A 288,358-nucleotide genomic window follows, 5' to 3' on the forward strand; every position below is an offset into this window, starting at 1 on the left:
TGAATACACTAAGCAGAATCAGAAGGATGTAGGTTGCAGTAGGTACTGGGAGATGAAGAAGCTTGCACAGGATAGAGTAGCATGGAGAGCTGCATCAAACCAGTCTCAGAACTCAAGACCACAACAACAACATTACCATAGTAAATGGTTCAGCAATTTCATAGATTATTTTAATAAATACAGCAACCGACGACTTAGTTATGTATTTTTTTTTATTTGAGCTATCACCTGTTTTGGACTTTCTCCCATCTTCAGTTAGCATAATACATATTTGAGTCTTCAGTTAGTGCATAGTTACATAGTACTGAAGATTCAAATATGAATTGCGCTAACTGAAGACAGGTGAAAGCCCAAAACATTTATCAGGTTAGATATAAATACATGACAAAGTGGCTGGTTGCCACATTGATTAAAACAATATAATCTACAGCCACAGAGCTCAACAGCCAGTAAAATTGATGAATTATTGAATTTCTTAGACAATTTCCTTGAGGACATCATTGGTTACCCCATACATATATCCTGACTGTCATAAGACTTGTGAGATTTCACAATCTTAATCTTTTTTATTAATGTTATTTTAATTTATAATTTCCCTCCAGTTCATTTTGGTGCACCTTTTATCATATCCTCTAGCACCTGCAGGGTCGATATTCAGGTCTGGGATTGCATTTCGAGTGTTTTCCACAGTGTCGATAAAATAATTGTGTCCGTCATCTAGACTCTACACTTGCAGCCACCTGTAAAGAAATATTGTGTGAAAAAAAATCTGCACAAACATTCAGTCAGATCTTGATGAGGTTTCAGAGTTATCTAAAGACTGGCAACTTGCTACAAATACTCATAAATGAACAATTGTGCACTGTTTATCATGGGCGCAATAGTAATTAGTCACAATAGGGATCAGTCGGCTTACAAAAAATCTTGATGCAACAATTTGCATGTATACCATACGAAATGGAATGAACACTTATGTTCAGACTTTGGTAGCAGACACCTGTTCATTTTCAGAGTGCTAGGAAAATCGAGTCAACTTCAAAGTCTACAAAGGGAACTGCTTATAAAACACTCATGTGACCCTTCCCAGAAAACTGTGCAAGTGTGTGGGATGCCTTCCATAAAGGACTGATAATGGACGATGAACATACACAAAGAAGGGCAGCACAAAAGAACACAGGTTTTGCCTGACCCATTATGCTGAAAAAAACTGAACCAGCAGATATTTTAAGACAGAAGCAAATTATCCTTTGAAAGCCCACTTGCAAAGCTTCAAGAACCATCTTTAAGTCATGAATCTAGTAAATTACTAGAATCACCTTTGTATTGCTTCCACAGAGATCAAAAAGAAAATCTTAGACTAATAACAGCATGCACAGAGGCGTTTAAGCAGTCATCCTTCCTGCATACGTTGTGTGCATAACTTGTGTAATTGGAAGTAGCACCTAGCCTATTTCATGTCCTTTATAGTGGTTTGCAGGTTATAGATGTAGATATTGTAGTTGAATGAAACTGATATATTTTCCTAGGCATAGCCTGTTAACTGTATTACATTTTGGCTTTTCTAAAGGATGCTTTAGAAGCAAAGTCATAAAAGTCTTCAATAGTCAAAAAAATTATACTGTCTATATATTCTGTGTCCTTGCCAAAGCATTTATTATATATTGTATTGTTATCTGTTGTATTATACTTAGCAAATTAACATATAATACAATTCATTAAATCTCATTTGTGTGCATTCAATCTTACCTCCATAGCAGAAAGTAGAGAGCCATATTATCAGACAGCATCAGGGGAATGAAACTAACCTTGGAGTAGGGGGAGACAAAATGTAGGTCCCACAAGGTTCACTACTGGATCTGCTCTTGTTATTAATCCACATGAAGTATCATTCAGTGAAATTAACATACTAAGCAAGAGTCCATACTCAACCTTACCGGATACACCTCAAACGATAGCTAAACAGGCATACAACTGGTTAACAGCAAAAGTGTAGAAGTTAATATCACAAAGATCGTATTATACAAATTCAAATAAGCGGAAGTGTTTGAACAAAAAATGGTCATTAATGGTCATATACTAAATAAAAGTGTTGAATAGAAATCTTTGGGGTCTGATGGGATAAGAAGATAATACGGAGTCAAACATAGATAAGTTAATAAAGAATCTCAGATTGGTGTGAATTCTTACAAGTATATCTCATTATTTTATTGAGTGATAGCTCCAGATTTGGTACTGTCGTTTCTGCAGTTCCAGTTGTGGATATCTAGTATTCAAGACAAAATGTTGTTAAAATAACGTTAAGGTACTCATTACGTTTAGCTAAAGACAAGGATATTGTCTTCCTGTCGTTAGATAATTGTAATGTTGTCTTCTTCTGAGTATATTCCCTCTCTTTTATCTTAAGGAATTAGGTTCCGTTTGCAATCTAGCTAAAGCAAATAAAGTAGGCCTTTTTATTCAGCAGAACTGGCATGTAAGAATATCATATGAAGTAAATAACCGCACACCATGTAGGAGTGTCTTTGAGTATCTTGGAATTTTATTCATCTATTTGCCAAAAAATTGATTTGCACAATCTCAGTACAAGATTTGTGCATTCTGGTGCAAAGTTATTGAACAACTTCGGATCAGCCATAAAGTAAGAAGTCGAAAATACCTATCAATTCGAAATCAAATTAATATCACAATTTCTAAGGCACTTCCTCAAATTATGTGATTATCTAGATTCAAGAACTCAAAATTCCTGTTAGCTACAAGGCCAGTAGCAGTGTTTACTGTCAGACTTTGTGACAAGTAGTAATTTATTTTAAACACTCTGTTGTTGATGATGATTTACCTCTGTATGTTATTGGACAGTAAAAATTCTGATTCTGTGTAGTTATTTTCTTTGAAAAATACAAATGTAGTCGAGTACATAATAAGATACCGATGGAAAATAATCAGTAGCTATGTAATATAACTGAGGAGGCAGAAGTTTTTCCGAGAATCAGCTTTCCTTATAATTTAGGAAATTGCATTTGCTGGCACAGACACGAATAGTGCTAGCTGTGACTGTGGTACAATGCAGTAGAGTCATGCTTAATTATTGACATTGGGTACAGATTAAGTTTCTGCAACTTCCATGTCTTTTATTAATGTGTACCTTGACTCACTCCACACACTTGCAGGTTCTCCTTCTAATGGGATCTAGCGAACGAAATGAATTATTTTATTTATTTCGTTATTGACATTCCGTGGGCCGCTAAAGGGTGTTGGAGAACTAAATGTACGATCCTCAATGTAAATGGTGTTAGTAGCTTCAGGAAAGTTAGCAATACCTGATACGAACAAAATTAGCATAGGAAGGTGCGTTAAATAACAAATCGGAATCATTACTGAGTGTGCACCTTCGACCATAGATACTAATAGACTGGCAAGCAGTGCAGCGGCTATACATCCGGCGTGGCTGCAACATAGAATCACGTGACTGTTGGCAGAACGCCAGCGGGAGTTCAAGGCAGCATTCTGATTCCTGATTTCACTTCCAGTATTTCTCAGTGGATTTCCTGCTAACTTCACCACATTAAATGTAGCTTATGTAAACACAGCTAGAAGTGATAAATTATTGCGTAACCATTGTAAAAATTTAGTTTTACAGCCATTACTTCACAATGAACTTTGTGAACTGCTGAAACACTTTCGATGTTCGGCAATACATTCGCTGCGAATATTTCAGTGTTACCAATTATGAGATGCATTCTCTACTAACAATACGCGTTATGCACTGCATAAAATGTAAATATTGCGTGTGTGTGTTTTAGTGCCTTGGTTGTAGAAAGTGTTATAGACTTCATAAAACGGCATAAACAACGAAACCTGTAACGTAAACACACGTGTTCACATCGAATGTAACGAACTCAATTGTGTCGTTCACCCACAAAACGTAAAGCAGTTTCATTTCAAAGCTCTTTTTTGGTTTAAACAGTTTGTTTCGTAGATGTATCAAATAATATATCTACAAAATCAGTACCTACTTACATGAATACTTGTTCCACAGATCATGAATACGATACTTCACAATGATGTGTCAGTTTAATGAAAGGTAGACCTAACATTACATGACAGTTCTTCCAGTCACTTATTTATACCTAAAAAATCGTCTACTGAGTAGGAGCTGTCATTCATAGATTCTTTTAGTTTGATTTTAAATGCTGGTTGGCTATCTGTCAGGCTTTTAATGCTTTTTGGTAAATGACACAAGATTTTTGTAGCAGCATATTATTTATCCCATACATTATAGCTTATTATCTGGAAACTAACATAGGCCATACAACTACCTTTTTGCAAATGGTATTCAGTATTTGTTTCTGATATTCCTATGTTTTGTAACTGGGAAGTACAAAATAAAACTAAACCTTGATGAGAAATCAAACCCCTAACTTGTTTTTACAAATTGTTCTTTAAAATAATACCAGCATAATTCACCCCTTTTTGTACCAAAGTCAGATTTAATCCAGGATACTAAAAATCATCCTTTCTTTTTATGTAGTAGCAATGCACATTGCCAGTGCTTTTGGAGTGGGAAGGGTTATTGGTAATAAATATCTCTCTCTCTCACACACACAATATATATATATATTATATATATATATATATATATATATATATAGGTGTGTATGTGCGGATGGATATGTGTGTGTGTGTGTGTGTGTGTGTGTGTGTGCGCGAGTGTATACCTGTCCTTTTTCCCCCCTAAGGTAAGTCTTTCTGCTCCTGGGATTGGAATGACTCCTTACCCTCTCCCTTAAAACCCACATCCTTCCGTCTTTTCCTCTATTTCCCTCTTTCGTGACGAAGCAACCGTTGGTTGCGAAAGCTTGAATTTTGTGTGTATGTTTGTGTTTGTTTGTGTGTCTATCGACATGCCAGCGCTTTCGTCTGGTAAGTCACATCATCTTTGTTTATATATATATATATATATATATATATATATATATATATATATATATATATATATATATATTCTTCAAAGTGCTTCGAACAGATGTGTCTGTGTGCGCAGTAGGCTTGAAATCTTTTCGTTTCACTGCCTGTATCCACATCTGCCTGCGCCCTTCATCCTTTGAAAACCTATACGAAAGAGAAAAAGCAGCTTTGTAGCTTACCATTTCAAGAAATATATACGATTGCAAACACACACAGCACTTCAAACCGCCAATTTACGTAGCTGTGGCGTTCTGGGTAAGGATATGATACACACAATAGTTTATCAGTATTCAAGAAATGCCGCTAAATTATACTAATGATACTTACACGCGAAATTTAATGTTACTTCCCTTCACAAAACGCTCGGTACAACCATAAGCACAACAGGATACCACCATTGTTTTGCCAATAGTCACGTGGTATAGCAGTAGAGATGTTGGTGCCACGAAATATACGTCATGACCAGTTTACCTATATCTATGGTCGAAGACACAGTCCAATATAACAGTCGCGACACTTCGCCTCGATTTTGTTGCCTACAGCGCCAGCAGCGCCCCAAGCGGCTGGTAGGTTACACTGTGAATTCGGCGCGATCGTGAAAGAGAATAGTGGTTGTTTATTTCGATTTATACAATGGCTTTTACTGGCGGGAGCGTTTGTAGCGCAATAAATTGCACCAACAACAGGAAGAAGACATCACAGCTGTCTTTTTTAGGTTTCCTAAGGATCCTGAGAGATATAAACCATCATGTTACTAAACTGTATCGTCAGGATTCACTTGCAAACTATATGTGTATAAATGATGAATGTTTCGTTTTAGGAGCAGAAAATGGCTTGTTAATAGCAGGCGAGAAGACCTCATGAAGAAAGACCCAGTGTACCTGTATAATAATATTAGGTTTTGTTCGCTACATTTCGAACAAAACCAGTTCATGAACGCAGACAACAACAAACTCGTGTGGAATGCAGTACCCACACTGTTTGATATTCCAAATAAGCCACCTCAGCTGATGATGAAGAGGAAACTGCCACAAAGATTCGACAGTCAATCTAAAGCAGTAAAACAGTCCTATGACACAGAAGCAGCCGGTTCAATTCTGCATGTATCAGTGCCAGATTCGTGTGAATCGCCAACACAGACTTGCTTTGACGATGAAGTGGTTAGATTAAGTGCAGCTGTTCGTGTCTTACAAAAGCGTGTGAAGTGTCAGAATGTGCAAATCGCTAGACTTCGAGCGAAACTATTACGGGACAAGGAAAGTGCCTACAGACAGCGACAGAAACTGTATCAGAAGGAGCAAGTGAACAAGGACAAACGAATGTTAAAGACTATAGGATCCCGATATTTAAAAAAAGGTGCCCTTGACTTGTTGTTAAGCCAGATTAGCATGCCATTGAAAGAGAAACGTGCTGCAAGATGGAAAGACGAAAATAAGCTGTTTGCTCTAAATTTATTATATTACAGCACTCAGGCATACAGATTTTTGTCAGAATGTTTTATGCTTCCATCAGTGCGTACATTACAAAGGTATGTGGAAGGCATACAAATAAAATGTGGGATAAGTGACAATATATTCCATCTTTTAAAGCAAAAGGTGCAACATTTTTCTTATAATGATAAACTTGTGAATATGTCATTGGATGAAATGTCTCTAATGGCAAATTTGACATATGACAGCACTTCTGACACTTGTAGCGTTGCTCTTGGGGGGACAAAAATAAAAAGAATTGTTACTTTTTTTTTAATGTCGAAAAAGTGAATATTTTGGTGGGCCACTTGGCAACAGAATCAGGGATTTATTACGCTATTATAATAACATACGTTGACCATTAAATACCTGAATAAGAGCAGCATATTGATATATATATATATTTGAGATCGCTCGGAAGAAACATTATCATTTCTGTGCATTTTTATAGTCGCGATGTAGTCATACCCGGATCAACACTAAGGGACCAGAAGATTTATAGACTTTAAAAGAAATGCAACACTACACGATTAAGAAAAAAGTTGGTTCAGAAATAATAGGAAAACAATAATGTTCCTTCTTCCTCATGCTGCGTTCGGCCCATCAGCGCGATCGTAATGGATAGTGAAGTAACACAAAAATAATTATCATTCAGTTAAATAAGGAGATGGAATCATCAAGGTTAATTTACGAAAATAAGCACACTTATCTTTAACACACGTTTTTTTTAATGCTACGTACCTTTTCATATTAAATTACAATAGATGACCATTGTGGTTAAATACTTTATACATAACAGTCAAAATGTCCTCTTGATTCTGTCTCTTCGATATCAGTTACAAGAAACTACATCTTTTGTGATTGGAAAAAATAACAATTAGCATATTCACTCAATATTTTCACATCAAATATAAAATACAGTTGTGGAACGCAGCAAGTCTGTGTCCGCCTCTCATGGAACACAAACAGTAAAAGGTGAGGCGCGAAAAGCCTCATTTGTCTTGAAACAACAGAATTCTTTTTTATACCATTAATCGATACATGTACATCGAGATTTACTGGCACCGCGCAAGAACGGCAAAGATAAAGAATAATAGATTCTGTCACTGCTATGCGATGGTTCATTTCTTTTGCTTTACAATTGTTCGATAACTCTAGGCCATCAGGCGTTTACTATTGAGCGTATATTAATGTTTGTGAGGTGAAAATTACTAATATTACACTGCCTCCCATGAGGAGGGAAGGAATACCGAAGGTATTACTTTCATCCTCATGCACATTGGAATATTTGTAATTTTCGAGTGTAACATACAGGTTATTAAAAGTTTCATTTTATATTCATTCCATAATAAAAGAATTAACGTTTCAATTTGTAATTACTGACGGTGGATCATTGTGAATTTGTTCTGTATGTCTATCAGTGTTTGTATGGATTCAGTCTGTCTTGATGATTCTTAAAATTACGGCTATAAGTACACATATTTACAAAATTTATAAGGAAATAGAGTCACACTTCATTTTTCATCGTTGCAAAAGTAATTTGACTATCACAACTGGTACACAACTTTCTGTTTTGACAGTATTCATTACATCGTCATCGTCTTGTCGATTGATTGCCTTGTCCGTCGTCGCACTTAATTATACATTTATTTTCGTCGCACATACACTATTTATGATAGACTTGGATTGTAGAGCGGCCACTGGTGATGGCTTCGAAAAGGAAGTCCATATCTTTCACTTTCAGGGTTCGAGTGTGGCTCTCCGAATTATTTCACATATGAAACAGATAAAATGTCTTATATTAGAATAGCTTACAAAACTAATTTTATATACATGTGGGATGGGATATAGGAAGGATCGGATCCTTTGACGTATTTTCGTGTGCTTATTTTCATTCGTATCGTGACCTCTCGTCAAAGTTTACATTTCAACAGTGTTCAGAGGTGACCTTGTGACTTGTCTCTGTGTACAATCAGTCATTATAATAATTACGTTAACTTCTCTATTTTAGAGTCTCTCGGAAGGTTTATGATACATACAAAATGTTTTCAGTACTGGGTGTGAATGTTTTTGCTACAGAGTGTAGCGCACAGCAACTGTGTTGTCGGTTGAACGTTTACATTATTTCGTCACGTGGTGGCTGTCCGCCTCCACTGTTGCGAGCAATCTTGAAATTCAGTCTGTGCGCGCGCACGTGACCGGAGCTTTCTTGCAGAGCGTTCATTTCGCGCTTGAGGTGCCGTGCGTCGCTTTTGTTCGGCGGATCGTGGCTTTGTGCTTTTTAGATTGCTGGAGGGAGCTTCTGCCACCGAAACTGCCTCACATCACTTCCTGTCCACTATCCAGTTACGGATTCACAGGTAAGTGGTAGTTACCGCTGCAACTGCATGTGTGGAATGACACTGATTATTACACACTGCACACATCAACGAAATTTTCACACATATGGTGCAGTAGAATACTGCCACTGACAATCGTCAAACTTTAAAACTTCACTTGCACTGTGGTGAGCGTCTGCGTGAACGGTGTATTAAAAGAAATTCTCGCGTCATAACATCACACGGTGTTTACAAGTTGATTTACATACTAATATTTACAAGAGTTCATTTAAATCGATAAATAATCTAATTGACCACTTTGAATCAAAACAATTGTTTCTTAATTAGGCTTTTTTTTTATTTATGCTTACGGTCACAGGTAGGCTATTATAAGTCCTTTTTCTTTGACCGAATCCATTCCAATCTCCTTTACAAATTAATTTCATTCATAGTAATCTTTATCACGCTTGCTTATTCATTTTGTAGGACCAATACATTTTTTTTTTTTAGTGCTCGTCTTATTTAGTGACTTGTGAGGGGAGCTTCATTTATGTCAAAAGTTTTTCTCGTATGTGCTTGTACTTAAAGAAAGTTCGAGGACAGATTTGAAAATAGCAATTCCGCCTCTGAGTTTCGTGTAGAAATACAAACAGTCGAAAAAAAAATGGGAAAAGCGGGCCTACTCGCGGATCGTCGACAGAATCTAAATTACTCCTCAACCAGGTCGAAAATTTAATTTACATTGCGCATTACAAAAGCAATATGCGCGTCGCGAACCTACTCATTTTTATATGTAGTGCCTCACTTCCTAAGCACACGTGCATCTTTACAAGTTGATCCTGAGGAGTGGATAGGATCAAGGATCTTAAAGGATTTGCACTTAGGAAAGGGATTCAATAATCACATAATCACAGAGAAAACAATAAATATTGCAGTGCACACTTAAAATAAAATCTATCACTTCAAGCATGTATATCTAATATGTATCTTGCTGCAGCTTGCTTACTACTCTTTGCTCATTTCTTAGACTAAGTCAAGTTTATGCATTACGCATTTGGGTATTAATTATCATTTGTATATATAAGCCTCTCACTAGAGTGTTGTTTTTTGCTGCTGTCGCTACCTGTGAAGCTTGGGCGAGATCCTTATTATATGTGCTGCTAGCTTGTGAATTTGCAGTATCGCTAATGCTCAATAGTACCGTGAAGTTGGCATAATAAACCATGTTACTCATATCTTCTTTGACTCAGCTTGTTTATAGTCTGGACTCATCTTACTTTGCGTTATACAATAAACTTCCTTTTTATTCCATCACGCTTTTACTTAAGGTTAACGTCAGGCCTTTTTAGAACAATTGCACTGCGTCATCAATCTGTTCATGCTTAATCCTAGGTATCTGTTCACTTCAAAGAGATGTTATTTTATCGCTGGCACAGCACTGTGCTGGAATTTACAAGTTAAATCTACCGACTGTTTTACGCTAACAGGTGGTGCCTTATTTACGTCACATTTGAAAATAGGGAATAACCTCATGGAATCGAATCTTTCTCACAACTTTCCTCTTTTGTCTGGACGTTTAAGTATTTCCTTTTAAAACAGGTAATTAATTTGTCCTCGATTAAATTTCACTTACTAATACTAAGCACATATAATCATCATTTTCATATTACTATTTAGGGAGAGAAGTGCATTATTCGCTCCTTCCTGCTCATTCTCAAATTACTATTTAGCGAGAGAAGTGCATTATTCGCTCCTTCCTCTTTCCTCATTTTAGTACCTCGGGGCTAATTAATACCTCTCGAGTACATCATTTTCCTTACATACTAACTTATAACTAAAATTGAAAATCGCCTCTAGGACATGTCCTCCTGTTTACATAAAGATTATTCATGTAAATACTTGTCTACAACTTATTCTGTATTTTATTTTCCAGACACGTTGTTTTGATACATAAGGTTTCCTTTCAGCACCGGTTAACGTCCGTAGTCAGTTCAGTTCCGTTCTTGTTACTCATTGGTTAATCCTAATCTCCAATACCTTAGAATTTTCTTACAGCTTAAATTAACTTAATTCCTGGCGTTATAAAATTTTCTTAAATCTTGATGGTGGAACAATCCTTTGATTTTATTCGTGGCAGGGTCAGATAACAAATAGCTACCAATGTGTGGTTTCCTCATTATCACAAAGGGACCTTCATAAATGTGTTGCCACTTACGATTCTTCTTTAACAACAGGGATGGTTTAAAGTGAGTCCTGACTAATACCTTTTCTCCTTCTTTGAAATCTATAACTCTGTTTATCTTCTTATCAAATGCCTTTTTTCGGAGGTTAGCATACGTTGTCAATGATATGAGAGCTTGCCTGATTTTTGCGTCTAGGTCCAATTCGTTGTCTTGTAACTTTGGAAGGGGGTCTATCCATTCATTCCTCTCTTTTGATCTTGACATTAACTCATGTGGCGTGAATCCGGTCGACAGATGAGGAAGGTGGTTTACAATCTGTTCGAATGGTGTTACGAAGTCTACCCACTTAGATTGCTTATTCAGAATGTACGTCCTTATAAATCTGTTAAATTCTTTGAAGATTCTTTCTGTCGGATTCGATTGCGGTCGAAACAGGGATATCAAAATTTGTTTGATTCCATGGCGAGCAAGAAATGCACGCCACGGGCGTGATGTGAAATTTGAAGCATTATCAGACAAAATTGATTCTGGAACCCCGAATCGTGGGAAATAATCATTTTCAATGCGACGAATTATTGGATTTGCACAAGAAGATTTTACTGCGTACAGTCTTATGTGCTTAGAAAAATTGTCCAGGATTGCTACTAAGTATTTAGCGCCTCCCCTACCGGTGGGTAGTGGACCTGCTAAATCAATACTAAGAAGCTGGTTTGGCCTTTCAGCAACTATTGGATTTAGTGGAATTGAAGTGGAAATGTTTAAGGATTTTGCCTTTTGACAGATGACACAGTTTCTCAATAATTTATGAATTCTCTGGTGTAGATTCGGAACATAACAGTAAGTCGAGATTTTCCTTTTACATTTTTCTGGTCCGTAGTGACCCCATGAAATGTGAGTGTACCACAGAAGATGTTCAATGAAATTTCGAGGGATGCAAACACACCACCTCTCAGATGACTCAGACGTCTTATGAAATAGCACTTGGTTATGAACTTTATAAAACTCGGACAACTTGTGGGCTGGATTTTCGTGAAGAATTTGTATAACCTTTTTCCATTTTGGATCTGTATTTTGAAGAATCTGAATCTGCCTACATAACTGAAGAAAATACTTTCTGTGAATTGGATCTTTCATTAACAAGACTTTATAATTAGACATTTGTTCCACCAGTTCGCTGGTTTCTAGTAAGCCCTCAGGTGAGCGAGAAAGTGCGTCTGCTGTAACATTATATTTACCTTTTATGTATACAATGTCAAAGTCATATTCCTGCAGGAATAAGCACCATCGAGTAAGACGAGGGTGTTGCAACTTGCATGTAAGGAGGAATGATAAGGCTTGATGGTCTGAATAGACTTTAATTTTTCTTCCATAGATATAATAGTTAAATCGCCTAAAAGCCCATATTACGGCAAGTGCCTCCAACTCCGTAACCGAATAAGACTTCTCACACTCTGATAACACTCGACTCGCAAAGCTAATCACTTGGATTTGCTCGTGTCCATTTACTAATTGAATCTGGAAAAGACAAGCGCCGATACCCACAAAGGAAGCGTCTGCAGTAATACAAAATTCCTTATCCATCTGAGGATGATGGAGAATGTTACTGTTAACCAGACTGTCTTTAATTTTCTTAAATCCGTCTTGGCATTCCGGCGTCCAATTCCAATGTGAATTCTTTTTTAAAAGGTTGTGAAGAGCGGGATTGTTCAATACCTGATTGGGAACAAAACGTCTGAAAAATGACGTAAGACCGATAAATCCTCTCAGTTGCCTTTTTGTAACAGGGGTTGGAAAGTTTTTTATAGCAGATAATTTTTCCGGGTCGGGTTTAATTCCTTCAGGGGTGATGATGTGCCCTAAAAATTTAATTTCACTTTTTCCAAACTTGGATTTCTTAAGATTTGCTGTAACACCATACTCTCTGAATCGTTGAAATATCTTTTGCAGAAGGGCCACATGATCTTCCCAATTTTTCGATGCTACAAGAACGTCATCCACATAGACTGTTACCTCATCTAAAAGTTCAGGACCTAGTACATAGTCAAGGGCAGAAATAAAAATTCCGGAACTCACATTTAGTCCAAACGGTACAATTTTGAAATGGTAAGATCTACCTGCAAATATAAACGCAGTGTACTTCCTAGACTCCTGCGCAAGTTTTACTTGCCAGTAACTGCTTTTCAAATCAAGGGTACTCAAATACTTAACTCCATGAAACTTCTGCAGATGCTCTTCAAGAGCCTCTGGTCTCGTTCTTATGGGTACTATAATTTTATTGATTAATCTTGCATCTAGGACTAGCCTTACGCTACCATCTGATTTTAGCACAGACAATAAAGGACTCGAATAAGGTGAATGAGATACTTCTATCACATTCCAGCGTAACATTTTCTTGATCTCGCACTTGACAGCTTCGCGTCTCGCATATGGAATGGAATAGCTTGTTCTACAGTAGGTTGAATGGGGCAGGACATCCATTCGATATTCAAAGCCTTTTATTAGTCCAGGTTTCTTAGAAAATACTTGAACGTAATCTGTTAACAAATTGTAAAGCTCATTCTTCTGTTGTTTGGATAATTCAATGGACTCACTAGCTTTACCGTATAATTCATTCTGACCGGGAATTAGGTCTTTATACTCATCGTCATTAACACTTTCAAGATCTGTCATGTCTTCTGTCTGACTGTACTGTTGTCTTTTAGTCCATGGCCGTACTGCTGTTTGAAGCACCCCAAAGTTTGTCTTCACCTTACTTCTTAACAAATTTACAGTTACTTGTTGCTGGCTCGCTACTAGAGTACAGATTCCACACTCGATGTCAATTTTAGCTTTCGTCTGCCTCAAGAATTCCATACTCAGGATACATGGCACTGATAGGTTTTTAACAATAAGAAAAATGCACGTTACTGAAATAGACTCTATCTGGATTTGAAGCTGAGTCTGAAGATTTACACGTTGTGTTAGTGGACCAATTGCTCCCGATATGGTGCAACCTTGAATTGGAAGTGATAAAACTTTGCATACAGAGGATATTTGCTTAAATAAACATAAAGATAAGACATTTATATTAGCTCCTGTATCTACAATAGCTGTTACAGGTATGTTGGCAATTGATACCCTTATGGAAGCTTGAACTTGTTCGTCCCATACGTCATCATTGTCTTTCGTCTCAGTGTCTGCTACTAGATCATCCCGTAAGTTTGTCTCTTTGTCATACCTAATTGCTTTAATTTCGTGTGGACTAAGGGACAGGGTGCCCCCATTCAAACCTGCAGCATCCTCTAGGAGGCTCAAAGGTGCTGCTTTTAATTTTCCGCTCGACGCTTACTTTCCTGCTGATTTATATTTCTTAATGTTTCTTCCGTCTGGAACTGGTGTTGGTTTTGTGGTACGAACTCGGTTGGAAACGGATCTTGTTGTCCTGGCGTATTCGCTTGCGCATAATAAATTTGCGTATTATGCGGGCGTTTAGGCTTCAGAGTTCCCGAAGGTCCGTTCGCTTGTTGCGTGAAGTGTATATTTTGTGGCTGAAAGGAATTTTGCTGTGGCTTGTGTTGATTGTAACCGTTACTGAAAGGTGTACATTGGTCTCCACCTAGATTATGCCATTTATTTCTTTTCCACTGACGATTTGAATCGTAAGACTGATCGTTTTGATAATTACCGTTGATCGGTTGCTGGGGCTGTGTGCTATAATGTGTATTTTCGTACTGAGGTGGTGACGAATTATATATTGGATTGTATCTCTGGCCGTTATTGTACTTATTTTTGTATTTGCTGTTGGAGTACGTAGTGCGTTTATTTTTGAAACCGTTGTGGGGTTGGTACTGGCTGTCGCTGTGACGCGCTTTCGCTCGGCCACCATTGTTGCCTGCGTATTCTGTATTGTGCTGGCCGCCTGCACTGAAGTGGGCGTTGCCAACATCAACTCTAGCGTCCTCGTAAATCAGATCTAACGAGTCTAACACAGATAGGAAAGTGTCCGTATCGTCCTCAGACACGTTTACTAACTTTTCTCTGATCGCAATCGGTAGCTTAGTTTTTAGAATCATAATAACGTCTTTGGCGGTGATCGGCGAATCCCAGAACTTGATTTTCGCTAAATACTTTTCAAAATATCTTCTCAAACTACCGCGCTTACTGTTAAACACTTCGGCGTTGTAAACCTCTTTTCTCAGGCGCTGCTGCACACCAGAACTCCAGAATTTAGCTAAAAACATCTGTTCAAACTCTTTGTAACTTTTACAAGAGTCGACCATTTCGGTTCCCCATAAGGCAGCATCGCCTACGATAAATCCACTAACAAATTGAATTCGCTGGCGGTCACTCCAGCTACTCGGGAAAATTCCTGAAAAATTTCGGAGGAACACTATAGGATGAATTTCTCTTTTCTGTGGGTGAAAGGTCGGAAAAATACGATGTTTGATCACGCTTTCCTCCTGCATCAAACTGACAAAAGTGGATGGGCTGGTAGTCTGGTTAACTTGTGCTTCTATAGAACTATGAGTTTGAGCGTTATCAAATGGTGAACGGTAATGTACCTGCTGTTGTTCATTACTTCGTGGTGAATTATTCCAGTTTCCTGACACGGGAGGTGGGGAATTTTCAACTTGACATTTTAGTGTACGAACTTCATCAACTATCTGTTGACGCCATTCAGGTAAATCTTGAGCTAACGCTCGTCTTATCTGGCCTAATTCTGACATCACCGTGTCTCCTGTTTTTCCAGGGGCTGCCAATATTTCAAAGGTCATGTTTTTGACAGTTTCCCTGAGTTCGTTCTTGACCTTGTTTTCTATGAATCCGTCTTTGTTTTTAATCCACTCTTGGTAGTGATCAGACAATGCTTCAGCATGTGCCTTAACAGTATTCTTTATTTGGTCCTCCACATTAAGAGTCTCAATCTGTTTCGAAAGATCATCAACAACATTCTCGATCGTGTCTACTGCGGTTTTAACTCCTTTGACCTCATCAGAGATTGCAGTATAATCTTCTTTTAAGGTCGCAGCTTGTTTTTGACATTCTATCACTTTTGAATTTATCTCTCCCTTGGCTGCTTCGATTTTTTCATCTAACCGTTTTGAAATATCCTCTATTTTTGACTCTACTTGTGTGTCAATTTCTAGCCTCATGATCGTGATCTGACTGCTGATTTGGCTTTGGACATTACCCAACAGGGTATTTAAATCAGCTGTTATGTCTGCCTTTAGTTCGGCCTTTACCGAATTTAACCGTGTATTTAGGTCATTTATCTCCGTTTGCAGATCTGTTTTTACTGAATTTATGTCTGTTTTTACCGAATTTATTTCTGTTTTTACTGAATTTATGTCTTCTTTTACTGAGTTGCACAGATTTGTAAGGACCTGATTTTTATTATGCCGTCTTTCGGCCTTCTCTTTTTCTTCGCGGGCCTTTTCATCTAATTTTTCCTGCTTTTCACGTTCCTGTCTTTGCGCCTCTCTCTGTCTTTGACTTTCGAACTTGCGTTCCATTATTGCTTCGATCATTGCAGCCAAGTCATTTTTTTCAAAAGCGGGAATAGTTTGCACACTAGGACCAGCTTCTAAAACTTCGGTCGAGGCTGCTTCTGCCTCCGCTCGTGTACCTATCGCGCGTGATCGTAATGGATAGTGAGGTCCATTCGCATCACCGCTGTCGTCTGGTTTTGTTTGTGTCCGCTGTTTACCGTCAGCCATGTTCATGAATTATTTGTCAAACGTCAAAATGCTACAGATATTGTTTGTCACTGCCGTCAGTCGTTTGTCTGTGTCGTAGTGCTATGGCTTACTGGGACCTAAGATAAAATTTTAACTCTGGGTAACAACTGACGTTCATTTACGCCAAGAAGACAAGATGGTTCCTACTAATTACAAACAAATGAAATATCACACGTTTTACCAGTTTTGAGCGTAGTTATCCGCCATATCGTAATTTTTTTTTATGCACTGACAACAATGGTACACTTTCACTGAATTTAACTACATAGGAATGGACTATGGACAAATTGAAATAAAGCTGTTTCAAGGCAAGGAAAGACAGGTTTACGTTCTGATCAACTCGAAAGATGCTACGTCACTACGAAAGCTTGGCTACTGCGTATAAAAATTTTACTTACTATGGCTGTCTTGATGGTGATACGGATGAATACTCGCGTTTTTTGGTAATTTCATCAATCGTTCTTCTGAATTAATTAAAAGGTTTTCCCACTTCTCTTTCTCGGTTGAATTGCATCCACATGAAAAATGAAACAATTATTAGAACAAGAACTGAAAATTTTTTAAACACAATACATGAAATGATTTTTTTATCGTGTCCCTGTTCGGGCGCCAAGTGTAGCGTTGCTCTTGGGGGGACAATAATAAAAAGAATCGTTACTTTTTTTTTTTAATGTCGAAAAAGTGAATATTTTGGTGGGCCACTTGGCAACAGAATCAGGGATTTATTACGCTATTATAATAACATACGTTGACCATTAAATACCTGAATAAGAGCAGCATATTGATATATATATATATTTGAGATCGCTCGGAAGAAACATTATCATTTCTGTGCATTTTTATAGTCGCGATGTAGTCATACCCGGATCAACACTAAGGGACCAGAAGATTTATAGACTTTAAAAGAAATGCAACACTACACGATTAAGAAAAAAGTTGGTTCAGAAATAATAGGAAAACAATAATGTTCCTTCTTCCTCATGCTGCGTTCGGCCCATCAGCGTGATCGTAATGGATAGTGAAGTAACACAAAAATAATTATCATTCAGTTAAATAAGGAGATGGAATCATCAAGGTTAATTTACGAAAATAAGCACACTTATCTTTAACACACGTTTTTTTTAATGCTACGTACCTTTTCATATTAAATTACAATAGATGACCATTGTGGTTAAATACTTTATACATAACAGTCAAAATGTCCTCTTGATTCTGTCTGTTCGATATCAGTTACAAGAAACTACATCTTTTGTGATTGGAAAAAATAACAATTAGCATATTCACTCAATATTTTCACATCAAATATAAAATACAGTTGTGGAACGCAGCAAGTCTGCGTCCGCCTCTCATGGAACACAAACAGTAAAAGGTGAGGCGCGAAAAGCCTCATTTGTCTTGAAACAACAGAATTCTTTTTTATACCATTAATCGATACATGTACATCGAGATTTACTGGCACCGCGCAAGAACGGCAAAGATAAAGAATAATAGATTCTGTCACTGCTATGCGATGGTTCATTTCTTTTGCTTTACAATTGTTCGATAACTCTAGGCCATCAGGCGTTTACTATTGAGCGTATATTAATGTTTGTGAGGTGAAAATTACTAATATTACACACTGTTATTGGTTTTGAGGACTTGGGGTTTACACGCACAGCTAAAATTGCGAACAGTGTGTTGGTGATAATGATTAGTGGCATTTTTTCATGTTTCAAACAACCATTGCTGTACTGTTTTTGTAAAGGAACAGTGGGAGCTATGCATTTGACTGCTATATTTTATGAAGTAGTCAAAAGACTTAAGGAAATTGGCTTGGTTGTAAAGACCTGTGTGACTGATCAGGGTTCAAATTTTGTGGACTGGAGAAAGAGACTGGGAATTACACAAGACAATCCAAGTTTGGTATATGAGGAGCAGAAGATCTATTTCTTCTATGACACCCCACATTTGTTTAAGAGCATCAGAAACAACCTATTTAGGTATGACATAATTCATACATCAAATGATGGTTTGGTTGGCACTGCTTCTTGGAAGGACATTTCTCAGCTCTATTTAAATGACTTGCACAGGAAATACAAGTTAGCTCCGAAGCTGACTAAAAAAGCTGTCGAACTGCCAGCTTTTTCAAAAATGAAAGTGGGTACTGCAGTTCGTGTGTTAAGCCACACAGTGGCAGCTGGTATTGACACACTTGTATTTTGTGGTAGTATGCCATTATCTGCAACTGGCACTTCAGACTTTTGTCAGAAAGTTAATGACATTTTTGATATCTTTAATACATACAGTGTGAAAGGGCCTGTGCATCTAAGGAACTGTATTAGGAGTGATTCAGAGCATCTGGATGTTCTACATGTGATGAAGCCATGGATTCACTCTTGGAAATTTGTAGGCTCTGATGGAAAAGATTACTCCCTGAGGATAAAATGTGTAAATGGGCTTCTAAGCAATATATGTGCTTTGGAAATGCTTGCTGCCGAGGTACTGACTGGAACAAAATTGTACTTATTCTCACGTAAAATTAACCAAGACACATTGGAAAACTTTTTTTCAACTACACTCCTGGAATTGGAAAAAAGAACACATTGACACCAGTGTGTCAGACCCACCATACTTGCTCTGGACACTGCGAGAGGGCTGTACAAGCAATGATCACACGCACGGCGCAGCGGACACACCAGGAACCGCGGTGTTGGCCGTCGAATGGCGCTAGCTGCGCAGCATTTGTGCACCGCCGCCGTCAGTGTCAGCCAGTTTACCGTGGCATACGGAGCTCCATCGCAGTCTTTAACACTGGTAGCATGCCGCGACAGCGTGGACGTGAACCGTATGTGCAGTTGACGGACTTTGAGCGAGGGCGTATAGTGGGCATGCGGGAGGCCGGGTGGACGTACCGCCGAATTGCTCAACACGTGGGGCGTGAGGTCTCCACAGTACATCGATGTTGTCGCCAGTGGTCGGCGGAAGGTGCACGTGCCCGTCGACCTGGGACCGGACCGCAGCGACGCACGGATGCACGCCAAGACCGTAGGATCCTACGCAGTGCCGTAGGGGACCGCACCGCCACTTCCCAGCAAATTAGGGACACTGTTGCTCCCGGGGTATCGGCGAGGACCATTCGCAACTGTCTCCATGAAGCTGGGCTACGGTCCCGCACACCGTTAGGCCGTCTTCCGCTCACGCCCCAACATCGTGCAGCCCGCCTCCAGTGGTGTCGCGACAGGCGTGAATGGAGGGACGGATGGAGACGTGTCGTCTTCAGCGATGAGAGTCGCTTCTGCCTTGGTGCCAATGATGGTCGTATGCGTGTTTGGCGCCGTGCAGGTGAGCGCCACAATCAGGACTGCATACGACTGAGGCACACAGGGCCAACACCCGGCATCATGGTGTGGGGAGCGATCTCCTACACTGGCCGTACACCACTGGTGATCGTCGAGGGGACACTGAATAGTGCACGGTGCATCCAAACCGTCATCGAACCCATCGTTCTACCATTCCTAGACCGGCAAGGGAACTTGCTGTTCCAACAGGACAATGCACGTCCGCATGTATCCTGTGCCACCCAACGTGCTCTAGAAGGTGTAAGTCAACTACCCTGGCCAGCAAGATCTCCGGATCTGTCCCCCATTGAGCATGTTTGGGACTGGATGAAGCGTCGTCTCACGCGGTCTGCACGTCCAGCACGAACGCTGGTCCAACTGAGGCGCCAGGTGGAAATGGCATGGCAAGCCGTTCCACAGGACTACATCCAGCATCTCTACGATCGTCTCCATGGGAGAATAGCAGCCTGCATTGCTGCGAAAGGTGGATATACACTGTACTAGTGCCGACATTATGCATGCTCTGTTGCCTGTGTCTATGTGCCTGTGGGTCTGTCAGTGTGATCATGTGATGTATCTGACCCCAGGAATGTGTCAATAAAGTTTCCCCTTCCTGGGACAATGAATTCACGGTGTTCTTATTTCAATTTCCAGGAGTGTATAAGGTAGAGAGGTGGTTTTTGCAGCAACCCATCTCCAAGGCAGTTTTGTGCTGCATTTAACAACTTTACACTAAGCAAACTGATAAATTCTTCTAATGTGGCAAGCAGTAATTGTGAAGGAATTGACTGGGGTCAGGCAATACTGGACATGAAATCTGCTCAAACATTAAAGGTCTCACAGTTGTTATGCAGTAGTGATACAAGTTCTGCAACAAAGCTACCAAATGTGGAAGTTCCAGCATACCTTGGAGAACAAAACAGTATGAGATATGTTTTTGGTTACATATTGAAGAAACTTTTTTCTTTACATAATTGTGTCAAGTGCAGGAATCTACTTGTAGACAACAGCCAGGACTTAGATGCAAACGACAAATTTTATTGCCATTTCAAAAGTTACGAAGACAATTTTGGAAGCTTGGTTATTTGCAGTGAAAATATTTGTTTATTTTTGAGGGATTGTGAAAATCAGATGGCTTCAGTTTTTGATGAACATTCTCACAAGAAAAACTGTGGTGAATTATATGTAAACTTGTTGATGGCTGTCCCAAGTTTTCCCCCTGGATGTTGCGAAGAAACTAAGCTGCTGTTAATCAAGATATTTGTTAAAGTGAGACTCGTTTACCGGCTCAAATATTGGAATCAAGACTTAGTTTCTAACAACAAGAAAGCAAATAAGAAACTGAAGAAGTTGGCTCATTTGGGCTGCTGATTTCTTTGGTATGTATTTCGTTCACTTCTGTTGTTAGTCACTTAATTTTCCTTGCTTCTTTCGTCTGATGACATTATTTTGTCAGCACCTTGTGCACTGACAGATTGATTGAAAATTATTCAAATATTTGGTTCTTCTTGAAATGTAGTGTAATCAGCTCATTATAATGTTTTTAGCATATTTCTCCCACTATTTTGCAGTTGCTTGTCCCACTTAGAATAATATAAAGATGAAGGTCGTACTTGTGGCAACAGGCGAAAATGACAAACGCAGTAGGCCTACAGAATGATAAACGAGCTGTCGGTCGTTTTTGCATGTAGAGGTACATGTCTGTGCTTCTTACATGTGAATCTGTGTGTTTATATTCTTTTGACATCAACGTGGTAAGCTGCAATTCTGTCCAATGTCACAAGTGTTTCTTCACGAATGTGTTGTAGCTTGCCACTCTATTCATGATTTTTGTCCTTACTTGCGCTTTTTTTAGAATCATTTTTAGAAACATATATGCCTTCTGGTACCACACAAACCCTTGGAGCCAAGAAAATAACTCAAATAATTCGGAAATTAAGTAGGAAATGGATGCAAACAAACATTATGCTTACGACGCGTCTGACGTTCACCTTACCTGCCACTTGGAGCGCTAGTGTCGCTCCATCTGTCAAACGGCAACAACTTTTACAGCAGTGAGTGTCGTGACTGTTATATTAGACTGTGGTCGAAGGTGTGCACCCTACTATGTAGGAATGGATTGGCGCCAGCAATTATTGCATATAGGAAAACGCTCGAAATTTATTTTGCGAGGGCTTTATTGCCGTTCAACATTTCTCAAGGCAACAATCTGAGAGCATCACATTGTCATTGACATGTTGGTCATAGGCAAGTATATGTTGAAACTTAATTACAGAAGTGGCGCATTTTCCGAAGGACACCATCTTTGACGTGTAACTAGTGGCAGAGCGCGAATACAAAATTAGACACTACTGTGGTCGTAAACAGTGTCATTGTTGGTTATCACCCTAGAGATGTGCGATAACCTCTTACGTAAACGGCGAAGATAACGTTTAAAGCCGTCGAACTTATAGTTGCGATGGCGAATCCAGAAATTGTGATTGTAGGTTCTTGTATGATAGATCTTTGCTGGTAATGAGGAAACCTGTTCACATTTTCTTGTACTTAATACTATTCAACGAATATAGCATATTCATTTCCTTTCTATTTCTTTCATTACAGTTACGTGTCACGCTTACCAAGATCGAGCGAGACACTGGAAGGTTACAAGTTTAAGAAAGGTTTTGGAGGAAAAGGTGCAAATCAGTGTGTATCGGCCGCTAGATTGGGAGCTCGAACAGGACTAGTAGCTCGCGTAAGTATTTGTGACATACTTTTGTTTATGAGATAGAGTACAGAGTTGATGCAGGTTTCCTGTGTAAACATTTCGTAAATATTCCATAAATATCGAAATGAAAACGGATAATGTGTCTAATACATCGATTTTATGAGTGTGACTAAGATTGAGGCAGCATTAGTCATAAACATAAGTATGATTGTAGATCAGAAATTTATTTCATAGATCAATACCGGTACATGGATTGCACAGAACTTCCGAATAAACGTTAGCTATTCTGCAATTTTCGCTAATTTCCCAGCAGTCTATTTTTATTTTGTGAAGTGGATTTCCTTTTGATATTTCACAACCTTTTGGCGTTATATTAACGATTTTCAGTATAGCCTAAGAGGTATATATATGCACTAGGCCCATTTAGTACAAATGAACTACAGTGAACTGTACTATTGACAACAGTTTAGATTAATCCACTTGTGATCCTCCTTATCAGAGAGGAAAGAAATGCAAAAGACAGAGAAATGTAGGAAAATCAGTGACACATAAGCTTTTATATATGTCTATGTAAATTGTGAGAGGTCTTAGGAAGTAATAGACAGCAGTATTTAACTTGAGCTGCAAATGCAATTCTACCAAGAACTTTTAAGTAAAGTTATAATCAGCAAGTAGGTAACTTAAAAATCGTTATCTTAGATTTTCATTACTCTGACTTTTGTCACGTGATAGATTACCTAAATTCAGCAGTGCCCATGAAAAGAAAAATCTGTTCTGCAGAAACAACATCTGAATATCTCAAACATTACCAGCTTTAAATACAAACTAGCAGAGGAGAAGTGGGATTCTGTATACCAGGTGAAGAGTGTGAAAAATAAAATGAGTTCTGTTCAACCCCGTTGTGACTTACTGGCTAGTATTGCCTTGTCAGAGAAATCCAGAAGGTAGTAAAACATGAAAGCACAAATATTCAGCATTAGACAATATTTCTATTTATTTATGTATTCATTCATCTGTAGACAAATTTATTTGTATGGATGTCATAATTATACTCATGTACACTGATCAGCGAGAAAATTATGACCACCTACTTAGTAGCAGATATGTCCACCTTTGGCACAGATAACAGCAGTGATGCCTCATGGCATGGAAGCAGTGAGGCCTTGGTGGGTCACTGGAGGGAGTTGGCACACACAAAAGTCACCCAATTCCCATAAATTATGGGCAGGAGGCCAATGAGCTCTGATGCTACGTTCAATCACAGACCAAATTTGTTCAATCAGGTTCAGGCCTGATGAGTTGGTGGGACATTACATCAATTGGAACTCACAATTGTGTTCCTTGAACCACTCCGTCACACTCTTGGCCTTGTGACTGGCACATTATCTAGTTGAGAAAGGCACTGACATCAGGAAACATGATAATCATGTAGAGATGTAAGTGGTCTGCAACCAGTGTAAGATACTCCTTGGCTGTCATGGTGCCTTGCATGAGCTCCACTGAACCAATGGATGCCTACGTGAATGTTTCCCAGAGCATAATGGAATTGCCGCCAGCTTGTTTCCATCCCACAGTATAGATGTTCCTGTGATAGACGACGGATTCGCACCCTCTCATTGGTATGTTGAAGACGTTATTGGGATTTATCAGACCATGCAGTGTTCTGCCACTGCACCAATGTCTTTGCCGATGGTCACCTAACCATTTCAGCTGTAGTTGCCAATGTTGTGGTGTTAACATTAACTAATATATGGGTTGTCAGCTGGGGAGACCCAGTGCAGTAATATTCAGTACACTGTGTTTTCAGACATACTTGTACTCTGCCCAGCATTAAAGTCTAATGTTAGTACCACAGTACATCGTCTGTCCTGTTTTACCTGTCTGCCCAGCATACAATATTCGGCATCAGTAATGACCACCCAACTCCACAACGTCTGGACGTAGTTTCACCTTGTGTTGAAGACACTCACCACAGCACTTCTTGAAGATCCAAAAGTCATTCAGTTTCCAAAATGCTCGTGCCAAGCCTCCAGGCCATCACAATCTGCCCATGGTCAAATCCAGAGCGATTGTGCACCTTCCGCATTCTACACACAGACAGCACGCTCACTGATACTACAGGCACCATGCATGTGTGTGACTGGCAGTCATTCTTCACCAGGTGACATTGCTATCGTCTGTTTGAGTTTATAATTGTAGTAGGTTGGTGTCATAATGTTCTTGCTGCTGAGTGTTTATGCATTTAAGTTATAATAGAGGTGTGTAAGATAATGGAAAAAGCAGGCTATACATAAGAAATTAGTAATAAAAATATATGTATACACAATGCATCACTCTGTTACATAAAGCAGAAGAGAAATTTATCATAAGGCTACCCCATGGTTTTGTATTGCGTGGTCTAAATTACAAACTACAATATATCATGTTGCTTATGAGCATATTCCATTCTCTTTGTCTACTTTGTAATATGTCAGCCAACTTTTTTTAAAGATATGTTTTATATTCATAGAGTTCCTTTATGTTTTCAATCTCTTTTGGCAGTTTATGTATCGTGACTCCTTGGTAACACATAGTGGTTTGGATCTTTGCTCTGTTCATTCAGACCAGCTACAAACAATCACTGTATCTGGGTTGACGATATAAAAAAACTGCAGTTTGGAATATGTATTCACTTGGAACTGTCAGAATACCCCCTTTTTTTAATAGCCTAATGCAATGGGCTCTTTTATGACTCGTGCTCATTATTCTGATGGCTCATTTTTGCACTTTGGACACATTTTCCTCATTCTGAGCATTTGCACCGCAGAATATTATGCTGTAACTGATGTTAGAATGTATGTGTGCATAGTATGTTGCTTTTAGGTGTAAGTTATTACACATTGTGAGTAGTGTTCGTAAGGCATAGCATGCTGTGCTAATTCTTTTTCCAAGTACCCTGTTATGTTCATCCCATTCTAATTGTTGATGAACATACATACTTAAATATTTTGTGCAAGCTACACACTGTATAATTTCATTATGTATTTTAAGTTTTGTTATATAAGTTCATGTTGTTAATCTTTTTTTACATTAAGAGTTACTTAATTGTTATTTGACATGTTGCAAACTGCCGTAAGTGCCGGTCCAGCTTTTACTTTTAACATTTCTGGTGTCCTATCTGTGATTATGATGTTGCTGTCATCAGCAAATAGCACAGGTTTTGCCTGAGTGACCCATAGCAGAAAGTCATTGATGTAAATGAGAACAGTAAGGGCCTAACGTGCTCCCTTGAGGAACTTTATGTTCAAATTATTCTGGGTCTGAAAGATGCTTGACCATATAAGTAGAGCCATTTGAAATTTGTGATATCTGTACACCATTTCTTCAGGGTAAGACCTAAAGCATTTATTTCCTCCTTCCCCCCCCCCCCCCCCCCCCCCCTCCTTTCAGTATTCCTAGTGCTTCAATTTTACCTAAAAGTATTTCATGATCGGCTGTGTCAAATGCTTTACTGAGGTCTAGGGTTCTGAAATTACTTTTGTAAATTTTGTTATAGCAGCTTCTTTTTCCATTCCAGATCTGAAACCAGATTGTTCTTTGTGCAAAAGTTTGTTTATTTAAATAATCCGTAAGTGTTTTTTACATAATAGTTTGTTATTTTTGAAAAGGAAGGCAGTAATGACACCGGTCTGTAATTTTCTATAATTCTCCATATTTACTGTGTCGCCTTTTTATGTATGGTAAGAACTTTTGCCTGTTTTAGATAATCCGGGAAGCAACCTGATGAGAACGACTCATTTATAAACATGTTAGGGGTACTTTTATGCTGTTAATGCAGTATTTTAGTAGACACATTGGGACTTCGTCTAGACCTATGGACCTTAAATGTATGTGCAATCCTACTGATTTCCTCCCCAGTGGTGGTTAGCAGCAGCTTTGTATGAGGTACATTATTATTTGTAGCTGTACGTTCTATTTTTGGAAGCTTTTTTGCAGTTTGGTTGCTGTGTTACTAAATTAGTTGTTTACAAGGTTATGCAGGTCCTTAGTTATCTGTTAAACTATCTGTATTTCTAATTTTTTTATTCATCTGCTTTGGCTTTGCATTTCTAGTAGTCTAAATAAACTTGCTTTTATTGTTTTAGTTCTGTATGGTCTTATCATTTTGGATTCTTTTTGCTCCCTGCAACAGTTTTCTGTATGTTCTATTGTATCTGAGAAAGAACTTCAAGATGGCTGGGTCACTCTTATTTTCTTAAATAATAGAACTGAGATATTTGAGAGATCCAGCGGATTTTCTGATACTTCTTGTTACCCAGTTCCTTCTACTAGACTCCGTAACAGAATGTACAATCTTAGGAAATTTCTTCTCAAATTTTAATCTGAATATGTTCATGAATTTGTTAAATTTTTCATTTACCTGTGGTCCTGAATATACTTCTGACCATGTCTGCCTGGTCATCTGCATTGCAAATTTGCACCTCATTTATTTTGAAAATGCCCTTCTGTGACTAAGCACATTTGTTTGTTTCTTTGTGGGTATTTTGAGTTCTGCAATTTGACCAAAATGGTCTGATACCGCAGGGGTTTTGACAGCTACCTACAACATTTAGGTTGATGGCTGCTAGAATATGGTCAGTAATGGAGTATGAGTGATTCATTGTTCATGTGGCATTTGTTACCTGTTGTGAGTTATCATAACTGTTCAGGACATTCAAGAATCTGTTGCTGACTTCTTACTCTTTCATCATATTGATATTTAAATGTCCACAAATAACAATATGTCCTTTAGGATTATGTACCTTAACTAGCACTTGTGTTAGGTTTTGACATCACCTTTAGAAGACCTATGTAAGCACAGTATAAACATTTTTTAGTGTATTTTGTTCTTGTAACTCTATTTCTGAGAGCTCAAAATGCTTTTCTTCACTCAAAGAAATCATGTCACTTATAACTACGAATTGGAGGTCTCTTTTAACATAAATGCACAAGTTTCCATCCCTCTTTAATGTTCTGCTATAGTAACAAGATAATTCATAAGAAGGTGAAACTACATTCTCAAGCTTAGTTCCTTTACACCAGTGTTCAGTAATGCAGACTACCAAGCTGTCTGTGGCTTCCCAGTTAAATTTCTAATTGTTGCATTTTGTCTCTTATTGATTGGACCCTCCGGTGAAATACAGTTAAATAATTAAAGTTACTTATTTTGGGCATTCCCTCTTCTTTTCTTCTATTAAAAAAATCCTTTTACTCACACTGCCAAGGGTTGCCACAGATCCTAGACATCAGGGAATTACAAATACATGAGGGAAATTTGGGAAAAAAAACTGGAAAGATCTAATTGCCCCCCCCCCCCCTACCCCCTACCCCGCCCCCCCCCCCCCCTCCTCAATAGATGAAATGGTTTGTTTACTGTGGTGTCGTGCATCATCGCTTGCTTGTGCAGCTGAATATGTGTGCCGCTTCCCTACTCCCTCATTACTACTGCTTCTCCCCTTCCCACTGGTCGCCTGAGCTTGCAGTCAGTGCTGCCATCACTTCTTGTCAGTAGCCTAGCAGCTGCCGACATGAATCATGAGGAGTGGTTTGTTTGGATCTGATTCTCGTAGCAGGTAGATGCAGTGGCCTTAGACAGTGGTCATGTGTGCATGAGTTGTGTCTGATTGTGTGAATGTGTGTGTGCTCTCATTTTCTGACAAAAGTTATGGCTGAAAATTGAGTTGTGAGAGGATGATTGTCTTTTCTATGGTGGGTTGCTACTTATCCACATGATTGATTCTCAGAGTATTTGAACAAGTTATCTGTTGCATGGCTTGATCATCATGGTCTCATTTCATCAATGTGCTTTCTGTGGCTCGTGAATAGCTAGTCACATGAGTGGATTTCCAAGATGGACCAAAACTGCAGACCATTTCCGTAGGTATCTGTAATAGGTCAGGCCTGCCGATCTGAAGCCATTTGCTTCCCACTAATGTGCAGGCCCTGCTCATTGGATCTAGTCTCACTGATCTATCCGCAGGCTGGGTCTGTTTGTGTGTGATGTAATGCTGTGTATTTTGGTGGCTTATCCATGTACCTGGGACTGTAGTGCTTTTCAGCAGACCAGAGGCCATGGCTGACGGATTTCAGGAACTTCAACTGTCTCATCGCAAGTATGTTGTGCAATGTGGCATTTTATAGACTTTTATTTGTTCTAGTGCATTTTAGCACTTCGAAGGTACTTTATATGTCAGAAAGTATGGACGATAGGAAGAAGAGAATTATGTCAGTTGCTGGCGGTTTGTACAATATATACTCAAATATTTCTTGAAAGGAAAATCACACAATACCTGTAAAATAATAGATATAACACAGTGGGCAATAACCTACAATAACAAACATAGTAGAACCAACATTTTATTGGAAGTCACCTACAGTTTTACTTTACATAATTCTTCCCCTCCTTACACACTACTTTCAAGAGGCTTACTTTTTCTTGAGGTTATTTCTGAAATCAGTGAAGGTATTTTAAGTCTGTCTTACGACTCCAAGGAAATGCATATTTTTGTCACCAAATGTGTTTTGTTTTATTGAAATAAAATAACATCAGTGGTCTTAATGAAACACACATGTCATATGGCTTGCTTATTTCATCTAAAAACAGTTCAATGCAAAAGTTGTTGCTGTTAGTACCTAAGATTTTTGCTCACATCAGGAAACACCATTTGCTTGCAAAAGACAGAGATTTAGGAACCAGGTTTTAAATTGTAAGACATTTGCAGGGGCAGATGTGGACTCTGACCACAATCTATTGGTTATGAACTGTAGATTACAACTGAAGAAACTGCGAAAAGATGGAAATTTATGGAGATGGGACCTGGTTAAACTGATAGAACCAGAGGTTGTAGAGAGTTTCAGGGAGAGCATTAGGGAACGATTGACGGGAATGGGGGAAAGAAATACAGTAGAAGAAGAATGGGCAGCTTTGAGGGATGAAATAGTGAAAGCAGCAGAGGATCAAGTTGGTAAAAAGACGAGGGCTGGTAGAAATCCTTGGGTAACAGAAGATATATTGAATTTAATCAATGAAAGGAGAAAATATAAAAATGCAGTAAATGAAGCAGGCAAAAAGGAATACAAACATCTCAAAAATGAGATCGACAGGAAGTGCAAAATGGCTAAGCAGGGATGGCTGGAGGACAAATGTAAGGATGTAGAGGCATATCTCAGTAGGGGTAAGATGATACTGTCTACATGAAAATTAAAGAGACCTTTGGAGAAAAGAGAACCACTTGTATGAATATCAAGAGCTCAGATGGAAACCTAGTTCTAAGCAAAGGAGGGAAAGCAGAAAGGTGGAAGGAGTATATAGAGGGTCTATACAGGGGCAATGCACTTGAGGACAATATTATGGAAGTGGATGAGAATGTAGATGAAGATGAAATGGGAGATATGATACTGCATGAAAAGTTTGACATGGCACTGAAAGACCTAAGTCAAAACAAGGCCTCGGGAGTAGACAACATTCCATTAGAACTACTGACAGCCTTGGGAGAGCCAGCTCTGACAAAACTCTACCATCTGGTGAGCAAGATATATGAGACAAGTGAAATACCCTCAGACTTCAAGAAGAATATAATAATTTCAATCCCAAAGAAAGCAGTTGTTGACAGATATGAAAATTATCGAACTATCAGTGTAATAAGTCACAGCTGCAAAATACTAAAGCAAATTCTTTACAGACGAATGGAAAAACTGATAGAAGTCGATCTCTGGGAAGATCAGTTTGGATTCCGTAGAAATGTTGGAACACGTGAGGCAATACTGACCTTACGCCTTACCTTAGAAAATAGATTAAGGAAAGGCAAACCTACGTTTCTAGAATTTGTAGACTTAGAGAAAGCTTTTGACAATGTTCACTGGAAAACTCTTTCAAATTCTGAAGGCGGCAGGGGTAAAATAGAGGGAGCGAAAGACTATGTACAATTTGTACAGAAACCAGATGGCAGTTATAAGAGTCGAGGGGCATGAAAGGGAAGGGAATGAGACAGGGTTGTAGCCTATCCCTGATGTTATTCAATCTGTAAATTTAGCAAGCAGGAAAGGGAAAAAAAAGAAAAATTCAGAGTAGGTATTAAAATCCATGGAGAAGAAATAAAAACTTTGAGGTTTGCCGATGACATTGTAATTCTGTCAGACAGAGCAAATGAGTTGGAAGAGCGGTTGAACGGAATGGACAGTGTCTTGAAAGGAGGATATAAGATGAACATCAACAAAAGCAAAACGAAGATAATGGAATGTAGTTGAATTAAGTCGGGTGATGCTGAGGGAATCAGATTAATTGCTATTTGGGGAGCAAAATAACTAATGATGGTCGAAATAGAGAGGATATAAAGTGTAGATTGACAATGGCAAGGAAAGTGTTTCTGAAGAAGAGAAATTTGTTAACATCAAGTAGAGGTTTAAGTGTCAGGAAGTCGTTTATGAAAGTATTCGTATGGAGTGTATCCATGTATGGAATTGAAACATGGACTATAAATAGTTTTGACAAGAAGAGAATAGAAGCTTTCAAAATGTGGTGCTGCTGAAGAATGCTGAAGATTAGATGGGCAGATAACATTACTAATGAGGAGGTATTGTATAGAATTGGGGAGAAGATAAATTTGTGGCACAACTTGACTAGAAGAAGGGATCGATTAGTAGGACATGTTCTGAGGCATCAAGGGGTCACCAATTTAGTATTGGAGTGCAGTGTGGAGGGTAAAAACCATAGAGGGAGACGAAGAGATGAATACACTAAACAGTTTCAGAAAGATGTAGGTTGCAAGCAGTGGGTACTGGGAGATGATGAAGCTTGCACAGGTTAGAGTAGCATGGAGAGCTGCATCAAACCAGTATGTGGACTGAAGATCACAACAACAACAACAACAGTCTCTTCAGTGTTTGAGTAGCTTCAAAAGCACTTTTTATGTATGTCATTTGCACCACAGAATATTACTATGCACTGATTTTGCAATACCAGATTTCTATAATGACAGCTAAGCCTCTTCTGTTACTGTCTAAATAGAAGACAACATCCATTGTTTTGTTATCCACAATGCCTCGTCCTAATATATCTCAATTAATAAGCGCTTCACATCCAATTGGTCACTTGGGATGATTGTTTTCATTGTGAGCATCATTTCACACATTCAGGGTTTTTGTTTACATCACACATAAATGGAATTAAGCATCCTTTTCTATGATCATGACTGGAAAAATTAGATTTTCTATCATTCGCTGTATTAGGATTTATTATACCAAACATTTCACTGTCTGTGGCTAGATTAATAACTTCGTTATTGCATGTTATATACCCAGGTATTTGTATGAATTGTCTGATTCCAACTGTGACTCATTGATATATTAGGCATTGAATACTACTTTTTTTCATTTTGTGAAGTGCAAAAAGTCTATAATTGGCTCTAATGTTGTCTGCAAGATCATTATTATACAAGCTGAGCTGCATGGGTCCCAACTCATTTCCCTGGGGAACACCTGAAGTTGCTACTACATCTGTTGATGACTTCTTTCAAGATAATATGCTGCATCCTCCCTACAAGGAAATCATCAATTGACTCACAAACTTCGTATTATACGCCACACATCAGACTTTTGATAATAAGCACTTAGGTGCTGCTGAGTAAAAAGCTTTTTGAAAGACAAGAAATTCTGCATATAATTTGAGAAAAGTGTGAGTTGCATTTCACATGATTGATGTTTTCAGAATCCCTGCCGGTTGTTATGGAGGCGGTCATTCCATTCAAGACACTTCATTATGTATGGGTTCAAAATGTGTTTTAAGATTTTACAACAAATGGATTTCAAGGATATTGGATGGTAGTTCTGTGGATTGGTCTTCTAGTAGTCAGGTGTAAGTTGTACTTTTCTTCCAACCATTGGACTTCTTTTCTTGGGGAGGGGGGTTAGTGGTATATTGTAGTTAAAAGAGGGGTTGGCTCAACTGCTTTTTTTCATAAAGAGTTTGATAGGGATTCCATTGGACCCTGGAGTTTTGTTCTAACAATTTTGGCTGTTTTTCAGCCCTACTGAAACTAATATGTTTCATTTATCTGTGCAGTAGAACAAGTATTAAACTGGGATATCACTTGTGGATTTTTCATTGGAAATAAACATTTGAAAATGGAATCCAGCATTTCTCCTTTTGATTTGCTACCTTCATTTTCAGTTTGTGACTCACCCATAAGTGTCTGGATTCTTAACTTGGGTGCCACTAACAGTATTTACATATGACCAGAATTTCTTCTGGTTTTGTGAGAAATCTTTTGATAATATTCTGCTACTGTAATCGTTGAAGGCTTCATGCATTGCCCTCTTTTCAGCCAAATGTGTTCCATTCAGCGTCTCTCTATCTGCTCTGTGCTATATTCTCTACCATTGTGCAGTACTGTCAAAGAGGTCAGATCTATTTTTTTACCAGCAGATCTAATATATTTTCATCAGGAATGTGTTTCCAAATGATATGTTCTAGGCAGTTTTTAGAGAAGGCACAGAATTCTGTTTAAAAATTATCATTACGTGATAGAACAAAACTGTATTAAAAGTATATGCCATTAATGTTATGTTCCACTGCCCTCCTGCATTGCAACTTATTGAGCATCTATATGTTTCTGATACTGTTTATGGAATCTCTAAGGTGTCCTTATAATGTCCCATTACACCCCTGGCAGAAAAAAGTAAAGAAAAAAGAAGTGGCAGAGTAATTTAAGCTTTTTGTAGCATTACCAGTGTAGTGATGATTTAAGGAAAAAATGCAGTTTTATGAAAGCAGTCATTTAAAACAGATGATATTTTGTTTATATGTTCACTTTTTCAGTTGGGTGATGATGTGTTCGCAAAGGAGTACCTCGAGGAGCTACAGAATGGTGGGATTAATACAAAGCATGTCACAGTTACGAAAGGTGTCTCCAGTGGAATGGCCCAGATAACAGTGGCTGATAGTGGTCAGTATCATGACTGTATATTGAATCATAACTGCTCAGCCCTGGACACAACACTGATTATTGCAATGATTATTGTTTTGAGAAGAATCTGCTGCTAACTGAAAAGCATGCTCATAGAAATGATTGTGTTGATAAAAGTTTAAAATATTTTTTGTTTTTTAGTTCAGTGTCGAACAGTTTTGTCCATTTGTCTTTGTGCACTCTCATCCTCACTACGAGGTGGGTCTTTCTCCTCTGGTGGTCTTACTGACCTGCCCTTCCTTTTTGGTCTTCCCGAACCCATCCCTCCATCCTACCTGGCAAAGAAGCTGTACGTTCCAAAATCTAGATAGTATTTCAGTTTTACTTTTTCGTGTGTGCATCAGCAGTACTACAAATTTCTCTTTTGAAGATAAATACTGGCCAGCAATTCTGCTTCGTAATTTGCTAGTTTAGTGTGTTGTTCAGGTCAGTGGAAGGGTCTGACTCCACCCATTGGCTTGGACACACAACGTAATTGTAGTGTGATGTGCAACATTAGGGAGGTGCAGCAAGTTTGAAATGGATTGTGTTTGAAGAGTGCATGTTGGAGTAAGCAGAGGCACACTGTGGGATGCTTATGTTTCTAATTTTTTTTGAGTGATATTACTGCAGCATTGGACTTACTGTTGAGCGTCACTCAATGTTGTGGGAGTTTGTTTTTGTTGCCTTCATAGTGTGTTATTTCGATGCTATTAGTTATTGGCTGCAGATTTGTTTTTGGTTCTGAAATTGTTAGGTTGTCATGTTGTTAATAGTTTGAAAGTTATTTTATTTGTTTATTTATTTTAATGGATGTTGAACGAAATTTACTAATTATTTGTTGGTTGCTGCTGTGGATGACAGTAAGGTGCATACAATTGAATATCTACAATTATATGGCCTCTTGGTGGAATGTGTGAAGTGTTAGCAGTGTGCAGGAATGAAGTTGCTGCTTCTCAAACCAGGGATGAGTGGATGTGGCAGTTTTCAGTGTTTTTTAGTAATGATTGTGTGTGTGTGTGTGTTTTTTGTTCTCAAGTATTTCGTGTTTGTTATATTTCGTTTGTGTTTGGTTTGGAATGGTAATGTTATCCTTAATATTGTATGTTTAACTTGTCCCTGACCTAAACCCCTTACTTCCTTCAGTTACTCCATTAGTTTTGTTTATCGTCAGAGTGAAATACTTCGCATCTTTATATCTTTGTTCGCCAGTGTATTTAGTGACATTCTGGTCTCCTTATTGTGTATGCTGGAAATAGATGTCCACCATCTAGATGACATCACAGGTTAAAGCGGATTGGCAGATTCAGAAACTTCCATATTGCCTCTGTTCAATGCTTTCTTCTCATTGGAGCTCTCTCATTCAAGAGAGAATAGGATTGCCTGCCCAGAATGAATGGTCCAGTAGTTAACAGCCATGCCGAGTTGGATACACCGGTTTCTGTCAGATCAGCAAAGTTAATCACCATTGGGGCTGTTCAGTATTTGAAAGGGTGACTTCCCAGGTATGCTGCATGCTGTTGACAATTTTCCCTTTGCCATTACGGCAGAGGCGATAGGAGTGGTGGTGGTATAATGTCCCTGATCACCAGTCTCTGCCAAAGTCCTGGATTAAATCCCAAACCTCTCTGCAGTGTCTCATGAAGTGAGGGCATACGACACTGTTGACGGTGATCCATCTGTCAGATGGTGGAGCCCTTGGTGCTCTTCGAGAGGAGTAGGTTATGTCCCAGCAGCAGGTTTCACCTCGCCCTTCTCTGATCACCTCCAACACAAAATAGGCACACACACCATTACAGTCGTCTACTCTCAACAGATATGGTTACACATTCAGTTTTCATAATTTGTGAAGGAAAGGTTTCTGCAGGCACAGAGGATAGGAAAAACCTTTCCAGTTAGACAACTGAACATGGCCTTCAGGGCCTCCCTGCTATTCCTGCCACATGACTTCACTTTTTAATGATCCTGAGTTACTTTTTACACATACATATATCAGTGTGTAGGCAAATGATTTGAGAATTGCCATGATATGTAACATCTGGTACAACTGCAGTGTGTCCATTCAGTTCTGATAGTGTTGTTAAGCTTTGCATAGAACATTAGACAGGCAGTCAGCGAAGTGTCATACACGCTTGTCCATAATCTGCACATCATTATCAGTGGCATTGTGGGTATGTGCAGATTTAGATATTTACCATATTTATTTGCAAGACAAAAATTGAAAGGAGCCTCATGTTGGAGAAGTAAAATTTTTGGTACAAAAAATTTGATTTATATATATATTGATTTGAATCCAAAAGAAGTCAATAACACGATTAAACTAATCAATGTCAGTCCTCTGAAAATGGACCTCTTGTCAGTATGGGGAAATAATAATATACAGACTGAAGCAGTGAGAGAAAATTTGTACCAAGATCGGGGATCAAACTTGGGTCTCGTACTAGACAGGTCTGTTAGCCACTAAACCATGTCACCACAGTGGTTCACTCAACTGCATGGATTACCCTGGCACGCCTCCCCCTTCAATCCAAATTCTCACTGCCTTCCCAGTCTACTGTAAATTCCCCCTTACACACCACTGTGCCAAGGTGGCTTAGTGGCTAACCCACCTGCCTAGTAAGCAGGAGACCTGGGTTCAATTCCTGACCAAGGTATAAATTTTCGCTCACCAGTTCAGTTGGTATGCATAAAATCATATCTGTAGGAGACCAACAAAGTCTCTGAAGTTGTCATTTCATTTGAAATAACATTGGCCCAACAAGAGGCCCTTCTCTAAATATCACAGCTGCGTATGTAATGCTTCACAAAATAGTATCTCCAGAATTTTACAGGCATTTCAAGGAGCTCAGATGAGCTATGTATAAAAAAGAACATTTTGTGAGTACAATCATACCAAATAAGACAAGTGGTCCCTTTTTCCTTAGAGCTGTAAATGCCTAAAAATGTTACCTATTTGCAGTTGGCACCATAAAATGCCAGCTACCAGCTGACATTACTGTAGCAACAAAAACCTACAGCTACAACATATGTTAACTCTGCTGTTGCTGCTAGAAATGAAAAAGGAGAATTTGCTGTGAATACATGTGACTGGCTAAATATCTTAAAGAGTAGTTAAGCTAACAAAGTACTTCACATAACTAAATCATTCCACTTTGAGTTCATCATTAGCTGCAAAGACAGTGCACGTTGCAAAATGGAAATTTATGGAAATGAATTTGTCCACCACATCTTTCCCAAAGGAAATGGACCCATTAAAGTTTTCTGTGCAGTAATGCCAGCATGGATGACAACACAATGCCAAGATTATCTTTTTAAAAACATCAAGACATATTGCAAAGAGGAATAAAAAGACAATCTGTGTCCTGAAACAGAATGAGGCTCTGAAGCAGAACCTCAAGTCAGTGACAATGATCATCCTGAGGAAGAACCTGATCAGCCAGATATTCCAAAACCTAAGAAGAAGAGGCAAAAATGCTGGTTGTGAACAAATTTGAACCCCTTTGGACACAAGTAGTTTAAAAGTAGAAAATCAGATCTTTTGGCAACTATAAAATATGTGATCTCGGTAATCTAATTTTGGAAGTTTTTGTGAATTCAAAATTTTAGGTAGTTTTGGGCCCATTAATTGCTTCAGAATCCAAATTTGGTCTCAAAGTTGCCATAATATACAATAAAAATACTAGTATTGTGCCATAAAAGTTGCTGTGCAGGGTACACAAATTTTTATGAATTTGAGGCCAATTTATTTGGCTTCAAATTTTTGTACACTGTAACGAAGGTGTTGTAGTAACATGGTTCACGTTTTCCGTCACACTTCACATAGCGTAGACTGGGAACTGTCTGCTAGACATGACCGATGTGAACTGACTGGGCACTGCCCGTGCTGCCTGAGTTGTTGTTGTTGTTTCGCCAGCAGAGGTCGCGGCCGAATTCTCACGTGCACTCTGGTGGATGGGACTCTACTTCCGGCAACTACTGTCCGTGACGTGACGTGCCGTGCCGTGCCGATGTGCACCTCCCGTGATCTCTCTGGTGTCTACTGCACTCCTCCTTCGGGGGGTGAAGCCACTGTGATCCACTGCGTCGGAAGGTGGAGCGTCGTGCAGGAGCGATGACCTCCACATCCATCGGAAGGCCGGAGTCGAGGGGATCTGCCAACCCTCGAGCCGGAACCTTCGGATACGGCTGGGAGTGACCCACACGAAGAGGCCCCCGTCCTCCCACCACCAGAGCCTGGGACAGAACGGGAGACAAGCAGTCGAACTCTGGATCCTGGTTCACTTCGGGGAGGGGCAAGACCCAGTGGCAGGTACAGTGGGGAAGTGATGACCACAGGTGAACCAGCCTCCTGAGAAACCGGGCCTGCGAGGGGGGCCGGCTCTCACCGGGGCATCTCTAACAATGGGGATGCCGGTGCTGGAGCTACTGGACGCCGCCAAGGCTGAGAACCATCACAGTGTGGCGGAGTCACAGGGGGGAGGAACGGTAGTGGCCCCTGAGAAAACAACACAGGTGCCGGCAATGGGGAAGCCGGTGCCCGAAGGGTCGGAGTGTGGGTGCCCAAACGTGGACATAGCTGATTTTGGTGACGACGTACTTCCCGGTCCCCCGCCTGCGAGGTATAGAGCCGGCGGCCATTTCGGCGCAGGACCACTGCCGGTATCCAACGTGGATTGCGACTAAACCCACGTGCCCAGACAGACATACCCGGTGGAAAACCGGGTACTCCGTTTTGCGAAGACTGGCGAGGAACAGGCCGGAGGAGGTGCAGCAGAGTCCTAGGTTGGCGCTCATGGAGGAGTTCTGCGGGGCTGCGTTCTCCCATCGATGTGGTCCGGTATGCCGTCAGGAAAAACGTCAACGCCTCCTCCGCAGGAAATTCGTGCACATACTTTTTCATCTGTGTCTTAAATGTGTGCACCATGCGCTCACCTTCCCCATTCGATTGTGGATGAAAGGGGGGACAGCAAACGTGCCGAATACCGAAGCGCCTACAAAAATCCTGGAAGGTCTGCGTAATAAACTGAGGTCCATTCTCCGAGACCAGGGTGACTGGCAGACCTTCCACAGAAAATATTTTTGATAGTGCCTGGATTGCAACTTCTGAAGTGGTTGAGGAGCAGCGAATCACATATGGGAATCGGGAATAAGCATCAATGACGATGAGCCAAAAGCTATTGAGAAACGGGCCCGCAAAATCAATGTGAACACATTCCCATGCCTGGGTTGCAGGCGGCCATGAAGAGAACGCTGACCTGGGAGATGCCTGTTGGCTCGCACACTGGGAACAGGCGGCCACCAAGTGCACAATTTCTCTGTCAATACCGGGCCAGTACACATGTCTGCGAGCCAAGGTTTTAGTACGGGAAACATCTCAGTGCCCCTCATGTAATAACGTGAGGACTTCCCTTCGCAAACTTGCAGGAACAACCACGCGAGGAGCTGTATCATCGGTAACCAGAAGGAGAACTCCTTCCAAGATGGAGAGGCGGTCTCGTAGAACAAAATAATTACGAAGAGGGTCCGAGGCCCGGCCTGGAGGTCGGGATGACCACCCCTGCTGAACGAGGCGAACTACTTGCCGGAGAACCGGGTCAGCTGCTGTTTCCCTGGCGACTCTAGAACTAGTGATCAGGAAGCCATCAACCGCTTGGCGGGACACCACATCCAAATGAAAACACATAATCTCCTCCCGATCGAACTTAGGATCTGGGCCCACCGGAACACAGGAAAGAGTGTCGGCGTTGGCATGCTGTCCGGTAGGGCGAAAATGAGTGTCTTAATGGTACTTAGAGAGGAACAAGGCCCAGTGCTGTGGTCTGTGGGCCGCCCTATCCGGAATCTGAGAGGCGGGGCCAAATAACGATATTAATGGCTTATGGTCAGTGATTAACTGAAACTTCGTGCCATACAATAAAGGGTGAAACTTGGTAACAGCGTAGACAATGGCCAAAGCCTCTTTTTCCACCTGGGAGTAATGGGCCTGCGCGGGACTAAGAGTTTTAGACGCAAACGCCAGTGGCTGCTTGGAGCCATCTGCGTTGTAATGGGCCAGGACCGCCCCCACCCCATACTGCGAAGCATCTGTAGCCAGGACCAACGTCTTATTGGGGTCAAAAGTAGCCAAACAAGGCGCATACGTGAGGAGGCCCTTCAACGAGGTAAACGCTCGCTTGCATACAGGTGACCAATCAAAAGGAACACCCTTGCGCAGAAGGCAGTACAGGGGGCGGGCTGTGGTGGAAGCCCTGGGAATGAACCGGTGGTAATAGGCAATCTTGCCTGAAAAAGCTTGTCCTTCAGTGACGCGGGCCACGGAAGGTCGACAATACCTTGGACCAAACTTCCCAGCGGCTGGACGCCGTGCAAAGAGATGGTGTAGCCCACATACTCAATGGACAGTTGGAAGAAGTTTGACTTACGTAGATTGCAACGCAAGCCCACATACCTGAATTTGAGAAAGAGGGTGCGAAGGTTGTGCAAGTGTTCCTTCGTGCTGCGGCCAGTGACAGTTATGTCGTCCAGGTAATTAGTACAATGAGGGATTGTCAATGTGACGTGCTCAAGATAACGCTGGAATATCGCCGGGGCACTGGATATTCCGAAGGCCAACCGCTGGTATTGGTAAAGGCCAAACAGGGTGTTGACGACCGCCAGCCGTTTGGAGTCCTCATCAAGTGGTATCTGATGATAAGCCTCCGAAAATCGATTTTCGAAAAATATTGGCCTCCCGCCAGGGCAGAGAACAATTCATCAGAACGAGGCAAGGGATAGGTGTCCAGCACCAATTGGGAATTAATGGTGGCCTTGAAATTGCCACAAAGACGTAATTTTCCCGAGGGTTTCCTGACAATAATGAGGGGCAAAGCCCACTCACGAGAAATGGGAAGAAAAACCCCGAGGGCTGTCAACCGGTCAAGCTCTTCTTTTACCTGAGGGCAGAGAGCCAAGGAGATCTGCCTCGCACGTAGAAAACACATGCGAGCTGACGCCTTCAATGTTAAGTGAGCTTCAAAGTCTGAAACACGCCCCAGGCCCTCCTCAAAGATGTCCGTAAAATCAGAGATCAAAGATTCCAATGATTGATAGGGAACGTTTTCGGAGACCAACTGTATGGTGTGCGTGATAGAAAAACCGAAAGCTTGAAAGGCATCCAAGCCAAAAAGGTTAGCGGAGCTTGCATCACTGACAACAATAAAAGTAAGAGGCCGAGTGACTGATTTGTAAGTAACATCGGTAGTGAACTGACCCAGTAGGGGAATGAACTGTTTACCATAACCGCGTAGACGCTGGTAAACTGGCGCCAACGGGGGGCGACCCAAGGTCGGAGTAAGTTTGTGCGTTCAACAAGGAAACTGCCGCACCCGTATCTACTTGCAGTTGTAATTGGTGCGACTGAACCGACACCTCGATAAAGAGTTTGTGCGCCGATGCATCGGAAGCCTGCCCCAATGAAACTTCCTGAATGTTAACATCCATGTCCTCTATACCTGCTTCCTTCGATTATTTTGAGGCTGAGTGGCAAACTTTAGCAATGTGTCCTTTTTTATCACAACTGCGACAAACGGCGCAACGCTGGGGGCACTCTGAGCGATCAGATTGTATATAGCACGACGCACAGGACGGTAACAGGGACCGGCGCCCGGAACTCTGTTTGCGCGCCGTGCGGGAGTGACGGTAACGGCCGGATTGTACCGCTCGTACGTCGTCCATCCCAGACGAGTGGACCCGGCCGCACCGCCCTGAACCACGACGACGTCGCACCACACTTCCAACTGTTGACCTGTGGTGTGAGTGACTTCATACAATTGAGCAATGGACAGGACTTGCTCAAGAGAAGGGTCTTCCAACTGCAGGGCCCATTGCCGGACCTCCCTATCAGGGGCTGAACGAACAATGACGTCGCGCACCATAACGTGGGCATACGACTCTCGCGACTGCTCCGTGACAAAATGACACTTGAGACTAAGACCGTGGAGGGTAGCAGCCCACGCCCGGTAAGACTGATCTGGCTGTTTCTTGCATTGATAGAACTCGAGCCTAGCCGCCACAACATGCGTGCGGCGGCGATAATATGAAGACAGCAATGAACACAATGCATCAAAAGACAAGGACGAGGGTTCCTGCAACTGCGCTAGCTGCCGCAAAACTTGATACAGCGAGGGAGATATCAAAGACAAGAAAAGAGCATGACATACCTCTGCATCAGCAACATGAAACGCCTGGAAATGCTGCCGAAGGCAATGTTCATATGTGTCCCAATCCTCCGCCGTCTCGTCATACGGGGGAAAGGGGGAGGGAACGGCGCTGGAGCAGACTGTGTGGAGAGCAACGCCGGAAGCACTTGTTTCATGGTTGCCATGAGCTCCGTCTGCTGCTCAACCAAAACCCGCACTAAATCCTCCATGCCGTGGATAAGCTGTGAAACCGGAATAACGACGCAACACGCGAAAGAACGACCCTACTCGTTGCCAATTGTGTAGTAACACGGTTCACATTTTCCGGTGCACTTCACATAGCGTAGACTGGGAACTGTTTGCTAGACATGCCCGATGTGAACTGACTGGGCACGGCCCATGCTGCCTGAGTTGTTGTTGTTGTTGTTCCGCTGGCAGAGGTCGCGGCCGAATTCTCGCATGCCCTCTGGTGGACGGGACTCTACTTGCGGCAACTACTGTCCGTGACGAGCCGTGCCGATGTGCGCCTCTCGCGATCTTTCTGGTGGCTGCTGCAGGTGTTAACAATGTAATGTGTAATTTTAACTTAAAAAAGTCTGTACCATTTTACAAAGAACATTTTAAGCTTAACATATGCATAATTTGTCTTTAAATATATTAAATTAAACAATGATAATAAAGCGAAACGGTGATATTAAAGTGAAACTTTAAACTGCATTATCTCAAAAACACCTACTTTTCATCACTATTATCCAACCTGTCATAACTCACTCAAATTTAGAGATAGAAATCCACTCTTTTTTTTACTAATTGAACATAAAAATTTCAATTGCTCAAGATCCAAAATGTTCGACAAGAGGCTTTTCACTACCCATCTCAAATTTCTTTATTTGATTTAAGTTTTGTTAGTATCCATAAATTAATATTTTATTCCTTAATTCAGTGGTCTCTCTCTCTCTCTCTCTCTCTCTCTCTCTCTCTCGTAACTATGAAGCCAAGGTAAACTTGGTTTCAAAGTTGATGATAAATTAATTATTGTGTTACAAATTAAGCAGTAGTCAATGTGACTTATTTAGTTCTGACATATAGTCAATGCATGTGACTAATAAATAGTTCTTCTCTCATCTGTTTCTCATTAAGTACTTTGGACAACAACTCCAGAACCTAGTTGACTGGGGAATTGCTGTTTGTTGGTGCAGTTGTGTGTTCCACAAGTATCTTAGGAAGATGACTCCACGCATTAGTTCTGTTAGAACATGAATTGGTTCTGTATGTTGGTGCAGGTGTCTATTTGACAGAAAAAACCCTAACTCAAGAGAATGTGATGTCCATATCTTAGTAGTTACTTTTTTACTGCAACATATGTAATTGTATCTCTTAAACAATTTGAAATCCATATCAATTGTAAATGGAATATTCATGTGCCTTTGTTCTGCAGGGGAAAACCAGATAGTGATTGTACCTGGAGCTAATACATATCTTGATGAAAAAGACGTAAATAACGCCAAGGAAATGATTATAAATGCTAAGATTGTCCTTTTCCAAATGGAGACACCTCTTAAGACTACAATGCATACTCTTCAGCTCATGCAAGGAAATAAGGGTAAGCTTTAGAAATTTCCTCGTGATGGATTTTGTGTAAAATACACATATATTTTGTCACAATGCTTTTTTTCCTTCTGTCATGAACCATTTGTTTTTTCCTTGATGTATATCCCACCCAGTGTTGCCTCTTCCTATATGTTTTTCTCCACATCTCTTGAGAAGTGTTAAGTGTCCCTCTCATCCCATATTTATGAAATACATGTTCCAACATTCTCCCGAGAACACAAATTAAAGGGCTCTAGTTTTGTAAAAATTTCAGATTTAATCTTGTATTGTTTGGTTTCCTTTCATTTTTCTTGTTACAGTAAAATCTTATATTGTGCTAGTGGCAGTTTGACTTATTAGATAAGTTCATTCCAAGGTATTGTTCATTTTACAGTTCTCCTCAGTTAATTGCTCCACTATTCTTTTAATCTTGGAAAGGATTTTGTAAAATCTATGGTGAAATAACAACAGTATTTTCTTTATTTACATTTCTTTTTGCATGTAGTCATCAAATTATGTCTTTTGTAAACATCGTATTGTGTTTAAAGGTTTAACACATATCACACTTGTGTACAGAGTTTTAATACATATCATATTTACCTAGAAAGTTAAATACATCATATATTTAGCATATATTCTTTTAATGAATGCAGACATTTATTTACAGGGACTGATTTTACCTTTGTTTTAAATGTGAGCCCAATATGTGCCCTTATGGATTCTGGCAATTACTTATACTATATTGAGGCACTCATTTATGGACTATGCTGTGTTACTTTTAATTTAGGTTTTTGTCTGTAATACCTATGTTTGTTTCTTATATAAATACAATTAGATATTTCTTTTGGATAAGAGCATCACTACATTCACGAATGTTCCATTCACGAATGGAGTACAGGAAGAATGATTGAGTACCTCTGTGCATGTAGTAATTATTCTATTCTTATCCTTCATGATCCATATGTGAGCGATATGTAGGGAGTTGCAGTACATCTCTACAGTAATCATTTAAAGCAGTTCCTGAAACTTTATAAATAGGCTTTCTCAGGATAGTTAATGTCTATCTTCAAAAGTCTTCCAGTTCAGTTCCTTCCATACCTCTGTGACACTCTCCCACAGATTAAACAAATCTGTGACCATTCGTGCTGCCCCTCTCTGTATACGTTCAATACCTACCAGCCCCACACACTTGAGCAATATTCTAGAACCAGTCACACTGGTGATTTTGGAAGCAATCACCTTTGTAGACTGATTGCACCTCCCCAGTATTCTGCCAGTAAACCGAAGTCTATCTGCTTTACCCATAACTGAACCTATGTGATCATTCCTTACACTCGCATATTTGTATGAGTTGGCAGATTCCAACAATGACTCAGTGATATTATAGTCATAGGATACTACGTTTTTTCGTTTTGTGAAGTGCAAAATTTTTACATTTCTGAACCTTTAGAGCAAGTTGTCACTCTCTGCACCACTTCGAAATCTTATCAAGATCTGACTGAATATTTATGCAGCTTCTTTCAGATAGTGCTTCATTGTAGGTAACTGCATCATTTACAAAAATCCTTATTTTACTATTAATATTGTCTGCAAGGTCATTAATATACAATATGAACAGCAAGGGTCCCAACACATTTCCCTGGGGAACACCCTAAGTTACTTGTACATCTGACAAGAACCCTCCATCCGAGATAACATGCTGTGTCCTCTCTACCAAAAAGTCCTCAGTTCAGTCCATCAATTACAGAGTTAATTGGAGCAAATATAAAAGATTGAACTGTTGTATGTAGGGTCCATTTCTACTGCAACAGAATTGTTATGTTGTAGAATTCTTGAAGTGTTTCAAGGTTTGCCAAAAGCAGGATTTTTCCAAAAACCTCTTTTTTTCTTTCCTCTAACTGATGAACCTCGTTCCCCTGGAACACTCTCCAATCTTTGTACTAAATCATCCACAATTTTTGCTGCCCTATTTCTTGAAGTTGGCACATCACTGGTGTTCGATAAGAAACCAGTCTTGGCTGGAATGAAGGTTAAGTCGTTTCTTACTTCCAAAGCTTTGAGAAGTTCGTTTATTGCTTTGATTGAAGATGCTTCATCATCCAGATTGATGACCATCTTAGCTATGCTCAGGAAACTGGAACATAGTAAACTGCCACTGAAATCCATGTCCCCCATCTCATTAAGATATGTTGAGGAGGCAGAGAAATATCTGAAGCAAAGTCTTTAAATGTCAGAATCTGTGTCTCGGCATTCACAAAATATCTTATGAACACTGGAAATCAGTTTGTCAGCATCTGGGAACAAACTCCGTATCTTCTCTCACACTAGTGAAAATGATGTGCTATGCAGATCACATAAAGTTTGCTTGGTAATAGCAGTCTTAAAGTTGGCCCAGCCTTTCTTATGCATGGTACAATACCTGAGATGGAAGGTAATATATTTTCATGTTAAATTTCTTCAGGCCATGTTAACTGCAATGAATAAATAAATAATTGTGTGATAATTGAATTATTGGCTTTTTCCTGACACTCTGTTGTAAGCAGGATTCTCCTTCTGAAGGATCAAATGGTCCAACAATGAGATTGGCAATGAAATGACCAGTAGGATCACTTGACTAATTCAATTGAAATCCATTACTTTTTATTTTTTACCTCATCTTTAATGATTTCTAATTACTTTATCGTAACATTCACTTAAGTAACATTTTTGCGAACTGATTCACTGGGCACAAATTCGTTCGTATACTTCTCTAAAAATTGTCTCAGTGTAGGATTCCGTAGTTTCCACAAATAGATTCCAGTGTCAATAAAAGCTTTACATAAGTTGAATGGAAGTCACGATTTTTTGAGTCAGTGTTGCAATTGCTATCGGAAGCAAAGAAAACTTCATCCCACCTTTCATCTTTGTATATAGTTCTGGTATGCTGAGAAATGAATTATTTCTTTTCATAGTTCAGTGAACGCTCACGTATTTTCCGTGGATGTGGTTTACTGACAGTAGAAAATGCATCAGATCCAAAAATATTAAATTAACTGTGCAATTCACTGTCTAAAGGAAAACTGAATTTCGGCATGTTACTAACTACTTTGCACAACATGACAATGAAAACTGAAAGTGAGAGAAATTTTGAACAATAGTGAAACCATGTTTTAGTTTTGGCACTCATTCTTTCTTTTGAAGGCTAAGTGATCCGATAGAAGCCAAGTAAACACTAGTGATAATTATAACAGTTTCCTACTGTTACCTCATTTTCAGGTGACACTCGTCCTTTTTAAATAATAAAGGTATAAATGCTAATCAGAAAGACAACAAAAAGCATTTATTTTGGTGATTAGGAATCTATATTAAGAAATGACAGAAACATACAAAAGGTATTCTGCCAAAGTTCTGGTCTCTGGTGATTTATGTTTGCAGTGCTTAGGCTTCATTTCTGCTGAATTAACTTAGCAGTTTCTGGAGGATCCACATTTAAGTAATTAATTTGTTGGCAATAATGATTAAATAAGTGGAATTCTTGGTTACTAAACTTAAGTCTGTCATCTTCATGTTCACTAATTCTATCCTACTGGAAGTTAGATCTATTGGTTTGGCTATCTGAAGTTATTAAATTTGCAAGATTATATGAATTAAATATATGTAGTAATTTATTATAAGAATTTGCTCAATGTTTAAGTATTGTTTGGTCATTGTGTCCAACTTGGCCAATTATCTTAATGAGGATGTTGAAGAAAGATCCAAGTCTCCATTCAGTGGCCAATAGACACCTAACACTATGTTTCATTGTGGTGTTCATGGAGCACTCATATTGTGAACTTACTCTGCAGTATTGGTCAGGAAATAGGTTTTTATGTTATCATAAAGATATAACTAACCCCTTTCTGATACTGTCTACAGTTACTGCTTACAGGAGAATAGTCATCTGATTTAAAATAACTTATCTCATTTTGTTTTAGGGTCACTTATTGCCAAAACTTGTGTACTGTGAAAGCTTGCAGCAAGTGAAATTTATTTCTTAAGTACTGTATGTATAAATGAATCAAATGGAATGGCCCTTTCTCTTTGTTTTTATACTGTTTGTTATAGCAGGAAGACTTAGATTGATGGAATACACACAAAGATTGAGCCTTGTTTGCTTTTGCTTTGAAACTGAGTTGTATAGAAGCAATGGAATGCAAGTGACAGATTCATGATTCTGAGGGAAAAGAGCTTCAATATTTGTATCAGATTTAAAATTCTTTGTTCATTTGTTACATTGTCTACAGTGACCACCCATATGAAGTGGTTATTAATGTAGTTGTATGCATGTACAGCATCATTGAAAATTAAATTCAGCATGTTGTCCACAGTAATGTTTTTACCCATAATCTACACCCCTCTGCCTTCAAGGATGTCACTTACATGCCTTTGACCCTCATTATCATCAGGTTTGAAATGACCCACAGCAATTCAGTACATTATTGTGCTCTATTTTCACATACTACATTAATCTGTACTCATTGATTAATCATATTATGACGTGGATAAGGCAAATGAATAAACTATGTTGCAGTCAGAAACATAAGCTCTGAGAACATATACATACAAATACTCCAATTTGTTTTTATTGTGGGAAATGTCTATCCCATAAAGAAGACACATCAAGTTGCAGACATTGAAGTGTTTTCTTTATTGTGAGTAGCAATCTGTCTTTTCCAACACTGTTGATATTCCTCCCTAGTGTTACCATTGTTCAGTTATTAACCAAGGCATTAGACAATGGTACGGACTATCACCCGCCCTTTTTAACATTTACATTGACTTCATTCTTTGCAGATGGAAATGTAGAAAAAAGCAACAAAGAAAAGAGAATCACGGGGGAGGAGGCAAAGATTTGTGCCCTTCAGGCTGAATTAGAGCACACAAAATTTGAGCTAGGTAGGTTGAGGGGGGAAAAAGATCTTGGGAACTGGGTAAAGGTAACAAGCAATGGGCAAAAGGGGAACAGCTCTTCAACTTCGTTTACATTTGAGCTAACAGTATTCAATAAATTTGACTTGTTACCTGAAGTAGGAGTACAGCTCTTCCAGCTGTAGGTCACAGTAAGGTGTAATAGACTTCTAGCAAAACAAGTACCAGGTCACAAGTATTGTGAAGCCAAATGCTAGCCTTAGCCAGGTGACACAGGACAGACTTTTGGCAAGGAGAATCAGGTTCGTATAGTTGGTGAAGTAGGGAACAGCCTTTAGGAGTGACCTGGATGAAATAGCAGTAGCACACACAAATAAGAGGTCCTGCAGCACCATGACCAGCCTTGGTAAATGCTGCTGTGAGCTGTGTGAACTCTTTAAGTTGAGCTGACTGAAACGAAATTTCATATGAGTGCAGGGCCTGTTGCTACACTTGGGAGATGGGGATATACTAGATATGGCTTACATCTGAATAGGAGAGGGAAAGATAGGTTGTGTGAGCTTCTTGCAGATAATATGCTGGGGCCACCATCACACTTAACAAGATACCTGTGATTGAACTATTTATGAGGAATTTGGATTCCTTAATATGCTATCTGGCAGACAGCAGCAAGCAGTTAATAGTCTGTAGTGACTTCAATGTAGGTGTTCTAAAGAACACCGAGAGAAAAACTGAAATGGAAACCTTATTTGGATCCTACAAGTTGGGCTCTATAATTAACTTTCCACCATGGATGGATAAAGATAGTATGATCATAATTGATAATGTTTTCTTTGATGAAGCTCAAAGCAGGAAAAAGCTGTTTCCACAGTAACAAATTGTCTCAATTGCGTAATTAGTTAGGATAAATAACACAGCACCTCATAGTATGGATATTCCTCAGTGGAAATCAGTTAGAATAATTAATGACTCTGGGACAGATGTTTTTAAGAATAGTTTACAGAAGGTGATGTGGGATGTAATTTATAATGAACCAAATGCTAACATTAAATTTAATCTGTTTCATGGTAAATTCATATCACTATTTGACAATATCTTTCCACATAAGCTAGTCAGAAAGGACACTAAACAGCCAGGTAAAAAACCATGGATCACTAGAGGCACTAAAGTATCTTGTGAAAGGAAAAAGAAAATGTAAATTTTGGCAAGAACAAGTAGGGATCCTGCAGAATTTGCACACTGCAAAAAATACTCAAATTTACTTAGAAAGGTTATTAAAAAAATCAAAATTGAACTACTGAACTTTACTACTGACTTCATTGTAACCACATAAACGTTTATTTTTGAAGATGCTGAAAACTCTGAAAACTTCTTTGAACATGTAGGGTACGCTGTTCCAATGGTACTGCAGAGAATGCAAGCATTTCTAGGCTCTCTTCAGTTCCTTCAGGGTCAGGTGCAGCTAGTACAGGCTACCTGCCAGGCGACCCTATTAGACACATTCTGCACACTTGCAAATCACATGGCCAATCCTGTCTGCATGTGTTTGGCCAATGCAGAACTGTTGCAAAGGCTCCAACCCAGCTGCCCAACTGCTCACGTCATCTGTTTCTCCACCCTTGCCCACTTGTAACAGTTGACTGCCAGCTGCTTGCCAGCAGGCATGCAAGGTAGATCAGTCGGATGTAGGGTGTAGTTGATTTTTGTCAAATTCAGTTTGGAGCACTTTTCGTGAATGCTGTAAACAAACCAGTGATGAATTGCTGAAACCTAAATTGTGTGCTAATGTCAGAACGAAGTTAAGTTTCTGCAGTTTTATAGTTATCTTTCGTCAGTTCATTATGTCCCTTAAAAGAATTTTCACCATTTCCCAGATTCATTTTTTCTGTCACATTTTTTATTGTATTCCAAAGATTTCTTATCTTTTTCTTTACGATTTTATTTTTTGTCAAAAGTAGATACATTTTGATCATTTGGTGACTTTGTTAAAATTTTACAATACAATTTTTAATGTGATTTGAACTTACAGTCTGTGTTTATGTTAAGTAAAGTGTTGCATGATATTTAAAATTCATTTTTAACCAAGTGTTTGGGAACACGCAATTTGCATATATGGGTCAATTTTTAGAACAGTAGTTTTCTTAATAGGCTATGAACGATGTTACAAAATACATTATATCAAAAGGAAAATTCCCTTCAAAAAACCAGAACTGTGATACTTGGTGGTAATTATTTGCTTTCAGGAGGCCAAATGTTTAGTGCTCCTAAGAAAGAATATAATAGGCAAAGAGAAAGATCTTTGTGTCCTCTTGTCCTCACATCAGGTAGGTGTCTCTCGTCTTGGGGTCTGATTGACCTGCCCTCTTTAACTCCCCCCCCCCCCCCCCCCCCTCTCTCTCTCTCTCTCTCTCTCTCTCTCTCTCTCTCTCTCTCTCTCTCTCTCTCTCTCTCTCTCTCTCTTTTGCCATGTACATTTTTGTGTGCCTGGTAACATACTGGTAGTACGAAGTACTTAATATTTTGAATTCCGTCTCATGATTTTATAGAAAGCGAGAAAGCGTTGTATTTTTTCGTTAACACAAAGTGTTTTGTGTACATCTTTCTGATCTGTATGTTGCAAATATTCTTGAATTGCTCAATTCATTTTTCGGTTATTAATCTGCTATTTCCAGTTCTCGTTATTTAAGTCATGTGCCATGCTAGTTGTTGAGTTGTTGTCAGTACCGTCAGAAATTGAGCATCATGATGTGAGACACTGGGAGCGGTGCTGGTGGTTCTCATCAACCTCTTGCTGTGACTGTGTGATGGGTCTGGGAAGAAGTGAAATGGCAAGGGAGTCAAGTAAAACTACAGAATAGGTGTGCTCCATAAAATTTAAATTTAAACCTCCAATTAGTATTATCTCATTCTGCTTATGACACAAAAAGTGTAATAATGCCTCAAGTTGTTTCATTAACAGTTCAAAATAACCAGATGGAGCGCTGCATATTGTGATTATTACTGTTATCTTTCGATAAATATCTGCTTCTGTAGGATAAGCTTCAGTATTGTGATCACTGCAAAATTTAGTAATAGGAATGTTTTATATTCGTACCCCTTCATAATGTAAGTAGCATCTCCGCCTTTCGTCATATCTGACATGCATTAGCTGGATGCTAAGTGAAGTACTTTCATAACCATCGCTGCTTTATCAGTGGTCAAACAATGTTTAAAAATACAGATTATATCTGTACAACTTCTAGAGTGCAATGCATCTAAACAAATCAGACGAGCATTAATTTTATTTTTTTAAGCCTTTATTTGTTTGGTGCAATAAATTTACTTTAACCTCATTTTTAGCTTTGCATGTTTCAGGCTCAAAATGTTCAGTTATATTTAGTTGTGCTGTAGAACTTTTGAGACTGATACTTGTTTCAGCTATACTTAGCTACAGCTGACTTTGGTGTCAATTTAATGGCAGTATATTACTGGTGCACTCTCAAACACAACAAAAGACATTTCAATGTACTGTTGCCAAGCATGTTATAAGTTCAATGTCAGCAATATCAGCATACTCCTAGCACGTTTTATATTCCATTGTAAACTCGTCGTATGGTGTTTCATACAAAACTGCATTTTAAAGAATGAAATAAAACTTGTCCCACCTCCCACACCCTTTTCAAAATTTGCCCTAAACAGTGAGTCAGCAGTAAACAATAAGAGACAGGGGTTGTTTTGCTACAGTGTACAAATAGATTGCAGCTGTTAACATGTTTATATGTCCACCCAATGAAACAGAGCAGAATGTATGCAAGTTATATAAATATTGTAAATAAATCATTCTAGTCCTCCCAGTGCCCAGAATGGCAAATGTTGATCACACTGAAATAATGTAGACTCATGCTTCTGGGTGAGCAGATAAAAAGCAAATGTTTCAGAAAAATGCCTTCAGACTCCATCTACACAGTTGTACCTATGTTATCCATGCCATTACTGAAGCTTCAGCTACCACATGGTGGTGCTCTGGTTGTTCTATCCATGTTCCTGGAGAATTCAGCTTTTCTGAGCTGATGGCTTATCACTGCCACCAGCCCTTTGGAGTACTTAAAGGAATGAATTGTGTTCTAGAAGATTACGCACTTCAGCATCCAGGGCTCTGTTTTGAATAGACGCTTATGATCTCCTACCTGCTCACGAAACCTAAATGGAACTTATAAAGTCAAATAAATCCATTCACAGGGCATTGGACAGGCTGTTGGGCAACAACCTGCTGACTGAGCCACACAGAATAGCATTATGTCTTTTGCAGTGCAAATGGCAGAGTTTTTTTTATTTCTGTTGGTGCTGATTTTCTGGCTAACACAACTCTACAAACTGTGTTCATAACAATACTCTATCATTGTTTCCTGTACGTTCATCTGTACTGCCCCCTTGATTCGACAGTGGAAAAACAGATGTTAAATCAGGCAATATGGCATAACCACCATTCTTAATGGTGAGAAAAGCTGAGTCAGGAACTCGGTGGGTGAAGAGACTGGTGATTTCCTTTACCAAGTCTGTATGTAGATACATTAGACAGTTCTTATAATTCTCCAGTAAAAATTGTTTACCAGTGAAGTTAACACAAAAGATACATCAGATGAAAACAGCAAACTGCTAATTCACAGCAAGACAAATTAATTGTTGACAACCAGTTGGATTTATGAGAACACTGAAACAGTATGCAGCATTGGGTAGACCACATAACTAACGTAATCAGCTGTGGAATCTGTGCCCATTTCTTAAGTACATCTTTTCTTTCCATTGTTCTGCTGCTAAGTTACAGTTCAGCAGTGACTGAATAATACAAGAGGAGTTCATTTTCAGAGAACCTGAGGACTTTTCGGGCAGAGTGGGCTAAAGCGCACATGTCCATTAATTAGGAGGCATGAATTTCTGTACCATCCATTCCATTGTATCCACAAAAGTACGAGTGTTGGTGGGGAGTAATTTAAGTCACAGAGAACACTTAAAACAGCTCTCCACATTATCATAACAATATTGTATCAGAGTCCAAATATTCATGTGTACTGTAAGTGGAGTTCCAGTAGAAACAAATTGTAAAACTGACTCTCCTGAAAGTGAGAGCTACATACACAAGCATAAAATAATTCTCGGTGTATTGTATACATCCTGACTTGTGTGGTGGCATTACTAGTGTCCTCCCATTGCAAATATTGAATTTGTCTCTGGCGGCATAGAAATGTGTCATGGCTTCTTAATGCCATGATGATGATATTTGTCAACTAATTACTGAGTAATTACTGGTTGTTAAAGGACATAACAGCTGTAGTCAGTACTGTCAGTTACATATGACAATGCTGGTGGTAAAATCATATGCTTGGGATTTTACTCAACACTGATATGGCAAGAATATTGAAAATATTTTATAAAAGACATCTTTGTGTAGAGCATTGTTATCATACAAGCTGCTTTGTATTTGTCTCAGTGTATGCTTCCAGAGTTAGATTGTATTTAGTATGTTTTTTGAAACCCCTCGGTCCACAATTTAAAAAAAAACAATGCTGCTTGTTTTAACCTTTTTGCAATCGGCCATTTTGAGTGGTGAAAGCTAAAAATGTTGTTTTTATACTGTCAAACAGAGTTTTGTTTAAATTGTCACTTGTCATACTGCATTCAGTTTTAAAAAAATGAAAAAAATACAACTTACCCACATAAGTATGCAGTTATTATGGTATACCCTGATTGTCATACATCTTCACTTTAAATTGATTATAAGTGACAAAATAAAAAGTATTTTTACAAAATAATGTGAATTTGATTTTATATAATTAACAGTACACGTGATTCAGGGAAAACTAATTAATGTCCATAAAATTTATTTTACAAATTTCTTTGCAAAGTGACATAAGAAAAGTAAAATTTTTAATATTATTAGATTGTACAGTACAGTCTGCCCAATGTATGCAGTTCTTTATCTGCCCAGTATGCAGTTGTGTATCACTTAACACTTGTGTTTTGTAGGAGAATACATTTTACCAAACCATGGGAATGTGTTAAATGGTATGAAAACAGTGTAGGACTTCCGTTGAGCCCCATATTCAATAAGCATGCTGTAATACCCCTTACCTTGGCTATTGTGACATTCTTCCATTTTCGTGTGGGCTGGACAAAGTATAGCAGTATGTGTAGATATAAACTGAGTAATGAGTGATTTGTATCAGTGACAATTAGTTAAAGTAATGCTGTAGTGAAAATAAATTGAAATATTCAGTTGTAGAAGATTCCATTGGTGGCATATCTTGTATCTTTTGGTTTAGGCACCTTGTGAAATGGATGTGGTAATGGCTGTAGAATTTCAGGTGCAGTCACTTCAGTGTACTGTGTATTTTCCATTCTGTCTTTACTTTTAATCAGTATAGCAGCAAGAACATCATTGTCACCAACCGAAGCACTGCTCCTTTCACTGAAATACTCATTTTATTGTTGGACACATTTTTAACAAATAAATTACAGAAGTGAATGAAATAAACAAACTGAAAACTTAACTTAAAGAAAAATATCACGGAAACAATATGAAATAACGCTACTGCACAAGAACATCAGATGAAATAACAAAATGTAAACAAGCATTACGAAGTGAGATATCAACAAACAAACAATGCAGCAGCACTACAACGCTCGGAAGTTGATAACTATTGGTGTACGAGTAAGTTGAAATGTTGAGCATCAATACTGAGCATGCTAGCTACATCTGGTGTTGAATTTCATAAGCCAAGAGAAAGTAAACAGAGTGCTGATAAATTGACACTCTGACAGTTCGGGCAATATATTTTTTTTTTTTACCTGAATATACCTCTGAAACTACATATTTTAAATAACTGAATGTAAAGAAGCGGGGAGCAGCTGATACTTTGTATTACAGTTTTACTGAAAACTGGCCAGCCAGGTCACTGTTCTTATCTATAAATTCTTAATGTGTTGCTATAGGAGAGTATGCTTCTAATTGGCAACTAGATTTTGTGTTCAAGTCCCAGTTCCACTTAGTCTAGATGGAGGCCAGCTTCTTATAGTGCAAAATTTCTGTTTGGGCTGTCTGTCACCTAGGTTTTCTACCATTATTTGTGTGCTCATGAAGGTTTTATAACACCTACCTTGGAAAATTTTGCCATTCAGTCTCTCAGAAAACAAGCAGTTGCAGTATCTGTGACAGTCAGACATAAATATGTTAGCACAGTAGTATGTCCCTGCTTTGATTACTAATGTGGTTCAGTTTGATTTTGGACCTCCTGGAGCACTTAACACTGTGCACTCTAAACTCAATTCATCAAGTTAACTATTCTGATTTTTAGATGGCGTACACCGATGAATGTGTCCTAAGGGGGACATCATATTCTTCTTAACTATCTGGATTCAAAGGTTCTACTCCTGGCTGGATCCTAGATAGAGAAATGTTATTCAGTGAAACAGCCTAACTGTGTACACTTCTCTCTACAGGAATTTCCATCCTGAATGTAGCACCAGCCAGTTCCAGCCTTCCTCCAGAGATTTACGACCTTGTTGACATATTGTGTGTCAATGAAGTTGAGGTTTGTGTTTTACGAATATTCAAATAAGAATTACATTTTGCTGTTATTACTGCAAAGGTAGCCTAACTCTTTGTTCATCATCTTATTGAAATCCTTGAGCTTTAAAAGAATGGAACCACAATTGGTAAATGTGATGAGATTCAGGTGAAATTTATTCAAAATTGAATAATCATATTAGACTTTAGTCAAAGTCAGAGTAACGAGCAAATGCTGACAAGCTAGAACTTGTTATGTGTAGCTGATACAACGATCTTGGACAGCCAGCTTGAGGTTAGTTGCTTTGAAGATCAGTTTCAATGCAAACTTAAACATGACTGTAGTGAGTTATTTAATGAATAAACCTGTTACATGTAGTCAGGGGTTTTGATTGCAATAACAGATACTCCATAAACAAGCAAGGGAAATTATTTACAGAATTCAGGCCTTCTTCAAGCACTAAGCAGAAAAAAAGGTCCAATTCTTTATGTTACCAAACGTAAATAGTACACCGCAGTAGTGTCACACAAAAAGTTGCAGAGGAGCATAACTTTGTATGTTCAAACAAAACAGAAATTTATTTTGTGATGGTGTCTTTTAATATAAAGAAGTGATTAATCGTTATAAAAGTGATGTAGTGGAAAAAATCTTGAATGGTTTTTAGAAAATACCGTACTTGGTTTGTACTAGTGGAGCACCCACAGAATAAAGGCAAAAATTACCAAATGTGGGCAAGCTCTTGTAGAATTATAGGTTTATTATTCCAAAAAGGGGACAGAATGAATGTATCTGAAAAGGTGGTAATTAGGTCTGTGAAACAGTTAACTGTGTGTGTGTGTGTGTGTGTGCATGTTCGTGCCATCCCTCAGGAAATAAAAGCTGAATATAAACTAAATTCAAAAATGTGGAAAGAAATCTGAAGAGAGAAACACACAGTTGACTTTGAAAGACAAGTTCTGAATTCATAAAAACATTATAAATAGAGAAATCCAAATTCCTGCTACATATTTAGTGCTTTATTGGTTTGCGAAAGGCCTATTTCAGCTACCTGCGAATAATACATGGTCTCGTTAATCTTTGTTTCTATTCTCAAGTATAATTATTGACAAAATTTGGTGTTTACACAATATAATTTATGTCTAGCTGTCCTTGACATCCACAAAACATTGTATGGTGATGTTACTGTGTAATGATTTGGTTTTGAAGCATCGTAGATGAGGTGATTACAAGATTGTGGCAGCTATACTTCCATATCACAATCATTAATATTGTTGTAGAAGACACTTTTTTGTTGGCTATGTCCTTTTCTCTGGTGGTTGTTTTTTGGCAGAACACCAGTGACGTTATATGTTTACAATTTTGTATTGATTTATTGACCTATGAGTTTTATGTATTAGTGATTTGATATTTGCTATTAATTTTATTTTCGTTTATAAAATGTTATTGGCAGTATACGTTTATCCATTATCTATATTTAAAATGTCAATAAAATTGTCAGTATAGTGTTTGTATTTAAGTATAGTTTGTTCGTTTAATCTGCCATTTCAATCTGCCATTTGATAGTTACATGTGTGCATATAAATTTGTATTTCTTTGGAACTCTTTGCCTTTACAAATGTCTGCTCGTGTCTGTGTATGTGCGGATGGATGTGTGTGTGTGTGTGTGTGTGTGTGTGTGTGTGTGTGTGTGTGTATGTGTGCGTGAGTGTATACCTGTCCCTTTTTCCCCAAAGGTAAGTCTTTCCGCTCCCGGGATTGGAATGACTCCTCACCCTCTCCCTTAACACCCACATCCTTTCATCTTTCCCTCTCCTTCCCTCTTTCCTGACGAAGCAACCGTTTGTTGCGAAAGCTAGAATTTTGTGTGTATGTTTGTGTTTCTGTCGACCTGCCAGCACTTTCATTTGGTAAGTCACATCATCTTTGTTTTTAGATGCATTTCTTCTAGGGTATTCATGGTTCTTTCCTTTGGTACTAATATTTGCATAGCTCATTCTGGTCTACTTTGTGGTTTTCTGTTTTTAAGTGATTCATGAAAAAGGATGGATTTGTATCAGTTTCTGGTGTGTTCTTAGTACCTAATTCCAAATTTTCTTTCTGTTTGTCCCATATACCATTTATTGCAATCTTGACATTTGATTAAGTATATGGCCGAATTTGTATCCCTGAGTAAATTTTTGTTTTTAGATTTTGTTTGGTTCAGTAGGCTAAATTTTACTTCCGTATTTTTCAGTAATGCATTTAATTTGTTGGATATATTTCCGATGTATGTTCTAGGTATGCATAAGATCTTCTGTGTCACTGGTGATTGTTTTAGAAGTTTCATGTCTTTATGTGTTTCAGTATGTGTACTTGGTTTTTTATATTATTATTATTATTATTATTATTATTTTAGGTGAGTGATTATGTTTAGGTTATAGTCATTTTGTTGTACTGTAAACTGTAGAACTGCTAGTTTTTTTGCATTGCAGCTTGTTCTAGTGGTTGGTTGGTTAGTCTGTTGATCACAGTATGGAAATGTGTGTGTGTTTATTTGCTTTAGGGTGACATGCTTTGCATTTGTGATGTTGTCTGTCATTACGGATTTTCTAAAAATGTTGAAGTTGAGTGCGGTGTTAATATTTTTGAATTTCCGGTCTAGAAAATTTATTGTTGTATTAGTATCTAATTCCATTGTAAATTTCATTTTTGGATGTGTGTGTTTACTTGTTGGTGTGGGGTTCTGAAAAACTGCTGTTCTAAGGTGTTTAATAAGGTGTCCACTATAATTTTTGTTGTTGATATTAATGTAAGCAGTTCAGTAATGTCGTATATACTGACAGTAAATGTTTTCCCATTTTGGAGTAGGTTTTGCTCTACAGTTCTTATGGTTTCGTGGACCGGTATATTTGTGTAGCGGTTGGTGATGTCAAATGATACAAATTTCCCACGTGCTGGCATTTTTATATCTCTTATTTTGTTTGGCTGCGTTTATGAATTTTTGATGGTGGATTTTTGTTATATGTGTAATACTTTGTATGTATATGGTTCAGTTTTTTACTAATGAGGTAGGTGGGACTGCCTGTGCAACTGACTATGTGACATATAGGAATAAATTCTTTATGGATCTTAGGTTAACAATGTAATTTTGGTGTCTTTGGGTTCATAACTACATCTGCTCTTTTTTCATAATCTGTAAATATTGTGTTGCGGGATTTGATCACATTTTTAGCCTGTGCTGCAAATTTATTGGGAGGGCCACTCTCAATTCTTGTGATATTGTTAGCTTTAAAGAAAATGGTTACTTTTGGTTTAATATAATCATACTATTACCTTTATGTGCTTTTTGGCTGTTGCATTGTTTATGATGTGTTCATGGTTTATTCTATTTAGTATAGAGTAGTGTGTTTTCTTTTGTTGCCCATATGTATGTTGATGGATTAAGTCTTTTTCTGTACCTTATTGGCAATTTCACTGAATCAGTCATGACTTTTGTTGTTGCTATGTCTTTTTTGTATTGTTACAGTATTAGGTGTAGACTGTGTCTTATATTTTAGGCCTTCGTCTAATAGTTTTAGTTCGTTATCTGTGAGTATAATATTTGTTAGATTTCTTTGTTCTTGTATTGAATTGAAATGGCAGTGTGTATTTTTGTACTTGTTTCTTTGTGAGGTGTTTATCAGGTGCTGAATTTTCTTTTTGTTGATTGCATGTACTTGCTGGCTGGTATAAACAACATATTTGGTTGTATATTAAAAGATTAGTACTATTGCTAAGTTTTAAGTGAGCTACATACTTTTTTTGATTTGTGAATTTTTTTGGTAAAGTTATTAGTTCAATCATTTTTACTTTTGGGGTTATGTAACACAGGGTGTGCTCCATGACATGATATGATCTAAATGCCATTGTTTTTATTGTTGAGGGCCCACAGCACAATGTGTGTCTTGCAGGGACTTTATGAGTAGAAAAATCCAAATCACTCTTATGCCTTTAGTGCTTTATTGGCTTGCGATAGGTCTGTTTCAGCTACAGTGCCACTTTCTAGTTGCCTGAAAAATAATATATGATTTTGCTAACCATATGTATAATTATTAAAAATATAGGGTGATTATACAATATAACTTACGTCTAGCTGTTCTTGATGTCCAGTACCGAGCAAGGTGGCGCAGTGGTTAGCACACTGGACTCGCATTCGGGAGGACGATGGTTCAATCCTGTCTCCAGCCATCCTGATTTAGGTTTTCCGTGATTTCCCTAAATCGTTTCAGGCAAACGCCGGGATGGTTCCTTTGAAAGGGCACGGCCGATTTCCTTCCCAATCCTTCCCTAACCCGAACTTGCGCTCCGTCTCTAATGACCTCGTTGTCGACGGGACGTTAAACACTAACCACCACCACCACCACCTTCTTGACGTATATAAAACATCAATTAGTGCTGTCACTGTGTAATGGTGTCTTACAGGTGGCACAGTTATATGATTGTGGCCGCTATACTGCCATATCTAGATTGTTACTGTTGTTATAAATGATATTTTGTTTGTTGGCTGTTCCCTTTTTGTTCTGTTTATGTATTTTTGACAGCTTTATTTGTCAGAACACCATTGGTGTTGCGTGATTACAATTTTGTATTGATTTATTATTCTCTAGGTTTGTGTGTATTAGTGATTTGGTCTTTGCTGTTTATTTAATCTTTGCTTGTAAAATGTTATTGACTATGCATTTTTATCTGTTATCTATATTTAAGATGTTAATGAAATTTTCAGTGTGTGTTTGTGTTTAAGAACAGTTTCTTCGTTTTATACTCTGTGGATAGTTATATGCGTGAATATAAAATTCTATGTCTTCAGAGAATTCATGGTTATTCCCTTCAGTATTATGTGTAATACATGCATTGCTCATTCTGTCTGGTTTGCTTTGTGGTTTTCTATTTTTGTGTGAATGATGAAACTGGATGGATTTGTATCACTTCTGCTGTGTTCTTGAAATTTGATTCCAAGATTTCTTCCTGTTTGTCCTCTATAAAATTTACAGCAGTCTTGACATTGGATTTGGTACACACCTGAATTTGTGTGGACTGGTAATATTGTTATCCCTGAGTGAACTTTGTGTTTATCGATTATGTTTGATTTGGTAAGCTAATCTTACTCTTGTAGTTTTCAGTAATGCATTTAAATTGTCACGCATATTTCCTATGTTTGTCTCAATTACTTCAGTGAAGATGCCAATAAAACACCAGAACACGACGACAGTACAAGTGTCCAACAGAACAAAAAAACCGTAATCCATAAACATATATATGACCAGCAAAATAAAACAGTCCACTCTGTACTAAATCAAATAAACCACAAACTCATCACAAACAATGCAATAATCATAAAAGCAATAGTCTTGTTATAATAAACCAAAATGATTACATAACAAAGTAAACAGTTTCCTGACAGCTAATAATACCACAAAAATTAATTGGGACCCTACTAATAAATTTGCAGCTCATACTAAAAAAGCCAACAAATCTCACAAAACAATATTTACAGATGATGAAAAAAGAACAAATATAGCTTTGAACAAAAGAACAAAATTATATTACCAACCTAAAATCCCCACGATTTTATTCCTATATGTCCTGTAACCAACTGCACAAACGGCTCCACCTACCTCAAGAGTAAAAAACTAAACAACCTGCTTACAAAGTATTGCACATATAGCAAATAATTCACAATCAAAAATTCTTGAATGCTGGCAAACAAAATAAAAGATACAAATTTTCCATTTGCTCAAATTTTTATATCATTTGACATCACCATCCTTTACATAAATATATCAGTCCAGGAAACCGTAAGAACTGTAGAGCACAACCTACTCCAATACAGAAAAACATTTATTGTTGGTATATAAGACATCACTGAACTGCTAAAATTAAAAGTGGCAAAAAATTATTTTGAATTCAACAACAAACTCTTTAACTACAAGAGAATGGGGGAGCTATGAGTTGCACCATTGCAAGCACAGTAGCAGACATCTTATTAAATACCCCAGAAAAAAATTCAGGCTTACAAATGATACTTTGCTCTTAATAGACAGAACCAACACAGACATTCGACAAATACATCAAGCATTGAACAAGCTACATCTGAAAATGAAGTTTGCTGTCAAATCAGGGACTAATAAAACAATAAATTTTCTCCACCGGAAAATCAAAAATATTAATCAAACACACAACTTCGAAATTTTCAGAAAATCCACAATGACAGACAACAACATAAATGCAAATTCAAGTCACCCTAAGCACATAAACACACACATTTCCATACTATGATAAAAAGACCAATCAATCTACCACTAAAATAAGCTGAAACCAGAAGAAACCAGGAATTCTACAATATATGGCACAACAAAATGACTATAACCCAAACCTAACAACTCAACTGTACAAACAAACCACCAAGTCAGCATACAGCGATACCCATAAAGACATGAAACTACTAGAAGAATCACCAGTGAAACAGAAAATCGTATACATACCTACAACATACATAGGAAATATATCTGACAAATTAAATGCATTACCAAAAAATTTGGGAGTAATTTTTAGTATCAAAAACAGTCTTGATCACAATTTATTTATTCCGGTGACCGGTTTCGCCCACTACTGTGGTCAGCTTCAGACCAATAAGTAAGAACCTCTTTCTGGTGGTAAATCACTAGTATGGACATGTGTGTGTTTATGTGATTTACCACCAGGAGGAGGTTCTTACTTATTGGTCTGAAGATGACCACAGTAGTGGTTGAAACTGGTCATCGGAATAAATAAATTGTGATCAAGACTGTTTTTGATAGTAAATATTTGTAACAACATTGATCACTGTTCACTCCCAAAATGTATTCAAAAGTAATTAATATGGGAGTAAGATTGACCTACCAAACGAAACACAAATTCACTCAGGGAAAACAAAATTACCAGTCCACATAAATTCAGCCATATACAAAATCAAATGTCAAGATTGTGCTAAATTTCATACAGGACAAATGGAAAGAAATTTTGGAATTAGATATATCAAAAGTACACCAGAATTAGTGATACAAATCCATCCATTTTCTTCAGTCACATGAAAACAGAAAAGCATGAATTTGAAGAGATAGAACAAGCAAAGCAAATATTACACATAATACAGAAGGGCAGAACCATGAATATCTTGAAAGAAATATAAATTTACATGCACTCATATAACTACTCACAGGACTTATTAAATGAACAAATATATCTTAAACACAAACACTTCAACAATTTTATTGACATCTAAAATATAGGTAACGGATAAACAAACACAGCCAATAATGTTTTACACGCGAAGATAAAATTAGCAGCAAGGATCAAATTACTCATAGATTAATAAATTAAAACAAAACTGTAACCACATAATATTGTTGATTTTCTGTCAAATAAAGTTGTCAACTTACAAAAACTTGTAAACAGAACAAAAAGGCTGTAGCCAGCAAAAAAGTCTCATCTGCAACAAGGTTAACAATGGAGGTATTGCAGTACAGCTGCTACCATCATATAATCACATAACCTATGAGATGTAACAACCAAATCATTAGACAGAGACAGCACCAATCGACGCTTCATGGACATCAAGAACAGCTAGGTGTAAGTACTATTGTGTAATCGCTTAATATTGTCAATAATTATGCATAAGAATAGAAACAAAGTTAACAAAATTGTGTCTTATTCAGAGACAGCTAGAAAATGGCACTGTGGCCAAAATAGGCCTATCACAAACCAATAAAGCACTGAATACACAGCAGAAATTTGGATTTCTCTACCTATAATGTCTCCACAAGACATATATCACACTGCAGGCCCTCAAGAAAACAAATTTAAAAAGTTAGTTCATAAGTGTGAATGTGGGTGATTGACTCATTGTTGTGACTACTGAATAGAGAAAACAATGTGGAGGTACTGTTAAGGAAGAAGCAGAAGGAATAAGCATGTAATTGATTAATGGAAAATCTCATATAAAGATGTGAAACAAATACTAACAAAGAGATAGAGGGGCTGGCCAGTACTTACCTCAGCTCAGTACAGCCGATAGATACACAAAAAACAGAACCAAAAATTTACGTTCCTAGCTTTCGGAACAAATGTTCCTTCATCAGGGAGGAGAGAGGGGAAAGAAAGGGAAGAAGGGAAAGTAGATTCAGTTACTCACAACCCAGGTTATGAAGCAACAAGGAAAGGAAAACAGGGAGAGTAGCAAGGATGGAGGCATGGTTGTCATAGGGAAGCCAAAGATATTCTGTTGTGAGTAACTGAATCTACTTTCCCTTCTTCCCTTTCTTTCCCCTCTCCCCTCCCTGGTGAAGGAACATTTGTTCCGAAAGCTAGGAACGTAAATTTTTGGTTCTGTTTTTTGTGTATCTATCGGCTGTACTGAGCTGAGGTAAGTACTGGCCAGCCCCTCTATCTCTTTGTTAGTATTTTAGTATATCTTTGGCTTCCCTATGACAACCATGCCTCCATCCTTGCTACTCTCCCTGTTTTCCTTTCCTTGTTGCTTCATAACCTGGGTTGTGAGTAACTGAATCTACTTTCCCTTCTTCCCTTTCTTTCCCCTCTCTCCTCCCTGAAGAAGGAACATTTGTTCTGAAAGCTAGGAACGTAAATTTTTGGTTCTGTTTTTTGTGTATCTATCGGATGTACTGAGCTGAGGTAAGTACTGGCCAGCCCCTCTATCTCTTTGTTAGTATTTGTTAAGCATGTAATTGAACACTCAGCAAAATTAACTTGAGAAAATCAGAAATAATAAGAGATTGGAAGACTGTGGATGTGCATGGATCCATAATATTCACATGCTTTGTTGGGAATGCAGTTTCTAAATAATTCATGATTCCATATTAAAGTATGATCTTTATTCAGTAAATGGACAGTAGTAAATGAGAAACAGAGATTACAGATCCCATGGCACTTAGTTGAGTGAGGAGACACATATAGGCTGCAGCACTGGTGTTCATTTCGCCATCTAATCATGCAGATTTAAATTTTCTGCGGTTTCTGCAAATGACGGCAAATGCTGGTATGGTTCTTTTGAACAGGGCACAGTCAGTTTATTTCCCAAATCCAAGCTTGTGCTCCAATTCTAATGACTTCATAGTCAACGGCACACTAAACTCTTAATTTACTTTCTTTTCCCCTTTGAAGGAGATTAAGATGACCCTGAATATATGACAACTCAGCTTTTTTAAGAGACCCCTTGAGAAAATTTTATGTTTTACATATTCTGACTAATCAAAATTTCAAGCTTTTATTGGTGTAAGGGATCTGTCTGAAAAGTTAACATTGCACCTTGTCTAAATCTGTGCCATTTATTAATTGTCTACATTTTGATGACACAGGGAGAAATAAAATAAACAAAAGGGAATTGTTTGCATCAGTTTTTAGATTCACTGCCTTTTTTGTTTACTTAGCCTGTCGTCGGTGGTATCACCATTATTAAATAATAATAATAATAATAATAATGATAATACTTCTTCCTCTTCATCATCCTAACATGACAGCAGTGAAACATATATCTCCATTGGCGAAAAAACCATAGATTTCCGCTTCTGTGCTGACATGCCCACCACACCCTCATTGGTCGTGTAGAACCAGCAGTTGACACACCCACACTTGTTCGCGTCATACCTCATGGGATCTCAACAACATTGCACCACAGAACACATTAAGTACACCATTGGTCCCCATCTAGACTTTCCTGCGGAAATGTACACTATTGTTGAAAGTTGGTGTAATTTTAAAGTCAGCTGGGTTCCAAGTGCAAATGGATTTGAGCAGACTGCAGTTAAAACAGGTTAGATGTTCATGAAAAGCTAAAGTACACAGTGTACATTCACAATGGTTGGGTGCACGATGAAATTTATGCCTGCTCATACTCCTCTCTCTGCACTCATCGCAGTTATTAGCCAAGCTGGATCACTGTCTCTCCCCCCCCCCCCCCCCCCCCCCTCTCAAACTTTCCGTAATGCTGTGTTTCAGCAGCAGTGAAACATGGATGCAATATCTTCTAGGGTGCAGGTCAATGTAACAACAGCAACTAATACATAAAGAAAAGATCAGTATCACTGTTCAGTTCAATTCTCGAACATTCGCTCATCACGCAATCTGGTGACGTCTGTCTCCACAATGGGTCTTTCTGGTGTAATTTATTCTTGCGAGAACATTTGCAGTTAGTTTAATATGCTTTATTTAATTTGTTAGACTTTTCATTCTGGACTAATTTTTCTTCTCGCTTTATCTGAGTGTCATCATCTTGTTCTAAAACTGATAACAATTTTTTCCAGTATTCTAATACATGTACAGCAACTGAATTTCTCATTTGGAACCCACTTGGTAAATTATTAGTTGCTCATAACCAAATAAAATTTTTACTTCGGTGCAGTGTCAAATAATGGTTTTTTAAGGACAAGATTCTTGCCTTTGAATGTTACCTTTACTTACCATATTTTACGGATTATAAGATACACTTTTTCCTTGAAAAATTGCCTCCAAAATTCAGGTCTGTCTTACACTATATGTCTACGCTGAAGAGCCAAAGAAACTGGTATACCTGCCTAATATCATGTAAGGTCCCCCACAAGCACACAGAAGTGCAGCAACACGACGTGGCATGGACTCGACTAATATCTAAAGTAGTGCTAGAGGAAATTGAAACTATGAATCCTGCAGAGTTGCCCGTAAATCTGTAATTGTATGTGGGGGTGGAGATCTCTTCAGAACAGCACATTGCAAGGTATCCCGTATATGATCTGTAATGTTCACATCTGGGGAGTTTGGTGGCCAGCGGAAGTGTTTAAACGTAGAAGAGTGTTCCTGGAGCCACTCTGCAGCAATTCTGGATGTATGGGGCGTCGCATTGTCCTGCTGGAATTGCCCAAGTCTGTCGCAGTGCACAATGGACATGACTGGATGAAGGTGATCAGACACGATGCTTACGTATGCGTCACCTGTCAGTCACATCTAGATGTATCAAGGGTCCCATATCACTCCACCTGCACACACCCCACACCATTACAGAGCCTCCACCAGCATGAACAGTCCCCTGCTAACATGCAGGGCCCATGGATTCAAGAGGTTTCCTCTATACACGTACATGTACATCCGTTCGATACAATATGAAACGAGACTCATTCGACCAGGCAACATGTTTCGAGCTATCGACAGTCCAATGTCGGTGACGATGGGCCCAGGCGAGGTGTAAAGCTTTGTGTCATGCAGTCATCGAGGGTACACAAGTGGGCCTTCGGCTCCAAAAGCCCATATCGATGATATTTCATTGAATGGTTTGCACGCTGACGTGTTGATGGCCAAGCATTGAAATGTGCTGCAATTTGCAGAAGGGTTGCTTTTCTGTCATGATAAATGATTCTCTTCAGTCATCATTGGTCCTGTTCTTGCAGGTTCTTTTTCCGGCCGCAGCGATGTCGGAGATTTGATGTTTTCCCGGATTCCTGATATTCATGATGTACTCGTGAAATGGTCATATGGGAAAATCCCCATTTCATCGCTACCTGTGTCCCATCACTTGTGCGCCGAATATAACATCACATTCAAACTCACTTAAATCTTGATAACCTGCCATTGTAGCAGGAGTAACCAATTTAACAACTATGCCAGCCACTTGTTGTCTTATATAGGTATTTCTGACCACAGCGCCTTGTTCTGCCTGTTGACATATCTCTGTATTTGAATGCACATGCATATACCAGTTTCTTTGGTGCTTCAGTGTATATCTATACTCTATACCCGTCTCTGTCTGGCAACACTGGATTCAATTGGCATGAGACGAACATGAGTTGCGGGGATTCAAAAGCTTGCTAACACTGTCTACCTCATGCCCGCCATCACAAACCCAGAACACTGTCTAGCCTATGATGCATCATTGCAGTCTATGGTGCCAGTGACCTTGAATTGAAATTGATGTGTGTTGTGGATAACAGTACAGTATTTTTGTTAGTAGCTAGTGTTGTAAAGGAAAAAATGAAAAGTATTCATATGATGCTGGCTAGAAATTGAAAGTAAAAGCTTATGCAGAGCAACATGGAAACAGAAGCTGAGCAGCATTTTGGCCCTCCAGAAAAAAACATTCGCAATTTGCGGTCAAGTAAAGAGGAACTGGAAAAAAAGGAAGAAGACTAAATGTGCATATAGAGGACTGAGTGCAAAATGACCAAAATTAGAACATGCTGTATTGAAATGGATTCAAGGACACCATCAAAATGGCATTGGAGTTAGTATGAAAATGGTTCAAATACATGCTCACAAGCTAGTGCTACAGTGGAACTTAGCAGACTTTAAAGATGAAGTTGGTTAGTGCTACGGGTTTATAAAGCATCATGGACTTAGCATGTGAACCAAAACCAAAATATCTCAGAAATTGTCACAAGGGTATGAAGAGAAAAGATTATCTTTCCATTGCTTTATTATTCAACATGGAAAGAAAATCAGTGTGGAACTAAGCCAAATAGTGAATATGGACGAAGCTACTCTGACATTTGAAGTACTGAGTAGCAGAAAGATGCTAAACCTGTAACTGTAGAAACAAGTGGACAGGAAAAAAATGCACCACATTGTTGTCCTTTCCTGTTATGCTGACAGTACTAAACTTAATCCATTTTCAAATGCAAAACAACGCCAAAACCGCCTAAAATACCACCAGGTGGTGTTTATGTACATGACAAGGGTTGGATGGAAGAAGCTGGTCTGAAATTACAGATTAACAGAGTATGGGAGAGAAGGAAAGGTGCTTTATTGAAGGAGAATTCTCTTCACGTGTTAGATCAGTTTAGTAGTTATTTGAAAAATTCTGTGAAAGAGAAATTGAGACAGGAGAATACAAAGCTTGCTATTATTCTGGAAGGACTTACTTCACAATGGTAACCTTTTGATTTCTCGCTAAATAAACTTTTAAAGTGTATATGAGAAAGGAATGGAACAAATGGTTGATGGATGAATCCCAACATGAATTCATGCAAAAGGAAGCTTTAAAATGATCCACTATCAAACAGATGTGTCACTGGACAAAACAGTCGTGGTCTAGAGTGAGAGAAGACATTATTGTTAAATCTTTCAAGAAGTGTAGCATAAGTAATGCTCCTGAGAGCAGTGAAGACTCTCTTACATATGGAGAGGACAGTGATGACAATGAAGAGCAAGAAGAAGAAAGTTCAGATGATGATTTGCAGTTTACTAATAAAAATTGTAAAAATGTTATTAAAAATTGCTTAAAAATTAAGATGTGTCTTAGTCTGTAAAATTTGGTAAAAAGCAGCATAAATGTACCGGGTGATCAAAAAGTTAGTATAAATTTGAAAGCTGAATAAATCACGGAATAATGTAGATAGAGAGGTACAAATTGACACACACGCTTGGAATGACATGGGGTTTTATTAGAACCAAAAAAAAAAAATAATACAAAAGTTCACAAATGTACGACAGATGGCGCTTCATCTGATCAGAATAGCAATAATTAGCATAACAAAGTAAGACAAAGCAAAGATGATGATCTTTACAGGAAATTATCGATATGTCCACCATCATTCCTCAACAATGCCTGTAGTCGAGGAATAATGTTGTCAACAGAACAGCACTGTAAAGCATGTCCGGAGTTATGGTGAGGCATTGGCGTCAGATGTTGTCTTTCAGCATCCCTAGAGATGTCGGTCGATCACCATACACTTGCGATTCAGGTAACCCCAAAGCCAATAATCGCACGGACTGAGGCCTGGGGACCTGGGAGGCCAAGCATGACGAAAGTGGCTGCTGAGCACACGATCATCACCAAACGACGCGCGCAAGAGATATTTCATGCATCTAGGAATATGGGGTGGAGCACCATCCTGCATAAACATCGTACATTCCAGCAGGTGTTTATCAGCCAGGCTGGGGATGATGCAATTCTGTAACATATTGGCGTACCTCTCACCCGTCACGGTAGCAGTTACAAAACCAGAATCACGCATTTCCTCGAAGAAAAAAGGCCTGATAACAAAGGATGTGGTAAATCCAACCCACACCTTGACTTTCTAGTCGTGCAATGGAGTTTCCACGACAGTTCTAGGATTTTCGGTAGCCCAAATTCTGCAGTTGTGGGGGTTGACAGACCCTCGGAGCGTGAAATGAGCTTCGTCGGTCCACAACACGATACTCAACCAATCGTCATCTTCCACCATCTTTTGAAATGCCCACACCACAAATGCGCTCCGCTTCACTAAATTGCCGGGTAACAGTTCATGATGTCGATGGATTTTGTACGGATAGCATCGGAGGGTACGCCTCAGTGCCAACCAAACAGTAGTGTATGGAATGCTGGTGCGATGCAACTGCACGAGCACTAACTTCCCCGTGCATAGACGAACCCGCTGCAGTCTCCATTTCTTCCTGAACTGTCTCAGCAGCATTACGCCTTGTGCTCGGTAGGTCACAACGGGGTCTATCATCTAAACAACCCGTGGCTTTGAACTTCGAAATCATTCTCGCTACAGCTGCATTTGTCAACGGACCTTTACTCGTTTGAATCCCCTTCCTATGGCGATAGGATCATAACGCTGAACTAGCACATTCCCCATTCTGATAATACAGCTTCACGAAAAGCGCCTTCTCAGGTAACATCAACATTATGCGACTGCTGGCGCATCTGATTCTCTCTCTCATTACAGCTCCTTTTATACACGATTGTCATGCGCAGTCACTGATGTTTTGCTGTCCAGCGCCATCTGTCGGACATTTTGTGAACTTTTTTCTAATAAAATCCCATGTCATTCCAAGCATGTGTGTCAATTTTTACTCTCTATCTACATTATTCCATGGTTTATTAAGTTTTCAAATTTATACTGACTTTTTGATCACCCGGTATGTATTTATAACAACTTTTATTGCAAACCTGTTCAAATACAAGAAAAGTTTATAAGGTGATAGAATTTAATGTTATTTCTCCTGTGTTTCACAAAATTGCCAGTTTTTAAGCAGGGTATTAGAGTGTTGTAGTGGCTGGTTCATAGTATCTCATAAATCCCTTGTGCTAGTGTTGGGATTCAAGTGTCGTGATTGTTCGAACAAGGTCGACACTGTATCAAGCACTTCAGCATATCAAGAAATCTCAAGTTTATTCGAACGCAAGTAAAACCAAGTATTGTTTTATACGCCCCTATCATTTGGAATTGCTCAAAATAGATTTGTACAAAAACTCAGTAGCTAAAGCTTCATCTGTAAATATAAGGTGACCCTATATTAACCTGTTAAACAATGTAAAAATGTTGACCTCAGCAACAGTAGTTTAATCTGCAAATATAAGATGACCCCATATTTTTTGAATGATGAATTTGGGAAATAATCGGATAAATATGGTATAATTGTGTCATTGGCAATCATCAGTGGTGCTGTATGTGCAGCTATCACCAGTACATATAAAAATTTACTACATCATCTTAGTATCTTGTTGAAGCTGGTTGGAGATGATATAGTAGTACACAGTGAGGTTCTTAGTAGAAAAATTGTTGCAAACAGTGCTTAGTACAAATGTTAGAGTGTGACCATCAGCATTACCAGTGCAGTGTCGTGTTTATTGAGAGGTAAAAAGGTGATACACTGTTTGAGTGCACAAACATCAAGACATGACTGTAATCAATAACAAATGTTATATCTTTCACATAAATCTAGTTGTGGAGAAGATAAATACCAAACCAACATTTTTTTCTTGCAAAATTTTTGTCTGGCTGATTCTTGTGCTTGTAAGATTATTATCTCTAAGGGAATGACAACTGATGCAAAAGTGAGTAAACTTGATATTCTTAAAGCAAACAAAGTGTCAATGAAATAGTGACAGAAACTGACTACTCTGATAATTCGTAACGAACATGTCTCTACTAAAAGTCAAAGTATTTTAGATTTCAGTGGTTTCTCTTTTATTTTTGTTTTGGGTGTTATTGTCTCTCTCTCTCTCTCTCTCTCTCTCTCTCTCTCTCTAACAACAGCATAATAGCTGTCTGGTAAGTCTACTTTTATACTATTACCACCACATGAGATGAGATGGGTATCAGGCAAAGGAAACTAATAAAGCATGATGGAGGTTCTGTAATGAGAGGAGGGGATGAATGTTCATTGGCTCCTGCAGCCACACCGGAAAGAAAGGTAGTGTGATACGAAATCATTTTAAACAATCATACCCATTTTGTCATGGAGGCACTGTTCTGAGTACAGTATTGTATCTGCTAAAATAAAAATGGCCCATATTGTTCTGGAAATAGACGGTCCATGACTACAGGGTTTTTATTTTATTTCTTTATTTATCTATCTTTCATTCTTGCTTCTAGTTTTGGCAACATAACTGTAAAATGTCTATTTACAGACAAATGCTTTATCAGCTATGGAATTGCCAATAAAATTTTCCATGAAAGGTGATGGAGAAGATCATTTCAAAGATTGATTTGATGAAAATGAAATAGCATGACTTCATCACCACAACTGGTAAATTTGAGTATTATTAACCCTTTCACTGCTGCAGATGTGATGTTTGCATTCTGTGCTGAGGGCAGCTTTTCCTGTGGCTGTATGGCTCACCAAATGCTGGTGCATGTGCCGAGCTATAGCATTCTGGCTGATATGAAATACTTATCATCCGATTTTTTGAAAATATTAACGGAAAAAATTTGTTTTTTGCAAATCTTCTGGTCTGATATCTTTGCTCAATAAAGAACTGAATTTATTTTTGTTACCTGTCATACTTAACTTTGCTGCACCAAATTAAGTAAAATATTGCACAAAATTTTACAGAGTTTACAGAAGTAAAAAAGCATTGTGTAAATGTTTTGTTTAGTTGGTTTTAGATCATACACTGCAGTTAGTGAAATGCACATAAGATATCAAAATTTTATTTAAAATTGAGAGCAGAACAATACCTCATTTCATTCTCTAGTCATTGGGCTTTATATGTGACAGTTGGTCACACGTGACACACCCAATCATGTCCTCATGCATCACAAATCATGTTGACATTACCATCATCATATCTCATAAATTATTTAAGATACCAAAATGAGGTGTTTTGCAAACGATAGGAGGCAATGAGGCACATATGTTGCATGATAAATACTTGAAACTTTTTTATTCCCCCGAGATAAGGAAGCAACTTGTTGCAGCAGTGAGGTCAGCGGCACAGGATGCACTCTAGGAAAACCCATGTCCACAGCACCTGGGTAACGGCAGTGCAGGAAATGTATGGACATCCACAGCAGCAAAAGGGTTAAGCAGTGGTTGTCTGTGCTTCAAAAAAACAGTTATGGAACTGTTCTCTAACAATTGCCAGAAAAGTGCACTGTTGGCAAAGTGATGTTCATCATCTTATGAGAGTTTCAAAGTACTCACATCCTGTAGTCTGTGTGTATTGCAACTCATCAGTCCAGGAGATCTTTTCCCTTGCTTTGAATGTCCAATGACAATGTTCCTGCACCTGTCCTAATGTCATGTGATGTGCTGTGGAGTATTGGTTTCTGTATCCCATGCAAGGAGGTGGTTCTTGATAAAGTTACTCTCTGATTTTTATCACCATCCAGCACAAAAGTAATGAATGTTTGGCCACATTATGACCCGTTTGTCCACTATTACAATCAGTAGTCAATGGCAATCACTGTCATTAACATGCCTTAACCACAGCAGTTGCCTTCACCATTGCAGATTTTCCTAGAGTTACGATACTCATGGTACACCTTTGGCACATTGGCATTTGTTAATCCTGATTACTGCACAACGTAAAAGATGGAGTGTCCTTTGGGTCATGTACCAATGATTTGGTTATGATAAAATATGCTGCTGTTGTGCAGTTTGTCTATCCTATGCTTGTCTTGATGCATAAAAATGTATGTACACTAAATGTGAGGAGACAGTTTTTCATGTCATGCATGAAAGTCTGGGATACCAATATATTACAATCACCTAAAAAAATAAATTATGAGCTAACAGAATTCAACAAGATAAGTAAGATTTTTTTTAATGACTTTCTCAAACACCAGCATAACTTTAATGATGTTTGTGTGAATATTGGGGTAGATTCTATGTTCGGGTCTTTTGCCACCTCAAGTGCGATCATTGTTGCCAGTCTGCAAGTTATCCCATGTGTTTAGCTGCTGACACAGAATGAGCCTGTTGTGGTAAGGATTGTTGTTCATTGCTATAAATGTGGTAGTATTGTGTTCCCTCATGGCTCTTTGCCCTTGGTGTTTGGAAAATCTTGTTGATAAATATAAAAATTCTTGTCCTCTTCTGAATTTGTCGTACTTTTAATGTTCTCACATGAGCCGCAATCATATTTTATTGTTAATGAAAAATGGAGTACCACTAATTACAAAAATTAATGTTTTTCTTAGAGTCATAACAACATAGGTATGACATTATTTTTTATAATCATTACTGCGAACTTCGATTTTTACATTCCCCATTTTACGTTTTTTGCAATTCTGAACCATAAATTCATAGCCCCTTTGAAAAACCTGTAAGATTAATGCTACAAATTAAATTCCCTGCTCCCCCCCCCCCTCCCCTTAGTAAGGTTTACTCAATTCTAAGTTCTTACGCGACATCTTGCTTGACTTTGTCCCATTTTCTTCCTGTTGATATTGGTTTTACTGAAAGAGCTATAAGTGGCACAAAAGACAGGTGGTTTGCACCACGGGTGGTGGTGGAGTTAAGGGAATATTTTGGTCTTTTGTGAAAGAGGAAATGCTGATGTAATCCATGCTCGGTGCAACCTTTTGAATTCAAACACAGACTCAAAGAATATGCTCAGTCATAATCGAGGAAATGTTGCCCATTTCTAGCTAGTGAACTCTTATTGGCTGGTGACTTTACCCGATATCCATTGCAGCCACCACACCACACTAACGTAAGTAAAGTGGCTCACCTACTAGCGATGTGGAGAGAGGGAGTGGCCCTGCAGTGACAGGAATGCAGGTAGGGGTGAAAGCATTTTGAGAAGTGCTGAAAAAGTATTTTTCATGCAGATGATGTGCTATGACACATCACATGGAAATAGAACAAGGGTTTTGCAATAGCGCATTTTAAAGACTTTTGTGTTCAAATTGGACTTGATACAGTTGCAACAACTACATACCTTACTCATGTTCATACTTTGCTCCACACATTGTGGATTGTAAAGACTGGCAGCAGTGATAAAGGGCATGAAGCGAAACTGTAGCACCGGAGCTTTCTTTCAAATTTACGTTTTACATAGTATACAGAAATGCACTGAGCCAATTCTAATAAGCTTGTAACATCAACTGTGGAAGTAAACTCATTTTTTCGCATCTTGCTTTGTCTCATCAAGCCTAAAATAACATTTTAACAGCGGTGAGCATATGAAGTGTGGCTCATAAGAAAAGCATTAAACAGTAACAGCAGTGGTGACAGAGTATGTCATTAAGCAGATGTCCACATTTATGCTTGTGTTTTAACCACATAGCTGCTGTGATGCTTTTGGTTTAGTTCAATATGTTCACCAATTTTTTGCTTTTTTATGGCTGAGCACAAAGGATGATCTCTCAAAAACACATGTTTTGAATGTATAATTTCTAGTCGTAGCATGTCGGAAAACAGCTGGATTATCTTGTACCCAGATGCCAATTTCAATTTTTGTTGTGTAACAGCAAGAAAAAGCTCATGTGTGATTTTGAAAGAACTGATGAAATTCATTACCACAAATTATTGTATAAACATTGTATTGTACAGTTAATTTCCTTCACTTAGTCAGATTTTGTACAGATTATTGGAGTGGACTGCAATTGTTAATCATATATGTCAATTACATGTGTTTTTGCTCATTTTGGGGGGGGGGGGGGGGGGTTTCACATTTTCTCAATTCACCCATTTTCCTCAATTTTGCGTTTTTTAAATCTGGCCCACACAAAAATGCAAAATAAGGGTTTCACTGTAGATCAAAAAAGTCTTGATGGTACATTTCTTTTGTGTATTGCACATATTTATTGTGATCTTTGTTGAACCAAATATCGAACTTATAGTCCAGGTGAATATTTGGAAATGTCATCTGCAGTGACGCAGTTATTGTTTAGTTACCATAAGAAGCTCAATTCCTGTAACATTCTTTACAAACAATTAAGTTTTGATTGTACTGCTATATTTGTTTTAGCGATACACTTTTTATTTTCATATTTCTCTACTATACACTACTACTCTGAGAATTATTCTACCACTAATGAAACACTTTTAGAAGCATATCATATCAGCATCTAATTGCAAATTCATTGTGTTAACTGTAGGCTGAAACAATATCAGGCCATTCTGCATCATCCGTCAATGAAGCAATTCTGGTAGCAAAAGATCTGCAACAGAGGTCCAAATCTGGTCGATGTTCCATCGTCCTGACACTGGGTGAATTTGGAGCAGTAGTTGCAGAAGCTGGAGGAAAGGATGCAATCCATATACCAGTTCCACAGCATAAGAGTACTTTTGGTGCTGCACCAGTTGTTGATTCAACAGTAAGTTCTATCAACTACTTCCTATTTTTCCAAGTATTTGGTTTTGTTATACATCACTGCACCTGTTTTTAAACATGAGGTGGTCACTTATTCAATTTATTTTTGTTTTCTTCACTTAAATTGAGGAAATCAAAATGACAGAGTAAGGGGGCATTTAAAATGTAAAGGCATGTTGGTTGTACAGCTCATCGCGAGATAGGATGCAACCTGTTGGTGTTGCAGGCATGTGACAGGATAAGGAAAGTACATGAGCCGAGCAGAAATGAATGGGGAATCATTCTAACAAAGATACAGGGCCATGGGAAATCCATTGACATAAGCAAGTTAGACCAAGGATGGATTGTTGCGGCTCAGCGTCTAGGGACAGATATCTTAAAAACTTCAAAGCTGGTCAGTTGTTTGCAAACTGCTGTCATGAGCATCTATGGAAACTTGTTGAAAGATGGTGAAACCATAAATAAATAACAAGATGCTGGGCATCTGTGCCGCACCAAAAAACAGAGAAGTTGAACACTGTCTGCTATGTAAATCAGTGTGGGCTGCCACCATTCAGCATGTTATTGAACATGGCGTTCCACAGCACACAACCCCTGCACATTCCCATGTTAATCTGACATTGTCAACAATTGCAGTGGGCAGAGGATCATTGAGATTGGTCTGTGAATCAATGGAAGTTTGTCTGATGAATCACATTTTTTGTTACACCTAGACAATCGTAGTTTCCGGATACATCATTGTACGGGTGAACTACTGCTTGAAACATGCACCACATCAAAGATGCAATCTAGTTGGGGTAGGGGGGGGGGGGATGTTAACTCGGGGGTTCCGTGAGTTGTGTGTTAGTAAATGAAGGTACCATGACAGCTGCAGACTATGTAGATATTATTGTGTACCGCCTGCATCCTTTTAAGCTCAATATCTTTCTCGATGGTGATAGCATTGGTGTCTTCCAGCAGAGTAACTGCCCACACCCTTGGCCAGAATCTTCTTACAGTGGTTTGAGGATTGTGACAGAGAACTCATACTGGTGTCTTGGCCACCAAATTCACTTGATCCAAACCCAGTGGAACACATCTGGGATGCAACAGGTGCCAGCTCTGTGCCCAGAAACCATTGGTCCAAAATTTTTGCATGACCTGAGCTTAAACATCTCCAGAAACCTACCAAGGGCTTGCCTAATTTATACCATACAGAATTGCTGTTGTATTGTGTTCCAAAGTTGGATCAACTTGCTTTTAAGCAGACAGTCATAATTTTTTGCCTCATCATTCTAGGAGTCACATACTCAATGGACCAGTTGGAGTGACTGAATTATTGCTAATCACTAACTCCATTCCAGATTCCACAGATGATAAATTTTAAATATTTTTTCAAGACAGATTTTCTGTGAATAATTTTTTTGTGCTGTCATTTGCTTCAATATAAATGTGTTTAGGTCTGTTACGTTAGGTTTTTTTATGGACAGAGTAGGGCACGTGAGTTGTTACTAATAGGGGTGGGGGGAATGCACACACTGTGAAAGTTTTAGGGTGTTTATCTAATGTTTGCTTACATTGTGCAATAATACAGCTGTGCAAGATTGTAATTTATTATTGTATTTGGGAAAATAATCTGCTGAATTCATTTTGTTACAATCAGACTTGTTCAATAGTGTTGATGCGACAGCATGTGAGTATCGGCTTAAAAAAAATCATTTGAGTTATGAGAATATTTAACAATAAACAATAAAATACTGTCTCTTTCACCAAATACATTGGTTGCGAGTTCAAACACAGAAAATCAAACTACCTCTTAAACTTCACAGTAGATGCTTATCTTGTAAGAGGTTTGCAGGTTGTCTATAACAGAATCAATAGAAATTATCGGTCAAATAGGCAGGGGAATGGCAGTTGAAGGAATCCATGCGACTAGTTATCACTTTTTTCTCATTGTCAGTCTGGACGTTTGCTGGGAAAGCTTTTCCTAAGAGAGTGTCACAGTTTTCATCATATTCATGAGTCCCATCATCTTAACTGTACAGGTGGTATCTGTCAAATAGCTCACCAAAAACTACTGTCAGAAAAATTCAGTTGCCAACAGAAAATATAAATATGTGTCTTTATGTTATAGGGTGCTGGAGATTCATTCTTGGGTGCACTGGCATTCTTCCTCGCACGCTGCCCAAAGTTGTTGTTAACTGAGATGGTCAGCAGGGCATGTGCTGTGGCATCCATCAGTGTACGAGCAGAAGGAACACAGACTAGTTTCCCTTATGCACATCAACTACCACCTGAAATATTAATGAATTGCTGATATTGTACATAATATTTGTGAACTGGGTGCATTATTTCATTACACTGCTTTTGGAAGACTGTCAGTATTGTTAAGTTGAACACAGGGTGCTTTGTTAATTTCCGTACTTAGAAGCCAACAGAAGTAAAACTTTAATGGATAAAAACTTTTGGATAATGTGATATCAATAGCTGAGTTGTAAGGGATAAATGATACTAACACATGTTACAATTTCATAATGTAAAATTATGTAACAATAATAATATCAGATGGTATGCAGGACAGTCTCATAATACAATTAATTTCAATATTTATTGAGCAATTCACAACAAATAAGAAACACACAAGCAAACTGCAAGATTTCCATGTTAGCATATTGCCAGTTTGCTTTCATCCTGTGATTTTTGGCTGGCACCTGTTCAACCTTTCATTTCCATATTATGAATTCAGCAATTGAGATATTAAAATTCACTATCTTCTTCTGTATTAATACAGTGCACGCCAACAGTGGGGACTCAACAGTCAAATGAAATGAGAAACATAACACTAACCCAAGAGATGGAAAATATTATAAATCTGAAACAAGTTAACATTTATTTTGTGAAGTGTTTACTGTTAGCATTACTGGGTACAAAAACTGAATAAAAGTTAATGAAAAACAAAAATTGCCTACACTGTGTTAAACTGTCAACTGATATAAAGACATCAACAGTTTCTATAAATGCACATTACTTCATGTGGTAAAAACAGTTCTTTTTTTCTATCGTACACAAATGTACACCATATTTTCTGCAGATGATATGTGCACAGCTTTTTGGGCAGAGTTTGCACCATGCTTGCTTGACATCATACTGTGCCCAATGACCATTTTTGTCATATCTGACATTAGCAGTTAGTTTTGTTGATTGTTGCACTTTTCTTTTCCATAGATTCTTCTCAAATGCTTGGTGTCCCTTTCCTTTTCATATCAAATTTTCTACTCTGTGTCGAATCTGTTGATATATCAGCTTGAAATTGCATCAGTGAGTACTCACTGGTTTTCCCCAGTCGCTGTTGATGACGTATGTACAATAGCCAACTGTTTATGACTGCTAACGCGCCCCCCCCCCCCCCAAAAAAAAAAAAAAAAAAAAAAAAAAAAAAAAAAAAAAAAAAAAAAAAAAAAAAAAAAAAAAACCTCCAATGACACAATGCCAGAACACCAGTCTCATATACCACCTCTTAGATCATATGTCAGTTCTATTTCTATACCACCCTAGAAGCATGTCAGATTTACCCCTCTCATGAATTTGTTGTACTATTTTACAAAAAACCGTCTGTCCACATCTATGGACTCTTTTCTGTAGCACACCACCTTTTGCTTTTAGATTCCAGATCTATGGCAGCATATGAAATTGACGGCTTTCCAATCAAACCACTAGATTAGGGACAGGTTAGACTTACAAGGGGAGGCCATGCAGATTTATTGCAAACTTTGTACACTTGTAGTAATCCATGAGGACAACAAAATCTGTAAGCAGTAGCGCGTACTTCTCAAGCGTTATTGAGAAAATCGCAAGATAATTTCAGTCATCAAATGTGTACCTGTGCGTGGCCGTTATTATCACGAAGTGGCGGCAGCTGAGTGGTTAATCGTAGGTCGTTGGTCACTGGATCGAGTCCCATTTGTCACTCCCCCCCCCCACCCAACACAGTCATATTCTTTACTATTTATATTACAAACGATATAACAGGAAAAATACATGTAATAAGATGAACTTTTATTAAATTTACAATGTTATTTGACAGTCTACAAAGTTTTATTATCACAAATAATATAATATTCATAACTACTGACTAGTAAACGACCAAATGCATAAGAAGTAGAAGTAGTAGTAGTAGTAGTAGTAGTATTATGGTATTCTGCCTTACGGTAGGTCTTGTCGTGGGTAAAGCCTCTTCCACTTTTGTCTGTCCATAGCCAGTCTTTTCATTTCTGAATATTTGTCTCCTTTGATATTGTCCAGCATTTGATATCTTCCTCTTCCCCTTTTCCCCTCTACCATTCCTTCCTTCAATAAACAGTCCCTCCTCAAACAATGTCCAATCTAGTTCTGTTTTCTCTTTCTTCTCCAACCCTTCTTAATACTTCTTCATTCCTTACTCGGTGTTCCCATTTCACTTTTTCCAGTCTTCTCCATAACCACATCTCTAGTGCCTCCAAACTTCTTTCATCTTCCTTCCTCAATGTCCAGGTCTCCGCACCATATAAACAATATAAACATAAACTGATACTGAAAATGTTTGCTTGTCCGTGATTTGAGAAATCCGTTATACCTGGAAGGAGTCCGAAACTACATGTTACCTTCATGTTTTGACTGCCACAGCTTTCAAAAGATGTACAACTAATGATCGCTTTCAACATTACGTGTACAAGTTTCAGGATGGTATTTTTCGTAAAAACATGGAAAACAAAGTTAAACGGCACCAGTTGCATTGAATAAATGCTCCACATACGCATGGTCTTTTGAGGTTTTCCATGGGAAAACAAACCTCGCTAAAATTTTTAAAAACCTCTCTTTCATCTGATAATTTGGAAGCAAACCACGCATAACACAGCATTTCCTTAAATATCGGCGCTGATAATTGTTCATGCAGTATCGAGTGTATTTTAATGGCTTCTTCACAAGTAGCAATTTCTCTTTCGATTAAATAAGAACAATTTTGAAGATGCTCAATGAAATGTTTAACTTGCCTGTAGAAATAAACATCGCACGGTTGGTAAATTGGCGTGCATTTCGGAGGTACGACTTTAACCATACATGTTCCAAGTCCTTCGTCATCGGTGAAAATTTCGTCGTACAAACCAGGATTTGTCTGATCCCCCCAAGAATCTGTTATTAATAAGAATTTTTCTTTCTTCACGTAGGGAAGCATGACGCTAGATACAAATGAACAATATAATTGCATGGTCAGTTTCCCGGATTTCAAACTCATTACGATGACATTCAGAATATCTTCCATTAATTTGTCAATGGTGTTCTGAACCTTTGGTCCAAAGTTCCCCGTGGCTTCTCGCAAACAAAGAAACACGTGTGGCAATAATTCGCCACACAATGTTATCACATATTGTGCCGTGTACGAGTGCGTCACCTTATTCATATTGCACTTTCTGAGAAACATGATCTTTGAATTTCTTTCAACGAGAGTTCTGTTGTTTGTGGACTGGTACTGGCAACCTGTCTGGTCTGTATTGATAACAAATTTTTTTTCGAAATTCCGGATGACTGCCCTTGTCTGCAATTGAAACTTTCTCGTGGCTTCCAACATTTCTTCCGCAGACATGCATTCCCTCAAACTCACATACTGCGTTATCTTCCTCTGCCGAACTCTGTGCCATAGTTTGAATTTTTTTATCCATGAAAGCGATGCTTTGAAGATGAAGTTCTCAGATTGGAATTGGCTTGCAGCAGCCAAAGCCCACTGCTGTAGGTTTCTGGTTGTTACCTGAAAAGTAAAATCAAAGTTTCATTTTATTAATATAATTATTTCTTCAATGAGGTTGTTGAAGATATAGAAAATTAGATGTAGAGTGATAAAAATGAACACTTTCTTGCTCATAATTTTGGCGAGACTCAACGAAATGGTCATAGGTCCACGCATCAATTACCGAATATTTATCGATCGTTGATCCTCCAGATTTTATGTTTTCTTCCCATCTCTTCAATTCGTCTTTTCTTGTCAAACTTCTAGACCCTTTTATCTGGAGAGTTCGAAGACTCCATTTGGGGTGTTCTTTTGCCAGTTTAACAACTTTTATTTTGGTCTCCAATGGAACATAATCGCCCTTTGACGCCTTTTCTGCTGGCTCATAATCTTCATCATCAGATGAATTTTCTTAGACTTGACGGAATTGATCTTCTATGTCCACTTCATCAAAATGAATAAGGTCCTCGTCAGTGATGAGTATTTTTTCTCCTAACATTTCCATGGTAGCCCAATACAGTTCTTCTCCAATCACCATTGGCAGAAATTGTTGCTGATGCTTCTGTACCAATGGCGTCTGCTTCTTGAAGAATACTCTCACAATATACGAACGCATCTTTCAAACGACGTTTCACATCTGCACATGGAGTGAATATTCATGACATTCCTTGTCTGCATTTCTCGACGAACCGGGTGCCACTTCCATTTTTCTAGTCACGATGTAAAGTTTTATACTTCACGAACAATTCGCACGTACATTATTTCTTCCTGCTATATGAGCAAGGTCTCACCGCTACGCAAGTTAACCGTCAAATGATCCCCCATTCTACCCTGGCCCTCCCCTCGTTGGTTGTTTACTAGTCAGTAGTTATGAATATTATATTATTTGTGATGATAAAACTTTGTAGACTGCCAAATGACATTGTAAATTTAATAAAAGTTCATCTGATTACACGTATTTTTCCTGTTATATCAATTGTAATATAAATAGTAAAGAATATGACTGTGTTGGGGAAAAAAAAAGTGACGAACGGGACTAAATCCAGTGACCAACGACTTACGATTACGGGGCTTGGACACTAACCACTTGGCTGCATGTGCTTCGTGATAATAACGGCCACGCACAGGTACATACTTGATGACTGAAATTATCTTGCGATTTTCTCAATAATGCTTGAGAAGTACACACTACTGGTTACATATTTTGTTGTCCTCAGGGAGTACTACAAGTGTATGAAATTTGCAGTAAATCCGCATTCCAAACTTCGTGGCCTCCCCTTGTTAGTTTCAACTCTCAACCATGCTCCGCTTCTTTCAGATCTCTTTCATTTACCAAAGGACAATACCCCGTTCTGTCCTGTCTAATAGTACCAATACAGAGTATACCTTTAAGTTTTAATACTACTGCCAGTTGCAAGGATGAGAACCAGTTATTAAAGAATACTTTGTCAAGATTTACCGAGAAAAAAAATTTCAAAGTGCCGTTACTATGTCCGCAGAAAAATCAAGTCCAAAATCACCACAAGTATCTTTGCCACATAAGAATGAAAATTATACCATAATTCCAGGTGAACCAGTTCGCATGAAAATCTTGAATCCCCATCTGGGTGGTTTATTTCTAATACACTGCAGCCTCTGAAAGGTGCACTGTGTTTGTCGATGGAATTTTATTCTTCTAGTGAAATTGCTTTCATACCTTGAAGAAGAGTATCAAGCAATGGCCGTATTTCCAATAGTTTACCATATTTTGGACCTGTTCTTGATTTTTGGTTGGTGTTACCCTTGGTATGAAAATACTTTCAAGTTTTTGGAACCTATTTAAATTCATTATATCTGCAGTAGGATGATATCTACATGCTGCAGAGCCAGTGCAATTTGTTAGCTGGCATTTTTATCAGTCCCATAAGCTGTTCAGTTTCAACCTGTATACAGTTGAGTACCTCTCCATCTTTTCGATGAGCTTACAAGTTGCTTTGAATACAGATTTCATTTTATAATATCATGTGTAACAAATGTTTTGAAATACATGAGGAGTTTTCAGATTTGCTGGAGGGGGCAGGAGATAATTCCACCATGTAATGTTGGGCAGTTCTAAATCTATTTTCTTGCATTCCACTCATCTGTATGATTTTTGTCCGAGACGTTTTTGTGCATATATTGTCTGAGAAGAAGATGAATTACTCGATAAATTTGTGGTTGTAGTAGGCCCCGATACAGACAAATTTACATCAGATACTCTGGCAGTAGTTATTGCAGGGATGGACAGAAAGGACTTAATGAACTTCGCTGGCAAGTGAACTTCACTGGTATGATCAAGATTTTGAGCTTCGTCACTAGTTCACTTTATCACACAAAAATAAAGTGTTAATCAATATTGTCAGATGTATCATTAATTTCTGACATGTTTCCATTGTTTACAAAATCAAGAAGTTCAGGAATTTCTTCAATGGTCATTTGTTTTTTAATGTAATGTTCCATTGTCACAGTCTAGTTTGTCTATAAAAAAGTCATTACAATATACACAAGTTTTCGCCCCTGATCAAAGCCCAGCTTGTTGGCTAGTCACAGCAGAACCTGAAACAAAGAAAATGTAATATGTATAGGAATAAGATCTCAATTTATCACTCATTTTTTCAATATAAACAGCAAAATATAGGCTATTATTTATTTATTTTTTCTTGACAGTTACTAACCTTTTAATCCCTACAGTGTTCACGGACATCGCACATTTGTATCAAGGTATATTATTATGTCAGACATTATTTTGTTGATGGTGACCATTGTCAGAGCAATAATGCAAGTGTAATCATCATAGTACCAAAGAAATAACAATTCATTCGTAAAATAAAAGTAAAATAAAAATAAATACACCACATCAACAGCCACGTGTAGACAATAATGTAACACGACATCATAGCTGGAGAGATTCATGCAAGAAGTGGGTACATGCACCAACAAGTGGCAAAATGTCATACTAGAAGCATGCTGTCCCTTAACAACAAGATGACTTTAAGGATTGATACACAGTATACTGTATTGCCTAGGATCAACACTGGGAATGAAACGGTTAACTCATAACTCACAAGGTGACTTTTCTATAATGCGTACGAGATGTGGTCTCTGGACCTCTATATTTAAACAGATTTAAGGTGCAAATCATTTGAAAATTTTAATTAAAGTTAAATAACATTTAGTTTTAGAATTACTTTAGTGTTTTTAAATATTATTGACCTTATTGCGAAGGGTTAAGCTTGCTGGAATTTACTTTTTATCACACATTTTGCGTGTTATTTTTAGGTACTACACATAAATGAACTGTTACAGAACTGAATTTTACATTCTCAAAAATTATGTCTCGGGGGTTCAAACTTGCACATAAAAATTGCCCTCAATAGGTACAAAAAGACAATCTGCGAAAGTTACAATCAGTGTTGTGATCCACAGTTTTCTTTATCACCACAGAGAATACATTCGATTTTAAGAAGCACTTTAAGTGTTTTATACGGGAAACAGAGGACCCCACCACAATTGTTCTAAGCTTCTTTCTCTGAATGATTCTCCGCTAGCAGAATTGTGATCACTGGTTGTTGTAAAAACACCATCTTTTCCAGCCCTCTGATCTATATCACTGAAATCTTCTTCCATCAACCGACAACAATTTCTTCAAAAAGATCATTTAAACTGACTTGATCCTGCAAGGTGTCAACAGCAAACAAAGAAGGTGACATCAAGAAAATGTAGGGTTGCGATTCAAGGATGGTAGTGGGGATATATAAGCAGTCTGCCAGAACTGACCTTGGAGAGTGAGCTCAAAAATTTTTGCTCTCTCTGAGACCACACCTTGTGAGTTAAGGGTTAATTATTTTTCTGACATTTCACCAGCATGATGGGTTGCTATTGTCAAATATTCTCTCTCTATTACTGGATAGGACTGTGGGGTAGCATCTTTAATTCGTAATCCAAAATTTAGATATCCACCACCAGCAATGGAGGATGAATCTTTGACGCGTGTGACACCCCAGCCCACCCTGGGTGCTGCAGTGCCTAGGCAGAGATAACCAACATACTGCCTCCACACGTTGATAGGAGTGAAAATGCTTCTTAACATATCTGGTATGGTTAATACTGTTGAATCTGTGAGTAGATTTTTTTCAGCCACACTTTTCCAGTTGATAACTGCTTGTAAAAGAATAGCTATTTGTGTCACGTTTTACATCACGTCAGCTAACATGTGACAAAATTATTAGATATGTAGTTGTCACTTCTTTTTTAAATGTGGCAGTCTTCCTGTTATGAGGAACATCGACTATTTTCTTCACATTCTCTCTAGAAATCTGTAGCTGTTAACCTATAAACTCTTACCAGCAATTCCTACCCATTCTTCGATACTTAGATGGAATTTTTGTCATTTGTTACATCTGTGTTTGTGTATGCATCTGTCCAACACTTCCAATGATTTAGATATCCCCGTATAATCCAAAAGCATTTCTCCTCTAACATTTCCACCATTTTACAATTCCAGTTCCAATGCTGGCACTTAAGTCGACATTCTTCTTCATAACAGTGGATAGCTTCACCTTCACTGAAAAACACACACAGAATGCAAGTAAATACATTATAGCTTTTTAATTAAGTAGTTCTGTTTTTTAAAAAGTTAAGAGAGACTGAGAAGATTGTGCAGAAGGTAACTGATGGATCTGCAAATTACTACATCCAAACCTGTACTTTGCAAGCCACTATGAAGTGTGTGAAAGAAGGTTCATAATGTACCTTTCCACCCCCATCCTATTCTATTAGCAGATGCTATATGAGGAGAAAGATTATCAATAGTCCATGTATGTCTCTAATTTCACTGCCATCATTAAGCAAGAAGAACACTGCTTCATAATTGCTATGAGGAATAGCTGACACTTACTACATGACACCCAACCAATGATAGTAAAGTGAAATGCAAAGGGCGAGACGTGTTAACTGCAGCAAAGCCTGTGCATGAATGCTCAGTGTGCTTTTGACCGTTCATGCAGTACCGGTGTTTGATGAAGGTAGATGGACAACTCATTAGTGCGACATTCTGTGTGTGGTGCAGCAACACATGTGCAAGGCATCATTTGATTGCAAGCCAGTCAAAGCGTCACTACTGTGGCCACAGTAATGGGTGTGTCCCAAACATGTCATCTCATGATTAAAAAAGGCCAATGTAAGTGCATATAATATGTAAAGGCATGCCAGTGGTTTTAGACAGGCCATCACGCCACAAGGGGATCGCTACATAGCCCTACTGGCGAAAAGGAACAGACATCTCATTCCTTGGCAGGTCACTGCAGACCTTGCAAGCGCTACCGGTATTGGTGCCAGTGCATATCTCTTTGCCAGAACCATTTTGTGACAATTAAATTGGGCTGGTTTGTATGCTCAAAAGCTTGTTAAATCCATCCCACTTCAACTACGCCGTCATCGAGAAAGAACGTTGGTTGGGGTAAACAACAGTGGTACAGAAAGATGTTCTCCGATGAAACCTGCTTCACTGTGGCAAGTGATTCTGGCTACTTGTTAGTGTGGGCAGAGGGGGAACACATTATACACTACAGAATATCCATAAATGTCACTGGTATGGTTCAGGCATTATGGTGTGTGGGCAGGTATTATACATAATGCCTGAATGCCACTACATATTTTTGCTTGACATACTGTTACAGCACCAGTGTTGCAAGGAGATTATTCTGGATCATGTGTGTGTGTTTAGGAGTGTGGTAGGCCTGGATTTTCTGTTTATGGATGATAGTCCCCGCCCACACAGGAAAGATGAGGAGGTGGACACACTGGAGAGTGAAGATGAACATATGGAATGGTCTGCCTACTCTCCTGGATCTAAACCATGCAATAACTGAAAACTTCCTTGAGAGAGGAGTCCCCAAGGACTCCTCAGCTGTCTGGTAATCAGAGTGAATAACAAGTGCAAAATATGCATTAATGTTCAAGGAGGGTGTGTATCTTACTGAGAGTCCAATATCAATCTTTATGTTGGAGGGAGGTCTCATTGGTGTCAAATGTATACGTTATTAATGTCTGTTATTTTGCTTTTCCATAGCATTTGTCAAGCAGTGTATGTTGAAGGAAGTATACATTTATTGACATGTTTAACACTTTGGAGACTGGCCACTTAGGAGAACATCAGGCCTACGAAAGCGGCCATTTAAAGCATTATTGGCACGTGTAACGGATGTATCTTCAAGAGTAATACATACTAAAAAAGGACCAAGCTCCAAGATTATTCTTTACATTTACTTTAGTTCTTTGATAGGTTACAAACTTTTAAAATATGATGACAAAGTATAATTATCATCCCAAGGAAAAAGTATAAGGCGAATTATTGAGGGTGGTGTTTTTTTTTTTCATAGCATAGCAGGATTTTCCTTTTCAGGCTGGAGCTATTACATGTGCTCGACTTTTTTTATGTAAAATTGGTTTTAAACTTTGTGCACAAAGTAATAATTTATAAATCAAAACATAACAGTCCACAGAAATAACATACTTCTAACTTTTCCAATTGCTGTGCAAAGCTCAATTGCAAAAGAAGAATGGAAAATGCAGATAATTTTTTATTTGCGCACAAATGTGGCTGTTGCCAAGATGGTGAAGACAACATTTGTACCTCACATAATTACATTATGGTCCTAGTATATACATTAATGTACTACGCAATAGATTAAAATTGCCCGTATTTTATTTTCCGTAGCCTTTGGTGTTTTTCTTCTGTTGCACAAGGTATTTGAATTTAGTGATGCTTTCTGGAAATGGAATTAGGTTATCCTGTGGTAAACTGTTCCACTACTTCACTCCTCTACTGGCATATGAGTATTTACCTCCACTGCTGTCCCTGGTTTCACACTTACTTGGTACTAATGGTTTTTCATTCCAACATATACACCCTCATAGACCATGTACATTGTATATCCTCCGATGCTCAGGGCTGGCCAAAAATATAGTAACACCAAAAATGCAAAGCTTTAGAATGTCTAATACTGTGCAGGTAGGCCGTTGGAATTCAAAAGAGCTTCCAGCCATGCGTAAATACAAGTCCTGTATGTTTTTCAAGGATATCTTATACCATAGTTCCTACAAAATAGTAGCAAGTTCAGGTAATGGCGACAGAAGTGAGTACTGATCACACTCCCCTCTCTCCGGAGTAGACCACAAAGGCTTAATAATATTGTGATCTGGTAACTGCAGTGACAATGGGAGATGCAACAATTCATCCTTGTGCTCACAAAACCAGTTCTGTACGATGCAAGATGTGTGAACAGGAACCCTGTTGTCTTGGATCACAGCACCACTACTGGAGGACAAATAGTGTATCATGGGATGGACCTGCACCTGATCAGCCAAAATGGTCACATAATCCCTGGCAGTAATGTGATCTTGCGGAGTAACCTTGGGGCTCATGGAATATCATGATATGGTTGCACAATTGTCACTGATCCCCCACCACATTTCCCTCTTGGGATGTAAACTCAGCCAGAAGTTGGAAATAGTTTGAAACAAGACTTTTCCCACTGAATTACTTTCTTGCATTGCTCCCTAGTCCAGGTTTTATAGCTCTGGCACCACATTTTCCTATTACAGGCATTTGCATCACTGATGCGTGGTTTCAGAATTCCAGCATGTCCTGTATGGAGCTCCTTTTGTGTTGTTTTGGTGCTGACAGGGTTCCCACATGTGACATTCAGTTCTGCAGTGGCTTTTGTAGGTGTAATCTTATTTTTCATCACAATCCTCTTCATTGACTATCTGTCACAATTACTTAAAACACATTTTCTTTTGCATTGGACTTGGCAGTTAATATTTTTCTGCTTTCCCTTTATGTGGTATAAATCTTCGATATAGTGCCTCTTGGAACACACATTTTTTGCTCCCTTGATAACGGAAGCACACATTATATGAGCAACAACAATTTGGCCACGTTCAAATTCACTTAGTTCGGACATAATACACCACAGCTACACAGAACACTGTTCTGACCATGACTGACACTTTTCACAGGTGCCGTTCATGGTCAAATACAGAAGCACAACCTGGATATGCATTTATGTTCAAGCACACATTTCTCACAGTGTTTCCATATTTTTCCAACTCCTGCAGTTCCTATTAGATACTTAGTTGCTCTCCATTGCATTTCTTCTATCTGCTTTGACAGGAATATTTGCTGGGGATCCCATGACCCTGCAGCTGGCGTCTTACGAGGGACACGTAGGCTTTCTCCTTCATACCCTTGGTTGCCCCATTCAGCACCCTCATTAATACGCGCAGAAAGCAGGTGCCTTGTTGACTGCCTCACCTATGTGTAGCCCACAATATTTCATTGCACTCAATGTCACAGTATTGGCATTGTTGTCCTGCTGTGTTGTTGTCCAGTTCTAACTTGTACTAACATCTTTTCCATCACATCTAGTGCCAGTATCATGGGTCCACATGCCAACACAATGTCTCCGTATTCAGTGGAAGTAACTTGTGCGAGCGAACTGTACAATGGCAGGAGTAGATTTATTCTACAGTCAGTTGCGAATGCTGGTTCTGTAAATTTTCTCAATAGTGTTTCAGGAAAAGAACGTCGTCTTCCCTCAAGTGATTCAATTTGAGTTCACAAAGCATCTTCATAATACATGTGTACTGACTGAACTGCAGGGAACAAATCTAGCTGCACGACTGAATTTCTTTGTCAACCATTTGCCTTCGTTACTATTAACATTATGTGCTGATTCCACTTCATGCCACTTTGCAATGTTATGCTTTGATATTTAATCATCGTGACTATGTCAAGCAACACGTCACAAATATTTTATTTGAACATTACAGGATTGTTTTTCCTACTCAACAGCATTAGCTTACATTTTTCTATATTTAAAAGCAAGTTTCTATTCATCACTCCAAGTAGAACTTCTGCATAAGTCATCCTGTAGTATCCTACATTAATGCAGAAGTCACACTTTTCCGTACATGCAGCCAACAGGCACAGGTTGCCTATTCATCAGATCATTTATGTCTATAGAAAAAAAGAATGGTCCTGTCACATTCAGCCCTTAAACTAACTATGCCACATCCATTAATAACCATGTCAATCCTGCATCAATGTGGGACAGAGGCACAAGCAAAAGAACAAAAGGAAGATAGATGCCTTTCTGGAAGCCAAACTGAGCTGTTGTTAAAAGGTAATTCTCAAAGATTGTCAACATTCTGATGTAACCCCTCTTCTCAGAATCTTTTGAGAACACAGGAAGGAGGCAGATGGTACTATAATGGTCAATTCCTTACCTCAAATTTTATAAATGAGTGTTACTACCGCATATCAGTCTTTCAGGGAATACACCTTGACTCGTTGAGGGTACTGCCAAATTTGCACAAGATATTAGTACTTTGAACATAACTACAAAAATTATCATTTGTTAGTTACATAATGATTTTTGTGACCTTTTTAACAGATGACGGGCTAAAACTGTTGTCAGATGCAATGCCTTTCTATGTACATCTAACCTCTGACAGACTATTTTTTGGCCTGGTGTTTTCCGCTAGCATTAGGAAGATTTATTGCATTTTAATGGCCAGTTATTTGCATTTAATAATTGGTCTCACTGCTACTCTCATCAGAGAATTTAATATAATTTGCCTTGCCAGGTTTGTTCGTTTCATTCCTAATATTGCGACAAATTCTTCTCAGAGTTCTGATATTCTTTTTCGCATAGTTCATGGTTTTTTGGTGAGATGATGAATTTTGCAATACTGCTTGTATTGCAGTTTTAAGTTTTGATTAGAGCTAATCCTTTGGACTAAATAAGGCCCTCTTCCCAGCATAAGGTACATTGACCACAGATGTTAGCCACCCTTTCTCTCAGTTTCCAGTGTAACTGGCCTTGATTCATCGAAAAGGAAAGCTGTATTCCTTGTGTAAGATTTTTAGGAAAAAAATTAATTTTCTTATCTACTGTTTGTCCTTGACAAACATCTTCCAAATTTTCATCCTGTTTATTGGAACTGAGTCAGCATTTAAAATTCTGTGAAATTTGATTTTTCCCTTTCAAGTTAAACCTGACTAATTGGGAGTATTTATTATGAGGCCTCATCTATTTGAAGAAACACAATTGGATTCAGAAACCAATTATCTGATGTTCATTATGTCCTCCTATTCTTGCTGAAGAACTCATTGTGAGGATCAAACCAAAGCTGGAGATCAGTAACTGTACGTGCCCTTCATCAAAACTTATCAGAGATGACATCAATATTGAAAGCTCCACAATCATTTCTCAATTATTTATGCTAAGTCTTGTTACTCCCTCTAAACTGCTTATTAAAGTTCAAAACATTTCCTGTTTGGGGGCTGTACTTTCAGAATTGCTATCTTGTATGTTTCCAAGTCAGTTACTAAAGTACAGCATTCAAAAACTTGTGCAATGCAGTACTCATTTAGGTCTATTGTCTGGGATTTTATTCTTTGTTAGCTTATCTTTCCTTTTTAATAAGCTTGTTATGTTTTGATGGAAAAGTCCAAATGTATTATGATTGTTACTTTTTGCTCTTTCCAAAGTGCTGTTTTTCGTTTCTCCACTGATCATTGTGACCGTTTACAGTTATTTGGCATTTCTATCTTTAGGAAACATTTACGCTAAAATGCTGAGTGAAAATATTGGAAACAACAGCTTGAACACACAGTGATCTGCGTACAGTGAATACTTCTGAAAATTAGTCATGCAAGTAGCTCAGGTTATCGTCTTAAACTGTTCCCTGCACCCCGAAAATCACTACATGATCATCTTCACCAAGACCTTTCTCCAGAAGGACTAAACCCCATGTGGCAACATTGAGACCTGTACATCGCTTAAAAGTACTAGTTAGCTGGTGTTCACTACCCAAGGAGTTTTGTATTGTTTCAGACACCAGTAAAAACCTGATTCTGTAAAGAATCTATTTCTCCCATTCAAAACAGCTTCAAACTCCCGACTGCTTTAGAAATGAGTTAATGTGTTAAATATTTCACATTGTGCATGTAAATGAGGAAAAGTTTAAAACTATGTAAAAATTTGTTGTGAATCATGAAGTGTATTAAGTCAGGGTAATTTGCACTCCACTTTATGCAAAAGACAGATTTTCATGCATCACAATGTTTATGTCACATCTTCTGAACCTTGTGTCATATAGTGATATAATTTTGCCAGTACATTTAGTGGTATGTCTGGATACTCTCTGCAAAATGTGTTACGAATAGAGGTAGTAATAAAGAAGTTATAAATTAAAACATCATGTCAGATGCCGCAGTTTTACTGCACGAACAATGACAATGTAGTAGCGACAAACTTTTTTCCTTTTATCAGTTTATGGGGGCATGCCATGAGTTACGCTGCCATGTGTATACCACCTTATGAGTGGATTTGAAGTTCTGAAGGTAGCATGAGTAAAATACAGGGAGTGAAATGTTGTGTACAGCTTGTGCAGAAACCAGATAGTAGTTAAAAGTTGAAGAACATGAACAGAAACCAGTTGTTAAGAAAGAAAAGGAAGCAGAGGTTGAAGGGAGTGAGACAGGGTTGTACCCTACTCCAGTGCTGTTCAATCTGTACATTCAGCAAGCAGTATAGGAAGCCAAAGAAATATCTGGAGGAGAAATAAAAACTCTGAAGTTTGACAAGGACATTGCAGTTCTGTCAGATAGAGCAAAGGACATGCAAGTGCAGTTGAATGGAATGGAGAGCATCTCGAAAGGAGGATATAATACGAACATTAACAGAATCAAAACAAGGGTATGTAGTCTAATTAAATCAGGCCATGCTCAGGGAATCAGATTAAGAAGTGGGACACTTAAAAGTAGCAGATGAGTTTTGCTATTTGGACAGTAAAATAACTTATGATGGCTGATGATAAGAGGGTATAAAATGTAGACAGCAATGGTACGAAAAGCATTTCTGAATAAGAGAAATTTATTGACTTCAGATTAAGTATTAGGTAATCTTTTCTGAAGGCATTTGTCTGGAGTGAGCCTTGTATAAAAGGCAAATGTTCACAATAAGCAATTCACACAAAAAGAGAATAGAAGCTTTTGAAATGTGATGCTACAGAAGAGTGCTGAAGATTAGACGGATAGTTCATGTACCTCAAGAGGTGCTGAATAGAATTGGAGAGAAAAGAAATTTGTGACACAACTTCACTAAAAGGAGGAGTCGAATTCATTCTGAAACATCAAGGAATCTTAAGAATTATATCATGACTGTGCTTTTCGATAACAGTGCACATAGAAGCTTTATAAGATTGGAAAACAACAGCAAACTAGTTGTAAAATGAAAAGTTTATTAACCCTTTACCATGGTTTCAACAAACATAAATTTGTCTTCTTCAGAAGAAAAATGGACCTATTGAACAAATTATTACAAAATAGGTACAAGGGTCAACCAGAGAAGGGTGAAATATGACAAACAATAATGACAAAAATTTTCACAAGAGCATACTCACTCATAAAATCACATATTGACATAAAAGGATATTGAAGCCATAAGGCTCTTGTCTAGTACAGTTTACTTGTCACACACAAATATCAGCTGTTAAAATGCATACCAGAAGGTGGTAGCCCAATACTGTCGGGCTTTTAAATAAAACCCATGTGACATTTGTGCAATACCTAAACAACTAGCTTCCAATCTCACCTTTTTCTTGTTATTAGGAATGTTTTCTTTTCCTCAATAGTAATAAGAAATTTGTACATTGTGCAGAAGACAGCAATGATAGGCTTTTAAAATTATCTTTGTAACAGAAGATCAATGTCCAGGAATATTCAGTTTTTTTTTTTTTTTAACAACCTTTGTATCAATCTTGCTTGAGAGTATTTAGCTTTAAGCTCTCACACAAAATGGGCATGTAATTTTTACTCGTGCATTAAGAACGTGTGTAGTAAATGCTATGTGTGTATAAAAATGCAAGAGTGTGTGTGTGTGTGTGTGTGTGTGTGTGTGTGTGTGTATATATATATATATATATATATATATATATATATATATATATATATATATATATATATATATATATATATATATAAAAAAAAACAAAGATGAGGTGACTTACCGAACGAAAGCGCTGGCAGGTCGATAGACACACAAACATACACACAAAATTCAAGCTTTCGCAACAAACTGTTGCCTCATCAGGAAAGAGGGAAGGAGAGGGGAAGACGAAAGGAAGTGGGTTTTAAGGGAGAGGGTAAGGAGTCATTCCAATCCCGGGAGCGGAAAGACTTATTAGGGGGAAAAAAGGACAGGTATACACACGCACATATCCATCCACACATACAGACACAAGCAGACATATTTAAATATGTCTGCTTGTTTCTGTATGTGTGGATGGATATGTGCGTGTGTGCGAGTGTATACCTGTCCTTTTTTCCCCCTAAGGTAAGTCTTTCCGCTCCCGGGATTGGAATGACTCCTTACCCTCTCCCTTAAAACCCACTTCCTTTCGTCTTCCCCTCTCCTTCCCTCTTTCCTGATGAGGCAACAGTTTGTTGCGAAAGCTTGAATTTTGTGTGTATGTTTGTGTTTGTTTGTGTGTCTATCGACCTGCCAGCGCTTTTGTTCGGTAAGTCACCTCATCTTTGTTTTTATATATAATTTTTCCCACGTAGAATGTTTCCTTCCATTATATTGATATATATATATATATGAAAAGTTATCATAGGCGCAATAATAATTTTATTTATTATGCCAATATTTGTTCGCAAGCATGACTTTTGCCTGCAATCGTAAGAAGAGGCAGTAATTTCTTCCAGCCTGCAAGACATCTTAAAATATATATATGCTAATCATCAAGATTTAGTGGATGGACTGTATGATCGGCAACCACAGAGAATTAGAGGTAAATTAATGATGTCAGCATTAAAATGTGTGTGTGTGTGTAATTGGACAACTGACATTTTGCTAAGCACTAAGTTTGCTGCAAAATCAGACAGTCTAAAAAATCTGCAGCTGACAGAGTAAGAAAATTTATCCTAGATACATTATTCATTTTTGCGCTTTTTCAACAAGAATCCATGCTTTTAATCCAGTACTGCAAGTAGTAATTATCTCTCATTATGTAAATTTCAGGCAGATTCATACTCTTTAGTCACTAGCCGAAATCTTAATTTACCTAATAAAACCAGAAAGAAAAAGATGGCTGATTGCTGTGTTCTATTATTTGAAAGTCATATCTCAGTCATTGAGTGCAACCACATCCCTAATGGAAGATAACTTGAATTTATTTCATTAATTTGACATTCGAATTTTAACTGTGCAGCCCCACATTCCAAAAGAGTGCACATGTATCATCACCATTATGCATGCTCCTGCACGCCATAGGTGGACCAATTTTCAAAGGGGGCACTAAATTCAACAGACATCACTCATGCAGGGGCTGCCCTTGCGTATGCATCATGATGCCAATTTTTGGTACTAATTTAGCAATATGAACTAGCAATCTCCAGTGCACAATTCTCACCTGCAGAGGGCTGAATGATTGTCAGCCAAAATATCCTGCCAAGAAATCGACATCATTCAGCTGCAATCCCAAAACTTCATGGAATAAATAATGAACTGTTTAACATGCTGTGTGACAGCTGGAACTGTCATGAAGAAGAATGAAGCAATGTTTTCAGTTGTTTTCCTGATTTCATGGACTTGTGGCAAACACATTGTTGTATACCATTCAGCATTAACTATTGTCTGATCCATTAAAGCAATAGTCACAATACATCCAGTGTAACCAAAGAAAAAGGTGATCATTCTTTTGGGAGTGCTTTAAGAAAGAAGAACATTTCTTGGTTTCAGTTCATCTTTGAACATCCATACAGTCAACTACTGCAAAGTTTCGAGATCATACAAATATATCAAGTTTTGTTGGATACAAATTTTGCATTTCCTCGGTCGAAGTTTTTGAATATTTCCTAATACTAATTGACAGAAGACTTTTTTTGAGCTATGAACAAATTGTCCCTTAGGAACAGATCTTTTTCAAAACTGAATGTCCATGCGAAATCAAATGTACTGCCATCTTACATATTCCTTGGGATGCCTCTACCTCACCGTTAAGTCACATACCAATCCTCTCCAAATGATGATGTGTAGAGCGTTGATGCTTTTTGAAACCAACAACTAATTTTGGTCAGCCTTCACAACTGGAAGCACATCCAAGGCAAAATTCTGCAAAACCATTGTTGACAGTCTTTTCTGAAGGTGATTGATTATCAAAAAGTTGAACAAAGTGATCTGAGGCATTGGTACTACATAAGGCCTTCACGAAAATCATAAAAAATTATTATCCAATTGCAACCTTTTTCACTTTTTTAAGATCAACTTCTCCTTCTGCGTAATCATAGGGTGGTAAGCCCAACTACTATAGCACAAAGGGTAATCACATCTACATCCAAGCTGTCTGCATCACGGTATACAATATGAAAATAAGTGTAGGCCAGGCATCACACTGTTAACTATTTCTCACTAGCCTGCAAGCAGTTTCCATATTTGCCTACAGTGGCATTTCTTTTTTTCTTCTTCTTCTTCTTCTTCTTCTTCTTCTTCTTTTTTTTTTTTTTTTTTAGCTCAATCAAAAATGACTGACATGATTTCTTCCACTTGTCAGCTTGGGTGGACAAACTGGAAGTATCTGTATGGTTGTCTTGAATGTGTTCAATTATACTAGAAGAAGAGCTGTGGCTTGAAAGTTAATAACATCTCAATGGCGTTAATGTCTTTATAAGTATGACACACCAATCAGCTCAAGGTGAGTAGCTAATTTTGCTCATGTTTTTTTTAATCAAAAACATTATTTATTAAATAACATTGCTGAAGCTGACAATGCTGCAGCCATTAAGCAAATTTTCACTTGAAGAAGTTTTTAGCATCCTACTTCAACAATGAATGGACATCTATAAGATCAAATATGGATACAGAGGACGTATGAGCAGAGTTCAAACAGATTGAAAATCACATTCTGGTGAAGCATTCAATAAGTAAGTCGATTAATGATACAGGCCCACTGGGGTCTAATAACACATTTCAAAAAATCATGAGAAAACAGAGATTGATGCATTCTTTGTTCAAACTAAAATGCAGAAATGTCATCAGTAGTGAAAGACCTTGCCATGAATCCTAGAAGATTCTAGGATTTCTAAGTGGATTTAAGGCTTCTATTAAGTTACTTGTAGATCATTCTGATGGTCAGCAAAAGAAAAGCAGAAGTTTTAAATTCATGGTTACGAAATCATTCGCGCAGAGGGATCGTACCAAGATGTACCATCGTTCCACTTCCACACAAACTTCCATATGGAGGATATATAATTAGGCATGCTGGCGTTGAAAAACAGCTGAAAGGTTGAAAGTGAGCAAGCCACACTTCTTGGTGGTATCGCTATTTGGTTTAACAGAGGTAAGACTCTTCACATTGGCCCCTTAGTTAACTTGCATTTGTCACTAATCTCTCACACAATGCAAAGTCCCAAGCAAGTGGAAAAAAGTACAGATAACCTTCACATATAAGAATGGTAAAGGAACTGACCAGCAAAATTATAGGCCAAGAGGTGTAATGTCAGTTTGCTGCATAATTTTTGAGCATATTCCGAGTATGAATATACCAGACAGGGAAACACCTATCCATAACTCTACACAAATTTAGAAAACGTCGCTCAGGTGAAAAATAACTTGCCCTAGAACTGCACAGTATCCTGCAAATTATAGAGGCAGGGCAACAGGCAGATTCGATATTCCTCAGCTTCAAAAAAAAGCATTTAATACAATGCCATCCTGTAGATTGTGAACAAAGATCTCATACAGAATACATTCTCAGATATGTGAGTGGCTCAGAGACTTTAATAGAACCATGTAAGTGTTCATCAGAGACAAGTACTACCAGGAGTGCTCCTGGGATGTGTGATAAGACCACTAGTTTTCTACACACGTAAATGGCCTCTCAGATTGAGTGAGCAGCAATTTGTGGCTGCTGACCATGTTGTAGTGATTCATTGAGTGACTGTATGAGGATTTAAGATGACTTCGATGAAATTTCTATTCGGCATGATGAATGGCAGCTTGCTTTAATTGTAGAAAAAAGTAAGTTAAGGCAAATCAGTGGGAAAAGCAATCCTGTAATGTTCAAATTGAATAAAGTATTGACGGTGTGCTGCTTGGTACAGTAATGTCGATTAAACTATGTAGGTGTAACATTGCAAACCAACAGAAACATAACGAGGATGAAAGATTTGTGATTTGAAAGGCAAATGTTTCGGTTTATTGTGAAAATTCTATGAAAGTATAGCTTACCTATAAAAGAAACTGTGCACACAACACCTGCAGAACCCACTGTTGAGTACTGCTGACCTGTTTGGGATCCTGACTTGGTGAGATTAAAGGGAAACATCAAAGCAGTTCAGAGGTGTTCTGCTAGATTTGTTAGTGGCAGGTTCAATCAACAAGCGAATATTACAGAAATGCTCCATTAACTCAAATGGGAATCCTTGAATGGAAGAAGATGTTATTTCATGAAGCACTACTGAGAAAGTTACGAGTACAGAATGCAGAACAATCTTACTGCCACCATGTCACACTTAAGGACTGTAAAGAGAAGGTAAGAGAAATCAGGGCTTATAAAATTTTTTTCCCTCAGTCTATGACCAGCACTGGTACAAGGTATCCTCTACCATGCACCATATGATGGCTTGCAGAGTACGTTTCTAGATACAAAAGAAGAGAACTGTAGGTATAGACTGGTAGATAACCCACAATAGCTGCACAGCACTTCATACAGTCCTAAGGTCGCAGAATGATGCAATGTACCCAGTCTGCAATTATAACTCGCAAGGAGAGGTCCAAAACAGTGGGAACGACTTTTTGAAACTTATAGATTCGATCATGTAGGTTAAGGTCCAAGATATCATTAACCAGATGGGCTTTCGTCTGGGGGTAATTAAATATAAATAATAATAATAATTTCAGAATTTTGCATGCTGCTCTACAGCTTTTAAAATAATAATATTAATGAAACTGTTGCAGTAGCATAATAGTCATTGTGCAATCCTCACATGCATGAGGTTCTTTGAAACTTTATTTTTAAATCTTTCTGCAATCATTACTTTTATTCAATTAAATGGTTTAAATATTTTTATTTCTATTCTTTGTCACATCATTTTAATCAGCATATTAACAGTTTCAATCGCTCTTATTTCTTCTCACAGTTATTAGTTTCCTACTTGGAATCTTTGTTCATGTGAATTTCATTATGTGAATTTCATTATTTTTATTTATCTCTCATACTATGCTGTGAGATCAATAGTATCCGGACACTTGGCTGAAAATGACTTAAAAGTTCATGGCGACCTCCATCGGTAATGCTGGAATTCAGTATGGTATTGACCCACCCTTAGCCTAGATAACAGCTTTCACTCTCGCAGGCATATGTTCAATCAGATGCTGGAAGGTTGCTTGGGGAATGGCAGCCCATTCTTCACGGAGTGCTGCACTGAGGAGAGGTATCCATGTTGGTTGGTGAGGCCTGGCACGAAGTCAGCGTTCCAAAACATCCCAAAGGTGTTCTATAGTATTCAGGTCAGGACTCTGTGCAGGCCAGTCCATTACAGGGATGTTTTGTCATGTAACTACTCCACCACAGGCCGTGCATTATGGACAGGTGCTTTATTGTGTTGAAAGATGCAATCACCATTCCCAAATTGCTCTTCAACAGTGGGAAGCAAGAAGCTGCTTAAAACATCAATGTAGGTCTGTGCTATGATAATGCCACATGAAACAACAAGGTGTGGAAGCCCCCTCCGTGAAAAACACGACCACATCGTAACACCACTGCCTCTGAATTTTACTAGTGGCACTACACATGCTGACAGATGACGTTCATTCGCCATACCCACACTCTGCCATCGGATCACCACATTGTGTACCGTGATTCGTCACTCCACACAATGTTTTTCCACTGTTCAATCGTCCAATGTTTATGCTCCTTACACCAAGCAAGGTGTCACTTGGCATATACAGGTGTGATGTGTGGCTTATGAGCAGCTGCTCAACCATGAAATCCAAGTTTTCTCACCTCTCGCTTAAGTGCCATAGTACTTGCAGTGGATCCTGATGCAGTTTGGAATTCCTGTGTAATGATCTGGACAGATGTCTTCCTATTACACATAACGACTTTCGTCAACTGTCGGCAGTCTCTGTCAGTCAACAGACAAGATCGGCCTGTACGCTTTTGTGCTGTAAGTGCCCCTTCATGTTTCCACTTCACATGACAAGTGACACCCAATCACCTGACCACATTCGAAGTCCAAGAGTTCTGTGGAGTGCACCATTCTGCTCTCTCACGATGTCTAATGACTACTGAGGTCGCTGATATAGAGTACCTGACAGCACAATGCACCTAGTACGAAAAACTTATGTTTTTGGGGGTGTCCGGATACTTTTGATCATATAGTGTACTTAAAGATTTGAAAATGCCAGTTTATCAGTTAAAATCACAAGACGAAATAATTTACTCTTATCAACTATGCAATGGTGTCAAAAATGTATTTTTCGTTACAATACAAAATGTACATTTTTTTAAATGGCAGTCATCATATAAACATTTAAAACATAAATTCTCATTGTGCTATATAAAAAATAACACAGATGAAGATTGAAATGCAAGAAGGTATTATAAGTGAAACGAAATTCCAGCAAAATGAAGAATAAAAATACTGAATGCAATAACATGGGCGAGAATATGATAAAAGGGAAGAAATTACTCAAAATCAATCAATAACAGTAATTAAATTGAATGCAAAAAGCTTCCTAGTGGGTAAAGAATGATAGGGAGAAAAAATGAGATCAACTGTAATAGTTAAGATAAACTGGAATAGCTAATATGCTGATTAAAATGATGTAACAAAGGAATGGAAATTTTTAAAAGTTACATTTCAAGCGTTAAATGAATAAAAATAATGATCAAAGTCATTTCAATAAAAATGAAAAGATTTCTAAACACGTAAAGAGATTCGAACCTACATCCTTTAGCATGCGAGGACTCCATGATAACCGTTACATTAGGGTAATAGATTGATGATACTACTTCAAAGCTCTACAGCACAGTGCAAAATTCTAAAATAATTTTTTCATATGTTACAAATGAAGGCCCACCATTGTGAATGGCTGCAGGGCACTCTTATCAGCATACTTTTAATGTCAGTAACACCTGTGCACTATGATAATAATATGAGACTGGTGACAACTGCAGTGAAACAGCTAATATCTATATTTGGTGATTTGTGAAATCCTCATGCTCACCCCAATTAAATAATCTGTTATTTCTTTTTATGGGAGACATGAAAGCCAGGGTGAATGCAGAAAAATCTTGCCCAACGGTGGCCTTAAAAGGTGACACTCATCAAGCAATTTGTTGCTATCCTGGCACGAATGTTAATGAGTGTGTGATTGACAACTTTGCACAGATTGAAATCAAACATTATAATGAAAAGGGTAGTTGCTACTCACTATATAGCAGAGATGCTGAGTTGTAGAAAGCCACAACAAAATGACTGTCGGAAAGTTAGCTTTCAGCCAAGAAGGCCTTTGTCAGAAGTAGCCAACATACACACACATCCATCCAGTGAGATGATCTCATGAGCACGTAGGAAAATACAGATCAACTTTGACACAACCGTAAGTTCAGTAGATGCTTGCCCTTTAATGACTGTTTCACATCTACAAAGAAGTGGCATACAAAACACTGCTTCGACTGATTCTTGGGTACTGCTCATCAGTCTGAGATCCTTACCAGGTTGGATTAACACAAGAGAGAGATAAGATCCTATGAAGAACAGTGTGTTTTGCTATGGGACGGTTTAGTTGTCGCAATAGAGTTGCAGAAATCCTCAACAAACTCCAGCAGCAGATACAACAAGAGAGGCAATCGCAAATAGGTTTATTATTAAAATTCTGAGAGAGTACGTTCTGGGAAGAGTCAGGCAGCATATTACTTCCTCTCACACATGTCTAAAGAGAGCTGATGTGGAGGTTTAGTGACAATCATTCTTCACAGACACATTTTCAAATGAATTGGGTAGTGTTATCAGAAGCACTGTCTGCTACACACTAGATATAAATACATTCCTTGTGCCACTGATTAACCATACCGCAATCATCCAACACGGAGGTTACAGTTACAGAGGATGGTGGTAATCATCAGCTTCCAGCGCAAGTACCCTAAGTTTATCACATAAACTCTTAACCAAAACCAGTCTAGTCCTCTCCAGTACTTACTATGTGGCATGACCCAAGAGGTACACATTACTTATTGAAGACTACGGATGTGGGAGATATTACTCGTCTTCTATGCGATTCTTTGGACTAACATGGTCAAATAATAATAAAAATAACAAAAACAATGTATAAGATTTGGTTTTGACTGCTAAAGAAGGAAAAAATATGTTTCATCAGGACAAAGCACTTTCCACGAAGGTGCTTTGACAACAGGAAAAAATTAAGTACAAACTGTTGGAGCATCCAGTCCTTTCCCCAGATTTGTAATCATCTGTCACTTATTCCTGTAACTAAAGAAATTTTCTGGTTGGATAAGTTTTGAATCCAATAAAGTTACTATGGCAGTTGTAGATAGATATTATGCTGATATTCCAGAATAAAACTAAATACTGAATCTATTCATTGGCAGAACCTTTGACAATCTGTATTAATTGTACATCATAAAATAAGTTCACACATAAATACATAACATCTTTCATTTTGAGGCCGACATCAGGCTCATAGGATAATCAATGAAAGAGACTGTAAATATAAAAACATAATCATGATTACAGTGATAAGCAACAAATTATTGAATGTAAATATTTAACATGCACAAAGTTGTCACATGTCGGGTTATGACACTCCCGTAACACTCCTATCATAGTACCTTTTTAGGAAGTGTGTTTTCTGTTTTCACTTGTATGCGTAAGAATCTGCATACAGTAGCACCTTTTATTGTAACATTTTTCCAGTGTTGGAAATTGTGATTGTGATTTTTTTTTTGTGTGTGTGTGTGTGTGTGTGTGTGTGTGTGTGTGTGTGTGTGTGTGTGTGTGTGTGTGTCTACGCGTGCGCACGCACATGTGCGCATGCTGAAAACTGTGTTTAGTGATACAAGCAGAACAGCCCTGCAGTTCAGCAAGAACACATGTAGAACAGTACCAACAAACACAACCACTGATGCCATAATAAATTGAGGTGAAACACGTGGCAAAACAAATGCTGCCTTTATTCAGTTGCAAACAGATGGTCATAACATAAAAGCCATAAATGTAACATTCACTTGAAGTTTATAAACAGCAGAAAACAGTTCACTTAGGAAATTACCTTACATCAGGACCCTCCACGCATGCAAAGAATTTTCATTCTTTATTTAATTAATGAAACACAGTGGCAGTTACGTATTTTTTCATATTTAGCACGAGCATTTTGAGAATTTATTCTTATTTCCAAGGGCATTTGTTTACATAAGTATTTTGTGTGCTCTCTGCATGTCTTTTCTTCTGCCTCTCTTGCACTGTAGTAATATTTTGAGATAATACTGCTATCAGACAAAATAAATCTTGAGATGTTTTTTATATGCTAATGTATTTTCAGTAGCTAATCTACATCTACATCTATACTCTGCAAACCACCCTGAGGTGCATGGAAGAGGGTACATCCCATTGTACCAGTTATTAGGGTTTCTTCCTGTTCCATTCATGTATGGAGCATGGGAAGAATTATTGTCTGAATGCCTTTGTGCATGCAGCAATTATTCTAATCTTATTCTCACGATCCCTTTGCGAGGAATAAGTAGGGGGTTGAAGTACATTCCTAGAGTGATTATTTACAGCCAGTTCTTGAAACTTTGCTAATAGGCTTTCTCGGGATAGTTTATGTTTGTCTTCAAGAGTCTGCCATTTCAGTATCTCTGTGACACTCTCCCATCAATTAAACAAACCTGTGACAATTCATGCTGCCTGTCTCTGTATACATTCAATATCCCCTGTTAGTCCTACCTGATATGGATCCCCCACACTTTTCAGCAATATTCTAAGATGGGTTGCACAAATGATTTGCAGACAATCTCTTTTGTAGACTGATTACACTTTCTCAGTAGTCTATCAATAACCCTAAGTCTAAGATGGGTACCTATGTTATCATTCCATTTCATATCCCTACAAGGTGTTAACCCAGGTACTTGTATGATCTGACCAATTCCAACAGTGACTCATTGATATTATAGTCATAGGATACTATGTTTTATCATTTTGTGATGTGCAAAATTTTAGATTTCTGAACATTTAGACCATGTTGCCAATCTCTGCACCAGTTGAAATCTTATTATGATCTGACTGAATATTTATGCAGCTTCTCTCAGATAATACTTCATTATAGATAATTTCATCATCTGCAAAAAGCCTAATTTTACTATTAATATTGCCTGCAAGGTCATCAATATAGAACATGAACAGCAAGGGTCCCAACACATTTCCCTGGGGCAAATCTGGAGTTACTTCTACATCTAATGATGGATCCTCATCAAAGATAACATGCTGTCTTCCCTACCAAAAAGTCCTTAATCCAGTCACAAATTTCACTTGATATCCCATATGATTGTACTTTTGACAATAAGCATAGGTGCGGTACTGAGTCACATGCTTTATGGAAATCAAGAAACACTGCATCTACCTGGTTGCCTTGATTCAGAGCTTTCAGTATGTCATGTGAGAAAAGTTCGAGTTGTGTTTCATATGATCAATGTTTTCAAAAACCATGCTGGTTGGCATTGAGGTGGTTATTCTGTTCAAGATACCCCAAAATGTGCTAAGATTCTAAAACAAAATGATGTCAAGGATATTGGATGGTAGTTTCGTGGATCATTTCTACTACCCTTCTTGTAGATGGGAGTACTGTGACTTTTTCCAAGAACTTTGCATGGTCTTTTGTTCGAGGGATCTATGATAGATTATAATGAGAAGAGGGGCTAACATAGCTGCAAATTCACTACAGAATCTGACTGGGATTCCATCAGGGCCTGGAGCTTTGTTCAGTTTTAACAATTTCAGCTGTTTCTTGACATCACTGACACTAATACTTATTTCATTCATCTTTTCAGTGGTACAAGTGCTAAATTGGGGCAATTCTCCTGGGTCTTCCTTTGTAAAGGAATATTTGAAAACAGTTAAGCATTTCAGCTTTTGCTTTGCTACCTTCAATTTCAGTTCCTGTCTCATTTGCGGACACTAACTTTGGTGCCACTGACAGCCTTTACATATGACCAGAATTCCTTTCTATTTTGTGAAATGTCATTTGACAGTATTCTGCTACAGCAGACTCTGAAGGCATCACACATTGCTCTCTTGACAGCCAAATGTGTTTCATTCGGCATCTCTCTATCTACAGCCCTAAACTTAATTTAGCACCTATTATGCAGTAATCCAGTAACAGTAGCTAATAAGTAACAAAAAACATAAGAGTGATGTATTTTAGTTATAACTTAAACTTTTGTCATTCACGCAGGCCAAGTTGCACTGTGTTTGTTTATACAACACAATTAAAACTATAGCCTCTTCATACTGGCTAATAAAAAGAGTTTGATGCAAATTTTACTTCTATAATAGTATTTTAATTATCATTATTTTTGATTCTCATTTCTGCTTGCAGATTTATGATGATTTCTTAAACATCACCAAGAAGTTCTCAAATAATAATATAAATAAATTTCTTGTTTGCAGAGAGAGTTGTGTGTCATGCTGAAATATAACCTAACAATGGTGAAAATTGCTGCATTCAGTGTGTAAGGACAGTGCACTAAAATTACATATAACTGAGCTTTCCAGAAATTTGTTGCAATAGCAGCACTACACTCATGAGCATTTGAATTAAAGATAGTTGATATATTGGGAAAAGAGTAGCCAGATCACCAGGGCAAATTCAGTAGTTCAACATGCCGCGACTGGAATGTTGTTAGACTTTGTACTGGCCAATGGTGTGACTTGGTAACCATAATGTAAGCAAGCTGTGTGATATTAATACAGTTTGTGTTTGTAGTAGGCTCTATCCACGGCTGCCTATTACATGGAGCACCCCATCTCTGAGGGATTGCACACAATGGGCTTCCCATATGCCACTGTAACAAGAGTGTACCCTGATTTCTGGAAAAATCACTACCAGCAGTTAACTTTTGTGGTCAAGAATGTGTTACTGACAGGTTGCAGTCAGCTACCGTGGATCATCAAACTGGATAAATAGACTGCAGAACCACAAAGCAATCTCCAATTTAACACTGCAGAACAACTCATGTAGTCATACCAATTAGAATTACCTCTTTGCTACGAGTTATCCCACAGATATTCCTCTGCTCACCAATCAACACAAGATGCTCAAAGAATGGAACGTCACCTGAACTGTGATGAGTTACAGTACATACTGATATGCAGAGACAATGGATCCAACTTGCCAAAAGGGCATTCAAGGCATTTGGTGGAAGGAAGCATACACAGAATAAATTGGGACCCCTGAAGTGTGTGTCATCTCTCACTACGCAAGATAAAGAAACCTGCTGTCTGCAGATGTACGTCCATATTTCACGTACCAAATTACGTCCCTAGACATGAGTGTGTTGATGTGCCTCCTGCTCCCATCTTTTCTCCTTTTCTACACAGCCTGCCTCATCCGACCAAGAACATGCAAGTTCACATTGAATAACATGTCCACACCTTGGATTCAGCTCTGAACAATATGCATGATGCACAAATAATGACAGGCAAACATTTGTAGAGATTTGTGCATCTGTAAAAAGATCAAGGCATGAAGCATACAACTACCAAACCTTAGCAAAACAGAACCCAAGAAAATTCTGGTCCTAAGTAAAATTGCTTGACATGTCGAAGACTTCTATCCAGTCACCTGTTGATCAGTCTGGTGTGGCAGGTGTGGTGTAGCAAATGGGAAGCTGAAGTTTTAAATTACGCATTTAAGAAATCATTCATGCAGGAAAATCATGCAACCATACCCATTCTTTGACCACTGCACACAAAGAAATATACATATCGCTGGCATAGAAAAACAATAGGAAGAGTTGGTGGTGGTGGTGGGGGAGGGGGGGGGGGGGGGGAAACCAATTTGGTTTTACAAAGAGTATACTATGGCATCGGCCCTTTACTTAGCTTGCATTAATCATGAAGCTCTCACGCAGCATGAAGTCCCAAGTGATTGGAAAAAGTGTAGATGACTCCTGTATATAAAAAGGATACAAGAATGGAGCCATAAAGTTATAGACCAATATACTTAATATCAATTTTCTGCAAAATTCTTGAATATATCCTCAATTCTAACATCACAGATTTTCTTTAGATGGAAAGGCTTCTGTTCACAAATCGGAACAGTTTTATAAAGTATTGCTTGTGTGAAACTCAGCTTGCTCTTTTCTCACATGATATTTTGCAAACTATGGATGAAAGGCAACAGGTAAGATTCCATACTCCCTTATTTTCAAACAGCATTCAACATGATGTTCCACTCCAAACTGTTAACAAATATACAAACATACAGAATATTGTTTCAGATATGTGAGTGACGACGACTTCTTAAGTAATAGAACCCAATACATTGTCCTCAATGACGAGTGTTCATCAGAGACGAGAGTGGCTGTAGGAGTATACACGATGACAGAGAAAACTTCTAATTGCCATGATGAATGACAGATAGTTCTAAATGCGGAAAAATTTAAGTTAATGAATATGAGTAGGAAAAAGAATCCCCCGACAGTTATGTCAATTAAAATACCTAGAAGTACCGCTGCAAAGCAATACGAGATAAAACGAGCACATACAGATGCTTTGTAAACTCAAGGGAATTCATGAGGGGGTGGGGGTGGGGTGGGGTGAGGGAGGGAGGGGGGGGGGGGAATGGCACCATTCTTTTTAAGGAACACTACTGAGAAAATTTGGAAACCAGCATTTGAAGCTGACTGCAGAACAATTCTATTGCTGCCAATGTACACTTTGTATAAGGACCATGAAGATGAGATAACAGGAATTAAGCCTCGTACGGAAGTATACAGACAGTTGTTTTTCCCTCATTCTATTTGCAAGTGGAACAGGAAAGGAAATGACTAGTAGTGGTACAAGGTGACCCCCCCTCCCCCCCATGCACCATACAGTAGCTTGCGGAATATGTATGTAGATGCAGATGCACACATTTTATGTTACCTGGGACTGCTCTATTTTTCTCAAAATTTAAAGGAGAGCTTTTCTCAGAGAAAAGATACAAAAGTGCTGCACAGGCTTATTCAGTACGTAATTCTTAAGAACTATAACAAATTTCAGGATGTTAGCTTTTATAGCTCCTGAGAAAAGGTAAATTATAGCTCAAAAAGTCAGTTTATGACAGTTCACTTTTAAAGTTTTTATTTCAATTTTTGACAGTATTGCTGTACCTCTAGTGACTAATGTTGTCCATATCCATAATCTTTATTCTCTTCCTCATCTTCTGGAGTAATTTTTTCCCCTGCCTCCTTTGCCTAGCCAACTTTTGCATTTTCTCTTCTGCTGCCTGAGCTTTGTGCAGTCACACTTCATTGATGCTTCTGAACATCTTAAGAGTGAATGCAACTGTATGGAAGCCTAGTCTCCGCAGGCACTTAATCCTACCTACATTTATACTATTGAACACTAGACATGCATCATATGCAGCTAATCTTTGCAAAAATTGAACACAGATACTGTTTTTGGACAATGCATCCATACAAGGTGATTGTAGTTCTCATTTGTATTCTGTGTTTTCCCTTGTACACATTTTTTCAGTAGTTCAGTATCGGCTAGGTATCTGAAAGTTGGTTCTACAATATCTAAAACAGCAAGTGGCAAACCATGTTTGTTGGTGTTTGGCTTCCCATTGGCTACTGTCTGAAGATATTCGCACCACAATATGTCACAAAGGGAATATTGGGGATTTTCATCTGCGAAAAGTTTGTGAAAGAATATTACCCACATGGCTTGCTGCATTGTTTTCGCACTATGTAAGTTATCCCTGATAATTTTCCATAATATATTTGTAAAGTGTGGATTCCCTTGTCTGTCAGTTTGTTAACACCACCCAGTCGTTTTCCATCTTCTAATTTCTTGCCTTTCATTTCTTCCTTCAATCTGAGAAGTCTACCTCCCATTTGCTTTTGAACATGCCCCTCACATTCCAGATTTTCAGTTTTAGTTTATGAGCCATAAGGATTACTCTCTAAATCAGTCTTAAAACCACTGGAATCTCCATCACCTAGATACTTTACGTACCTAACACCATATTGTTCAATTGACCTTTGGAATATTAGTTTCATCCCAGCTGCTTCCCTCCCCCCCTTGGCCTGTGGTAATTCTTGCTGCATGCTTTCTTGTGTTCCTACTGCCACCTTTCTTCTTCACTGCCATCATTGTTCTTTCTTGTGTCACATTGACAGCAATATTTGCTAATTCCTTGGAAGATTTTCCCCAAATCCACACTAATGGCAGATGATTCACCATGAAGTGATGTATGGGCCCTCTTCAACAAGTTCCATCACAAGAGACACACAGATCTGTCTTGACTACACAGTGTCCTCCTTCTTCTTCATTGTTCATATCTGCAGCTTCCTCAACAACTGCTTTCATGACCTCATTGTACTTAACTTCAAGAGCACTGAGGAGTGTCCTGATGTAATCACTGAACCTAGTCACTGGTGCAGGCATGTTCATCAAGCCAAAAAACAAATATGTACTTTCCCAGCCCACACCTAAGCATCTCATAGCATAACACAATCTTGTATTCACGTTCATACATCTTCCCGTGGACAGCAGAAGTCTTGAACTGATTTACAAACAATGGAAGATCAAGGATGGAATGTAAGATTTTTATGAAAAGGAAACTTGCTACTATAATGGGGTGTAGTTTGTGTTCTTGCCCCAGATGATGATTACACCAATATTTTGTCAGGATTTGAAAGCAGTAGGTCTTTGAGGCATGGTAATACGCGAACACGAGAAGTAAGTTTAAACAGTTTTACTAACAAACGTGGATTATAAAACATGCACGCTACGCGCAGCCATCATCACTGTATCTGACATCCTCTGGCTAATTACAGTTGTATCGAAGGCACCGTGCTGAGCTAACAAAAGAGATATTCACACCCGAGGCCACGCTAGTTAATACTGCGTGCAGCGGCCAATCGCGTACTCTCCGTTGCAGTGCGGCCGGACGCACGTCTACTGACCAAGCAAATTGTCAGCATTCCAGACGGGTCGGCTGGCGAGCACGTGTCAATGTACTGTACGGCTGTGTGCAATCTGTAGACCGTTACATCACTCTCCCCAGAGAAAAAGAGCAACCATAGGTGGCTCAAAATGACCTCCTGGGCATTATGAATCTATTTTGCCATTTGTGGCATCAGAAGGCATTGCAACATGTATTTCATTTGCAGACACAGTAACATTTGATACAGAGAAGCATGCCTTCAAGATGACAATTTCATACACGACAAATGCTGTTCACAAAAGACAAATCAATAAAAGCAATAAAAACACAATACTGACAATCAAGTATGCATTAAAAGTTACTGGATGAATCGGAGGATTTAATTCTATTTGCTGCTTCAATGAAATTTAACTCTTTATTTGAAGAGATTACATTTTCATGGATGTCCTTCAGAAAAACTTGATAAGGAATGCTTTCCGTATGTTAATATGTATGAATCATTGTAATAAACAGATAACATTCTCGTTAATGGCAAATGTGCAGTTGCATGAAATGTAGTTGGTAACACACTAGGTGCATAAAATAGTTCACATGATAAATCACAATGTGTGACATTCAAGATTAATCCACTATTGTTCAATTTTAGTGTAAAGGGTAGCTCAGGTGTATCATAGCTTTTACATGTAAATGTGACATCAAGGGTGGAATTAAATGAGAAAATTATACCTTCAGAACATCGTTTAAGAAATAGATGATAAAGATGTGTTAAAATTCTAGGGCAATCATCTCTTGGGGGTGATTCATAAACAATTCTTTCTCACAGCTGCACACTCTACTGTCTAAGAATACTGCCGATTCAGGGCAAATTAATTTATGACTACGTTTATACATATGCAAATCATTTTCATTTAGGGACACAAAATATCTTCAATCCTTGCTGATCAGTAGATAATGATTAAGTACATACTTCACATGAATACCTACCTGTCTCCATTTCACAGGGTAAGTATAAATCTTATACATTTCAAAATTATGCTTTGATCTAGCAATGGGCATAGGAACAACAGCAGTTAATTCATCTTCAATCACTAAAGAGTGTGTGGTGGTTAACTTGCAGTAAGCATATAAATTTTAAGAGTTAACAGGGTAAATCATAGTATATGTTGCATCTAGCTTTTGTTCAATTGATAGTAGGATCTGTAAAAATTGTTCTGGATGTAGGTCTAATAGTACACCGCTCAAACAATAATCTGAGCTACTTTCTAGGGCTGTTCTTGAGTTAAGGGCATCAATTCTAGTATTTGATAAACTATCAGTAATCCTTAACAAAAGAGTGTTTAAATCTAAGTGTGCACTCACAGCATTTAATCCTTGGAATAGTTCTTGGATATTTGCATTCATTTCATTACGAATTATGTGGAAATGTGAGATAAATTGTTTTACAATCTGTTCAATGAAAACCGTGTGGTTAGTAATGGTTCTTTGCATATTATTAATATGATAATTTCATTAGAGAGGTTAGTTGAATCTGTACTGGAATGTTGTTCAAGAGCTAATATTTTGCCTTTAACTTCCAGTAGATCTCGACTACTTAAAGTACCGAATACAGTACAAAGGATACTCCCTCCAAAATCAAACCAGGCACATTTATGCCTAGTTAGTTTTGTGTGGCAAAAGCTTTAAAAAACAGTAAATTTCTTGTTCATAATTAGCAAATGTAGACTCTACCTGCATTTTGGCTGTGATCCAGTTATTATACCAAGTACCAAGATGTACCCATTTCCAAAATTGTATCATTGCCTTTAAAAGAACGAATTAGGTCAATTTGCTTCTTTACAGAATTGAAATGTTGCTGGATTTCACCCAGATTGTACTTGAGGACAAGTTTTGTATTACTTGTTGAAACTACCATATCTGATCTTGGGTCAAACAAAACACCTGTACTCTGTGGTACTATTACTACAGCATTAGTAGAATACGCTATCATAGCAAACATTAGAATAAAAATGAACATGGTTAATTAGTTCAAAATACTAGAGTTAACAATGAACATAAAATAAATGAGTTTCTTGTGGTAACCTGTAGAATAAAAGGTTTAGTTTCACTTGTGCACTCGTGCAATAGCTTCAATACTAAATTTTCACAACACATTCACATAAGCATGCATTGCACTCCCTCTCACATGCTACACACGTTTACGTAGATTGTAGGGACATCTGGAATAGGATCGCTTGGAACGTGGCGATGGTGCGGCCTCGAAGCCTGGACTGTGACCTCGCGATTCTTGCTTCCCGGGTTTGAGAATAGCAGGTCTGCCTCTCGGTCGGTTGTCATCGTCTTGCGATACTACAGGAAATCTACCCAGAAATGGCTTTACATGATTGACATGAACAACAATCAAATGAAAGGGCAGTTGGAGCTTAAGTGTGACTGGCGACAACACCTCCAAGACTGAAAATGGTCCTTTCCAAAACTTCTTAAACTTTTCAACTTGACTCTTCTTTAACACCACATTGCTCAGATACATAAGATCTCCAATTCGATGCTGTGGCACTGCTGCTTGGCAGTCATGTTGTCTTGCTTGCTGAAGAAAGGATTGATGATTCCGCTGTTTCACTCCCCTCCATGCTTCCTCTAGCTTGTGTGCGAGATCCCTTACGTGTTTATTGCTGATTCCGGCAGTCAATTGTGCAAAGTCCAAGGATGAATGCATTTTTCTTCCGAATACGATCTCTAATGGACTTAGACAAACGTGTGGTTCCTGAAGAGGGGCAGCAGCCTTTTCAGTAGTTGCAAGGACAACAGTCTGAATGATTGACTGATCTGGCCTTGTAACAATAACTAAAACGGCCTTGCTGTGCTGGTACTGCGAACGGCTGAAGGCAAGGGGAAACTACAGCCGTAATTTTTCCCGAGGGCATGCAGCTTTACTGTATGATTACATGATGATGGCGTCCTCTTGGGTAAAATATTCCGGAGGTAAAATAGTCCCCCATTCGGATCTCCGGGCGGGGACTACTCAAGAGGATGTCGTTATCAGGAGAAAGAAAACTGGCGTTCTACGGATCGGAGCGTGGAATGTCAGATCCCTTAATCGGGCAGGTAGGTTAGAAAATTTAAAAAGGGAAATGGATGGGTTGAAGTTAGATATAGTGGGAATTAGTGAAGTTTGGTGGCAGGAGGAACAAGACTTCTGGTCAGGTGACTACAGGGTTATAAACACAAAATCAAATAGGGGTAATGCAGGAGTAGGTTTAATAATGAATAGGAAAATAGGAATGCGGGTAAGCTACTACAAACAGCATAGTGAGCGCATTATTGTGGCCAAGATAGATACGAAGCCACACCTACTACAGTAGTACAAGTTTATATGCCAACTGGCTCTGAAGATGACGAAGAAATTGAAGAAATGTATGATGAAATAAAAGAAATTATTCAGGTAGTGAAGGGAGACGAAAATTTAATAGTCATGGGTGACTGGAATTCGAGTGTAGGAAAAGGGAGAGAAGGAAACATAGTAGGTGAATGTGGATTGGGGCTAAGAAAGGAAAGAGGAAGCTGCCTGGTAGAATTTTGCACAGAGCACAACATAATCATAACTAACACTTGGTTTAAGAATCAAGAAAGAAGGTTGTATACATGGAAGAACCCTGGAGATACTAAAAGGTATCAGATAGATTATATAATGGTAAGACAGAGATTTAGGAACCAGGTTTGAAATTGTAAGACATTTCCAGGGGCAGATGTGGACTCTGACCACAATCTATTGGTTATGACCTGTAGATTAAAACTGAAGAAACTGCAAAAAGGTGGGAATTTAAGGAGATGGGACCTGGATAAACTAAAAGAACCAGAGGTTTTACAGAGATTCAAGGAGAGCATAAGGGAGCAATTGACAGGAATGGGGGAAAAAAATACAGTAGAAGAAGAATGGGTAGCTTTGAGGGATGAAGTAGTGAAGGCAGTAGAGGATCAAGTAGGTAAAAAGACGAGGACTAGTAGAAATCCTTGGGTAACAAAAGAAATATTGAATTTAATTGATGAAAGGAGAAAATATAAAAATGCACTAAACGAAGCAGGCAAAAAGGAATACAAATGTCTCAAAAATGAGATCGACAGGAAGTGCAAAATGGCTGAGCAGGGATGGTTAGAGGACAAATGTAAGGATGTAGAGACGCATATCAATAGGGGTAAGATAGATACTGCCTACAGGAAAATTAAAGAGACCTTTGGAGAAAAGAGAACCACTTGCATGAATGTCAAGAGCTAGGATTGAAACCCAGTTCTAAGCAAAGAAGGGAAAGCAGAAAGGTGGAAGGAGTATATAGAAGGTCTATACAAGGGCGATGTACTTGACGACAATATTATGGAAATGGAAGAGGATGTAGATGAAGATGAAATGGGAGATATGATACTGCGTGAAGAGTTTGACAGAGCACTGAAAGACCTGAGTCGAAACAAGGCCCCCAGAGTAGACAATATTCCATTGGAACTACTGACGGCCTTGGGAGAGCCAGTCCTGACAAAACTCTACCATCTGGTGAGCAAGATGTATGAAACAGGCGAAATACCCTCAGACTTCAAGAAGAATATAATAATTCCAATCCCAAAGAAAGCAGGTGTTGACAGATGTGCAAATTACCAAACTATCAGTTTAATAAGTCACAGCTGCAAAATACTAACACGAATTCTTTACAGACGAATGGAAAAACTAGTAGAAGCCAACCTTGGGGAAGATCAGTTTGGATTCTGTACAAACACTGGAACACGTGAGGCAATACTGACCTTACGACTTATCTTAGAAGAAAGATTAAGGAAAGGCAAACCTACGTTTCTAGCATTTGTAGACTTAGAGAAAGCTTTTGACAATGTTGACTGGAATACTCTCTTTCAAATTCTAAAGGTGGCAGGGGTAAAATACAGGGAGCCAAAGGCTATTTACAATTTGTACAGAAACCAGATGGCAGTTATAAGAGTCGAGGAGCATGAAAGGGAAGCAGTGGTTGTGAAAGGAGTGAGACAGGGTTGTAGCCTCTCCCCGATGATGTTCAATCTGTATATTGAGCAAGCAGTAAAGGAAACAAAAGAAAAATTCGGAGTAGGTATTAAAATTCATGGAGAATAAATAAAAACTTTGAGGTTCGCCGATGACATTGTAATTCTGTCAGAGACAGCAAAGGACTTGGAAGAGCAGTTGAATGGAATGGACAGTGTCTTGAAAGGAGGATATAAGATGAACATCAACAAAAGCAAAACAAGGATAATGGAATGTAGTCTAAGTCGGGTGATGCTGAGGGAATTAGATTAGGAAATGAGGCACTTAAAGTAGTAAAGGAGTTTTGCTATTTGGGGAGCAAAATAACTGATGATGGTCGAAGTACAGAGGATATAAAATGTAGGCTGGCAATGGCAAGGAAAGCGTTTCTGAAGAAGAGAAATTTGTTAACATCCAGTATAGATTTAAGTGTCAGGAAGTCATTTCTGAAAGTATTCGTATGGAGTGTAGCCATGTATGGAAGTGAAACATGGACGATAAATAGTTTGGACAAGAAGAGAATAGAACCTTTCGAAATGTGGTGCTACAGAAGAATGCTGAAGATTAGATGGGTAGATCACATAACTAATGAGGAAGTATTGAATAGGATTGGGGAGAAGAGAAGTTTGTGGCACAACTTGACCAGAAGAAGGGATCGGTTGGTAGGACATGTTCTGAGGCATCAAGGGATCACCAATTTAGTACTGGAGGGCAGCGTGGAGGGTAAAAATCGTAGAGGGAGACCAAGAGATGAATACACTAAGCAGATTCAGAAGGATGTAGGTTGCAGTAGGTACTGGGAGATGAAAAAGCTTGCACAGGATAGAGTAGCATGGAGAGCTGCATCAAACCAGTCTCAGGACTGAAGACCACAACAACAAACAACAATGGACATACGGCAATCGAGCTGTGCATTTTGGCATTGTGACAACTTACCAAGTACGGTAAACAGACATCCCAATTGTCGTGTTTGCTGCTCACATAATGGCTAACCATTTTAATAATTGTTCTGTGGACTCGCTTGACTCTCCCATTTCCTTCAGGGCGTGCTGATGTAGACTTAACTGAGTTATTTGCATGAACTTACAAGTCTGTTTAAGTGATTCACTCATAAAATTCGTTCCTTGATCGCTAATTATACTTAATGATGGCCCAAACTCGAGAATACATTATTTTATAAAAACTTTAGCTATAGTCTCAGTGTTCTGATCAGGTATTGGTATCATGAGAAGGTATCTAGACAAATGATCTAACATTGTCAATATGTATTTGTTTCCATCTTTAGTCTTAGGCAACGGTCCTACGACATCTAGTCCTACTTGTTCAAATGGTTCACTTGTTTCTGGCTGTTCTTGCAATGGTGCTCTACTTTTTCCTACATTATTCTGTCTGTTACAGGAATCAAATTGCGAAACAAACTCGGAAACATCAGCTTTGCGGCTCGGCCACCAAAACATTTGAGCTATTTTAATGTTTGTTGCTTTTTTACTACAATGTCCTGATAATAAAGAATCGTGTTGCTCTATCGTGATTTGCTCTTTCATGCTTTTTGGAATAACTAGGCAGTTTCCTTTACTAGTGATTTTGTACAATAAACCATCTATTTCCACAAAACGTTGATCATTTTTCCATAATTTGCATTGTGGATCTTCTTCCTGAGCTGCCTTTAACTCTTCTTCTCGACTTATTGTAACACAAATATTGACTTTTCGACTCACTGCATCAGAATTCACATGTTGTTTACCAGGTCGGTGAATAACCTTAAATTGGTACTCACTCAGTCTTAATGCCCATCTTGTTAATCTGGAACTTGGATCCTTTAAGCTCAATAACCATTTAAGTGCGGCATGATCTGTAATAACTGCAAATTCTCTTCCTGTTAAGAAACATCTGTTATGTATTATACCAAAAACCAAAGCACAAAGCTCCTTCTCAGTAGTAGTATAATTACATTCTGCTTTGTATAATTGTCTGGAAGCAAATGAGACTGGATGTTCATAACCATCAATTTCTTGAGACAAGATTGCACCTATGGCAAAATTGAATACATCTGTTGAAAGAATAAAAGGTTTACTGAAATCCGGATAGGCTAACACTGGGGCTGTGGTTAGAGCAGTTTTAAGTTCTTCCATTGCCTTTTTGCATTCTGTTGACCAATTAAATGTGGCTCCTTTCTTCAGTATCTGTGTCATTGGACGTGCTATATTCGCATAACTGGCTATAAATCATCTGTAGAAATTTGACAATCCCAGGAATGATTGTAGTTCTTTCAAATTCTGTGGTTCAGGAAAATTATTTACATCTTCAATTAATTTTGGATCAGGTCGAATACCATCACTAGTTATAACATGACCAAGATTGTTAACTTTACTTTGTGCAAAATGACATTTATCTATTGATAAAGGCAGGTTTGCGCTTCTTATATGCTCAAAAACAGCTTGTAGTCTCTCAGTATGCTGCTTCATGTTTTCACCAAAATTTATTACATCATCAAGGTAAACAAGTGCTTGTGTTGCAGTGAGCCCTCGTAAAATTGAATCCATCAGGCGTTGAAAAGTAGCTGGAGCATTACAAAGTCCAAGTGGCATATGAAGATACTTGTATACTCCTGTTGCTGTTACAAATGAAGTTTTTGCTTGAGCATCTGGATGCACTGTTAACTGGTGATAACTACTTGTTAAATCACATACTGAAAAAATGCGACATCTGCCCAAGTAATCCAAGGTTTCCACTAAATTTGGTAAGGGGTAAATGTCGGGTGTGGTCACTGCATTCAAAGATCAGTAATCAACACAAAAACGGTACTGTGGTTCTCCAAAAATTGATTTCTTCTTTACAATTACAACAGGCGAACACCACGGTGGGTATGAAGGATCTCTTGGTTTTATAATTCTGGCTTCTAATTGTTCTTTAACAATGTCTTCTACCAACTCTCTTTGACTGAATGGTATTCCGCAAGGTTTCTGTGTGATTGGGGCTGCATTCCCTGTATGAATATGATGCTGAACTAAATGAGTGACAGGTAAATTTGCACGGTCTCAGAATAAATCTGCATGCTCCCACAAAACAGGCGCTAAAATCTTCTGTTCATAAGCTGTCAAATGTTCTATCTTCTTCGAAATCTTGCTTCAGTTCATTATTAACTTTGTCTCCTCGTTGCATTTTTGCGGTACTGTTACAAAAATCTGTGTTTATAACTGCAGCATTTGTTACCTCATCTGGAATCTGTATTATGTCACTTTTACTTACGCTTGACATTTCAGCAAGTTTTGTTCCTCGTGGCAAAACAACATCCTCATTGCTCATATTCATTATCGGAACCTGTACTTTTGCGACATTCTGTCTCACCATTGTAGCGACACCTACACTTCTAGCAACATAACAATGCATTGTATCCAATAACTCACTTTCTCAGATCGCTCAATTAATAACAAAGTTCCTTCCTTGCATCGGGGTGACTTAACTTCAACATAGATTGTCTTTCCTGCTGCCTTGGGCATTTGTTGAGGCTGATCAATTTGAACATATTCGGATGGTTTGAACAGATGCATTGTTTGGGCGGTCCATTCCCATGACGTCAGTATTGCTGCTCCTTTGAGTACGATCCGAAGAACGATTTCCTAGGTTGTAGTTACTACGGCCTAGTCTGATCCTTCTTTCTGCAACAAATATCTCTGCCTCGTTAGCAGACAATAAATCAAATCCAAGTACACCGTCGTAACGCATTTCATTATTTGAAACTACTTGCACCCTTGCTGTGTATTTATCCTTATTTTCACCTTTATCTTGGCCTTGGCCAAGAGTTAATTCTACGTCAACTTCTCCATAGTTACATAGCTTTCCTCCATTTAACCCTCGCACTTTTATTAGCGGTGGTTCCAATTTATCCTGTTTACCTATGCAACATCACATTAATGAGGTCTGTACTCCTGTGTCAATAGGTAGTTTGATGTTTCTCCCGCGATATACAGCACCTATCACGAAGTCCTTTTCGGTCTGATTTTTGCTGGAACTAACAGGACTCACTGTCCACAGCAATGGGTGGACGTAGTGGTGGCCCGTATGTCTCCGTACTCGTTTAAAGATCTGGCAGATTGTCTGTTGTTCGCATTACCTTTCTTCTTGTTGTGACAATCTCTCAAAACAGGACCCCGCATCCTGCAATGATAGCAGATTTGATTCTCTTTACAATCCTTACGCTTTTGATTCAGCTTATTGCATCTGTAGCATTGTACCGTTGTGTTGAAAACTCTGCGTTCTTGTTTCTGCGCCTCATTCAGTCGTCTTAGTGCTTCAACGAAACCAACAGCTGATTATACTGCTTCTTGGAATGTTTTACATCGTGCAAATCTAACAGCTTTGCTTACTTTCTCTCTGTGCAACCCATGAATGAATGTGTCCAAGGCTCTCTGGTTGGCTTCGAACAACTGAATGCGATTTTCATTTCCACCTTCTACTAACTCGTATGTTTGAGCGCTGATGTTTCGAATTCTGTCGGCAAACTGTTCAATAGATTTGTTTCGTCACATTCGCAAACTGTGAAGCTGCTCTGATTGTGTTTTATGTTTAAATCTCTGAACAACAATCATTCTAAACTCATTGTAATCTTCTGTTTTCACGAAAGTAGGCTCCGTGCTAATGAAACCTTGTGCTGCTCCCTGAATTCTTAATTTGGCAACCACTAGCTTATCAGAATCTGTCCATGAGCCTAACAGGGCAGCACCCTCAAGTTTACGAAAAAACACTTTCACATCATCTTCGGGTTTCCTGCTAAACATTGTAGTGAACACAATAATGAAAAATTCTTTATTGTAGTTACACCTGTACTGCACTAACTATCATTTGACAAGTCTCTTGGAATGTTACGCTCACTTCTTTCTGCTTTTAACTGCTGAATCTCTTCTTGCAGTTCATTAATAACAGTTTCTAGATCGACAACGTTACTCTGGCTGGATTGCAACATTTCGTCTAATTTAACGCCGATGAGTCACTCAAATGTAAAATAAAAATCCATCACTGCCTTTCATATTCTAGCCAGACTGGAGTAGACCAATGTGAATTCCAGCATTGGATGTCCACGTGTAGCCGGAAGATGTTCATGCTGTTACTGCTTGAAGTTCACGTTGTGCTGCACCTCTTCAGGACTGTAGATTTTCCATAATTATCCCCATGCTGACACCACTTCTACAAGAGGGTAGTTTGTGTTGTTGCCCCAGATGATGATTGCAGGAATATTTTGTCAGGATTTGTAAGCGGGGGGTCCTTTAGGTATGGTAATACGCGAACACGAGAAGTAAGTTTAAACAGTTTTATTAAGAAAGGCGGATTATAAAACACGCACGCTACGTGCACCCATCATCACTGTGTCTGACATACTAAACACCGCCTAATTACGGTCATATCAAAGGCTCCATGGTGAGCTAAGAAAAGAGACATGTTCGCGCCCGAGGCCGCGCTTGTTAATACTGTGTGCTGCAGACGGCGGCCAGTCGCGTACTCTCCGTCGCAGTGTGGCTGGACGCGCGTCTACTGACCAAGCAAATTGTCAGCATGCCAAACAGGTCAGCTGGCAAGCATGTGTCAACGTACTGTACGGCTGCAAGCAATCCGTAGACCCTTACATTACTTACCATATAGCACAGATGATAAGTGGCAGATAGGCCTAACAAAAATACTGTCGGAAAGTGAGCTTTTGGCCCCACACACACACACACACACACACACACACACACCAGACCACCGTCTCTGGCATTCAGCTGCTAGAGACTGTGGTCATGTTTTGTGTGTGTGTGTGTGTGTGTGTGTGTGTGTGTGTGTGTGTGTGTGTGTGTGTGTTTCGTCTCAATTCAAAGCAGCTCACTTTCTGACAATCTTTTTGTAGTGCTATATGCTATGCAGGTGTAGGTTTAATAATGAATAAAAAAAATAGGAGTGCGGGTAAGCTACTACAAGCAGCATAGTGAACGCATTATTGTGGCCAAGATAGACACAAAGCCCACGCCTACTACAGTAGTACAAGTTTATATGCCAACTAGCTCTGCAGATGACGAAGAAATTGATGAAATGTATGATAAGATAAAAGAAATTATTCAGGTAGTGAAGGGAGACGAAAATTTAATTGTCATGGGTCACTGGAATTCGTCAGTAGGAAAAGGGAGAGAAGGAAACATAGTAGGTGAATATGGATTGGGGCTAAGAAATGAAAGAGGAAGCCATCTGGTAGAATTTTGCGCAGAGCATAACTTAATCATAGCTAACACTTGGTTCAAGAATCATGAAAGAAGGTTGTATACATGGAAGAACCCTGGAGACACTAAAAGGTATCAGATAGATTATATAATGGCAAGACAGAGATTTAGGAACCAGGTTTGAAATTGTAAGACATTTCCAGGGGCAGATGTGGGCTCTGACCACAATCAATTGGTTATGAACTGTAGATTAAAACTGAAGAAACAGCAAAAAGGTGGGAATTTAGGCCTGGATAAACTGAAAGAACCAGAGGTTGTACAGAGTTTCAGGGAGAGCATAAGGGAACAATTGACGGGAATTGGGGAAAGAAATACAGTAGAAGAAGAACAGGTAGCTTTGAGGGATGAAATAGTGAAGGCAGCAGAGGATCAAATAGGTAAAAAGACGAGGGCTAGTAGAAACCCTTGGGTAACAGAAGAAATATTGAATTTAATTGATGAAAGGAGAAAATATAAAAATGCAGTAAATGAAGCAGGCAGAAAGGAATACAAACGTCTCAAAAATGAGATTGACAGGAAGTGCAAAATGGCTAAGCAGGCATGGCTAGAGGTCAAATGTAAGGATTTAGAGGCTTATCTCACTAGGGGTAAAATAGACACTGCTTACAGGAAAATTAAAGAGACCTTTGGAGAAAAGAGAACCACTTGCATGAGTATCAAGAGCTCAGATGGAAACCCAGTCCTAACCAAAGAAGGGAAAGCAGAAAGGTGGAAGGAGTATATAGAGGGTCTATACAAGGGTGACGTACTTGAGGACAATATAATGGAAATGGAAGAGGATATAGATGAAGATGAAATGGGAGATATGATATTGCGTGAAGAGTCTGACAGAGCACTGAAAGACCTGAGTCGAAACAAGGCCCCTGGAGTAGACAACATTCCATTAGAACTACTGACAGCCTTGGGAGAGCCAGTCCTGACAAAACTCTACCATCTGGTGAGCAAGATGTATGATACAGGCGAAATACCCTCAGACTTCAAGAAGAATATAATAATTCCAATCCCAAAGAAAGCAGGTGTTGACAGATGTGAAAATTACCGAACTATCAGTTTAATAAGTCACAGCTGCAAAATACTAACGCGAATTCTTTACAGACGAATGGAAAAACTGATAGAAGCCGACCTTGGGGAAGATCAGTTTGGATTCCGTAGAAATGTTGGAACACGTGAGGCAATACTGACCCTACGACTCATCTTAGAAGAAAGATTAAGGAAAGGCAAACCTACGTTTCTAGCATTTGTAGACTTAGAGAAAGCTTTTGACAATGTTGACTGGAATACTCTCTTTCAAATTCTGAAGGTGCCAGGGGTAAAATACAGGGAGCGAAAGGCTATTTACAATTTGTACAGAAAGCAGATGGCAGTTATAAGAGTCGAGGGGCATGAAAGGGAAGCAGTGGTTGTGAAAGGAGTGAGACAGGGTTGTAGCCTATCCCCGATGTTATTCAATCTGTATATTGAGCAAGCAATAAAGGAAACAAAAGAAAAATTCGGAGTTGGTATTAAAATCCATGGAGAAGAAATAAAAACTTTGAGGTTCGCCGATGACATTGTAATTCTGTCAGAGACAGCAAAGGACTTGGAAGAGCAGTTGAATGGAATGGACAGTGTCTTGAAAGGAGGATATAAGATGAACATCAACAAAAGCAAAACAAGGATAATGGAATGTAGTCTAAGTCGGGTGATGCTGAGGGAATTAGATTAGGAAATGAGGCACTTAAAGTAGTAAAGGAGTTTTGCTATTTGGGGAGCAAAATAACTGATGATGGTCGAAGTACAGAGGATATAAAATGTAGGCTGGCAATGGCAAGGAAAGCGTTTCTGAAGAAGAGAAATTTGTTAACATCCAGTATAGATTTAAGTGTCAGGAAGTCATTTCTGAAAGTATTCGTATGGAGTGTAGCCATGTATGGAAGTGAAACATGGACGATAAATAGTTTGGACAAGAAGAGAATAGAACCTTTCGAAATGTGGTGCTACAGAAGAATGCTGAAGATTAGATGGGTAGATCACATAACTAATGAGGAAGTATTGAATAGGATTGGGGAGAAGAGAAGTTTGTGGCACAACTTGACCAGAAGAAGGGATCGGTTGGTAGGACATGTTCTGAGGCATCAAGGGATCACCAATTTAGTACTGGAGGGCAGCGTGGAGGGTAAAAATCGTAGAGGGAGACCAAGAGATGAATACACTAAGCAGATTCAGAAGGATGTAGGTTGCAGTAGGTACTGGGAGATGAAAAAGCTTGCACAGGATAGAGTAGCATGGAGAGCTGCATCAAACCAGTCTCAGGACTGAAGACCACAACAACAACAACATATGCTACTCATCATCTCCACTATACAGTGAGTAACAACTACCCTTTTCATAATATTGCCATATTTACAAACTTTACACAAAATATGTATATTACTTAACAACACCAATTCTGTCACTGTCATCATACAGTCTAATGCCCTTTGACCTAGAATTACCATGTGCACATGAAACATTAATCATACGGGCAAGTATTTCAATGTCAATCAACCTAAGTCCACTGGAAAACTTGTCTTTAGTATTGTACATAGCATCATCAATTCCTTCACTAATTTTCTTCTTCGATGAACACAGTGAGGTTGTCAATAACTGTTCTTTGCGTTTAGGAGCAGCATCTGTAACATTGTTATTTAAATTATCTATACCAATTACATCTGAAATTCGACATTTCTTTACTTTTTTGAATATGTATCCACTGTTACGACCCACTTCAAGCAAAACATGTTGACATATGCAAGACTAAAAACTGATTAAGTTTGTAGCATTTAATATTAAACATATTGTAAACAGAGGAACAGGCAAGGATAATCTTTCTCATAGCCTTCTAGATTCATCTGCATTTCGTTTCAATTGTGTGAATCAAAAATTAAGGCACAAAAAATTTCGAGCAGAAAGAAGGTGTGGACCACTGCATGGAAAGAGGGGGCATGACAGGCAAAGATACCCAAACAAACTTTTTTAAAACATATTTCTAGCCAGAAATTGATTATGAAACTTTGCGATGTTATTGTTAAAGAATCAATCTAATAAATTATGCAATTAAAAAAATTCAAACTTTTTCACAATTTTGCCCTACATCTTCCCTTAACAATGGGGGAAAGCTTCAGGTTCAGGTGATGACTGAAAAGGCAGAGCAAGTGTACTCTTTGGATTCAGTCAGCACTTTTCTCGAAAATCTTACACTAGTCCATCATATTAGCGAAGACAGCAGTTGGCTGAACCTGCACCTTCTAACCGTAGAGAAATAATGTTCAGTGTTTGAAATTTTGTCAGTAGATGTTTGCCTGCTTTATTTCTTGTTCTACATCTACATCATTACTCTGCAATTCAAAAATTAATTGGTTGGCAGAGGGTTTATCAAACCACCTTCAAGATATTTCTCTACCGTTCCACTCTTGAACAGTGCATTGGAAAAACAAGCACTTTTAATCTTTCTGTGTGAGCTCTGGTTTCTATCATGATGATAATTCCCCCCTATGTAGGTGGACACCAACATAATAGTTTTGCATCCAGATGAGAAAGATGGTGGCTGAAATTTCACGAGAAGGTTCTGCTGCAACAAAAAAACACCTTTGTTTTAATGATCACCACCCCAATTCATGTTTACGTCCATGGCACTCTCTCCCCTATTTTGCAATAGTACAAAACAAGCTGCCCTTCTTTGAATTTTTTGCTGTCCTCTGTCAGTTCCATCTGATGCACATCCCACTCCGCAATACTCCAGAAGAGGGCAGACAAGGATGTTGTAAGCAATATCTTCAATAGACACTTATTACACATTGTAAGTGCTGTGCCAGTAAACCACAACCTTTTGCCTGCTTTACCCACAACATTAGCAATGTGGTCTTTCCAATTAAAGTTAATTGTAATTGTAATCCCTAAGTATTTAGTTGATTTTATAGCCTTTAGATCTGTGCAATTTATTGTGAACCACAATTCAGCAGATTTATTTTAGTACTCACGTGGGACGACAATATTTTTTTCATTATTTAGAGTCAACTGCCCCTTTTTGGATCATACAGATATATTGTCTAAATCATTAATGATTGTTTTTGATCATATAATGACTTTACAAGATGGTTAATGACAGCATCATCTGCAAACAATCTAAGAGGACTGCTCAAATTTCCTCATATGTTGTTTATATAGACCGGGTACAGCAAAGGGCTTATAACACTTCCCTGCGGAATGCCAGATATTACTTCTGTTTTACTCAATGACTTTCCATCAACTGCTACGAACTGTGACCTTTCTGACAGGAACTCAGAACCCTGTCGCACAACTGAGGCCACACTCCATAGTGCAAGCAATCTGATTAGAAGTTGCTTGTGAGGAACGATGTCAAAAGCCTTCTGAAAATCTAAAAATATGGAATCAATTTTACTCCCCTGTCAATAGCACTCATTACTTTATGAGAATAAAGAGCTAGTTGTGTCTAACAAAAATTATATTTTCTGAGTTCGTGCTGACTTTTTGTCAATAATTTTCTTCAAGATAATTCATAATGTTCGAAAACAGTATACATTCCAAAACCTTACTGCAAATTGATGTTAGTGATATGGATCTGTAATTCCTCCTATTTCCTTTCTTGGGTATTGGTGTGACTTGTGCAACTGTCCAGTCTTCAGGTACAGAACTTTCTATGAGTGAGCTGTTGTATACGACTGCTAAATATGGAAATATTGTATCAGCATACTCTGAAAGGAATTTGGCTAGTATTTCAAGCTGGGCCAGAGAGGCCTTGCTTTTGTTAAGTGGTTACCCCCTTGACTGTCAGAAAGGTGGAAATAAAATAAAATCTCAAACTAACAACATATTATAGCCTTCTGTAATTATGTGAATGTATTGTAATTCAGTTGATAGCTCCTGGCCACAGAAATCCATTTTGTTTTCATTTGATATGGGAGCAATAAATGAAGAGGAAACAGCAAAATCACTAAATGTAAACACGGCTCAGGTGCAGACTACCCACCTCCCCACTATAATTCAGACTGCTCTGTACATCAGCCCTGGATCTACGATATTTCTGGACCGAGGCAATACTAGATAGTGACACCCCCCGCTCCCCTCCCCCGAGCGTTTGATGTACGACCCCCCTCCCCCCCCCCCCCCCCCCCCGCAAAAAAAATATCGAAAAATCGGATTTTCAAAAAAATATCTTCATTTTGTAGCGCACATCTTTCTGAAGAATCTGACACGTAAAAAATACGTGTTCGAGGAAATGTAAGACATGTTATTGGTCTTAAGTGTGCCAAAGTGCATTGCCACGCCTCTTCACACAGATTTGTTCTACCGCACATCACTGTATTTCGCTCTGTGGAATTCAGACATGTAATATTTTTTAATGGATGCCATCAAACTATATCCAGGACAATGGAAATTAAAATGTTCCGTGGTGCCTATCCTGCTTCCAGTAGGCCGGCTTGACATCCTGCCCATCTTAAAACAAACTCACATTTAATACTGGACGGGATGATTTGTAACTGGGGGAACAAGAACTCTTCAGAAAATTTGCACCCTCTATTGCCTATTAGCTAATAACTTGCTGTTTTGCGTGACATAAAATTAAATATAGGTTACATAGAACCAGTAAAGACAAGAGACAAGCAAGACAATACACATCAAAGTTCGTCAAACGTTTTGCTACATGAAAAAACGAAATGTCATTCTCTAATACTGGAAAAGCTGCTAATACAAATAGTACCCAAGACAGGTGCGGTTTCTCGATTTCATTACATGTATTTTGACACTGTCTGTTACATAAAGCAAAATGGGCCTGCCTAATATTGCAGCAGTTGTAACACACACCAAATAAACGAGACTGTTTTGGCACAAATGGTCATTTTTATATATATATAACACAATAGAATATAATTCATTAAGTACCAATATGACATACCTATTAGGCCTACTAGAAGCAAAAATCTTTATGTTCAGAAATAGTTTTGCAGTCATTCATATCCTCCAGTTCCTCTAGCATGAGATCGGAAAGTAATAGCACAAAATTTTTATATAGCTTTGGAATTGTTGTATTCTTCCATAATTTATGTGACATCTCCGTTTCATCTCCTTCCTTGTTCTAATAAACAATCTTGTCATTACTAATTCTATAACTATTCCTTCCAGTGTCAAAACTTATTCTCGGGTTAACTTCACTAACCCTGTCACAATCACCCAGTTTAGTTATCCCGCTTTTATTCCCCAGTTAGGCATTATTACGCACTCGCACAATGCATTTTCCACGCTACTCCCAAAATAGAACTTAAGCGGCTGCTAACCAGGGACTGTACAACTGGCCCTTACTAGTGTAGCGGTCTGGCCAAAAATTTTCTGCCAAAATTCATTTTCTTGGATACAACGCGAAGATGATACGTAATCTTTCTTACCTGTTATTCCTGTTAGTCATTTATTTCCATTCTGGTAGTCTGAACCTACGGATTTCGCTAGTAATTATAACAAGGCTGATCATTCGCAAACCCAGCAACCACACAAACAGTGATTAGCATCCGACAGCGAGTGGCATCCACCCGTTCGGCTTTATTCTGCTCAGCTCATATAGCCCCATCCCCTTTTGTCTCCAGGAGAGTTTATTTCTAGATGCATTGGGGATTCCCCTGGCAGAGACATCACATACACTATGCGCGTATTCAAAAATCAACTTATGATTCATTCGGAAATCAACTCAATGTTCAAAAACCAACAAGGTTTTTTCCCCTCGAGAATATGAATTTGGTGCCCCAGGCCCCCCTTAAATTGCTGCCCGGGGAAGATACCCCGATTAACCACCCACTCCCTAAATCTGGGCCTGTTGTGCATGCGTGAATCTGGCAGCTTGGGCGCGCCAGTAAGATTTTTCTGGGTAGCATCTGACTGCTTGCTGCTACTGCTTATACAGCCACACTTCTGTCGCCAGAAGTGGGAGAAGATACTACTCATATGCTGCTCAACTGCACACATGTACGAGTTCACTCGCAACTGCTCAAACAAATCTAATGTAAACAGCTGCGACATCACGCTCATCGGAGGCAATTTGTCATTATGAAGCATTACATAGTCTTCTTACTGCGTGTGACACATTTTGCTGTTGGCAGACGCTTGCATGAGCACTGAGTTTTGTTGTATATGGGACATTTCCTTTGCAACTTAAGTTTTATTTTCGTTTTTTTTTTTTTTTCTCAATCATGTTTTATTGCTGCAATAAAAATATCACCACTGATATAATGTGTTGAAGTGGTGCATGTACCTTGGGAGTAAGTTCGCCATCCATGCTGCTGTAACTATTGAATCCAATTGCCTATTATAATTCACACGGTCAAAATAAGTGTGTTAGCTTAATCATAATGAGGAGCAACTAACATGTCCTCAATGTCCACCTTATTGCCCAGCTCGAGCACACACAGGCCTAGTCTAGATCTCCATGAAGGCACTGTGTTTTGAAAAATTCCAGAATAGCACTTTCCCGGGAATCGTATTTTTGAGCCTTTATTATGCGATTGGTGAATGAAAGAACTTCATGAAGATTACTTTGAGAAAATGTGAAATTTAAGTTCTACAATAAGCAACAATTTGCATCAAACTCTAAAACATCCATGTATACCTGTCTATTAGCATGATCATTTACAACAGTATCTATTCTATAACAATGACTACAGTTCCTCTTCCAAATTATGAAAGCTCACCTCTTACTTTTTACTTCTTCGAAATATTGTTCATGCATCTTGGAATGATATTAAATGATTTTCCAAGTTAGTGATGCTATTTTTGCTCATGCGCGAGCATTTCTGCATCCACTGAAATGCTGCATCCTTCTAGATTCACTGACTGCATTTCTGTTCAGTACGACCAACGCTTTTTCCTCTAGAGATCTGCAGCAAGAACTGAACTATAAAACTGTTATGGAAGTCTCAAGAGACATTTATTTAGATATTATACAGATAGGATAAACTTATGGTTATTGTTACCCAACATTCATACATGTAGAATCTTTTCTGTAGACATCATATACAAATTTTCATTAAATGCTCCATTTTATGGCATTTTCTGAAAAATTCATTAGATATAATCTCAGACTGCCCATTTCTGATAAGAACATAAAACAGAAAAACAATTTATGCCAGGCAGAAAAGTTTTCATGTGCAAAAATAACAGTGCACCTTGCATGACACTGAAAGTTAACAACATACAGGGTCGCAAATTGCTCTCGAGGCACTACCAAGCTGTAGTTGCTTTGTAGAAAGAGGGTGTTCCTAGCAGTGACAATTATAAATTAAAAATCAAATAAGGGACTAACAATAATATTATGACAAGGATAGACTGCTACCTGCCATACAGAGGAGACACTCAGTCACAGACAGATGCAACAAAATGACTCAGCCAAAATCCTTTCTTCTGAAGTAATGCATTTTCTATAAAGTGAGTAGCAATCCATCTTTTTCATTATACAGAGTGATTCAAAAAGAATACCACAACTTTAGGAATTTAAAACTCTGCAACGACAAAAGGCAGAGCTAAGCACTATCTGTCGGCGAATTAAAGGAGCTATAAAGTTTCATTTAGTTGTACATTTGTTCGCTTGAGGCGCTGTTGACTAGGCGTCAGCGTCAGTTGATGCTAAGATGGCGAACGCTCAACAGAAAGCTTTTTGTGTTATTGAGTACGGCAGAAGTGAATCGACGACAGTTGTTCAGCGTGCATTTCGAACGAAGTATGGTGTTAAACCTCCTGATAGGTGGTGTATTAAACGTTGGTATAAACAGTTTACAGAGAATGGGTGTTTGTACAAAGGGAAAAGTTCTGGACGGCTGAGAACGAGTGATGAAAATGTAGCACGCATCCAGCAAGCATTTGTTCGCAGCCCAGGAAAATCGACTCGCACAGCTAGCAGAGAGCTGCAAATTCCACAATCAACTGTATGGAGAGTCCTACGAAAAAGGTTAGTTATGAAACATGAACTACCCGAGGCGATGGATCGGCCGCCAGGCAGCCCGTGACTGAGCACTTCATCACTGGCCTCCAAGAAGCCCTGATCTTACCCCCTGCGATTTTTTTCTTATGGGGGGTATGTTAAGGATATGGTGTTTCGGCCACCTCTCCCAGCCACCATTGATGATTTGAAACGAGAAATAACAGCAGCTATCCAAACTGTTACGCTTGATATGCTACAGAGAGTGTGGAACGAGTTGGAGTATCGGGTTGATATTGCTTGAGTGTCTGGAGGGGGCCATATTGAACATCTCTGAACTTGTTTTTGAGTGAAAAAAAAAAACCTTTTTAAATACTCTTTGTAATGATGTATAACAGAAGGTTATATTATGTTTCTTTCATTAAATACACATTTTTAAAGTTGTGGTATTCTTTTTTAATCACCCTGTATTGTTAAAAATAATAAAAAAACTATGTAGGGCTGCTTCAATGTTTCACTTACATTCTCTGCAATAAAAGAAATTGCTTTTAGGAGCAGACAGACATGCTTGATGCGGTAGTGCTTGGGATATATGTATCACTACCCCAATAACTGCTTCTTGAAGTGATGAACCTTTCACGGCAGAAGTATCAATACATTAGGCCTTTTCTGAACCCACACCAATTAAAATTGCACACAAAAGACAGCATTATTTCTTTTATTAAAATTAAGGAGAAGTGCTATGTTGCCATTTTGTAAGAAACTCATTGTACACTTTAATGTAGTGCCTAGTCTATGTAGGAACATTATTGGACATTAAAAACATGATTGTGTCAACTGGAAAGTGCTATTTTCTCAGTCAGATGTTCTCAAGAAAGGATTTTAAGGAGATGTTTCTCAAAATGTGTCTGATGTTGCACAGAAATTACCTCATGTAATTGACTGTAGCTAAAAACTTCTTGACACTAAAATTCACTATCAGAATACAGCAAGCATTAGTGAACTAGGATAATAGTCCATATAGTATCTGATCTGTAGGACTACCACCATGTCTTACAAAATAATTTTCTGTGATGACCTCAGATTTTCTTGTAAGCTGTAATGCATCTGGGTACAATGTGCAAATGGTTTAGAGGATACACTTTCAAATCAGATGCTTCATGTTAGTCTTTAGTAATGTTGTTGTTGTTGTTGTGGTCTTCAGTCCAGAGACTGGTTTGATGCAGCCCTCCGTACTACTATGTCCTGTGCAAGCCACTTTATCTCCAAGTAACTACTGCAACATACATACTTCTTAGTGTATTCATCTCTTGGTCTACCTCTATGATTTTTACCCTCCACACTTCCCTCCAATACTAAATTGGTGATCCCTTGATGCCTCAGAATGTGTCCTATCAACCAATCCTTTTTTTCTAGTCAAGTTGAGCTACACAATCCTCCTCTCCCCAATTCTATTGAGCACCTCCTCATTAGTTATGTGATCCACCCATCTAACTTCAGCATTCTTCTGTAGCACCACATTTCAAAAGCTGGAAATACGGAAGCATCCGATCCCACCCGTCTGCTTTGACCCATGACGTCACAAATATGGCGGAAACAAAAACAAACACACACACTTTCCACAAGAAGCCTAATGACACTAACGGGACAAGCGCGGGAAATGGGGTGTTTTGTGTGGGGGGGGGGGGGGGGGGGGGCAAACTAAATATAAACAAATTTAGACGCCTTGCGTAGCTACAACGTGTAAGTGAAGACAGCCATGCATGAATACCCACCCACCTCCCCAGGGGTCGTAACCCCTGCAACCCATAGAAGATAAAGATGCTTCAGTAGCTGATTAGTGTTTTTCGTCTTTAAAAAAAAAAAATCTCACGGGATAGAACGAACAGATCAGAAAGATAAATATAATAAACTAAAACAGAAATTCGAGGAGACAGATAATTAAAATAAGTAATAAGTGTTTTTAAATTTAAAAAAATCTCACGAGATAGAACGAACAGATCAGAAAAGTAAATAAAATAAGATAAAACAGAACTGGAGACAGCCACACTCAAACCAAACTCCGCGCCGTCATGACGTCACACACGACAACACCCTTACGTCACGGGTCAAAGCCGACGCGTTTGGATCGGACGCTTCTGTCGACCCCAAAAGCTTCTGCTCTCTTCTTGTCTAAACTATTTATGATCCACATTTCACTTCCATACATGGCTACACTCCATAGAAATACTTTCAGAAAAGACTTCTAGAAACTTAAATCTATACTCAATGTTAACAAATTTCTCTTCTTCATAAACATTTTCCTTGCTATAGCCAGTATACATTTTATATCCAGTCTTTAGTAATACACAAAGATATCTAGATGATTTACCATATGGCCAATCCCAATTCAGTTGGAAGATAACTACACCAATAGCTCATTAATTAAAAACCACAATTTAAAGTAAAAACTACTGTGTAGTTGTTATTTTGGTACACGGTCACAATACAAAATTTGTGAAGTTACCTGTGTTTCCAGTGCTTTCTGCCAGTTCTCACAGTTGCATTTACTGTACTGGACCTAAACATTCCTCATAAAAAAGTTAGCCACCACTGTTGTAATTCTTCCTGCAGTTCATCACTTCTGGTCTCAAACATTTTATATATGGCTTCTGGCACCTCCAGAACACCACTTTTCAATTCTTGTAGGAGTAACTGTTTCTTTAAAATTAAGGATTGCTTATTTTTACCAGCAGCGGTGCTTGCAGATAGTTGCTTTATTTTACTACCTATAACTTTCCGCAGAGCAATATCAGCTTCATGAATGAGATTAGGAGCACATTTTTTATGTGCATTCTCATCATCTTCATTATTCACAGGTAAAACTGGTTCCTTTAGGCTATCCTCTATAACCCGGAATACAGTTTGTGCATCTCTCTTATCAAATGGCGATTCTGATGAGAGACAACAGAACCATTTCTCCCACGAATTTTTCTTACTGGGGCAGCACAGTTTTCCTGCCATTCTAATAATAGTATCTTGTGCCACACGATCATCTGATCTCTGAGAGTTGCGACTACAAGCCACCTCTGCTGAACAGTGTAAACAGATTTCTGCAAAACTTATTGTATATCTTCTTGCCATTTTAAAATATTCATACCGCATACTACTGTAATACATATTGTCATCTATGAGGACCATTGTAGTTTCGTCTGTAGCTTGTGAAATGTGCCTTTTGGTCTTCTCTATTTGCATACACTGCAAGTAGTCGTCTAGTTCTAAATAGTTCTGTGTTTTCAGGAGGCAAATAATATTTTCAACTACGACAACAACCTTCTTACGAGTTTCACTCCACTTAGTTTGTTCAAGCGAAAGTAGTGGCACTAATGCATCATAACAAATATGAATTATACTGTGATTTTTTTCACCCACGGATCCAGAAACATTAACGTCGCCACTCAACTTCATCAACACTTTTGAGAACGTTGTTTTGCCACTAGCTGGCAAACCAAGTAAAATAAGCAACACAATCTCACTTTCCTTATTTTCCATGACAGCACAATATTTGCAATTCTTAAGAGTAATTTGGTATACAATTACTAAATAAGACTTAACCCAAACTCATTTGACAATGTCTACATAACGTTACTATTATTTCATGGCATCTGCTTATTCAACTTCGACAGTGAGCTCTTATTTCCAACAAATTAAACGTTTCGATATAATCAACTATTCAACACGGTTGCCGGCAACTCCACACCATTTTTGAAATTGTCACTGCAGCACAGAACACTAAATCTGACACTTGACTCTTTAGCGCAAAAAACAAACAACTGTCGAAAATGTGTGACCAACACTGAAGAAATAAAAAGCGAAAACATTTTGAGAAGGACCTAAATTTTGGAACAAGACACTCGTATGATTTTAATACAAATAACAAAAAAAAAAAATAATTTATATAGATCCACCAACAATAGCACTATGCGGCCAACTACTGACAGCACATTTCACATTGTACCGCCACCACCATATCCCTGCGACGCGTTGCCACTAAACTCACAACCATCACATTTTATGCTTCCGTCTAGAACTAGAGCGAAGCAAAACATGCGTCATGCGTAGGAATGAGGAGTGTAAGATGTGAGCTTGCAACAAAAGTTCATCTTTTATAAATACGATGATGTATATCTGGGCGAGTATTCATGAACTATATCAGCAGACAAGTGCTGATTATTGCTCCCAAATTACGAGAAACTTGTAAATTTTCGATAGCTGTAACACAATCAGATATAACTGTACAAAACCACACCCATATCAGTGCGCATTAACACCGAGACACCTGTAATTTTCTGAAAGCTAATAGAAGAATAACTTAAAAGTTGAGCAAATTTAGCAGTGTATTATCCCAAAAATGAATAATATTAGGATGCTACTCACTGCCGATACCACTCCATTATTTTAAGTGTCTTGTTATCTGACTTACCTGTTAAAAGACAGCCTGACATCAGTGGAAACTTGCTTGATACTTGTAAGGATGTCACGAATCCGGACATAGTAAAAGTCTTATTGTGAAATCCATTGCAAATTTTAGCTCCCAGATGTAAAAATTGGCGCTTCAGCGTTTTTATGATTAGGTCTTAACAGAGGTTCGGCTGGACAAGAAAAGTATTAACAAGCTGCTTCCTTGAATTAACAAACAGAAACTAGTTTTCAAGTTATTTCTTGCCTTGTGGTATAGACTACATGATATGTACACCAAATAAAATGTTATGTATTGTCTTTCCCGACTCAGTGTCGGCTGACGTATGCAAGGATTTTCGTTATATTGGCAGCATGCTGGTGAAATGAAAAACGAGAAGCATGAAAGCGTCCTTTACACCAGATCAGCTGTTTATATAAACACAATGTTATCTTCATGAAGCAACTTTCTTTATCAAGAGAACCATTATTTCTGTCTTTTTATTTTTTGTAGCCACTGTTACATCACGACAGAGAAGTGACGAGCACTTTTGGTGTCATCATTAGGGTAGTTCTCTCACACGTGATTGTCGTCCTGAGACTAAATAGCGAAATTGTAGAGAAGATTTTTGATAGATAGTCCAAACAGATACTGAAATTCTGAGTCAATCCATGATGAACACTATACGCTTCGTAATAGGTAAGTGCTTTCTGCGGTACGTTCTCTCTCTCTCTCTCTCTCTCTCTCTCTCTCTCGTGTGTGTGTGTGTGTGTGTGTGTGTGTGTGTGTGTGTGTGTGTGTCACATAATAGGAAAAAAAGTTTTAGAAGTAGAGTGTGTGCAGGCATGGCTGTCACGCTCTGCCGACGAGCTAACAAGACCGACAAATTATCTGTGATTTGAGGGAAAAGAGAGAGAGAAGACAGTGTAAAACACAATCCAATTCGTCTTATTCTTTCTTCAAATACTTTCGCCGCACTTGTTAGATACAAAACGTTCTCATCCGCGAATATTAGTAATTACAGTGTTATGGAGTCATAATTACTTTTCTTTTCCCCAGAAAGAATTGTAATAAGGTTGCAGACAGAAATTTGACACTTAGAGAACTTCCGAAGCAAGATATAACTAATACAGTGCACATAACAGTTATATTTCCCTCTACTTCTTCCTGCTCGATCTAGTAACTTCGACCTCCATCCCCCGCCACTGCTTTTTTTCACCCCTCTGCAGCGTGCAGTATCCAGGAAACAGGTAGCATTCACAAACCAAGTATGACTGTATTTGGATGTACCAGTACTGTTAATCTGCTCCAACATCTGCATCTACACTCTGCAAACCACCTTTAGGTGCATGGCAGTGGGTGTATCCCATTGTACCAGTTATTAGGGTTTCTTCCTGTTAGACCTACTTTCACTTGTGGAGTGTGGGAAGAATGATTGTTTGAATGCCTCTGTGTATGCAGTAATTATTCTAATCTTATCTTCATGATCACTGTGTGAGCAATACGTAGAGGGTTGTAGTATTCCCTGGAGTAATCATTTAATGCTGGTACATGAAACTTTGTTAACTGACTTTATATGGAAATGAACCTGAACTCCACTGACATAATTTCAGGTTTTGTTCAGAGACAAATACAGAATATTTTTGTATCAGGCACTCATGGTCTTCAGTGTATTGTTGTAGGGTGACTACATTTAGTTTGATCTCTTACTGCCATTTCTCTCAGTAAGAGCATTGTAATGAAAATATTTGTATGATAGTACAGATGTCAACATATATAGGACTATCATATGCCTTGCTTGAAACAAATTTGTTCCATTTACCCAAAATACTTGCTTTTGACAACAGTTATGCCTACTTCACTCTTTGCCCTTACACTAAGGTGACAAATTCCATGGGTTATGGTACCTCCTCGTCAGGCTTTCTTTTGCCTGGCGTAGAGCAACAATTTGACATGGCATGGACCCAACATGTCACTGAAAATCCCCTGCAGAAATATTGAACCATGCTGCCTCTATAGCTGTCTGTAATTGCAAAAGTGTTACTGGTGCAGGATTTGGTGCACAGACTGACCTCTTGATTATGTCCCATAAATGTTTGATGGGATACATGTCAGGCAATCTGAGTGGCTGAATCATTCAAAATGTTCTTCAAACCAATGATGAACAATTGTGGCATTGTCATCCATGAAAAAAACATATTTGTTTAGGAACATGAAGTCCATGAATGGCTGCAAATGGTCTCCAAGCAGCCAAACATAACCATTTCCTATCAATGACTAGTCCAGTTGGACCAGAGGACACAGTCCACTCCATGTAAACATAGCCACACCATTATGGAACCACCTCCAGCTTGTACAATGCCTTTTTGACAACTTGAGTCTATTGCTTCATGGGATCTGCACCACACTCAGAACCTACCATCAGCTCTTGCCAACTGTAATCAGAATTCATCTAACCATGCCACTGTTTTCCAGTCATCTAAGGTCCAACCAATATGGTCGAGAGCTCAGGAGAGGGACTGCAATGATGTCATGCTGTTGGCAAAGGCACTAGCATTGGTCATTTGCTGCCATTGCCTGTTAACATCAGATTCCACTGCACTGTCCTAGTGAATACGTCCCACATCGATTTATTCATGTAGTGTTGCTTGTCTGTTAGCACTGACAGCTCCATGCAAATGCCATGGCTCTTGGACATTAAGTGAAGGCCATCATGCACTTCGTTGGCCATGGTGAGAGGTAATGCCTGAAACTTGGTATCCTGAGCACACTCTTGACTCTGCAGAAATTGGAATATTGAATGCCCTAATGATTTCTGAAATAGAATGTCTCGTGTGTCTAGTTCCAACCACCATTCCACATTCAGAGTCTGTTAATTCCTGTCATGCATGCAGCCGTAATCACTTAGGAAAGTGTTTTACATAAATTGCCTGAGCACAAATGACAGCTCTGCCAATGCACTACCCTTTTATAACTCGTATACATGATACTACCACGAACTGTATATGTGCGTTTTGGTATCCCATGACTTTTGTCACCTCAGTGTATGCTTGCATTCAGGATAGTGCTTGCATTCAAGGTAGTGTTAATTGTGTTAACAGTGATACACAGCAGTGTAGATAGGTTTAGCAATGGAAGATTTGGCCAGTAATCACATTGTGCAGTGGAAAATGGCACATTTACACCCCAATGAGTTCTTCCTGCTGTAAAGCCAACTATATCACAGTACTTGCATTACTCTGTGATTTGTATTTTACCTTTCGGTGTTTGCATATCACAGACTTGTTCACTGTTGTGAGGACATTTTCACAGAAATAAAGTTAACTGGAACAACAAAATGACTAAATCATAATTATGTTATCACTCTAATCAGTTGCCAGAGGTTGCAGATTCCATATACCAAAATACACAGGAGATATCCCTGAATGATCTCCAAAATTTTGGTGACAGAGTTCAGATTCACCATGCATAATATTCATAAAGGTATATAGTTACATTAGAAGCAGAAGATAAATTTTGTGCTTTGTATTCCTCTAAATTGCAAGTTATCTCATTAATCAAACAGTAGAAAATCCAGGAAGGATTGTAACAATATTATGAAAAGGAAAGCTGCTACTCACCATATAGAGAAGATATTGAGTTGCAGACTGTCACACATAAAGCTTTCGGCCAATAAGGCCTTACTGGCCGAAAGCTTTATGTGTGATAGTTTTTTATTGTGCCCATCAGCAACTCAGCACCTCCACTATATGGTGAGTAGTAACTCCCCTTTTCACAATAAAGTTATCTCGTTACTGTACTGATATGCTCTTTGAAGGACAAATAAAAATATTTATTATTTTGTACAAAATACTCCTCATCTTTGACATAGGTCATCCACAACTGTTGTTATATTTGATTAAATAACAGCTCCAGCTGCATGTAATGTATTTATTTTCGCTAAATAAGATATGTTTTTTATGTAGCTGGAGCTGCTATTTAATCAAATAAAAATGTTGTCAAAGTATGCGTAATATGCAGTTCTTATATTCTGTGCCCTTAATGGGGTTAAAAGCTGGAAACTCTTAGCCTACTTGCTGAGATATTTGGCAATGATCAGCATTTCATATGAATATTTCGTATCTGAAGTGGTTGATTCCATATGATTGGTGAAAGCTAATTTGGAGATATGTCTGACTTGGCTTCTGAATTGGGCATCATAGGTTACTTCACAATCTAACAGCTATTCGCACAAATCTTCCAAGTGGATTTACAGTATTGGTATGTGGATTTACAATTTTGGTATGGATTATGCTATGTTATTATATGTCAGGGGCTTCTAATTTAAATTGCTGAATGGTTATTTGTGCTATTCACTCAAGAGACCCTTCTACTCAGGAAATTTTAATCAAAAGTAATCAGATTTGCAACTTATTGCAGTAGAAATTGCTGATAAATAAATGTGAATCTCAAGACGGGATCAAATGTAAATCAAAACTGTTAACTAGGGAAAAATTTCTATGATTTTTATAATTAAATTTGAGTGACTTTTGTGCATCATACTTTAAATGAGAAATAAATATCAGTGATTACCTGTCATGTGCCTTTGTGTAGTTTGATTTGTATATTGCAGAGAGGATGATTATGGAGAAATTTAACTTGTCATGCTCCCATTGGAACTACTGACGGCCTTGGGAGAGCCAGTCCTGACAAAACTCTACCATCTGGTGAGCAAGATGTATGAAACAGGCGAAATACCCTCAGACTTCAAGAAGAATATAATAATTCCAATCCCAAAGAAAGCAGGTGTTGACAGATGTGAAAATTACCGAACAATCAGTTTAATAAGCCACAGCTGCAAAGTACTAACGCGAATTCTTTACAGACGAATGGAAAAACTAGTAAAAGCCGACCTCGGGGAAGATCAGTTTGGATTCCGTAGAAATACTGGAACACGTGAGGCAATACTGACCTTACGACTTATCTTAAAAGAAAGATTAAGGAAAGGCAAAACTACGTTTTTGACAATGTTGACTGGAATACTCTCTTTCAAATTCTAAAGGTGGCAGGGGTAAAATACAGGGAGCGAAAGGCTATTTACAACTTGTACAGAAACCAGATGGCAGTTATAAGAGTTGAGGGACATGAAAGGGAAGCAGTGGTTGGGAAGGGAGTAAGACAGGGTTGTAGCCTCTCCCCGATGTTATTCAATCTCTATATTGAGCAAGCAGTAGAGGAAACAAAAGAAAAATTCGGAGTAGGTATTAAAATTCATGGAGAAGAAATAAAAACTTTGAGGTTCGCCAATGACATTGTAATTCTGTCAGAGACAGCAAAGGACTTGGAAGAGCAGTTGAACGGAATGGATGGTGTCTTGAAGGGAGGATATAAGATGAACATCAACAAAAGCAAAACGAGGATAATGGAATGTAGTCAAGTTAAGTCGGGTGATGCTGAGGGTATTAGATTAGGAAATGAGACACTTAAAGTAGTAAAGGAGTTTTGCTATTTGGGGAGCAAAATAACTGATGATGGACGAAGTAGAGAGGATATAAAATGTAGACTGGCAATGGCAAGGAAAGCGTTTCTGAAGAAGAGAAATTTGTTAACTTCGAGTATAGATTTAAGTGTCAGGAAGTTATTTCTGAAAGTATTTGTATGGAGTGTAGCCATGTATGGAAGTGAAACATGGACGGTAAATAGTTTGGACAAGAAGAGAATAGAAGCTTTTGAAATGTGGTGCTACAGAAGAATGCTGAAGCTTAGATGGGTAGATCACATAACTAATGAGGAAGTATTGAATAGGATTGGGGAGAAGAGAAGTTTGTGGCACAACTTGACCAGAAGAAGGGATCGGTTGGTAGGACATGTTCTGAGGCATCAAGGGATCACCAATTTAGTATTGGAGGGCAGCGTGGAGGGTAAAAATCGTAGGGGGAGACCAAGAGATGATTACACTAAGCAGATTCAGAAGGATGTAGGTTGCAGTAGGTACTGGGAGATGAAGAAGCTTGCACAGGATAGAGTAGCATGGAGATCTGCATCAAACCAGTCTCAGGACTGAAGACCACAACAACAACAACAACATGCTCCCATTCGCTTGTTGTCTCCTCATATTGGCTCACTGTTGTCTGTAGAATAACTGCAATTTTTAAGTTTTACTTATCACTGTTTCTGCGTATAAAAGACATCATTCTGGTAACATCTGAATTCTGACGTCATAAGCTTTCTTCTAAATTTCCATTTCTATTTATTCAGATGTATTTTCTTGTTTTAATTTGATGGGACTAACTCATGTAATTTTTCTTTATAGATGAACATTGAAGATGTATTTTTGCAGGATGAGCTCATAAATCAGCATTTCCTCAGCATGTCAGTAATTCCATTAAATTAATGTTATAGTTAAAAGAGGAGATAGACTGGAATTTTATCATTGGGGAGAATACTGAAAGACATAGCCTTGTCGACCATGTCAGTCTGAAGTTTGTCATTTGCAGTTTTTAATTTTGTATAAATAAGAAAATATATTGTTTTATCAGTGTCTTTAGAAGTGGAATAGAAACTTCAAATAAGCTTAACTCTTATGTGAAAGAGTTCAGTATATCTATGTAGCAGTATGTCACTCGACTGTGACTAAATGTATTTTCTTCATAAACTAGCTCAATCTTTGTGAGATACTATGCGTATTATTGATGGCAGACCTCAATCAAAGGAAAATTCAGTTAAAGTTAAAAAGAGAGATAGAGATTGCTCACACTGTGACAGCCATTACTGTGATTTGAAAGTGAGTTGTTTGATAGTATTTCAAATCATAGAAAATGCAATAAAACAGCAGACCATTTATTGCAGATAAATTTACTGCTTAACGATGACATTAAAAAAAGTCATCCATCATAACATCATCAGCAAGGCATGCTCGAATGTTTCACAGAAGACTGATAATTGTTAGGAATCTCATGGCAGATTGGTAGTGATTTACCCTCAATTTTACCCTTGGAATGAGTTAACAAAAATAAATGAATAAATAAATAAATAATCAAGTTGGATGACAGGCATAGACCTTGCAGATTTTCAGAAAAAATGAAACATCTCAGAGATACAATGTTCAACAGTGCACTCTGAGCTGTCTCCACTAAGGAAAAGACACACAGTTTCCCATATCACAACTAGAGGCAGTTGAAATTGTATTTCCTGCTTCCATATACTGTACAACCAATAATTCCAGTAGTGATATTTTGCAATTAGCCTGCAAACTTGAGCCGGATAAGACGACCAACCACCCTGCAAAGTTGAATTTTATCTTCGTTGATGACCACACAAAATCTGAGTGATAATGACTGTTGGGGATTGGTAAGTGTTTGAAGAACTCTATGATGATTTGCATGGATCTTTCAGAACATTCTGGTAGAGTACATGTGCCTGTACTGAGGACATGGTAGGGTTTTGGACAACGATAACAGTGGAGGTTCAATTGCAAGCAGTCATTGCGCAGTGGGGGAGGTGCAATTCAGAAACTGAAGGCTACTCACAAGCAGAACTTCTAAGCTACAGCTAACAAACCTGTGAATTATACTGTTAACAAGATACGCCAGTAAGACAAATAATTTGACAACTCTGATGGTTGCTTCTAGCAGGTGAAGTGCACAGCTCAGCAGACAACAGCATACTAAGGTGAGTGCCCTTCAAAACAAAGAAGTGGACTCGTCCAGTGTTGAGAATAAGAATGCGTTTCTGCGCAGGTGCCAAGTTATTTTACACTAGCCCTACATGCACTTTATCATTCACACTGTGCAGAGAGACTGCCACAGTCACTACTGTTTCTCCAAAATGACGATCTTCTCTCTGAGTGTTTCATGATTTGACTTTTTCCAAAGTCTCATAGTTTTTTAAGCATTTGTCATACATATGTTTGTTATATTGTTACTTGCTTCTAGATGAACTCAGTTACATAATGGTTGTGTCAGGCAGTTACTGGGTTTTATGTCACTCATTTTTAAGGATCATCATGTAGCCTCTTTAGGTAACTTCTTACTTTATGTATTCATATTAGGAAGAAAGCAGCTACTTTGAAAGGGTGAAGCAAGTGCACCTAGTTTCTGCAGAAACACTTGACTTTGTTATTATAGTGTGACTCCTCTTTATGACCAGTGTCTTAAAAATTGTAGCCATTCAGTCCCCAGGAGGATAAGAGTGCAGTTTTATTCCCATTCAGGAAATTTATTATTTCAATGTTATTTTCCAAATGTAAAACTTCCACTATAATATTTTACTATGCTTCATTACCTCCTGGTATTCTTTGTGGTCAGGTCGACATCTTCCAGTAACTAATAACATGAAACAACTGAAATATTTGTCTACAAAAGCAGCATCACAACCCTTGTCAGAATCTGTGACTGCACCAAAGACAGCAATCCTTATGCTGAACATGGGTGGTCCCAAGACAACAGATGAAGTCCATGAATATTTGCTTAGAATAATGACAGATAGAGATATGATTCAACTGCCTGTACAAGGGTAAGTAAGAAAGTGTATTTCTGTCTTCTGCAAAATTGTCAGGAAATTATGTGCTTTTTGTCCTAGGTTAGAATAGTCTGAAGTGGAGCGTGCTTCTACTATGGAGATTTTTGTTCCAAGTTAGCCTCAATAATTTTACATAATTAAATTACTTTTACATCTTTAAATTTACTGGAACACGTAAGTTGATGAAGGATTCACCCCTCCCATTAAAGATAGTCACTGCCTTCCAGAATAAGAATGATAGGCAAAATATTCATGACAAATAAGTAGACAAAGTATTAAGTGAAAGTCTTTGGTTTTTTTTACACATTATATTCACTCTGTTCCCCTAGATTGTGTCAAAGAAAAATACAATACATTCTAAAACAATGATACAGTCATTACTCTCCCTGCTCTCTGTATAAAATAAACAGTTAAAATAAAATGCTGGTAAAAAAAGAGCAGCAAGGGGGTGGGAACTATGCACATAGATGATGATTAGTAGTTGTAGGGGAGGAGGAGGGTAAAGTAAGATAAGCCATCAAAACATACAACTGGAACAGTACAGGTTACGGTTAATATGCTAATACTGAAATTTGTGCAAAGGTCATTCATTTTTGAAGTCTCCTGTGCTGCAGTTGACTGTTTCAGTTCCAAGAAATGTGCTTGGCAGTGACACCAGTTCTTGGTAAAACATGCAAGTTTCACCTTGCTTGGTCTACTAGGTGGGACACCAGCCATACACTTGTTTAGTTTTGTGCACCAGTTATAGTGAGGTAGCAATGGGGTTGACATGAGAGCATTTCTGCATGATGATTTTGTATGTAAGGTAGGGCCAAATGCAAATTGGTGTGTGAATATTTGCAGCTGGATTAATGAGTTCAAACATGAGAGAAACTCTTGAAGATGAAAGTTGGTTAGAATGCTAAATGAAACATGGTTAGCTGTCAAAATGTGATGCCCAAAGTTGTGAATGAATACTATAAGAAAATCCTATTGAAAGACCTGTCTCAAAACCCAAAAAAAATTGACTGTCAGCAGCACCAAAGTTGGCATTAGGACACTTGTGCACAACACAGAAACATGAACTGAGGGTAGCAAGCCAAAAGCAGAATTACTAAACTCAACTTTCAAATATTTATTTCTAAAGGAGGATCCAGGACTACCTTCTCAGATCGGTTCTTATACCACTGCATATGTGAATGATATAGATGTTGTTGTCAGTGGCATCAAGAAACAGTTGAAATTGCTGAAATTGAACAAGACCCCAAAATCAAGTGGACTCCCTTTCAAATTGTGTCAGACTTTGCTGCTGAGTTAACCCCTCCTTTTAAACAATATGCATGATAGATCCCGTCCATCTTGACAGCTAAGTGGTCATGGGACTGCTATGTGGAGAAGCCAGGTTCCATTCCTGTTACTGCCAGAGATTTTCTTTGATGGAAGGAGTGATATGATGTGTACTCAACCTCAAGGTGCCAATTGAGTAGCTTCTTGGGTGATAAGTGGCAGACCCAAGGTCAAGGAAGCTGACAAAGGTCAGGAGAGCTGTAGGCTAACCCCATACCACATCTGAATGGTGCCATTGGCAGAGGATGTCATGACAGCCAGTCAGTACTGAATGGCTCATCAGGGCCAATACACGGAGTTGAGATATAGCCATACATCTCCCAAATAGAAAACTGTGGCCAGTAATTGGGAGATAGCACACTGGTATCCCCTGACACCTTCTTGCCCTCGAGGCAGAAAACTGTCCCCAAAGGAAGAAAAAATTAGCAATGATCAACACCATGAGGATGCAGAATGCAATTGAAACCACTGCATCAAAGGTACACAATATGGATCCACAACAGAAAATACAACACGTAATTGGAAAAAAGTGTCAATTTGTGCTGTCCATTGGCAACAAATTCTGGAATAGTTTCCTCATTCACATCTCTGGAATGGAATTGCCAAGGGAAAAATGATCATGAGCAACACTCGAAAACCAATGAAGAGGTAACATTTTATGAATTGAAGCATGCAATTTTAGAAACCTAAATATGGAAGGAAAGATAGCAAATGTGAAAAGGCCACAATTAGATACAGTAGAAAAGAAGAGGAATATAGGGTAATATCAACAGCAGTAGAAAATTATATTACAGGTGTAAGATTTGTTATGACTAGGAAGTTAGGGTAAATAATGAGTTATTGTGAACAGTTCAGTGATAGTATTATTTTCATCATAAGGAATAAACAGCCAGCATGCCAAAGTCAGAAGCAAAAAATTGAGGGGGGGGGGGGGGGGAGGGAGAGAGAGAGAGAGAGAGAGAGAGAGAGAGAGAGAGAGAGAGAGAGAGAGAGAGAGAGAGAGAGAGAGAGAGGGATACAGCCTTGGTAGCAGGAATAGGAGAAGCAAAAGATTCCTTTAGTTGTGCTATGTATATCAGCTGGTAATAGCAGATAAAGAATCACACGTCAGGAAGCATCAGTGTGTAAAGAGGGCTACTGACAGGTTGAGGAATGTTGGTTTGTGCCTGAAGTTCTCTGAGGCTGTAGAAGCTGTGATATGAAAAACATAGCTGACAGTTCAATTTAAGAGAAATTAACAGCCCATAAAAGGACAGTCACAGATGTTGGATAGATAAGTGCAGGTCAAGGAAGGTAACTGAAAGAAACTGTGGGTCACAGAAGAAATATTTCACTTGATTGGCAAAAAAAGGAAATACAAAAATTCGCCAGAAGAAAGAAATAAAGCAATATAAGTCACTCAGAAATGAAATCTACAGAAATTATAGAGAACCTAAATGGAAATGACTACAGGATAAATCAAAAATGAAACAATTATCAGGCCAGATTCAGCATATAGAAATGTCAAAATAATTTCAGTGAAATTTAAGGTAAAAATGCCAAATTAAAAGTGCAAAGGAATTCCACTGTTAAACGCAGAAGAGAGTTTGGTTATCTGGAAAGGGCACACAGAGGGTCTCTACGTGGGGGAAGAACTGGGTGTTGATTTGGAAGACATAGGGGATCCGATGCTAGAATCAGAGTTTGACAGACTTTTATGGTGCAGAAGGAATAGATCACATTCTTTAACAATTTATTAAATTGTAATCCACTTGATCATATTCAAGTTAGACTGTAGACGTACTATCAGAAAAATATCATCTACATAATCTCTAAGACATAAATGAGAAATAAATGCGAAAACTATCACACAAGCAGCTTAACGACTCATGAATCTTATAAATGATTTGCCATCATATATACAAGAGGCAGAAATAATTTTCTTTGTCCACAATGTGAGTGCTACAATCATAACTAATGGAGAAGCATTTACTCTTCAAAATGTAAATAAAATTTTCTTGAAAATTAATAATTTGTTCTCTGCAAATAGACTGTAGTTAACTGAAACACAATACATGTAAGTCTGTACTGCATGAGGCATGATCACACTATTAGAAATAATATGTAAGAATAAATAAGAATAAATCAAAAACTGAGACAGACTATTGTAAATTATTAAGTATTTATATAGATAAGAACCTGAACTGGAATGTGCATTCTACAAATCTTCATAAACATCTAAGCTCTGCAGCTTGTGCATTACAGATTGTATCAGATTTTTGGAGAGGAAAATGTCAAAAAGTTGACTTTCATTCCTATTTTCATTCACTAATGCCTTATGATGTCATGTTCTAGGATAGTACATCACTGAAGAAAAAAAAGAAAAAACCTATTTGCTGTACAGGAATGTGTAATATGGATATATATGGTGCTCACTCCAAAAACTCTTCTCAGTATGCCCAGTTGTTTAAAGAGTTAACTACATTTACTTCCTTAGGAAATATTTTTATGCATATGAACAAAGAAATACTTATATGCCAACACAGTGGTAATTTACATGCCTACTCAATAAAAATTACTAATTATTTCTATTCAAGTATTCCTCCTAGTATGGAAGAAATTGTTGAGGAGAAACATCTTTAATTTTAAAAACCCTGGTGGTATCTGGCAGACATTTCATTTCCTTTTGTAGATTGTCAAACAGTTTGACAGCTGCCTATATTATATCACCCCTTTCTGTGCTAAGGCTATATTCATTAAAAGGTAATCAAGTTCCTTTTTCTTTCAAGTGTTATACTTGTGAATATCTCTGTTATTCTCAAACTCAGATAGATAGTTGATAATGAATTTCTTAACTGAATAAATATACTGTAAGGTTTTGGTTAATATTTCCATCTGCTTAAAGAGATTCCTGCAAGTTGTTTGTAAGTGAATCTCACAAATAATTCTAATTACTTTCTTTTGTGCAATGGATACTTTTAGCCTAAGTGAAGAGTTACCCTAGCATGTTATCCCATAAGACATTAGTGAATGAAAGTATACTAAACATATTAATGTACTGACTTCTGTATTCATAAAGTTGGTAATTATTCTTATGAAAAAAGTAGTAGAAACTGAACCTTTTAGCAGGTCTACTATATGGTTTTCATCTATATGCACACATAAGAAATTGGAGGTTTTTTTTTCCCCAGATTTTAACGCTAGCCAGGTTGGGAGAACCAATCGGTAATTTTCAGAGAAACGTCATTTGCTGTTTTATCTATCGATGCTTGTTTGCTTGGCTTCACAACAATGCTTGAATACTCTGCAAATAGGACTGATTCTGCCCCATGACTCAAATGAAATGGTAGATTTTTAACTTATAGCAAGAAAGGTAGCATATCAAATACCAGATTTTACTTTTCTTTTATGTTTGACTACTTACAAGTAGTTGTGGCAACAAAAGTAAATATGTTTCATGATCTGATAATAATTTTGGTTCTGTATGTCTTCAGTATTGTGGTATCTGATACACTGACGGGGATGATTACATTTGTGTTCAGATATTTATTGTTACTTTTACTATGAGACACACGTAAGTTTTGGATTCAGTACGATCTATTTTGTGAAATATGCTTAGTTCAATGTGTTCCCTTATTTACTATTCAAAAACAAATCACCAACTGTATGTTTTTTACCTGGGTAAAAGATTATACTTTTTTTTAACTTCAGTAGAACTAATAAGCAGCACTGAACAGCTCCGTAACATGCTGTGAGCATATCTATTCCATCTCTGCTGCAGGCATATTATTGCATAGACAGTTGCATAAAAGAAACAATTGCCTTTATTCTTAAACAAAAAAAGAAAAAGAAAGAAATACAGACTTCAGTTTGTAATTTAAAATGATTTCGCATCTGACTTTTACTTTTAATGGTGTTGTTGCTTGACCTATTTTTATTTAAATATTATTCCTGCGTCAGTGTAGGTATGACAACTTAAAAATGCAAAAATGTGCAAAATGAAATAATTTCTTCTAGCTACAATTATATCAGTTCTGCAGGACCACTGGAGCTTTATTTACCACAATTTGTACACTTGTTGGCCTGATGTTTAGTCAAAATATGCGTGTGACCATCCCACTTTCCAAATTAAGCTTACTTGTCATAAAAAATAAAACAAAAACCATATCTATTCCATTTTTCACCTTAAAAAAAACTTTTCCTCTTCATATGTTGCCTCCTATCATCAAACATCTCCCAGTATGATGATATCTAGATTCTGCTAACCATACTCCTTTAATATCTTCTACATCTACATCTACATTTATACTCCGCAAGCCACCCAACAGTGTGTGGCTGAGGGCACTTTACATGCCACTGCATTACCGCCCTTTCCTGTTCCAGTCGCATATGGTTCACGGGAAGAACGACTGCCAGAAAGCCTCTGTACGTGCTCAAATCTCTATAATTTTACATTTGTGATCTCCTCAGGAGGCCTCTCTTGCAGAGTCTGCCACTTGAGTTTGCTAAACATCTCTGTAACGCTATCACGCTTACCAAATAACCCTTGGTTCTTCTCTACCTCCTCTGTCAACCCGACTTGGTACGGATCCCACACTGATGATCAGTACTCAGGTATAGGATGAACGAGTGTTTTGTAAGCCACCTCCTTTGTTGATGGACTACATTTTCTAAGGACTCTCCCAATGAATCTCAACCTGGCACCCGCCTTACCAACAATTAATTTTATATGATCATTCCACTTCAGATCTTTCCATACACATACTACCACGTATTTTATAGAAGTAACTGCTACCGGCGTTTGTTCTGCTATCATATAATCATACAATAAAGGATCCTTCTCTATATGTATTCACAATACATTACATTTGTCTATGTTAAGGGGCAGTTGCCACTCCCTGCAACAAGTGCCTATTCGCTGTAGATCTTCCTGCATTTCGCTGCAATTTTCTAATGCTGCAACTTCTCTGTATACTACAGCATCATCTGCAAAAAGCCACATGGAACTTCCGAAACTATCTACTAGGTCATTTATATATATTGTGAAAAGCAATGGTCCCATAACACTCCCCTGTGGCATGCCAGAGGTTACTTTAACGTCTGTAGATGTCTCTCCATTGAGAACAACATGCTGTGTTCTGTTTGCTAAAAACTCTTCAATCCAGTCACTCAGTTCGTCTGATGTTCCATAGACTCTTACTTTGTTTATCAGGCGACAGTGCGGAACTGTATCGAATGCCTTCCAGAAGTCAAGGAAAATGGCACCTACCTGGGAGCCTGTATCTAATATTTTCTGGGTCTCATGAACAAATAAAGCGAGTTGGGTCTCACACGATCGCTGTTTCCGGAATCCATGTTGATTCCTACAGAGTAGATTCTGGGTTTCCAGAAATGATATGATACGTGAGCAAAAAACATGTTCTAAAATTCTACAATAGATCGATGTCAGAGATATAGGCCTATAGTTTTGCGCATCTACTCGATGACCCTTCTTGAAAACTGGAACTACCTGTGCTCTTTTCCAATCACTTGGAACCTTCTGTTCCTCTAGAGACTTGCGGTACACAGCTGTTAGAAGGGGGGCAAGTTCTTTCGCATACTCTATGTAGAATCGGATTGGTATCCCGTCAGTTCCAGTGGACTTTCCTCTGTTGAGTGATTTCAGTTGCTTTTCTATTCCTTGGACTCTTATTTCGATGTCAGCCATTTTTTCGTTCGTGCAAGAATTTAGAGAAGGAACTGCAGAGCGGTCTTCCTCTGTGAAACAGCTTTGGAAAAAGGTGTTTAGTATTCCCACATGTTACCATAGATGCATGCTATCTTACACATCACCAAATTTGCAAGTCTGGCTCCAACTTCATACACCCAATAAAACTTCCACTGACTATTTGACTAAGGATGTCAACAACAACAACAATAGCCTTTGCTGTTTTTGGCCAGATCTACTCAGATTCATGTTATAGATGCCCAGCAGCCTCTGTGGTCCAGGTTATCTCTGATAGGTGGCCCTGCTGTCACCACACCTTGTTCAGGTGGTTTACAATACATGCCACATAATAATTACACCACTGCATAGGTTTGGAAATCATAAGTGGAAGCATCGGTGAAACTTCGAGCTGGAGGCATGCTCAGATAGGCAACTGCTTGCAATGAACAGGAAATCTGTATTGGAACACCAGTCCGATACAAATTTTCAGTTGTCATTCCATATTCATAGATTTCAATCCTATCGATCTATTTGTTTCATTTTAGTTCATTTAGTTATCTTAATGTTGATGTATAGTTAATCAGTGTTAGTGAAATGCAAGCCTGATTTTATGGATCACATGATAGTCTAGCTGTTACATGCACATTGATTGTTCAAATATTAAACCAAGCCAGTACTGAAACTCGTGAAACACTGCACACCACCAACCCTTCTCCCTTCTACATAACCACACAACCTTCACCACAGTCTAAGTGTAGTCCACTGATACTAAACTACACTAAACTCCATCCGAACAGGCTTTGGAAGGCTCAATGGTACCGACCAGGCATTGTGTCATTCTCTCAGCCCAGGGGTGTCACTGAATGCGGATATGGAGGGACATGTGGTCAGCATTCCACTCTCCAAGCCATTGTAAGTAGCTCCTCAGTTTGCCTCACAAGGGCTGAGTGCACCCTGCTTGCCAACAGCACTCGGCAGACCAGATGCTCACCCATCCAAGTGCTAGCCCAGCCTGACAGCACTTAACTTTGGTGATTTGACAGGAACCAGTGTTACCACTGTGGCAAGGTCGTTGGCGTAGTCCACTGATACAGAGATAAAAACAGTAATTACTTTCTCTCTGCAGCAAGGAAAAAAAAATCTCCATTTACAGAGCATTTTGAGTTAGTGCTTGAAGTTTGATGACTTGAAGAGCATTTCTTCATTTTGGGCTAAACAGTAATATGAAAGTTAAAAAATATATGTCAAAAGTGAATAAAAATGAAAAAGTATGATAGGAACGCTGCTACAGAATCTCGGCAAGCCATTTCTTTTCAGTAGGGACTACTGTTCCAGTCTTATATAATACTTCACAGAAATCTCAGTGCAGCAGTTGCTAGCTTTGCCATAAAGTCTTCATCAGCAATAAAATTAGTTTATCTCAGCATAAATCATACCAAATTTTTTTAAAAAATCATATTAATGCAGCAAAACTAAAGTACTTTCAGGAATGCATGACATATTCCTACAATCTGTTGTTCACATCTGGCATATAGAATATGCTAACATACTTGGTGTTAATGATTTGAAAACTAGCATGCCTACTGGTTAAATATTAAGGTTAAAAGTTTATCATATTGTAACTGCTAAGAAAATGCACCATGGTGGTAAAAGTCCTTGACAGCAGTGGTAGAAAATCACTATCCCATCTATGACCAATTTTCACCAGATAAAGACACTGTCCTTCAGAGGGATTGATGTACCAGAGGCAATAATGCTAAACGTATAACTGCACCAATGAAAACAAATATGATGGACAGCCATATAATTTGACCGTTGATTATAAGCAGTCTCCCCAAGACTCTTCACAAAAGAAAAAAAAAAAGGCCATTAAATAAATCCAAACTTTCTAATTTTTGTTTCTTGTGATCTTATTGTATAAACGGAACACACCAGTTGACCGATGCTTGCATTTATATTTAGCATATTATTGTGTTAATGAAAAGACTTTGATGGTGGGAAATATTTTTTCATAGTGGCTTTTAAAATTTGATAAAGAGGTGTACCGGAAGGGAAAAAAAATCTCCCTTCCAATAGCCAACTGCTCCACTCACAGACAGATTCCAGTAATTTAAAATGTAGAAGAGACATAATTACTTCTCAGCATCGCATAACCTTTACAGCTATGTGAAACAGATATGGACAAGAGCTTACAAGGCAATTACAAGACCAGCATTGTTATTAAGAACACACACACACACACACACACACACACACACACACACACACACACACACACACACACACACACACATATATATATATATATATATATATATATATATATAACTAAAACAAAGATGATGTAACTTACCGAACGAAAGCGCTGGCAGGTCGATAGACACACAAACAAACACAAACACACACACAAAATTCAAGCTTTCGCAACAAACTGTTGCCTCATCAGGAAAGAGGGAAGGAGAGGGAAAGACGAAAGGATGTGGGTTTTAAGGGAGAGGGTAAGGAGTCATTCCAGTCCTGGGAGCGGAAAGACTTACCTTAGGGGGAAAAAAGGACAGGTATACACTCGCCCACACACACATATCCATCCACACATATACAGACACAAGCAGACATATTTAGAGACAAAGAGTTTGGGCAGAGATGTCAGTCGAAGCAGAAGTGAAGAGGCAAAGATGATGTTGAATGACAGGTGAGGTATGAGTGGCGGCAACTTGAAATTAGCGGAGATTGAGGCATGGTGGGTAACGGGAAGAGGGATATATTGAAGAGCAAGTTCCCATCTCCGGACTTCGGATAGGTAGGTGTTGGTGGGAAGTATCCAGATAACCCGGACGGTGTAACACTGTGCCAAGATGTGCTGGCCGTGCACCAAGGCATGTTTAGCCACAGGGTGATCCTCATTACCAACAAACACTGTCTGCCTGTGTCCATTCATGTGAATGGACAGTTTGTTGCTGGTCATTCCCACATAGAAAGCTTCACAGTGTAGGCAGGTCAGTTGGTAAATCACGTGGGTGCTTTCACACGTGGCTCTGCCTTTGATCGTGTACACCTTTCGGGTTACAGGACTGGAGTAGGTGGTGGTGGGAGGGTGCATGGGACAGGTTTTACACCGGGGGCGGTTACAAGGTTAGGAGCTAGAGGGTAGGGAAGGTGGTTTGGGGATTTCATAGGGATGAACTAAGAGGTTACGAAGGTTAGGTGGATGGCGGAAAGACACTCTTGGTGGAGTGGGGAGGATTTCATGAAGGATGGATCTCATTTCAGGGCAGGATTTGAGGAAGTCAAATCCCTGCTGGAGAGCCACATTCAGAGTCTGATCCAGTCCCGGAAAGTATCCTGTCACAAGTGGGGCACTTTTGGGGTTCTTCTGTGGGAGGTTCTGGGTTTGAAGGGATGAGGAAGTGGCTCTGGTTATTTGCTTCTGTACCAGATCGGGAGGGTAGTTGCGGGATGCGAAAGCTGTTTTCACGTTGTTGGTGTAATGGTTCAGGGATTCCGGACTGGAGCAGATTCATTTGCCACGAAGACCTAGGCTGTAGGGAAGGGACCGTTTGATGTGGAATGGGTGGCAGCTGTCATAATGGAGGTACTGTTGCTTGTTGGTGGGTTTGATGTGGACGGACGTGTGAAGCTGGCCATTGGACAGATGGAGGTCAACGTCAAGGAAAGTGGCATGGGATTTAGAGTAGGACCAGGTGAATCTGATGGAACCAAAGGAGTTGAGTTTGGAGAGGAAATTCTGGAGTTCTTCTTCACTGTGAGTCCAGATATGTAGATGTCATCAATAAATCTGTAACAAACACTGGGTTTGCAGGCCTGGGTAACTAAGAAGGCTTCCTCTAAGCGACCCATGAATAGGTTGGTGTACGAGGGGGCCATCCTGGTACCCATGGCTGTTCCCTTTAATTGTTGGTATGTCTGGCCTTCAAAAGTGAAGAAGTTGTGAGTCAGGATGAAGCTGGCTAAGGTAATGAGGAAAGAGGTTTTAGGTAGGGTGGCAGGTGATCGGCGTGAAAGGAAGTGCTCCATCGCAGCGAGGCCCTGGACATGCGGAATATTTGTGTATAAGGAAGTGTGTCAATGGTTACAAGGATGGTTTCCAGGGGTAATAGACTGGGTAAATATTCCAGGCATTCGAGAAAGTGGTTGGTGTCTTTGATGAAGGATGGGAGACTGTATGTAATGGGTTGAAGCACGTCCAGGGCCTCGCTGCAATGGAGCACTTCCTTTCACGCCGATCACCTGCCACCATACCTAAAACCTCAACAATTCAAATAGGAGATGCTGTAGAAAAGACATTACATGATGTAAACTCTGAGAGCATGGTTGACTGCCATGCAGGTGACCTGTTTCAGTTCTGGTCACTACCAGGGGCTTTCCGTGGTGGGAGTATTGGAATGGGATCTACTCAGCATCATGATACCAACTGAGCTGAAGAGTAGTTGAATAAGGAGGAGTCGCATCCCACATCTGCTGACCAAATACCAGGAGGGAGAGTGGTGTGATGATTCACACCATTTCATACTGCATCCAGACGATGCCATTGGCTGAGGATGACACAGCGGTCAGTCAGGCCCAATTGGGCCATCTGTGGTCAGAACAGTAGTGGTGTGTGTGTGTGTGTGTGTGTGTGTGTGTGTGTGTGTGTGTGTGTGTGTGTGTGTGTTTTCCAAGATGACGCAACAAAGATATTACTTTTTCCCATATAAATCTCACATAATTATCATGGCTAATGAAATGAGAGAAATTTAGGCTTACCTGAGGTGCACTGTCAGTTGTCCCTGAGTAAAAAAAAAACTGTAAGACCGGCCAGAACAATACTTGTACACTACAGTGGCTGCAGTGTACTTATATATATATGTGTGTGAATATAATAGAGGGAAACATTCCACGTGGGAAAAATATATCTAAAAACAAAGGTGATGAGACTTACCAAACAGAAGCAATGGCAGGTCGATAGACACACAAACAAACACAAACATACACACAAAATTCAAGCTTTCGCAACAAACGGTTGCTTCATCAGGAAAGAGGGAAGGAGAGGGAAAGTTGAAAGGATGTGGGTTTTAAGGAAGAGGGTAAGGAGTCATTCCAATCCCGGGAGCACACTCGCACACACACACATATCCATCCGCACATACACAGACACAAGCAGACATTTGTAAAGGCAAAGAGTTTGGGCAGAGATGTCAGTCGAGGCGGAAGTAAAGAGGCAAAGATGTTGTTGAAAGACAGGTGAGGTATGAGTGGCGGAAACTTGAAATTAGCGGAGGTTGAGGCCTGGCAGATAAAGAGAAGAGAGGATATACTGAAGGGCAAGTTCCCATCTCCGGAGTTCTGACAGGTTGGTGTTAGTGGGAAGTATCCAGATAACCCAGACGGTGTAACACTGTGTCAAGATGTGCTGGCCGTGCACCAAGGCATGTTTAGCCACAGGGTGATCCTCATTACCAACAAACACTGTCTGCCTGTGTCCATTCATGCGAATGGACAGTTTGTTGCTGGTCATTCCCACATAGAAAGCTTCACAGTGTAGGCAGGTCAGTTGGTAACTCACGTGGATGCTTTCACACGTGGCTCTGCCTTTGATCGTGTACACCTTCCGGGTTACAGGACTGGAGTAGGTGGTGGTGGGAGGGTGCATGGGACAGGTTTTACACCGGGGGCGGTTACAAGGGTAGGAGCTAGAGGGTAGGGAAGGTGGTTTGGGGATTTCATAGGGATGAACTAAGAGGTTACGAAGGTTAGGTGGATGGCGGAAAGACACTCTTGGTGGAGTGGGGAGGATTTCATGAAGGATGGATCTCATTTCAGGGCAGGATTTGAGGAAGTCATATCCCTGCTGGAGAGCCACATTCAGAGTCTGATCCAGTCCCGGAAAGTATCCTGTCACAAGTGGGGCACTTTTGGGGTTCTTCTGTGGGAGGTTCTGGGTTTGAAGGGATGAGGAAGTGGCTCTGGTTATTTGCTTCTGTACCAGATCGGGAGGGTAGTTGCGGGATGCGAAAGCTGTTTTCACGTTGTTGGTGTAATGGTTCAGGGATTCCGGACTGACTAATCAAACATGTAATAGACTGATGAAGAAGACTCAGTAATCATTAAAATAAACAGAAAGCTTCCAAACCTGGTTGTTTTTATCTCCAGAAAATCAGTGAGATAACTGACTGTAATAAGTCATGTAGAAATATCTGGCCATAGAAAATGGTGTGTGTGTGTGTGTGGGGGGGGGGGGGGGGGGGGGGACTTATTCTACTTGAGAACTGACTGTAAAAATATTTAAAAATTGCATAGAAAAAGAAGAGTGAGTTGATGATATTGAAGTTTTCCCTCATAGAGAAAAACACAGTAAAGTAGTTCCATTATAATCAGGGGAGTGAGAAGGGGGAGGATAATGATGGAGAACCCAGTCGTTCTGTGTGATATTTGGATTGCAGTCTAAATTTCCAGGTTTGATGTTCTGTTTGTTGGAGAGTGGCTGTATTATCCATTTTTAGTTTATTAACCTATGTGCAGTGGTGTTTCGTATTTTTATCTGTTAACATGTTCTGTAAATTGAAAGGTGTTTAATATTTGTTATCGTGATAATTTTTAATGTACAATCATTTTTATCAACACTCACTCACTCATTATTTTGGTAAGTGCACTAAAGATGACAATGTAAAGTAAATTATTTCCTGTTCATGATCATCATCATCATCATCATCATCATCATCATCATAATTATCATCATCATCATCACCATCATCATACACCATTAGCCATCACAGTTTGTGCAGTTAATAGCCATTGATGTGTCTGAACTGGTTCATTTCATAATTCATTTAAAAGAAATTTATATGTTTAACAAAGTAACATAATGGTTTTTGTTTTTTCAGAAAGTGGAAACTGCCATATAAAACTGGAAGCACTACACTTCATCATCCATATGTTTATTTATTTGACTCCATATGCTTTGTTTTCTAAATTAATACAGATCTCGTTGGTAGTTCTATTTGATAATGTGTGATATAATATTTTATCATTGCATTTTAATTCAAACATGTATACTCTCTTCTCTAAGATGAAAGTCTTTTTATAATCGTTTAATTCAAGGAGCTTCCCCAGAATTTGTTATATAGTTAGAAATTAATAACTAACAAAATCCAGTAACAAAATTAATTAATTGAGCCTATTTCAGTAATGCCCAGGATTATCTTTGCTCCCATCTTGTAATTGGTTATATTCCTAAATTTGCCTTTATTTTCCAACCCACTTTGGGGTAACCCAATAAAATAAGAAATTCGAAATGCAATGGATACTAGCTTGTGAGAAATATATATAAATAAGACAAATTGTAGATATTATGGGGTTAAATTTGTTCTGTATTGTTTTATTGAAGAATTTAATGGTGATTTATTTAACCAGAACATTAGGTCCATACATTGCCAAAAGAAGAACGCCTGAAGTGCAGAAGAAATACACTGAAATAGGTGGTGGCTCTCCAATTCTAAAATGGACAGATCTGCAGGTAATGAAAACCCTTAACCTCTGGTTTTTTAGAAGATGATGACATGCAAACTATAAGATATACAGAAAATAGAGACCTATCAGTGTTAGAGTATCTCTATTAGTTTTTAACTGGAATTACAGGTTCTCAATATGGGTGCCATTTGTGACATGGCAAAGATCAGTATGCTCATACTTTTTTGACACACTTGCCACCCAATGCAATAATGACATGTTGCATATTATGAACTTGTAACTTTAAAAGATGCTCTATCCATTGATGTTGTAATTTTTGTGTGTATCTTGTAGTTTTCAGCAATTGTTTTGTGAAACCATAGAGGTACTTAAGATTTACCCTATATTATCAACAACTTGGAGTTGATTGAAATTGGGCTCACAGAATAATATTAAAAAAAAACCTGAGATTTTGTTGTTCATTGCAGAGAAATTAATAATTGTATTACATAATAAATTATTTATTTCCTCTAGCATATAATGATTTTATTTAAAAATGCGTGATGACTTTGTTAAAACTGCTTCATTTTATTTCAGGGAAATTTATTATGTAAGAAACTTGATCGTGTGTCACCAGAAACTGCTCCGCACAAACATTATATTGCCTTCCGATATGCTAACCCTCTCACAGAAGAAACTCTGGAAAAAATAGAAAAGTAAGTCCAGTGTTACAAGTGAAACATCATTTTCTCAGAAAATAAATTTTTACTGGCTGATGTAAGAAACAGTAAAAATTGAGTACAGGAAATGACTCACAGAAGATAAATGGTGGATATGTAGGCACACTTGAAAGAGTCTGTCTGTCTATGTGTTTCAACACACACATATAGATGTATTAATACTATAAAAAGAATTGAAACTTAAAAAGTTGTAAATTTTTCCAGTTTTTTAAATTTGACGCATCATTCATCTGCAACTGCCTTTCATCATTTTTTGTAATTTTCTATTATTGCTGTTATTATTATTATTCTTTCCTTTCTCAGACATTATGTCTGGTTAAAAATGGAAAGTGACGCGGACCTTGATCATGCGTGACTTCCTTTTAACTGTACGGTATATGTTACATTGCATTTAGGAACTTTCGGGTAATTGAATATGTATCAATAATTACAGATTTCTGTAGTTGTATATATACTTTGGATGTAGCTGTATTGTGTTGATGTACTGGTGGATATTGTGTGGTATGACTCCTGTAGTTGATAGTGTAATTGGTATAATGTCAACTTTATCCTGATACCACATGTCCTTCACTTCCTCAGCCAGTTGGATGAATTTACAATGTTCTGCCAGTAAATCATGGTCTTTCGTTCTCTTTCCCCACAACATTATCTGTGTGATCATTCCAGTTTATGTTATTTGCCGATGCAATCGCTAAGTATTTAGTTGAATTCCCAGCCTTTATATTTGCGTGATTTATCATGGTAGCTGGAATTTAGCAGATTTTTATTAGCACTCATGTGGATTATTTAACAGTTTTCACTATTTAAAATCACTCGCCACTTTTCGCACTACACACATATCTTGTCTATACTATTTTGCATGTGGTTTTGGTCAGCTGACAAGGCAGCAAATGACAGCATCATCTGCAAACAATCTAAGAGGGCTGCTCACATTGTTTCCTACATCACTTATACAGATCATGAACAACAGAGGGCCTATAACGCTTCCTTGGGGAATGCCAGGTTTACTTCTGTTTTAGGTGATGACTTTCCATCAGTTGCTATGAACTGTGACCTTTCTGATAGGAAATCACAAATCCAGTGACACAACTGATACAATACTCCACAGGCACACAATTTGATTGGAACTTGCTTATGATGCATACTGTCACAAATTTTCTGGAAACTGAAAACTATGGTATCAGTTTGACATCGCCGATTGATAGCACTCAATACTTCACGAGAAATAAATAGCTAGTTGTGTTTCACAAGAACAATATTTTATGAATCCACGTTGGCTGTTTGTCAATAAATCATTTCCTTTAAGGTAATTTGTGAAGTTCGAACATTGTATATGTTCTAAAATCCTACTGCAGATCGATTCAAATGGTAAGGATCTTTAATTCAGCAGATTACTTCTATTTACTTTCTTGAGTATTGATGTGACCTGTGCAGCTTTCCAGTCTTCAGGTATTGATCTTTTAATGAGTGTGTGGTTGTGTATCATTGCCAAGTATGGAGCTGTTGTATCAGCGTACTCTGAAAGGAACCTAACTCGTATACAATCTGGACTGGAGGCATTACCTTTATTACGTGATTTAAGCTGCTTCACTACACTGAAAATATCTACAACTAAGTTACTCATGTTAGCAGTTGTTCTTAATTTGATTTCTGGACTATTTACTTCATCTTTGATGAAGGAATTTTGGGAAACTGTTAGTGGCAATGTCATCAGTAACATTGCCATTGCTATCACACAGTGTCTATACTGAGTACTGATTGCATCTTGTCGCTGGTGTACTTTACATATGACAAGACACTCTTTGGGTTTTCTCCCAGATTCGAGACAGAGTTTCATTATGGAAACAATTAAAAGCATCTCACACTAAAGTTCACACTAAATTTGCAACCTTCTGTAAAACTTCACCAATCCTGGGGTTTTGTATTCTTTTAAATTTGGCATGTTTTTATCATTGCTTTTGCATCAGTGTTCTGCCCTGTTTTGTGTACCATGGGAGGGTCAGTACCATCCCTCATTGATTTATTTGGTATGTATAACTCAATTGCCATCAATACTACTACTTTGAACATAAACCACATCTGGTCTACGCTTACATATTCAGATTTTGGTGGATTTGAATGTTACAGTATTCAGTCTTGCTACAGTGACGTTATGCTCACTAATCCCTGTATCCATCACAGTGCTCTCTATTTGCACAGAATTATTTGTTGCTAAGAGGCCAAGTATGTTTTTACAAGCATTTACACTTCAAATGGGCTTCTGAACTAATAGTTCAAAATAATTTTCTGATAAAGTGTTCAGTATGATTTCTGACCATGTTTTATACCTACCACTGGCTTTGAACAAGTATTTTCGCCAACATATTGAAGGTAGATTGAAGTCACTACCAACTATGATAGTACAAGTCAGGTACGGATTTGAGATGAATCAAGTTTTCCTTGAACTGTTCAGTAACTTCATGATCTGACCTGAGTTGGGGGTTGGTAAAAGGAACCAATTATTAAATTATTCCAGTTATCAACTACAAGCTTTATACATTCTGACTCACAGTAACTATCTACTTCAATTTAACTACAAGGTAAAATACTTCTTACAGCTGTAAAATCTCCACCACAAACTATTTAATCTATCCTTTCTCAACATGGTTAGGTCCTTTGTAAAAAATTCATCTGAATTTATCTCTGGCTTTAGCTAGCTTCTTGCACCTATAATGATTTGAGCTTCAGTGCATTTGGTTAGTGCTTGGAGCTCTGGTTCTTTCCCAACACAACAATGACAGTTTACAGGTACAATAACACTGGTTCGCTAAGTCTGTCTTCATCCTGCATCCTTTGAGACTAAGACATTTCTACGCTTTCCAAAGCCCTTCTAACCTAAGAAACCACCCAGTTCATACAGGATAGGCCCTGCTACTCATGTAGCCACTTCTTATGTGTAGCGGACCCATAACATCTAAAGCAGAACCTGAAACCCCATCATCTTATGGCACAAGTTGAGGAATCTGTACCCTACACAGTCACAGAACTGTCTGAGCCTCAGATACAGACCCACCACTTGGCTCTGTATCAAAGGTCCGTAGTCAGTTCTATTGCAGTGCTGCAGATGGTGAGCTCCACATTCATCACAAAAGCAGGACTGGCAACCTTTACCACTTCAGCTACTGGCCCAAAACCAGAGAGAATCTCTTCCAATCCAAAGTGACACACATCATTTGTACCAACATGAGACACCACCTGCAGTTGGCTGCACCCTGTGCTCTTCATGGTGTCCAGAAGCACCTATTCCACATCTGGAATGACTCCTCTCAGTATGCAAACACAGTGCACACTGGATTCCTTCCTCTTCTTGGCAGCCATATTCCTGAGGGGCCCAATACACACTAAAATGACTGCCCAGATCTAGCAGGCTGAGAGGCTTCCCCTGAAACATTGCAAGCAAATGCATCTGGCTCAGGATATTTATCAGACACAGACAGTGCCCAAAACCTATTTGTCAGATGAACCGGTGAGACCCTTCGATCCCCCTCCCCCACCCCCACCCCCTTCCTGAAAGATCTTTTGCTGAAGCCATAGTCATGGAAAGAGATCAGTTTAACTGTGGTGGAGTCCTCGTTTTAGGAGATATCATGTTGGACGAGTGAAAGAAGTTTCACATTTCCAATGGTGGTTTGGGGAATATTGTTAATGCCTGTAGATACTTGAATGATTTGTTATTCCTGAGTCACAGATATGCACAGCAAAAAGACAGTTGGAAAGTGAGCATTCGGCCAACCAAGCCTTTGTCAAAATAGACAAAAAACACACACTTAAGACCACTATTTACAAAAAGTAGTTTTGAAATGATATAAGGTGAGACATTGTGCACAGTAACATTGTTGAGCAGGTTTTAAAATTTCAGTATATAAAACATATCTGTTATTATTTTATGGACAATATTAATCCCAGTTTAAGTTGTCGTGTGAGATCATGTCTCAGCCGTGCAGTCCAAATTACTTTTTTTTTTTGTATCTACACTCTGCAAACCAGCATGAGGTTCGTGGTGGAGGGTACAACCCATTGTACCAGTTATTAAGGTTTCGTACTGTTGCATTCACGTGTGGAATGTTGGTAGAATGATTGTTTGAATGTCTCTGTGTGTAAAGTAATTTTTCTGATCTTATCTCCACTATCCCTATGTGAGTGATAACTAGGGGGTTGTGGTATATTCCTAGAGTGATCATTTAAGGCCGGTTCTTGAGACTTTGTTAATAGACTTTCTTGGGATGGTTCACGTCTATCTTCAAGGGTCTACCACTTCAGCTTCTTCAGTATCTCTGTTGTACTCTCCCACAGATTAAACAAACCTGTGACCATTTGTGGTGCCCTTCTCTGTATACGTTCAGTATCTCCTGTTAGTCCTATCTGGTATGGGTCACACTCATTTGAGCAGTATTCTGGAACTGGTCACGCAAGTGATTTTTTAAGCAATCTCCTTTGTAGATTGATTGCACTTCCCCAGTATTCTACCCTTAAACTGAAATGCGCCATCTGCTTTACTCATGACTGAACCTATGTGATCACTCCATTTCGTATCCCTACAAAGTCTTGCACACAGGTATTTGTGTGAGTTGGCCGATTCCAACAGCGACTCGTTGATATTATAGTCATAGGATACCAAATTTTTTCATTTTGTGAAGTACAAAATTTTACATTTCTGAACATTTAAAGCAAGTTTGCCAATCTCTGCACCACTTTGAAATCTTATCAAGATCTGACTGAATATTTATGCAACTTTTTTCAGATTGTACTTCATTGTAGATAACAGCACATCTACAAAAGGCAGATTTTACTATTAATATTTTCTTCAAGGTAATTAATATACAACATGAACAGCAAGGGTCCCAATACACTTTCCTGGGGCACATCCGAAGCTACTTTACATCTGATGATGACTCTCCATCCAAGATAACATGTTGCATCATCCCTACCAAAAAGCCCTCAATCCAGTCACAAATTTCACTTAATACCCCGTATGATTGGACTTTTGACAATAACCATAGGTGTGGTACACTGCATGCTTTTCAGAAATCAAGAAATACTGCATCTATCTGGTTGCCTTGATCCGAAGCTTTCAGTATGTTGTGAGAAAAGTGCGAGTCAAAATCCCTGCTGGTTGGCGTAGAGGGGGGCATTCTGTTCCAGATACCTCACATTTGAGCTCAGAATATGTTCCAACAAATCGACATCAAGAATATTGGATGGTGTTTTTGTGAATCACTTCTACTACACTTCTTGTAGATGGGTGTGACCCATGTGTTTTTCCAAGAACTGGACATGGCTTTTGTTCAAGGAATCTACAATAGATTTTAGTTAGAAGAGGGGCTAACTCACTGCAAGTTCAGTATAGAATCTGACAGGAATTCCATTGGGCCCTGAAGATTGTTCAATTTTAACGATTTCAGCTGTTTCTCAGCACCGCTGACACTAATACTTATTTCATTCATCTTTCCAGAGGTATGAAGATTAAATTGGGGCAATTTCCTGGGTTTTCCTTTGTTAAGGAACATTTGAAAATGGAGTTAAGCATTGTAGCTTTTGCTCTGCTACCCTCAATTTCAGTTCCTATCTCATTCACTGAGGAGTGGAAACTAACTTTGATGCCACTAACAGCCTTTACATATGAGCAGAATTTCTTTGGGTTCTGTGAAAGAACACTTGGCAATATTCTGATATGGTAGTCATTGAAGGCATCATGCATTGCTCTATTTACAGCCGAATTGTGTTTCATTCAGCACCTCTCTATCTGTAGCCCTACACTTTATTTTACACCTGTTGTTGTTGTTGTTGTTGTTGTTGTTGTTGTTGTCTTCAGTCCTGAGACTGGTTTGATGCAGCTCTCCATGCTACTCTATCCTGTGCAAGCTTTTTCATCTCCCAGTACCTACTGCAACCTACATCCTTCTGAATCTGCTTAGTGTACTCATCTCTTGGTCTCCCTCTATGATTTTTACCCTCCACGCTGCCCTCCAATACTAAATTGGTGATCCCTTGATGCCTCAGAACATGTCCTACCAACCGATCCCTTCTTCTGGTCAAGTTGTGCCACAAACTTCTCTTCTCCCCAATCCTATTCAATACTTCCTCATTAGTTATGTGATCTACCCATCTAATCTTCAGCATTCTTCTGTAGCACCACATTTCAAAAGCTTCTATTCTCTTCTTGTCCAAACTATTTATCGTCCATGTTTCACTTCCATACATGGCTACACTCCATACGAATACTTTCAGAAATGACTTCCTGACACTTAAATCAATACTGGATGTTAACAAATTTCTCTTCTTCAGAAACGCTTTCCTTGCCATTGCCAGCCTACATTTTATATCCTCTCTACTTCGACCATCATCAGTTATTTTGCTCCCCAAATAGCAAAACTCCTTTACTACTTTAAGTGCCTCATTTCCTAATCTAATTCCCTCAGCATCATCCGACTTAATTAGACTACATTCCATTATCCTTGTTTTGCTTTTGTTGATGTTCATCTTATATCCTCCTTTCAAGACACTGTCCATTCCGTTCAACTGCTCTTCCAAGTCCTTTGCTGTCTCTGACAGAATTACAATGTCATCGGCGAACCTCAAAGTTTTTATTTCTTCTCCATGAATTTTAATACCTACTCCGAATTTTTCTTTTGTTTCCTTTACTGCTTGCTCAATATACAGATTGAACAACATCGGGGAGAGGCTACAACCCTGTCTTACTCCCTTCCCAACCACTGCTTCCCTTTCATGTCCCTTGACTCTTATAACTGTCATCTGGTTTCTGTACAAATTGTAAATAGCCTTTCGCTCCCTGTATTTTACCCCTGCCACCTTTAGAATTTGAAAGAGAGTATTCCAGTCAACATTGTCAAAAGCTTTCTCTAAGTCTACAAATGCTAGAAACGTAGGTTTGCCTTTCCTTAATCTTTCTTCTAAGATAAGTCGTAAGGTCAGTATTGCCTCACGTGTTCCAGTGTTTGTACGGAATCCAAACTGATCTTCCCCGAGGTTGGCTTCTACTAGTTTTTCCATTCGTCTGTAAAGAATTCGTGTTAGTATTTTGCAGCTGTGACTTATTAAGCTGATAGTTCGGTAATTTTCACATCTGTCAACACCTGCTTTCTTTGGGATTGGAATTATTATATTCTTCTTGAAGTCTGAGTGTATTTCGCCTGTTTCATACATCTTGCTCACCAGATGGTAGAGTTTTGTCAGGACTGGCTCTCCCACGGCCGTCAGTAGTTCCAATGGAATATTGTCTACTCCGGGGCCCTTGTTTCGACTCAGGTCTTTCAGTGCTCTGTCAAACTCTTCACGCAGTATCGTATCTCCCATTTCATCTTCATCTACATCCTCTTCCATTTCGATAATATTGTCCTCAAGTACATCGCCCTTGTATAGACCCTCTATATACTCCTTCCACCTTTCTGCTTTCCCTTCTTTGCTTAGAACTGGGTTGCCACCTGAACTCTTGATATTCATACAAATGGTTCTCTTCTCTCCAAAGGTCTCTTTAATTTTCCTGTAGGCGGTATCTATCTTACCCCTAGTGAGATAGGCCTCTACATCCTTACATTTGTCCTCTAGCCATCCCTGCTTAGCCATTTTGCACTTCCTGTCGATCTCATTTTTGAGACGTTTGTATTCCTTTTTGCCTGTTTCACTTACTGCATTTTTATATTTTCTCCTTTCATCAATTAAATTCAATATTTCTTCTGTTACCCAAGGATTTCTATTAGCCCTCGTCTTTTTACCTACTTGATCCTCTGCTGCCTTCACTACTTCATCCCTCAAAGCTACCCATTCTTCTTCTACTGCATTTATTTCCTCCATTCCTGTCAATTGCTCCCTTATGCTCTCCCTGAATCTCTGTACAACCTCTGGTTCTTTTAGTTTATCCAGGTCCCATCTCCTTAAATTCCCACTTTTTTGCAGTTTCTTCAGTTTTAATCTACAGGTCATAACCAATAGATTGTGGTCAGAGTCCACATCTGCCCCTGGAAATGTCTTACAATTTAAAACCTGGTTCCTAAATCTCTGTCTTACCATTATATAATCTATCTGATACCTTTTAGTATCTCCAGGGTTCTTCCATGTATACAACCTTCTTTCATGATTCTTAAACCAAGATTTACACCTATTGTGCAGTAATCTCAGTTTCTTTAGAAGTTTCCTTACAGTGACTTTATACCACGGAGGTTCCCTCTGATTATGTACTGGTCTGCTGGCTACATATCTATCCCATGCAGGATCAGCTATTGTTTTAGACTTGAACTATAGTTCCTCTAGACACTTGTGCCCTGTGCTGTAAGCTTCAAGTTCCTCGTTGAGGTATGACACTACTGATTTTTTTATCTACGGTATATTGATAACTTTCACTTATGGGCCGTCTGACAGCAACTGAATAAAACACAATTTTAGTGCCATACGCGTTTATTTTCTGCAAGGCATCATCAGTGGCCTGGAATATGTACATATGTTAGCTATTTTATTTACATTTTTGTCACTGTGCCTATAGGTTATAAACAGTTCTGGTGGTTGGTATTTCCTATTAAGTAGTAATGTTTTGAACTGTACTTACAGGTTGCGTAGACAGTTTCTTACATATTACGCTCCTGTTGCATTTTTGGTGTTGTTCTTCTTTCTATGAGTGCCAATTTGCTGTTTTTTCCACATTCCACAGCATTATGCACTGAACGCTTGTTTTAATGCAATGTTTTGGTTTCTGTTGCCGACTGTCAAATGTTTCTGCCAAAGATCGAATATTACTGCCAAACTTATGAGTGTAACTATTGAAGTATCTGTGGTCTGTTCGTGTATGCATTTGTGTGTGCGTTTGTGTATGTGTGTGTGTGTGTGTGTGTGTGTGTGTGTGTGTGTGTGTGTGTTTTGGTGTGGTATTAATTTAATTTAATTTAATTTAATTGTATTTAATTTAATTGTATTTTTTTATCTAGTTTACTGAACATATATATCTTTCTGCTTGTTTCAATTGTTACCACAACCGCATCATGGTCACTGATGCCAATTTTGATGTGGGTGTCCTCAAAGAGGTCAGATCTATTTGTTGCCATTAGATCAAATATATTTCCATCTGAGTGTGGTTCCTAGCTATATGTTCTGGTTAATTTTCAGAGAGCAGTTAGTAAAGTTTCACAGAATGTCTTATCATGCCTATCACTAACAAAACTGTAATTTTCCCAATTAATTGTTGGACGACTAAAGTCTCCACTCATGATTACAGTATGGTTGGGAACTTACATACAAGCGAAATGAGGTTTTTTCCAAAGTTTTTAGTTACATTAGGAGATGAGTCTGGTGGGTAATAGAAGGACTGAATTATCAATTTATGCTCACTGTTGATATTGAGTCTTGCCCAAATAATCTCACACACAGCTTCAATTTCTACCTCAGTGGATTTGAATTTCTTGTCTACTGCAACAAATACATTACCTCCATTTCCCATTTGTGTATTCCCCCAATATACACTTAAATTTTCCACAAAAATGTCACTGCTATCAGCTTCAGGTTTTCACAGGGGGGGGGATCTTATTCTGGAACAACATGTGTGACTTTTCAGAGGTGCTGTTTGTCTAGATATTCTCATCATAAACAGTAATGTACATCACCATAGAGCTACTTTGATGGATGAATTCCTTAGAGGTCCACAAAAAAAGACTGGCAAAAGGAGTCACCTGATTTGAATCTGTAGAGCATTTTTGGAATGCAGAAAGGAGATAAGGGGGTGAATTGCTGACAGTCAACTACCACCAAGAAATCTTCCAAGTCTACTCACAGCCCATTTGCTGGATAGAGACTGACCATCAACAGAACTTTTGACACACTTCATAGAGAACATGCAAAGCATGTGAGACAGTTAGGAGTGATGCTACACCATAATAACTCTGTTATTGTGGCACAAATCTGCCGTTGAAAAGTTTCGGAACTTTCTGAAGAAATGTTTTGGACATTGTTGTATGCCAAATGTCTTGTCATTAAGATATCCGTAATTCTGTAACCCCTTCCAGCATGCTGTCCAGGAAACAAGCTTATGTTTCTTGAGTATGTTTTCTGAAGTCAGTGGAAAGTGAGGAAATGATCAAGGACTAGATTGTAATGCATCCTATATTAATTGAAATTTAAGTGCTTTGATGTTATGAAAGTAATCTTAAGTCTGATTGTGTCATGGACACTTAAACTGCTAATGGACCAAAAGAGAGATATCCGTAACTATTGAACTGTTTCGTGTGTTTTGGCGTAAGTGCGCCGACTTATTTTACTCCTCTTAAGTTTCTTATGTTTTATGATACTGTACAGTATTTTGCTGACATAGTGCAGAAAATTAGAAATTTGATGTTAAATAAAGAAAATGTAATTCATGATAAGGACCTTGAATTTTCTGTGACAGAGTTGTTGCAAAGTTTAGTGTGACTTGAGTGGAGAATTTGTGAGACCTGCATAATAACAGAAACCAGGGCTCAGTCCTTATTAACTGTCAAGTAGTAGCAAAGTGAACAACATAAATCCATGTCCACCGCAGAGCTGCCTTCCTTGGAAGTATTAAATCTGAGTCAGTTGTGATGATGTGAAAGACAAGTGCCAAGAAACTAAATAATGTGCGTGATGTTGCTTTTATAAATTGGTACAGAAAGGGAAGTAACAGAATGTCTGCATGTACATCAATACAATAAATCTAGCATGAAAAAAGTAATCACTTTCATTCAGCACACATGAACTTATTATTTTTCTTGCAATTCTTTCTCCATGATCATTCCAAGTTAGTGAAATGTCATTTGTATCAAGCACCTGAAGGCATGGTATTGCTGGACAGTGTGCCAAATAAGCCTGTAGCAAACATTGGTCACCCTCCAAATTTTCCAAATCACACATCTTTGGCTAATGTTATCCATCCTTCTCAGAATCACTTGTGCCACACCTAGACCTTAGTAACAGACATGCAGTGGGCTCCATACACTTGTGCCACTATTTGATGAATTTCTGTTCCCCACACTCCTTCTATTATTATGAAACACACAACACCCCACTGTTCTTCTGTTGAAGCCCCTGTTTCATTGTTTGCAGCATGAATGAGTGCAGCGGACAAGGTTGTCAGCTACTTTCTCTGACACCTCCCCTTTATTCTTGTTCCCCTTCATGTTCACAATGGGGAGGGGGGGGGGGCTCTCATCCTGGGATTTGAGTGATCTGTGTGTCCCTTTCAACCTTATGTAATGCTCCACAAGCCACCACATGATCCATCGTGCAGGGTACCTTTTACCATTACTAGTTATTTCTCTTCATATTCCACTTGTAAATTACGCAAGGGAAATATGTCTGTCTGTATGCCTTCATTTGTGCTCTAATTTCTCTTACCTTATCTTAGCAGTCCTTATGGGGAAATGTATGTTGGCAGCAGTGGAATCATTCTTCAGAAAATGGCAAATGCTGATTTTCTAAGTTCTCTCAATACTCTTTTGCAAAAAGAACATCACCTTCGCTCTAGGAATTCCCATTTGAGTTCATGGAGCATCTTCATAATACTCGTGTGTTGACAGAACATGCCGGTAACAAATCTAGCAGCATGCCTATTAATTGCTTCAATGTTTATTTTTAATCTAACCTTGTGGGGATCCCAAACACTGAAGCAATATTCAAGAATGGGTCACACCAGCATTGCATATGCACTCTGCTTGACATGTGAGTTACTCTTGTGTAAGATTCTACCAGTAAACCGAAAATGACTACTTGCCTTTTCTACTACCCACCTTACATGCTCACTGCGTATCATATTGCTTTTTGCAACACTAGTTTTTTAGGTGATATGACTTTGTCAAGCAGCACACCACTGATACTGTATTCAAACAGTACAGGATTACTTTTACTAGTCATCTGCATTAACTCACATTTTTATACAATTAGGGCAAGCTGCCATTCATCTCCCCAATTAGAAATTCTATCCAAACCATCTGTATCCTCTTACAGTCACCAGAAAACACACAACAGTGTCATCAGAAAGCAGTCACAGAATGCCACTCACCCTGTTTATCAGTTTATTTATGTATATAGAAACAAGAGCAGACCTCACGTTCTGTGGGGCACTATTGATGACACGCCTGTTTCTGATGAACACTTATTGTCAAGGACAACAAACTGGGTTCTATTACTTAAGGAGTTGTTGAGCCAATCATATATCTGGAAACCTTATTTCATATGCTTGGACCCTTGTTACCAATCTAGTGTGGCATTGTGTTCAAACACATTCCAAAAATCTAGGAATATGAAATCTGCCTGTTTCCCTTCATCCATGGTTCACAGGATATTGTGTAAGAAAAGACAAGCTGAGTTTTACACGTGTGATGCTTTCTAAATCAGAATATGTTCATGAGTTCCACAGCAGTTCGATGTTAAGAATACTTGCCTGTAGTATAAAAGATGCCAATCATTTCCTCCATGGACTCTCCACACTTCCTGTTCCTTTACCACATGGTGCCCTGCTCATTACTGTTTATATCACCTCCCTAATGCTCATTGCCTAGCTGCTATTGAACACTACCTGATCCAAGTCATGAAGTATTCCAAACCTACAACCTCATTCGTTGCCACCATGACCAGCTACATCTTCACTGAGAATTACTTCTCCTTAGAAGATATCACTTAAAACAAATCTGCAGTACAGCACTGGACACCTGCATAACACCATTTTCTGCCAACGTATTTGTGGGCCATCAAGAGGAATTCTTCCTAACAACCCAGAATCCCAAACTCCTACCTGGTTCCAATGCACTGATGACATCTTCATGATCTGGATTTAGGGCAAGGACACCCTATCCACATTCCTCCAGAACTTCAACACCTTCTGCCTCATTTGCTTCAGCTGGTTGTCAACCCAACAAGCCACCTTCCCCGCTTCCCTGAAGTTTAAGTTTGATCTCCACCTCAGAGATTTCTACATCAGTACCTCCGTCCATATTGAACCTACCAACCACCATCAATACCTCCATTTCAACAGCTGCCATCCATTTGACGCCAAGAAGCCCCCCCCATACAAGCCGCGCCACCCGTGGCCGTCACATCTGGAGTGATGAGCAGTCCCTCTTGAAATATACCAAGGGTCTCATTGAGGCCTAAACAGACTGTAATTACCCTTACAACCTTGTACAGAAACAGATCTCCCATGCATTATCTCTCCATTCACTCACCACCTCCCAAAGTCTCACCATGTGATCACAAAAGAGCATTCTCCTCATGACTCATTACCAACCAGAACTGGAGCATCAGAATCGCATTCTCCTCCAGAGTTTTGACTATCTCTCATCATGCCCTGAAATGAGTAATGTCCTACTCACTTTCATCCTCATCGCTTCCACCGAAGCTAAACGGTGTCTTCATCCACCCTTGCACAACCTCTGCTCCAAACCCCTTGTCTCATGGCTCATATCCCTGTAATAGACTGTCCCATACATCCTCCCATCAGCATCTACTCCAGCCCAATCATAAGCATCACCTGTCCATCAAATGCTGCACTACGTGCGAAACCAGCTAAGCTGCAACCAACAAGCTGTCTGATCGAATGAATGGCCACTGACATAGAGTGTCCAAGAAACAGCTGGACCACCCAGTTGCTGAGCATGTTGGCCAACACAACATTCTTTATTTTAATGACTGCTTCACAGCCTGTGCCGCCTGGATCCTTCCTACCAACACCACCTTTTTTGAACTGCACTGGTGGGAACACTCTTTGCAATATATTCTTCATTCCAAACTCTCCTGGCCTCAATCTTTGTTAGTCATTGTTCTTCACCCACCTATCCCCTTCCCTGTTCCCACTCCAGCACTACGCAACCTTCTGTTCCACATATGCACCCAATATGCACCCATAGTCCTTTTACTTCTCTCCTTTTCTGCCCCTCCTCCCCCCCCCCCCCTCCATCTATCCTCCCGACTGCACCTAGCTGCCCTACACTCTCTCCACCTCACCCCTGTAAGCCCTCACAGACAGCAGTTTACCATTCCCCACTGGTACCCATGCACTCCCTCCTCCTTACTGCTACCACCCAGATTGCTTCTCCCATCTTGCACAGTTGCTCCCAGTCTGGCCTCAGCAGCCAGAGACAGTGGTCATGTGCATGTGAGCTGTACTTGCATGAATGTGTGTGTATGTTGTCTATTTCAGAAGAAGGTCTTCTGGCCAAAACCTAATGTGTTTATTAGTCATTTTCTTGTGCCTGTCTGCTACTCAACACCTCTGCTATGTAGTGAGTAGCAATCTATCTGTTTCATAATATTGTCGTCATTCCATTCCGGATTTTCCATTGTTTGGTCTATGATTTTGTAGGTCACTTATTTTATGCTTTTATGTACAGCAGTCATTTGCATATTTTTTCAGTCATTTAGGACTTTGCAGTGGATGAGAGATTAGAGGTAAATGCTAATTAAGTAAGGGGACAGTACCACAGAGCAATGTCTGTATAACCAAACTGGGATTCCAACTGGACCATGTGACTTACTTGTTTTCAATTATTTCAGTTACTTCTCTATGCCACAGATGCCTATTACTATGTCCTCCTTATGGGAGTCTGTGCAAAGGTCAAACGATGGCACGTCTCTTCGATCCTCTTGCCAGACTGACACCTGAATGGTTGATGAATGACTAGACAGAAGCTCACGATTGACTTAATGATTTCGCTTAGAACCAGAATTTTCTTGTGTTCTTGGCAAGATCTTTCACTATGTTATGACAATGGAAGCTGTTTACTTCACACATCAATCTTTTTATATACACATGAATTTCTATTAACTTTTTCCTCATGATATTTCTGCATTATTTATTGAGCCCAGAGTTCAATGGTCTCTGCTTTCTCAGCTTTTTTCTTCCACCCCACAGTGCAGGTCCAGAAATCTGCATACAATACCATCCTACCCTATTCTTCTTTCATCTCTGAGGAATGAACTAATAGTTCAAAAGGTAGGATAGTTTCATGACTTTTAATGTGTGCTTATTAGTGGCAGTAAAAATGTCACCTCCTGATTGTAAGTATTGGGCAGTAACTCTGTTTCATTACTTTATGTTTCTTTCACTCATTTAATTAAGTAAAAAAAGAGAGAAGAAAAGAAAAATGTTGGAATGTGTGAAGATTACTAGGAAACTTCTAACTAAATGCATAATACATTAGCACATTATAGATATCCCCACAATGAAAGGAATTTAATAATTAATAAATATTTACAAAATTTAAAATTAAAAGTTTACTTTTATTATTGGCAGTGAAGAAAATCTCAATGTAGTAGTATAGTTCTGCTTCATATTTTTGTTAGGTACAGTAAGTGACTGTTTATAGTGAATGCATTTTCTATCAGCTAGACTTGTCACAGATATAGGTCTATGACCGAAATTTTTTTTTCATTGTTCATTTTTACTTGCCCTTTTTCAAAATATTTATAACAAATGTATACCCAAGTTTAATTTACTTCTTGCAATATTGCAATTTTATTAAGATAATTAATCTCCTTTAACACTAAAGAAAAGAAGAGGAATGAATAAAATAGTATTTTTGTCCTCGTAAGAGTACATATGGTATTGTTAAGACAGCTGTAGAGAAATTTTATATAATAGAAGTGCTTCACTACATGAATTTGTAATGATGTAAATATTAAGCCACTAATAGTGGCAGCATGAAAAGGATAGATGGCTACTCACCATGTAGAGGGGGCACTGAATCATAGACAGGTGCAGTGATAAGTTTTTGACACATTTAAGCTTTCGATTAAAAGGCATTCTTCTGAAAGGGGCAACAAATTCACCTGATGGTGGCAGTAATCAGTTGTAGGTGGTGGTGATAAGGAAGAGGCATGGAGTGTGGTGGTGATAAGGAAGAGGCATGGGGTGGGGAGAGGGAAGATAGCATGACAGGTGGGGGAAGGTGTAGTGCTGCTTTTAGGAGAGTGCAGGGATGTGGCAGGGGCAGGTGCATTTGGTATATTTGAGTAGGGGATTGGAAAAGGAGAGAAGTAGAGGAGGAGGAAAAGATTAGTGGGTGTGTTGGTGGAATAAATGCTGTTTTATGCTGGAGTGGGAACAAGGAATGGGAGAGATAAGTGGAGGGCAGGGGCTAATGAAGGTTGAGGCCGGGAGGGGGCTTACAGGAATGTAAGGTATTTGGAAGAAGAGTACCCATATACAGTTCAGAAAAGTTGGTGTTGGCAGGAAGGATACAGATGTCACAGGTTGTGAAGCAGTCATTGAAGTGAAACACATTCTGTTGGGTAGAATGTTCAGCAACTGGGTGCCCAGCTTTCTCTTGGGCACAATTTGTCATTGGCCATTCATCATTCATGCAAATAGACAGCTTGTTAGTTGTGAAGCCCACGCAGAAAGCATCACAGTAGTTGTTGATTAGTGTGTAGATCACATGGCTGCTTTCACAGGTAGCCCTGCCTTTGATGGGATGGGAAATGCCTGTGACTGGACTGGAGTAGGTGATTGTGGGAGGATGTATGGGACAGGTTTTGGCAATAGGCCTCTTGCAGGGATATGAGCCATGAGGTAAGGAGATGGGAGCAGAGAGTGTATGGATGGACAGGTGATAGGTATAGTGGACAGTGGAATACGACTGTGAGAGGGGTGGTAAGGAAAGTGGGATGGATTTTCTTCGTTTTAGGGCATGACGAGAGGTAATTGAAATCTTGGCTGAGAATGTGATTCAGTTGCTCCAGTTCTGGGTGGTAGTAAGTCAGGAGGGCAACACTCCTCTGTGGATGGATGGTGGGTCTTTGGGAGGTGGTGGGTGACTGGAGAGAGAAGGCATGGGAGATCTGTTTCTGTACAATGTTGGGAGGGTAATTATGGTCTGCAAAGGCCTCAGTGAGACCCTTGGTATATTTCAAGAGGAACTGCTTGTCACAACAGATGTGATGGCCACAGCTGGGTAGATTGTATGGGAGGGACTTCTTGGTATCGAATGGGTGGCAGCTGTTGAAGTGGATGTGTTGCTGGTGGTTGGAAGGTATGATATGGACGGAGATAATGGAGTAGCCATCTATGAGGTGGAGCTCGAACATCAAGGAAGGTGGCTTGCTGGGTTGAGGAGGACCAGGTGACCAGGTGAAGCGAATGATAGGGAAGGTGTTGAAGTTCTGGAGGAATGTGGACAGGGTATCCTCACTGCTGCTGCTGCTGCTGCTGCTTTCTACATAGGCATGACTACTGACGGCTGTGTGTCTGCATGAATGGCTGCCAACAAACTGTGGTCAGGAGATAGTTGGACCATCCATTTGCTGAACATGCTGCGCAACAAAATATGCTTCACTTAAAAGAGTGCCTCACAGCCTACACCATCTGGATCCCCCCTACCAACACCAGCTTCTCTGAACTGCTCAGATGGGAACCCTCCTTGCAATGTATCCTATGTTCCCTTAACCTGCTTAGCCTCAACCATCACTAGTTCTTGTCCACCTCTCTATCCCCTTCCCTGCTCCCATTCCATCACTACACAACCTACTATTCTGCCAATACACCCACTAATCTTTTCCCTCTTCTCTACTACTTTCCTTTGCTGCTGCCCCTCACCCCAAAAAATCTCCCATAAGCAGCACTATACCTTCTCCCACCCCTACCCTGTTATGCCTCCCAACACGTCTCCTCCTTACTCCCACCACCTATGCCAGACTGCTGCTCCTGTCAGGTGCATGTGATGTGCTCATAGTAGTTGTGTGTGGAGGGGGGGATTTGAAGAACGCCTTGTGGCCGAAAGCTTAAATGTATAGCAGTTTTATCATTGTCCCTGCCAGTGACTCAAAGTCTCCTCTATATGCTAAGTAGCAATCTATCGTTTTCATAATACCATTATTATTCTATCCTAGATTTTCCATTGTTACAGATAAACAACAGCTGTATAATAAAAACTAAGGAGCCAGCAGCTTTTTTTGAAGTAGCAGCTTTCTAACTAATTTACTCAATAAAATTTAGTGTAATGATAGTTTATTGTTAGTGTAGTATACAGATTAAGTTTATATGATGTCTTTGACTCTTGTTAATGTATATCTGAACTTGTGCCACATCTCAGAAGTTTCTCCTTCTTTGTGGGATCCACAAATCATGAAGGAATGAATAATTTCATATGCCGGACTTATCTATTATTCCTCTAACATTCACTTAGGAATATTTTGGTGTGTTCCACTGAGCATGAAGAATAGTTACAACCACACTTTTCTTAGTGTTAACAGTCAATAATCTTAACCACACATTCTGTAGCACCCTTCATTAATTCTATTCACAGTGACCAAGTGGAACGTGTTGTCATATTCTCCCAGTATCCACAATACAGCTGTGCTACAACAGGCTCCAGCTTCAATGCCATTTACAAATACTTTAAAGGAAGGTAAGTTTTACTTTTCTCATGTTTGTAAATGGAAATTCATTACACCATTGGTAATTAGTGTGTGCATTAAATGCAGTGTTTCACTGCATGGACTGTAAGAAAGATAAGAAGATTTTTAACAAAATAAGACACACCCTCACTGTCTTGTTGCTCTCCACTCTTTTAACTCAATATGGACCAAGCAGCAAGACAGTACAGTCATAGATAAGATTTTTGCATTATTTTAGAAGAAAAAATGCTGACAAATTTCCGAATTTAAATAGTTTCATTGTGGTTACATTCATGTATAGGTAATCAAACACTGTGGATGTTAAGTAATAAATGAAGCATATGTGCTTTATAATCAGTGGAGGAGAAAGGGAGCAGTGAAATCTTCCTCATGACATAGAGTTCTAGCCAACCATCTCCTTTGATGGAGGATTTGAGAAAAATTCTGAACGAAAAATTTCTAGAGATCAAACATTTCATTTCAAAGTTTGCACACATTTGTCTTGAGATTACAAGGCCTATTCATGATATAAACAGTCACACTGTTTTTAAAAAATGAGCTAAATAAGTAGTTTTAGTTTTGAGAGATAACAACACAGGCTGAGGAGTATAGAAAAAAATGAAGTGATCATGTCACAAGAATGAAAGAAGGTAACTACCCAAAATAATAAAGAACTATTGACCAAAAGCAAAGAGATCATTAGATAGACCAAGAAAGGGGTGGAGGCACCAGAAATGAAGATGTTTGCTTGCAATCTCTGTGTGTCCTGACTGATTCACTAGACTCATCATCACCCAGCCCAAACTGCAAAAGACAGAAACTTGAAAGTTGAAGAGGATGTTGGTCTTACACTATAACATCATTAAGGAAGAGATTTTTCAGAATTCCATTCCTAAGGGGGTGAAATATGGGGCAGAAGGTTTTTTGAAAATATGTCACAAGTAAGACAATTTTGAAGTTAGAACTATGAAGATTGGCATTTGGTTTCTTGGTAAGGAATAAAAAAGAGATGTGTTTCAGAATTTTTGGAAATTCAACCCCCTAAGGGGTAAAATAGTAAAGAAAGCTTTTTTAAAAAATAAATCATTATTAAAGAACTAGTGCAACTATGAAAATTGGTATTTGATTTATCAGTTACAAATTTTTAAAAGAAGGTGTTTCAGTACTTTAGGAAATTCAATCAGTAATGGGCTGAAAAATGGAATAAACACTTTATGAAAATATTTCGTGAAAAAATTTTTAAAGCTAAATACATGAACTTTTGTATTTGGCTTCTCTGTCAGAAATTTTAAAAAACATCTGTTTCAGTGTTTTGGAATTCAACCCTTAAGGAAGTGAAATAGGACATGAAAAGTTTTATGCAAATATTTCATTATGAAAGCAGTTTTGAAGCTATAGCTATGAAAATTTGTATTTGGCTTCTCAGTTAGAAATAAAGAAATATGTATTAGGCATAAAAGTCTGTAACAAGAACTCAAAAGGCAGGATTAAAAAAAACCTCTTGACTCCCCACCAGAATTGCTGTTTGGCCAGAAGTACATTTGGAAAAGGTGATGCTCCTACGGCCTTAATGAGTGTGAAAGATTTATACAGTGCTGCAGTTTGTGAACTAAATCAAAGAAAGCTATTTAACAGCCATCAGGACAAATGGACTCTGTCAGAATTGCATAGAAAAAGGAACAGATTTTTAATATGTCAGTTTTTCAGTAAGCCTACTGTATGTTTACAAAATTATTTTTGTTGTAGTTACTATGCAAGCTTAGTCCAAACTCTTTGCCTTTACAAATGTCTGCTTGTGTCTGTGTATGTGCGGATGGATATGTGTGTGTGTGCGAGTGTATACCCGTCCTTTTTTCCCCCTAAGGTAAGAAGGTAAGTCTTTCCGCTCCAGGGATTGGAATGACTCCTTACCCTCTCCCTTAAAACCCACATCCTTTCGTCTTTCCTTCTCCTTCCCTCTTTCCTGACGAAGCAACCGTTGGTTGAGAAAGCTAGAATTTTGTGTGTATATTTGTGTGTCTATCGATCTGCCAGCGCTTTTGTTTGGTAAGTCTCATCATCTTTGTTTTTAGATATATTTTTCCCACGTGGAATGTTTCCCTCTATTATATTCATATCATTAATTTGAACCCAACAGTTACGTTTGTTATTGTCACTGTTGCATTTCGAAATCTTTTCTGTCGTCTTATTTTCTCTTTCTGTTTTTGCCAGTAGTTTCACTTTGTATTCACCTTCTCCTTTTGACCGTAATCTACTATACAATTTTATCCCGCCAATATATACTCAATAATACGTAATAATACGTTACCCACTTCCAAACCATAACCAAAAAAATTTTTTGCCACTTTCAACACTACCGCTGCTATAAAATCCACCGTTTCTAGTTCACAAACAGTTTCTTCCACCTATTAAACAACCATTTCGGGTAGTTCTAATAATGTTTCCTTTTTTCCCTCTAAGGTAAGTCTTTCTGCTCCCGGCATTGGAATGACTCCTTACCCTCTCCCTTAAAACCCACACCCTTTCGTCTTTCCCTCCCCCTCTTTCCTGACGAAGCAACCGTTGGTTGCGAAAGCTAGAATTTTGTGTGTATGTTTGTGTTTGTTTGAGTGTCTATCGACCTGCCAGTGCTTTTGTTTGGTAAGTCTCATCATCTTTGTTTTTACTGTGCTGACCACATAGTCAATGCAAATGAAGCAGTGGGCACTAAGGTAGCAATTTTTGAGAAAATTTCTAATGGGGCAGTTGACATACATGTATTAACAACACTCATTCCATTCACCACCACCACCACCACCACCACCACCACCACCACCACGGTATGAGAGTCTGGGATGGTCAGACACTGACCCAAACCTGTTACTGCTGAAATAAATGTTTTTGCCATCAAGGCTGTTTTTTAATCCATTTTTAAAGCTAAGCTAGTAGATTCATATAACAAATGAGTGTAACAGCAAAACTCTAACAGATGAGGAATCAAGATGAATGAAATTGATCCAAAGTTGAAGATTTATAAGTGTCTGCTATTCCATTTACAACAGTTAAGAAGTGGCTGACCGAATGCAAATGAGTCCTATTTTCTTTTAAAAATGATCTGCATAAAAAACATTTCAATCATTAAGAAAGCGCTGTGCATGGTATGAACAACCGGCGTATTTGAAGGAAAAGAATAGTACACGTACATGAAGAACTAAGTACAAGATGAGTGTCGTATTTCTTGACTGCTGACAAAATGCAATTTTGAGGATGGGGAGGGTAATGATACCCTCCCCCCAAAAATGCAAAGCATATGTCACCTGTCAGTGTTTTGCAGGTTGCAGAGGTGATTCTTTTGATTGGTTACATTGCAAGGGGTCAAACAATAATTGCAAATTACTACACAAGTCTTCTTGTCCAACAGGGTGTAAAAATACATGAAAAAAACCTGTTTTATAAAAAGGAGAAAACAAGATTGCCCTGGGCCAATGAAGTGGTGGATAAAGTGCGTTAGCTATGGGAAAAACTAAGAGATCTGACTAGGAGTTACTAGCAGATTTAACACTTTTTGACTTACTCTTATTTCCACAAAGAAATTTGTGGCTGAAAAATATTTTGCATCTAAAGAAGAAGTTATTTAAACTGCTGTTGAGGGTTTTGCAGACATTCCACAATCGTGCTTCACTAGCACGAGCCAATAAAATACTGGATAACATGCATTGAACTAAAATGGAACTGCATCCAGAAATAAATGCAATTTTTAGGTTAGGAGACTATTTTACTGCTGGGCTGATAAATATTCTCCTTGTCCTCATATCTGTCATGGTGGCCATTTCTTTCGAGCAATATAATATACACATGCTTTAGAAACCTGTTTACTAACCATTGAGTACAACAAAAGCTTCGTAGACTATGATATGAAATGATACTTAAAAAATTAAATGTAAGAGAATATAAAAGTTGCATAACATTTGAGTTAAGAAATGAGCTTTCAAAGCTTTTCACAATCGTCATTGTCAGAAACTGATTGTCAGCACCAATGTATGGTTTATATATAGCAGTGATCTGATTTATTATTGGTGGACTGATAAGCCAGGAAATGGAAAGCTAAGAAAGTACAACTTTCCCCTATCCACCAGGCCATAATTTTGGGGTGGAAGCAGAATGGATGCTGTCTCCATTAACATCACTTTCCTTTGAAAGCAAGTTCTTACTTTCGGTTTTTATATAGGCCCAGCCTCTGACTATGCTAAAATTTTATTTACCATTTCTATTAAATTTGCTAGTGCACATCTGAATTTTATTAGAGAGTTCAATTAAGATTAGTGAGAATATAAAACCTTAATTTTGTTTAAGCAAATTTAATGTCCTTTCGTGAAATTATGTTCTGCTATTACTCTTTTATTGCATTTTAACTCAAAGATAACACAGTTAATGCACTTAAAATTATATTTGGATGGTGCCACAAAACTCTTCAGTCCATATGAGTACACCAGATACATTCTGATCCATGTCATGGTAAATTTTTGGGAGCATTTTATATGTTATATTTAACAGGATTTGCTACAATGGTTTTGGAAAATTTTGAAAACTCATATTGCTGGGTCAAGTAAACAAGGTTGATCCTCTGTACAGAATATTGCATCCCTGCTTTCCATTTAGTCAGTTACATTTAACATAACAAATAACACATGAGGAGACATTAAGTATGCACATGTGAATGGTACGGGGTGACAATTATTGAACTATATGAAATAAAATCGTCATAACTTCTGAACGGTTAGCATTAAAATGTTTAAACTGCACAGTTGGCTGCAAGTGAGAATTAGTGTGCACTGTATGGGTTGGTCTAGCAATGAAGCTCACTGTCGTTTGGATAAGTTCATCAATAAGCAAATTTGGCACATCTGGGGGACTTATAATCCGCATTTCATGATCAAGAAGTCTCTTCACTCTCAGCGGGTGACCGTGTGGTGTACAATGTCCAGTCATGGTATAATGGGTGCTGTATTCCTTGATGGCATGGTGACTACCGAAAGGCATGTGAAGGTTTTGGAAGATGATTTCATCCCCATTATCCAAAGTGACCCTGATTTCGAAAAGATGTGGTTCATGCAAGACGGAGCTCGACCCCATCAAAGCAGGAGAGTGTTTGATGTCCTGGTGGAGCACTTTAGGGACCCCATTCTGGCTCTTTGGTACCCGGACGCCACTGATATGGGCCTCGATTGGCTGCCATATTATCTGGATGCAAACACATGTGACTCCTTTTTGCGGAGCTGTATTTAAAGACAAGATGTACATCAATAACTCCAAAACCATTGCTGAGCTGAAAACAGCCATTCAGGGGGTCATTGACAGCATCAGTTTCCGACACTTCAGCGGGTCATGCAGAATTTTGCTATTCATCTGCGCCACATCATCGCCAATGATGGCAGGCATGTCGTACATGTCATAACCTAAATCTGAATATCTGTAGTGATGTTTACGTGTTGAATAAAGTGTGTGCATGCCGTAGTTTGTAACTAATTTACATTTTTTTTCATATACTTCAGTAATTGTCACTCTGTATTTGCTGCTTTTCAATATTTCAATGAATTACTTTTCCATAACACAACTGCACCTAAAGTGATATCTTATGGAATAAATCATTTTGGAATCATTATTACATAATCCACAGCTTGTAAATCCAAAGGAAAAAGGGTACAGTTCTTCTGGGAAATAGGCCATGTGAGAATACATAAAAGTCTTTTATTTGATGCAACAGCAAGCGAGACTTGAAAGAAAGAAAGTGTCTTGCTACAAATTGCCATTGCTATATACATTGTCACTTCACTGTCTTTGGAAATGTTATGCCTGCAGAAAATTAGTGGCTTGCATTGGTTGCCATCAGTAAGCCAAAAAATCTTGCACTTTTGACCTAAGGATGTAAATGGTCTTCCCTATTTTTAGAGATGGTGGTACACTGACATGTTGCTTTCTCTTACAAGTAAATACACCCAGCATTCTCTCTCCTGATGATATTCCAGTTACTTTATCCATTTTGGTCTCATTAAAATGTTTTGCTTTCCATGACAAGAAAAAGAAACTGAAAGAATGTAATTATTAACTGTAGTCGCCTAGCACAGCATTAGCTATTCTTCCACTATGCATTACACTTGAGAATGAATTGCTACATTATCACTGTATTGTTGAAGCTTTTGAGGGATGGAGCTTCTGCTTCAGCGTATTTATTATGTTTCAAAATAATTTTGTTACATTTTGGGCTATTGAACATATTTTTGAGACTACTTCATAAAGACCTCAGCACAGTTGTATAAAAAAATTTAAAAAAGAAACTTTCTTATTGAGTAGTGTCCTGTCTTGCTATTATAAGATACAGTTTGACAAATAAGAAGCATTACATATGATATATAAAGCTGTATTTCTTAAACTTTTTTGTATCAAAATATTATGGTCACTTTCAATGTGTGGAGTTATTGAATAAGTTCAGTATCCTTAAATTTATGGAACTTCCTTTTCAGACCATTAAGGAAAGGCTGTCAATGGAGTGTGATAGATCGCTGGCCAACTCATCCACTGTTAGTTAAGACAGTTGCTGAAAGAATTCGCACCGAGTTACGAGAATTTTCTCCTGATGAACAAAAAAATGTGATGATTTTATTTTCAGCACATTCACTTCCACTTAAGGTAATGAAACATTTGCACCATATAGCTGTGTTTCCAGATTTCAGTGTATTAATCGTGATCCACAGATCCCATCAAGAAGGAGAAGCTTCTGTGATATTAAATAAATCAAAGCATACATAAACAAAAGAGAAGAAACTCATAAACTTAATCTGTATATTTATTAACAAAAAACTATCAGTATACCAACATAAACTGTCAGTACACCATATTCATAGAAGGAGTAAAATCTGGAGGATGCAATGTACTAATGACAGGCAGCTGGGTGTGGAACTAAATACTATTAAGTGGAAGCAGGGACATGAAAAAAGAAGTGGATCAGACAGGGCTACTGTCAGAAAATGTCTTTTGCTATTGAGGTGCAGAACAAGGGGTGGGTTTTATCAGTAATAACAAAATTAAAGATGAAATTGTTCTTTTTGAAGAAAACTTGGACAGAATAGCAAGAATATTAAAAATAATGTAAAAGATGCTTGTTGGCGAAGGAAGTAATAAAGGTAACAGTTAACATGTAGTTGAGTCATTGGTAGTTACATAAACAGGACTAAGAATGTAGCTGATATTTTTTAATGAATCTTTCTTTGGAGACACCAGGACATTTGTAAAACCAATGCATGCATACATACAGGTACACCTGCACTGCTACATTGCACTGGCACTATGACTTAAAGGTTTGTATTGAGTGGAGTGAGCGAGGGGAGAAATTGTGTGCAGCGTGTTGGAGGGAAGGATGACTAACAACTGGAAGGAAGGAGTAACAATTGCACAGGAAAGAAATTGGCCCCAGTGAGATGTGTGTGATCCCACCTACATAGATTACAACTCGTTATTCGTCTACCTGCTTACCAGACTACCAGGTTTCAGTTCAACATTATTTAAACATTAAATTACCTCATTTCCCCTAATCTATGCAGTCCTCTTCCACACATGGTTTCCTATCATTGTTTCGTGATATTTACATGCCAATAATACCTACAGGGAAATGTTTTTGTCCATATAATTGTCTTGAAATGTAGCTTTTATGACGTCAAGTGAGAAAAATGTGAATTACTTTTCAAATGGTTTATGTTTTTGAAATCCATGCTATTGGGCATAAAGGAAGTCATTCTGTTTAACGTACCTCAGTACAAAGATTTTACAAGAGTTTAATGTTGATGATATTGGATGGTTGTTTCATTAGTCATTTCTGCTACATGCTTTGTAGATGGGTATGGCTTGTGCTTCATCCAGCCACTGTGCATAATTCTTAGTATGAGGAATCTACAGTATGTTGCAGTTGAAGGGAATCTAACTTGTCTGCAAATTCTTTACAGAACCTGATGAGTATTCCATCAGGCCCTACAGCATTGTTCAGTTTTAGCAATTTTAGTTGTTTATCGGAACCACTGACACCAATGTCTGTATTACTCATCTTTGTAGTGATATGAGAATTAAAATTCACCAGAATGCTTGTATCTTCCTTAGTAAATGATTGTTTCAAAATAGAGTTCTGCTTTTACTTTACTATCCCCAATTCTTATTTCTTTGTCATGCATGGGTGTCTGGGCAGTAACTATGGTACCACCGACAGCCCATACATGTGACTGAAATTTCTTTCAGTTTTGTGAGAGCTCTTTCGAGAAGATACTGCTACAATGGTTATTGAATGCTTTATGCATAGTCTTTTGACATCCAAATGCATTTCATTCAGCAACTCCATATTTATAGCCCTATCCATTGTAGTACACCTATTGTGCAGTGGTTGCTGTTTCTTTACGGAGTCAGTATTGTGAGGGTCTTTCTGTGAGAATGGGAGAAAATGTTTATTCCACCATTACATAATGACACCATAAACTGTTTATTTCTATTCTTCCAGGCATGATTTCAAAATCTCCTCTTGTGAGTATTTTTCTTCTGTAATCAACAAACACTGATCCCATTGCACATTCTGTCTCTTTGTATGAAGAATTTCATCCAGGATGTTACTTATGAAATGCTTACTATCTTACAAAACTAGTTAACCTTAATGCTGTAGCTGTCTGACACAATACCAAGAATTTCATCAATCATTTCCTCAGAAGAAATCTTAATTGGGTGCCAAATAGGCTGTGCTTGTTTGTTCCTTTATAAGCAGTATTGAACTCTGATGTAGAGCCCAGTGAACTGTCTTCGCATCTATCTGAATCTGGGCCTCAGTCCATAATTTCATATGGAGCTTATTTATTTCTGCATAGTAGCTTGTTTGTACAAAACATAATACTGACCATTTAGGACCACAGCCAACTAATACATTTTTGTTTCATCTGTACTGAAGTTACAACAAAATTAAACAATGGAAAGTCCAGGATGGAATAACAACATTATGGAAAGGATACGTTGCTAATCACCACAAGAGGAGGCACGGAGTCGCAGATAGGCACAATAAAACAGAATGCTATAAATGGTCAGCTTTCACATTACATAGTCCGAAAGCTGAACATTTAAAGCAATATTTTCCATTGTGCCTGTCTGTGACTCAATGCCTTCTCTATGTAGTATCCTTTCCGTATTGAAGTTTCAACAAAATTGTCACAAGAATAGTTCTTACCCAACAGTTAACAGAACTGGACACAATTCTATTGAACTCACCAGTCCACACTCATATTTTACAACATGCCATTTTCAGACTATAAATCACACTAAAAAAGCTCAGACTTTGTTTGCAGTAAGAAATGCAAGCATAGTTAATTATTTTTTTCTGTTTTCTCATGAATGAATTTTTATCAGTTTGTACATTAACATACATGTGTTAATAACACTTTCATTATTTCTAGTGCTAGTGTGTTATGACTTGCATCTTCTAATCTTGTGTTTTATTCTGCTCTTCTCATAAGCTGATGATATGTATAGGGGGTGTTGCCTGACAAAGATGTTACAATTTATTGTAAAGCTTCTGTGTGTATAACATTGTCTGTATCACTGCCTATTATATAAATAGTTCTTATACCTGTTTTTTTTTTCTTTTCCATTTCTGATTAACACAGAAACATTATTAGATAATGAAACTTCCTGGCAGATTAAAACTGTGTGCCCGACCGAGACTCAAACTCGGGACCTTTGCCTTTCGCAGGCAAGTGCTCTACCATCTGAGCTACCGAAGCACGACTCACGCCCGGCGCTCACAGCTTTACTTCTGCCGCTGCCGCTTCTACTCCGCTGCAGAGTGCAAATCTAATTCTGGAAACATCCCCCAGGCTGTGGCTAAGCCTTGTCTCCGCCGTATCCTTTCTTTCAGGAGTGCTAGTTCTGCAAGGTTCGCAGGAGAACTTCTGTAAAGTTTGGAAGGTAGGAGACAAGATACTGGCAGAAGTAAAGCTGTGAGCACTGAGCGTGAGTTGTGCTTCGGTAGCTCAGATGGTAGAGCACTTGCCCGTGAAAGGCAAAGGTCCCGAGTTCGAGTCTCGGTCGGGCACACAGTTTTAATCTGCCAGGAAGTTTCATATCAGTGCACACTCCGCTGCAGAGTGAAAATCTCATTCTGGATTATTAGGTAATATTTTCCATTTGACACGAATGTATCACTATGCAACCACAGGCATGATAACTAAATCATGCCATGTTGTGGTACTTAATTCAGATACATCTGATTATTATTCTAGGGCTGAAATTGAGATGGTACAGTTGTTAAGAAAGTAGATGTGCAATCAGTAGAAACAATGTTAAAATTCCCATCCCCTACCCTAGATTTGGTATCTTCAAATCACTTGAGCAAGTGTTGGTACTTTCCCTTTGAAAAGGGCGTGACCAGTTTCATTGTTCATTCCAGTCTTAAGCTTCATCTGTAATGACCTCATTTTTGTTGATACATTAAACCTTAATCTTTTTTTCCTTGCTTCATTCCCAGGGCTGAAAAAGGTTTTACAGGGTGCTCATAAATTACTTATACAAAAAGTAACCTTCAGTTGTGAAAAAGGTAAACAACAGATAGAAATGTTTGATACAGCTCTGAATGCAGTACCTCATCAAATTTTATTTACAAATGTTCAATGTGGTTACCTTTTTAAATGCAGCATATGTCCCATCTGAAATCAGTTTCCTGCTAAGTCCTATGAAGCAAGTCTTGATGCATGGTGGCAACTGCTTGCATCATCTGTTGTCGCAGCTCATGAACTAACATTGTTAGTCAGAAATAAAACTTGAAGATATACTGAATTCAGTGCTGTATCAAACATTTCTGTAAAATCAAACAATGGAAAATCCAGGATGGACTGTAACAGTATTATGAAACGGAAAGTTGCTACTCACCACATAGCGAAGATGCTGAGTCGCAGATAGGCCCAACAAAAAGAGACTCACGATCAAAGCTTTCGGCCATTAAGGCATTCATCAACAATAGATCTTTCTCTCTCTCCCACTCACACACACTCACTCACACACACACACTCACACACACACACACACACACACACACACACACACACACACACAACGCAACTCGCACACACACAACTACAGTCTCAGGCAACTGAAACCACACTGCGAGCAGCAGCACCAGTGCATAATTGGAGTGGTGACTGGGTGGGTGTAAGGAGGAGGCTGGGGTGGGAAGGGACAGTATGGTGGGGGTGCTGGACAGTGAAGTGCTGCAGGTGAGATGGTGGGCAGGGGAGAGGTGGGGAGGGGGGGGGGGGGACTAGTGGAAAAGGGGAGAAATACAAAGACTGGGTGTGATGGTGGAATGATGGCTGCGTAGTTCTTGAGTGGGAATAGGGAAGTGGCTGTATGGGTGAGGACAGTGACTAGAGAAGGTTGAGGCCAGGAGGGTTACGGGAATGTAGGATGTATTGCAGGGAAAGTTACCACCTGCACAATTCAGAAAAGCGGGTGTTGGTGAGAAGGATCCAGGTGGCACAGGCTGTGAAGCAGTCATTAAAATGAAGAATGTTGTGTTGCCCAACATGCTCAGCAAATGGGTGGTCTAGCTGTTTTTTGGCAACTCTGTCAGTGTCCATTCATGTGAACAGACAGCTTATTGGGTGTCATGCTAATATAGAATAAAGTACAGTTGTTGCAGCTTAGCTTGTAGACCACATGACTGGTTTCACAGGTAGCCCTGCCTTTGATGGGATAGGTGATGTTAGTGACCGGACTGAAGTAGGTGGTGGTGGGAGTATGTATGGGACAGGTCTTGCATCTAGATCTATTACAGGGGTATAAGCCATGAGGCAAGGCATTGGGGGCAGGAGATGTGTAAGGATGGATGAGTACGAGTACATTCTGTAGGTTCGGTGGACTGCGGAATACCACTGTGGGGGGGGTGGGAAGGATAGTCAGCAGGACATTTCTCATTTCAGGGCATGATGAGAGGTAATCAAAACTCTGGTGGAGAATGCAATTCAGTTGCTCCAGTCCTCGGTGGTACTGAGTTATGAGAGGAATGTTCCTCTGTGGCTGGACGGTGGGACTTTGGGAGGTGGTGGGAGACTGGAAAGATAAGACATGGGAGATTTCTGTAAGTTATTTACCCTTTTCACAATTAAAGCCTACTTTTGTGTAACTAATTTATAAATATCTTGTGCTTTGACCATAGCAAATGAGAAAGAGGAAATTTATTGTATCTTGACCAACAGATTGTATGCCAGTGTCCTGGGCTATATCTAAAAGGTCTGTTAGCAGACAGTTGTCCAGTGGATAAAAAATTTATGCCTATTGTGTTGCCCACATTGTGTTATTTGAAATTCATTAAGAAAGGTTTTAGATTGGTGCAAGTGAAAAAAGTTTTATAGTTTATGTACTGAACTACTCTTCAAGTTCAGCCAATTAAGGTGACTCATGTCTCTGTAACTCAACGATCCCAAAACGTTGACAACAGCATTATTGGTATTCCCACAAATACAAAATGAAAAATTTTCTTTCCTAATGTTGCAGGCTGTGAACCGCGGAGATCCATATCCATCAGAAGTTGGTGCAACTGTACAAGCTGTTATGAATGAACTGGGTTACTGCAACCCTTTTAATTTGGTATGGCAGTCCAAAGTTGGACCATTGCCATGGCTTGCGCCATTTACTGATGACGCTCTAAAAGGTAACAATATTATTTAAGTATAACTAAGTTCACCATCATTTCAAACGGGTAACATGTAAGATTTTAGATGTTGTAAAGGAAATGATCTTTCCAAACTGATAGTGAAATTCACTTGATAGCCAATTAACTTTAATATATTTAATCTGGACTACATCAGTGGCTTATTTAATCTTAACTACCTAACTTTCATTACTTGGTATTGATCAGTACACTTCTGGAATTCAGCACTGACAGAGTATGTTTTTCTCTTAAAGATTAAAAGACATCAAAAATTGTTGAATGTATGACTAATCCACATAGTTTAAGAAACGTCAAAATGTCATTTTTATTTGTCTGATAATATACATTTCTTAAATTATACACCAAATTTCAAAATACAACACCATTATCATCTAGGCTGATTGTGTTGTTGCAAAGGGCATCAAGAGGTATTGTGATAAATTACTTTAAGGGTGGCTGAAACCTGACAATAGAGTTTAGATGCACAAGCAGCATAACATTATCAGACTATTTCACTTGAGGTGTGCTCAATAAAAGAATACTGATCTATTATCACTTTTTTTAACAGTGAAAATGAAAATATAAAGAAACTTACAGAAGAATAATGATTTTGTATGGGGAAGTGTGTTTGTCAAAACAGCAAGGGGGAAAACAGACGAGGAATTAATGCTCCTTATCTAAGCCAAAGATTTATGCAAAATCGGCCACGGTGATGGCCAGTTGCTCAGTGATATTGAATTAAACTGAAGCAATAAAACATTCATCATACTCCAGTACACCACAGTACAAAGTCTCTGCAAGTTGTATGTTGTTGGGATGTCGTAACTGGGCGTTACAATCAATTCAGCTCAAACATCCATGGTAGCAGAAAATGTATTTCTACTACGGTTCACTAAATAGGGAGCAGGGTCTGTACACACACTAGTCACTGGCAGCTGGTGCTCATTTTCACTGGCGGGGCCCGGAAAAAAGTTAATAAACTTTATAACAGAATTGCTCTGAATATTTTTATATAACTTCCATTTATGTCTTATGGCTTAAAAAAGATTAGAAAAATTGTAAGTATGGTAATTATATACTTATAAATGTGTGCCTAACTCAAAAAATACTATACCTAATAACAACATTTTTATGTGTAATTTTGTAGTTGGTTGATGTACACCTAACCCCCTTGATTTCTAGCTTCTCTTCCATACTTAGTACAGTAAAGGGTATTTTTAGCAAACCTTCTACTTTATTTATTTTAAAAACAATGCAAGAATATATAAGTTTCAATGACATTGCTCCACAACGGACCACTACTGACAGATGGGCCCATTTGCAGTTTGCAACATTTCCCCCATGAATGGCAATAGAGTTGGGGGGAGGAGGTTAGAATGCAGGACTAAACATGCCTAATTTTGGTTATGTGTCAACAGTGCATGTTGTTCATATGGCTGCTGTCTATGCAGCTAGCCCATTTCAACAATGGAGTTTTTACTGTTACTTCTCTACTGTATTGTAGGACCTCAAAGGTTAGCCACTGGATGTTGAGGCAAATAATATGCTATTTAATGGTAGGCTTCCTAGTTTTGCCAATTCAGCAACTAAGGAGTGGAGTGAAGCTGTTTAATCTAGATTGCTTCAAAATATTGACAGAATAATAAGTGCACGGGAAATGTATATGACATATAACACATCATGTCAACTCAGTTTAATTTCCTGCCAGGAAACCGTTCAACAATAGCTCTACATCTTATTTTGAGATATGTGCAGCCAAAAATAACATAAACATCGATACAGCAGAGCTAATTAATGAAATAGCTGGTTTCAAATTCCAGTAGAAAGAACTGATGAAGAGCAAAAAACGGATTGCCATTTGGATATTTTGAATTTATTTTGTTTCTGATTCACAGGTTACGAGATGCTGATGCAAACATCGAAATAACATTGAGGATATGTATGACAGTTATCTAAATTCAATACATAGAGGGAGGTGAAAATATAATAGTCACCTGAGACTGGAATGCGATTGTAAGGGAAGGAATGGAAGAAAGGGTTATGGGAAAACATGGGCTTGATACTAGGAATGAGGGAGGAGAAAGACTAATTGACATCTGCAATAAATTTCAGCTAGTAATAGAGAATACTCTGTTCAAGAACCACAAGAGGAGGAGGTATACTTGGAAAAGGCTGGGAGATATGGGAAGGTATCAGTTACATTACAGCATGCTCAGGCAGGGATTCCAATATCAGATACTGGATTATAAGACATACGCAAAAAACTGGAGTATGGAAGTTCTAAGGAATGGAGAAGTATGCTTGAAGTTCTCTAAGGCTATAGATACTGCGATAAGGAATAGCTCAGTAGCCAGTTCAGTGGACGAGGAATGGACATCTCTAAAAATGCAGTCAAAGAAGCTGGAAAGAAAAACAGGTACGAAGAAGATAACTGCGAAGAAACCATTGGTGACAGGAAAAATACTTTAGTTGAATGATGAAACAAGGAAGTACAAAAATGTTTAGGGAAATTCAGGAATAAAAGCCACTTAGAAATGAAATAAATAGGAAATGCAGGGAAGCTAAGGTGAAATGTGTGCATGAAAACATGAAGAAATCAAAAAAGAAATGATTGTCGGAAAGACTGACTCCGCATATAGAAAACTCAAAACAATGTTCGGTGACCACTGAAAGCAAAGGTGGTAACATTAACAGTGCAATGGGAATTCCACCGTTAAATGCAGAGGAGAGATCGGATAGGTGGAAAGAGTACATTGGAGGCCTCTATGAGAGGGAGACTTTTCTGATGTGATTGAAGAAGAAACAGGTAGAGGCAGAGGATCCAGTACTAGAATCAGAATTTAAAAGAGCATTGGTAAACTTAAGATCAAATAAGTCAGTCAAGATCAATAACATTCCATCAGTATTTCTAAAATCACTGGGGCTAGCAGCACCAAAAGGACTATTCACGCTGGTGTGTAGAATATATGAATCTGGCAATGTACAGTCCGACTTTCAAAAAAAATCATCTACACAGTTACAAAGACTGCAAGGGCTCACATCTGTGTGAATTATCACACAATTGGCTTAACAGCTCATGCATCCAAGTTGCTGACAGAATAATACACAGAAGAATGTAAAAGAAAATTGAGGATCTGTTAGATGACGTCCAGACTGACTTTACAAAAGGTAAAGTCACAAGAGAGGCAGTTCTGACGCTACAGTTAATAACAGAAGCAAGACTAAAGAAAAAGAAAGACACATTCATAGGATCTGTTGACATGGAAGAAGCATTCTGCATTGTCAAATGGTGCAAGAGGTTCAAAATTCTAAGGAAAATAGGGAAAATGAAACATTGCAAACTCCAGTTAGGAATATCAGCAGTGTAGGAAATTACAGATTGCTACTTACCATAAGGAAGTCATGTTAAGTTGCAGCCAAGCATAATTAAAAGACACTTACTCAAAGCTTTCGGCCACAGCCTTCATCAGCAAAAGAAAAACACACACCATTCATACACACAAGCAAGCACACCTCAAGCACACATGACTGCCAACTCCAGCATCTTGGGTGGGAATGCAACTATTATATGCGATGCAAGCAGCAATCTGGAGGAGGTGGGGAAAGGGAAGTGATAGTAGTGTATGTGTGGGGAGAAAGACAAACACTGTCTGGTGTAGTATGCAGGGACTAGAATGCCAATAACTGCAATGTCAGTAGATTGCGGGGCAGGGAGGTCGAAAAAAAGGAGTGAAAAAGGGGAGGAGTGGGGAAAGATCAGCAGGTACATTAGCAAAAGGTGGCAATTGAACAGCATGGGAGATAAGTATGGGGAGATTATAGGACAGATGGGGTTGAAACTCGTGGATGGAGAGTGGGGACAGTATGTTACAGTAGGCTGAGGTCGTTATAATTACAGGAGCGTAGAAGGTGTTGTAAGGATAACTCCCATCTGTGCAGTTCAGAAAATCTGAAGGTGGAGGAAAGGGTCCAGATGGCTTGGGTGGTGAAGCAGCCACTAAAATAAGTATGGTATGTTCAGCTGCATGTTGTGCCACAGGGTGGTCTACGTTGCTGTTGGCCACAGTTTGGCAGTGGCTGTTCATTGTGGTGGACAGCTGGTTGACCGTCGTAACAATATAAAGAGCTGTGCAATGATTACAGCAGAGCTGGTAAATGACAGGGCTGATGGGATAGGATAAACCTGTGACAGGACTGGAATATTAAGTTCTGGGCTGGTGGATTGGGCAGATCTTGCACCTGTATCTTCTGCAGGGATATGATCCTTGTATCAAGGGGCTAGGATTGGGAGTGGCATAGGGATGGACTAGGATGTTGTGGAGGCTGGGTGGGCAACAGAACACCTTTTTAGGAGTATCTCGGGTAGGATGTTCCTCATTTCATGGCATGAAGCTCTGATGAAGTATGTGATTCAGTTTCTCCAGTCCAGGGTGGTACTGGGTGACGAGGGGAAATTCCTTTGTGGCTGTTCTTGAGTGTGGTGGGAGGATTGTTGGTGTGAGGGGAAATGGTACGGGAGAACTGTTTGCACACTAGATCTGGGGATAGTGCCTTTTGGTTAAGGCCTTGGTGAGACCCTCAGCGTACTGAGCAAGGGAATTCTTATCACAGCAGATATGCCGTCCCCAGGTGGCCAGACGTCTGGGAGGGACTTTCTGGTGTAAAAGAGATGACAGCTGTTGAAATGCAGGTACTGTTGGTGGTTCGTGAGTTTAATGTGGACTGAGATATGAATGGAGCCATCAGAGAGGAGGAGGTCATCATCCAGGATGGTGGAACACCAGGTTGAGGAGGACCACGTGAACTGGATGGCAGAGAAGGTATTGAGGTTGTGAAGGAATGAAGATACGGTATCTTGGCCCTGAGTCCAGATCCTGAAGATGTCATCAATGAAACCAATGGCCTTTGTAGTCTGGTCCCTTCAATCCCCACAGACCAACCAACCAATCATCAATGAACTTGAATCAGATTAGTACCACCACTGACTAGAACAACTGAACCATATCCTTTGCCAGGGCTTTGATTACTTATCATCATGCCGCGAAAAGAGGGAGATCCTACACAAGATACTTCCCACCCCTCCTAAAGTGGTGTTCCATCACCCACCCAACCTCCACAACATTCTAGTCCATCCCTATACCACTCCCATTCCCAACCCTTGCCACAAGGGACATATCCTTGTAAAAGACCAAGATGCAAGATCTGCCCAATCCACCTGGCCAGCACTTCATATTCCAGTCCTGTCACAGGTTTATCCTATCCCATCAGGGATCGGCCACCTGTGAAAGCAGCCCTGTCGTTTACCAGCTCTGCTGTAATCATTGTACAGCTTTTTATATTGTTATGATGGTCAACCAGCTGTCCACCACAATGAACAGCCACTGCCAAACTGTGGCCAACAGCAAAGTAGACCACTCTGTGGCACAACATGCAGCTGAACATAACATAATAACATGCAGCTAACATAACATACTTATTTTAGTGGTTGCTTCACCACCCAAGCCATCTGGATCCTTCCCCCACATCACCAGCTTTTCTGAATGGCACAGATGGGAGTTATCCTCACAATACATTCTCCACTTCCATAATTATCCTGGCCTCAACCTACTGTTAACACACTGTCCCCACACCGTCCACCCAAGTTTCCATCCCCTCTGTCCTATCAACCCGTCCCCATTCTCATCTCCCAACATGTTTATCTGCCACCCTCTGCCAATGCACCTGCTCATCTTTCTCCACTCCTCTCCTTTCTCACTCCTTTTTTCCCCACCTCCCTGCCCCACAACCTCCTGACACTACTCTTATTGGCATTCTAGTCCCTGAACACTCCACCAGACAGCATTTGTCTCTCTCACCACCCGTATACTACTATCCCTCCCCTCCCTGCACCCTCCAGGTTGCTGCCTGCACCCCACATGATAGCTGCATTCTGACCCGAGATGAGATTGGTGGTTATGTGTGCATAAGGAGTGCTTGAGGGTGTTATGCTGAGTATCTCAGTTTAAGGATTTTTTATGAAATTTTGTAACTTTCAGAATTGCAAAACATGTTTTCTGGGGACAGAGAACATTGAAACAATGTAATAAACACACCTGATGTATTTTGACTTCAGTCAACATCACCCATACCTGTCAGACCTATGAGTTCCAGGTACTGGAAGACATTTGTTTTACATGATAAAGCCTTATTCCAGGCTATAAATCTTTGCACATGGAAACAATGAAAACAACTTTTTTACAGGAATTAATATGCTTATAACCACTGTAACATGCTGTTCCAACTTGAGTGCCTGCCATGACATGTGCAATGGGCAGAAGTGGCTGGGGGGAGGAGGGCCCGGGGGAATATCTCACGAGTAGGTAGTCGGATAGAAGGGTGCTTGCCTGCAAAGCTGAGCTAATGGCTCTTGCACAAGCAGTCAACACCTTGATTACAGTAATTTGAATACCACTTACCAAATAAATGTTAACAAGATGTGTTTAACAGCAAAACTCAACCCAAGTAAAAAATACTAAAATTTTATTACATTTGTGAAATGTGACATTTCTTTAAATTCACACATGAATGGTGGGCTCCATATGGTTCCCAAGTTGTGCAGCAACTGTAAACCATAAAATTACCAAATAAGCAGCAAATACCAATGATGGCTGTTAATCAGTTGAAATCGATTTGCAAAAGTAAATAAAGAAAACATGATTTTGCAACTGGTTGCTGCTTATTTGGAAATATTTTGTGTCAGACCCCATATTGCCACAATGTTTCACCACTGTTGTATTGTGAAACTGGACCTTTCTTCAGTTTTTATTCTTTTTACAACAGAAAAAAGCAGTTTGCAACATGATGTTGATGCGTAGACTTGGGTCAAGTGCATTTCTATTTAGCTTGAAAATAAAATGATACCATTTTAATAAAATTTGTGCTCCTGTAATACCTATAAATTAATAGAGTGCAGTTTTCTTAATCATTAACTTCTAATTACATTTCTAAGATTGCAGGATATGGTGCAACTAAAGAAATAGAATGATAAATAATTTCTATTCATTTTGTAGCTGTGCAGATCCTGTACCCTTATGTTAAAACTCTGATTGAAATTGTTCAATATTTTGTTAATAAACCACAAAGTCTGTGTCTTTATGTAAATTTCCTGTACTAAGCGATCTTTCAGATTGACACAGTTCATTCATTGATGCATTAATTGTGTCACACATGTAAATAATTAGTAGCCTGTCCCCTGAAAGTGTTGTATTGAAATTATTTAAATGTATTGTTACATAAAATGCACCACAATACAGCCATCTTATAGCTGGTAACAATTCCACCCCACCCCCTTTTGTATTATATGCCTCTGTAATCTGTAACTGAAAAATTATGACAGGCACCAAAAAGTGAATCAAACTAGTAGAAACACTACACCTATGGAGTGCATGTATGCTTCCACTTTTCATTGCTGTATCCAACTACAGTGTTCATTTTATAAATACTGATAACCTTTTCTCTGAACACAAATGAAGAGTACACATATTACAAAATATTCCACATACAATCGATCCCTGTAGAAATATGTAACTGTTATTACTACCTGTCACTGCCTCCTCATGATAGGTAAATTAGCCAGATGTCATACCATACTCAGCTTGCAACATTTATTGACTGTGTCTGTATGGCAATGTTTATTTCCCATTTGTTTCTTTGAATAGTTATACTGAAATGCATGATGGTATTCCCACTTGGTACCCTGGAATCTGTATTCCATGGAATCCACTGCTACTCAGAAACTACACTGTAATTTTCACCAGGCACATTCATAGTTAAAGGCTCTCTGGTGGAGCCACCCTAGAAGGTATGTTAAAATATAATTCTCAATAATGGATTATAGCCTATCAAGCTGCATTTCCAATGTGTCACAAAAACTTTTGGAGTACACAAGTACAGTATGAAAACCAACAAATATGGCATGCTAGCTTCGCAGATACTTAAACAAACATGGGGGCTGCCCATTTGGTTTTATCAGCCAATCACAGGGAACATCACTGTTTCATCACACGAACTAATTAATTCCAACAAAAAAATGTTAAATGCCTCAGCTTCAAAATGGAAAATGCGATAAACATTAAGCATGCAGCTAAGCTAACACACACCACATTAAAGATCTGTTCAAAATATGCCATTTTTAGTATGACGGTTTAGAGAACCCTGGCACCATAGTTCTGATCTCTAAATGTTGCAGCATTCCCCAGTATGGAAATTATTAATTATGCCTGATTTGTGCATTGGGATCCCCAGGAACTATAGAGGTAATCTTTAAAACCAAGTGTTCAATGATTTCCATGCCCCTTTTCATTGAATATAGTGCTACATGGTATGAGTACTAAAAGATAAATGCTTTGTTACAGGAGCACTTGTAATCCCCAAGAAAGTGTAGACATTTGAAGATTATATGAAATGATTCAAAACTGCATCCATTTATAACTGTGCTTAGTGCGTTAGTGTCACTGTGTGTAACATTAAAACTACTGACTTCAAAATCTGGTGAACTAAATTCGATCATAAATATGTCAGCTTACGTTTATGCTCTTCAGTTACAAGACCAATACTTTTAAATGGAATTTCATTATTGACTAAAATACCCAGTGGTAATTTTTTGGAAAACTTTTGCTTTGATAGTTATAATTTCTATTTGTTTTTCTTTTTCTTCTGTTAGATGTCATAAAGTTCTGTATCTGTGTTTTCTGTCATAACTATGAGCAAGGACAGTATTCAGTAGCCGTATTGTGTTATCTTACTGTTTATCCTTTGACATCTCCTATAGCCCAAGACATATGCGACCCTCATTATCACTCTGCTCAACAATCCCATTTTGTCAGCCCTTTTCCTCCATCGTTTTGGGCAAAGGAATTCCAAAAGTTGTAGTGTCATTCTCTGTTTATGTTATCTGTAAGTCTGCTGCCACCTATTGAATGTTTTTTACTGTCTTTATTTGGTTGTATTTTCTAGTTTAGCTATATTTTATGATTGTCTTTCTTTACAGGATATGTGAAACAGGGAAGGAAGAATTTCATTCTTGTTCCCATTGCTTTTGTGAATGAACACATTGAGACTCTTCATGAAATGGATATTGAGTATTGCAAAGACCTAGGAAAAGAGGTAATATTACTCACTGAACTTTTATTTGGTGCAAGAAATTTTGACGTAATAAATTAGTCAATCTGTAGAGACGCATTTGTAGAGGTAAAAGTGTTGTCAGTGTTGGAATTTATATTTTAACAAGATGATCAGGAAGTCAACCAATTGACTCCTGTTTAGGAAACACTACATTAAAACTTAGATCAGTTACAAAGCTTTAAGTCTTCTGTATTTTCTGTGAATAATTCCAAAAAAAAAATAAAAATAAAAATAATAATTGCAGGAAAAGTTGTTCTTAAAAACAAATGTCTTATTCTCTGCCATATAGTGATGCCCCCCCCCCCCTCCCCCCCATGAACCATGGACCTTGCCGTTGCTGGGGAGGCTTGCGTGCCTCAGCGATACAGATAGCCGTACCGTAGGTGCAACCACAACGGAGGGGTATCTGTTGAGAGGCCAGACAAACGTGTGGTTCCTGAAGAGGGGCAGCAGCCTTTTCAGTAGTTGCAAGGGCAACAGTCTGGATGATTGACTGATCTGGCCTTGTAACAATAACCAAAACGGCCTTGCTGTGCTGTTACTGCGAACGGCTGAAAGCAAGGGGAAACTACAGCCGTAATTTTTCCCGAGGGCATGCAGCTTTACTGTATGATTACATGATGATGGCGTCCTCTTGGGTAAAATATTCCGGAGATAAAATAGTCCCCCATTCGGATCTCCGGGCGGGGACTACTCAAGAGGATGTCGTTATCAGGAGAAAGAAAACTGGCGTTCTATGGATCGGAGCGTGGAATGTCAGATCCCTTAATCGGGCAGGTAGGTTAGAAAATTTAAAAAGGGAAATAGATAGGTTGAAGTTAGATATAATGGGAATTACTGAAGTTTGGTGGCAGGAGGAACAAGACTTCTGGTCAGGTGACTACAGGGTTATAAACACAAAATCAAATAGGGGTAATGCAGGAGTAGGTTTAATAATGAATAGGAAAATAGGAATGCGGGTAAGCTACTACAAACAGCATAGTGAGCGCATTATTGTGGCCAAGATAGATACGAAGCCCACACCTACTACAGTAGTACAAGTTTATATGCCAACTGGCTCTGCAGATGACGAAGAAATTGAAGAAATGTATGATGAAATAAAAGAAATTATTCAGGTAGTGAAGGGAGATGAAAATTTAATAGTCATGGGTGACTGGAATTCGAGTGTAGGAAAAGGGAGAAAAGGAAACATAGTAGGTGAGTGTGGATTGGGGCTAAGAAGAGGAAGCCGCCTGGTAGAATTTTGCACAGAGCACAACATAATCATAACTAACACCTGGTTTAAGAATCAAGAAAGAAGGTTGTATACATGGAAGAACCTGGAGATACTAAAAGGTATCAGATAGATTATATAATGGTAAGACAGAGATTTAGGAACCAGGTTTGAAATTGTAAGACATTTCCAGGGGCAGATGTGGACTCTGACCACAATCTATTGGTTATGACCTGTAGATTAAAACTGAAGAAACTGCAAAAACGTGGGAATTTAAGGAGATGGGACCTGGATAAACTGAAAGAACCAGAGGTTGTACAGAGTTTCAAGGAGAGTATAAGGGAACAATTGACAGGAATGGGGGAAAGAAATACAGTAGAAGAAGAATGGGTAGCTTTGAGGGATGAAGTAGCGAAGGCAGCAGAGGATCAAGTAGGTAAAAAGACGAGGGCTAGTAGAAATCCTTGGGTAACAGAAGAAATATTGAATTTAATTGATGAAAGGAGAAAATATAAAAATGCAGTAAATGAAGCAGGCAAAAAGGAATACAAACGTCTCAAAAATGAGATCGACAGGAAGTGCAAAATGGCTAAGCAGGGATGGCTAGAGGACAAATGTAAGGATGTAGAGGCCTATCTCACTAGGGGTAAGATAGATACTGCCTACAGGAAAATTAAAGAGACCTTTGGAGAGAAGAGAACCATTTGTATGAATATCAAGAGTTCAGATGGCAACCCAGTTCTAAGCAAAGAAGGAAAGGCAGAAAGGTGGAAGGAGTATATAGAGGGTCTATACAAGGGCGATGTACTTGAGGACAATATTATGGAAATGGAAGAGGATGTAGATGAAGATGAAATGGGAGATATGATACTGCGTGAAGAGTTTGACAGAGCACTGAAAGACCTGAGTCGAAACAAGGCCCCTGGAGTAGACAACATTCCATTGGAACTACTGACGGCCTTGGGAGAGCCAGTCCTGACAAAACTCTACCATCTGGTGAGCAAGATGTATGAAACAGGCGAAATACCCTCAGACTTCAAGAAGAATATAATAATTCCAATCCCAAAGAAAGCAGGTGTTGACAGATGTGAAAATTACCAAACTATCAGTTTAATAAGTCACAGCTGCAAAATACTAACACGAATTCTTTACAGACGAATGGAAAAACTAGTAGAAGCCAACCTCGGGGAAGATCAGTTTGGATTCCGTAGAAACACTGGAACACGTGAGGCAATACTGACCTTACGACTTATCTTAGAAGAAAGATTAAGGAAAGGCAAACCTACGTTTCTAGCATTTGTAGACTTAGAGAAAGCTTTTGACAATGTTGACTGGAATACTCTCTTTAAAATTCTAAAGGTGGCAGGGGTAAAACACAGGGAGCGAAAGGCTATTTACAATTTGTAGAGAAACCAGATGGCAGTTATAAGAGTCGAGGAGCATGAAAGGGAAGCAGTGGTTGGGAAGGGAGTAAGACAGGGTTGTAGCCTCTCCCCGATGTTGTTCAATCTGTATATTGAGCAAGCAGTAAAGGAAACAAAAGAAAAATTTGGAGTAGGTATTAAAATTCATGGAGAAGAAATAAAAACTTTGAGGTTCGCCGATGACATTGTAATTCTGTCAGAGACAGCAAAGGACTTGGAAGAGCAGTTGAATGGAATGGACAGTGTCTTGAAAGGAGGATATAAGATGAACATCAACAAAAGCAAAACAAGGATAATGGAATGTAGTCTAATTAAGTCGGGTGATGCTGAGGGAATTAGATTAGGAAATGAGGCACTTAAAGTAGTAAAGGAGTTTTGCTATTTGGGGAGCAAAATAACTGATGATGGTCGAAGTAGAGAGGATATAAAATGTAGGCTGGCAATGGCAAGGAAAGCGTTTCTGAAGAAGAGAAATTTGTTAACATCCAGTAGTTAACATCCAGTAGTGTCAGGAAGTCATTTCTGAAAGTATTCGTATGGAGTGAAGCCATGTATGGAAGTGAAACATGGACGATAAATAGTTTGGACAAGAAGAGAATAGAAGCTTTCAAAATGTGGTGCTACAAAAGAATGCTGAAGATTAGATGGGTAGATCACATAACTAATGAGGAAGTATTGAATAGGATTGGGGAGAAGAGAAGTTTGTGGCACAACTTGACCAGAAGAAGGGATTGGTTGGTAGGACATGTTCTGAGGCATCAAGGGATCACCAATTTAGTATTGGAGGGCAGCGTGGAGGGTAAAAATTGTAGAGGGTGACCAAGAGATGAATACACTAAGCAGATTCAGAAGGATGTAGGTTGCAGTAGGTACTGGGAGATGAAAAAGCTTGCACAGGATAGAGTAGCATGGAGAGCTGCATCAAACCAGTCTCAGGACTGAAGACCACAACAACAACAACATAGTAATGCCAATACTGAGCTATTGGTCTGTTTTTGATACACTCACAAAAAACATCATTATCTAATTAAGTTAAAATACTTGCAATTTCTATACTGTAGATCACTGGTCATACACATTATACAAGACTTACAGATAGGTAGTTTACTGAATCCTGTTAACATCTTCTACTGCAAATAATCAACAAACACTGTTGACAATATTATGAAAGGGATAGATTGCTATATTCACCATATGGCAGAGATGTTGAGTTGCAGACAGGGACAACCAAAAGACTGTCAAACAAGCAAGCTTTCAGCCAAAGAGGCCTCTTTTGTATTAGATAAAACATGCATGCACGCACACACACAGGCACATGCTCTCTCTCTCTCTCTCTCTCTCTCTCTCTCTCTCTCTCTCTCTCTCTCTCTCTCTCTCTCACACACACACACACACACACACCCATCAGCAACCAGTGTGTCGTCATGTGTGTGAGATGCGCACGGTCGCGCGTGTGTGTGTGTGTGTGTGTGTGTGTGTGTGTGTGTGTGTGTGTGTGTGTGTGTGTGTGTGTGTCTCATTCAGAACAGTGTTAACCCACATCTTATTACAGTAATGATTGTATTGTTTTTTCTGTTGCTTTTACAAGAATTTAGTACATTAACTTTGCAAGCTATAGTCAGTCTCCTTTTCTAATTTTCTAATTTTTTCTGTGATTTTTCAAATGGCTCTGAGCACTATGGGACTTAACATCTGTGATTTTTCCTTATGTTCATTATGTAGAGGGTCAATTGAACAATTTTAACAGTACCCACAAGTTTTTGACTCACACAAATTATAATAATACAGTTATTATTTTTATAAAGTGAAAAATATTTCATAGTTGTCTTGTGCAGATTGGGATCCACAGAGACTTACACTTTTTGGAAGAGAACAGGTTTCCTATAGAATCTGTATTTTTTTATTTCTACATTTGGTCATTATCAGGCACACATCAGAAAAAAAGTTATGCATAAGGCTTGATAAGTTCAGGAATTATGATACCTGGGCAAGACTTAGGGTAAATGTAAGAGCGAGTAGTACTTAAAATTTTAGTGTGTAACAGATGACATAAATCCAAATGCAAAAGTCATAAATACCAATAACTTTCCCAGACTGACAGTTACCTTATCCCAGTTTCACTCCTGCTCAATTTCTTTTAGAGAAAAACTGGTATAAATGCCTAGACTCCTGGGATCTATGACAGTGACGACAGAAAAGAGGATTTGTCATTGACAGAAATTTAATGCCAGACTTCTGGGAATGGTGAGAAAAGAAGTACTTCAAAATTTTGTGAAGTTTGCTAGAAGAAAGGCTCTGCAAAACCAGGAGTTGATGATGTGGTTCTGTTCCCTGATGATAACCATCTGGCACATATGGATTGCTAAGAAAAGTGAAGTCAATACATCCATACAGTCTGTCATCTCCTTAGAGGACAGAATAATAATATTTGATTGCGTAGTAAAAGATTTAGATGTTTGAAAATTTAGAAGAAATTAAATCTCTCATGTAATAGGTTAGGTAGTTGTGTGATCACATATCCTCTGTAAATTTGTGACAACTTAAGTTATGTTACTTGTATAACTTCCTATTGTTTCTTTAAAATCAAACATGTGTATAACATTTCACATAAATCAAGCCTGTAGCTTTACATTCATAAACACAATTCTGCAACATCTGGTGATTAGCTTCACAATTAAAAATGAGTATTCACATAAATAAATGTAATTTTGTGTCACTGACTGCAGTATCTAGTCATCAAACATAAATAAAATATTTAATAACAATTTTAGTTGAAGAAAAGTCTGCAGAAAAGAGCAGTGTTCATATAAAACTTAATATCACTGAGAGAGATGGCACAACAGGAAGATAATGGACTCAAATTCAGGAGGATGGTCATTCAAATCCCCAGTCGGCCATCCAGGTTTAATTTTTGGGAGATGTCCCTAAATCATAGGCCAGCAAACTGCAGCATGTGAGCCACATCTGGCTCTTTGGCATTTTCAGTGTGGCTCTTCACAAAACCTCATATGCAGCCACTGCTCATGTACATTCCCAGAAGGATAAAATGTCAATGTGTATCATCAAGTCATGTCTTTGCATTGTGTTCTACAACATACTACTGAGTGCACATCCCAGCAGCAAAGACTAATGTAGTTAAAATCCATACTCCTGCAGGTGGCAATTCAACATGTCTCTGTCTTTCCTTATTGAGGTCTACGTATTCATGTGAACAGATTTTCAAGCATGAAATTGTGCTTAAAATTAAAATCAGCAATGTAGAAACTTGACTTGCCCAAACTTTTTAAGGTGATGCATGGCCACTATTCGCATCAGTTTTTGTCGGTCATTGCCAGCAGATAATTTAATGGATACCTTTCAGTTTAATTTTATCAGAGAATAATTGAGTTTTTAAGTATGATATTAAGTTTTATTCATTGTACCTGACATTCAACTAAGACTTAAAATTTTAAATAGAGTTAATTAAATAAATTTTGGTGAAGGTTGTGGAGTGAATGAAAATGTAGTGTCAAATTCTGAGAGAGGTATGTTGGACCTATATAGAATCAAAGGTTGTAGACAAAAGAAATATTTATTTATTTATTTATTCTTCAAAATTACGGCTTGTTATCTGGGAATGTCACATGGACATAAAACTGAGATTTATGTGAGTCTTATAAGTAGATGGGCGAGTTGGAAGAGATCAACCTCAACTAAAGTACCTCAGTCATATGGACATAAAACTAAGATTTATGTGAGTCTTATAAGTAGATGGGCGAGTTGGAAGGGATCAACCTGTAGATGGGCGAGTTGGAAGGGATCAACCTCAGCTAAAGTACATCAGTCACACTAAGGTCTTTTTAAGCAAGGCCAGCTTAGAAGTATCTTCATTAAGTTAATAACAGTCAATGTACTGCTGATATGTGGCTCTTTTGACTAATGAGTTTGCCGATCACTGCCATAACTCATTTAATGTGAACACCAATATGGTTTGTTTACTAGGACATGGCTGATTTCCTTCCCCACCATTTTCCTATAGGAGCGTGTGCTTTAATAACTGCATCATCAACAGGCTATTAAACTTTAGTATGGTATTCTTTCTTCTTTTAAAAAACATTATCATATGTAGAAAGCAGATAGTACTTCCTACAAAATGGATTAGAGATTGAAAAACAAGTACACAAATTTTACTTTAGAATCAACTTTATTTCTATGATGGATATATATGTGAATCCAAATTATGTACAAGAGGGCAGATTTCCACTACTCATCAAATAGAGGAGATGCTGAACTGCAGATAATCATGTAAAATGGGCAGAAATTCACTTAAATTTGAAAGTTCACTGTCAGTGGCATTCTGCCACACATCCATCCTACATTCATACCCATGCTCCTACCTGTTCCAACCTTCCTGCTCCATGAATCATTATGTTTGTGGAAGGCCAAATGATAGACCTATTCAATATAGTCACCCACCACCTCGTATTCCATAACATCTATCAACTGCACTTGGAGTACTGCACACCAAGAGCATAAACTATCAATGCAGATGAAAGTCCACTGCTAAATAGTGGCTGAAGACCATCTTAGACTATCCTACACAAAGTAACGTAAAATCAAACAATGGAGAATCACGGTTGGGAACCAAATAGATTGCTACTTACCGTAAGGATGACACATTAAATTGTAGACAATCACAATTAAAAGACACTTAACAAATAATCTTTTGGCCACAACCTTTGTCAGAAAAAGAAAACACACACCAATCATTCACACAAGCAAGCACATGTCATGTACACGACCGACAACTCTGGAAGCTTGTGCCAGAAACCTTATGTGTAAGTGTCTTCTAATTGTGCCTGTCTGCAACTTAATGTGTCATCTTTACAAAATAATGCAAATAACGTTATCAACCGCTCCGCAACCCAACCCATTTCAGTTATCAACCCATTACATGATCTTTTCTGATCTGAGCAAATGATAACTAGCTCTGCAACATATCCTTCATTTGCATAACCGCCCCTGGCTTCAGTCCCCACTGCCCGCCCCCTCCCCCCACCCCAGTCTAACCTCTCACACTCTGTCCCATGTCTACTTCACCATCTGAACTACCTCTTTGAAATCTATTCCTGTTTCTGATCACTCTGTCTCACAATCTTTATCCTTCTCCTTACACTTCACAGCACATCCTTTATTTATCTCTATGTTCCATCCAGCATACTCATCCCCTAACCTTTCCCACAGGCAGTTGCTTGCCCCACCCCAACATGAGCTTTTGTAAACCTTTATGACCTGTTCCTCCCTTTCCTCACTTCTCTTCCCATTTCCTACCACTCACCCAGTCCAAAATTACTACTCACTTAAGGTCTTTGAACATCTCTAGCAACTAATGGATTTTAAACAGAGACTAAAATCTGGAAGCTTGTAGTCCAGTTGGATTGGACCTAAATATTCCTGCACAAATATAATGTGTAAAAATGTTATTTGTTATATTGTTTGCCTAATTTTCCAATCTATATATACTTATACTCATCTTACCTATTTTCAGCTTGGAAATGTGACAATACGCCGTGCTGCTGCGCCAAATGACCATCCACTTTTCATTGAAGCACTTGCAGATATTGTTTTGACACATCTAAAACGTGGCCAGACAGTTTCACCAAAATTTTTGACACGGTGTCCACATTGTGTTAACATTAACTGTGAAAAAACTAAATCATGGTTTCAGGAAATCTGTAACAATTATTGACATTGAGTGGACTGTCAGTGACTCAAGTCATCATTTTGTTTTAGAAGTATATGCGATGATCATCATCTAACAAAACAGTCAACAAATTGCCCAATTTACTTTATTTTTATTTATACTGATACGTTAAAGTATCCCATTTTTCCTCATGGGCTACTGTTTGGTGTAATTTGTAAGTTGATGATAATTGTTTGCTGTGACTTCTATTGTGTGGTCTGCATTGTCATGATAGTAACTGGAATTACTTCAGAAAGACTATTAAAGAAGTTATATTTGTTTACATTCTCTAATTACTGAAAGACTATTAAAGAAGTTATGTTTGTTTACATTCTCTAATTACTGCACTAGTATCAGTGACTTATTTTTTATCTAATGTGTACTTTTTCCATACACCCCTATAGTAATTAGCTTATTTGGATCTAGAATGTGTCAAGCTTATGGCTAGAAAGATTTACTTGGTCATCAGATATCAATTACAAACTCAACAAGCTTGCAGATGAGATACTTCCAAAATGATTAAACAAGCAACAATAAATTATTAGTTTCTTCAGCAGCAACAAAAGATGATACTGCTGAATCAGTAATCTCCAAGAAGAGCTTACTTTGTAAAGACTGCTGTCGTAATAGCCATGACAGTCCTAAGGAGAATGGATTTAAGTTATTGTAACTGATCCCATTGGCTTCACTAATTTTCAAAACTACTTTGCATAGCTTCTGGAAGCAAGTTCTCCAAAAATTTTCTTGAATGTCTCAGGATTTCTTGCCCTCGTAACAAATTATAGCTCCCAGACTCTACCGTATTGCTTCCAGATTTGTAACAGTAAGCTCATGCTGTACAGCTCTTACAGGTGTAACTGAGTCACAGTTAATGAAAAAGGAGTAATATTACAGCCCCCCCCCCCCCCTTGAACCATGAACCTTGCCATTGGTGGGGCGGCTTGCGTGCGTCAGCAATACAGCCGTACCGTAGGTGCAACCACAACTTAGGGGTATCTTTTGAGAGGCCAGACAAGCGTGTGGTTCCTGAAGAGGGGCAGCAGCTTTTTCAGTAGTTGCAGGGGCAACAGTCTAGATGATTGATTGATCTGGCCTTGTAACACTAACCAAAACAGACTTGCTGTGCTGGTACTGCGAATGGCTGAAAACAAGGGGAAACTACAGCCGTAATTTTTCCCGAGGGCATGCATCTTTACTGTATGGTTAAATGATGATGGTGTCCTCTTGGGTAAAATATTCCGGAGGTAAAACAGTCCTCATTCGGATCTCTGGGTGGGGACTACTCAGGAGGACGTTGTTATCAGGAGAAAGAAAACTGGCGTTCTACAGACCGGACCGTGGAATGTCAGATCTCTTAATCGGGCAGGTAGGTTAGAAAATTTAAAAAGGGAAATGGATAGGTTAAAGTTAGATATAATGGGAATTAGTGAAGTTCGGTGGCAGGAGGAATAAGACTTCTGATCAGGTGAATACAGGGCTATAAATACAAAATGAAATAGGGGTGATGCAGGACTAGGTTTAATAATGAGCAGGAAAATAGGAATGTGGGTAAACTATTACAAAACAGGATAGTGAACGCATTATTGTGGCCAAGATAGATACGAAGCCCACACCTACCACAGTAGTACAAGTTTATATGCCAACTAGCTCTGCAGATGACGAAGAGATTGATGAAATGTATGATGAGATAAATGGAATTATTCAGATAGTGAAGGGAGATGAAAATTTAATAGTCATGGGTGGCTGGAACTCTATAGTAGGAAATGGAAGAGAAGGAAATGTAGTAGGAGAATATGGAATGGTAATAAGGAATTAAAGCGGAAGCCGCCTGGTAAAATTTTGCACAGAGAATAACTTAATCATAGCTAACACTTGGTTCAAGAATCACAAAAGAAGGTTGTATACATGAAAGAAGCCTGGAGATACTGGAAGGTCTCAGAAAGATTACATAATGGTAAGACAGAGATTCAGGAACCAGGTTTGAAATTGTACGACATTTCCAGGGGCAGATGTGGACTCTGACCACAATCTATTGGTTATGAACTGTAGATTAAAACTGAAGAAACTTCAAAAAGGTGAGAATTTGAGGAGATGGGACCTGGATAAACTGAAAGAACCAGAGGTTTTACAGAGTTTCAAGGAGAGCATACGGGAACAATTGACAGGAATGGGGGAAAGAAATACAGTAGAAGAAGAATGGGTAGCTTTGAGGGATGAAGTAGCGAAGGCAGCAGAGGATCAAGTAGGTAAAAAGACGAGGGCTAGTAGAAATCCTTGGGTAACAGAAGAAATATTGAATTTAATTGATGAAAGGAGAAAATATAAAAATGCAGTAAATGAAGCAGGCAAAAAGGAATACAAACGTCTCAAAAATGAGAGCTACAGGAAGTGCAAAATGGCTAAGCAGGGATGGCTAGAGGACAAATGTAAGGATGTAGAGGCCTATCTCACTAGGGGTAAGATAGATACTGCCTACAGGAAAATTAAAGAGACCTTTGGAGAGAAGAGAACCATTTGTATGAATATCAAGAGTTCAGATGGCAACCCAGTTCTAAGCAAAGAAGGGAAGGCAGAAAGGTGGAAGGAGTATATAGAGGGTCTATACATGGGCGATGTACTTGTGGACAATATTATAGAAATGGAAGAGAATGTAGATGAAGATGAAATAGGAGATATGATACTGCGTGAAGAGTTTGACAGAGCACTGAAAGACCTAAGTTGAAACAAGGCCTCGGGAGTAGACAACATTCAATTGAAGTACTGACAGCGTTGGGAGAGCCAGGCCTAACACAACTCTACCATCTAGTGAGCAAGATGTATGAGACAGGAGAATTACCCTCAGACTTCAAGAAGAATATAATAATTCCAATCCCAAAGAAAGCAGGTGTTGACAGATGTGAAAATTACTGAACTACCAGTTTAATAAGCCATGGCTGCAAAATACTAACACGAATTCCTTACAGACAAATGAAAAAACTGGTAGAAGCCGACCTCAGGGAAGATCAGTTTGGATTCCGTAGAAATGTTTGAACTTGTGAGGCAATACTGACCCTACAACTTATCTTAGAAAATAGATTAAGGAAAGGCAAACCTACATTTCTAGCATTTGCAGACTTAGAGAAAGCTTTTGACAATGTTGAATGGAATACTCTCTTTAAAATTCTGAAGGTGGCAGGGGTAAAATACAAAGAGCGAAAGGATATTACCATTTGTACAGAACCAGATGGCAGTTAGAAGAGTCGAGGGGGATGAAAGGGAAGCAATGGTTGGGAAGGGAGTGAGACAGGGTTATAGCCTCTCCCCGATGTTATTCAATCTGTATATTGAGCAAGCAGTAAAGGAAACAAAAGAAAAATTTGGAGTAGGAATTAAAATCTGTGGAGAAGAAATAAAAACTTTGAGGTTTGCCTATGACAGCAAAGGACCTGGAAGAGCAGCTGAAGGGAATGGACAGTGTCTTGAAAGGAGGATATAAGATGAACATCAACAAAAGCAAAACAAGGATAATGGAATGTAGTCGAATTAAGTCGGGTGATGCTGAGGGAATTAGTTTAGGAAATGAGACACTTGAAGTAGTAAAGGAGTTTTACTATTTGGGGAGCAAAATAACTGATGATGGTCAAAGTAGAGAGGATATAAAATATTGACTGCAATGGCAAGGAAAGCATTTCTGAAGAAGTGAAATTCATTAACATCGAGTATAGATTTAAGTGTCAGGAGCCGTTTCTGACAGTATTTGTATGGAGTGTAGCCATGTATGGAAGTGAAACGTGGACGATAAATAGTTTAGAGAAGAAGAGAATAGAAGCTTTCGAAATGTGGTGCTACAGAAGAATGCTGAAGATTAGATGGGTAGATCACATAGCAAATGAGGAGGTATTGAATAGAATTGGGGAGAACAGGAGTTTGTGGCACAACTTGACTAGAAGAAGGGATCAGTTGGTAGGGCATATTCTGAGGCATCAGGGGATCACCTATTTAGTATTGGAGGGCAGTGTGGAGGGTAAAAATCCTAGAAGGAGACGAAGAGATGAATACACTAAACAGATTCAGAAGGATGTAGGTTGCAGTAGGTACTGGGAGATGCAGAACTTTGCGCAGGATAGAGTAGCATGGAGAGCTGCATCAAACCATTCTTTGGACTGAAGACCACAACAGCTACATTAGTAAAAAATTCAATTCATAAAGTTATGGCTGTTTTTCACCTCTTTAGATATCAAGGGATATTGACTAGCAAGTATAACTTCACATCCTTTAAGCTTGCTCTTGACTGACTGAGTCACATCCATCTGAGTACGACCTCTCTCCAAAAACTTCTGTTAATTAGTATGTCTGTACCAGTTGCTACTTTTAGAAGAGCATTTTCTAATGTCCCATTCTTATTCTAAGATGCAGATGTCAGGAAACAAAATGCCTTGGACAGGATTTCCCTCAGTTGTTCTTGAGAGAGTATATACAATAAATAAATACTACATCATGATGTTCCAGACTGCACACTGTAATTTTACGGACAGCCAATTTTGTTGTATAAAAAACCATGTTTTCCTGTAAATGTGTAGTTAATTTCATGACTTAAAGTCCATGGTATACAGTGAGCTGTTTCTAGTGGATATCTTTCTTATTTTCTTCTTCTTGTATTTGGTTGCTGTCTCTGTGCTGCTTCCAAATTCCTTCAGTCAAGTTTCCTGTGCATTCAACTCCAACATAAGTCTCTCAGATTTTTCTTGATGGAAAATAATGTAAGGTTACTCTCGTCAAAAATCAAACTGTCAGTGGCCACACTAAGAGATGGAAAATTCTCCTCATTGCATTTTATTTGTAGAGCCTGTAAAGGCATAGTTTGGATTGTACAACAGGCTCAAAGTACAGATGAGGAAACAATTTCGTGCAGTAAAGTGGTGACAGTGTTGGAAGGCTCTCCAGGAATTCTTTCATGGAGGTTTTCTCATCATATTTCTTCATTTGTTTTGTTTAACAATGTGACATATCTGAATCAGGGCTCAACTCACATCTCAAATCACCAGCTAATATCAAACAGTTCATTGTTTGATTTCAAGAGTGTTCACCTCTCTTTTCTCAAATTATAAACCAATTTGCCTTTCCTCCTTTATTCACTTTTGGTCTTTCCAGTATGTATGGTTGGAATAATGATCAAAAAGTTCCTAGATGATTTGATTTGATTTGATTTTTTATTGGTCCAATTGTATCATACAGCACAAATTGTACAATTGATATTGGACAGGTCAAAGATAAGTTAAATAATACATAGTACAGGGTGATTCAAAAAGAATACCACAACTTTAGGAATTTAAAACTCTGCAACGACAAAAGGCAGAGCTAAGCACTATCTGTCGGCGAATTAAGGGAGCTATAAAGTTTCATTTAGTTGTACATTTGTTCGCTTGAGGCGCTGTTGACTAGGCGTCAGCGTCAGTTGATGCTAAGATGGCGACCGCTCAACAGAAAGCTTTTTGTGTTATTGAGTACGGCAGAAGTGAATCGACGACAGTTGTTCAGCGTGCATTTCGAACGAAGTATGGGGTTAAACCTCCTGATAGGTGGTGTATTAAACATTGGTATAAACAGTTTACAGAGAATGGGTGTTTGTGCAAAGGGAAAAGTTCTGGACGGCCGAGAACGAGTGATGAAAATGTAGCACGCTTTCAGCAAGCATTTGTTCGCAGCCCAGGAAAATCGACTCGCAGAGCTACCAGAGAGCTGCAAATTCCACAATCAACTGTATGGAGAGTCCTACGGAAAAGGTTAGTTATGAAACCTTATCGTCTGAAATTGGTTCAAGCACTGTCTGCAGCTGATAAGATTAAAAGAATCGATTTCTGTGATTTTATCCTTGCTCAAATGGAAACAGATGAATCTTTCATTTCAAAGATTGTGTTTAGTGATGAAGCAACTTTCCACACTAACGGGAAAGTCAACCGTCACAATGTCTGTATATGGGGCACTGAGAATCCGCGGGAAACAACTCAGTATGGACGTGACTCGCCTAAGGTGAACGTTTTCTGTGCCATTTCAGCCAATAAAGTTTTTGGTCCCTTTTTCTTCGAAGGTGCTACTGTAACTGGACTACAGTATCTGGAGATGTTAGAGAATTGGCTGTTCCCTCAGCTCGAACAAGAAGCACAACAATTCATATTTCAGCAGGATGGAGCGCCACCACATTGGCACTTATCTGTCCGTAACTACCTGAACGTCAACTACCCGAGGCGATGGATCGGCCGTCAGGCAGCCCGTGACAGAGCACTTCATCACTGGCCTCCAAGAAGCCCTGATCTTACCCCCTGCGATTTTTTCTTATGGGGGTATGTTAGGATATGGTGTTTCGGCCACCTCTCCCAGCCACCATTGATGATTTGAAACGAGAAATAACAGCAGCTATCCAAACTGTTACGCCTGATATGCTACAGAGAGTGTGGAACGAGTTGGAGTATCGGGTTGATATTGCTCGTGTGTCTGGAGGGGGCCATATTGAACATCTCTGAACTTGTTTTTGAGTGAAAAAAAACCTTTTTAAATATTCTTTGTAATGATGTATAACAGAAGGTTATATTATGTTTCTTTCATTAAATACACATTTTTTAAAGTTGTGGTATTCTTTTTGAATCACCCTGTATTATCAAAATAGTAGACAAATTAAAAATAGGTACCTATTACAATTAATTTTGTTACGTATTCAGAAATTCTCTGACACTAGAAACAGTGCTTTATTAGAAATGCCTTTAGTTTAGCTTTAAATATTGGATGAGTAGCATTTTTTATTTCCTCTGGTCTCTTATTGTGTAGTATTACACCAATGTTAATTATGTTCCTCTGATACGTGGTTGTTCTGTGATATTTTTTATGTATATTTGATCTCCCTCTGGTACTATAGATGTGTACATTTTTGTTCTGTAGCAGTTTGTCTGTTTTCAGGAGGTAGTCCCTAGTGAACAAGATAGTTTCATAATTGAATAAACTTGGAACATTTAGAACACCAAGCTCAGTAAAATGGGACTTACAAGGCTCCATCTTTTTAAGGCCACAAATTATTCTTACAGCTCTTTTTTGCATTCTGAAAACCTTTACACTGTGAGTTGAGTATCTCCAGAAAACAATGCCATATTGGACTAGTGAGTGGAACTGTGCATAGTATGCCTGCAGTACTGTTGCTTTGCTTGTTGTAGCCTGTAAAATTCTTAGGCCATAGCACACAGATGATAGTTTTCTAGACATGTTGTTTATATGTGTGTCCCACTTTGTCTTGCTAAACCCACAGTCCCAAAAATTTTGTGGCACATTTTCTAGGGGATCATTTTTTAATTGTGCTTGAATAAACATTTGATTAGTTGGGGGAATTAAATGAAAATCAACACACACAGTTTTTTCAGTATTTATAATGAGTTTGTTTTTTGCGAACCACTCAGAAAGTCTTTTCATAGAACTTTCTGCTGTGAACTGCAAAGTTTCTTGACTGGATCCAGTGAGCAATATGCTGGTGTCATCGGCAAACAGGATAGGTCTTGTGGGACTCATATATTCAATTAAGTTGTCCACATAATTCAAGAAGAGTAGTGGACCTAAGATTAAGCCCTGTGGTACACCATATTTGATTGTTAATTCGCTAGAAAAAAGGAGTTGTTTCTTGTTTGATTCATTTTGTTGAATTCATACTGAAGTGATACTTTCTCCCTGCGTGTTTTTTTAATGTGTGAACACAACCAGCTATGTGCTACACCTCTTACTCCTCGTCTTTGTAATTTTTCGAGCAGCATGTTATGGTCCAGACTGTAAAGGCTTTTGATAGATCTAGAAAAATACCTGCAGCTAATTTATGTTGATCAAGGGATTTTAAAATGCAGTCTAAGAATTTGAAAATTGCTGTCTGTGTGGATTTAGACTTTCTAAAACCATGTTGTTGTACTGTAAGAGGTGCATATTTATTTATGAAACTTAAAAGCCTGTCATAGAAGAGTTTTTCTAGAATTTTTGAGAAGGAACTTAACTGTGACACAGGTCGGTAGTTTGATATTTTTTCAGAAGAACCTTTTTTTAGCAGTGGAGAAACTTTTGCTACTTTAAAAATATCTGGAAATAGACCAGTTTTTAAAGAGAGGTTGAAAAATTTTGCCAATGGGTTTGCTATGTCGTGAGCACATGCTTTTAATATGAAATCAGGTACTTCATCAAGACCACTTGACATTTTAATGCTTAATGATTTAATTTTACTTATTATTTCATTGGAGTTTGTTTCGTAAGCGTACATAGAAGCAGTCAAGATCACTGACTTGCTGGAGAAACTTGAGACTGGTCCTTGATAGTGTACTTGAATGAGGTCTTCAGCTAGTGAAGTATTCATTGAATTGTTCCACAAATGAAGTTGGGTCTGTGACTTGAGCCTTCTAGTGTTAATGATGCATTCTTTTTCTTTGCCGCTGAACTACAAGTTTCTTTCTTTATAACTCCCCACCTGGATATCATTTTGTTAGATGAGTTTCTTATCAAACTGTCATTCCACATAATTTTTGCCTCTTTGACTACTCTACAATAGATTCTTTTGTAGGCTTTTGAATAATCTGTGAATTCTTGGCTTACTCTATATTTCTTACAACAGTACTGCAGAAGTCTGTTTCTCTCACTGGAAGTTTTTATGCCTTTAGTTACCCATTGCTTATTATTGTTAGGTTTTACTGTTTTTGCTACTTTTGGAAATGCTACATTAAAATAGTGAAGAAAGATGCTCTGAAAACTCATGTACATGCTATCAACATTGTTCTGAGTGGCAGTGCTTTCCCAGTTGTCCTTTGCCAATAAGAGATTAAAAATTCTAATGTTATCTTCAGAAAAGGTTCTTTTTTCAACTACTTTTTTGGAACTGCTACTGCTTGTTGGCATTTCTATATACATCAGCTGTGCCTCATGATCACTATAACCCATGCACGGTACTCTGCTTGTGAATCTGTAATTTGTTTCCGAGATGAATATTTGGTCAATAATAGAATTTGTGCATTCTGTTAATCTTGTTGGGCAGTGTACTGTGGGGATCATACTGAATGTGTTGGTCATATTTATCAAAGCATCTCTGGAGCTGCTGTCTTTTGAAAAATCAATTCTGAAATCCCCACAAAGCACTATCTTTATATTTAATGTACTGATCCTGTTCAGCAGAACCTCTAGTTTATTCATGAAGACTGGCAGGTTTCCACTTGGTGCTCTATATATGTTAATAACTATGAAATTAAGCTCTGGCAATTTAATAATGGAAAGTTCGAAGTCCTTTTCAATTGAGTCAATATAACTTTTACTGACATCACAGAACTTTATTTGTTCTTTCACAAAGATAGCAGAGCCACCATGTTTGGAAAACTCTTGGCTAAAATGACTTGCTAATCCATATCCTGAGATTGAGGTTAATTTTACTTCGTCATTTCGTAGCCAATGTTCGGTAATGCAAATTATGTCTACATTTAGTGCATACTGGAGTAGTGCTTCCAACATGGAAACTTTATTTGTGAGTGACTGAACATTATGGGGTAGTACAGCAAAGTCTGGGTATTTAGTAATTTTAGTTCAAACCGTTTCTGAGTCTTTATCTAATGGCATTTCTAATACAGCACTTACCCTAAAAAATTTCGGTATCTTTCTTGTGTGTGGCTTCTGTTTGCTGGTGGCAATCAGCAGGTGAGTTAACTTCTGGATCTTGTATAAGTTTTGCTTCATCCACATCTGTCCTCTTCGGTTTAAACCATTTCGTAATTTTTGTTTGGCTTATGACTTCATTGTTTGTTTCTCACCCAATCAGTTTAAACCACTTGATAATTTGCATTTGGCCAATGGCACAGCTTGTAACTCATCTAAAGCACTTCTTAATCTCCATTTGTTTGTCACTTATACTTTTTTCTTCACTCTTCTTTGAAATGCGAGTAGAAATTTTTTCGGCTAGTAATTTCTTTCCTGGCATATTTAAATTAAGTCCATGGACTGTATGGAACCTTCGCTCCAATCTTTTTCTATCTACAATATCGACATTCTTAAAGTTAGTGCATATTTCAGTGATACACTCTTTTACAACACTAATTTCGCAGTTCACACGCAGCCGCAGTGGTAAATCATGACAATGTGGGATGTTCACAATGAGTACATTTGTGTGGGCTAAATTATTTAAACATTTCCTCATTTCTGTAATAACCTTGTAGGTCTTGTTTCTATAGACGTCATTTGATCCTCCTATTAACATCGAAATTGTCTTTATTCAAACTAGCTACATCAGTTGATGTTGTTAGGTCCGTTATTTCCCTCAGTGGAGCCCCTGACTTTATGAAACCAGATGCCTTGAAACTACATGTTCTCATGAAGTATATTTAGAAATCAGTTTAAGAAACTGAAAGGCCGATAATAAAAATCACAAATGAAATTAACTGCATCATCTTTATCTTGAAGAAAATTGAAACCGCATGTAAGTGTGTCAAACAGTTTCAACAAAACTTTAAAAAGAACACCCACTATGAAGTTTGCTTAACTCATTAGTAAATAAATTGCTCATTCTTCTTCTTCTTCTTCTGTTTTTACGGCCTCATTGGACCACTTCAGTCAATCATTTCTGGTCCTCTTCTTTGGTATTTTCCCCTTCCGAGTGGCCCAGTATCTCTTCATTCGTTCTGATGCTTTTTGTCGTTCCTTATCTGTAAATACCCTTTTCATTGTATGTCGTTTGTCAATTTTTGGTTTAAATCTTATTTCTGTGTCCCTCAACTTCTTTAAATTTGGCGTTTTGTTCTGCAAATCATCCAGAGTTATTTCCAGTTCTTCCATATCCTCTCTTATTTCCTTAAGCCATCCTCCTTGTTGTTTCAAATTCCAGAGTTTCTCAATAATTTTCCTTGATAATCTGGTTTCTGGTGTCCTCAGAATGTGACCACAAAAAGAGATCCTTTTCTTTCGTATAGTATCAGTGATGGGCTCCAGTTCTCTGTATACCACTTCATTTGGAACTATCCGCCATTGCCCAGCTTTTTGATATTTCTTATTTATGCATGTTCTAGCAATTCTTCTCTCTACTTTTAAAATTTTGTCAATTCTGTTTTTCTGGGTGACTTTAAAAAGAGTTTCACTTCCGTATGTAACCTCTGGTTGAACCACCGTCTTGTAATGTTTTAATTTTGTTTTAATTGATAGACATTTTTTATTGTACGTAGACCATGTTAGTTTTTGAGCTTTTATCATTTTATTAGTTCTTGCTCGCCATGCAGGTTTCTCGTTCAATTGCTCATTATTTAATATTGTATTCTGAATTTTCGTATTATGTGTAGGTTAGGTCTAAGACAGATACTAACTCATAGTTTCACTTTCATTCTTTGGGACAGGGCGATTGTGAAGTGACATTGTGTTGACTGTCTGCCCAGTGTAAATACATCACCATTTGACTGTGATGGTGCCTGCCGTTCTGCTCCATTTACTTCTGGTGTGATTTGGCCTTAAAGTGCACAGCTCCACTGCATAGAGACTTCTGTGAATAAAACACTAAGTCTAGAGACAATTATAATTTTTGATAATAAACTGCTTAAAATAACTAAATGGTTCAAATGGCTCTGAGCACTATGGGACTTAACATCTGTGGTCATCAGTCCCCTAGAACTTAGAACTACTTAAACCTAACTAACCTAAAGACATCACACAACACCCAGTCATCACAAAGCAGAGAAAATCTCTGACCCCGCCGGGATTTGAACCCGGGCGCGGGAAGCGAGAACGCTACTGCACGACCATGAGCTGCGGACTTAAAATAACTGATGGGGACTCTGCCTAATAACAAACTTACACTTAGCATTAAGAGTGTGAAAGAGCTGATCATATTAAAAATTGTCAAATCTCTGGATTCTAGTACTGATATAGTGGAAAGTACTTCTTGCATATGAATACATAAAGTACACTCAAATTATAAGAAAAAAAGGTGTAAATGAAGCAGACTTCACAATCTGCAATGAGGTGGGCAAAACTGTTGTCTGTAAATTCCTGCTCCTGGGACCACAATGTTGTTAATGCAGCCTGGTGCTAGAATCCAGTCCATTGTAGTGGTGAGCCATGGCCTGATGCTGTGCTGCTTCAGAGGCAGGGCCCTGTCATAACAAAGTAAACCCACTATATACACTCACCATTCAGACCTAGCAGTATCTTGTGTTTGACTGCTGCCACGCTGAGGCATAATTCATACCCAAGATGGTTTCATGTGGGCCAACCAGCTCCATCTACATCAAGTTGCTTCATCCATGTGGTACAGAAAATGGTGGAAGCGGAAAGTGACTGGGGTTTGTATGGTTATAAAATCTTAAGAAAATGTAACTTTATTAAATAGTATAATAACACAGAGCACATGCACGAGAAGGAACAAACAAGGAAACAGCACTCACTTTATCAAATACTATAGTCCTAATATGATAATATAATACACTGTGAAATATTTGCTCAACTGGAATTAAACAGCTTTAAAAAATGGTGTATGGATACATATACTAAAATAATGAAGCACTAACCTAATAATGTAGCCCTCTGAGATCAAAAATTTTACAATAAAGAAGGCACCAACTTTTAGACCAAAATAACAAAACACGCAACAACAAGAGAACTCAAGGATACCCAAAAAAAGACCTTAGTCCATACCGGACCTGACATGGCTCACTGACAACTTGTTGGGCCTGCAATTTGTAGAGGAGAGCTGTATTTGACTGATTTTTGTCTGTTTTTTGCTGCTGTTTCCCTTTGTCTTATGTGATTCTGGGACTGGAGCTGGAGCCACCAAGAAAGGGCCACCTCAAAGGTAACTACATCCAATTTCTGGGCATCTCCAAGGTGTCTTGGGTTCAGAGCCTGCTGACAACACAAATAGATACGCACTATTAACTGTAAGGTATTAACCATATGAACACCCTGTGCTCCAGCACATATTGCACCTGACCCGCTGCCAGAGCTGCTTGCTGTCAAATACACACTCACCTACTGCTGCAGAAATTCCTTACCTCAGTTTCACATCCATAAAGCCACATGCTGATGTCCCTATTTCACCGAGGCCACTCTCCTGGCCAGTGTCCACACTCCACCGTGGCTAAGCACACACCGCCTTGTGTTATGCTGAGGTAGACGCTGCTGCCAAGGGGTAAACACACACCACTGAGTCGCCACCTTACTGATAAATAGTGAATGTTTCCAAATGAACTCTTGTGATTCCATGAACCACTGAGTGAGTGAGTGATGTTACAAAACTCAGTGCCTCATGTCCCAAGTTGTGAGATGGCCATCCTGGTAATTAATCAGTGTTTGCAGCACCCAGCCCCATTACACTGGTGTCAGGACAGAGCCAGAACAACAAATGATATCGTGGGCTGGTATTCAGCATCATCATCTCAACATTGTAAGTGAGAACAAACTGTTTTTTGGCTGCTTTCCATTAGTGATTGACAACAGAATGGTTATGTTGGAGGATTGAAAGGTTGGTTTCAAGGTTCAGTTCATGAAATTGGACTCAGGCAGTGGTCTGAGTGCATTTAGGTTGAACACTAGAGAAACTGATGTAGGCTGTGCCCAGTTATGTGTGGACACTGTAATTTGCTGGGGTGTAGTGCTCCATATGCATAGCCTTCAGCAGTGATTGGTTTTAAATGTAGGCAGCCTGGGCAATATACTAGACACTGTAGACAATGCACATGGTTAGCATTCAGGTGAATGGATTTGGAGTGTATGCAGTCATGAGTTACTGTAGATATTAGTATTAAGTTCTTTCCTTTTGGTATTCTTCCTGTGATATTTTTCTAATTATACACTACTGGCCATTAAAATTGCTACACCAAGAAGAAATACTGATGATAAACAGGTATTCATTGGACAAATATATTATACTAGAACTGACATGTGATTACATTTTCACACAATTTGGGTGCATTCATCCTGAGAAATCAGTACCCAGAACAACCACCTCTGGCTCTAATAACGGCCTTGATACGCCTGGGCATTGAGTCAAACAGAGCTTGGATGGCGTGTACAGGTACAGGTACAGCTGGCCATGCAGCTTCAACACGATACCACAGTTCATCAAGAGTAGTGACTATGTGCGTTCACCATGATGTCACCTAACACGGATGCGACCATCATGATGCTGTAAACAGAACCTGGATTCATCCGAAAAAATGACCTTTTGCCATTCATGCACCCAGGTTCGTCATTGAGTACACCATCACAGGCATTCCTGTCTGTGATGCAGTGTCAAGGGTAACCACAGCCACGGTCTCTGAGCTGATAGTCCATGCTGCTGCAAAACATTGTCCAACTGTTCATGCAGATGGTTGTTGTCTTGCAAACGTCCCCATCTGTTGACTCAGGGATTGAGACATGGCTGCACGATCTGTTACAGTTATGTGGATAAGATGCCTGTCATCTCGGCTGCTAGTGATATGAGGCCGTTGGGATCCAGCACGGCATTCCATATTACCCTCCTGAACCCACCGATTCCATATTCTGCTAACAGTCATTGGATCTCGATCAACAAGAGCAGCAATGTCATGATATGATAAACTGCAATCGTGATAGGCTACAATCCGACCTTTATCAAAGTCGGAAACGTGATGGTACACATTTCTCCTCCTTACACAAGGCATCACAACAATGTTTCACCAGGCAACGCCTGTCAACTGCTGTTTGTGTATGAGAAATCGGTTAGAAACTTTCCTCATGTCAGCACATTTTAGGTGTCGCCACCAGCACCAACCTTGTGTGAATGCTCTGAAAAGCTAATCATTTGCATATCACAGCATCTTCTTCCTGTCGGTTAAATTTCGCTTCTGTAGCACGTCATCTTTGCGGTGTAGCAACTTTAATGGCCAGTAGTGTATTTTCTTTTTCTTCCTGTTGTTGTAGACACAGTCTTTACAACAGAAAATGAGGGGTTATGACTATGGAGGTAGTTCAGGTTTTGCTAAAACAAATGGCTCAAATGCAGGCAGATAATATGAACTTACAGAAGCAGGTAGAAGCATTAAGAGAGGATAGACCCTCATCCAGTTTGTCAGTACCCATCATAGATGCCAATAATGCTTCCCTAGTGTTTCCTTTCTTGGGTAAGGCAGGGGAGGATCTGTCAGGATTTGTAGGTAACCTGTTGACAGCTGTAAATATGAGTTGTTGATCAGAAAGACAATGATATTAAATATGGCCAAGCTATGCTTTGTGGGAGATGGAAAAATATAGATAATATATCATGAGCAGTTAAGAAATGCTCAGATATTTTTGAAGTTCTGAAGAAAACCTTCTTACAGTGTTGTAGGAGGAAGAATAAATGTATGTACTACAGGGATGTGTTAACCAGCATGTCACAAAGGCAGGGTGACTTCATCGCGATTTTCATGGCCAGAATTAGGGAGCTTAATGTGAATACATATGAGCTGACATACAGTGATGATACTAATAACATACTTCTGCATGAAGCAGCGTAGAGAGCATCAGATGCATTTTTTCAGAGTTACCATCTGATGTATAGAGGAAGGTATGGGCTGAGATTCATAAAGACTTAGCACGAGCTATAGGAGGTAAAATTTTTCCCATTCCATCATGTCGTGGTGATAAAGTAACCTTGTTGTGACCAATATTACAAATAGTCATAGATTTCACAATGTTCTTTATTAACTTAAGAACATCACATTTCACATAGGTAGGGTATCATCAGGTTATCTGGAAATATAAGGGGAGAATGACATTACAATGAATCCAGCATGAGCTGGCCATTGTGGCCGAGTGGTTCTAGGCGCTTCAGTCGGGAACTGCGCTGCTGCTACAGTCACAGGTTCAAATGCTGGCTCAGGCATGGATGTGTGTGCTGTCTTTAGGTTAGTTAGGTTTAAGTTGTTCTAAGTCTAGGGGACTAATGACCTCAGATGTTAAGTCCCATAGTGCTCAGAGCCATTTGAACTATTTTTTGAACCCAGCATGATACTAACCTGGACTTCAATAACAGCAAAGTAGGAATCAGAAAACTAGCCAAATAAATGGCATAACAATATGTATATGATAACTTACATAATTTTTTTAAAAGTTACTGGCAAGAGGCATGCATCAATTATATTATGATGCTAACTGGAATAAACCACAAAACAAACCATAAAAACGGACTGGAGAAGAACACCGGAAACAGGAGCAGTTGAGAACAAAAGGAGAAACTGAGACAGCTAGGTAAGTAACAGAGACCTCAGTCATAACAAACTAGAGGAACTAAAAAAATCATACTTTATTTAAAAATGGGAGCATGGAACCATAGAAAACTTGATTTTTATTGGTCATCTGATCATTAAGCAATATACCCTTCTTACTTTTTGAAAGTCTAACAATTTCAATCTTGTCAAGAAGGTTAAATCTATTCCCTTTGAGAGCATGGTGTAAAACATTATGTTCCTGAATGAGTGCGGGTTGTTGGTGGCTGCTGGATTAGAGGTGTTCTGCAATGGTGGAATTTTGTTTAACCTGGCCTTTCCTTGTGACTAAATGTTCCTGAGACCTAGTTTTAAAAGCCTTTCCTATTTCACCAATGTAAGGTGCTTGATATTCACAGCACTCAAGTTTATGTTCACCAGAGGCAGCATATTTATCTTTTTGTGGACACCCACTATGAATATAATGATATTGGATTTTATAATCATCATTGCGATAGGGCCTGCAGCTGCAATGAATTTTTTGAACGATTTTGTGATGCCTTCAGCAGCTGTTCTCTTTGTTTGATCTACAATTGTACAGTTTCAGCCTTAGGCCATTTTCAAGTATGTAAAATGGAAGCATTACACATTGGATGCATTACTATCACTTATGAATTTAATGTAAGTGATACTAATGCAACTAATTTATAAAGCTTCCATTTTATAAACTTGAAAATAGCCTAAGGCTGAAACTGTACAATCGTACATCAAATAAAGAGAATGGCAGCTGAAGGCATCACAAGATCCATAAAAAATATTGGATTTTGTTAGAGGTGGTAAACAACATTCTTATATTTTTATCTCAAAAATGTTTAGTTAGACCATAAGATACATTACCAAAAGATGGAAGCTAATAAAATATGCAGTTTTGAAGTACAGGACTAACAGTAGTTTCTTTGTCACAGGCAGTGTTGTTTGCATATACAGGGTGGTCCATTGATAGTGACCGGGCCAAATATCTCACGAAATAAGAATCAAATGAAAAAACTACAAAGAACGAAACTCGTCTAACTTGAAGGGGGAAACCAGATAGCGCTATGGTTGGCCCACTAGATGGCGCTGCCATAGGTCAAGCGGATATCAACTGCATTTTTTAAAATAGGAACCCCCATTTTTTACTACATATTCGTGTAGTGCATAAAGAAATATGAATGTTTTAATTTGACCACTTTTTTCGCTTTGTGATAGATGGTGCTGTAATAGTCACTAATGTATAAGTATGTGGTATCGCGTAACATTCCACCAGTGCAGACAGTATTTGCTTCGTGATACATTACCCGTGTTAAAAAGGACCGTTTACCAATTGCAGAAAAGGACGATATCGTGTTGATGTATGGCTATTGTGATCAAAATGCTCAACAGGCGTGTGCTATGTATGCTGCTCGGTATCCTGGACGACATCATCCAAGTGTACGGACCGTTCGCCGGATAGTTACATTATTTAAGGAAAGAGGAAGTGTTCAGCCACATGTGAAACTTCAGCCATGACCTGCAACAAATGATGATGCCCAAGTAGGTGTTTTAGCTGCTGTCATGGCTAATCCACACATCAGTAGCAGACAAATTGCACAAGAATTGGGAATCTCAAAAACGTCGGTGTTGAGAATGCTACATCAACATCGATTGCACCGTACCATATTTCTATGCACCAGGAATTACATGGTGACGACTTTGCACATCATGTACAGTTCTGCCACTGGGCACAAGAGGAAGGACGATGACAGATTTTTTTGCACGTGTTCTATTTAGCAACGAAGCGTCATTCACCAACAGTGGTAATGTAAATCAGCATAATATGCACTATTGGGCAACAGAAAATCCACAATGGCTGCAACAAGTGGAACATCAGCGACCTTGGGGGGTTAATGTATGGTGCAGCATTATGGGAGGAAGGATAATTAGCCCCCATTTTAACGATGGCAATCTAAATGGTGCAATGTATGCTGATTTCCTACGTAATGCTCTACCGATGTTACTACAAGATGTTTCACTGCATGACAGAATGGTGATGTACTTCCAACATGATGGATGTCCGGCACATAGTTCGAGTGCGGTTGAAGTGGTATTGAACAGCATATTTCATGACAGGTGGATTGGTCGTCGAAGCACCATACCATGGCCCGCACATTCACCGGATCTGACGTCCCCGGATTTCTTTCTGTGGGGAAAGTTGAAGGATATTTGCTATCATGATCCACCGACGACGCCTGACAACATGCGTCAGCTCATTGTCAGTGCACGTGCAAATATTACGGAAGGCGAACTACTCGCTGTTGAGAGGAATGTCATTACACGTATTGTCAAATGCATTGAGGTTGACGGACATAATTTTGAGCATTTATTGCATTAATGTGGTATTTACAGGTAATCATGCTGTAACAGCATGTGTTCTCATAAATGATAAGTTCACAAAGGTAAATGTATCACATTGGAACAACCGAAATAAAATGTTCAAACATACCTACATTCTGTATTTTAATTTGAAAAACCTACCTGTTACCAATTGTTCATCTAAAATTGTGAGCCATATGTTTGTGACTATTACAGTGCCATCTATTAGAAAGCAAAAAAAGAGGTCCAACTAAAATGTTCGTATTTATTTACCTACTACACGAATATGTAATAAAAAATGGGGGTTCCTATTTAAAAATACGCAGTTGATATCCGTTTGACCTATGGCAGCACCATCTAGTGGGCCAAACGTAGTGCCATCTGGTTTCCACCTTCAAGCTGGACAAGTTTCGTTCTTTGTAGTTTTTCAATTGATGCTTATTTCGTGAGGTATTTGACTTGGCCATGATCAATGGACCACCCTGTATAATTTCTCAATTGTGGGTGGGCTGGAGCCATTATTAAAAGTGACATATTTAAGAATTTCTGTTTCTTTTGTAATGGATTGTATGCTAAGAGGAATTCCAGAGAGACAATGTATCATAGATCTAATGTAATTCATCTTGTATGTATGAGGATGACATGATGTGGCACATATAATTGAGTCACTTTTAGAAGGCTTAAGGTATGTGTCAGACTTGATGACACTATTAGTGAGGCAGAGTTGCAGACCATGGAAGTCAAGAATGCCTTTACTATTCATAACTTCTTAGATCTGCAACTTCACCTCATTAATAATGTCATCAAATTTGACATTTACCGTAAGCCCTCTACAAACCACTAAGTTATACATGCCATGTTATGTCATCCTCATAAGTACAAGATGAGATATTTTAGATCTATGATATTCCTTATAACTGAAATTCCTCTTAGTGCAGAATCCATTACAAAGGAATTGGAAAATCTTAAATATGTCACTTTTAATAATGGCTACTGACAAATTATATATGTGAGAAAACATCACGGGATGACTGAAAAACTACTGTTAGCCCTGCACCTCGAAATTACAAATTTTCCAAGCTTCCATTTTTAGGCAATGTATCTTACACTCTAGCTAAACTTTTTCAGGGTCAAAATGTAAGATTAGTATTTACCAGCTCTAACAAAATACAATATCACTACATTAACAATGAGCATCCCTGAAAAGATAAATATGCTGCCTCTGGCCTACGGTATATAAACTTAAGTGCTGTGAATTTCAAGCATCTTACATTGGCAAGCCAGGAAGAGATTTTAAAACTAGCCTTCTGGAACATACAGTCACAAGGAAGGGGCAAGTTATACATAATTCTGCCTTTGCGGAACACCTCTAATCCAGTGGCCACCAAACACCCACACTCAAGAACCCAATGGTTTTACACCATGCTTCCAAAGGGAAGGGGGCTCAACCTTCTTGAAGAGACTGATGGTGCTACACATTTGTACACTAAAAACGATTTGCTTAGTGATCAATTTGACCAGTAAAAAATCAAGTCTTTTACGATTCCATGTTTCCCATTTTTAAAGAGCTTGAATCAATCTCCTGGTGCTCTCCTCCCTCACATTGCTGGGGTGCTGGCATGGTCACTGCTGTCGATAGTTCCAATGCAGGTCACGTCATTGTGGGCTCGGAAACCAGTCCCTCAGGGGTCGGTAACTGGTATGAAATAAGATCAAACGTCTGTCATGTTCCGTGCTATCTCAATGTATGCAATAGGCAGCATCGTCGGTTGACATGTAGGCATCGTGTCTGCATGTGGTATCTATATGAGGCACCTATGCAGGCATTCAGAACAAACATGCCCTCCCTGCCCACACTCTGAAAAAGTTTGCACTCGACAGCCATCAAGTCATGTGTGATGGGATGTGTTTGCGCACTTCGATTTGCACACACATGATGCACTCCGTCCACAACAGGATACATCTCGAACAAGTGCTGCTTTTTTCTACATGACTTAGTACTTCCATGAAAGGTCGCAGCTTGTCCATAACAAGTGTGCCCAGAATTTCAAATGGCAGCTCGAAGATTTGCATGTTCCAAACACCAAGTCTTGCGTGGTCAACAGTCACTTCACCCTCATTGCCGTCTGAATGGTGGAAACGATATCCATCAGTGGAACAGAGAATAAGCCATTCACAAGCTGCTTCATTGAAAAATTTTAGATAAACTGTGCTGTAGACAATTTAAAGATGTATACTGAGTAGTTCCTGTGGATCGACTTGCATTACTTCATGCAGGAAAAACTCTACTTCATATGCATTAGGCCGTGCATACTGGGCGTGGAACATTAATTTTATTGTGGCCTTTCTGTACAAGAGCCCCATTGTCATTCAAGGTGATCTTTTTACAATAAAATACCACTATCAGTGAAAGTAAATAATGGCCCGCTCACAGAGCCCCACACAGACCCCACACATGTCCACTTCAAAGTATGGCCGAGAGCCAACTGCCACTGAGCCACGCCACTAGTGTTCAAAGATTCATTACGTAGATTAATGTGTTGGGCACCAAACTTCTACTTTGAGGCAATCGATCGACTTGCTGGCACAAATCAGGTTATGCAGACAACATCAGGAGGAATGTGTGTGTGTGTGTGTGTGTTATGAAGAGTGAGTCACAACTTTGTGGAGTTGAAGAAAGCACAAGCAGCTGATGCGAACTGTAAATTATTTGCAATGTAGCCATCATTCATTGTGCACAATGGTTTGTTACGCAAGAAAACAAAACTTGGACCTCATGTTACATTTCTGGCGATGATGCATGAGGAAGTAGTGAGGCACGAATATGATACATGTTATCAGGCCATGGGGTCATACGAGGTGTGATCAAAAAATAATGGAAATTTTTTAATTTCATGGGCTTTATACATCCAATTTTCAAAATATTTTTATCTTGTTAGGACACATGTTCCTGGTGTGCGTTTGCATTTTCAGCTATTTTGAATATTTAGTTTATTGTTAACAATTGAAAATTTCAAGTGTGTTTTCAAGTGCTTGGCGAATTTTTACCTTCGAAAATGTTAGATCAAACAGTTTGCATTGAATTTTGCTTGAAAAATGGAATAAATTGCAGTGCCTTATTTGAAACATTGACTGTGGCTTTTGGCGAATCTAATATGAGTAAGAGAAGCATTTATGAATGATATAAATATTTCATAGTAAGTCAAGAAGACAATGAAGAAGATGACTGCCCTGGACGCGCTGCCATAATTAGTGACAAGAATGTGGAAGAAGTAAAGAAAATAATTCTACAAAATTTCCAAATCATCATCAGAGTGGTTGCTGACAATGTCAGCATATCCTTTGGCTCATGGCATACAATTTTTTCAGATGTTTTGAGTGTGAAACATGTAGCAGCAAAGTTTCTTTGAAAATTTTTGAATTTTGAGCACAATTGATGTCACTCAGGAAATGCTGAGTGAAGTCGACAGAGATCCAGAACTTGTAAACAGGTGATGGAACATAGTTATATGGGTATGACATTGAAACCAGGGCCAAATTGTCCCAATAAAACTGCCTGAAGAGCCAAGTCTGAAAAAAATTCAAGTTACGTCACATGTGAAGGTTCTTCTCACTATTTGCTTTGAGTAAAATGGGATAGTGGATCATGAATCCCTGCCTTATGGTCATACTGTCAATAAGAAATACTACATGGAACTTGTGTGCTGTTTGTGTGAAGCAGTCCGAAGAAATGACCAGAATTGTGGCAAAATCACTCATGCAAATTGCATCATGATAATACTCCTGCTCACACCTCAATGCCTGTTTGTGATTTTTTGACAAAAAACAAAACCATTATGTTGCCTCTGCCCCTGTATTCACCAGACATGGCCTCCTGCAAATTCTTTCTATTCTCAAGGCTAAGAGAACTATGAAAGGAAATTGTTTTGCCACCAGGGGATCAGGTAAAAGCAGAATCACTGATGGAAATGAACACCATAATGAAAAGTGAGTTCCAGAAATGCTTCCAAGCAGGTGTGTTATATCTGAGGGAGATTTGTTTGAAGGCAACAAAATTCATGTTGATGATTAAATAAGGATTCTTTAAGAAAAACGAAAACTCCCATTAATTTTTGATCACACCTCACTGCTCACTGAACCATGAAACAGTGTGTGGCCAAGTGTTACTGGTGGCATACTTGTAAACCTAATGTGGAACAAATCATGAAGAAGGGGAGTCCACACAGCATCTAGGGGTACCATCTTTGACTGAATTGAGCAAACGAAAAATTCCACTGTGGAAATTACTGGAGGCTAAGTGGTATGGACATCTTAGGTCCTGACAGGGAATCACTATGTGCTAAAAATAATAGATCATTTCCCCTTTGTGTGGGAATGATGTCTATCCCAAATCAGTAAGTCAACACTGGGCTCAGCCCATAGTAAATAACTGGTTGTTGCACTGCAGTGTTCTGCATAAATTAATTATTGGTCAGGGCACCAACTTTAAGTCAGAATTAATGAAAGAGCTTTGTCATTCGCACAATCATCAGTTAAAGATGAGTGTGATGCATCCACAGGCATATGAGAGAATGGAACTAGTTCATCACACAATAGGGAAGATTTTAAGCCATTATTAAGTAACCATCATAATGACTGGGATGACCTGTTGCCATATACTACCACATACAATTCTAAGATTAATGAAAGTATGGGTCTATCACCATCTGAGGTAGTATATGGCTGGAAAAGGCCATCATTATTCTTAACAGTCAGCCTAAGAAAGGGACAGATGGAGAATAGTACAAAATTTCACAAGAACTTTGTGGGAGGTAGAGAAGCAAGTACAAAAAGTTAATATAAAGGCCCTCAAACATCAGGAATGAATGGGACAATGAAATGTGAAGTTGCATGAAAACTGTTTAGGGCAATGGGTGCTGTTAATGAGCCTGAATGGAAAGACAAATAAATTCTTCACTCACTATCAAGGTCCATGCCAATGATTGAAATCACCTCACCAGTGAACATAAGGCTACAACTTCCTACCCGTACTATGATTGTCCATGTTGGATGCATTCGTCCCTTTCAGGGCATGCCAGGATCTTTTTCTACTTTTACCAGTACTATTCCCAAAAAAGGGCCGAGGGGGTAGGAAAGGGAGGCAACACAGCAGATAGAGCAGAAAATGTATGCAGGCATTATCTTACATGTTAAGATCTAGAGTTAAGCCAGTGTAAGAGGAAGGGATGGTGTATTAGAAATTTTAATTACATTAGGTGCACTTCTGTGTCATGTACCATGGTGATGAGGATACAGGGAGGGAATGATGCAGAAATGTTGAAGAAGTTTTGTTTTTGTTTGTATATATTTTGTTTAACTTTGAGGTTGTAATTTGTGGATTAATTTCATTCTTGTAGTGTGTTAACATTTATTTAGTGCAGTAATTTTGGAGAATGTTTTGTATTGCAGTACATACAGTGATTTTGCTATGGTAATGCAAACTGTCACAGAGATGGGCAAGATAGAGTTGTTTCTAGGGGGACTGGTATGGAAGGATGCACACTGGACATCCTTGGAACATTAACATATTTCCAGAAGGCATGACCTCGCTGGATGTGCTCAGCGTATTACCCAATTTATCAAACATATTTCCAGAAGGCATGACCTCACTGGATGTGCTCAGCGTATTACCCAATTTATCACCACTTCCTATGAGCATGTAGAGCCAGCCTTAGGCATGTGCAAATGGTGCAAATGCACAGAGCCCCTTGCTTCCTGGGAACCTGCACAAAACATTAGAAGGTAATTTGAAAACTGTCACCCATAATTTTGTTATTACAAATAAATTGAAAAAATAAAGTAAAATGTTCCTGAAACAAATTTTAATCTAATGTAATTCAATTATATACCCATTGTGAAATGACTATGCTCACTGGATTATGTTTCATAAATTATGCCTGCATTGGTGTCGAGGGAACTGTGGGGTATCATACTGATGCACTATAGTAACATCTATTGTCAACATGTGACTTAGAGTTCACACGTAAGTTAGGATGCATGCAATTCATTGTTTCTTCCCACCCTTTCATGACATTTCTACTCATTGTTGTGGCTAAAAATGAAGCATTACATTCTTCCATCAGCAAGTGTTTTTCTCAGAATAAGTAGTTTAAATGTACGGAATTTTCCAGTTCACGCTGTTCCATGTGTTGTATGTGCACTCTGTGTGAAGATAAAGTGTTTTTGCCTGCCTTGAAGATAAAGTGTTTTTGCCTGCCTGTGAAGTTCAAAGTGCCAACAGAGGAATGAACAGTTTTTGAATTCACAAAAAGGCACTTTCAAAAAAATTCTTCAATCAACATCTTGAGACAGTGAGTGTAAGTGTGCTTAACAGATGATGGCATTTATACCAGCCTCTCATCAAGTGATGCTTTAGATACAAGCGAATGTGAAGCATTGGAGTGTGGATCACCTGCTATCACACATTCATGCAGGCCTAGTAGTAGCAGTTCTGAAGTAATCACAAATTCGGGCCCAGGCACTCGGCTTAATGTGTTAACATACTCCATGATAAAAGAAATTGTACAGAAAAGCCCTACTAAAATTGCAAATTTTGAGCATCCCTTAAATGAGAACAGAAGAAAACTTTCAACTAATTTTTATGTAAGAGCTTTAACAAATGGAGAAAAAAGGGATCATAAATGGCTTGTGTATTCAAAATCTACTGAAAAAGATTTTTTCTTTTTGTTGTAAACTTTTTGAATTTTCTTCAAATAAGCTGTCAAGCAATGGACTCTGTGATTTGGTTCATTTAGGAAATTGGCTTCAAGGTATTAACAATCACTTAAACACATAAATTGCACAAAAAATGGATGGAATGTGAGATATGTTGGAAACAAAAGAGTGGTATTGATCAAATTACCTTGAACTACTGGAAAACTAGAAGGAACATTGGCATTGGGTTCTAAAAAGAGTTATACACACCATCAGGTACCTAGCACAACAAAATATGGCGACGAGCTCTATCAAGAAAATGATGCTATTTTCTTGGTCTGATCAAAATGATAGCAGAATTTGACACTATTTTGAAGTGATATTTAAGGCGGGTAAAAACTCAAGGAATTCATAACCCTTATCTTGGGAAAAAATTCAAAATGAACTCATATATCTGCTTGCCAACAATGTAAAAAACAGCATTGTTAATTTTGTAAAAGAAAATAAATATTTTTCTGTTGTACTTGATTGTACTCCTTATGCAAGCCAAAATGAACAAATCACATTGATTGTTAGGTTTGTAAACTTATCGGAAAATGCAGTGACTGTACAAGAACACTTCCTTAACTTTCTGAACATCACTTCAACAAAAGGAGAAAGTTTGGCTGAAACCCTTTTGTCTAAACTAGATCAACTACGACTCAATATTCATGACTGCAGAGGCAAAAGTTACTACAATGGCAGAAATTTGAAAGGTTATAGAAGTGGTGTTCAAGCCAGAATCCTAAAGTGCAATCCAAAAGTGTTTTATATGCCTTGTGCTAGCCACAATCTTAATCTTGTGTTATCAGATGAGAAAAATCTACAACAAAAGCACTCACATTCTTTGGTGTAATTCAAAGAATATACATTGTCTTCAGTGCATACATTCAGAGATGGGAAATCTTATTGAACAGTGTATCAGCTTTAACAGTGAAGAAGCTTTCAGATACTCAATGGGAGAGTAGGGCAGAGAGTGTCAAAGCTATAAGATACCAGACAAGAGAAGTCAGAGATGCCCTTCTTGACGTGAGCAACAGCAGTGTTGAATCAAAAACAAAGAGCAAAGCACACTTGCTTGCTGTGAACGATTTAGAAAGCTTTGAGTTTACTGCATGCATTGTCATATGGTATATGATCTTCTTTTTGCCATTAATACAGTAAGCAAAGTGCTTCAATCAGAAAACATGGACATGGAAGTAGCAACTAAATCCCTTGAAAGTCTAGTGAAGTTCATTGAGAATTTCTGTGAAGAAGATTTTGTTAATGTGCAGATAACAATGAAAGGGATGGCTGAAAGTTTATAGATTTTGAGAAATGAGAACTGGCAAGAAGGCAAAGCAATTCAGTTATGAACATGATGACATGGTTTGCAGAGCACAACCTGCAGAAGACAAATACATCATCATTTTTCTCTATCCTGTCATTGACACATTGTTAAAATGTTTGAAAGAAAGGTTTCACCAACTGACTATTCGGCTTTTTGTTTTCTCCAAAAAGTTTAAAATACATACAGGATGAAGAACTTAAAATGCTATGTAAAAACCTTGGAAGCTAATTATAAACATAAACAGTGAATGTTCAAAAGATATTTTTGTATCAGACGTTTTGTCAGAAATTAAAGTGTTCAGAGAAATGGCAGCCGAGGACATGAAAACTCTTATGCTAATATTGAAATACTTGACTGACACTGGAAACACATTTTGCAACATTTATACTGCCTACAGATTTTTGCTATTCATGCAAGTGACTGCCATCTCCACTGAAAGCAGCTTTTTAAGTTTAAAGTTTATCAAAAATAATCTCAGAAGCAGCATTTCGCAAGAACGCCTATCTTCTCTTACCGTGCTGTCAGTGGAACATGACATGGTTTTAAAATTGAATTTTGATGGCATTATTGATGAATTTGCTCATCAAAAAACAAGAAAAAGATGTTTTGTGTAAAGTGTGTAAAGCAGAAAACCCTTAGTGTTCATAACCTACATCTCATTTGATTTCTTATAAATATACAGCACAATCAATTAATGAAAACATTTAAGTGTATAACCTGAACAACACTTGTGAACGTTATTTGATTTTGAATTTCATTAAACTGGAAGGATTCCCATAGCTAACTTTGTTATATTATTAACATTTTACTAATTACCATGTTTATTAAGATTTCTTCTTCAATTAATTATTTTCCCATCACAACAGCAGGTCTGCTGTAGTAACTGTCTTTTGTTATATTGGTAGAATGTCAATGATGAAACTTAGAATTCTTTTGAACATGACAAAGGTGTACAATCTATGGCAGAGGAGGGCAGGGGTGGATGCAGGAGAGCCCCATGCAGAAGTTTTGGAGATGGCCCTGCACTGGCTAAGGCTTGCCTTGTAAGCAGGGATGTTTAAAGGGAACAGAATGTTTATAACTATGGGACAGTGGAATACTGCTGAATGGTACAAAGTGAGACATCTTGGGACTGACTTTTCAGATTCCAGCAACAATAACAGGTGTTACTGCATCTGCCCAAAGATCCTTCAGAAGTGCTACCTGCTAGGAGCTTGACCTTCCTAATAACACCTTGGAACCTACCTTACTCACTTCTCTGGACAAGCTTACAGTCGCATAGTGGGGAACAGATATTCCAACATAGCCATGAGAAATCAGCACAGGACTGTGGTAATGGGAATTTCATCTTTGGGTATCACCATAATCATGGTCCTTGTTTGTACAGCCTTTGTCCAAATATGGTGGAGAATTGTCCCCTTCACAAACTGCCACTCCATTACAGACCAGCCAAGTGAGTAATCAGCAACATTCAAGTACACATGAATGTACCACCCTCTGTACACCATGGTGCAAAGTATGTAATGAACAACCACTGCAGAAATTGTAAATAAGTGTGTAGGGTAATGCAAATTGTCCCATCTTGTTTTAAATGATTCGCAGGTTCAGCAGCCGCCTGGGATTCAGTGGACTGAATCCTCTGAAGGGGGAGGAGTGTAGCAGTAACACCCCTCTGAGCACACTTCACAACCCTTGATGAGGTGAGTAAGCTAGATGACTGTGAAATCCTATTGCTGGGGCCAGAATATTGCATGGTGCAAGATCCCAGTCTGCCACAGTGGTGAACTGAATTACCTCGTGCCATGGCCTGACATTATTCTGCCTAGGGCCCTTTGTGCCGAAAAGCGGGGGCCATACATAAATAACGTGGTCAAATCCACTACAAATGTTCACTGTTCGTCCTAACAGTATCTTATCTTTGACTACTACATATGCTGAAACATTCTTCACACCAGCTAACAGTCAAATGTGGGCCAACTAGCTCCATCTACATGTAGCCTTTTCATATGCTATTTGGTGCTCCAAGTGTGCTGCTAGACCAGATGATTCTGACACTTGAACTGAAGCCTCCAAGAGTGGGTCTCCTCCAGGATGATACTGTCCAGTATCTGGGAGTCTCCAAGGGATCTTCTATTCAGGGCCTGCGCACCTGACCCCTGTCAGAGCTCCCAGCTGTCTGGCGCACTCTCGCCTGCTGCCAAAGAAACACCTGACATCAGTCCCCCCACCCCAACATAAAAATTTTCTTCCCAAGAAATCTTGATGTTGACATTCCAATGCATTGTGGCATAGCCAACTTGCCACAAGCCGAAGTCATGAGAAGTGACAATACTGCGAAGATGGCCTACTACCGATGCAGTGCTATATTCAGGGAAATACGAATTATGATCATTTCAACTTCAGTTGTTGTAAGATGAGCAACTTCTGGTAAAACTTTCATGTGTGTAAAGACAACTGATCTGTACATAAAGGCAAGTTTTCTTACTAAATTATTATTACAGAAATGATATTAAAAGATAGTGTGATAATTTGAAGACACACAACCTCCAATTGAGAAAAATGTTGTGTTACAGTAAACATGTTGTTGTTGTTGTGGTCTTCAGTCCTGAGACTGGTTTGATGCAGCTCTCCACGCTCCAGTAAACATATTTTATTATTAATTACATAACATTTTTCAGATGCTTTGCAAGTAATGTTGTCCCAGAGTGAACATACAGTTGTTTTTACAGTGACAATAAGATTTACACCACGGTATTCCAGGTTCCAACAGATACAAACTTACACAGAGCAAATCTGAGGAAAAGCTGGATAATTTCCAAGAGACCCATAATCTGTGGAAAAAAATTTTGAAGAAGAGATCATTAATAACAATTACTTTGCAAGTAAACAAGCAGAGCTACCCAAGAACTCGACCAAAATTATATTAAAGTGTGATTCCATGTATTTTCCCACAACTACCATGTTATTTAAGTAAACCAAATAAATTTGACTTTGGGAAATATTCTAACATAAAATACTGAATCAATAGCAACATCTTTGTAAGAGAAATTAAGAGTGGCTTGCAGAAAATGTGATAAAAAAGTTTACTCATTGTGTGACAATGTACATAAGATTTTAGGAAGTGATAAGTTATACCATAATGTAATTAAAATTTCTTTATTTTTGTGTAGGCTATAGTCCAGTCAACCAAAAGAGAGTCATGGGAAAAATTTGTATAGTTACAAACTTTCGTACAGTGGTAGGGGAAGGGGGGTGCAATGAATAACATACTAAAAATCCTGACCAATGGGGTTTGAGCGTTGGGGTCGGGAGGTGTTTAAAGGACATTGTTTTATGTTTTTTCTTGACTACTTCAAAAACTTTGGTTTCTAGCAAAAATGTTTCCCAGTAAAACATAAACTACATTAAATTTTGTTATGAATAAGTTCTGTGGCTCTGTAAACTTTTCCAGCTTAGAACTTGATGATATTCATATCAGGTCTCCAGCTGGAACATAACATCATCTTGTCACAATATTTCAGTAGTCCACCTGGATACCATCTTCTGGTAAGTGAGCTGCCACACTAACTTGCCGAAACTGAAATCAAATTGCAGTGGTGGCTCCTTTATCCACCACCCGCAGGTCTACTCTGTGTGTGTGTGTGTGTGTGTGTGTGTGTGAACATTACTGCCCTCTAGTACAAAGCACAACAGTGCACTGGTGGTTAAAATTCATGGGAAAGATAAATCAAAATCAAACACTGCTGACACCTTTTGATGACTGAAACAAAGACCTTTGTTTTTTAATGTCAAGCAAAGCAGGGTCCCAACTCTTACTTAAAGGATACCACTTATCTCTGTTTATAATATTGTCAGACAGCCAAATTTCAATGACTTCTTTCAGTCTATAGTCCTAATAATGTGACACAAGGGCAACCTCTTATGTCTCGTCATATAACATTTTATGTCCTTCAGTAATACAATGTTCCAAAACCACAGATTTTTACGGCTGACATAAATGCATGTGGTGGCAGTGCTCGATGGTTGGCTCCTGGACTGCATGAGTTGTTTGTCCAAATAGGGTACGCTTTCCCGCAGTGGCAGGGAATTTTGTAGACACTGGGCTTCCTCAAACCCAAATCGTCCTTCACTGAGCCAAACAGCGTTCTTGTCTTAGCTGGCAGATGGAATACATTTTTAATATCAGATCTCTTTAAAATTCTTCCTATTTTAGAAGATATGCTTCCTGCAAAAGGTAGGAATGACATCAATTTTCTTGTATCTATTGGTTCCCATGAAGGTCCAATCTATAGAGCATAACGGATCTGATTGTCAGCATAGCCATTCTTCTTGAACACTGCTTTTAGATGAACCAGTTCTTGTGTCAAACTATCTGTCTATGAGGCAGCATAGGCTTTTTTTGCCAATGTATGTAAGATCCCTTTGTGTTGGTATGATGGATGACAATTTGATGCATGAAGATATCGGTCCATATGGGTGGGCTTATTATGATAACTGTGTCGTAATGTTCCATCATCCCTCCTGTAGACTAAGACATCTAAAAAGAAAGTTTCACATCCTTTTCAATTTCTATTAGGACCTTAATATTTAATATTGAGATGCAGACAATTAAAATAATCTAGGAAAAGATTCAGAGCATCCCTCCCATCTGGCCACATATCGTCAACATATCTCCAAAAACAAGTTGATTTAAAGGTATGTGGAGTCCATTATCCATCATACTCGCCAATGTTTTTACGGAAGATATTGAGGATCAGCACTGAAGACCATCTCCTTAAAACCAACTACATGTGATCTCTTCAACCAACACCAATGTGACTGTTTCATCTTGCACACTCATAAATTAATATAAAGGGTGAAGCGAAATTCACGCGCTCGGGCTTCGCAGTGCGACACCTCTCATGCCAGTGATAAAAAAATGTCTCTCCCAAAATTTTCTCTGGCAAGTACATCCCGCAGAGAAAGGATGTTAAAGAGTGACAATCTGGCAATGCTGTAACCCCATGTATGGTGACAACCTCTGTCAGCACATAATGGTTGTACTGTGCAGTTGGTGCAGTGTATAAAACTTTGGGTTAGCATGCACGACATCAAGGGTTCAATCCTGGGTTGAGGCATATGTTTTTTATTTTGTAAATGTACTCCAGGTGGTCTGGTATCTGGCATCTTAATCGTCAACAGTGATTGCAGTGGGTCCTCTAGAAAACATTTGCACTTACATATTTTATTGTAAAAATGGAAGACTGGTCAGCTTTGGAAGAAACCGTTTCCACATCATGGGTATGAATTTATTCGCACCACTTCATCTACTAGATCTGAAACCTGTTTTCTTTGTACCTTCGTCCAATGGTCCAATAGATTAGTACCAACTATTATTCTTGCTTCGTTCAGGTCTATTACAATTCGTTAGGGCCTTACGTTACAAGTAGGAATAGCAATGTGCTTTGTGAATAATGTCCAAACTCGGTTACTATTTGTATGTGTTATCACCACAGTCCCACTAATTATGCCTTTCTACATTGAGTCTGGTAACCGCATGCTGTTTAGTATCTAAATACATTATTATTATTATTATTATTCTATTGATAGGATTGTGGAAACATCACATGTAATATCGTTAGGCAAACAATGTAATTTGACTCCAAACATTTCACAATTAGCAGTGTCAGGATTAATCATGCAGAACAATATCTGTCAGAAGGGTAATGTGCATTAGGTGGAACAGTGCACAGGACTGACAGTGTGTTTATACTGTATACGCTGTCCAACAGACAGGGACTAGTTGCGAGCGGAGTAATGCACCCGTGACAGACTCCAATGTACATGCATACAAGTATTGAATTTCTTCATTGCAAATCTTTAAATCAGTGTGGCAGACATATGGAACAGACAAACGATGTATATGTGGATATGCTTCTGGTCCTTGGTGCATCTGATAACCAGGATGGTGTTGCTGCTCGTGAATATGCTGCTAGATATCCTTGTCCACACCATCCAGAAAAAATGTGTTTTGTCATCTGGAGCTGTGCCTTCGGGAGTCAGGATGTCTCCTTCCACCATCGCATGACAGAGGTCGTCCATGGACTCGCTGTACCCCAGCAACTGAGGAAGCTATTCTGGAGGTCATACACCAAGAACCTCAGCAAAGTACACATAGCGTAGCAAGGCAGCTGCTTGTCTTGCCAAGCACAGTCATTAACATGCTGCACAAGCATGGGCTGCACCCTTATCATCATGCTTTCACGCAACACCTGCATTCTGCACATCACTGTCAGAGAATGCAATTCTGTTCATGGTTCCAACAATAGGAAGCCAACAATGGGTTTGTGAACACCGTAATTTGGTTATATGAACCAGCATTCACTCGTGAGGGTGTCTTCAATATGCACAATGCCCAACATTGGTGTGAGGTTAACCCACACATCACCCACGACTGTAGATACCTAGTTCACTTTTTAGAATCAACGTCTGGGCCGGAATATTGGGCGACAGGTGGTTGGGCCCTACGTGTTGCCTGACTGGTTGACTGCACGAAGGTATCATTTATTCCTCTCGAACTATCTGCCTGATGTGCATGAAGATTTTCCACTACATTTTCGGCAGGGGATATGGTTCCAACATGATGGTGCACCTCCACACTCTGGAATTAATGTGTGACAGTATTTGGACAGAACATTTCCAGGGAAATGGCTCGGACGTGGAGGTCCAGTTGTAAGGCCACGGCTTTCACCTGACCTAAATCCCCTGGATTTCTTCCTGTGTGGACACCTGAAAGAGCACATGTACTCTACTCCGCACACGAATGTGGAAGAATTGGTAGCGCATGTTCATGCTGCTCTTGTTACTGTGGATGCCCCTTTGGTGGAAGGGGCCAGAGCTGTATGATCCGGCGAGTTGCGCAATGTTTGGATGTGGAGGGAGGTCGCTGTGAGCATCTGTTGTTCTGAGGACAAAGTATTCTGTTGTGAAGGCCATTAATACGGACATTATTATTGTCACTCGCTGCTAATGTGCGACGTCTGAACGCTCATATTACATGTCGTATAAATGACAAGTAGATGTTGTGTTGTTGTACTGTGCTGTCATCTTTAGAATTTCGAAACTGATATTGTTTTTGCGGTTACTCTGTCCTATTCTACCCAGGTGTCGACTGACGGGAACGCAAGACAGCTTTCCAGTGGTTGCCCTAAAGATGTCCAACTCACTGCCTCAAGAAGTGCAATCCCTGCCGCTAGTAACATTCAGGAGAGTAGCACAGGACCTGAAAGAACGCCCATTGTACTCCATTGGTGAATTCTTTAATAGTGACCAAAGTGAATGGACAAACAAATATTGTTTCTATTAAGTATAAATGTCGTAATTTTGTGAATATTTTTTTAAAATGTATGTATGTAATTAATCTTGACGTAGTCTGTCCAGTCATGACTGGTAAACGACACAGATCTAGTAATAAAGTAGCAATAAATAAAGTATGATAGATCATTTGTTTCAACTGTCTATTTCTTATTTGTCTAACCATGTGTTTGTTATGTTTAGCATTAAAAATGTTGTAAATTTAGGATACGCGTGACCTAAGAAATGGTGTATCTTACAGAATAAAGTGTCAGAATGAAATTAGCGAATAAAAAAAATGCTCCCCAACCCAGGATCGCACCCCTCAACCTCCTTCATGATAACCCAAAACTCTACACACTGGACCAACTGCACAATACAAAAATTGATGTGTTGACAGAGGTAGTCACCATACATGTGGATACAGTGTTGCCAGATTGCCACTCTTTAACGTCCTTTTTCTGCCGGATGTATTCGCCAGACGAAACTTTGGGACAGGGATTTTTTTATCGCTGGCATGAGAGGAGTAGCACTGCGAAGCCCGAGTAGGCGAATTTCGCTTCATCCTGTATGTACAGTACAGGAATAAGTAGAGCTATCACTTTATTTACAACTTTGGTTCTTTTTTTTTCGACAGAGGCGTCAGGTGTGGTTAGGGTGGGATGTATGATGACATCTCAAACAGAGGCGAATGAAGCAATGACATCGTTACTCTTGTTTGCGAGAAATATATGGCTTGTTATTCCAAATATGTCGTGGTTCCCATGTAGCGATTTCCGAGGGTATTGGACGGCTTGGACATTACAACAGAGCTTAACCCTACAACGTTAAACGGAGGGACACTGTGACATTGTTACCATCGTAAATTTTACACCATAATTTATTCAAAGGAAGTCATATTTTATATTTTATGCACTAGTTAATTACAATTATAAGGGCCCCACTGGTGTATCACATACAAAGTAAGTACAAAATGACGTTTGAAATCATAAACTGACAACTGTATTGCTCAAAGTGTTGGCGGGAACAACGAATTGGTACCCACTGCAGTCGTAAATTCTAGGAGGGCTTATTAATGGAGGGTTAAATTTCTGGAAGTGACCATTCTTCTTTGTTACGAGTACATAGCTGTTGTTATGCGAATACGTCGCAATTTCCAGGAGTGTTTTTAAGCTATTTTGTTTGCATTTTCTGAAGATCTCACGATTTCCTATGGTGTGGTTTGGCTGCAACCTAAGAGAACACCTTGAATTTCCAGAAAAAAACCTGGTTCTGGTGGCAGACTGATCTGTAGCATAGCCAGAGGTCTAGGTTATGTTGGAATGCAGCAGTTTGGTTGTAAGTTGGCGAAGCCAACACGCGTGAAAGCAAAAAACCTGGTTGTGGTGACAGACTGATCTGTAACATAGCCAGAGGTCTTGGTTACGTTGGAGTTCAACAACACAAAAAGCAACACACGCCATGAAATCATAGGAAATTGGATGTTCAGTGGAATTCAGTGAGGGTCGAAAAAATGCTTCCATGAGTCCGTTGAATTTCAGACCAAAGAAATGTTGTTCAGAATAATAAAAGAAAAGGTCGTCCTTGGGACATCGATCGTTAGTAACTGTTGTAGTTAATACAACACGCTAGGTACCAAAGGTTTCCAGCACCTTAGAGTGAACCACTGTCTGAACTTTGCATATCCGATAAATATTTTGTTGAAGCGTGTAAACTTTACCTGCCCAGCGAAACTTTGATGCAATAATTCTTTCGAAAAATGTTACACAATTCTGTGTCTTTCGGCAAACCGGCACCTTCAGCCTCCTCAACATTACAGGTACCGGTATGTTACAGCGACACTTTGCTTCATACTGCACATTACTTTGTAATACCTAATTTATTTGTATTTCACACTTAACATTTTTTCATCATTTGTGTGTTTGTTCATTGAATATGTGATTCACTGGCTGATTTCATAATGTATAATGTGGTCTTATTTTTTGTTCTGATTGAGGCAGCGATAACTTGTCCTGTGCCCAGACTGTGTGACAGAAGCACATTGTATGGTGAATTCGTGAGATCACAGTTTCCTTAACTATCATGCTGTTTTTGGTGTATTTCGTATTTATAGCGCAAATATGCAGTTTCAGTGCTACAGCACATTGTAGGTCTCCCCTATAGACGGCCTCTTTTTCTCAGTTGTGTATGTGAAGTGCGGTAATGATATACCGGGTGGTTATAATTAAACTTCCCCTATTTAACACATTATAACATGGAAACTAATTACCATACATGTACCAAGCTTGGTAGCATTAATGTCCAGAGTATGGGGTGCATGATTTCCAAGTGTAACAGCACCATTGTCCAGTTCTAACTATAATTACCAGTTGCCGTGATCAGTCATTGTAAATTCATAGTCTCACACAGCTGACCAGTCACAGTGCACTTGTTGACATGTCAACATTAGCTTGGACAAAAGGAGTGGGCATTACTGGTGAAGCTCTATTATCAAAACACCAGTAATGTTGCAGTTGCACTTCGAGAATATTGCCAGCTGAAAGGATTACGGAAGGATCCTCTTCCTCTACCTGCTGTGCGGAGCACGATGAAGAAGTTCAAATTCACTGGAGAACTGGGTGTTGCTCAATGAAGAAGCTGACAACCGGTTGCACCACAGGCGGTTGATGAAATCGCTATTGCTGTGGCAGACAACACTGCATGCAATTCCCAATTGTCAGGCAGTGTGCGTGCTGCGTCATGACAGCTGAACGTCCCATGATCCACTATACGGAAGGTGCTTCAAACCATTCTCAAATGGTATCCGTATAGGATCCATAACACACAGCAGCTTGCACCACAGCACACACAGTGACATGTTGTCTTCATTCTCCACTTTCTCGCAAGGATTGAAATTGATGAGGGCTGGATCTGGACCATCCTGTGAACAGACGAAAGTCACTTTTTTCTCTCATGGGTGAGGTAAACTCACAGAATTGCTGAGCGTACCAATCTTCACCTCCAGTCACTGTGCATGAAGTTCCTCTGTATAGTGAACAATCTCCGTATGGTGTGGCTTCACAGCTACGTTCATCATTGTCCCATTCTTTTTTGGACAGATTAGCACTCAGGACCAAAGACGTACAGTGCGACTGGCCAGCGTTACTGCAATAAGCTTCGCTAGCATGTCATACCTGCCCTACAGGAGAGAGACACATTGAACCCAACAGTTTTCAAGCAAGATGGGGCCTCACCGCACATTGCTCATGAAGTTCACTTGCTTCTCCGAAACACATTTGGAAATGATCGAATTATCAACCAATCGTTTTCAAATGCTTGGCCACCACGATCACCTGATCTCACTCCCTGTGGTTTCTATTTGCGGGCCTGCATGAAGGACAGGGCTTAGCAGGGGAACTGTAACACACGTGCTGATCCAAAGAGCAGCATATCAAGAGAGGTAGCCAGCATAACTGCGGACATGCTTCATTCTGATGTGCAGAATGCAATCCTACGCTTTCAGACTCTTCTGGACAATGGGCGGCATATTGAGTCCCTTTTGTAACACTAATGCTACCAGTATGTAATGGTGTGATGTACCATAGCAGCACATTAAAAGTGTTTCAATTGAATTGATTCTGCATTATTTCTCTTTTCATGTCCTTGATATTAATACTGCCAAGTTTGGTCCACATATGGTAATTAGTTTCCATGTTATAACGTGTTAAAAAAGGAAAGTTTAATTATAACCATTATAATAATACAAAAATTCTACCAAAGAAACAATGTTCACGACGCTTGAAGAAATATAAACATCTGAAGATGGAGTGAACATAAGAAACAACTGTTTTGAGGCATAATTTGCTGGTGTGATGCATCAGGAAAGGGATGCCTTTCGCTTCAGTGCAATTTTGTCAATTTATTATGAAGGTTATAGTTTTCACTTAATGCGCTAGAAGCTCTGCTGTCGTGTCACGCTACAATGCGGCATGCGAACTTAGGTCAGTATGTGGAACAGGCCCACTGTACTTTGTGAATCATGATGCACACAAACAAAGACGTGATGATTGGTCAGCAGACTTAGGACACATACACCGGTGTTTTTACGCTCTTGGAAGTAGATCCAACTTATGTATTATATATCTTCATAGTGTGTGAGTGTAAATGAAAACTTCTATATATTCTAATGTATTAACAGCCATCAACGTTTTCCTCAATCATAATTTAGCTCTGTAGATTTTATTTAAAAATCGTGTACAATCGCCGTCTGTAAACGCTAGTTGTGCTCTGATTGTTGTGCTGTTAATACCTCTTGAGAAAATGGCTGACACTGCTTCCTGCTTTGTAGGGAAACACAAGTGCAGAACACCATTAAAATGGCGAGAAGCAAGTTCTTAATGTTTTTCACAAGATTCCAGAGGAAAGCGGCTTTGAAGTTTTTAGAGAAACTGTATTTACTAAAAAAATGCATCTGTGCATTTGGGATGCTTGGTTTAATCTGTTGGACTGCGGCAATCACATGTGCTGTACGTCTCTGGTTCGAATCTCGTTGTGGCTGCTTCATTTCTTCATTAAGTCCAAATACCTAAATATTTTAAATATGAGATTCATCAAATATGTGCCAATTAACTCACATTTAATCATAATTTTTGGTGAAAAATGCACATCATCTTGATGGTAAAATAATCTCGGGTTGACAGCCAAGTCTGGAGGCAGCCGGAGAACGACGCATTGACTCGGCTGTCAACCCGAGAAGATTTTGCCATCAAGACTCGCCAGGAAAGTCTGCATTCTCATACAATGCACAACATCTTGTTTCTAATTATATATCTCATGCCAAACCTCAGTTTTAATTGCAATTTTAAATTCTTAATTAACGATATTACCGTTATATAAAACATTGTTAAAAATATTGTTCAAGTTAAAAAAACAGTACTCAGTTTTTTAGGATAAAAACTTAAATTCAAATACTGTTTATTTGGGGTACATCCATTGTTTCATACCACAGATGCGGCCTCACACGAGCCAGAGTGACAAGCGTTGTACAAACACGGAAAATAATGATTTTCACAGCATCGAGTACACTGTACAAATGCTGCATTTTTTCGGTTACCTTAGTATCACTACAATCTGAATCCAACAGAATCGATCTGGAACCAATTTATGGAATTGGTTGCGAGAAATAACGAGACATTTAAGCTGTCAGACATACTGGAACTAATGTACAAAGCTTAGTCACACGTTACTCACAAAGCCGACGAAATTAAGAACAGCTCGTCATAAAATAAGAGAAAATGAGGTTGTTTTGGATGGCTTTGTGGATTCTGTTTCTGATAGCCTCGGTATCAACGTACCAGATGGCAGTTCCAGCACTGAAATGTAGGCTATTCCTCGGATTCTGATGTGGAAGGAGTTCATATATTACCAGACAACTGACTGTAAGTAATACTACAGTGGCTTCTGAATTTAACTATGTTGTGAAAGCCCTGCAATACGCTTTTATGTCACCTATAGCTCCCGCAGAAAAATTTCCCTTCGTTCAAGTTAGGAATTTTTATCACTCTTGTTCTCAGTTAACAGTACTATGTTAGCTAAGAATGAGAGCATGGCGTGTCTTCCGTCTGATCACCTAAGAATTGTATTGTCAGAGTTCTCCCACATTTTATTTCATTCTGTTACAAAATTAAACAACATTGGAAGCCATATTGTGTCTCTGATCGTCTCTTTTTACACCTTAACTGCCGCTATTCACAAAACAGCAGGTTAGGACCGCTTGCCCGGCCAGAGCCGTCCAATTATTATTCCGTATCGTCACTGAGTCGATGTACGTATAATGCACAGCATAGAATGTATCCTTATTATTGTACCTGAGTGTACTTAAAACAGATTCGGCTTCTGCTCCATGTGAAATGAAGTCCAATGCGGTTCCAGCAAATGTGGAAAAGTACATGGCGTAATGTTTACATTTGGTTTATTCTTATGATGAACGCATTATAGTCACCGAAAATAGATTAAATATACCTATATTCAAGCAATCTCTTATCTTGTTCTCATATACCTGATTCCAATTTCTACCTGGTGACCTTTTTTTTAATGAACTGTGACAACAAACACGGTGAAGTATTATAGGACACGATGTATAATACACACCAATTTCAAACAACACAACACAAAACCTTTACCTCCAACAGAACGCTTAAATCAGTTGCTCAAACGAAAGTTGTGTTCACATGGGCGAATGTCATCCTGCCTTCGTAATTTTTTATATTTTCCTTCGAGGAACTGATTTAGATTACACAAACACCTGGAGTGAATCAACCAAAACAGCACATCAGAAATGCATTGTTTCTGGAACGAAGGGTCTCTATATCTTATGTGCTCATGGAGGTAGAACACAGAACAACAAGAAAAGTGAAGCACAACTCCCGTGTTAAAAGAGGGAAACACAGATCGATAGCAGCGCCTCTAGTGGTATGGAGATGAACTAAAAGTGGGTAAAATTGGGGGTTGCATCCCTCCTACCTTATGTACATTGTAGTTTTTTTTTTTGCATTTAATTTTCTTATCTCAGTTTTCTGGGAGTGCCATGCAATTATTTTGGTTAGCATCGCAATACAGCAGCGACAAACCTATTATTCAGGAATATTTGTAGTCCAAATCAGCTGTACAATTTTATTTAGCTTTAGTTATTTACACTACAAGCTTGTTTTGGCTTACTGTTGGTTTCAAGTGTTGTGTGTTCTTATGACATACAAAACGTCTTGGAGCTTCTATATGTATATGTATATGTATATGTATAAGTGTGTAAGTTTACATTTCTATTTTTGACATTTGCGCCTGACAGTCGCTGCTCGTATGATGTTTTCTTGAGCAACGACTATCAGACGCAAACATCAAGAATACACTTGCATACTAACATGCTTATATTAATTTCTATCAACATGTAAAAGCTCCTGGACGTTTTGTGAGTCATAAGAACTAGACGCAATACTTGAAACTGACTGTAAGTTGAAACAAGCTTGTAGTCTAAATAATTGTCACAATCTAAATAAAAATTGTAGTAGCTAAATTCGAATACAAATATTCCTGAATAAATTCATATTTTGATGACTTACAAGCTGTGGGGTCAATGGAGGACAAAACCTATTACTAAGAGAATAATTGGCAGTTAAAGAGGTTCAATTAAGAAATATTTATCACAGTGTTAATGAAGAATTCTAAAATTTGTTACAGCTATGTTTCAGGACTTTAATTTCTGAGTAATTGCCCAGGAAACTTGCTCTACTGACCATTAATTTCTTGAAAAAATGTTCCTACATCTCACGATTGTGAATGCTTCAACACAAAAAAGAAGACATTAGATTAAGTACCAAAAAGGTGGATAAAAGCAGTGAAATGAAAACAAAAATAATTTTTATTTCTGAAGCATGCAATAAAAATTTTCTTTTAACTGTCATTCAGCTTTAAATCTTTTACTAATTTTGTAGTTCATTAACACCAGTTTCACTTGTGGTATTAGCAGCTGTATAGCAACACTTGCCATAGTACCACCACTGCTTGGTAGGCCTAATTCACTATTAACGTCTGTTTCACCTGATTCACTACTGACATTAGCAATTTCTCAAGGAACACCTGCCACATGTTTTGGAAACACACCCCTGTTTAGCCTATGCTGTGTTTTATTCATAAAATCTTCTTCGAAAAATGATCTTCACAAACAAAATAAGTAGCACAGTTCACATCAAATGAAGTGACAGTTTACGAACAGTTTTCCACTTCAGAAACAAATCTTGAGGTTGTTTTGGAAACCTTTAGAAACACTTCCTCTGTTGAATCCATGTAATATCCAGGTGAACAGCCAAGAAATTTACTGGAGTATTTCAACATTAATTTGTTATGATAAATATTCTGAAAAAAAAATAAAATTATTCATTAAATAAAACTACTACTGACATATCAAAGTTATTTAAAGAAAGAAACCCAAATCACACAACTTAATTCATGATAGAAGAGAATATGTTTCACATATAGGCTACAAGATTACTTACTGAAAATTAAATGTCTTACCTTCAGATTAATTTTGGACATTTTTTCAGCAAGAAATCTCTTCAATTCCACACTGAACTTTATGAAATTTAAAGTAAAAAATCTATTTACAATTAAGATTAGTAGTGTGTAAATATGAAACAATTACAAAGATGACTGTAACCATGGACTTCAATACACAGCAAGACGATAGAATGTCAACAACCACCATTGCTCCATTTGATGTTCGTTTGACCCCTAGTGCCTCTAGTGGTCTGGAAGGAAATACATGGCTTGTTGCTTGTTCTCCCATATAGCCTTCACCCACATGAGGTATAATATACCTCCATGTACAAATTGCTTGTGCCTAGGGCAGCGTTACCAACTTATCAGCGTTACTGGATCGCATAATTGCGTCGAAATTATCGTACATTTCGTTAAGGGATCGTACATGTCTACAATATGAAATGCTTTTCTAGGAGTCTTTCCTGGACTTTTTGTTGCAGGGTGCCTATCTAACGGCTTCCAGGGGTAACAAAAATTTCAATTTCAGTAGTTCGCGTAATTACTGACCGAATTTAAAAATTTAACATGCTCTCATAACCTACTCAACAAGAGTAAGTTAAATTTTGCACGACAAGATAAATATTGCCATTAGAAACTAAGAATTTGTCTTGAAACTCATAGTACTCAAATACTCTAACTTTGTTCATCCATTACTCGAAAATGATAACATCTAATGACTTCCAACGAACTTCACATATAACTTTTCTAACTGACAGCCCCCACAAAATGATGGAAGGAAAAGAGCTCATCGCTTACTACATTTTCGCTGTTCATGCGATTATACTTCAGAATCTGCCGTGACATTTTAATTTTTTGCTTCCTGACTACTAATGCTATCGACATAATTATATCACTGTATGGCACATGGTTCTGGGGGAATATGCAATGACATAGCCAGGAGTTTGCCAAAGGGGGGGGGGTCTGATTTTTTAAAGAGAATCTCAACAGGTTCATGTTTTATATTTATTCTGAAAACACATGTATTTATTTTTTAATGTTATGTAGATAAATTGCATTTGGAAGACCCCTTCATCGAGGTGAAAGTTAAGAATACCAGCAAACTGAAGAGATAAATTCCAGACTGGAAATGGAGGAAAAAAGGTCCTATGACTATGTATGCGCAAATGAATGGTGTGCTTGCAAATCGTCCCAGAACATAGTACAGAGCTGCATCGCATCTGTGTCACAACAGATCACTGGTGGCTACTGTGTAAGAGCAGAAGACCACTTGAACAACCAAACTTTCGACAACTTGCGGATTAATTGATTGTTTTTTCTTTGAATGCTGTTAAACGTAACATATATGCTTCAATCTCAAATATATGACATTTAAATCTACCATACTACTGCTCCTCTAGACCCCGTGAAATTGACATCAGGGTCACAAGCACACCTTCAGTTGTGCATGTTTGAAGGAGCTTCTGCGCATGCACAACTCGCGTGACGTAATTTCCTTACGGGACAAATACATACATATTTGATACACAATGTGCATGGTTCACAATGTGCACAGCTAACCCTTGCTAGAAGTTTACATTAGTACCACCAGGTGGTAGCACACTGCAATAGACTTTTATCCCTGTCCGCTCAGCATAAATCCTGCTAGACGATTGCACACTCCTCAGATATGCTAATTCACTCACTATATACTGTAGCAAAATTGAATCGGACGTCAGTATATGTTACAGTTGTACTGACAGTAAACCCATGTTGTGGGTTTCTGAATGAATTACAATAAATTGAATTATGAATTTTATCATACAGTAATCGATTTGAGGCGCTGAGAATCATAAGGACCTGAAACACGTCACCGGCGATTGTGAGATTGTAGCATTTCAAAGTACTCAACCCTTGCTTTACAGCATAAAATTTAACATTACACACATTTTCAAAGGATCCTAACTTTTCATTAAGCTCCGATTCTACACTATTATATTTGTCTTCAATATTCAGTTCTAACCTTTTTGTCTAATCCTGAAAATTATCATTCTGTTTCTGACTAAAGTCAGTGAATATTTGATTTAGATCAATGGTCAAGGAACTAGTCAATTCATTCTTTAAATCTAATTTTAAATTCTCTACCTTACTATTTAAGGCGTCGAATTCAGTCTTTAAAGCATCCATGCCTTCGCATAGATTACTAAATTCTTTGCTTTGTGAGTCAACTTTGGTATTTAACAAACCTATATTTGACGCTTGACTACTTAAGGTTTCACTCTGATTATTTAATTGAGAGTTTACTCAGTCTAGTTTTTCACTTAGAGTCGCATTTCGAGCATTAAAGCTGCACACTGGGCATTTAGCTGAGAAAGCACTGAACCTAGTTTTTCACTTAGAGTCGAATTAAAAGCTGCACTTTCGGCTTTGATTAAGTTTACTACCTCAGCCCTGTCTGGCATTTCTTTACTAACTCTCATGGCCATAGCTGGTTCTTGAGTTTCCTTGACTTCTTGTATGTTATCCATATTCTTGCAAGCTTTAGATCTTGTAAGGATTTAACTAACTTTAAGTATGGTAACTGCACTAATAAAGTTCACTGATCAGTTTGTACCACTTTGTACTAAAACAATAAAGTTCTATTTTACGCTCACCCAGTGGAGAATTCGCGCTGTGTCGGTGAGCGGTTGTGGAGGCAGGTCAGCACCGGTCAACAGTTAGTGTTGCTGGCGGCATCGGATGTTGGTTTCCGCATCTGTGTCCCCCCGATGTATATCTCTCTATTCCTCGTACTGGATCTTCTTAATCGAAGTGTTCTAGGCGTATTTCTTCTAAGAGAAATGCACTGGAATCTTCTTCTTTATTTCTCAATTCAAAATTTTGCTCCTTTATAAACTTGAGCATGTTCCGTTGTATCGTAGTAGATTCTTTGTCATATCTGGTTTAGTTGCTATGGCAACACACAACAGCTTATTTTCTCGTTTTTTGTTCTCAGAATTCCTTTTTTTCAGTCCTTTCTCACTGGTCGCCACGTTCTAACGGCTTTGGACGACGATTTAAGTGGGAAGTAAATATACTAACTTCCACTTCTTATACGAGATGACTTACTTGACATGTTAGGCCAACTTTCCTTGCTGGTTAGCCTGCTGCTGCAAACTTTCTTTCACTTTCTTCTCCGAAGTATGCTGCTAGGTACAGGAATTCGGTAAGACTCTGTCTACTTATAAAAATAAGTAGACGTACAAAGTTTCATTTCCTTCAGTTAATGACGTATATTAAACTTCAGACATATTACAGAAGTCACTCTTCACATAAACATATACTGCTTGGTAAGTCTCTCGTGTTTTCAAACATCAGAAACAAACTAATTTACATAGAAGAGAAAGTTGGCTTAAACACCATGTCCATTATCAAACATAAATCAGAAACATGTCTTCCCTTCAACAAGGCTAAGGAAAAAGTTTTTTTCAAGAGTACCTTCTCAACTGTTTTCGTTTTCATAACAGTGGTCACTCACACAATTTGCACAGAATAACATAGAAGCTCCATGGTTCTTCTGTACACTTTCAGTAAAACTTCCATGGATCGCCTGACAACTACTTGTCATGGCCGTTCAGCAGCCACGTCTACCTTCTTCTCGTGACTGAATTTCAAACCTGCACACACAAACATGTGACGCACAGGAGGTAGGATTCTATCGTCCCACACTCACTTCAAAAATATCGTGTGTTCGAGACGGTAGAAGGCTGAGTTTTTCTAAAATTTATGCAGAAATTCTCGAAACACTGCAACATGACTGGCCCATGAGTGTTACAGGAGTACCAGCTGTATCCATACAATTTACAGTGTGTGCACACACTCTCAGCAGATGATTCTCCTGCATGTACACTCTTCTGCAAATGGTTTATTCCACAAAGAGTCAACCCTAACTCTAGTGCAACAGTGCTGTTCGCAGGTGAGGCGTAGTTTCACGAAATCTGATTGAAAATTTTCGCAATCAGCATTTATGGACAACTTCGATTCTCACACAACTGTTGAGACAAGTCATCAACAAAGATTTTCGGTCAATATTTGGGCTGGCGCCGCTGGTGACTGTTTGGAAGGCCCTTACTTTCTTCCACTCGGGCTCAACAGACAAAGTTATCATAATTTCGTGAAGAAGTTTCTACCAGATATATTAGCAAATATGCCTTTAGCTGTGCTACAAAACGTACTTCATGCACGATGGAGCACCTACTCATTTCAGTGTTAATGTCAGTCAGCTTCTAAATAACAGATTCGTTGACAGACGGATAAGTAGAGATGGACCAACTGCCTGGCCTCCATGCTCTCCAGGCCTGAATCCACTGGACTTTCGTTTGTGGGAGCATATGAAAGCTCTTGTGTATGGAACTCCAGTACAAGATGTTCAGATTCTCCATGCCCATATCGTGAAAGGCTGCAAAACCAGAGCAGTACTCCATGGATACCTCAGCGCATCCGAGATTAGCTCTGATGGCAGGTTGATGCACGTATCAGTGCCCATGAAGGTCACATTGAACATCTTCTGTGAGAAAGAGTTACATGTGGTATGCTGCTTTGTTCTGTTTGTGTGTGTTTCTGATGATTGATGAATTGATGAGCTGGAGAAAATGAACTGCAGCATAGAATATATATATATATATATATATATATATATATATATATATATATATATATATATATATAAAAGCATAACACACAATTAAATATTTCTTTATTTGGTAATATTGTAATTTCACTATATTGCAAAATGAATTACAGTTACAATATAATGTATTGCTCTTTGCTAACAAAATACAGTTCAGTCTTCTAATAATATAATGTACAGTATCTCAGAGCAGAAGAATCTTAACGTTGGGCTGAATAACTTTTAAAGTTAAATGAGTTCAAGTCTTTATTGACAACAGTTGTGTTACTCCTACTACAATCTAGTATATACATTGCCGATTTACCCACTCAGTTATTATAATGTTACAAGAGTGTAAATAGTTTTTGGATGAATGGCAACAGGGCTAGGTCAGCTCAGAGCAATTCTAACAGCTCACTGAAAAAAATCGTTTGGAACCGAACGAACTATAGAATAATATGCTGTTACCACATATCACTTCCGCTCTCCACAAACCCCTCCCCATCATTCCGTACTGGAAGTGGTTTTCGTAATTGAGTACCCACCTGGGTGACGAGGTTGAACGATATTTTACCATTTGGGCCACTAATGATAGAATTTTGAGCACAATTGTGAAAGAAATGCAACCATCGCCGTTTGGACGATATTTTTGTTGATTAACGCAACTTTTTAGCGACAGAGGCAAATACAAATGTATTTTTATGCACTGATTTTAATTTAAAGTTGTTTATAATGATGTTTATCGCTCTGCTGCCTTGTGAAATAGTGAAATATCTACACGATCTCCAAATAACGATTTCAGTTCCAACATTAAACAGCTATAGATAGATAATTAGGCTATATAGTAGTTCACACATATTTTTAAGTTAACATAATACTAGTGGACGAATAAAAATCTGTTTTCCTCTTCTTTCTTGCGCCAGACTAGTCTATAATTAGAAACTTTCATAACAGCAGACAGCACAAAAACAATAAATGGCAGCACTTACAATTAATTCAACCGCAAGTAAGAACTGAATTTATTAACAAAACAACAACAGAACTCATTTAAGGCCAATAATGTACAGCAGTTGGCCTTAGTCACAGCTGAATGGGTGAAAGCAAATAATGCTACCAGTACATCGATAGTTTGAATCTATCGATGGCCTTGTCAGCTGGCGATAGTGCGTAACCTACTTTCGTCATATGGTTGAAAAGCAAAATGTTTTTAAACTTCACTACATGGCAACTAAGTCAGGTGTAGTTTTTTATGTGATTTTTTTGGGGGGAAGGGTGTCTGCACCCCCCAGACCACCCCTTTAGTTACGTCCATGGGATATGACATGATGGATACTTACATAGGTGTGTAGTAAAATTTCAACACCAAGCATGATCTTTTAATTTATCATTCTTTACTACTAACGCCATTCGCAATACATTTTTCATATCGTACCTACATATATCACCGAATGCACCTGCAACATAACATCACCGCATGGCAAATAGTTCACGAGATATGACGTCAGAAATAATGAGATGCTTCATAAACGCAGAGAACTTATCCTATAAACATCTAGTATTTCATGATGAAAGCACTTAGCTACTTCCAACAAACTTAAAGCATAATTTCTACTCTCTTCTAAACTTTTTCTCACTTACATGCTTATCGTCAATAATAACGAGATTATTACAGTTGCAGTGCATTGGGAAGAACTCATGGCCAGCCTCAGCTGGGGCTTTATACTTGTGCCACATTATTAGCGTCAGAAGACGGAAATTTGAATCGTCAATTTTACCAGAGAACCAAGAATTTAAAGGACTGTATAATGGTTTGGAGCCATTCAGATTGCAATGAATGACAACATATGCAGAGAAGCACTTACTATTGACAACAGTAACATAGAAAGAAAATATGCGTATTGGCCTTTTATTCTTTCCAAAACGATACAAGTCCAGCTAAAGCGTAAAGGATAACATTTTGAAATACATGCATCGTTGCGTCTTTTAACCTGTGTTTCTGTTACTACAGTTTGTAATTGGTGCCTGAGAAACACAACCACATACACAAAGAATACACTGAAACATTAAAAATGATGAAATTCACTGAGCCTGCTGCAAAGTAATCACAGAACAAGACAAAGAAACCGTACAAGGAAAGAAAAATCACGAATACACTGTTCATTTCTGTATCACTTCACTCAGTAAAGGACATAGCTTGCAGACTGGTCTCCTGAAAACACCTTATGATGTATGAATAGTGGCCACTTGCACCATTCCATAGTGTCCGGGCTGTACTCCTCCAATGATGGCAAGCTTCCAGCATGAGAGTAGCGGTTTATCTTCCCTTACTGCGACCAGTGCGCCATGCTGCACATTCTGACTGGGGATCTGCCCTCTTAGCCCGCTGCTGCAGATGGTGTACTTAGTCAGATGACCAGTGCTGCCAAAAGATCTGGAACCCTTGTTGCAGTAGTTCTCATCTTGTGAACAAGCTCAGTTTGGCTGTACCTTGATCTAGCTGAGGGACGCTTGTGATAGCAGTTTCAATCAGGAAATGACCTGGGGTGAGGACTTCAGGGTTAGAAGGGTCGCAACGTAGATTCAGGCAGCAGTAGCCGACCGAGACAGACCCAGCAACAGGCAAGTAACCGCATTTGTCATTTACGAGTTCCTAAACAGGAGCGAATTTTATTATATCATCTGTGTGCTTTAATAGTTCAGTTTCTTGAGTTTCTGCGTGTAAATTTAATATCTAATAGCCACAGTTGTCGCGTTTTTCGTTTGCGTCGGAAAGTAAACCGATTTTATGACATATTACAAGTTCCAAATCAGGGTCAAATTATCTAGTGTCCCTTGAGTGCTTCGGTAGTTAGGTTTTTGAATATCTGGGTATTACTGGACACAGTTCATGCGTTTTCGTCAAGGTCTACAGTAGAGTTTCGTAGCGTGAGTCGATAGTCCGTTTATCTGCATCGTTTAGTTTTCCACAGTCTTTAGCATGGGCACGGACTGCGACTGTTGTGTGCGGATGCGAGTCAAGTTGGTGACACTTCGCTCTCAGCTTCAGGCTGTGATGGCTTGGGTTACACAGCTTGAGGCTGCAGTGGATGGGCACCAATGTTGTGGGCCGGCCATGGGTATCCAACGGACGTCCAGCACGTCAGAGCCCTCCGATTGGTCCTCATCGGTGTCCAACACAGTTACTGCTCGCACTGAGGCTGACCCCTCACCTGTGGTCGAGTGGGAAGTCGCCCCGGGGCGAAGCAGGCAGCAAGAGACTTCCCAGGCGGCCACACGTAAGGCTTCCCCGGCTTGTCTGACAAACAAGTTCCAGGTGCTGTCTGTGGCTGACACTGTCACTGACCAGATGCTGTCGCATGTCCTGTTTCAGAGGAAACCACTCAGCCTGCAAGATCTGGGCAATCACAGAGGGTGGAATTACTGGTAGTTGGGAGCTCCAACGTTAGGCGCGTTATGTGACTCCTTAGGGACTTGGCTGACAAGAAGGGTAAGAAATCCAATGCGCACTCCGTGTGCATATCGGGTGGTGTCATTCCAGATGTGGAAAGGGTGCTCCCGGATGCCATGAAGAGCACACGGTGCAGCAAACTGCAGGTAGTGGCCAACGTTGGTACCAATGATGTGTGTCACTTTGGCTCAGAAGAGATTCTCTCTGGTTTCGAGAGGCTAACATAAGTGGTAAAGGCTGCCACTCTTGCTTGCAAGATGAAAGCAGAGCTGACCATTTGTAGCATAGTCGACAGGACCGATTGCGGACCTCTGGTACAGAGCCGAGTGGAGGGTCTGAATCAGAGGCTCAGACGGTTCTGCGACCGTGTAGGCTGTAGGTTCCTCGACTTGCGCCAAAGGGTGGTTGGGTTTCGGGCTCCACTGAATAGGTCAGGTGTCCACTATACGCAGGAGGCGGCTACACGGGTAGCAGGGACTGTGTGGCGTGGACTTGGCGTTTTTTTAGGTTAGAGGGTCTCAGGAAAACACAAGAAGGGCTTCAGTCACAAAGGGTGCAGGCTGAACACAGGAAAAACACAGACACAGGAACCATTGGTATAACAGTTGTAAATTGTCGTAGCTGTGTTGGGAAAGTACCAGAGCTCCAAGCACTAATAGAAAGCACTGATGCTCAAATCGTTATAGGCACTGAAATCTGGCTAAAGTTGGGTAGAAGCTCAGCCGAAATTTTTGTGTGGAACCTAACGGTGTTCCGAAAGAATAGGCTAAACACGGTCGGTGGTGGCGTGTTTGTTGCTGTCAGAAGTAGTTTAACTTGTCGCGAAATTGAAGTAGATACTTCCTGTGAGTTAGTATGGGCAGAGGTAACTGTTGGCAACCGGAATATAATAATAATTGGATCCTTTTACCGACGTCCCGATTCAGATGATACAGTTGCTGAAAGGTTGAAACAAAACTTGAATTTGATTTCAGACACGTACCCGACTCATACAATAATAGTTGGTGGTGACTTCAATCTACCCTCGATATGTTGGCGAAAATACGTGTTTAATTCTGGAGGTAAGCATAAAATATCATCCGAAATTGTGCTAAACGCATTCCTTGAAAATTATTTTGAGCAGTTAGTTCATGAGCCCACGCGAATAGTAAACGGTTGTGAAAACACACTTGACCTCTTAGCAACAAATAATCCTGAGTTAATAACGAGCATCAACACCAATTCTGGGATTGGTGAACACAGGGCTGCCGTAGCAAGATTGAATATTGTAATCTCCAAATCCTCGAAAAATAAGCGAAAAATATACCTATTCAAAAAAGCAGATAAAAATTCACTTGACACCTTCCCGAGAGACAATCTCCACTCATTCCAAATTAATAATATAAGTGTAGACCAGATGTGGCTTAAATTCAAAGAAATAGTATCGGCAGCAATTGAGAGATTTATACCAAATAAATTAACAAACGACGGAGCTGATCCTCCTTGGTACACAAAACGGGTTAGAACACTGTTGCAGAAACAACGAAACACACATTCCAAATTTAAACAGACGCAAAATCCCCAAGATTGGCGATCTTTTACAGAAGTTCGAAATTTAGCGAGATGCCTATAACAGTATCACAACGAAACTTTGTCTCGAAACCTGGCAGAAAATCCAAAGAGATTCTGGTCGTATGTGAAGTATGTTAGCAGCAAGAAACAATCAACGCCTTCTCTGCACGATAGCAATGGAGATACTATCGAAGACTGTGCTGCCAAAGCAGAGTTACTAAACACAGCCTTCCGAAATGCCTTCACAAAAGAAGATGAGGTAAATATTTCAGAATTCGAATCGAGAACAGCTGCCAACATGAGTAACGTAGAAATAAATATCCTCACAGCAATGAAGCAAGACAGGCGCAATACCCTGAGACTTCAAGAAGAATATAACAATTCCAATCCCAAAGAAAGCTGGTGTTGACAGATGTGAAAATTACCGAACTATCAGTTTAATAAGTCACAGCTGCAAAATACTAACGCGAATTCTTTACTGACGGATGGAAAAACTAGTAGAAGCCGACCTTAGGGAAGATCAGTTTGGATTCCATAGAAATAATGGAACACGTGAAGCAATACTGACCCTACGACTTATCTTAGAAAATAGGTTAAAGAAAGGCAAACCTACATTTCTAGCATTTGTAGACTTAGAGAAAGCTTTTGACAATGTTTACTGGAATACTCTCTTTCAGATTCTGAAGGTGACAGGGGCAAAATACAGGGAGCGAAAGGCTATTTACAATTTGTACAGAAACCAGATGGCAGTTATAAGAGTAGAGGGACATGAAAGGGAAGCAGTGGTTGGGAAGGGAGTGAGACAGGGTTGTAGTCTCTCCCCGACGTTATTCAATCTGTATATTGAGCAAGCAGTAAAGGAAACAAAAGAAAAATTCGGAGTAGGTATTAAAGTCCATGGAGAAGAAATAAAAACTTTGAGGTTCGCCGATGACATTGTAATTCTATCAGAGACAGCAACGGACTTGGAAGAGCAGTTGAACGGAATGGACAGTGTTTTGAAAGGAGGATATAAGATGAACATCAACAAAAGCAAAACGAGGATAATGGAATGTAGTCGAGTTAAGTCGGGCGATGTTGAGGGAATTAGATTAGGAAGTGAGACACTTGAAGTAGTAAAGGAGTTTTGCTATTTGGGGAGCAAAATAACTGATGATGGTCGAAGTAGAGAGGATATAAAATGTAGACTGGCAATGGCAAGGAAAGCGTTTCTGAAGAAGAGAAATTTGTTAACATCGGGTTTAGTGTCAGGAAGTCGTTTCTAAAAGTATTTGTATGGAGTGTAGCCATGTATGGAAGTGAAACATGGACGATAAATAGTTTGGACAAGAAGAGAATAGAAGCTTTCGAAATGTGGTGCTACAGAAGAATGCTGAGGATTAGATGGGTAGATCACATAATAAATGAGGAGGTATTGAATAGAATTGGAGAGAAGAAGAGTTTGTGGCACAACTTGACAAAAAAAGGGACCGCCTGGTATTACATGTTCTGAGGCATCAAGGGATCACAAATTTAGCATTGGAGGGCAGCGTGGAGGGTAAAAATCGTAGAGGGAGATCAAGAGATGAATAGACTAAGCAAATTCAGAAGGATGTAGGTTGCGGTAGGTACTGGGAGATGAAGAAACTTGCACAGGATAGAGTAGCTTGGAGAGCTGTATAAAACCAGTCTCAGGACTGAAGACCACAGCAACAACAGTGAAGCAACTGAAATCACTTAATAAAAGCAAGTCTTCTGGTCCAGACTGTATACCAATTAGGTTCCTTTCGGAGTATGCTGATGCGTTAGCTCCATACTTAACAATCATATACAACCGTTTACTCAACCAAAGATCCGTACCCAAAGACTGGAAAGTTGCACAGGTCACACTAATATTCAAGAAAGGTAGTAGGAGTAATCCACTAAATTACAGGCACATATCGTTAACGTCGATATGCAGCAGGATTTTAGAACATATATTGCGTTCAAACATAATGAATTACCTCGAAGAAAATGGTCTATTGACACACAGTCAACATGGGTTTAGAAAATATCGTTCTTGTGAAACACAACTAGCTCTTTATTCACATGAAGTGCTGGCTGCTATTGACAAGGGATTTCAGATCAATTCCGTATTTCTGGATTTCCGGAAGGCATTTGACACTGTACCACACAAGCAGCTAGTAGTGAAATTGCGTGCCTATGGAATATCGTCTCAGTTATGTGACTGGATCTGTGATTTACTGTCAGAGAGGTCACAGTTCGTAGTAATTGACGGAAAGTCATCAAGTAAAACAGAAGTGATTTCTGGCGTTCCCCAAGGTAGTGTTATAGGCCCTTTGCTGCTCCTTATCTATATAAACGATTTGGGAGACAATCTGAGCAGCCGTCTTCGGTTGTTTGCAGATCACGCTATCGTTTATCGACTAATAAAGTCATCAGAAGATTTAAAAAAACTGCAAAACGATTTAGAAGAAATATCGGAACGGCGCGAAAAGAGGCAGTTGACCTTAAATAACGAAAATTGTGAGGTCATCTATATGAGTGCTGAAAGGAACTCGGTAAACTTCGGTTACACAATAAATAAGTCTAATCTAAAAGCCGTAAATTCAACTAAATACCTAGGTATTACAATTATGAACAACTTAAATTGGAAGGAACACATTGAAAATGTTGTGGGGAAGGTAAACCAAAGACTGCGTTTTATTGGCAGGACACTTAGAAAATGTAACAGACCTATTAAGGAGACTGCCTACAATACGCTTGTCCGTCCTCTTTTAGAATGTTGCTGCGGGCTGTGGGATCCTTACCAGATAGGAATGATGGAGTACATCGAAAAAGTTCAAAGAAAGGCAGCACGTTTTATATTATCGCGAAATATGGGAGAGAGTGTCACAGAAATGACACAGGATTTGGGATGGACATCATTAAAAGAAAGGCGTTTTTCGTTGCGACGGAATCTTCTCACGAAATTCTAATCACCAACTTTTTCCTCCGAATGATAAAATATTTTGTTGACACCGACTTACATAGGGAAGAACGATCACCAAGATAAAATAGGGGAAATCAGAGCTAGTACGGAAAGATACAGGTGTTTATTCATTCCGCGCGCTATACGAGATTGGAATACTAGAGAATTGTGATGGCGGTTCGATGAACCCTCTGCCAAGCGCTTAAATGTGATTTTCAGAGTATCCACGTAGATGCAGATGTAGAAGATAGTGGTGTTAGAGGACGAGAGTTCAAGCAAGTCAGGGCTGTCAACTCTTCAAACATTGGACATAAGGTTCCCATTGTTCGCCGCAAGTGGTACTTGAAGGAATTCACTCCTGCTTCCCATATTCCGCCAAAGTATGGTGATGCTGGAGAAATTAAGTGCCTATCGATGCCTTCTTCATGCATGAAGCTTTTCACCTGTGTCTGTTGATAATGACTGCTGACAGAAGTTTGTAACTCACAGAGTTCCCGACTGGTTCCAAAAAAAGTTTGTACCATTGTCGGCTGTACAATTTTTGGCATCTATCTCGTCGTGACACAAATCTTTAGAGGGCCGACAGGTATACTTCAGTAGTCATGTCGGCAACTACCTGCAAAAGTACTGCTCTTATTGCCAGATATACAAACAGAACAACATAGCACTTTTCCTTTAATTTTGATCACCATGAACCAGTTTTCACGTAGACCGGTCCTATGTAATCAACCTTGTGGTTGAAGAAAGGTCTCACACCTTCTATACATGGGTGTGTTAAGTGTCCCATGAGCTGATGTGCAGGCTTTGCCTTTAATAGGTGACAAGTCAGAACACAACAGTTTGCATTTCGTCCATTAGGTATCTAATCTTGTTTTCTGAGAGAAGTAAGCAACAGTTGACATCCAGTGTGGGATGGACGACGATGTTCACTTTCCATTATTAGTCTCGTGAGATGACGATGAGGTGGCAGCATCAGTTGATGCCTCTTGTCATGTGACAGATCAGAATTTCGTAGCCTGCTGCCAACCCATAGTAATCTGTCACCGAGGATAGGGTGCGATGATTCGAGCTTGCTATTCTTTTCTCCTAGCTTGTTAGTCTCCAAATGGTAGATTTGTATTGCATATGTGCTGTGCTAACGCACCGTAGCATCCTGCAGTTCACTGCCAAACAAGTCAGCAGTTACTCTAGTTTCCCTTGCAATTTTGCAGTTATTAATAAATCGGGTACAGTATAACATCCGCTGTAGTCGTGACAACTTCGAAAATCGACAGATGAGATTATCTTGAATTTCTCTGCCGATGGGACAGAGCACTTTGGCTCTTTCTTCTGGCAACTCCTGAGATACAAAACCGCTAGAGGCATATAGTACAGGCCATAAAGTGACATCTTTTTTAAGCCAGGTTGGTCCTTCCCACCACAGGCTGTTTTCTTTCAGGTCTGCAGGAGACGCTTCTCGTTAACTCAGATGAGCTGGGATTTCCATTGTAGATACATGGCTCCATACCGCAGCTGCTGTAGTGTCCTGTATCTAGGAAACACGGTTCCCCACGAATGTCTTCCACCATGTGGGTTGAGCCACGAGCCATGCCAGCACAGTGGGTGAATCAGTCCACAGATAAGTTCGCTCGATGTTTATACTCAGAGCACGAACAACATGCTGCAGTAGTCGTGAAAGCAACAGAGCACCTCAGACTTCAAAGCGAGATAACGACAGTCTTTTCAGTGGAGCCACTCGTGTTTTGGAGCCCTGTAGACTGACACCAGTGACTCCCATGCTGGCTAGTTGATCATACATAGATCCAACAGCCATATGCCTTCTCTGAAGCATCGAAGAAGTTATGCAGTTGTATGGTGTCAGGTGTCTCCCCTGCAGTGGCTCTACGATCAACAGAATTGTTGTCTGTCATATGAATTTTGCTGTATAATGTCTGCCACTAGCAGTGTAACTGCGGAGGCAAGGGCTCGTCCCACGTTAACTTATGCTCCCATAAACGTTGCAAAAATATCTGGAATGTGATCATAATGACACTAATTAATCCCAATGGATCAAAAATAGATGACGTGGCAGACTGTAAAGTGCGTTTTTTGGAGCTGTAGCCATTACATGCTGGTTTTGACATTATTCACGATTTGAAACTGATCAGCAGGTGGATGCTAGAGTCAACCTAAAGCTTTAACTTTCTCACTGTTACAAGCCGTAAAGGTAATTGTATTTCTCGCAACTCTGAGGGGATATGTTCGTGTAGTTCCGCACGGTTACTGCACCGTTTCCCTAACGAGAACCCACCTTTCCTCAATAGCTTCATGAGATCCTGCTGGACCTCGATTGCAGCACTTCCCATACCACAGTCTGAGATACAATAGTCCACATAGAAGTCATCATCAAGAATGTTTGCTGCCTCGGTCTGCTCACCCTCTTCACATGATAATTGTGACTGACACCATATTGCAACAAAAGGTGGACAAGCTATTCCATAGTGACTGTATTTAGTTGGTATTCCTGCAATAGTACAGATCTATCACTCCTCCAAATTTTTCGTTCGTAAGCACGATCTTCAACCGCCATCAGAACTTGTTGATACATCTTTTCTATATCTGCTGTGAAAGGAATGTGATGCAAGCAGAAGCTTTATATTGTGGAGCACAAATCCTGTGGAATGGTTGACCCTACCATTAGCAAACTGTTTAGTGACAAATTCGTGTTCCTTTTGGCAGATCAGTCAAATACTACTCTTGTTTCAGTAGTCGAGCTGGCTTCCTTACAGGCAACATAATGTGACATGTAATGTGAAGTGGCAGCTGTTATAACTACCAGTTCCATATGTCATAAGTTTTAATATTCCCTCATAAGCTCTGTGTAGCTTTCCATAAGCTTCAGTTGTCTCGCTAGTTGCCTAATTGAATCGGTCCATCATGAAATGGGAGACCAACAACGAATCTACATGTGGAATCTTTAGGTGTGTGTTTCACAAAGTTCCCTTTTTTTGTCAGTACAACACAATTTAATTCTTATACGTCCCAGGATTTCTTCAAGAATGTTTGAACATCAGTGCCAGTTTTTGCAAAGCACAACACGACTGGCCACCTTGAGGAAATGTTGTGCTCTACCATCTGATACTGCCTTGATCTACTCCAACCTAGTTCTTTCTTTTGAAACAATGGATGATCAGTTCCTATGGAGATAGTCCTTGCCTTCTGAATGTGTGGGCAAACATCTGCTCTCAGCATCAAGTCGACCAGGTGACGAAACTTCTGGATCAGCAAGAGTAGAGGGACAAAGCAGGCATCACCCCATTGTGCATTGTTGCCAAATATATTCAAGATAGCGGATCCATGACGAAGGCCATAGATGTAGCAATGTAGCGCTGACATCATGATGGGAAGTTCAAATTTTGGTGGCAAAAAGCTCCATTGGGCTACCTCGACTAACCTATCTCCACCCCCTCACCTCACCTCCCCTTCTCCCTCCCCTCCCCTTCCCCTGCCCGTTCCCTTCCCTACTCCTCCTCTTCCTCCACTTGGAAGTTGGTGGGAAAAGGACTCAGTCTGTTCTGCACTGTAGCACTGTAGGATTGGACAGACATAAGTCTTTATTTTCTATGCAGTGGCGTATGTTGTTTATTTAAACAATTTGAGTTGCTATCGATCAAGCACTAGACAGTAGCTCCATCCATTGTTGTCACCTTGAAGTCCAGTATCCAACAAACCTAGTTCACAACACCACCACCAGAGGGCACTGTTGACCCCCCTTCCCCCTCCCCGCCAAAAAAATCCCGTGATGTAAGCCAAGATGGCGGCCCAAGGAAAAATGGCAGGAAATTCGCTCAGTCTGTGCTGAGCGTCCCAAGTGAATGGATGTAATTGTTTACTGTGTGCTATGTCTTCAATGGATGAGATGCTGTGCTGGAGAATGAGGAGTTTAACATGTGTATTAGCTGTAATCATGCAGCTGAGGACTGTGCCCATAGCCACCTGCATGATGCTTGGGAAGCGAAGATATTTGGTGAATGTATGAAGAAAACAAACACATTTCATCAAATAATGAGGGTGCAGCATGATAGGGTTAAGTTGCACTTCGCAGCTCATGCTGATAAAAGTGTGTGCTGTAACTGTAGATCATACGAAGTCCAGTAAGTCTTCTGAAGTGCAAGAGGCAAGACGTTCACCCACTCCAGTGCATCCGTCTATGTGTACAATTGAGGAAATGCTGATGATGAGCAGCAATGAATTTAATAAGTGTACTACACGCAAGAGCACACCTGAGGACTGTATCCATACCTTCCGACACAATGAGTGGAAAGAAAAGATAATGAATGAGCATGTGGTGAATACTTTTGGGCAATTTGCGATGTAATTACATGCTTTATTCCGAGGAAAGCCGCCACACTTGAACGCTGACTCTAAAAAGATTGCAGCACACTTTTGAAACCTCCCAGTCTTCCTGTCTGAGACAGTTAGCACGGTTTTGTGGGACATAGATCCCAAAACCGATATCAGCTCTAATATCCGATTTTTCACGCCAATACGATATTTGGAAGTCGAAATGAATATCTCTATGACACTAAACAGGACGCCGACCACCTTTCGAGTTTTAGCTATTAGTCTGAAGGCAGAAAGAAAAACTTTCTGAGTTCTACATTTGCTGCGATGTTTATCACTCTTCTGAAACGCCTAGTGAGCTGAGTTTATATTTGTTGCTGGAGTCAGGGACATTAAGGATCTTATTTCTTATTTTGCTGACTTCTCGAAGCACACTGCTGTCTAAGCACAGATGGAAAAATCAGAACAATTAGATATCGAAAAGCTCATGATACATTTCGAATCCGACAACAGATCATTAAAGAAACACAAACAGAAGTCGAAGCATTACCCTACAGACGCGAACAATGGCTGGAATTTTCGGTGAATTTTCGATGTCCTACAACTGCTGGTCTGGAGATGCTCTAAAGCCGCATTGGCTGGTAGGGACAGCATTCTGCCCATCCAGACCATAGGAGGCTGATCTGCTTGTGCATGTCTCTGACCGCTCGAACAAATAGAGCCTTTCTTAGAATGGAACAGATGGGAAAATCAAAACAATTACATATCTAAAAGTTAATGAAATATTACATATCCCACAACAGATCGTTAAAAAAACCACAAACAGAATCCAAAGTTGGTGTCGAAGGAAGTAGTTCTGTCATCTTACAGTTTGTCTCTGTTGTGAGTGGAAAAGAAACCTGTAGTGTGAATGAATGCGAGATGTTGGACATACAAGTCCCGCATTAGAGTATTAAGAGCGTCGCATTCCACATGACTAGTAATTTGGAAACCACCTGGCTTTAATATTATAGTGTGTTTGAGAGCAGAGCCTTGTAGCCTTAGTAGTGCATGTGTTTATGTTCTATGGTCACTTCTCACTTACCATTACCTTCATACTACTGACCCCAGACACTAGTATAATACATAAGAATTGATATTGCAGCTGCTTTGCATAAAATGCTTCAAAGTCTGTCCGTCCAGAGCTCCATCATGTGTAACCATTTGTTATATCATCACAATACTCTCATATCTAATGTACAGCGATAAGGAGTGCTAACCTCCTCGACATGTGAGCATCTGAAGATATCTGTATTTGGATGGGTGTCAGGAGTAAGGTTGGCGTGGAACAGTCTTCGCTCAATAGCAGTTATGGTCTTGACTCGCTCTGTTCCTTCACGAAGAGTGGAATGTAGTGCATATATAGTAGCCTCCTACTTCTGGTAATTAACAATTGACAGATGTACTGCACAGTCGTCTGTCTACTTATATGGTACTCGCAAAGTAGTGGAGGGGTGGTTTTGCGATGATACAGAACTTAGGAAGCATGCTGCCCTGTCACTGCTGAGTGTTGAAATTATGGAAGAACTGGTAAAATAGCTAAAATTGATCGCCCTATTGTGATGCTTATTACAGTACATTGTCCCATATCAATGGTATCTTTTCCATCCCATCCATCTACTGGTGCATTGTTGATTATCACAATATGGTTGACTGAAATCATTGGTTTGAGACAGAAGGAGGGCCTTGGTCGGAGAAACACCTTCCAGGCATGGCCAACACTGAAACAGTGATTGCGTACACAAATGCTGTATCAGGAATCAATTGAAATGGAACACCAAGACATCTGCTACCCTGTTACTGAGAAAGATGAGTTTAAATGTAGAGGTCACCTTCGGACAGCTGTTTGGAAACATCCCATAAGGCTGCAAAACTCTTCCAGTTTCCATATGTTGTGATGTCTTCCACATTTTTGCCAATAAGAAATACCACCTCTGTCTTGTATTTTGATAATTCTGTGTGTTGTGGGAGCAGCAGCATAATCTGCAACGCATGATGTACAGTTGTCTGTGGGAGTCAATAGATCAAAATGTATTAATGCCACATTAGAACCTGACACAGACCTCAAAGTCATAGTGGAAAAAACAAAATGTATGGCAGTGTACAAAGCTGTAGTCATACGCTGTTTGGATGTATTACAGCAGAAAAAAAACAATGCATCAAACAACAACACAGGGACCTGCTACAATGGATCAATACCTGTACACTGAATAGGATCGCCACATATGATTGATGACAGCACACAGACGGTACTTGTTTCTCTATAAATCAGAAAAGAGAGATGCAGTAAAATCTTATTGAGTTCTCTATTGGATGATGTTAGTGAAGTTTTTATAGTTTGCAATTTTTCTCTGTTGGATGGTACAAAATAATGATGATAGAGAGAGTGTTTGGGTGATGGACATGAATGCACCCTGAGGGATGCATATCTCCTTTGGACTGGTGTACCTACATGTAGTTTGGAGACACACCGCAATGCAATAGCAAAATCCTCATCCTTCTTCCAGTTGCTGTAAGTGCTTGAACTGTCTTTTATACTACCTCATGGTGCAGGAGAAAGCTTCATTTGTTGCTGACCATACACATCGTACATAGTTGGTGGAGCTATGACCAACATGTTCCTATTTCCACCAAATGGACAAAACACAGGTCACCTGATTTGTACATGGGTTGCAGAAGGTGGAAGATATAACGCTCTCCAACTTCTGATCAGTTCAAACATAAATTAGAACGGTCACATCTTATGGGATTTAACTGCTAAGGTCATCAGTCCCTAAGCTTACACACACTTAACCTGAATTATTCTAAGGGCAAACACACACACCCATGCCCGAGAGAGGATTCGAACCTCCGCCGGGAGCAGCCACACAGTCCATGACTGTAGCGCCCAAGACCGCTCGGCTAATCCCGCGCGGCTCACATGGACAATGCCACAGGGATGGTGGGGCAGAGACTGATGAACAGTTACAAGGTGCAGAGGGACTGTCTAAAACCACATTGGAGTTTTACTGTATGGGGTCCTTAATAGATACATTCGGGTAAGGTGACTCGTTTCGAGATATGAGAGTGCCATGAATATTATTCACTAATGGATGTAATCATTAAAAGACTTTTCCATAGGCCCCAATGCGGGTATGTGGTTGAACGGAAAGACTTGATTCCAAATCACAGACAGAATTTCTACCAGAAAGCACAACACTATAGATCTGAAAAGCCAGTGTATTGATCAAAGGAGTTTGTACATTTATTATGACCTCAATTTAGCTTTGCATTTTGTTAAGTGATTCGTCATGTAGCACACCATCTACTGTATGTGATCATTCTCAGTCAGCCATCATCCTCCCTCGCCTACAACCCAGTGGATAGATCACAAAAGCTCTACATTGCAGCGAGATAGGGTGTGTTACAAATACTGTTTGTTAGCATGAGAAATATCTAGCAGCGACATGAGGGACTTGCAAATATCGGCTTAATACCACCTTCCTTCGCCGGATCACTTTCTAAATTCGGTAAGAAGGATCATTTTATTACGTGCTTGCACCGCTGGTGACGTGGACACACGATTTCGGTCTGTTAATACACACTTCAGCGATCAGTGTCTATATTTACGTCGCGTAATTTGTGTGGATACACCACTTCATTTGGGGGCAATACCATATCTCGATTTATAAAGCTTGTATAGTTTTTAACATGGATATCGTTAGTGGTGCTTGTATGCACCTGTAGAAACATGACCGTTCTCTTATGCAGGATGACAGTAACATAGTCGTTGTGATCTAATTTTTAAAAGCTGGTCGCTTATAAGACAATTACGTCTCTCTTCCTAAGACATATTGGTACCACTCGGTAGAAAACGAAATGAGACATGTTTGTCATTTACTGATTTCCGCTCAGTATTGTTTGGTGTCACCAGCATTCACTTATTGATGAAGTATTATACTTAGTAGGAGATGTGTGATAGATTTGCTGTGATCAACAGGCTTATAAAGTATGTGTTGGGGTATAAAGTTACTGTGATCGGTGTTCCGCCATGTGCTAAGAAAGTGACATATGTCCTGTCGTAAGGGGAGATATGGATCTGACATGAAAACTGTGATTTCAGCGCATTGATAGGCGGAAGAGGGAAGAAAGATTTTACTTGAAAAATTATATCTATTCACTAGGAGGACATAGATATTTACATTTCCAGAGTCATAGTCGTCAGGAAGGGGTATTTCCAGTACTTCGTTCATTGTCGAATGTCGCTATATTGGCGCTAAAAAACGTAATATTTAAGTGTAAGTGCACTATTAAATACGTGGCTTGTTTCCTAGGACTATTGTGCCTGCCGTGCGGGAGCGTATGGTGGAGGAAGCCCGTGGCCAGAAAGAACTGAAATTTCCACATTGCATCAGAAGCCATCTTTGAGCCTACGAAACAGGAGAGGATGGGGTACAAGAACGCAGCTGACTTAACCGTGTCGCTCTCTAGGCGGGTGAATAGTGAACTAATACCCAGTATGTGCTGGGCAGTGGGCAGTAATTGTGAACGTGTGTTGTTCATGTATTCTCCACGGAAATTTGAGAAGATTCAATATGGGCGAGTGTTTGCGCTTTACCATTATTCCCTCCCATGTAAATTGACTGGCTGACGGCCTGGTCTACCATTCTACACGTTTCCCATCTTTATTTGGTTGAGAGAACATCGATCGTGAGGTGTGTTGTGTGCATCTAGGTGTGAAAAACAGGCGGAAGAGAGATTTGCCTATTCTGTAGGCATGACACACACATACGATTATAAGTATCAATACCTTAGGTGACCACATAAACTAGAATGATGATTTGGAATCTGTTATACCATTACCCATGGTATTTGTTGAAAAATATGAGTAGAATTAACAGTTTCCTCTATTTTCGAGTTTTTAAATAAAGATCTTCACAGGCGAGATAATTTTCTAGTTACTCAGTGGTTTGCAGCATGCCCCACATAATGACCTCACTAAAGTTTCAGGTTTCTAGAGATATAATTTCCCTCATTACCTTTAGAATTATACTGTGCAAGTAGCATACTGCTATGTGCTTGATATCGAGGACTGTCTTGTAAATGGTATGATATTCTGGCAAACCAAGTGAAAATACATATGTCTTGTAATCCCAGAGTCTGGAGACGATCGCAGCTCGTTGCAGAAAACCATGGCAGCAAGCAGGCCAGAAAGGAAACAGTGCCACAGCAGATGCCTTTGTGCAGAATGACCGAGCGATCTCACGGGAAATATCTAGTGCTGTGACTATGTATGATGCAAGTTCTTTTTTTGGGGGGGGGGTCTGTCTCTCTTTGCAATGTATGTGTAAGTGTCGGTAGTTACATGCAGGACGCAGAAGTGATGATTTTGTATGTTGAAGGAGTGAATGGCATGTACTACATTGATATAGTATTGTGGTACAATCGTTTGTGATGATATGGCGTGTCTGGAGATCGCTTTCACGTCGAAAAATTCAAGCTTTCCTCGACAGTATTGGAAATGGAAATGAAATCCCATGCTTCTTTAGAGAGCGTAGGGGAACAATGCGGGAGACCTGCACCGCTTTACTAGGCAAGGTCCTAGTGGAGGTGGTTTGCCATTGCCTTCCTCCGACCGTAATGGGAATGAATGATGATGATGAAGACGACACAACAACACCCAGTCATCTCGAGGCAGGAAAAATTGTAATTGAGATAGTTTCTGTATTTCATAATCTGTAGATGACTTTTGCAGGGTTTAACTGTCAGTGCAATATGACTACTGTTTTTTTTTTTCGATATGTACAAAATAGTTTGGCGCTGAAATTCTAGCAGTTTGTCTGCAGAAAGTGGTGGACAGTACTCCCACACTGCAGTAGCGGTTTGGCAGGTAAATTCAATAAGAACAAATCAGAATGCTCCATTCACAGGAAATTCCATGATGTGCGAGATTCACAAGACTTCCTTTGTGTGGGGCATAGGAGGCTATACAGACAGGTTTGAACAAGACAGGTGCGAGGCATATACAGAAAGTTGCGTGATGTCTGAGAGTCAAGTGATTTCTTCTTTGTTCGAGTGTTCAGAAACAAGTGCAAGCAGACCAGCCTCCTCTGGTTTGAACCGGTGGGATGCTGCCCCACCTGCTGTTATGGCATTACAGCATCTCCAGGTCAGCAGTTGTAGAACATCGAAAATTCACCGAAACTTCCAGCCATTTTTCTCGTCTGTTGGGAAGTGCTTCGGATTCTGTTTTTTTTTCTTTCTATTTTTTTAACAATCTGTTGTGGGATACGAAATATTTTATCAACTTTTAGATAGGTAATAGTTTTGAGTTTCCCATCTGTGCTTAGACACCAGTGTGCATCCAGAAGCGAGGAACATTAGAAATACCAGCCTTAACGTTTGTGACTCTAGCAGCATATATAAACTAAGCCCACTCAGTGTTTCAGAAAAATGAGGAACACCACAGCAGTTGTAGGCCTCAAAATTTTTTTTCTCTCTCCGGCAGCTCCTTCAAACGATCAACTACAACTTGAAAGGTTGTGGGTGTCCTGTTAAGGGTTGTAGAGATATTTGTTTCGACTTCCAAATATTGTCGTTTTGGCGTGTAAAACTGGATATTGCAGCTGATCTATTTCTCACAAAAGAGCGCGAAGTGTCTCAGGAGGAAGGCTTTGATCTTTCACGACCTTTTTGGAATCTCTCTTATAGTGTGGCGGTATTCCTCGGAATAAAACGTGTAATTACATCACAAATTGGCGAAAAGTATTCATCAAATATACATCCATTATCTCTTCTCTCTACTCATTGTGTAGGAGGCTATGGATATAGTCCTCATTTGTGTGCTTGCATGTAGTACACTTATTAAATTCATCCCTGCTAATCTCCAGCATTTCCTCAATTGTCCACATGGATGCTTGCGCCAGAGTGGGCTAATGTCTTACCTCTTGCGCTTTGGAAGAGTGGTTGGACTTTTACTGAATGATCTACGGTTACAGCACACACATTTATCAGTGTGAATTGTGAAGAGTAACTTATCTTCATCTCGCTACATACAATTATTCGACATAGCGTATTCATCTCCTTCATACTTTCACCAAATATCTATGCTTTCCAAGCATAATGCAAGTGGCTATGGTTCAAAGGCTTCATGCACTATGGGACTTAACATCTGAGGTCATCAGTCCCATAGACTTAGAACTACCTAAACCTAACTAACCTAAGGACATCACACACATCCATACCCAAGGTGGGATTCGAACCTGCGACCGTAGCAGCAGCGCAGTTCCAGACTGAAGTGCCTAGAACCGCTCGGTCGCAGAGGCTGGCCCCAGGTGGCTATGGGGACAGTCCTTAGTTGCATGTTTACAGTTAATATACCCATTAAACTCGTCTTCTCCACCACAGACATCTCATCCATTGAACACATAGTACACTGTAAACAATTATGCCTGTCCTCTCAGGTAGCTCAGCACACACTGAGCGAATTTCGTTCCATTTTTTTCCTGAGTCACCATCTTGGATTACGTCATAGGAGGGGATAGGGAGGGGGAGGGTCTACAGTGCCCTCTTGTGACAGTGTCGTGTACTAGGTCAGTTGGACTCCAGACCTGAAGATGAACACATTGGACCGACCTACTGTCTGGTGCTCTATCAATGGCAACTCAAATTGTTTAAATGAACAATATACGCCACTGCATAGAAAATAAATACTTATAAAGACTGAGTCCTTTTCCCGCCAGTTTCCAGATGGGGTGTGCAGAGAGGAAGGGAGGGGTGGAGTTAGGTTAGTGGATGTAGCTGTACTGAGTTATTTTCCCCCCAGAATTTGAACTTCCTGCCATGACATCAATGTGATGTTACCACATCAATGGTCACCATCTTGAATAAGTTTGGCAGCAATGCATAGTGCAGTGATGCCCAATTTGTCCCACTACTAACGAGTTGTACACTTGGCAAGTCTCACATACTGGGATCAGTTGCTTGTTCTGGACATCAGTTATCTTTGGCAAGACTAACTATTTCTATATAACCTGAATTGTTTGTACATAAGCCGAGCCGGCTGAAGAGGCCGCGCGGTTCTGGCACTGCAGTCTGGAACCGTGAGACCGCTACGGTCACAGGTTCGAATCCTGCCTTGGGCGTGGATGTGTGTGCTGTCCTTAGATTAGTTAGGTTTAACTAGTTCTAAGTTCTAGGGGACTAATGACCTCAGCAGTTGAGTCCCATAGTACTCAGAGCCATTTGAACGAATGTATGCTATTGTGTTTGTTTTGCATGTTGCTTGGGCAATCCTTTCTTGCCCTGTCTTGTGGGTGTTGTATTTCTGCATGTGGCAGCGTGTGGTGTCGTTTTCGACAAGCCTGACAACAAACAAATTTGTAATTAGAAGCCTATGATCACCTTTCAGACAACTGTAACACAAACTGTTGCGCATCACAATAGCTTGCCGTTTGCTACAAATAGCCTGCCTGACCTTGCTGCACTTGTGCAATGCGTGACGCAGGTTACACACGACACAGACCGTACTAGTAGTGATGTAGGTTTGTCTCGAATGCCCAAAGTGCTTGGCATTGGAGGCATCCCAGATGTATTGTGCTGTGGTGGTACTGTAGCCTTGACGACTTCCAATGATTTGATTTATTTTCGAGAAAAGCGCACATCTCTTTGAATGTCGGAAAGCTATTGGAACTCAGACTGACTTCGAATTCCGTTCTTATAGACTGGTAAATATTTTCTGTACAGAGCTGTGACGTGATTATATCGAAAGGAAACATCGAGTTGTAGTACCATCAGTGCATGGTCATTGCTTGCAGCGTTGTTAAGCAGTGCAAGAAAGTTCGTATGCACATTTCGTTGTCATTGATGGTAGTGTTAACATTTTCCTCGGATGTGCCGAAGCAATTACTCGAGAGTTATTGTATCTGTTGCAAACCAATATCAAAGGCTATCTTAAAATTAGTGCCAGTTACCAAAAGGTGAGCAATTATGTTGTGAATTTTACCTGTTAATGAATTAAGCAAATGGTGATATTTAACGATGTCCTCTAATTCCTCATTATGTACCATGAGACTAGCAAATGAGCCATAAAAGTGTCTGAACTGTCTTACATCACCATTGAATGATAGCAGTTTTATGGTGGGCAACATGACGCTATATTTTGACGTAGTCAAGGCAGATCCAGCACCTGACGAAAACATGTCAGCTGCACTGGCATGATTCATCTGCATTGCTCTCAGTTTTTTCGAAACCTTGAAGATTATATTTTCGAAGGTTTCCCTGTATGTATGTCTACATCCTCGAACAGTATGAGTTGTGACTGCACGTCTTCATACTTCTGGACGATCCTTGGCAATGGTTCTAGCCTGACAGTTATACCCAAAATTTCACTGTTACATCAAATTCATTTGCAGATTTTAACAACCAGGTGAGACTGTAATGGTAGCACCGACCACCTTAAATGGCAAATGATGCTAACGTTAAACCTCTGCAAGGAATTTTTGAAAGTTGTGACCATGAGAAAACATTATGGGATCTGGACGATCAAACTGGGCTTAATTTCCGAAACACACTAGCAGAGTATAACCAACAGTAAACAGATGGGTCAGGAACAGACGTTCTCTCAGCAGAAAAGCAAGTTGTAACATTACATATCGATACTGGTCACCATCATAATTAGGCATTATTGTGTCAAGCAAAATAATAAAGCAGAAGGCAGTGCTAAGGCTAACCTAACCTTCCTCGACACACACACTAAACTCTTTCCTTATATCTCTCACACTACAACACAGTAACCTAACCTTGTAGATAAATGTGCTACTGACTTGTAAGTCAGACAAACAAATGGCCAGTGAAACAGCAAATAGTAACAAATGACTCTTTACAACTTGTACCTTAAATGAACTAGATGCAGCAGTTTATGGAACCTACTACCATCACAAATGAAAATAGCAATGCTAAACAGGGAAGAGCATGAAATGATTCTGATTTAAATCAGGGAATCTGTTAATTATCATACTCTAGAACACCATTGCTTAGTACAGGGTCTCTATGCCTGTGAATTAACCAACTTGCATTAGAATAGCTAACACATTAAATATTTCTTTCTTAAATTCGGTTTGAAGCTATTAAACAGAATGCAAATGTAACTACACTGGCTTTGAAGGAGCCTTTGCTTCACTTCATTAACCAACTAGCCTAGTACATGAGGGCCTTTAAACTTTCACAGTTTGAAGAACCATGTTCATTAACAAAACCACACAAGTATGTATGAAAAATGTTATGTATTCTCACGATTAATTATTAATTAATTAAAGCACAACGAACACTAACTCTTTAAATAACAAATGTGCTTCAATAAGCAGTCTTTTAACCTGGCTGTACAGATGCCAACACTACATTAAATTAAAGTTCAAACACTTTCTCATGACATGCACACTGATAATACTTTGTGATTCTGATAAAAGTGCATAAAAGCAACAATTAATAATCCTTTTCTCTTCAGATAAACTTTGCTATTTTCAGGCAGCTTTTCAAGTAAGGCAAATGGTATAAGAAAATGACTGCAGATTGATTTAAAAACGCACTGGAAGTAGAGTATTTCTCAAACTATAAAACTGAACTTTAAATGTAATAACTCCATACATTAGAAAGCACTCACAACTATTCTTACAGCTGCTGAATAAGTCTTTCCATAAAGAATTAGGACTCTTGGAGTTAAATTCACTAGGATAGGTTTCCTGTCCAGGTTTGTAATTAGGGATAATCATGGGTGTAAGATAGAGTTTTTAGCAACACCATGATTATTTTTAAAATCAACCAAATTTCGCAAATAATTGGTCCATTTACAGAGTGCTAAATACAAACAATTTAATGGAAGGCTGGTGGTACTGGTGGTGTAATTTTCAGTGGCTGTTAATATGGCGGTGGTGCAGTCATAGCAGTACTGTTGGCCTCGCCCTGTTACAGGTCTTCTTGGCATCGGAATTATATTTTTATAGGGCCAAAAACCATGTCATGATAACAGTATCACCAAATGCAGCATCAAAGGCCCATTAAATACTGCTCTTCAGCTCTTCTGACCTCAAAACTCCAACAACATGAGCCACAATGATCCGCTACAGCTAGCGATATGTTAAACACAGCACTGCTCAGCCCAAACTCCTTACCCGTCACAAAGGACGAGTTGCCACTTTCACGCCAACCACACCTTTTCTACTCCAACAGGCTTCTTCTGTAGCTGTGAGGCCTCCCCACATCTTTTACATTCAACCCTATATTTACTAACTATGGATCAAGTCATTTGCAATACATTATATAACAATCATTCCAGTAGTTATTTAAATCCACAAGCATAGTTTAAACAACATCGTTCAAAAGTTCACATAACTGAAATATGTATACATAGTCGAAGACTTTTCATGACAGATACAACACTCTTCATAAGCAACACTGCAAAATGATATAGAAATATCGACACAGATACAAAATAGGTCGAAAATAGTTGTTACAAGGCTTACTTTCGCCACCATGTGTTTGGTGACAAGTTTCTTTCTTATCACTTCATTCATCATGAAAGATTAGCAGGTTGCATGCAAGGGCTTAAGCAGCAGTTAGGATGAGTGGAAGCAAGATAACCAGACCAGGCACTTAGCTTATAAATGCGCCATGTCGATACTGTTGGCTGCGTCCCTGTGCTGCTCCATTGAAGCTCGCCTCTGCTGTTCCACCCATGGATGGCTGCCACTGCATACTACCTCGTTGAACCCATCTCAATCCAGCCCAGAGGACCAAAATGTTAGTGTCTGCAGACGGAAATTTCAATCGTCGATTTTATTGGAGAACCAGGAATTTAAAGGACTGTAAATGGTTTGGATCCATTCGAATTGCAATGAATGACAACATATGTAGTGAATCACTCATTATTGACAAGAATCACACACTAAGAAAATATACACAATCGTCTTTTAGGATACAAGGCACGTGTGGCTTGATCTAAGACAGCCACCCAGTGGAGTGTCCATTCACAACTGTCTCTCAATCTCGCCATGGCAGGTGTCCCTTTAGCCACCCTTGGAGGGCTAGTGTCCAGGCCAGTGACCCTCGGGCACAAATAATTCGATATAGGGAAGCACTCTACAGTGACTTGGCCAATTGTAGCGACCAAATTTTGGTGCTTTTATTTTTTATTTTTTATTATGAAACAATTTATAAAAATATGGTTCATAATATTATCTAAAAAACTGAATTCGTTATTTGTTTACCTTGGAAGAAGACTTAAAAAAGGAATGCGTCATAATCATCATCATCATCCTCCTCTTCTGGAGGGTCAATAACAGAAAAACTGGAAGCAGATGGCTGCAAATATAACTGCTTTTATTCAAGCTACTGTATATATTTTCAGTAGTAACAAGTCTTTGCATGCACTGCTGCTCCTCACACACTGGCTGGCAAGCAGACATCCATTCACTGAGGAAATTACGAACCTATTCCTATTTTTCATATTGTTCAGATTCAACTTACTAAAAGCTCTTTCACAGTCATCACTTGAATGTCGAGGTGATAAACATGAGAATGCAAACTCTAGTAAGGATGCGAATTCTCTCTGTCCCAACAAAATTTTTATGTTGAGAATGTTCCCCAAAATGCATCCACTTCTGAACAGTTCTTAATATTTTCATCTATTTTTACAATAGGAGGTTTTCTCCAGTCATCATCAATTTGTTGTAGATGCTTGTCATTATCTAGAGAGATTATTCTTGGCAATTTTGACATAAAGATATAAGAAAGATAGTTTTTTCTCTTTCTTTGTTTAAAACTGCATGCAATGGCAATAAATCATCATGAAAGTTATATATCTTCTTCAGTTCTGAACATCCCACCTGCGTGAAATCGCTATATCTGCGGTAAACTTTTTTCACGGTATCCCCTTCATCACATATTTCTGGTTAACTACCTTCGACTCCCAAATACATTTGGCTGTCAAGAAGAAACTTTAACCTGTTGTTGAGGTCAATGTCAATCAATTTATTGGTTTTGACATACTGTGAGTCCATTTAGCAAAGCAACATTTCCTTGTGCCTCTCTACCATCTTTTCATGTAAGTCAATAATAACAACTTTGCCACTCTGGAAATACTTACTTAAATCTGTGAATTTCGATAAAATATACGCGAAAAAGCAAATAAAATAATTTTGAAAAATTATCTTTGGGGACATGGTGAATTTCTTCTGCTGCAAACAGTCTCTCCTCTAGGCATTTAGAATAAAAACAGAGACGAAAAGCATTCCACTGTTCTAAAATTCTGACTACAATGGCCAACAAAGGTAGCCATCTTGTCTGTGATGAGTCCAACAATTTATGAATTTTGATATCGAAAACTTTGAAATAAGGGCAGTTGTGCCTGTCTCTTAGCATTAGCTCTAAAGTGGTTATGAATGTTCCTAGATAGGTCTTCACAATGTCTGGGAACACATCTACAAGTTTCGCTGGCACATATGTGAAAGGAGTGGAATATACATTTCAGAATAACTAGTCCAGTACATGTTTCAGTTAACCAAGTACCATAACTAGGAGTGAAATTGCACAGAAAGTGAAATTTTTACTGAAAATTAATATCAAAATATTGTACTATAATTTTGAAATTTTAAATACAGCATCTCTAGTCCTTCCTACAGCAATGTGTTACATGAATGAAAATGCTGTACCATAACCCTGCTTCAAATTTTGATCTGAATTGTGTTCCAAATCACCCCAAGACTTGTGGTGATTTGGAACACTGCATATTTTCAACAGTAGTTGCATTTGAAACATGTGGTGAGGTGAATTGGAACATGTGAAACACATCTAACAAGCATTTTACGAAGAAAAATGCATTTATACTACCTCAACTTTGTATTAATTATTGCCAATTAATATTTTTTATATTAGTGACCAGCTTTATTAACCATTAAATCTCTGAGCTTACAAATGCTTTTCTAAGACAATGATGTTACAAAAAACAAACCATATCTTTCATTACTTAATACAACACTTTACAGTACGTGATGTCAATGCCTTCAAGAGTTTTAAATATCATTCTACCTCGTCGGAAATCAGTTCCTTGCACCTTCATCACAACTTGTGCTTTTGACACCACACACGTCTACAACATCAGGAAAAAAAGTATTCTTGTTTCTCACTAATTTTCTTCCTCATGAAATTAACTAGAATGTCGTCATGCAGCTCCATAGCCTCAATCCTTCCTACATATAATTTTGAATGGTTAGTCTCTATAACAGGAAACTTAACCAAGACAAAATCGTTTTTGGCCAGTGTCATTGGAGGTGCCTCAGTAGGTCCAGGTCCATATTCCTCCTCAGTTGTTGTCTCAGATATTATAGTTTCTTGCTCCAAAACTTTGGGATCATCAGCTTCCTTCTCCTTGCCATCCTCTCCAATATCGTCTGAAATTTCTGTCTGTGAAATGACACTTTTCCCAGGGAGAACTTCCAGTTTTCTACCACGAGCTTTTTTGGGCTGGGAATTAACAAATCCATAACGAACATCTTTCAAGTGTTCCACAAAGGCTTCAGACCACACCTGCATTGGTCACCTGTTTCATTTTCCAAACTACTAACAGGTAAGAGAGAGAGAACTTTTCCTGAATTGAAAGGTATGATACCAGAAGCACGAAATCCTGCAGTAACATTGTCTCGAATTTTCTCACCTATGTAGTGGAATGTCAATGTCTTAGGGAAGTCGCTTTTTGGAAGAACACCCCTATTGCCTTTCTTCCAATCAGTCAAAGCTTTTCGCCAAGCTATCCTCATTGGGCGAAAGAATGCCACGGCTAGAGGCTGGCAGATGTGTGTTGCTTTTGGGGGGAGCAACACAAACTTAATATTCTCCTTCTCACATTGGGAGACTACAAACAAGGAAATGTGGCTTGAGAGATTGTCTCCTATCAGAACTTTGACCCTCTCAAGCCTTCTAAGATATGGCAAGCTATTGTCTGAAATCTATCTTCAAATATACTGAGGGCAAATCATCCACTTTGGTTTCAGGTGTAGGCCATACCATTCACTCCTCCTTCAGTCTAGGTTGGATACAGATGAGTGGCCTTGTAAACTACATAAGATGGCAGAAGATGGCCATCTCCTGCAGCAGCTATCAATGCAGATGTGCTTGTTTTGGATGAGTCTATGATTCTATGAGGATGTTTACATCCCCTCATGACCAACACTCTGATATGAACCAGGATCATCAGAGAAGTTGGTCTCATTGTAGTTGACTATGTGGCTAGGTGGAACACCTCTCACAGTCTCCTCCAAATTTTCGAAATAGCTTGCTAAGACATCTCTGTTCACTTGAGCTCTAGCTCTCTTTACATTTTCGCTCAAACGGACAGTAAGATTGTGATGACGTGAAAGCAGATTTTTCACCCACTCATATCCAGGCCTATTGTTGTCAAACCCCTTTTCACTTTTCCCCTTCGGTCCAAGTAGCTATTTACAATATCCCTTATCTCACTTGTCGTTAATGGCTGACCCCATTCTGTACATTTAAATAATCCACTGACTAATGTCTTCTCTTCTTCTAAACTCAAAACAGTTTGTCCACCTATTTTCAAAGGATTTTTGTTATTTAATTTCCTCGAAAGTGTACTAGGTGGTATACCATATTTTTTTGGATGCATTCCTGAGTGATAATTTACATGCCTTGACATCACTGACAGCTTTCTGCAGGCTTGTCTTGCTGTATTTTTGATAGCCAGATAGCCCAATCTTCTTTTTGTATACCTGTGGCATGATCCAATTCACACTGAAAAAATATGATTTTCTACATTTATGCCTGCAGCTAATGAATAACATAACCAAACCTAACCTAACTTTTCAGACATCATCACTGATAATTGTCCTCGACATTCCAATCTCAGATAACTGTATTACTATTACCAAAGTAGCTGTGCCACAGTTTGTTCCCAGAGTTTTAGAAAAAAGGTAAAGTTTACACTTCAATACATTATTTTTTTAAAAAATCACATACCTCTTTGACACATACAATTTTTATATCACTGGAACAACTAATATCTGTGGTGACTCTAGAGGGTGGTTTCCATTAATTACACCAAAGTATCACTCCACAGCAAAGATGATTTGCTGAAATGGAGACCGTGTTCCATTTCATCACAGTAGTTCCAAATCACCCCAAGTGATGGTAGCAACAGAGTTTCTTGCCCCATCTTAGAATTACAACTGTCAGGAGCAAATCCTATAATATTGTCTTCAGAAAAATTGTACTCAGAAAATGAAAGCTTTAGATTAGAATAAAGGTTTTTACTTGTTGCACCTTCGTTTGCTTTATCACATTGCTTAAAAATTTCACAAAGATTGCAAAATTTACTTTCAGTTTTGTGTTTTTTGAAAATGTAGAACCATGACACACGGCGTTTTGACAGATCCTATGCCTGTTGACTCTTCAGTGGGAACATTGCATTTTGTATCTCAGTTTTTCTGCAAATTTGTTTTTATAGCTCTCTCCCATCACATTCTTTATGATCAGGGAACATCTAGTGCGATACGAATGTATAGTGTCGGTAATTTTAAGATCAAGAAAGCAGCTCTTGACTACGTCTTCCAGGTGATCTACAACAGTGAAAGGGAGATTGTATTCTGCCACGAATCCCGTTAGCCATAGGGGCTCAGAAGGATCAATGTAAGATAGAAAGATATGCATGTCACAAGTGACAGTATTAAAATCCTAATGGTAAACTGCTAAAGCATTCAGAACAAAGTGCCAGAGTTTGAAGTGCTCATGAAAAGCAGTGAAGGTCATGTAATACTTTGTACAGAAAGCTGGTTGAAACCTGAAATTGAATGCAGTGAGATTGTGGGGCACATTTACCTGTATATCGAAAGAATAGGGTAATGGGGAATGGAGGTGGTGTATTTGTCACAGTAGACAAGAAACTCAAATCCATCAAGATAGAAATTGAAGATGCATGTGAGATTGTTTGGGCAAGACTCAGTATCAGAGTTGGGCACAAAATGATAACTAGATCCTTCTACCACTCAAAAGACTCATCTTATAATGTAACCAAAAACTTTAGAGAAAGACTCAGTTCCCTTATACATAAGTTCTCCAAGCACAGTATAATATACGGTGGTGGTGGTGGTTGTTGAGATTTTTAAGGAGGACTAAACAGCGAAGGTCATCAGTCCCCCAAAGAATCTACGGTGGAGACGTCAATCAACCAACAATCAACTGGGAAAATTACAGTCACTGTAAAGAAACTTCTAAAGACAGAGAGATGCTGAATGAAACGCGTTTGGCTGTCAAGAGAGCAATGTACAATGCCTTCAGTGACTACCACAACAGAAAGTATGCAGAGAATTGCAGTACAAATAGTCACAGTTTTGTTAAATCCGTGGTCTAACGTTTTTGACGACTAAGAGTGTGTGAAGTGTATGTGCAAACTCCCCACTTCTCTTACACGAGTTGGCTTACTTGGGAATGCGCAGCCAATCTTCTCTGGATAGCTGGCTTCTGGAATCTCTATAAATTTCTTCTCTGAAGAATGATGCTAGTCACAGTAACCTTTAAGACTCTCTCTCTCTCTGTGAAATAATGAGGTACTCGACGAATACTTTTCAACAACTGTTGGTATATTTGCACTTCCACAAAAAATAAAATTCACACTTCTCACATTAACAATTGATTTCTTGTAAGTCACCCACGTCATCTAACTCTAGTTTTTAGATTCTTATGTGTGTATATATATATATATATATATATATATATATATATATATATATATATATATATATATAATATAGGCGATGTAGAACAGTCATAGTTTTCATATATATGTGTGTGTGTGCATGTGTACATATTTTATTATGTACACACATTCTTTTCCCCGCAACACCTGGCAGTTGTCACATCGCAACAGGGTTCTAGTCTGTAATCTCAATGTTGTGTTTAGATGTCTTCTTGTGTGTATGTGGAGGTGTATTCGTGTAGTCTGTGTCTTTGGCCTTCTTATTGAAAGGTAAGATGTCGGTTATTGGAAACCACAGAAACTAGAAAGGACTTCTGCGATAGACGTAGGTGAATATCGAAAGAGGGGAAAAAATAGATATGTCCTCAAATGAGATGTAAGAAAGGAAATAAATGGAAATGGTTGCTAAGATCGAAGAAGAGGAAGAAGATAGCCCCAAAGACAGTAAACCCTTCTCACCCTCCTTCCCCAGAATCCTTACCTTGCAGGTACTTGAGTGAGACGCTGGAGGAGGTTTGGTGTTAAATTTTCTCCAACAGAATTGACATTCCCACTTTCATCCTTGAGGTCCCCGAAGGAAATCATAGTAACCATATGGAAACGGCAAATGATGAAGAATCAGGCACACTTGTTTCCGAGTGTTGTTTGAAAGGTGTCATGTGGTAGTGTTAGCCATGTTTTATGTGTTCTCGTAAACCACCCTTTTATCCACAATACCCACCCCTTTCAAAACTGATATAGACCCTCCCACCTACATCACATCTCCTAAAAGGTATAAAATATCCTACACAAAATAGAAAATCTACACACTATGGTATAATAATTACCTAGTTAGTCCCTTTATATTCTATTTTATACACACATAAAATACTCTATTCATTATATTTTATGCCAATATCACTTTCTTTCTTATTCTGTGGTTCTCTTGGATTGTTTTTTTATTTTGTTGACATATCCGGTTTCCTAAGATATAAGATTACCAAATAGTTTAAGATTTTAGGAATAAATGACAGAATAGTTTAAGATTTTAAAGGAATTCAGTGCAGGAAAACTATTTTGGAAGAAACACCGAAAACACCCATTAACTCAAAATGTTAACATCCCTGGGGGACAGATGACTCCGTCCGGGTCCCGTGGGTCTGGTAATAACTTTTCTTGTGCACTGACAGACCAGTATTTCTCTTTTAACTTATTTTGAAAGTCTCCCACTGCAAATCAGTCACCACGTCACTAGTTAACACAACATTAGGCGACGTTACACGTTTTTCTACTTTGTCCTGGATAAGCTTGACTTCTCTCCACAGGTCATCTATGCCATTCCTGGTATCAGTAAGTTCGAAAGAAGCCACAGACGACATGTTCCCGGATGTTATTCTCTCAGTAACTTTTCTTTCTATAATTTCTTCGACTTGTTCTTCCAGACTACTTACATTTACGATATCAGAGTTTGCTATTTTATCTTTGTAGCTTCTTTCTACATAGTGCACTTGTGTACTTACACCTGTAATTGGCGATTGAATGACAGGCATGAACTCACTCTACTTATCTACACTTTCTTTTAAAGTACTCAGTTCCTGCTTTACAGCATTAAATTTAACGTTACACACATTTGGAAAGATCCAAATTTTTCATTGATTTCTGATTCTACATTATTGCATCTATCATTAATCTCAAATTCTAACTTTTTTGATAACTGCTGGAAATTATCATTCTGTTCACTACTAAGGTCAGTCAACATATGATTTTCATGAATGTGCAAGGAATTGGTTAATTCTTTCTTTAAGTCTAAATTCAAATCCTCTACTTTACTATTCAAGGCGTCCAATTCAGTCTTTAAAGCATCAATGCCTTGGCACAGATTATCAAATTCTTTGTTCTGTGAGTCGACTTTGGCATTTAACAATCCTAAAGCATCATTCTGAGCATTTAAACTAGAATGTACTAAGCTTCGTTCTTTACTTAGAGTTGCATTTAGTTCCTTACTTAGAGCAGCATTTTGAGCATCTGAAGCTGTCCTCTGGTCATCTAATCAAGAATTCATTAAGCCGAATTGTATACTCTGAGATTTGATTAGATTTACTAACTCAGACCAGTCAGGCCCCTCCTTTAACGATTCTCATAGTCATGGCTGGTTATGACGTCTCTCCAATTTGTCAAATGTGATCCATGATTTTACAAGCTTTAGACCTTGTGAGCATTTAAAAATTAACTTTATGTATAATGGCAACATTAATAAAGTTCATTAAATAGTTTGTATAACTTCTTGCTAAGGTACTAAAGTTCTGTTTTGCGCTCACATGGCGTAGAATCTGGGCTGTGTCGATGAGTGGATGTGTAGTCAGCACCGGTGAACAGCAACTGGTGCCAGCAGCGTCGGATGTTGGTTTCAGTGTCTGCATCCTCACGAGGTGTGTGAGAGCTGTATACTCCCTACACCAGATCTTCTTAGTCAGAGTGATCTCGGTGTATTTCTTCTTAGAGAAACACACTGGAATCTTCTTCACTATCTCTCAATTCAAATTTTTTCTCTTTTGAATACTCGGTCATGTTCCGAAGTCTTGGAGCACATTCCTTAACGCGTTTGGTTTGGTTGCTATCGCAACATACAACATCCAGTTTTCTCGTTTTTGGTCTTAGAATTCCTGTTTTTTACATCCTTTTTCATTGGTTGGCACGTTCTAAGGTATTTGACGACTAAGAGTGTGTGAAGTGTATGTGCAAACTACCCATTCCTCTTACACGAGTTGACTTACTTGGGAATGTGCAGCCAATCTTTTTTTCTGGATAGCCGGCAACTGGAATCTCTACAAACTTCTTCTCCGAAGAACGATGCTAGTCAAAGGAACCTTTAAGACTCCCTCTCTGCGGCTGGTCCCGGCAGAGGTTCGAGTCCTCCCTTGGGCATGGGTGTGTGTGTTTGTCCTTAGGATAATGTAGGTTAAGTAGTGTGTAAGCTTAGGGACTGATGACCTTAGCAGTTAAGTCCCATAAGATTTCACACACTCTCTCTCTCTCTCTCTCTTTGTGAAATAATGAGGTACTCGAAGAATAGTTTCCAACAACTGTCGTTATATTTGCATTTCCATAAAGAACAAAATTCACACTTCTCACATAAACAATTGACTTCTTGTAAGTCGCCTGAGTCATCTCACATTAGAAACAATTAAGTTACATTTACAACAGAGTTGGCTTGATAACCACAACTCTATTATACAGGAATCATACACATGTCTTGCCTTTAGCAAGTTCAAGTTAAAATTTTTTCACAATTCCGAATCTCAGTTGTTCTTTTGTCACTAACAATAGTCACAATTACAAACAGCACAGAATAACACAGAAGTTCCTTAATTCTTTCCTGTGCTTTCACTATGACTTCCATG

General features: G+C 38.9%; 3 protein-coding genes across 8 annotated transcripts; 2 read left to right on the forward strand and 1 right to left on the reverse strand.

Moving 5' to 3' along the window:
* Positions 1–22,266: 22,266 nt before the first annotated feature.
* Positions 22,267–79,287, forward strand: LOC124796281 (ribokinase-like). The gene is made up of 7 exons (XM_047260398.1): positions 22,267–22,480; positions 22,571–22,703; positions 33,511–33,637; positions 43,253–43,417; positions 55,768–55,859; positions 76,133–76,351; positions 78,461–79,287. Exons 1-7 carry the CDS (start codon positions 22,428–22,430, stop codon positions 78,641–78,643), a joined length of 972 nt encoding a protein of 323 aa, XP_047116354.1. The 5' UTR covers positions 22,267–22,427; the 3' UTR covers positions 78,644–79,287.
* Positions 79,288–84,461: 5,174 nt separating this feature from the next.
* On the reverse strand, positions 84,462–136,466 carry LOC124794723 (L-seryl-tRNA(Sec) kinase). Of its 6 annotated transcripts, XM_047258313.1 has the most exons (5): positions 134,085–135,361; positions 132,101–132,211; positions 130,356–130,541; positions 86,450–86,669; positions 84,462–84,661 (listed from the first exon to the last, which is right to left on the reverse strand). In XM_047258313.1, the coding sequence occupies exon 1, from the start codon at positions 135,107–135,109 to the stop codon at positions 134,150–134,152; it is 960 nt and encodes a 319-aa protein (XP_047114269.1). In that variant the 5' UTR covers positions 135,110–135,361; the 3' UTR covers positions 84,462–84,661; positions 86,450–86,669; positions 130,356–130,541; positions 132,101–132,211; positions 134,085–134,149. The 6 variants fall into 6 exon arrangements, 4 of the variants coding, with proteins under 4 accessions (XP_047114269.1, XP_047114270.1, XP_047114271.1 ...); XR_007016602.1 differs by lacking the exons at positions 132,101–132,211; positions 134,085–135,361 and adding an exon at positions 136,041–136,466; XM_047258314.1 differs by lacking the exon at positions 132,101–132,211.
* LOC124794722 (ferrochelatase, mitochondrial) lies at positions 136,391–208,607 on the forward strand. Its single transcript, XM_047258310.1, has 9 exons — positions 136,391–136,715; positions 144,302–144,509; positions 158,938–159,040; positions 159,571–159,689; positions 178,007–178,108; positions 184,598–184,763; positions 190,647–190,803; positions 199,832–199,947; positions 208,130–208,607. Exons 1-9 carry the CDS (start codon positions 136,688–136,690, stop codon positions 208,328–208,330), a joined length of 1,200 nt encoding a protein of 399 aa, XP_047114266.1. The 5' UTR covers positions 136,391–136,687; the 3' UTR covers positions 208,331–208,607.
* The last annotated feature ends 79,751 nt before the right edge of the window (positions 208,608–288,358 follow it).

The sequence above is a fragment of the Schistocerca piceifrons genome, chromosome 4 (assembly GCF_021461385.2).
Source record: "Schistocerca piceifrons isolate TAMUIC-IGC-003096 chromosome 4, iqSchPice1.1, whole genome shotgun sequence".
Lineage (NCBI taxonomy): Eukaryota > Metazoa > Arthropoda > Insecta > Orthoptera > Acrididae > Schistocerca > Schistocerca piceifrons.

Coding starts and splice junctions, on each gene's coding strand:
- LOC124796281 (XM_047260398.1), top strand. CDS start 22,428: ATGGCGAATCCAGAAATTGTGATTGTAGGTTCTTGTATGATAGATCTT. Junction 22,704..33,510: donor GAACAGGACTAGTAGCTCGC/GTAAGTATTTGT, acceptor TCACTTTTTCAG/TTGGGTGATGATGTGTTCGC. Junction 55,860..76,132: donor TGTGTGTCAATGAAGTTGAG/GTTTGTGTTTTA, acceptor TGTTAACTGTAG/GCTGAAACAATATCAGGCCA.
- LOC124794723 (XM_047258312.1), bottom strand. CDS start 135,109: ATGGAAAATAAGGAAAGTGAGATTGTGTTGCTTATTTTACTTGGTTTG.
- LOC124794722 (XM_047258310.1), top strand. CDS start 136,688: ATGATGAACACTATACGCTTCGTAATAG. Junction 159,690..178,006: donor ACTCTGGAAAAAATAGAAAA/GTAAGTCCAGTG, acceptor TTCTATTCACAG/TGACCAAGTGGAACGTGTTG. Junction 199,948..208,129: donor GCAAAGACCTAGGAAAAGAG/GTAATATTACTC, acceptor ACCTATTTTCAG/CTTGGAAATGTGACAATACG.